At 38.3% G+C, this 234,593-nt stretch overlaps 4 protein-coding genes and 3 long non-coding RNA genes across 7 annotated transcripts; 3 read left to right on the top strand and 4 right to left on the bottom strand.

Annotated features, from left to right (window-relative positions):
- Positions 1-30,430: 30,430 nt before the first annotated feature.
- Positions 30,431-128,226, bottom strand: LOC139150767 (uncharacterized). The gene is made up of 10 exons (XM_070723163.1): positions 128,052-128,226; positions 110,695-110,873; positions 106,897-109,850; positions 106,003-106,100; positions 73,050-73,295; positions 72,085-72,284; positions 37,633-37,916; positions 36,877-37,142; positions 32,257-32,469; positions 30,431-30,563 (listed from the first exon to the last, which is right to left on the bottom strand). Exons 2-10 carry the CDS (start codon positions 110,846-110,848, stop codon positions 30,431-30,433), a joined length of 4,548 nt encoding a protein of 1,515 aa, XP_070579264.1. The 5' UTR covers positions 110,849-110,873; positions 128,052-128,226.
- Positions 128,227-131,773: 3,547 nt separating this feature from the next.
- LOC139151738 (uncharacterized) lies at positions 131,774-135,959 on the top strand. Its single transcript, XR_011556484.1, has 3 exons — positions 131,774-132,121; positions 132,763-132,839; positions 134,813-135,959. It is a non-coding gene; the product is annotated as an uncharacterized lncRNA (long non-coding RNA).
- An 11-nt stretch (positions 135,960-135,970) lies between these two features.
- On the bottom strand, positions 135,971-141,590 carry LOC139151737 (uncharacterized). Its single transcript, XR_011556483.1, has 4 exons — positions 141,357-141,590; positions 139,301-139,556; positions 138,674-138,805; positions 135,971-138,306 (listed from the first exon to the last, which is right to left on the bottom strand). It is a non-coding gene; the product is annotated as an uncharacterized lncRNA (long non-coding RNA).
- A 306-nt stretch (positions 141,591-141,896) lies between these two features.
- On the bottom strand, positions 141,897-150,985 carry LOC139151736 (5-demethoxyubiquinone hydroxylase, mitochondrial-like). The gene is made up of 6 exons (XM_070724710.1): positions 150,920-150,985; positions 150,207-150,654; positions 146,508-146,622; positions 145,502-145,586; positions 144,473-144,596; positions 141,897-142,881 (listed from the first exon to the last, which is right to left on the bottom strand). The coding sequence occupies exons 2-6, from the start codon at positions 150,441-150,443 to the stop codon at positions 142,804-142,806; spliced, it is 639 nt and encodes a 212-aa protein (XP_070580811.1). The 5' UTR covers positions 150,444-150,654; positions 150,920-150,985; the 3' UTR covers positions 141,897-142,803.
- Positions 150,986-164,166: 13,181 nt separating this feature from the next.
- Positions 164,167-165,986, bottom strand: LOC139151735 (uncharacterized). The gene is made up of 2 exons (XR_011556482.1): positions 165,709-165,986; positions 164,167-164,341 (listed from the first exon to the last, which is right to left on the bottom strand). It is a non-coding gene; the product is annotated as an uncharacterized lncRNA (long non-coding RNA).
- A 3,738-nt stretch (positions 165,987-169,724) lies between these two features.
- On the top strand, positions 169,725-187,007 carry LOC139150766 (uncharacterized). The gene is made up of 7 exons (XM_070723162.1): positions 169,725-169,999; positions 176,790-177,020; positions 177,785-179,130; positions 180,784-180,881; positions 181,211-181,438; positions 184,811-185,031; positions 186,928-187,007. Exons 2-7 carry the CDS (start codon positions 176,879-176,881, stop codon positions 187,005-187,007), a joined length of 2,115 nt encoding a protein of 704 aa, XP_070579263.1. The 5' UTR covers positions 169,725-169,999; positions 176,790-176,878.
- Positions 187,008-232,766, top strand: LOC139150765 (E3 ubiquitin-protein ligase rnf213-alpha-like). The gene is made up of 54 exons (XM_070723161.1): positions 187,008-187,200; positions 188,530-188,798; positions 189,311-189,535; positions 190,532-190,715; positions 193,064-193,134; positions 197,410-197,506; positions 197,906-198,004; positions 199,546-199,665; positions 200,095-200,314; positions 200,558-200,911; positions 201,400-201,968; positions 202,376-202,535; positions 202,740-202,957; positions 203,155-203,298; positions 203,823-204,026; positions 206,594-207,522; positions 207,940-208,064; positions 208,403-208,477; positions 208,860-208,966; positions 209,340-209,478; positions 210,026-210,221; positions 210,313-210,547; positions 211,346-211,507; positions 212,127-212,244; positions 213,517-213,688; positions 214,057-214,231; positions 214,560-214,654; positions 215,189-215,383; positions 215,642-215,764; positions 216,020-216,146; positions 217,681-217,919; positions 218,851-218,933; positions 219,226-219,359; positions 219,945-220,031; positions 220,336-220,539; positions 220,986-221,149; positions 221,284-221,506; positions 221,651-221,821; positions 221,933-222,105; positions 222,298-222,426; positions 223,675-223,837; positions 224,104-224,189; positions 224,372-224,501; positions 226,367-226,560; positions 227,055-227,231; positions 227,425-227,560; positions 228,578-228,784; positions 229,125-229,267; positions 229,520-229,743; positions 229,957-230,220; positions 230,416-230,781; positions 231,497-231,644; positions 231,891-232,207; positions 232,582-232,766. Exons 1-54 carry the CDS (start codon positions 187,117-187,119, stop codon positions 232,764-232,766), a joined length of 10,338 nt encoding a protein of 3,445 aa, XP_070579262.1. The 5' UTR covers positions 187,008-187,116.
- Positions 232,767-234,593: the final 1,827 nt, after the last annotated feature.

The following is a 234,593-nucleotide window of genomic DNA, read 5'->3' as shown; positions in this document are numbered from 1 at the left end:
AGATATTCAGGGCATTTTCCTGCTATTCAGTGCTTTGTTTTCAAACATGACATGATTACTTGTTGCACTCGAAAAACTGGGTAGTGAATTTGTATATTTGATTAGAACCAGAGCCTCGCTGTCGAATTGGCCGGTGTTGTCAACATGGCAAACCACAGACCTCGCTGCTGACGTGAACACTGTGTAAGAAACAGTTTATTCCCATTGAAAAGCTTAAAAGAAAAATGAAACTCACTTTTTATGTGTTATGATACTGTAATTAGCGCAATTACCACGATACACAGGCCCATCTTCCACGCAAAGGTTAGGGGTCAAGGCAGTTTTAAGCCAGAATGATATTTCAGTCACATGATACTTCATGCCCAATATGGAAGTTTTACTGCCTGGCAAACGCAAATGACGCAATGTTTTAGATCAGATGACAGACTTGGGTCAAATCGCTTCCAGGTTTCGATGTGGAGACTTGCACACTTCTGGGCACCTTGAACACTTAAAATTTCGACCCCGACATTTTATTTCGACAAAATGAACACGTAAAACTACTTTCATGACATTAAATTTCCGGATTGTGGTTAAAATCATCACCAGAACTTGCTTTTACAGAGAAAAGGGCCAGATATGCACAATTTCCAGATTGTGGTTAAAATCATCACCAGAACTTGTTTTACGGAGAAAAAGGGCCAGACATGCACACCTACTTCAGCTTATGCAACTCACCCATAGGCATGATGTGAACAATGTAAACATGTATGCAAGCGTTGGGCGGTACTCAGCGATAACCTCTGACCCGACTTGATCAATAGGCCTCTGCACTGTTTGCTTCCCTGAAACCTAGTCAGCTAAGATGGGTCATATGGTCAACAATTGTATGAAACGTGGACATATAGACAGACTGACATACACAGACTGGCACAGAGTGATGACATTGACCCCAAGTGTGCCTTGGCCCATGGAGAGTGATAAAGATATAACAAACAGCTGAATGTAATGATAAAATAGTTAAGTATAGGCTTATACAGGCACTGAGAGTGAATATGTTACAGCAATTTGATTAGTTTCTTTTCCTTTTCTACTTCTGTGATAATATTTAAGACAATCAATCTGCAAGGCAGTTTACGTATAGACAAATATGTTATCTTTTACAAGCACACAGTAAACTGTTCTTGATTTTCATTTACAATATTTGACATAGACTGAAATACATAACATGCAACCAATGTTTACACTTTGCCCATACACCAGATACATGGAGAAATTTCAACATACAATCATCAACTCAGAAACCATACAGGAAAAAGTAAACATTGTTTTCTTCCAGAACAGCTGGTACATCCACATCTGGAACAACTTACAAACTTAACCAATTACACAAGGATGATGACACAAGAGAAGTTAAACTGTGGTGAACTTGAATATTCCTTTCAAATCCTTACCTAACTTGACAGCTTAAACTAAAATACACTGCATGGTTAATTGTGCACAAAAATACATCGGGGTGGACCATTTGATAAGGGATGGTGTCTGGAAGATCGATGAGGTACATTATCTTTTTTATCCGATCCATTGTACATTCTTTTTTCTCCCACTCTCCCACCTTTTCTTTTTGTAAGACCTTCTCTGGCTGAATTTTTTATTGGCATTTGTTTGGAATTTTTTCAAAATCTGCCAGGATTTTTTACTGCATTTCAACACCAAATACAGTTTACCATATCAAATGCTTACTAAATCACCACATTATATACTCTTAGTTCCAGTAGGTATAAAATTACAAAAAAAAATTTTAAAAATACAAAATGAAAGATATCCCTGTAAAACTGAAAGTTTCGCAAAGTTGCCCCAAAAATTCAAAATTCCGGATTTCAACTTAATTTCAATATATCTTATTAACAAAAACCTAAGGACCGGTTTACTAAATATCAAAGCAATCAGGCTGGTAAATTGTGAGAAACAAATTTTTTGACCAAAAATGAGAAAAATTGCCCCCCAAAATACAAAATTGCAGATTTCATCCTAATTTTAAATATATCTAATTAACATAAACCCTAGGAACCTGTACACTAGATATCAAAGCTACCAGATCAGAAGTTTTAGGAGAAAAAATTTTTGACCAAAAAAGGCAAAAATTGCCCCAAAAATAAAAAAAAATTGCCAGTTTCAACATACTTTCAATACATTATATTGAGATTAATCTTAGATACCTGTATACCAAATACATGTATCAAAGCTATCAAATCAGCAGTTTTTGGATTAAAAAATTTTTTATCAAAAATTGGGAAAATTGCCCCAAAATTACAAATATGACAATATTAATACAATTTGTACAAGCATGACTGAGGTCATTCTGAGGAACATGAATATTAAGTTTCATAGCAATCAGACGAGCGATTTCAGAGAACATGATTTTTTGACTAAAAACGGGAAAAAATACCCTAAAAATACAAACGTGCAAATTTCATCCCAATTTTTGCACACATAATTTAGAATACCTAAAGAAATCTGCATACCAAGTTTCAACCAAATCTGACCAATGCTTACTGAGTATTAGCCATTTGCAGGATTTTTCCTTTTTTCCCCCTCATTTGCATATTTTGGCACTGACAAGTTCATTTGAACAAATTCACATCTCTACCCCTAGGTGCACCTGTACACCAAATACTAAGACAGTAGGTGCTACGGTTTAGGAGTTTTTGATGTGGACGGACTAACAGACATACATACATACACACAGACGCCATTTTGCCACCTTATACGAATACCTCCCATTTGCATATATACATATGCATATATGGGAGCGTAATAAAAGGAACCATGCATGGGAGAGGCAGTCGCCTGACTGGAATGTCATCCCATCCCACGTAACAAGAATCCCCCTCAAATGTCTATGCTGTTTCCGATTGATCATTAATGACAAAGTGTGCTCGTATGTCCATACGACTTGCTTCTCTGCCACCTTCTTCTCTGCATTTCCCTTAGTATAGTTTTTTTTCTTGAAAGAGAGAGAGAGAGCACGGAAGTTCAGTCTAACGCCTTGAGTGCACCAAGGTTACTTTACGTACGGTAGAGAAACCGTGAGTTATGACAGTATAACATTTGCTCAGCCTTCATTATCGTTGACAAATTACCATTGAGTTTGCACTAATTTAGTCCCGCCTCTAGTTATAGTTCATGATTCAAGCAAGAAGGGAAATTAAATGTTCAAAAGCCCAGAAGTTAGTCCAAATAAATCTACAGTTACACATAATTTCATATGCATTTCTTATCATTAGGGAAAGACTGCATTATTTTGCATGGTACCTGAAACCCGGGTCCTTGCCTAACCAACTCGGGTACCAAACAGAAGACTTTTAATCCCCCCAAGGTGTAAATGTTCCGTTGTTATGTTTATCTTATCCAGCTGGTGCCATTGCAGTGCCACTGTAGGAAAGGCAGGTCTGTGAAATTGATCCTCTGATAACTAAGTAGGGAAGTAGGGTATTCCTAAGTTAATGGAGCTTTCCCGTAATGTTCCTAAAACAGTCTACACAGACTGTTCTAAATCATCGCTCATGCAAAGCATGTTGTGACTGTACTGCATGGCCAGCCTTGTTTATCTCGTTACACATTCAAGCAATTTGTTTATCGTGATAGCACGTGATTAAGTTTTGACAGGCATCATATAGCAATGGCCAATTAAAAATGAGACAAAACGAGGCGAGGTCACGGCCCGCATCCATGTGCATTTATATCAGGCATAAATCTTTGTTTAAAATGATGGCACGTAATTATGTCTTGACATCCACCAAAAGAACGGGCAAATCAAAAACAAATACTGTAGAAGCAGCAAAATCTGTGATAACCAGATAACACTTCTTAGAGTAACATTTCCTTGACCAAGGTCATGTAGGCATATACAGTACCAGAATCACATAACTTGTAGCTTTTGTCGCGCAGTTGCGGTAACTGCTGGTGCAGTAACTTTGTGGTAACACCTCTTTTGTTAGCTGGTGATTTTCTTTGTCCTCGTTTGCGGGAACTGCAGTAAGTGAACAATAGTTGCCACAGTAGTTGCTATGAGTACAACAAAAGAACGTGCGGTATTGCGGCAAGTAAGGAGGTGTTAATGACCCCAAGTTGGTTGCCACACAGACTTTTGTGAAGGTTTACTTTTGCCTCGCCCTCTGAGTTTACGATCACGGTCAAAAGTTTTCACCATAGCGATCTAGGCAAAGGAGAGTATGTCCTGGAAGCATTACTTGCATTTTTTTCTTTGTACCCTTTTAAGTGTACGGAAATGTATGTAACGTACTGTTATCTGAGTATAAGTTGTTCTCTCTCTCTATCTCTGAATATAATCAAATTCTGTTTCAATCATAGACAGTAGAGGGGGACAAACGTTGGCTAGTTCGAAGGGAGACATAAAACCTTGTGGTTGACGGTAGTCACTATCTGTGACAGTGTACCCGCTAGCCGCTAGGTTCAGCGTTATCCGCCACCTTTGATTTATATCTCGAAGAGTCCTGTGCAGTGGTACGTGTACGAGCGACAAAGTCTATTTTAATGTCTCCTTCTTTTTTCATTGTGAAGAGCCATTTTATTGCGAATAAAGGCCTGGTGTATCAATAAATGTAGATGAGAGCTGTTTATCATGTATGATTTTAATCATTATGTCTGATGTATAAAAATGTGCTGTGAGCTATACTCTTGTGTGCGTATACGTCCTACAGGGTGTTCAAAATCGGCATTCGATCGTTGTACTAGAGTGGAAAATGTTTACCAAAGTTAAGCTGCTACTTCTCAACTTTTATTTGGAGAATGTATTCTGGTTAAAGTGTCATAAAAAGTTATCATCACTTGGCATTTTATGCACGCAAGAGACTTCGTAGAGCGTAATGGCATTCACTAGTTCAGAAATTTGCGAGAAATTTGCGAGAAATGGACACTTTCTCGCTTTTTGCGAGAAGTAAGCGAGAATACATAACTTTCTCGCAATAACTTAGCGAGAATTTAATTTTCTCGCAATCAGCTGGCGAGAACTGTGTTTTCTCGCTCAGCATCTGCGAGAAACTGAATTCTCGCAATCAGTCGGCGAGAAATTTGTTTTCTCGCTTTGCATCTGCGAGAAATTGTATTCTTCTGTGTAAGCATTTCACAAAAATGTCACAATTTCTCGCAGATGCAGAGCGAGAAAACATAGTTCTCGCTGATTGATTACGAGAATTCAATTTCTCGCAGATGCATGCGAGAAAGCACAGTTCTCGCAGCTTGATTGCAAGAAAGTATGTTTTCTCGCTTACTTCTCGCAATACAGCGAGAAAGTGTCCATTTCTCGCAAATTTCTCGCAAATTTCTGTACTAGTGATTGTAATATTTGTGTAAACAGATTTTTGACATCTGATCTTGCGATCAAACGTTGATATACTGATTTTAGCATAGACTCTAAGTTGGTGTGAAAATTGATGATTATTGTCTGAACAGAATACTTGACCTAAAACTTCAGTACTGGGCGATCGAACAACGTGTTTTCAGCTGCATTATGACCAGCAGCACTGCAGTGTCTGTAAAGGTGATACTCACGTTAGCAGTGTTTCCGGTCAATTTGCTTACAATATGAAAACATTTCACGTGTGCAAAGGCTTGGCATATATATCATCATCAACTGAATGCGTACTGCCACTTCCCCATGAAAATGATAAAACCAATATCCGATAACAGGGACATTTTTGACGTATTCATATTCATACTGAAATCGAATTGATTGAAAAAATCGAAACTAATTACAATCACGTGTTCACTTTCAGCAGACTTACAGGTACTGTAACTATTAACACTGAAACAGTCTGTATATATCTCCCTTGTTCGATCAAAACGAAAGTCTACCTTCCGTAGTGTAAGAGTCATCTGATTATCGGCCTGTGTCGGGAAATGAAAAGATGAAGGAACCACACATGTATATAAACCCTTAGATTGGTGAATAAAGTAGGATTTCGTAGTGTTCAAATGCAACACCCTGTATCAGCTTGTCTGTACGTCCTCCCATCACCGCCGTAATTTCCCTCCGCCACATTTTATGGTGCTGAGACCTGTATCCTGAGGGATCTCACTGAACCACGAACCAAGTACCATGTACCGAACCAACAATGGCAGGGAGCGACCAAGCAAACCAATCTGTGAAAGATATACAACAAGCCAGGAGAAGAGAGATCAAGCAACCGAGACAAGATGATCAAACAGATACAGAAAGCTTATGAAATCCTCCGTAAAGAAGATTTACAGCACAGCGATCAAGACCTGCTGACTGCAACCATAGAGAGAGAGAGAAGAATGAAGATTCTTGAAGACCTAGACGAAATCGTCCTCGAAGCTACCGAAAAGTAAGAAACCTACGAGCAACTCTTTGAAGACGCAGACGACTACAACATACAAATCAACAAACACGTAACACGATACAAGATGTTCCAGGAACAATCAAAGACGGCAACAGAAAGAAACTCATACACAACCACCTCATCAACACATCGACGACAGGTGAACCTACCAAAACTTCAACTACCGACATTCAGTGGTGACAGCATGAAGTCGACCTTTTTCATCGACACTTTCAAGGCAGCCATTGACGACGACCCAACACTCGAAGATATACAGAAATCCCAGTACCGAACAGTAGAAGAAGAAGAAAGCTGCTCCAAAGAAGAAACCAACAACCCCGGGGCAAATGAAAAGTTGAGAAAAGCGTAACACATGTGAAGCTTAGCACCTACGTCTGATCAAACAGTGCTGAAAACTGCAATAGGAACCGTGTCTTCAAAGATGCAATCACCATCCATCAACATTCTACTAGACGAAGGGGCTCAACGGACATTCCATGACAGAAGATACAGCCTGCAGTTTAAATACAATATTCAAGATGGAGAGTGTACAATGGAACACCTCAACATAGGCACGTTTGGAAAGGAAAAAAGTGAGCTACGCGCGATTAAGGCAGTTGACAACAAACTGAAGATGAGGTCAGGAGAAGTTACAATGCTATCTCTCATCGTACCAAACATCAGCTCTCCAGTCCAAAACTACATGAACACAACCGTAAGTAAACACCAATATCTACAACAATTGCCGCTAGCGCCACATGTACAATCCGACTCCCTCCAACTCGACCTGTTGAGTGGAGCAGATTATTACTGGTCCATAGTAGAAGACCAAGTTGTCAGAGGTAATGGCCCAGCTGCAGTCGCATCAAAACTTGGCTATTTGCTATCTGGACCCTCCAAACTAAACGATGTATCCGTCATGAACACAAGTATTATAAAGGCAATAGTCAATCTGATCTATGAACAAAATGTAAAGTCAAAATACTGCGACTCATCAGGGAAAACCAACCGTTCAATCTACAAGCTTCACCGTTGGAACTGCCAACAAGAGAGATTGATCAATGATAACATGATAACAACATCGTTGAAGAAACTGCAACCGAAACAGAACAACCGCAAAGACAGACACGCCCCGGAGAACAGCTGCTGCAATCATGAGATTGAAAATTCAGGACAGTGCAGAGAATTAACTGCCATCAACAATGCCTGAGCTAAACAAACAAAAACTAGTACTTTTCAAGTTCATGTACACTGAACTTTACAGAAAAAATCGATACGCAAAAGAGAATAAAGTGTGGTCTCTTCCTCAGTCGCATTTCTGATACTTGCTCTCCGTGGATTTTTGTTTCACTGTTTGTGGCTTAATTATTGTCAGTGTTTTGTTCGTCCAGTAAGGAGACTAGAATACTTATATTTGGGTCAGTTTGTTGTGTTTCATTTTGTTTGGTCTTTTCTGTAAGATTGTGTACTTGCAGTGTGCGAAACTCACACAAAATCTCTACTGGCCAAGAGGGCCAGCAACTTTCAAAAACACTGTCCCTGAAGAAAATCAAGTGGTCCTATCCTCAGGTCAAATCCAAATATGATGCATATTTTTTACCCGGCTCAGGAGGCCTAGAACATTTTATTGAAAAAATAAAAGTGACCACTTCAACATCCTAACATCAAACATTTTTTTTGCCTTTTAATTCTTTCAAAGCAAATGATGACTATCAAAACCAAGTTTGGGAAACTGATCTCAGTGCCAAAAACATATGAAATCAGTGAAAGGTTAAGCACAAACACATAAAACGTTTCTATTTCTTAAAACAGCCTTTCACAACAAACATTTCTAACATTGAGAAAACGAGCACAAGCATGGGCTTGAAGTTGAAATATGTCCCAACACGAAAAAGCTAAGCGTCCAGAACTCCGATCAGGGATGGGTAAGTTTTGGCACCACAAACACCGGATCACACGCAAATGGAGTCAATACAACAGTTGACTCTTTCAAAAACGATTCTGGCTTCTCCTCTTTGAGGGAAGATGACTATCATCAAATCCAAGGAAGGGAATACAAAAAATAAGGGCAACTGATGAAGAGAAAAAATACTGAAGTGTCGAAACCCACGTTAAAAGACGAATCACAAAATAGTAATCTTTACATGTGATCAAGGCAAATGGCCATCAAGGTCAAATCACAATTAAGGTGCGATTTGGCGCAATGTTTAAATATTGGAGTTTGACGTTCAAAATATTTCTGTCATACATAATCTATATATCGGGTCTAATATCGATACTAGACGACACAGGAAAGACTTGCTTTCTGTCGCGGCATGCCACATTTGCCAATATTTTACCTCAGGCTGATACATAAGATAATCAGCGATTTTTGGGACTCTAAAAATCTATACTAGACAATTCCATAATGACTTTGCCTTGCGTCTAGACACACCCGATCTGTGAAATCACAGATATTTACTTCATATTTATCGGCAATTGGGATTCTAATGTCGATACAAGAATGACTTGCCTTGCCAGCACGTCTGGTCTATGTAAAATCGTCGATGTTTATAGGCAATTTTGGAACTCTAATATCGATACTAGTTGATTCTAGTCTTTCATATTGCAGGTAAATATCCAATAATATATACGAGATTTTACCATCTCACAGATCTTGCCAAGCCCGACTTCCTCAATCCAACTCTATCATCAATACTAGACGATACTATACTTGTCAAATCGCGGGTAAATATTCGATGTATATCTGGGATTTCACTACATTACAGATCTAGCCCAGCGGTCTGGCCGAGCCCGATTTCCGTATGTCCGACTATACGATACTAGATTTGTCTAGAACTGTGGGTAAATATCCTAAACATCCTAGTGTGTCGGTAGAGTTGCGTAATTTGTTTCCACATTGATGTTTGAGATTTCTTGTTGTGGATATCCTTGTTGTAGTAACTATTCATTAAATGTTTTGACTTTGTTGTTAAAGTCCTCTTCATTGTTACACGTCGCCTTTGATCAGGCCCTTGAAGTTGATTTGGATGACATGATTTTCTGTGTAAGAACTGTAATGTATCTGTTGGTTTTGTGTGTGTTCTCGTGTCCAGTATGTTTTTGTTGTTGTAAATGACTAGATCAAGATGTGTTATTTTGTGTGAAGAACTTTCATATGAAAATTTGAAAGTAGGATGCATTTTGTTAATTAGTGTTATGAATTCGTGGAGTTCGTGTTCTGTTCCAATGAAGATTAGGAAAATATCGTCTCTGAATCTACACCATAGTGATATTTTTGTTGTGTGTTGACGTATGATTTTCAGTTCTAATTCGTGAAACACGATGTCGGCAATCTCGGGTGACGATGGCAGATAGAATTCGTTGTTAAATTCGAATGTGTTGTCTTTCAGAATAAAGTTTATGAATCGGTGAAATGACGTAAAAGACGAATCTCTTCTTTAAAAATAGTCATATGCGCTACGGGAATCGTGTCCACCCATGACTTCCATATGCACTGTACGCATGGCTTCCCGGAAGTAAAGTTGCCCCCCAAAGCAAAACTCACGCGCTTTCTCGGGCTAAACGAGATCTCGTCCGCCATTTAAGAATAAGGTCTATTATCTACACCACATCTACCCAGATGATTTAGAAATAAAAGAAACAACAGAAAGTGTGGATTTGGCATCATACCTAGACGCATTTTTTGAAATTAGACAAAATACACTATATACTAAGCTGTATGATGAAAGAGACGATTTCAATTTTGAAATCATAAACTTTCCTTTTTGTCAAGCAATATACCATCATCTCCAGCTTATGGTGTGTATATTTCACAACTCCTTAGATACAGTAGAGCATGCAATTCATATGAAGAGTTTCGAGTTAGACACAGCCTATTAGCTCAAAAGTTAGTGAGGCAAGGATTCTCAGAAAGTAGATCAGTGAAATCATTTAAGAAGTTCTATGGTAGATACGGAGATGTTGTATCAAAATATGACCTGTCTGTTTCTCGAATGATGAGTGACAGCATACCAAATTTTGACTCACAAAAGTAATTTGGTGAATTCACCAAATAATAATGGATTTGTCGATTTCGGTCAATCTTCACTGGTGCAGCAAGCTGGCAGGGTACGCTTACCCATTCTGGACACCTAGTACCCCACTATTTCGTGGTTCAAGATGACCCCATTGCCTTTGTCATTTTCGATATATTCCTTGGACCTGGTAAATTTCATAGTTACCTTGAATGATAATGATTATTGGACCTGATTTGATGTCTATTGAATTACTGATATAATGCAGGCTAAAATGTTGGAAACATACGCATGTCTGCTAAGACAACTAGTACTACACAATCATCAAGCTTCATGGTACATGGCAACGCAACGCACGACTTTTATATTATCAGTGACTTTTTCAAGTTCATTCACACACTTATCTACAATGCAGATTCGAAAGAGCAAGTTTGCTGATTTGTTACGTGTAATTTTCAAAACCAATGGAAATAAATGTAGTTCATGGCTTGCCTTTTCTTTCCTTCTTAAAATATACTCCAGTACGTCAAAGCACACTTGGATATTGGATTACGAGTGTTCAGAAATGGTTAGTGTGGAAAGTTGTTTGTCAATAACCGTACGCTTTGCAGAAACAAACTACTGGAACTTCTTGAAGTGCGGTAAACTAGCAATTCTTCCCAATATGAGGTTGACTTCATCCATGCAAGGCCAACATATACTCACAGAGGTTGCCTTGACGCGTAAATCACTCATATTTGACGCCAAAAATATTCATTTGACGCGAAAATATGAGTTGACGCTTCAAGCTTGACATGCACATCAGCCGCATGAGACGTTCAATTCACGGCTTGCCACACTCATGCAGTTGACCATAGACCACCAATGTGGAGTTATATATCATTGAAATCGGCCCTGTTTGATTGACAAATGCACGTGCACGCACACATTCAATGTGAGAAAATTGTATCATATTGTATTCGTGTTGTTACAGTACACATAAAATTAAAACCCCCTTGCTAAATGTCTTGTAACAAAGGAGACTGTATAGTGATTGAAACATTTTAGCCCAGTGGGTCACATGTGCATCGATACGTCGCTACTTGAAATACCCCTGGGCAGAAGTGTGGGACGAAGCAAGGGCAACTTGGTGAGCAGCCCAGTGGACTTTTGTCAAGTACAAAAATTTACGATGATATGCATAATTACTACTCTGTATTGGCAACCTGTCATGACCCCATAAAAAAGATTGATTGTTTATCTGATTCTATTTCATCGCTCAAACTCTGAAATAGTTGTTGCAGTTTACAACAAAAACAAGTCATCGTTGATGACACAGTCGCCACTTGTTAATGGGTACTTTGATTACAAGTCCTCAGAGAGGATAGAGTCCTCTTCATTTATTAGGTCTGTGATAAAAATACTTTGATACAGATGGCGCTCAATGGCCAAGAATGAGTTCCATGGTGATGAAAACATAAAACCAATGTAGGCTACCATCCTAAAAGTCATTAAATGAGTCAACTAGGAATTAATCAAGAGGATGTTGCAAAACATTTTTGCATCCTATCATAATACTGATAGATTATCACTGGTACCATATTTTAGAAAGTTTGATGCAGTGCTTCTGGACATTCACCCTAAAAGCAAAAGTTCATCATGTAAATGCAAATTGGCAATTCATTTAATTTATTGGATCGTATCACAAAACAAATTGACGTGCATATGTAAGACATAGGTCAATGTCCTTGTACCAACTTTGAATAAAATCGGTTGACATATGCCTGAGTTATTGCTTCGTATATAAAAAAATCGTAACAAAATGGCCGCACGGCAGCCATATTGGATCATATCACAAAACCAATTGACGTGCATATCTATGACATTGGTCAATGTCCTTGTACCAACTTTGAATAAAATCGATTGAAACATGTCTGAGTTAGGTCTCTGTACATGAAAAAATCGTAATAAAATGGCCGCCTGGCAGCCATATTGGATCGTATCAGAAAACAAATCGACATGCATATGTATGACATAGGTTGATGTCCTTGTACCAACTTTGTATAAAATCAGTTGAGATATGCCCGAGTTATGGCTTTGTACATAAAAAAATCGTAACAAAATGGCCGCACGGCAGCCATATTGGATAATATCACAAAACAAATTGACGTGCATATCTATGACATTGGTCAATGACCTTGTACCAACTTTGAATAAAACGGGTTGAAACATGTCTGAGTTTAATGGCTTTGTACATAAAAAAATCGTAACAAAATGGCCGCCTGGCGGCCATATTGGATCGTATCACAAAACAAATCGACATGCATATGTATGATATAGGTCAATGTCCTTGTACCGACTTTGAATAAAATCGGTTGAAACGTGTCTGAGTTAGGTCTCTGTACATGAAAAAATCGTCATAAAATGGCCGCACGGCAGCCATATTGGATAGTATCACTAAACCAATTGACATGCATATCTATGACATTGGTCAATGTCCTTGTACCAACTTTGAATAAAATCGGTTGAAACATGTCTGAGTTATGGCTCTGTACATGAAAAAATCGTAATAAAATGGCCGCCTGGCGGCCATATTGGATCGTATCACAAATCAAATCGACATGCTATGTATGACATATGAAGTAATCCTTGTACCAAGTTTGAATGAAATCGCTCCAGGCATCTCTAAGATATCTGCGTGAACGGACGGACGCACGGACCCACGCACGCACGCACGGACGCACGCACACACGCACGGACATGACCAAACCTATAAGTCCCCCGGACGGTGTCCGTGGGGACTAATTAGTGAAACCGGATGTTTTAAATACTATTGGATTGAAATAATAGATTACGTCGACTGAGACTGAACCAGCTTTGTAACTGAGGTTCGATGAGCGACTTTTACGGCATCGGATTGTGTAAGCACGTGGTAGTGATTTCAAATTAAAAAAACACAAACATTGCAACATTGTAAAAAAGGACATTAGGGGAAGACTGCATTAACTTGCATGGTACCTGAAACCCGAGTCCTTGGCTGACCAACTCGGGTGACAAACAGAAGACTTTTAATCCCTCAAGGTGTGAATGTTCCATTGTTATGTTTATCTAATCCAGCTGGTGCCATTGTAGTGCCATTGTAGGAAAGGCAGGTCTGTGAAATTGATCCTCATAGGGAAGTAGGGTATTCCTAAGTTAATGGAGCCTTCCCGACATCTTATGACCAATATGACATTTAACGGATCTCGCAGGCACAGATTCATATGAAATTGTTAGTCAGTAGTGAACAGAGAATTATTGAAGCGATGTCAAAGAAATTCAATCCAGTTTATTTTCCTTCAATTTCGGCCCAGCCCGTGAACGGGCGGCACCGGCTCCAGACAATGACACGTGCCACAGTCACCCAAACCTGGCTCAGCCTCTGACGTGTCCAGCCAGGAAGTCACAAGCAGCTCTCGTGAGAAAAAAGCAAAATCCGTGACGGCGAGAAAATACCGACCCGAGTGGGAGATGGAGTTCGTGTGGTTGAAGAAAACAGACTGTGAAAATTGACGGCCATGAAGTCGATCAAATGTTTTGTTCTATATGCCGTTGCAGTGGAATGAATAATGCTTTCACAAGTGTTGAAGGATGTGGTGACCGCCAGCGATCGGCGCTCACACGACATCGAGACAGAGAAGATCATAAAATTGCGGTAAAATCAGTCCGCTAATATCAGTCATAGTTGACGAGACTGTAAAAGTGACCATTGATAAAAAACTTATCGTGTTTCTGAGATTAATTGCGGACACAAAACCAAAGAACGTTTTTTCGGGTAATATTACTATCACAGCTGGCAATGCGGAGACGGTAACTGCAGCAATTTTCGCAGAGCTTGAGCGACGAAACATCAATTCAAGGAAGGTAACTGGTCTTGGCTCTGATGGAGCCTCGGTCATGACAGGTCGCCATAACCATGGAGGTACCTACCTCCATGCCATAACGGAGTGGAAGTACGTCCACCTGACATCACTTCTTGGTCTTCTGGCCAGAGGTCCATATATTTTTCTTTCATGAATATGACTTTGTTTGTGTACTGTCTATTTACTGTCTGTCTGTGCCGTTTTGTGTCTATGTTTACAACATATGTCTTACGAATTCTGACCTAATGTCATGGACTATAGATTGGTATCAGTGTTCTCCCAGGATTTCGTTCAAAGAGGGCGAAGATGGTGGTGCGAAGGACCACAAGCGACCGCGTAAGCAGTCGCGGGGGGAGGTCAGGAGGGGGGTGTCCCCCCTCCTGCCATTGGAGCTTTTGAAAAACAGAGATTAAAATAGTGTAATTTGGTGGCACTTGGGGAGTATTTTTTCAGATTTTTTTCATATAAAAAAGCTCAAAGGAAAAGAAATCTGAGACAGTGTTCCATAACTTTTATTCAAGTTCACTGATTTCAATGAAGATTATATTTTTTGAAAACGAAAACATAGCGACAGACATACATTTATTCATCGATGTCAAAATTATCACCATAACACTTACGCTTATGTGTTCTCAGCCTGATACACGTACACGTCCGACTGAGTCTAACAATAGGTCGTTTTGCTTTGGGAAGGAATACACAAGCGAAATTCTAACCTCCTATAAAAACTTCAGAGTACTCTGCTGTCCTTGGTTACCCTCAAGTTCCTAGGCATGTTTATACAGCTAAGTCGGTTACCTAATGCACGGCCCCTATGGAGGGACTGACCGTGGCTAACTGTTACGGCCTGTGCCTGGCATGCAAATATGGCTGCCATCAATCACCGTCCCTCCACCCACGAGGGAGGAGGGACGGTGCATCAATGAATGAGTTGCACATGGGCTTATGATCTCGGATGACATCACAAACTCGCGAGATTTGCAAGATGGATGAGAATTACGTTTGCAGCCTGCAGGATCGACGCTCACGCTTGCATTTTGCTTGTAAATCACTGTCAACTTTTTTTCCCCGTAGGCCTACATTTTATTGTTTTATTTTTCAAAAAAATAAATCTTTTTCATTTCTGGCAAGGGGGCGCTCGGAATTTACAAGAGGGCGCCACGCCCCTGTTACCTTGTTCAGGGAGAACACTGCGGTATGATTGCCATTATTATACATAGGGTAAACCCGTTACTTGACACAAGTCCACTGTGCCACTCACTGAATCACTCTTGCTTCGTCGGGCGCTTCAAAGGGTGTTGAACAAGTCATGAAGTATCGACGTACTGTGAATTCTGTGTACAATTACTTCGAGTACTCTGCCTCGAGATATGAAAGTTTGAGGGAACTTAAACGCGCACTGGACGATCTTGATTTCTTGAGCCTAAAACAACTGTGCTCTGTGCGTTGGCTATCACCACTTCAGAGGGCACCTCCTGACATACCGTATGCCAGTGACAGTAATGTTGAAGCCTACGGCCGAGTACGCGTAGATTTTATCGCGCATCTCACCACAAGTCTGAGGATCGCTTTCCCGAAGAAGATCTCAATTTATTGAGCTGCCTTTACAAGGTTTTGAATGTACGAAACTATACAAATGAAAACTTGAACGAGTACGTGATCGCCGAAATCGCAGTGTTGGCAGACTACTTCGGAACACCAAAGGTCAATGATGCTGGTGTAGCAATCACACCACTGCTTGACTTGGAAACTATGATGATGCCTGTCGCGTTCTCATCGAAGATTATAGGGATGTTTTCCCATCATTCAAATTACTGGCAAATGTGGCACTTGTTTTGCCGATGTCTAGCGTGCAATGTGAGCAGGGATTTAGCACTCAAAATAGGATCAAGACAGCCAGGCAATCTCGACTGACTGACGATTATGTCAATACACTCATGCTTATTTCAATACACGGACCGCCATTAGCAGACTTCGACATCGACCGCGCGGTGACAACATTTAATGTGAAACAAAGGAAGAAATAATGAGGTTGACGAAAGACAGTTGTTTAAACTACAATTTCATTTGACATTGAGACACTAACATGTTGTGTTGACTCCATACTGGGGGTACTGAAATTTCAAGAGGCATTTTGTCTCTCCGTGACTGCAAAGTTGTCTTCTGGTATCTCCGTCATGTTGGTTTCACAGTACACAGTTAAATTTTTCTCCTGTCAAAGAAGTGAAGAATACTTACCATGTTTGTTTATTTTTCCCAGTCTCAGTCAAATATTGAGACTTGATTTATTGTTGACATGATAGTGTTGAACGTTGAATTACACTGTTTTAATTTTGTACAGGAAACCCCATTATGTAAACATGGAAAGCTTGTCTCGCTACGTCAATGTGACAACTTGTTACCAGTGTTGCAGCCAGGAATTTTAAATCAAGGGACACCGAGTCCCACTATCGTTTAGTGTTGGAGACATTTTGCACATTTTGGGGACAACATGCGGCCATGGTCAATCAAATTTTATACAGTTCCACACATAAAAAAGTAAAGTTATAGAGACCGCATCGCTGCGCTGAATTTCAAGCAAGTATACCATATCTGCCGCCAATCAGGTCTCTCGGACTACAAGCATGTAATGATATTAAATCAATTTCTTTGTATCATCGCTCAAAAAGTACGTAAATATATTATAAGCCTAAAAATATTCATGCCAAACAAGGGTATTGCCAGTAACAGATATAACTATATACTACGCCCAACACAGTTGACTCATGAGTGCGCCAGAGGTGACTCGCAGTGTGCGAGAGTGTGGGACAAGGGGTTATGTTTTGGGGACATTGTAGCAAGGGCGCATCCTGGCTGCAACACTGGTTACATACAGTGTTCAAATAAATGCGCCATATTACTCAAGTTGACGTGTGATTTTGATGTTTTGACGCTACATTTTTATGGACGCGTCAAAAATACGCGAAGCAAAAAATCCTAGTGCAACCTCTGTACTCAGAAAATACTAGAATACTAGTTTTATATTAATGCATGGTGGAACTTCCATAATGATGTCGAAGGGTTCAGAGCATATACGACGACAGCCATCAGTGATTGACTAGACAACGATCGGTACATTTATAAGTCAGAGACCATATAATAGCCAAATAAAATAAAAGTAGTAAACTTTAGCAAGACTCGCATTAGAGGTAGGCTGTTGCGCAGATCGTGGGGTGAACATCGTGACGTTGGCCAGCCATGAAACTACTGCCGAGAAAAGCTAAGTGACTTGGGGCCACTACGTTAACTTATACCTCTAGGCCTTGGTTTTCTTTTCTTTTAGCTGGTACTATTTATGCGGTGGTGGGATTAGCAGTGCAGTGACTTTCAACTCACAATGAATGAAGAGTTGGCTATAAAATTGCTGATAAAATATTCAAACTTCGATGAAATGCCGCGCAAAAAATGTTGGAAATAGTAATGTGCACGCTGGTACAGTGGTAGAAAGCATTGGTTGAAAGCCGAGCGCAACCTTCCGATTGGCAACTCCACTGTAGTCGAAAGTCAATGTATATTTTCTCGGAGTGCTGCCGTCGATGACAGCCTGCTCCGTATTGTGTTAGTATCATCCGTTTCTAGCTCCATGGTATCATTTTGATAAAATCAATATTCTATGTAGGGCAAGGACACATACAATGAAATTTGAAAAGGTCAATTAATGTTGTAAGGAACGACGACTAGTCTGCTGTGCAGTGCACACTGACAAAGCTAAGAAATGTGTTCTTACGACCTAACCACATTCTTCGAAAATGTTTTACAGTGTCGAGTTATTCATCTCATCTTGAAGTAGGAATACTAGCAAATGACGCCCTATTCACATGATCGTGCGGAAGTCTGCACTAACATGAACTTGAATGTAAACATTTCTCAAAAGAGAACATACAAAAATTACCGATCGCGAGACAGGAAGTTGAGCACTTGAGTGAGAAACAAAGGATTGCCCGACGTGAAGAGCACACAGGTCTCTTTCAGGTCATAGGCTGTTTTACACAAGTTTCGATATTTTTATCTTGACAGTGAACGCTGGTAACCACAATCCATACAATCTAACTGTTCAGACAACAGTATACAGTTAGTACCGGTATGCTAGTTTAGCGTTCAACAAAATGATTAAACGGTGTATTACTTTTCTGTGGTTGTTTTGTGAATACCACCCACTGCTTGCACCGAGCACAGAGACTTTGCACCATTTGTGTATGATTTCTTTCCATTTCACATGATCAGCAATTCCAAACATGTTAGAAATTCACGAACCGACGCTAAATATTGCAACTTAGTAATGGTTAAAAATTCACAGAACATACAGTCCAGCTTTATAGAATTCACTTTGTGACCTCGCTAACGCAGAGCTAACGCAGCACTAATAAGGCACAATGGTCAGTGGTCTGCCAAGAATAGTTATTGATAAACAATAGGCAATGACGCTACACAATAGCTGGCACTAGTAGCGAACGAGATTTTCCGGCGAAAAATAAAAAAAAGTTGCAGTTGGTGAAGAATAAATTAATCGCTTTGTGACGGATTGCCGGGAAACATTGCCTGCTGTGATGGGAAGAATGTCAGAAGTAGTGAATTTGTTCAATAGAATATTTTACATGATGGAAAATGGAACACCGCAATAGTTGTCATTGTGTGTGTACACGTCACGCCAGTATTGTCAACGTTATTTAGCTTCCTCAGTTACATAACTTCGTCGCTACAAATTAATGTACACCAAATATCAATTTGTTGGCCAGCAAACTAGAAAGAGATTTTTTCCAATCATGGTAAAATTTGCCTACAAAGTTGTATTTCATCCCACTTTGGACTAATCCTATCAAAGTCACCCCAAAGGACCTACATGTATACTAAACATATACCAAAGTAGTTAGATGCTTTGAATGCAAAAAGTTGATGGACAACATTCGAAGATGGACAACAGATGACAAAGGACAACCACCTATATGATAACTTCCTTGTTGCTGACAGCGGAGCTAATGAGTTTTTCTTTGTGTATTGTTACTTACTGTCCATTGTACGATCTGATTGAATGCTTGATGTTTGATGTGATTTCTTCTGTTATTTCTCTCACTCCCTTGGACTCCTGTCAGATGCGAAGTATTTATGCAAAATTTGAAGAAAAAGGTCACGTTATCAGAGGTCACAATGATGCACAGCAGAAAGCCTGATGACAGTGTTCATAATTTGATGTTCCTGTCAATGGAAGGGCCCAGTATCATCAATATCCCATATGAAAGAGCTAGAGAGATGTTTGTTTGTACAGAATGCAGAGATCAAGTAAAATTTTAGATCATGTTCGACTCTGAGCTTTGTGATTGAACCGTTTTTCATTACGTCAACGTGCAGTACAATAAACATAGCGTCAATGACACTTGACTCACATTTGGTTCAATGTGGAAGGCCAGAGTGAGTATACTTAGCTAAGTTTAGCCTGGAACATACCAAGATTCAAAGTAATTGGATGAGCGATTTCAGATAAAATAATTTTTAGACCAAAAATGGGAAAAATTGCCCCAAAACACAAATACAAACATTTCACCACAATATGAACAAATTTGACAGAAGTCAAACCTAGGATTATGCATATCAAGTTTCAAAGCAATCCAACATGAACTTTGGGAGAAAATGATTTGATAAAGACAAAAGATGTGCTGGACTAGTTTGAAAGTTAACTAAGCATGTTGAACTTCATTGTTGTTTGATTATGTAAAATCACTAGAAAAAGTTGTTATTTCTGTTGAGAACGCATCATGTTTTCACTGTTATTTTTGTTTTTCAACAATGTGAATGTAGTGGGTGTAATAATAGAACTTAACATAAACGAATACGTGAAGTCTGTACGCACTGTCAGTGACCTCATGCATACGGCATATGCGTCAGTGAAAGCACTACCAGAAACATAGGGCCAATGTCCCTGAAGCTACTATAGACATGGATACAAAATTAAGTATTTCCTGACTGTATATGATTAGCTCACTAAGGTCATCCTAGGGACCTGTAAACCAAATATTAAAGCTGTCTGACCAGCGGTTTTGAAAAAACAAGCGACCCAACAGTCGAAAGAGCTCTGCTGTGTTATGTAGAGAATAACTTTTTGTGACACATGTATTGATGAAGGTAGATATCTTTGATAGCTCATTTTCAGGATATGGCCTGACCAAAATGGCAAAATTAGCTGAAAAATACAAAATTGAATTTCAATATATTACATTAAGATAAACCCTAGGAACCTGTATACCAAATATCAAAGCTATCAGATGAGTAACTTTTGAGAAACAAAGATTTTGACCAAAAATGGCAAAAATTGACCCAAAAATACAAAAATTGAAGATTTCATCAAACTTCAATATATCACACTAAGACAACCCCTACGAACCTGTTTACCAAATATCAAAGACATCAGACAAGTAGTTTTTAAGAAACACATTTTTTGACCAAAAATGGCAAAAATTGCACCAAAAATACAAAATTGCAGATTTCATCGTATATTCAATATATCATATTTAGTTCATCTGAAGGAAACTGTATACCAATTTTCAAGCTGTCAGACGAGCGGAATTGATGAAATAAAGTTTTGACTAAAAATGACAAAAATATTCCTTAAAAATACAGATTTGCATATTTCATCACAATTTGAACAAATCTAAGTTGGGTTATCCCCCTAGGGACCTGTATACCAAATAACAAAGCTGTCTGACCGGCAGTTAATGAAGATTTTTTTACAAAAAATGCCTTTTTTGGCACTAATTTGCATATTTTCAACAATATCAAAAAATTAAAAAAAAAGTTTCTCATAATCATATTTTAATCTACACAACAAATATCAAATCAGTAAGTACTGCGGTTAAGATATTTGAGTGGACGGACGCCTCACAAACGGACATACATACATACATACATACATACATACATACATACAGACTGACGGATACCCATCCCAATAGCTTCTATAGACTATAGTCTATAGTAGCTAAAAACTGAAATTTCATAAATCAATCTGGTTTTGTCTGGTTTTTCAATTATTTATAATTTCACAGTTGCACATGCTTGTAAGTGATGCCAATGGAATTCTTCCTTAGCTTCTTTCATGACTAGTGCGCCTTTCTGTAATCAACTTGGCCACATGGGCCACATATGCCATGGCACTAGTCCAGTAGTGCTTTTGTCCAAAGGACAAAAAAGTTGACAATAATTCAGTATACATACTACAGATGATAATGATGAAAAATAATTGACTCTCCGAAGTGTATCAACAAGCAGGTAGCAGACTTCAAGGATAGGTAAGAGGTCTTTCTTGACTGCTTTGGACACATCTGGAATGGGTAATGCCATTGTGCAACTTCTGGCAAGCAACTTGTCAACTTTAAACAGAGGTCTTAAACGCTCCAGCTGGGGCATAACATTATGATCATTCCTAAAACAACAAAGAAAGAATCCGATAATCAAAGTGAGACTTAAGTGGACAAAGTGTGCCAAAATGAATAAATTAGAAACACGGTGCAAAATGAAAAATACTGTTGCTCCAAAAGTTTCTCTATACCATAACACAAGCTTGATCTTTAATATTACGCTCATTATGAACCTGTTCAAGTTCAGTCCATTCAGCTTTGATAATTGGCTACTTATACAGAAAGACGTTTTAATATACAAATTATGTCTCACTAATTAAACTTCTAGCAGGACCAAATCAAAGTATAACCAAAGTTCTCAATAAAATTCAATCAAAATGCAGTGCATTAATGTTTGACATATGGCCTAATTACTCAAGGGTTCTACTCCAGAATAAAAAGGACAAGCTATGTTCGATAGACTCAGTATGCCCTAGAGATCACACAATGGCAGTACAAACAAGCCCATGTTCAAAGGCGTACAGAAATATATTTGTTTGTACCATGGTCCATTTGAATTCTTCGGTGACCAATTAGATCAATAGGCAAATTAGCTAATAACAAGTCATCACTGATGACATAGTCCCCGCTCACACCATTAATTGACATGCACATGCACACTACAATAGAATGTCTGTGTGCCAAGTTTGAACAAAATCTCTTCAGGGATAGTTATGATCAAAAACATGAAAAAATTGCAACAAAAAGGCCGCTCGGTGGCCATATGGATTGTATCAAGAAATAAATTGACGTGCATACCGGTATATATGCCATAGTACTTTATCTGTGTCCAACATACTTAAACATACTCAGGAGTGACATTGTAAAATGATAATAACATTGAAATGGTAAAAAAATTTTCTGTTTCGATATATTTCCTATCCAAACAAAGTCATTAAATATGTGATGGAGTTAGTTATGATGATTCACACATCAATCTTCCGGCATCACTACAGCTGAATATAACCAATGTCAGTAAAAGTCTGGTCATGTTCAGGTCATTCAATTTCGGAAAAATTACTGAAAGTCGTTAAATATGCCAAAGGTGATAATGATCATATCAATCATCATACGAGCGAAGCTTTCAGTATATGAACATTAAATGTGTCAGAGTGCCCCGGAAGTCTACTCAATATCAACGCATTTGGCTTCAACATGTGGACTAATTACACAAATTCATAATATAGGCAAATGAGCTTTGCATGTAACACTCACCACATTTAAGAATATATAACTTAAAGCCCCAGAAATGCAAACTTTTAACAATATTTTCACATTTCTGTTTTAAAATAGCATCTTTGATATATAAAAGTACATGGTAAATGATGCTGAATCACACAGTAATGCATGCTCAGCCTGGCTCACAATGGTATACAATTTATAAACATAGCGTCAATGACACTTGGCTCACATTTGATTCGATGTGGCAGATCAGAGTGAGTATACTTAACCCTGTCTACCCCTGGGAACATGCGTACCAAGTTTCAAAGCAATCGGACGAGCGATTTTGGAGAAATTATTTTTTGACCAAAAGGGAAAAATATCCTCAAAACTACAAATATGAAATTTCATCACAATTTGAAAATACTCAACTAAGGTTGCCTTTAGGTACATGCATACAAGGTCTCAAGGCAATCAGAATATTTAATTCAGAGAAAAATATTTTTTGACCAGAAATGAGAAAAATTGCCCTAAAAATACAAATATGAAAATTTCACCACAATTTAAATAAATCTGACAGAAGACAACCCTAGGATCATAAGTATCAAGTTTCAAAGCAATCCAACAAGAAGATCGGGAGAAAATAATTTTTTGACCTAAAATGCCCCATAAATATACATATGAACACTTAACCACAAATCTGACAGAGACTAACCAAGTTTCAAGGCAATGGGACAAGTGCTTTCACAGAAGATTTGACCAAAATGAGAAAACTTCAAACATCAAATTTCACCACAATTTTACCAAATCTAACTAAAGTCACCATAAAGAACCTGCATACCAAGTTTTAGCAATTTGCTGGATTTTCTCTTTTTTTTACTCATTTGCATATTTTTGACACTGACATGTTCATTTGAACAAATACTAAGTAGGTGCTGCGGCTTTGGAGTTTTTGATGTGGACGGACATACATCCACACATACTAACAAACATACATACATACCGGTACATACCGCATACATACATATCATATTCCTCCAATTCTAAGACCCTGGATCAGTAACATGAAATGGTTGAAATTATCAGAGGGGTCTTATAATCGAGCCATCCTGTGTTCCCAGCAACACTGCTAATTAATGCTAATTTATTCACGTCAATTCAGCATTACTCTAGACTTTCCCACTTTTTAGGCAGGAATGCACAAAAGCTTACTTACATGAGCAACATCTGACTAATAATTCTCGCGAATTCACATAAGTCGAAAATATACACACGTAAATGGCAACCCTTCTTTAAATGATAAAACACAGCGATCAATAGCGATGACTTCCCAAACTAAGGCCAAAAAAAAAATAGGTTTGTTTCTGGTCATTGACATGTGGCAAAAATGATGCGGCAACGCAATTTTTTCAAATTTTTTTTTTTATTTTTGGTGGAATTTGATACATTTTCCCTTTTTTCATAGGGGCAAATGAAAAACAGGAAAAAAAGAGTTGACGTGCACACTTTGAAGTGATGAGCGCGGTGACCAGAAACAAATCAATTTTTTTTTTGGCCTAACTGATATGTTGTTTTTTTTTAATCGCTGTTATGAATTCAAGTACTCAAACAATCCCTTTCTGATCAAATGACTGGTTAGGTGAAATAAAACTTTGAAAGACGGAGACAATTCAAAACAGAAAGTCAATCATGTATTCACCACATTGGCATCATGCAGTTAACATACACTATAGGGATGAAGTGCGTGACTAGAGCAAGAAACTGACGCTTTCTCGCAATCGGTGAGAATCTGCTCTTATTCTCACCGCTGTCGGTGAGAAAATTTAAATCTCCACTGGAGATTGGTGAGAAATGCACTCCTTGGCGAGAATCAAGTGTGAGAACAAATTCTCACCAGTGAGAATGGAAATTCTCACTAAGTACAGCGAGAATCATCAAGACTCGTCGTTCATTGGCGAGAATCATAAAGACTCCGAACGGCGTGTCTTCATGATTCTCGCTCGTGAATTTCAATTCTCGCTGTACTTAGTGAGAATTTCCATTATAACCGGTGACAATTTGTTCTCACACTTGATTCTCGCCAAGGAGTGCATTTCTCACCAATCTCCAGTGAGATTAAAATTTTCTCACCGACAGCGGTGAGAATAAGAACAGATTCTCACCGATTGCGAGAAAGCGTCAGTTTCTCGCTCTAGTCACGCACTTTTTCCCTATAGTGATAGTGTATACAATACATGCATTTGCTGCACATAAAAACAACCAACCTTTCTTTGAATCTAAGGTCTGTGTCAAGTAAAATAATGATATGGCAATGAATTCATGGCAGTCAGCAGTAAGATTACTAAGAATCCATGATCCAAGGTGAAAAACTGTTAACCACAAACAATAATCCCGTGCATGAAATGGTAACACACACATTGCAGTGTTTCATCTAGGCTGCCCCTCTTCGGAGTGCTGCGCGCCGCCAATCGTACGTAGAAGGGGCGCAACATTGCGCACTGCACTGAGCTGGCTGGCATGCAAATATCATGAATATCGTACTTCGATATGTCTGACCTTGTTATTGGCACCTGTTGGTGTGGTAACAGGCATCGTATAATGTAGTGAATACATTTAAATGAGAAGGACTAATTTAGTTCGATTTTGATACTGTTTGGTGCTGTTCTTCTTACAGGCGTTCATCCCTGTAACGATGAAATTTGTTTACATGATCTTAGGTGTCCTCGCGCTAGTTTGTAGGGGGTGAAAGTAATGACAAAATGTGCACAGTCAAAGCCACCTGCTCGCTGGTAGCTAACTCTAAAATTGATGATCTTGATGAAACGAATGCTCATCACTTCGTTCTTTAAACCAAACCAAACTGATGAGAGAAACGGTGCCGGTAGTGTCGATACAGAGGATGGAAACACTGAAAATAGTCAGTGTTCTTCTGCAGGTGATGGCCGCGACTGTGAAAATGGTGGTGAGACAGAGTCATCTATTGCCTCCGAGTCCAACCGAGACGACAAACACGAGCAGCAACATGGGCCGCCATCCACCAAAAAGGGAAAACTAAGTTTTTTCCAACGATCATGGCTGCAAAAATCAGGCTGGAACGCCTGGCTTGAACTGCCTGAGAATGGTTTCGGAATGAAATGTAAATACTGCCGAGAAGCCGGAAAGCGGAACCCGTTTACCTGTGCAGACGGTTGTACCAATTACAGAACATCGACGATCGCAAGACACTGTGAATCTGCACAACATTTAGAAGCGGTCAGAGATCTACATATGCGAGCGAACATGTAAACTGCTGTTTCTAATGTCATTACACGTAAACAAGACGCAGTAATAACAGCACTAAAAGCCGTATACTGGCTCGCAAAAGAAGCCATCTCAACTCATAAGTACGCATCTTTACTGCAATTACTGCAATTGTCCGGTTGTGAACAGATCGGTAATCTGAGAGTCGGTGCCACAGCTACTTATCAATCATCTGCTACCGCGGAAGACCTGCAACAAGCGATCAGTGATGTGATCATGTCTAAGGTTTTGAAAAAACTAGCGCGAGTGAGATTTTAAGTATTCTCACAGACGAGAGCACAGACATTTCTGCCACCGGTGGACTTGTCTTGTATGTGAGGATGGTTACAAACCAGTTTAAAGTAGAATCGCATTTTCTTGCCAATTCCCAACTCGTCGAAAAATACGACACTTACTTCCGCAGTTTGCAACATATACCCGAATGTTAGCAAAATGGTGCGTCTCGGAAGCGATGGTGCGTCCGTGATTGTGGGGAAACGAGATGGTGTCAGTGCTATTATCAAAAATTCGAACCCCTTCCTACTGAACATTCATTGCGTGGTCCATCGTTTAGCCTTGTGTACAAGCCAAGTAGCGGAGGGAGTGGAGTACCTGAAATAATAAAGGGGAATTCTGACAAACCTGTTCTACTATTTCAAACACTGACACTCAGGTCATCGTAGTTGAAAGATGTTGAGAAGATGTTGGATTGTCCTGAACTCAAAATGAAAGAAATACACGTGGTTTGCTCGTTCGCGTTTTACGACTTAATGCAAACGGTCTACCACTCTTGGACCAGTGCAGCCGCAGCAAGGACCCCAAAGGGGTTGGGTTGTTCAAGCAAATTACTCAGTGTAAATTCTTGGCAATAACATGGTTTCTCATGGACGTAATTCCAATTGTTACTAAACTTAACATAGTATTTCAACGCGATGTACTCGACGTGGCTTCAATCAAGCCTGTTGTGGATGCGACACTGCAACAGTTGAAAGATGTCAAAGACGGGTCCTAGTTGGTCATTATGAGATGCAGTTACGTGAACATTTGAACAACGGCAATGAACTTTTGGGACACAGGTTACACGGCTGTCAGTATAAGCCTTACGTGGAAAAGACAAAGGCAGAATTTATCAGCGCTCTTATAGACAACATTCAGAGTCGATTCCCAACAACTGCACCAGTGTTGTGTCGGCTTTTGACGTACTCGGCATGCGAGAGCTTTCATTCATTCCACTGCATGAGCTGCCAACATACGGAGACGGTAAAATCGAAATACTAATTGGACACTACGGGAATAGTAAACACGATGATCAGGGGAAAGTAATCGAACCGGTTGTCGACGCCGAAGAAACGCGACGTGAATGGGCGATAGTCAAGAAACTAGTGTTGGAACAGGCGTACCCTCGCGACAACCTAATTCTCCTCTGGAAAATAATAAACGATAAACATACAGAAATAGTGCCGAATCTCGTCAAGCTAGCACGCATAGCCGTCACACTTCCGATAAACACAGCGATTTGCGAGCGAGGTTTCTCCGCACAGAACAATATCAAAACGTGCCTCCGAAACAGAATCGAAGAAAATGCATTGAATCGGCTGATGACAATAATGATAGAAGGCCCACAACTCACGAATTTTGACTTTGAGGAGGCACTTCATCACTGGAGGAATAGCAAGTCGCGCAAAATATTCAAAAATTGATGCCATTTGATGTCAACGGACAATATTGCTATTGCCTACAGTCTGTATGATTGTGTTGTAACTACCGGTATTTCATTGTTTGTAGTTGCGGTCTAGTAAGGATGACATTTGGTGACCCCATTGATAAATGATCGTGTCAGCTGTGCTCGGTGCTGTGGCGCGTCATGGGCCAAAATTAGCCCCTATCTCACATTTTTTACAGTGTTTTGAAAATAAGATTTGTGTATATTGATAATGTTCTAGTGTTGGGCATAGCTACCTCAATTGGACACAAAATTGAAACAAAAAAACCCAAAATACAACAAAACAAAATACATATGTACAAAAACAAACCAAACCAAGTGTGTTTTTAAAAAATCGGCATTCATTTTTTAGAAACAACAAATCCTGGCTGGATTGCGATCATTTCGTGATATCATATTTCATGATGTGATATCGTATACTGATGTATGCATAGACTGCAAGATAATGTTGAAATGGTTTGATGTTTATTCACAATTCTTCAAGACTTACTATATATACTTACCATGATTGAGATTGTGTAAGCAAGTGATTTATAGCTTGTAACATGTATATTACAACTTACATCATTGCAACATTAAAACTTACCTGTAAATTACATTGTAGACATGATTATATGTTTCAGTTTAATCCCCCCCAAAATTTTAAAATCCCCTCAAAAATTCCTGTAAAAGGGGGACTAGTCCCCCCTGGTGAAGCATCCTAGATGAAACACTTACATTGTGGATCAGATTGCAGCACGCAGTATAGCAATATGGCGGTCGTTGTGGACTATTCTATTATATGAAGCAGGGGCCACAGAAGGTTAACAATGGAATGTTACAGAAATAAAGTTACAAGGACAAAATGTTAGTTTTGCATGTCATTCCATTAAATGAATGTCAATGTTACATCATTTTAGCATCTTTAATGACTTTTCTAGGTCTTCAAGGAAATTTTAATCACTAAATAATTTACAACACTTATAATGCTCAATGCTTTACACTCCTTGCCTAACAAATAGTATCTCCATTACAGCTCTTCATAGGTCCAAACATAGACCAAAGACCTTGAAAGTGTCAATGGGCAATCAGATACATCAGCTGTCATTCGTAAATGTACAGGTTAATTAGGTTCTTCTAAATGTTTAGTTGGTCAGCCAGTTAACAACTTTGTATTTGTGATCGTTGAAGTCATACTATCGTCAATTTTTGAGTTGTGATTTGTTGGCTTTTTGAACTAAACTAGGGAGGGGACTGATACATGGAAGCATTTTTTAAAATCCTCTAAAAGTGGGGGAGGGTCTTATACTTGAGCGGGGTCTTATAATTGGAGGAATACGGTACATACATACATATGCCGCCAACCTACCATATCAGCTCTTTTTGGTATACATACCTATACCAAATTTGAGCTAAAAATAGTGTCAATGACACTGTATCTCCTCAGTTGACATGTGGTGAAGTGAAGAGGTATAAATGAAGGTGATATTAACTTACATTGTGGGAGGGGTCACTGTACATATCAATTTGTGCTTTGTAGGCAGTTGAAGTTGGTGTTTAGTGTATGTAGTTGAAGTAAATCCAGTTCCAAATAAAGTTACATACTAAAGTTATTTTGATTTAATGAGATGGTGAAAGTAAACCTGACAATATGAATACAGACATAAGCTATCAATTTGAGCAATTCTATATAGTATTTCTTGACATATTACCATTCTGAAATTCGTTAAATATACAAATGATTACAAATGAAACAAAATCATTCAATACAGAAATTTTTTCAGAAGAGTTGCTTCACTTTCAGTAATGTTGATGACACGGGCTATCATTCACATCACAATGTAATGATGTGTACGGTATATGACCTGTTCATGTGCATCTATATCAAGTACAATTGGTCTCATGCTAGTGAGAATTTTTGACAGAATCTGGATTTGACTGAGCTGAGTTTCCACTGTCACTCTCAACTTTCATAAAAATACGAATTTTTGAGTTGATTACGAATTTTTTAATGCCATTTCATAAAATTCCAGCTTCCCATTTCATTGGTAAAATCAGGCAAGAAACCTCAGTCTGTGAGCTTTTCTCATCTTAAGGAGCCATATAAGACCCCTAGCCTCAGCCACGATAAAAATTGACATTGTTTCATAACATCAAATTTGACTGGTCAGGAGTGCATTTCCAGACGTTTTTTGGTCAATAGAAAGTGCCCAAACAAACTGCTATACCACTGTAATTTTATTTATCATGACAGTCAAGCGTACATGTACATCACAATTGGCTGGCTATTTTCTGTTCGGATTTTCCAAATGTAGACGGACTCTTTGGCGATGTCCATGAATTTACATGAAAATTCTGCAGTAATCCATATTTTTTAATAGTAAATACAGTATTTTTTTGGCTTGGCATATAATATATATAATTATTATAATGGGTTCTTATATAGCACACATATCCACAAGTTCATGTACTGGCACTTTACAATTATTATTACCCTGGTCACTGGACCTAATATGATACCACTCGACTCCCTGGGGAGCAAACAACAGCTCACATGTGCAGCCATGAGCGCAACAGAGCTAAACACATACATTACAACCACTGTCCTACCAGGTACCCATCACTTCTGGGTGGGCAGAAGCAATGAGGAATAAAGTTCCTTGCTCAAGGACACAACACCATGGCCATGCTGGGGCTCAAACTCATCATCCTGTGATCGTTCGTCCACTGCCCTAGCCATGGGCCCATGATGCCTCCCAAATGATTAATGATATAATTACTTATCACTGTTTATGATCACTGCTTTGTTGCACTGTGCTACATAAATGTTCAGTAATTCTCAATCTTGGTGAGAGTGTGGGACAAGATTAAGACTGGCACTTTCTACAACTGATAATTTTAATGAGTTTGCTAATTCATCTGTACAAGCTTTGCATTCGTATTTTTCTGTCTCGTATTTTCAAGACTGTTGACTTGAATTGATAAAGTTTATTTTGACATGATGATGTCATGTCTACTTTTCATGTAATATTGTTTGCTAAAATAAGATTTTATTTCTCTTCGGATAATTCTATATGGCATTAGCATTACGTAGAACAGCATGTCATGATATATGAATGGTGCAAAAGGGGAGAAGTTATATAGGTTACAACTCCATCACAAAAATCAACAGTAACTGTTGAAAACATGCCCAAATAAAGGAGAATGAATGGCAAATGCTGCTTTGCTTCAGCTAGAGACAGTGCACATTTGTAGATTTGTCTGAAACTTGTGAAAGCTCCAGGCAACATTCTTTAACTTCCAAAAAAAGGAATTGTTATCTCTATGACTTTGAACCACACTTCTGTTGGACGGAGAACGGCATGTCATGATATATGAATGGTGCAAAAGGGGAGAAGTTGTATAGGTTGCAACTCCATCACAAAAGACTACAGATACTGTTGAAAACATGCCCAAATAAAGGAGAATGAATGGCAACTGCTGCTTTGCTTCAGCTAGAGACTGCAAATTTGAAGATTTGTCTGAAACTTGTGAAAGCTACAGGAACATTCTTTAACTACGGAAAAAATGAATTGTTATCTCTTGGACTTTGAATCGCACTTCTTTTGGAACCCAAGATTTGATCAGAGGATGACAATAAAGGTGTTAATTAAATGAAGTATTAATTTGTGTTTGTATCATCATTCAGTGTAGTCCATACAAAATAGATGTTGCTTTTTGCTTGTACAGTGTCGCATTTTGCAAATTCCAAGTTTACCAATGAATTTTGAAATTTACTTTTGAGACTCAATTCGTAAATTTACTGAGAATTTTCAGAAGCCAGAGGAAAGACAGCTGAGGGGTAATTTGAATATCTTTTCTGGGCATCAGGAAATTTGATACTGTATCATTATTATAAATCCCAAAATTTACCTATTAGTAAGTTAACAGAACCTGTAAGGGCATGGGATTCTATGTACTCATCTGAACACAAAAGGAATATTACATACCCTCCCTATCCTACCCTGACAAATCATAGTATTGACGTGTTCTTTCCGCCTTTAAAGTTTGGAGCTAGACATGCACAGAACTTTTGCACTTTTACTTCTTTGTGTATGATGGTATAATTGAATCAACTTGATATACTGTAATGTGACCATCATGGAATAGTTTCTACAGCATAGACAGTGTGTTTAATAACTGTTTATTTTAGTAGGTATTCAACATTCTCAAAGTTGTCTTTATTCTCAAACCTTCAATGTCATGTTTCCCATCATAGTTATATCTTGTTCTCCTTGAGGGTCAGAAAGTACTGCTGCAATATTCAGCAAACTCATTATAAAATTATAAAATAGTAAGCTGAAATGTATGTATACATATGGGATATATACAGGATATTATAGAAAATATTTTGTATTGTTTCTTGCCCATTACTCTAAAAACACACTTCACACAATTTTTTCTTACCTCATATTCTCCTTGAAATTTTTGATTACAAGTGATTCTAACCCCCACCACTTTAACTGTGCTCTGCTCACTTTCATGTCAACTGGCTTAAAGGGAGTAGATTCCTCTCGCAGGAAATGCAAAATTGGTAAGCATAGGAGAAACCTTATATCCACTCGTTTACGCATTTCAAATGTTATGTTACAAAGTGACACAAGGCTATCCGCCACAGACCTGTAGGAAAAGAAGATAATGAATTTGAATTACTGGAATAAGAATGTGAACTATGTCAAAGAATACATAGTGTTCTGGTGAATATTGGCCTCAAGGTTAGGCATCGAGAAAGTGGTATTATTCTAGGGGAGAGCGCTGAACCCTTTGAGTGCTGTAATTTTTCCCACCAAAATTTTCACTACGGCCCAAAGACGCCCCATTTTGTACGGTAATAGCGTCCCGAATTTTCGCCACACATACTTGGAATACGCGTTCAGAGAGTCAATTTCACCTCCCGCGTCGTGTTGAAAATTTCGCCGTATTTCCTTGCTGCACAGCTAAATATTGATAAAAGAGTAACAGGTCCTATTTCCCGTATATGCTGCCCTTACAATAATAATATTTTGGGAAGAATTTCACATGGGATTTCCAAAAATACGTAAGCGATAACAGCCATATGCAAAATTAAGTAAAAACACAGTCAACAGCAAAACAATCTTCGACTCGTCATTTCATTAAAATAAGAGGGAAACTCAAATAAACAAAACCATAAAAGTTTAGTTACCCTTCATGATATGTGTCATACAAATATTACAAAAAATAACAGCGAAACGAAAAGTTAAGTGTGAAGCTGTCTGACCAGCGATTTTGAAAAACCAAGTGACCTAACAGTTGACAGAGCTCCACTGTATTATGTACAGAATAACTTTTTGTGACACGTATTGATGACGAGGGTGGATATCTGTGATAGCTCAAAATAAATCAAAATTAACTGCAAAAATACACAATTGAAGACTTCATCATAATTTCAATATATTACATTAAAGGCACATGACCTGCAACTTTTTGGCATTATTTTCATGATTTTATATTTAGATTAAAACTAGTTCATAGAAACGTTCTTACTCAGAGATGTTTACTCAGGTATAATTATCCACTGTGTGGGACTGCATGGGGAGATTTCAGTAAGACAAATAATAAACAGGTGCCCCACCCAAATATGGCCGCCTCCATACAACTACATGATAGACAGCGTAAATGGTGCATGTACACATTTGAACCAGAACAAACACAACACGGTGCAACCCACAGAAAGGACAGGGAAGGGATTCACTACACTTTGACAAAAAATTCTCTGTCTTTCACGTAACCTAACAAGATTTTGAAAATGGCGGGAAATTTAAAATGAACGAAAATCTCCTCAATGTCTTGCCTATTCTGTCACAATCCAACTTTGTTGAGGCATAGTTAATGACTATATCGTTTGCTTTTCAGATTGCAATGAATATCTGAGCAAATTTGAGGTAACTTGAGGTTGGAGAAATTTTACAGAGTTGCAGCTCACGGCCTTTAAGATAAACCCTAGGAACCTGTATACCAAATATCAAAGCTATCAGATGAGTAACTTTTGAGAAACAAAGATTTTGACCAAAAATGGCTAAAATTGACCTAGAAATACAAAATTTGAAGACTTCATCACAATTTCAATATCTCACACTAAGATTACCCCTAGGAACCTGTATACGAAATATCAGAGCTATCCGACATGTAGGTTTGAGAAACAAAGATTTTGACCAAAAATGGCAAAAATTGCACCAAAAATATAAAATTGCAATTTCGTCACAATTTAACATGTCACATTTTGATCATCTGTAGGAACCTGTATACCAAATATCAAAGCTATCAGACAAGTAGTTTTTGAGAAACAAATTTTTTGACCAAAAATGGCAAAAATTGCGCCAAAAATACAAAATTGCAGATTTCATCATAATTTCAATATATCATATTTTGATCATTCCTATGAACCTGTATACCAAATATCAAAGCTGTCAGACAAGCGGTTTTGATGAAATAAATTTTTGACCAAAATTGACAAAAAAATTCCTCAATAATACAAAATTTGCATACTTCATCATAATTTGAAAAAATCTAAAGTAAAGTCATCCCTAGGGACCTGTATACCAAATATCAAAGCTGTCTGCCAAGCGGTTATGAAGAAGAAGATTTTTTACCAAAACGCCTTTTTTGCGTTAATTTGCATATTTTCAACAATATCAAAATATAAAAAAATACCGCAATTATACGGTGTCGCTCAAATTTGATCAGAATTGGTACATACCAGTATGGGTACCAAAGATCAACAATAAATGTTGTTTCTATCTGTTCAGTGCAGGAAAATTCTATGTTGATGTTATGACAATGATTTCTGCACAGTACAACCAGAAAAACAACAAGAAATATTTAAACCAGAAAAACAAGAATGACAAAAGTAATTAAGGTCTGAAACTTTAGGTACTGGAGGTCAACTTTAGCAACATGCATAGCAGAAAGGCAGCTAGCCCCCTTAGTTTGACCATAGACGGTCTTCCTCCCCTCTACTGCATATGGTTTGAGCAGGTCTGTTAATATGTAACAGTTCAATGACAATAACAGGAAATGATTCAAGTCAGTGGAGTACCGGTAAGCTGTTTCAAGCCTGTTTCAGAATTTCGCTTTTTCTTACCTCATTTGCACATTTTTTGACACTGATGTGTTCATTTGAACAAATTCACATCTCAACCCCTACATCTACCTGTACCGGTACACCAAATACTGAGACGGTAGCTTTGGCGGTATGGGAGCCTTTGTGTGTGACGGACATACATCCGCACATACCCACAAATATACAGACATAGACACCACTTAGACTCATCATATAAGCTCTTTTTGGTATTTATATATAAAACCAAATATGAGCTAAAAAAGATAGTTTCTCATAATCATATTTTGCATCTACACAACAAATATCAAATCTGTAAGTACTGCAGTTCTCAAGATATTTGAGTGGACGGACATCCTCACAAACGGACATACATACATACATACATACATAGATACATACATACATACATACATACATACAAACATGCAGACTGACAACGGATGCCGGACGATACCATACCTATCCAATAGCTTATATACACTTTTGTCAATGGTAACTAAAAATGGATGAATCGGACAGTGTGCAGCTGGGCATCGAATTGCTGATAATTTTTGTGTTTTGACAGTGAGTTTTTTGATGAGAGACAGATAAAAAGACAACTTGCAAGATGACAACTTCACATTTATATATATAGTGCTCAAGTTCGAACTTTGATACATTTATGCAAATTAGGCATGTTACAATTTACAAAACATTGTAACATTGTTGTTAAACAAAGGAAAATTTAATAGTCGCGCCAGCGGCTTACTGACTACGCATGCGCTTATTCATAATATACTATGCGAGTAACCGGAAGTGTACCCTTCTTCACGTGACCCTTCTTTCATGGGCGCCGCCATGTTTTTTTTTGAGTACTCGTAAATAAACAAAAACGAAACAAATTACCATTATATAACATTCATTTTATAAAATATACCTCTTTTATTAGACAGTAAATGTTATTATGCACCTTGTCGCTGTACAAAATATCGTTAATATAGATAAGGGAGAAAACTGTCGTGCATATGAACGGGGGCATACGCAAAGAATGCTGGGATTGAATTATAGAAGAGCGCCCCCTGTGTAAATAATTAGATTCAGAAATTGCCAGTTTTTAGACGGAACGCTATAGTTTTCAGCTTGCAAGTGGAAGTTGGGCAAAGCGGTCACCATTGCAATGATAATGATTGCATAATACGTCCCTTGTTTAACGCAATAGGCTGTTATCATTGTAAAAATTGCCAATTTTTGTCCAAAATTTTTACACGCTACAGAAAATCTATACCTGCCAGTGCCCTGCTGCAGGGTTTGACGTCGTGTACGTACGTGAACTGCTTTCATCAGAGGGAAACTGGGCATAGTTGTCATATAAACGTTTATGAAGTAACAATTACAGTTCATCATGAATCAATACAAATAACATTGCCAATCTTAACCCCTGGCGCGACACCAAGGGCTGAGCCCTATATAATATTATGGGTTATGATGATATGTAACTAAATTAACATATACAATATAACAGGGATATGCACTGTGTTGTGAATAGGTCTGATATACTAATTTTAATTCAGGCCATAAGGCTATACAAAGTTTCTCTATAATATAGGAAGGAAAGGGTTAAAGCAGTATTTTTTATCACTGGTCAAAATCAATTTACTACCACAGAATGAGGATGTACAAATTTGCAGATAGACATATATACATACATACATACGCACATACATGCACATCCTACTTTGCCATATATATATAGGGCAGGATGTTAAAAATGTGAAATTCAATGGAATTACCATAGGATGACACTACAAGTTCACCATACTATTTAGCTATATATTAAGTTACCTAAAATATCCCAGTTCCAGAAATAAACTTTATAAAACGTGGTATGCTTTCGAAAATGAAAGAAGTATGTATTAAATGTGATTAAAAAGAAAAACTAATTCAGTTACTTTCTCAATCAAGCTCACCTTCTTTCTTGTTTATAGGGGAAATGATGGTCTAACCCTTCAACATCTACACAGACCCCATTCTCTACGTCCGGTCGAATAAGTAAAGCTTGAAACAAATACCCAACTTCAAAATACTTCAACCATGTCAACATATCATAGTAACACAGAAGATGCAATATTGAAAGACCGGATGCAAGTACAGAATGAGCTTCTTCTGCAGGAGGTGGTCCATTGTTCAATGCCTTGAATGAATGGATTTTTGGTTCCAGATACTCATACAACAACTGAAATATATGATCACATGTAAGAAATTCATATCAGAAATTTCACAAAATTTGATTTGAAATGGTTGCAAGCAAATATCTAACATATATTTGAAGAAATGTCAATTTATTTGAGATTTGAAACTCCTGTAAGCCATTCATGTTGTCATTAAAGCACAACATCTGAAAATAATTGTACAATCTGTTGGTGAAAAAGTAATGATCAGTGGCATCACTGACAACATTTTCAAAACAAGCACAGTATTAAAGCACACCTCACTCAGTATCCTGAATTATTCATCATTGTTACTGCATTAGTAACAGCTGAAAAATGATCACAGAATAATGAATGAAACAATCCTGCAATCTAGATCATTGTCAAATATGCTTTAAGGTCATCTACTGGGTAGCTTTTGGGGTTGCGTAAAGATTCAGATGAGATTCAAATTTCATCTCTTTAACCAAGTTTGTCATCTCAACAATGTTTGTAAAAACTGAATTTAGTTTTTACCTCTTTCATATCAAAGCCATATGGTCGCCAATGACCTCTTGTAGCATCAAACACCTGCTTAACTTGTAATATGGCATCACAAGCCAAACCTTTTGATGTGTTTGGCCCAACGCAAAAACCTTCCCATGTCGGCAGCATGTGTCTTGTCACATCAATTTTATTTTCAAGGGCATCAGAGGTAAAATCTGATGATTTGCTCCATATTTTACTTTTGATTTTCCCCCACAACGTTGGGTTGTGCTTTATTTCTGCATAAAGCACATCATCATAGCGATTCCAGACACCTGTGAAAAATAAAGGATGACTGCGTTACACACTTTCCTGGTATCATAAATTCATACGATTGTAATTTTTCAAGTCAGGTAAAAACTAGTCATCTGAAGATGGATATTAATTTCCTCTTTTAGGTAGCATGTACCCATAAAAAGTGAAAGACTAAAACTTTTGATCAAAATTTTTTCAACAAAACCTGTTTCAACCATTCTCTTATCAAATCAAAATAAAAAGTCATCGTTGATGACACAGTCCCCACTTGTTAATGGGTACTTTGATTACAAGTCATCGGAGAGGATAGAGTCCTCTTTATTGATTGAGTCTGTGATCAAAAATAAAGATACTCCTTAAAGCCGGGAATGAGTTCCATGGTGGTGAAAATATAAAACCAACCTAGGCTGCCATCCTAATTACAAAAGGCCATTAATTGAGTCATTAGTAATTAATCGACATGATGTTGCCAAACATTTTTGCATCCTGTTATAACAGATTATCACCTGTACCATATTGCATTAAGTTTGATGCAGTGCTTCTGGACATTTACCCTAAAAACAAAAAAAAATTATGTATACACAAATCAGCAATTTATGACAATGATACAACTAAGTGTCATTGAATTGTATTTACAACATTGTAAGGTCAACATCTGTACCAAGTTTCATCAAATTTGATGTAGTATTTGTGGACATATTATTCTAATTAAGAAGGTTTATTAAATATGCAAAATAAAATTAACGTGACACTGATAAATGGCTTTATTCACTGTTAAAGCAATATGAGCTCATCACCTGTACCAAGTTTCATGAAATTTGATGCACTATTTCTTGACATATAAGCCTAATTACGAAAATTCAATAATGGACATGATACTGCTATATCTCATGTAACAAATTGATGTGCACATGTATGATATACTGCAACGACCTTGTACCAACTTTGAATGATATTGGTTGAAATATGTCTGAGTTATGGCTCTGGACACGAACAAATCGAAACAAAATGGTTGCCACAAGGCCATATTGAATTGTATCGTAAAATAATCCACGTGCATATGAGTGACATTGGTCAATGTCCTTGTACCAACTTTGAATGAAATCAATTGAGATATGCCTGAGTTATGGCTCCAGACATGAAAAAATCGTAACAAAATGGCTGCCTCGTGGCCATATTGGATTGACATGCATACGTACGACATAAGTAATGTCCTTGTACAACTATGAATAAAATCAGTCACATGTGTTTAGCCTATTGGAACTTAGTTTTAAAACAAAATAGCCGCCATACACATATTTACACCCTCTACAGTGAAATAGTTTTTTCTTTCGTTGTCGTTTTCTATCGAGAATAGACCATGATTACACACATTGCTTCTCATTAAATGAAAATTTTCTTTCTTTTTCTGCTATATTGTTTTATTAGGTTACGTTCTAGACATATCTTAGTTAAATATTGGGTAAATATTAAGTACACTTGTAAAAAATCATATTTAGCTAAGACAAGCTCAATTCATTCCAATACAAAGGTACGCGTTCGTATTGCATTCAAATAAGTTTCCCGAAATTTTTTGTCAGCAAATGTAAAATTGAATATCAGAATGCTTGTCATGGACACCTGGGGATATTTTACTGCCATCTCATACAGTGAGATGACAGACAACAGCTTTAGCCCTAAATTTGTTAGCAAAGAATGTCAACCTAGCGTAAACAATCCACTAACCTTGCCATGGAGGCAGTCAGCTGAAGAGTAAACAATGCACTGTGCCGAACCAAGAAAGCAAACAGAAAAAAAACCTACCAATTTTAAAATTGGTTTCAGTACATTTTATTTTTCTGTTGATGTTATTCCTGATAAATTAAATACACAAATCATTGACCCTTTTGGTCTTGCGTTATTTACAAGCCACAGCCTGTGCTTGGATACATTGCAATTGTTGACGGTAAAAAATGTATCTGATTTCCAACGGAAATTTTTTTGACATAATTACATCAATTTACATACAAATTTGGTAGAGTCTATGACACAGAAATGCATTATTTCATGATCAAACATTTCAATACGGGTAATACCACGATATCTTGCGATATTGCTGAAAAGTTCAATGCGACTCGTAACAGTAAACAGTTACAGCTGACGATGCGGCACAGAAAAATCTAACCCGATCTTAGCCACCATTCTCAAAACATTGTCAAGAAATGTAACTGTACACACTTTAATCTGTTTCCATATATTTCAAATAGATTTACGATGCTACATCGACACAATCGTCGACCTACCAGACCAGGTATGTAGGAGTATCTCAAACTATACACTCTGAGTTCCAAACCGAGTCGGACTTGCAAGTTCCAGTACTCGGACTTGTATACTCCGAGTAACACTGCTTACTCGGACTTGTATACTCCGAGTACATGACCTACACTCGGACTTTAAAGGGGAAGTTCACCAAGGATGATTTTTACATATGTGCTAGCTTTGTGGTCACTTACCCCGGAAAAGCTATTTTCGCCATTTATAACTTGCACGATTTTTACAAAAAGCGATAGAAATAGTGCAGGAAGTTGCCCATGTAATTTGAATCATGGGAAAAAGCGCCAAGCTTGGAGCTTGCATAATGTGATATGGAAGGCACCATTTTCCCATGGGTATGGCATTGTCCACTCACCCACAGGATGCTTAAACCAGGCTATGCGTATTTACATAACTTTTGTTTATACTGAGTATTCTTGCATAAACGATGAATCACTTATAATAAACTGTCCACTGTCAGATTTTGTGTTGCTGTTTACTACTGTGTTACTGTGAGCAGAGTTAATTCTTAGGACGCGCCATTGCGCAATTTGCGCAAAAAATCTCAAATGGCCCTCATTTCTACCTTTGATGCGCCACCAAGGCGCCAAGGGCGCAACATTTTATGAATGGGTCGGTCGATCACGCAGAGTTCACTTAGTTCATACATTTACGTAGCTCCCCGAAGGTCATTACCTCAGTCATAGTGTGCCATGTTAAACGATTCAGTTACCCTTCGACCTTTGCCCACTACGGCATATATGGTGGTGCATAGGAAGCTGGGTAAAAAGGACTGATGTAGGTGCAATGGTGCATTGGAGCCGTGCGCATGTGGTACGATCGATGAATGTAAACAACGGCTCCGGCCGCCGCGTTATCGTGAAAACAGTGAAAAGCTAGTCGCCGCTCAGATTTTTAACGCCAGTACTATATAATAGTTGATGACCCAGGATGATTGGGCAGTCCCTTAAATTGAAGCGTTTGCAACGTCTATCGTCCATACCAGCGAAACGTTGAACACTGCAAGGAAAGCATTCATGCTTGGCCGGCCATATGATCGTTTTGAAGAGCAACACAGTTTAGGTCGGACATATCTCGTTATCCAGAGTAGCCAGATCAGAACCAATGATCGTAAATTTGCTAATACATACAAGTTATAAATAAAAGTTGATGTATCGATCACTTTATGTAGGTCGTACGGGTTACACTCTCGTGTTGTATCAGTGTGATAATGTCGACCAGTGCAAATCGGGGGCCACTCGGAGAAATCCTACCGGTGCGCTAAGCTTTGATCATGATCGTTTCCAGTCAAAATCACAGTCCGTAGTAATTTGTGCAGTTGTTCAAGTCCGACATCAATAATTCATCACATAAGTTACGTAAACATTGAATCAAACCAAACGGTTAGTTTGCTGCTGCCATTGTTGGGCCTGTTGCGTATACGGAGCAAAACTTTGCTGTAGGCTTCGTTGGTTACAGGTGGCCCGATCTCTAGTATTCTCCTTTTCTTCACTTGATAGACTATGGTATTTTCAGCAGAAAATTCAAGGGTTTTACATGTGTGATCATGACGGCCCCCAATTTCATAAAATGGCCCCCTTGGGACAGGAGTAGGGGCCCAAAGTGGCTCCTTGTTTTTACGTCCTAGAATGAACACTGTGTGAGTGGACAATGTGGGGGCCATACCCATCCGAAGATGGTCCCTTCCGTATCACATGATGCAAGCTCCAAGTTTGGGGCTTTTTTCCCATGATTCAAATTACATGGGCAACTTCCTGTACTATTTTTATCATTTTTGTTAAAAATGGGCGAGTTATAAATGGTGAAAATAGCATTTCTGGGGTAAATGACCACAGAGATACCACATATGTAAACATAGGGCCAAAGTCCCTGAAGCTACTATAGACATGGATACAAAATTAAGTATTTCCTGACTGTATGAAATTATCTCACTTAGGTCATCCTAGGGACTTGTAAACCAAATATTAAAGCTATCTGACCAGCGGTTTTGAAAGAACAAGCAACTCAACAGTTGACAGAGCTCTGCTGTGTTATGTAGCAAATAACCTTTTGTGACACATGTATTGATGAAGAAGGTGGATATCTTTGATTAACATTGTAAGTGAGTTCTGTTGAATAAGTTGAGACTGTACATACTCAGAGAAAGCACACTGAAGAGACAAATGTTTAAAACCTAAGAAGTTCAAGGTCATGAAAAGCATTATAAGGAATCATGTAACTTTCATTGCACTGTTTACACAGATTGCATAATTGCTATAAATAGCACATGAGGAATCTTACAGCCCAGCTTTACCATAAAACCCTATCACTTTGACCACTCTTTTACTTGACCACTCTATTTTTTTCCTCAAAAAGTAATTTTATTTTATCCTTACCAAGTCAACCATAAATGGAAATTAGAACTTTCTCTATCTCTATCTCTATCTCTATTGACTATTTTGAGCAATTTCTTTTAGATAACATACAGGGCACAATAAATGACGGTTCAGAATATGTCAAAGTTGGGATTCAGGAAAGTTGCCTTTACATGTTTTTAATCCTCCAAGCTGGTAAGCATTTCACTATGAACTGTCAAAAAAAGTTGAACTTTCTGATAATTCTACACTAAAATTATTTTGGCTTTGATGATTTCCTAATTAATTCAATTATTTAAAATCATATAATTATTTTTTTCTGGGTGAATTGATAGGGTTTATACAGTACAAGAATAACATACAATGTAAGTCAAATTTTGACCAACAATGACAAAAAAATTCCTTAAAAATACACACTTGCATATTACATCACAATTTGAACAAATCTAAGTTGGGTTACCCCTAGGGACCTGTATACCAAATAACAAAGCTGTCTGACTAGCGGTTATGAAGAAGAAGATTTTTTACCAAAAACACCTTTTTTTGGCATTAATTTGCCTATTTTCAACAATATCAAAAAATTAAAAAAATAGTTTCTCAAAATCATATTTTTCATCTACACAACAAATAACAAATCAGTAAGTACTGCGGTTCTCAAGATATTTGAGTGGACGGACGCCTCACAAACGGACATACATACATACATACATACACATACAGACTGACGACGGACGCCGGACGGATACCCATCCCAATAGCTTCTATAGACTATAGTCTATAGTAGCTAAAAATCATCCTTGGTGAACTTCCCTTTAATACGCTGAGTATACGTGTTCCTATAAATGCATATTTTGCCATGCTGGACAAGAAACGATCTGTCGAAAAAAGTATTTTATTACTCACAGAGTTTACGGCTAGCGCGGATTGATATGTCGAAAATCTGCTCTTTTGAAAAAAAAAAATACAGACATACAGACATACAGACATACATACATACAGACATTTCCCTAGCCTATAAGAATAGCTTCCATTGCCATATATACATATGGCTATGGGAGCTAAAAATCATTTTCACAATGTCTTGTAATCTGTTGCGCAATGTATATTTAACCACAAGGAGGGACCGGACCCGGGACCGGGACCGTGATTTTACCCTCAGAAGAAAGCTACTGCCACAGCCAGCGGCAAAGTTTTTGAAAGATAACTTAGACGTAACATTTGCAGTAAAACCAATAAATTTCATGCAAGTCCAGTCAGTTACTCAGTTCGATATCGCACAATTGGTCCAGCGAAATCAATGCATGACATCACAGGTCAAGTCAGGTCATTATTTACGACCAAGTGGTCACTCGCACTCAGTTCATACCATACAAGAGTGCACTGTGCTCATTTTATTTTGAACAAGTCATTGTCAATGACATAGTCCCCACTTGTAAAAGGAGTATTAGTCTTGATGGGGCAGGGAAATGTGGTCATTAAAAAGTATCGCTGGAGTGTATAAGTTCACATCTATGGGCACATAGGTTTATGTCATTTTTCCAAATTTATAACAAGAGGCATGTCTAAGTTATGGTTCTAAATCGGGAAAAAAGATCAGACCTCTGGCTGTGTTGGCCAGCCAAGAAATACATATGTGCATAATAAATGAGGTACGAGATGTGAAATCTGAAGGTCTAATATCCTATCAAAATTGAAGCTTATAGAACTTGTGGTTACTGAGTTATGCATATATATGTATAATCAAGGTCTAAGGTCATCAAGGTCACGTGACATTTTGAAAAAAAAATTGTATTGCTAAGTTATCCCTATATACCAAAAATCAGACCTCTAGCTCTATTGGCTCGCTCAAAATTAGATATGTGCATAATTAATGAGGTACAATATGTGGCGTCATAAAGTGTCCCATCATACCATACATGAAGGTGTATCACTTGTGGCTACTGAGTTATGGACAAATATGTATATTTGAGGTCAAAGGTCACCAAGGTCACATGACATTTTGTCAAAAAAATTGTATTGCAAAGTTATCCCTATATACCAAAAATCAGACCTCCAGCTCGATTGGCTTGCTCAAAATTAGATATGCACATAATGAATGAGGTACAATATGTGGCGTCATAAGCTGTCCCATCATACCATACATGAAGGGTGTAGCACTTGTGGTTACTGAGCTATGGACAAATATGTATATTTGAGGTCAAAGGTCACCAAGGTCATATGACATTTTGTCAAAAAATTGTATTGCTAAGTTATCTCTATATACCAAAAATCAGACCTTTAGCTCTATTGGCTCGCTCAAAATTAGATATGCACATAATTAATGAGGTACAATATTTGGCGTCATAAAGTGTCCCATCACACCATACATGAAGGGTGTGGTTACTGAGTTATGGACAAATATGTATATTTGAGGTCAAAGGTCACCGAGGTCACGTGACATTTTGTCAGAAAAATTGTATTGCTAAGTTATCCCTATATACCAAAAATCAGACCTCTAGCTCGATTGGCTTGCTCAAAATTAGATATGTGCATAATTAATGAGGTACAATATGTGGCGTCATAAGCTGTCCCATCATACCATATATGAAGGGTGTAGCACTTGTGGTTACTGAGTTATGGACAAATATATATATTTGAGGTCAAAGGTCACCAAGGTCACGTGACATTTTGTCAAAATATCTGAGATATCTGCGTGAACGGATGGACTCACGGACGGACATGACCCAATCTATAAGCCCCCTGGACTTCATCCATGGGGACTAAAAACTATGTCACTGCATCCTTTTTGCAATATGAATACGATGAGAAACTAAATTTTTATTTTTCTTGGCCTTATACATGGGAGTCTATGGACTGCCTTATACATGGGAGTCTATGGACTGCCTTATACATGGGAGTCTATGGACTGCCTTATACATGGGAGTCTATGGAGACTGCCTTATACATGGGAGTCTATGGAGATGAAAACTAAAAAGTCCTCTAACACGGCCAAATTTGATCGCATTGTGAAACAAATCGACGTGCATCTGTATGGGGTAGGGTACTATCCTTGTGCAAAGTTTGAAAGAAATTGACCTGGGCATGTCTGAGATATCTGCGTGAACGGACGGACGGACGGACGCACGCACGCACGCACACACGCACGCACGGACAGACATGACCAAACCTATAAGTCCCCCCGGACGGTGTCCGTGGGGACTAAAAAAATATTAGTTTAATTATTTTATCAAGACATAAATATGCCTAAAATGCTTGGGCAAGTCTATCATGGTCTAGCCACTTTGGCAAACCACAGTCATGACGTCACAGGTCATCAGTTCATTCAATTATGGCGTCCATGTTCTGATAACTTGCCACGCTGCATCGCGGTGATCTTGAAACGTTTTTGTGCCCAATTCAAGTCATGTATCAAATCAGGATCTGATCCGGTAATGAAACGAAAAGACAAGACAAACTCATAATTTCGTGACGGTAGCTACACTCGACGATGACTTGAGCATGTTGTACAGATACACAGATCGGATCAGAGGTCAGACAGATCGCATTAAGGTAAGGGCGACGAATTCGGACGCGCAGCACACGCTTTAGAACGTTTCTGCGCAGTTTTAACTCCAGCCTGCCGCAAATGGGTTATTTCGTAGCACATGTATTTAACATCACCTGTCATTGTTGAAATTGCGCTTTTACCTAATTTTTTGGACCCAGTGTCTTAGAAATACGTGTGACCTATAACCTTGTCATATTTTGACCCCCTAGGAAGCTTGTTTTTATTCATATGAGCGAAAAATTAACATTTCTCTTCCATTTACATGGCGCAAATTACCCATTCACCTGGAGATATTGTAAAAAGTAGCGTGGTGGCACCCTTTTATTAAAGTGTAAACTAAAGGTATTATGTCAGGATTTTAATTGCCAAGTTTGGTCAAAATGACACCATTCAAAGCGACAGGAAGAAAGTTCCAAAATTATGTAGTGATATAATTTCAATATCGTTATTTTGTAATCGATACTTATGTTAAAATTTTCTTTACAAACATCATGAAAACTATACATTCGATAGATATGGATCTTAAGTCTTGGTATTTATCAAAATTAACTCATTTGCTAAGCGTTTTATAATTGCTTTCTTTAGTTTAAGTGAATTATATCATTGTTATTCATTCTAACGACGCCATTTAAACGTCCGTTTCCATGGAAACGAGCTGGGTGACCCCCACTTTTTATTTCATTTTGCACTTGCACACTTCCAGAATATTTGTGCAAAGTTTTAAGAAAATGACACCACAACCTAATTTTTACGTAATTCGTAGTCCTTCACCTTAACAACTCTTTTCTCTGAGCGACTGGAAATGCACTGCAGTGGTATACGCTGTTTTGCAAATTTTTATCACAGGATCGATATTTCCTGTTTTTTTTTCCAGCCTTGTTTTTTCTATTTATATAAGCAAGTGTAACTCGACGTATTCAAGTCCGAGTAGGTCATGTACTCGGAGTATACAAGTCCGAGTAGCAGTTTTACTCGGAGTATGCAAGTCCGAGTACTCGGACTTGTAAGTCCAACTCAGTTTTGGAACTCAGAGTATGCTGTTGAAGGCACTCTTACATACCTCACCAGACATACCAATGTCATTCAGAAATCGATGCGGTTAGACATCTGCACATATTAGTTCATGCATTTGATTTCTATCCGATTCGTTGTTTTTGATGCGCTTTGAATATCCATTTGCACTCAAGTGGAGTAAAGTTTGTCACAAAAATGCATAATTCACAAACAAGAGCTCGTCACCTTCTACGTTTTGAGTGATAGCTTCATCGAGTTTATAGCGATCTCATCAAAATCAAACCCATGCGACGTTCACATATCGTGGACATATCGTGACACCTGTTCCCGATTCTGACCAACATTTCGTACGTCGTATAACATTATACCAACGTACACGCTAATAAGAAACTGTTTGTTTAGCGAAATGCACCTTTAACGTACAAAATACTCGTTAATAAAATCAGACGCTGTAAAATATCATTCGATGTTAATATCGAGTTAACGCGATCATATGATTGCATTAGAAAACGTATACGAGTACACAGTTGTAGATTGCCTATCCAAATTTTGAAACATGCAATAATATATATGTGAATAGAATACAGTTTGATTCACAATTATAGCATAACTTACAAAAATAATTGTTTGTAGAATCAGAGACTTAAGTATTACGATCGAGTTCTGCGTGGGTCCACAGCGCGATCAGAGCAACACGATATGCGTAGGCAGCAAAATGTGTAACAATGGAACCTCAATTGAGCCAAAGACAAGCACATTTCATACACTGGCTGGTCACACAAATGAGGAATTCCCGAGAAAATTAAGAAATGCCCGAACAATCGCACGACGAGACACTTCAAATAAAGACGATCAAAGAAAAACTTGTATTCTGTTCAGGAAAATTGATTATTATTTACAAATCGCCGGCATAAAAATAAAATACATTTCAAAATCTCACCTCAGCGATTAGTGGCGCCTTTGATGCACGCTGGCACAGTCGCTGATAGAACCACTAATAATTCAACTGCATGGGAAAACCAACATAAATATCCGTCGAGTATATTTAAGAAGCCCAAGACAACGTTGATTGGCAAAAGTTTTCCGTTTACATTCAAAATTTTCTAGAAACTAACGGGCAGAATGACATGACAACGTGCCTTTCGAAATCCCGCCGAAATCACGCCCTACTTGAGATCTCGTTCTTAAATGCTCGTTGTTTCTTCACTCAAACTAAGTTCCCATAGGCCGGTACAGGCAAACGCATGAGCATTGAGACATGCCTGAGTATGGCTCCAGACATAAAAAAAAATTGTAACAAAATGGCCGCCACATAGCCATATTGGATTGTATCATAAAGCAAATCAACGTGCATATATATACTGGGTTTCCTCTGGGTCAGAAGGTTATGTTCTCAAACACAACGAATGGTGTGCTAAAACAATTCTCATGTTAGGAAAATATTTCTCTTGCAATGCAATGATGATCGGATACTTTTTTCCTCCTAATTGATTTGGCCATCCCAGTACACCCAAAAGTTCACTATATTTCTTGAATTGATCATAGTTGATACAGTTAATCGAAGCAAATAATACTAATACATTCATAAATTTGGACTCGTGAGGTCAGATATCTTTATTTCCAGTGAAAATACTGAAATGTAAGACAAAAAAAGTAACAATGTAGACCTGCATTTTTCAACATTTTGTTCTGTGCAGCAATGTTGTCCAGTCATATTCACCAAATGACAATTACCTACCAGGTATTAGGGCAAAAAAAATAAGTTTGTTTCTCATCCTCAGTTGCTTACAAAAATGATGCGGTGACGTGCTTTTTGATATCCTATTCAGGGGTTTTAGTGAGCTTTGATTTTATGTAAATTGAGTCGTTCAGGTTGACCTTTGTTGCACCATAGGACAAAGTGCTGTGCTGGTTGGACGGACCATGGATAGTAGAAGCGAGACTGTCAATGATTGTAAAAGTGACGCATTGAAAAGACGATAATTCATTTAAAATAAACAAGTCATTGTTAATGACATAGTCCCTGCTCGCATTTCATGTTGTATGTAATGGGAGAGTTTATGATGGATTGGTGCCATGGTGGTGGGGTTGTTGGATGTGGGTTATATGATTTTTTTGGGCAGCTTGTTTGTGCTTGGACATTTGTTTCACATTTGTTTGTAATGAATTGAAAATCAGATTCTCTATTGATGTCAGCATGTATAAATGATGTGGAAGTTTTGAATTCTCTACACAAATTATGATAGTCAGGCTATGAAGAGAAACAGATGTAATTTCAAAAGGTACGGTTTCAAGTGGTTCGTCTGTTATTATGCAAACCAAATGTTGTAAATGATTACCAAGCCCAGTCAAAAGGTCACAATAACTAGCATCGCATGTCCATTGTAGTGTAGATAGCCTTCATCATTTCTGCTATGAGAATCAAATACATAGAAAAAACCATTCTGCTTAGATAATGACATGCCATATTCTTTGATGATAAGGATTGCCTGTGTGGATGTCTGAAAAGCAGTGTGGAGAGCAGAGTACAATGTATAAATGATATACATTATATATCGATTGTACAGAAGTTATCCCCAAAAATAACCCAACATGGATGAGGTTGGATCACAAGCAAAATACCACTGTCCAAATGAAAAGCTTGTTTTCAAATCTGTTGCCTGTAAATATGCACATGAATCTCTACAATCCCTGTGTGGATACAATTTGTCATACAATGACTTTCCTACATAAAGAATTGAATCAATACCAGTTCTGTTCCAAAAACACATGTCAATTTTTTTAAATATGCTAAGGCTATTAGGCTATTCGGCATGCATGTACTGGTATCAGCAGCACAGAGTGGCAATGTAGGTGACCCCGATGCAAGTTGCCTTAAGTTTAATAACCTTTATCATCACTGCCTTAGTACATACTGGTGCAGTGTCAGGGCTTGGATTTGTTTCAATATCACCTCCCAAAACAAGTAGTGCTTTCATATATTGATCACAAAAAAAAATTTGGATTATCTATGTTATAGAAAAATACTGTTGTTGTGCCATTTTTAAGGTAACTTTACAGTGAACACAATGAAAACAGCCAATTGATATTCTGTACTGCTGCAACAGAGACTTACGATTGTGATATGTTTAATGTCGTATTAAGATATTTGTGAAGGAAAATATTATACATGTACTGGTATGTCTTTGTTTCTCTGATTTATTGGTGTTATCAGTCAGTAATTGTGTTTGGCAAGGGACAAGTTATATCAGTGACATGTGTTTCACAACTCCTTGTTTCAACTCCCTATATACCTAGCTATTGACTCCACCTCATATGCCTTAGTTTTATCTCCTGGTATGCCTTGTTTTTGACTTCTTGTTTTTGGCCTTATCTGTCAATCTCAGCAAAGATTTCCAGCTTAATTGACACAGTATTTTATATTGCTGTTTCAAATCAAACTGATGAAACAATTACCTTCATATGAATTGACATTTTGGTATTTGACGCAAAATTATTCTAAAATATCCAAAAAATTGACGTCTTTGTAATTTAATACTTATGACAATGACCACTCGGCTTATACTGCACTGCATGGCCGGCCTGAACATGGAAATAGAACATGTGCATGTGCTTGCAAGTGAAAAGGTTCATTCACGGTAACACCACAAAACAAAGGTGACTTTGATTCATCACTGTCCCTCTCTATGATCAGACCATAACTTTCCAAGCACCATTCTATCTACACATCACAAAGCGTTGTGCCAATCCTTAATTGCAAATTCTGCAAGGACAAGGTCTGGTTCTGGACAGGCAGGAAATTCTCAGGTAAACACAATACAGTTACGTGTATTTGTTATGGTTGATGTCACTGGTGTACCTGTTATACTGTTTATGGCCCGAGTGACATCTAGAGTCTGCTGAGTGGCATTCCTGAGGTCCCATTGGATTTTGACCACAGTCTGCTTATTAGTCTAGCCTTGGAATACTTAGTCTGTAGTAAAAGAGTTTTTACTGTGAACATGAAGTCTTTATACTGCTAAGGAACGTACATAACGGCATGGAACCTGCACATGGCCGATTACAAGTACGCTACGGCAGCAGTTGAACGCTAGGGGTGCAATTTGCATATGCAAATGCCATTTCCTTTCGAACGGCACTCAGCAACTCAGTCTACACTGTGACCGTTGGCAGGCTACACAGTTTTTCAGTCGCTCCCCAAATCCTCATTTTTTCGCCGATAATTATCATTGGAGACCAACTTCATCTCTTCAATTGGATTTTCTGAGAAGGTAAGTGACTTTTCGGGGCTCTGTTTGAAAAATTAAAATGAATTTTGCGATTTCAGCGATTTTTCATAGTACGATGTTATAATGTCGAGCGCGGACTTGTGTTGCTGTACCAACTACGGTAGCATGAAATTATGGCCCAAAATCAAGCATAGTTCGTGGAATTATACTATAAATTAGCTTTTTACCGCAGAATTTTGTCTGTTCATGCCAGGAATTTGATGTTGGGCGGCAAAGTTCGCCGCTGTGTTTTGCCGCTAAAATCCAATATGGCGCCAAATCAACATTTTTAGTGTACTGTACGTTTACACGTACACTGTGTACTCGCATACGCTCATAGTGAAATAAATCCCCAAAATGTGCGTATTTTTAGGTCAAATGTTACTTTTTGGGGGGAAACTATCATCAAGTGACACTTTTAGGTTGTAATACGTAAAATTCGTGTCACAGTTGTTTTTAATTATTTTCCTCTTTTTTTTTCAGGGTCATCACAGTCCGAGGATGGCTTCGAAGCTTCCAGCCGCCGGGCTTCCCATAGAAAAACTTGTGCATGTGACCTCATGGTTGTTTTTCTTTTTTGACGTAATTTTCGTGTCTGATTTGTCTCAGTTTGTTGCAGTCAAGTCTCTGAGGCTTAAGTATTGATCAAACTTCAGGTTTATTTAGAATAAAGCTGTTGTCTTTGCAGTATATTGAATTCAGAACTTATTAATTTTCTTTTTAATTTAACCAACACAAAACCAACCGACACGTTCCAATATTTATTGAGAAATTCGTGTCACCCAAGCGGCACTTTCAAAGGCTTCATTAAAGGTGAACTTCTCCGATATGCTTGCACATGCAACAACGACATGGACTTCATTGAAAAGGTCAACTTTCTCACACGCAAACTTCAACAACAAGATTATAGAAAAAAAAGATATATCTCGTATAAAGAAAGATGTTAATCTCACCAACCATCGACGATACCTCACCGATAAAGATAAGAGGAATATGACATAAGAACAAAACTGGTTTACACAACGACCTTCAGTCCATTCATCAAAACCAGGCAAATCAAACAATGTCTAACAAAAAATTGGAAAATAATAGAAGCCGATCAAACACTGGTCAAAGTTTTTCCAGAAAAACCTATCATAGCATACAAAAGGAATAAAAACTTAAGAGACATCCTCGTTCAGGCACAAATCAAGCACGAGGATAAAAATAAACATGAATGGTCCGACCAACAAACCACTCAAAGTTCAGACCACAACATAACCATACTAGCATCTCTATTTGATGAACAATCGCTACTATCAAATTAACATGTGGGATAAATAACTCCAACACATAACCGGTTCTTTCCTGGGGACCCAGATTATACGACCAGGGTCAAAGCACAATCGATTCACCGGAGTCTCGCCATGTTTTTCCATATCATTAAACCACATTGATGGATTCAATATACCACATCACTATCAAAGGTAGAAAACGATGTGTAAAGTTGCTCTCATTTTCGTATATATAGAAACAGACTTCAAGATACATAAAACAATTTATAAATTCTAAAATTCTGAGAAAAAAATATACTAAAGAACTGTAGTTGTAGTTAACATAAAATTATTCATGTTTGTAGAGGCCATCTAATCTGTGGTGAATGTATAATGCCCACTGTAACAAGTACTAGAAAACGGCATTCATAGGTGAAATTTTTAGACGAAGTTTCGCCAAGGGTCTATTGAAAAGTGTACCATTTCCAGTAAAATAGCTCTGTTGAGTTAAAAATTGGTATACACAATCAATTGTTACTGAAAAAGACACTGCTGAAATTTGATCGGTGTTCAAGACCCGGAAGACCATTTACTAGCCCCGTTTCTCCTTCATAGACAGACCCAAATCGTGTTATGCAACAGAAACTACTCAGTATACACATCGACAATCTTTTGAAGGTAGGTTTATTTTTACATGACAAACTGTTTATATCAGAAACAAATTCCTAAAAAACACATACTACCTATAACATTCACTCAGGTCCGCGGTATAGCGTGAATGTAGGCATGTTTAGGCGACCCATGCTTGTGTGACCCCTGCGTACTACTGCGACCTTTGTTTTGAAATGAAAACGAGGCTATTTTTCTGAGGGCGCTGTTCAAATTACACCCCCAGCATTCAGACTGCAGATCAATGTCTGAGAGACATTGATGCTGAAGACCCCCAGCTTATTGTTTTTAGGTAACAGAGCATGCGCATCTAAGGAAAATTTAACCCCCAACTTCTATGGAAAAAATATCAGCAAGTTCACATGAGTTCAACTCCTTCATTCCTACGGACTCCGCGGTGTCTTTATGCAAACATACGCATTTTTGACACATTTTACTCAAATAAAAACCCACTTGAGTATAAAGTTTATGGCAAAAGACTCCCAAAGAAGTTAAAAAATTTACTGCAATGCAACAGAACATCAGAGGACCATGGTCATAAAACATAGAAGCGAGACTGTCAATGTTACAAATTTCGAGTCGCCAGTCTGGCGAATGCTTTGACAGTCTGAGTCGCCAATGAGTCATTTGCCGTCTGGCGAGCGGTAGCGCGAACACTGCAAGGGTAATTTTAGATTCTGATTCAGGGGTTGTAGCTCGTAATAGCCCAAAAATGTGAATCCTTGGTAGCCAAATTGGGTATTTTGTAAAGACAACAGGCGTGCATAAATCGCTTTAGAAATGACTGAGAAATGGCTGGTTACAGATGACGGATGGACATGACTTCGGATATTGATTCAGAAAATACGAGTCTGAATACAAGATGTCAAGGGTATTTTGAATTCAGATTCAAAGGATGTAGCTCCTGAATACCAAAAAAGTGAATATTTGATGGTCAAATTTGATTTTTTTGTGAAAAAAGTGGCATGCATTGAGTGGTCATAGGGTACTATACTAAGGCCAAGTTGTTCTAAAATCGCTTTAAAAATGACTGAGATATCATTGGAGACGGACGGACAAACGGACGGACGGGACCTAATCTACTAGTCCACTGCGCTGCACGCACGGGGACTAAAAACACACAAATGTAACCAATCAATAATAATGGTTTGATTCGCTGAACAAAATAAATGGGGATGTCAAAATAGACAAGTTAGACCGAATATAAAAATAAGTAATGTACATTACCAACACTCGATCGCGATCCCAAAACAAATTAACTGATTTTCGAAGTTAAATTAGACCCCCCAATATATCTAAAACCGCGTGCCGTCAATCTTCGAATCATGTTACTGAATGAGATTTGAGTTACGGAACTGGTATGACCATCTTTAAAATTATTTTCCAACTTCGATTTCAAACGTAGGTAGCTCTCTATGATGTTCAAATCTGCTGCACAGGGACAACTTCATCTTGCCGAGCTCACGTAGTTCAAAATGGTATAGGAATCATGCATGCTCTTTTTGCGAAGTCTCCAGCAATTTCGCAGTTTGTGGCTCTTGGCAGCCAAAGCTACTCGATCTCTTTCTTTGTCTGATAAAGCTTACCATCAGTAATGCCTTATTAAAGTTTCGGAGATCGGACCTCTACTTTGTTTAGTCATCATCGATCGCCAGCAGTATCGACCGCGTCCGTAACTGCCATGCGCCATGTGACATCTACTGTGTGTCCGCGTTTCAAATGCATTGTCCAATTAAAAGACGGCTTTCATGCCGAAAGTGGTCCCAACATCAAAACCTGTGCATTACGAGCGCAGAGACTTAATTATGGTTGATAAAGAGTCATTGATTGGTTGAAGCTAGATTTTGGACGATGTCACTATCGTAGAGGGACTTAGTCCGTGTTCTATTGCATGTAAAACCATGAAGTTTCCGGGCCAGGTTCGCGTTATAAACTCAGTAAAATGAAAGGTTTGGCATAAAAACAATTTTTTTTCCCTTCAAACATGTTTTCATATGTGGTTAGTGGTCAAATATCTTTGCAAAATGTACAAATACTAACTAGAATATTTTCGCAAACATCAGATTTCTTCTGAAAATGCGGAAAAATAGTGACAATGTCACTGTTCGCTCCCATATAGTTATCAAAATAAGCCAACAATTGTATGAAACGTTGACAGACACACAAACAGACTGACATACACAGACTGGCACAGAGTGGTGACATTGGCCCTCATATGTGCCTTGGCCCATGGAGAGTGATAAAGATATAATAGACAGCTGAATGTAATGATAAAATAGTTAAATATACCGGTAGGCCTACAGGCACTGAGGGTGAACATGTTACAGCAATTTGATTAGTTTCTTTTCCGTTTCTATTTCTGTGATAATTTTTAAGACAATCAATCTGCAATGCAGTTTATGTATTGACAAATATGTTATCTTTTACAAGCACACAGCAAACTGTTCTTGATTTTTCATTTACAATATTTGACATAGACTGAAATACATAACATGCAACCAATGTTTACATTTTGCCCATACACCAGATACATGGAGAGATTTCAACATACAATCATTAACTCAGAAACCCTACAGGGAAAAGTAAACATTGTTTTCTTCCAGAACAACTGGTGCATCCACATCTGGAACAACTTACAAACTCAACCAATTACACAAGGATGATGACACAAGAGATAAAGTTAAGAAATTTAACTGTGGTGAACTTGACTATTCCTTTCAATTCCTTATCTAACTTGACATCTTAAACTAATGTACACTGCTTGGTTAATTGCATGCTAAAATACATCAGGGGTGGACCATTTCATAGAGGGGGGTGTCTGGAAGATTGATGAGGTACATTATCTTTTTTATCCGATCCATTGTACATTCTTTTTTCCCACTCTCCCACCTTTTCTTTTTGTCAAACCTTCTCTGGCTGATTTTTTTATTGACATTTGTTTGGAATTTTTTTCAAAATCTGCCAGGAACCCTCCCTCCAGGATATCAAATGGTCCACCCCTTTGTATTGACCATCTTTGCATGAGATATACAATGACCAGATGGCAGGAAGTGTGTCAACTATTTACAACCTTGATACTCTTAAACATTTGAAAAAATTTTGAATATGTTTGTTGGAAACCAAATCTGCTAAAATCAGCTCAGCTATGTTTCTAATGATTTTTTTACCGCACTTCAACACCAAATACAGTTTACCATATCGAATGCTTACTGAATCACCACATTATATACTCTTAGTTCCAGTAGTATAAAATTACCAAAAAAAATCTTAAAAATACAAAATTGATGTTTAAACTTAAACTAATTTCTGTCATATAATTACCTACCTGTTTGTACTTATAGGACTTCTTCTCTAACTGCTCTCTAACCGCAGATAAGATCTTTTAAATCTCGCCTAACACCCCCTTGGTCTATGAATAATTACCCACGATACACCAGTTTTAATCTGCAGCATATTGTGAACTCACTAGTACACTGCATGTATCAACCTTTCCTGACGGTGAAAGCCACCCAGAAAATAGGGGTAATAACTCAAAGATTACCATGAGAAATAATAACCAATGGAAATTACACTCATGGCAAATAAAAAACACACAAACCGTGGGGAGAAGGGCGGGAGCAAACAGGTAGGTAATTATATGACAGAAATTAGTTTAAGTTTAAACATCAATTCTGTCACCAATTACCTACCTGTTTGTACTTATAGGACAAACAACAGAATACCACAGACCTTAGGAGGCTGGGACAAATTATTTGCCTGAAACTACCTGTTGACTGACCGATAGCGGGCCAAGAGAATATAAACCCTCTAATTCCGAGGCCATGTCACGTAAATAAAAACTAATGAAGGAATTAGCTGACCGCCAAGTTCCTGCACGAATGACTTCGTCTGCAGGCACTCCAGCTGATAAAGCCCATGATGTTGACAGGGCTCTAACCTCATGAGCAGTCACATTTGAAAGTCGTAAATTAGTAGAAGAACTTTCTGAATATGCCCAGCGTACAGCCGCAACTATCCACTTCGATATGTCGGCAGCTGAGCAATCTGTTTTAGGAGACGGAGGAATAGGTAGAAACAGTCTAGTTCTACCTGCTCGAAAATGCTCAGTCCGTTTTAAGTACCAGCGGAGGGCACGGACTGGGCACAAAACTCTCTCCTGTGGTTCAGGGCCTGTGAGTGTGTCAAGTGCTTTGATGATAACAGGCTGTGCTACTGAATCCAGTGCTTGGTTCTTGGCCAAGAAACCTGTCTAGTGCGCAAACAGCTTCCGTTTTGCTAATAGCCAGCAAGCCCTCGCCTACACCAAAAGCGTGAATTTCACTTCTGCATCTACCAGACGCCAGGGCTATAAGAAACACAGTCTTATACGTTAGAGCCTTAAGGCTAGTAGTATGTAGTGGTTCAAACGGGGGCTCCTGCAGAGCCCGCAACACCAGTGACAAACTCCACTGAGGGACCAATTTTCTTCTCGCTGGTCTCTCAATCATGAAGTTTCTGATCATAGCGGAGAGAGAACTATTATGACCAAAGTCCTCACCTCCTAAGCCTTTAATGGTAGCTGAAATGGCAGTACGATAAACAGCAATCGTACGGGGAGAAAATTCTTTGTCTCTAAAGAGGAAAAGAAAAAACTCCGCTAACTGTTCTACAGAGGCTTTGATTGGAGTAATCTTCCGTTCACCACACCAATCACAGAACTTCCGCCATTTGTCTTCATAGGTTGCCAGAGTACTGGCTCGCTGTGGTCTGGCGATAATGGCGGCAGTTGCCTTAGAAAAGCCTCTCTCAATGAGGGCTTGCTCTACAACTTGAACGCGTGAAGGTGGAACACGCTTGTTCCGGGTGAGTTAGAAGTGTCCCCTGGGATAACAGATCCTCTCTTGAGGCAGTTTCAAAGGGAAATCTATTATCAGATCTAATAGCATCGGAAACCAAGGCCTCTTCGGCCACAATGGGGCTATTAGAGTTATAATTGTCCTCTCCTCTGCTAACTTCTTGAGTACTAGTGGAAGCAGTGGTAGAGGGGGAAACGCTATGCTGTTATGTTTCTCCCAAGACATTGATAGGGCGTCTACTCCTACTGCTCTGTGATCCGGTATCGGCGACACAAAGAGCAGGAGCTTGCGATTTCTGAATGTCGCAAATAGGTCTAACATTGGAGTTCCCCAAATTGCAAATATCTGGTTCACAATGGTCTGAGGTAGTGCCTACTCTGTCGGTTGCACGAAGCGGTTCCGCGATAGGGCATCCGCTATGTGGTTTTCGTTTGCCCGGCAGATGCGGGCTTGGAGACGAACATTGTGATCTTTGCACCACATCAATAGATTCCACACCAGGAAACAAAGAGTGGGAGATCTCGTCCCCCCCATTTTGTTTATATAGGCAACTACCGTGGAATTGTCTGTATTGACGAGGACACTCTGGTTGGCCACTGAAACTTCGAAGCGCTGAAGAGCTAAGAAAACGGCTTGTAGCTCCAACCAGTTTATGTGCCTCCTGCCCTCGGCCACTGTCCACTGACCTGCTGCATACAGGTCGTCCAGATGCGCACCCCATCCTGTGGTAGACGCATCTGTAAAAAGGAACTTGTCGGGCCTGACAGTTTTCAGCGAAACACCCCGCTGTAAATTCTCCGTGTCCTCCCACCATAATAGGTGGTAACGCAGGGCAGGTCTGACAGGGATCGGATATGTTATGGCATGCCGATTTGGCCGCCACATTGACAGGAGGTACAGCTGAATTGGGCGTAAACGAAGTCGAGCCCATGGGACGATGTCTATCATGGACACCATCGTCCCGATTATGCCTAATAATACTCTGGCAGGGACTGACGGCTGTGGGAGAATACCGCGTATTAGAGACAGGAGTCTGTCTATGCGATCTCGAGTCGGTGATACTATGCCTCTGTCTGAGTGCAGTCTCATTCCCACGAAAACCATGTCCTGCGACGGTGTGGTATGAAACCGAGGCGGAGAAGAGTGTTCCAAGTCAACAAGAGATGCTCCAAGAGAATTTCCTTGGCCTTGTTGCGAAGCAGCCAGTCGTCTAAGTAAGGGTGTATTTTGACTGACTGCCTGTGTAGGAAAGCAACCACCGCAAGTACTACTCTGGTGAAAACGCGTGGTGCCGTTGCCAACCCAAAGGGTAGGGCCGTGTACTCGTAAACTAGTCCGTTTACTATAAAACGGAAGTACCGGCGAAAATCTTCGTGGATTGCTATATGAAAATATGCATCCTTCAGATCGATCGAAATTAGCCAATCGTCTGGTTCTATAGCAGCTAGGATCGACCGATTTGTCTCCATCCGAAAGGAATCTACCTTTAAGAAACGATTGAGGTATGTGAGGTTTAGGATTGGCCTCCACCCTCCTGTCTTTTTTGGTACCAGAAACAGGTGGTTGTAAAACCCTGGCCCCTCCAGGGATGGGTTTACACGTCTTACCACATTTTTGGACACCAACCCCTGAACTGCTTCGGTGAGTTGAGGGGTCTGTGTTGTGTTGAGGGGGCGAAACTTTACTGGGGTACAAGCCAGGGGGGCGGATGAGTGAACTCTGGCTTGTAACCCTCCTTTACTATATTCAATACCCAATGGTCGTCTGTTATGGCATCCCACTTGGGGCCAAATTGACAGAGCCGCCCCCCCACTGGAATGTCCGGTGATGGTAAGGACGGGAGGGGAGGGAGCCCGTCAGGACTGCTGGCTGGGGTGACCCATTCCCCCAGGGGTAGAAGAGGGGAAAGGTTTCTTAGCCTTACCCCGATTTGATTTGTTAAAAGGCGACCACGCAATTTCTGTGACTGAGGGCGTGCTTTGGCCCCTGTGGCTCCACCCTTAAATTTGTTAGTGGGTTTCGACACGTTAGTAGCTTTTGCACCACTCACTCTCTGTTTATTCCTTTCGAATAACCAAGCATTATTTTGGCACTCCTGGGTAGCCTGCTTGGCTAGGTCTGGTAAAGTGCCAGCAAACAAATTCTTTGGGGAAAAAGGTGCTAATCGAGCCTTCCCTTTTAACTCATCAGACAATTGAACGGAGTGGCGACTCAAAAATGCATCGCGTTCAATAAGATGTAGGGGCCACAATTCAGAGAGATGATTCACTGAATTAGCGAGCGCCCTAAGAGACTGCTTAGCTTTATCAGGGAGTTGCAAAGCTTGTAATTCACGCACAGTTAACCCCAAAAGCCAGTCAATATATGATGCTGCACGGATGGTCATATTAACTGTGTCACCCAGCTGGCGAAACATTGGCATATCAATCGAAATGGTCTTAAAAGACGATGACTGATTATCCACAGTAGAGGCGTCTTTATCCAAATGTGGGAGTCCCCCGGAAAAAAGAGAGGCATGAGTCTTATAATATTTATTTTTTAAACTAGACCTTGCCCATGGATACTTGCCGATTGGCAAAGGGTTAGAATCTTGCACTTCTCCTGTTACTTCTCTCCTAACTTTTTCGAGGTTTGAAGTGATAACTCGAGAAATGGGTAATGACCTGTGAGCAACCTGCTTCTCTGGGCCATTAGACAGTTCCGAAGCAGTGACTGACTCAATCTGGGCAGGTGCCTGAGGCTTAGGACAGTCACTACCAAAAGCTTCATATACCCAGGAAATGCACTGTGCAAAATTTGATTCCCTAGGTTTAGCTTGTGATTCTGCTACGCTAACCTGGTCCTCTGGCAAATCGGAATCATGTTCCGGTGCCTTAGCTATAGTCTCGCTAATGACTGATTGCGTGGTAATATTATCCGACTGATACCCTCCAACTTGACATCCACTGAAGGGGCATGTAGCTGGATTATCTCTGGATTGTGATCTCCCTCCCCCTTTGAAAGTGAATGGACTGGCCCTGAAGACTCACCCTCACTTTCTACCGGGGAAACATATCTCTTATGAGGGTCCCTTGAGAGCGAATTCTCAGAATTAGCATGGGGACGAGACAAGGAAGGGCGCGGCTGTAATTCGATCGACGCGTTCTTACTGCCGGATGCCGCGAAGTGCTGGAGTCATCGTCCAGGCGCCATTTTGTTTTTTCCCCTTCCTAACGTCGCGCGAGAAGGAAAAATCACTAGCGCTACAAGACTCTTGCCCCTGACGCAGAGTGGTACGTGCATCACACGGCGCTCCCACTCGGCCAGAATCCTGGGGGCTATGCCGAGAAGGCATTCTCTCAGCAAAATGAGGCCGCGTAGCGGTACCGCCCAATCCAGCATTAATCAGCATTTGCTGCTGAACTGATAGTGACTCCGCTATGGCGTGCAACGCCCCGCTCAAGTCGTGGTCCCGTTCAAAACGCCTAGACGTTGAATATCGACGTCTGGACCTCGGGAAATCATCATCGGAATCAGAATAGTCAGAATGATATAACCCTGATCGATGATAGTAACCGGCCTCTCTCTCTGGTGAACGGAAATCGTGTCTAAAACGCTTAGGTTCGCGTCTAGATCTCCGGTGCTCGACCTTTGGGTCGAAGGTCGGACGGTCTGGAGAGCTCAATCGAGCCCCATAATCGTCATACCGATAGGGCGATTGATCACGCTCCCTGTAAGTTCTGCAAGGGGAGCGATGACGTCTACCCTCAAAACGCTGAGGCGGAAAATCATTACGACGTAGGCCTCGGCTGGAGCGAGAGATATAATTCGGACTAGAACGTCGCTTCGGAGATCTTTCGCGGCGTAAGTCCTGCCTAACTTCATCGTTAGGTTTGCCTACACTAGGTACCGTGACCTCTCGGGTTTCCTTGGTACTACTGTCGGACATATCGATCGTTCTCCCTAAACCTGAACCACTTACCTTATCCGCCTGACCAATCGTCGAGTCTTCCCAATTCCGGGAAGCCGACTGCCGGTCGGAGGGATCAATATTTTCGTTGGTCAGAGTCATAGGAACTTCACCGTCATCTGAACCAACGATTCTGCGTTCCGAACTTGCTAGCGTAGATGGAGAATTCACCGATCGTTGGCTAGCGAACGCAGTGGGAGAAGAAATATTGTTCCAATCAAAATCAGACCAATTATGACAAATGTCACAAGTATTGGACCGATTACAAGCGCAGCAAAGATGGCACTTGTCGTGCCGATCAAGGTTCGACATTTCATGTCCGCAAACACCCTCACGTCGGACTTGCAAGCTCATGACGTAAATAATACAAGAAAGCTGGCCGACGAAACGAAAAGAAAAACGAGAATGGCGATTGGGAAAAACGATACGCCTGATAACCCAAAAGGCGAGAAAGGCACCAATCGCCGAAAGACAAAGAGAACAAAGTCTTCAAAGAAGAACAAAGGCGATGTAAAGAACACAAAAACGGCACAACAATAGTGAAGATACACTTAGCTGTCTAGTGAGGTCCCGAAAAAAAACCGAAAAGCGATCTAGAGTGGATAAAATCAAAGCAGTAATGAGAGCTTCTTCAATACACGTCCAAGTGTAATGAGCGCAGAGAAAAACTGGTGTATCGTGGGTAATTATTCATAGACCAAGGGGTGTTAGGCGAGATTTAAAAGATCTTATCTGCGGTTAGAGAGCAGTTAGAGAAGAAGTCCTATAAGTACAGGTAATTGGTGACAGAATGAAAGATATCCCTGTAAAATTGACAGTTTCGCAAAGTCACCCTAAAAATTCAAAATTCCAGATTTCAACCTAATTTCAATATATCATATTAACATAAATCCTAAGAACCTGTTTGCTAAATATCAAAGCAATCAGACTGGTATATTTTGAGAAAAAAATTTTTTGACCAAAAATGAGAAAAATTGCCCCCCAAATACAAAATTGCAGATTTCATTTTAATTTAAATACATCTTATTAACATAAACCCTAGGAACCTGTACACTAAATATCAAAGAGAAAAGATCAGTAATTTTAGGAGAAAAAATTTTTGACCAAAAAAGGCAAAAATTGTCCCGAAAATAAAAAATTGCCAGTTCCATCCTAACTTCAATACATATTATATCAAGATACATCTTAGATACCTGTGTACCAAATATCAAAGCTATCAGATCAGTAGTTTTTGGATAAGAATTTTTTTTACCAAAAATGGGAAAATTGCACAAAAATTACAAATTTGATAATATCAATAAAATAAGTACAAACTTGACTGAGGTCAACCTGAGGAACATGAATATTAATTTTCAGAGCGATCAGACGAGCGATTTCAGAGAATAAGAATTTTTGACCAAAAAACAGAAAAAATACCCTAAAAATACAAACATGCAAATATACCATTTCTGCACACATAATTTCAAATACCTAAAGGAATCTACATACTAAGTTTCAACCCAATCTGACTGATGCTTACTGAAGTTTAGCCATTTGCAGAATTTTTCCTTTTTTCCCCTCGTTTGCATAGTTTTGGCACTGACATGTTCATTTGAACAAATTCACATCTCCACACCTAGGTGCACCTTTACACCAAATACTAAGATGGCAGCCGTTGTGATTTAGGAGTTTTTGATCTGGACTGACTAACAGACATACATACATACATACATATTTGTACATATATACACATAGACGCCATTTTGCCACCTTATAAGAATACCTCCCATTTGCATATATATACATATGCATATATGGAGCTAAAAAACGAGTGGCAGCGGAACACAGATATAACATAGGTCAATGTCCTTGTACCCAACTATTAACCAGATATGAACTGTAAATGCTCACGTGTTTCATTATATATTGCAGTTATTTGTAAATTGAACCTTTGCCACATGTTTGCAACTTCATTGCAAGTGTTATGATCAACATAATGAATAATATTCACAACAGATTGATTCTAAAGCCAAGTATATATCCCTAATCAGGAAAGTTCATTAAAATATGCAAATTAGGAATTGACTGAAATGTTCTCATTAAAATGCACAATAGGAATTGGCTGAAGTAAAAATGTTAAATGACTTTCAATTATCTCGTATCATAATATCTTTAATGTAAAAAGCAATTCGTCAACTTTGGTCTAGTCAAGACATATAAATACCCTTAAAGGGAAACCTAAGTCCAGCGACTTTGACCGTTTATCCCTTCCAAAATCACCCTTGAGTAAAATGCAGCTCAAATTTGCAACATAATTGCACGCGCTGACGACTACGGCGCGACTAAAAGAGAAGTTGAAGAAGACGACATTTATGGAAATGACCTCGGAATTCCATTGGCGCTAATGGGAGGAGCGTGCGTGACGTCATCGGCGATACAGACGATTGTAGCTTGCAGCTGGAGGAGTACTGTGTACAGTTCAGCGCGTTCGTAAGACGACTATGGAGAGTTTGGACAGCGATATTTCTGACATCGAGTATTACTTTTCCCTGACTGAAATCAAACCATACTAATTTGAACCAAGATATGTAATAATTGGAAAGCATCTCAAAACATCGTTCATATCGGTTGTTTGCGTTTTGTGTATGATTCAGCGGAGGGAGTCACTGTGCTTGCACAGACCCCGAACTGGATTGGAGAGACTGAGTGACCCTGCGATCCTTCAACGTTACGTTTCTAAAACAGAGTTTTATGTATCAGTCGCTTAAAATTAATTTTTGGTTCGTGAATGATACGGAATGATTGACTGATTGTATGTGTTACCGTGTAAGTCGAGCTTGGCCAGATCTTTAAGGTTGCGAAATCTCCGATATGTATCGGAAAATATTTATTCGCGATTTGACAAATCTATTATAGTGTCGTCTATTTTTCGAAGCTGGTGTCGAACTTAGAAGTCGGGCTTACTCAGATCTACAAAGTGATGAAATCGCCGATATAATGGATATTTGCCCGCTATTTAAAAAATAGTATCGTCTTAAAGCTTTTTGTAAGGAATGTTATTTCATACAAGACCAGTTAAAACTCCCGATGATTTCCGATATGTCCTCTGTTCAAGTCCCGATCGCCAAGTAAAAATGTTTACATGTAAAGAATGTAATTTGTGCAAGGGCCTCCCGAGTCCCGATGATATCCGATCGGCCCTCTCGACGAAGTCCCGTGTGGACATTTAATGAAAAAAATGCTTTACATGTAAAAAATGTATTTCGTGCAGTAATAAATCTAATAATGTAAAACATACAGTATTCTTTACTACCGGCCATGGATGCTATTTTTGAACTAAGAGTCGGACAGAGGTAGTCGGGTGGTCAGATCTGTTAGGTGGTGAAATCTCCGATATACATCGGACATTTACCCACAATTTGACAAAGTATCGTCCAGTATCAGAGTTAAAGTCCTAAGTCGCCGATATTTATCGGATAAATATCCGTGATTTCGTAGACCCGTCCCGGCGTGCCGACACCACACAGTGCAAGTAAATGTAGGATCGTCTGGTATCGATATTAGCCAAGGAGTCCCGGCGCAATTGATATTTATCGAGTAAATATAATATCGGCGATTTCTCAGACCCGGCGTTCCGAGACACAGTAGGCAAGAAGTCATTCCAGTATCTTGTAATATCAATATTACCAGGTATAGTCCCGAAATTGCCTATATTTATTGGTTATATATCGGAGATTTGGCAGACCCGGGATGTCAAGATAAGAGACGCTTTGTGTAGTTTCGTCTTCGGATTTTAGAGTCCCGAAATCGCCAATATTAATATTTATCTGGTTAAAACCGGCGATAGTAGGCTGACTCAGCATGTCAAGATACGAACCGCATTGTGTAATATCGTCTTGTATCGGTATCAGAGTCCCAAAATCCCTTATAAAACATGGGGCGCCGGGGCACCGACGTCCTTTGTACCTCCTTACTGTTTATTATTTGCCATAAATGTGAAATTTGGCAAAAAGTCAAATTGTTTGGACATGAATGAAAGTTATTTGAACTGGTTGGTTACTGCTCCAGCATAAGTTCAAGTGTGGATTCTAAGTATCAACAACCCTGATATGAAAGTGAATTAAGAATTAGAGATGGGACTCAATAGGATCAACAATATCTAAAACAGGAAACGGTGAACTTATATAATACAGAAGGGGAGAAAATTTAGCCAATGGCTAATCTAAACCAAATTACTTAAACTGGACTGTTGGCATTGATTACACATGTATTTATTGTCCATCATATAGAAAATAAATTTGGGCCATTGACTAAAAAACATTTGCTTGTTACACTCACCACACTTGTACTTAGTATTTGGAGTGTACACCTATCTACAATACAATGATAAAAAGTTTGGACTCTATAGGTCAACAGTGCATCTTTAATGTGTGAGACTAAATAAGCTTACCCCTCAAGTATGTATAGGCCAAAGACAATATTTAATTTTGAATTATGTAGTGCAGGGAAGGACATACAATATGGTGAAAAGCAAATTATAATATAAAAACTGAATACAATTATATGGAAATGTTGTTTTACAGTCATGAGTATCTGGTGTGTGCCGAGAGACAAATATTAAAATTGGACAGTATCATCCTGACCACAGTTTGTCTGACTGGTTGTTTCCTTCTGATTTTCTGACACGGTGATAGGTACAAAATATTATGCTATTCACGATAGTTATACAACATAGCTTGCATTTTGTTCACAGTAGAACTGAGTTTTACATGTAAGATAACTTTCTCGTAAACTGTAAATTCTGGCTTCTGGCAGCTCAAACGTCGCAATACTACATTTTTTGATATGATATGGAGTGACTTCCACACATATGCAATATGCAGTGACAATCGATATGTTCATAGTATATAGTCTACTACATTCAAGCATAGTGATGTTGACAACTACATGCATGCCAGTGCACGATTTCAAAGTAGCAAGGATGAAATTCTAATGGTCTTTTAGTGGAAATATAGGTATTAAACGACAGTGAAACAAACAACATTAGTTATCGTGACCTTGCTTAAGTGCAATCTCGGATCATGTATGATCTGATGATCATGCCAAATTTATACCATGTCGGATTATGCCGTGATTCTGAAGTGCGCGTACTTCCTTAGTAAATCGGTCAACATCCCTGCGTACGATGCTGTGTGTTCCGCTACAGCTAATCGCCCGCTCACCCTACGTACGGGTCTTTGCAGGGAAAGAATCTAGGCTATGTAAATGTAATAGCGATCGGAGTCAACAATGATGTCAAAATCAATGCACAACTGTCGAAATTACCCAAAATAAGCAACAGAAAACTAAAAGTTATCGCTACGTCGAAAGGACAGTACATCAACATAAAACGACGCTAGTTTGTTATGACATGGAGGTAGAAGGACAGAGCGTTCCCTCACTCTCACCCAGCTTTAATAGTACGGGCCGCCGGTGGGATTGCCTCGCTGAAGCAATGGTACTGGGGAGTACCGAGAGTACGGAGGCCATCATTCTTCAGTCTATCGAAGGAGCGTTTCGTGCCAAAAAATACATGACAGCAACAAAAGTACCATCACTGTGAACTCCATATTTACAAAACATCATCAAATACACGCTAAAAACCCCAAAAAACGTCAAGATTTGCACCAGACGCGAGAAACAAGATGGCGTAACTTGTTATATGCGCATGCGCATATTAAGGGGTGACCCATTTGATTTCGGGGGGGTATGCAGGAAGTGGGTATGGGAACTTTTTTTGGTCAGAGAGACAGCATTTTTTTTTATTTCTACTGTCAGACCTGCATCAATTTTTTTTTCAAATGGAGTAGCAGTGAATTTTCAAATTTAAGCCACTGTTTCACATATCACAGGATGGTTTTATGTATTCATTTTACATTCCAACAAATGAAAACAAAATGGAAAGTCTAGTATATATACAACTTTCAATTGTAGAACACTTTTTTGGCAAATCAACTGTGATCATTACTATACCTGCTTTTCTTTAAAATAGTCAATTCCTTTTAAGTTCTCAGGGGGGGATGTTATCTTTGTGGTCAGAGAAACAAGGCTCACACATTGTATTTCTTTATATTTGTTGTTCCTCAATTTTTCATTGTCAACTTGTAATCTTTCTAACATATTTATATTGAGAGAATAATGTATTGGTTTTAACACTAGTTTATTGACTCCTGTCTTGTGTTTTAAATTTTCACAATTTACAGAAGTCAAATAGTCCCATCTAGATATTGCCTATACCATTGAGATATTGCAACAGAAATCCTGAAATATGATTTCTTGGTCAGAAAAGGGAAGGGAAACATCGAGTGCACTGAGGTGTAAAGTAGTGAATGCTTATATCGTAAGCGCTGGGAAAAAAAAACACATAAGAATTGCTTGTGGTAAAAACATTTGCGCTGCCTATGGCAGCATGCCAGCAAAGAATACATGAGGATGAAGTTTCCAAATTTTGCTCATTTCAACTGCATTGTGACAATTCCTTTTTTATTTCTGTCTGTTATGAGAATTTTTTTTCTCAAGCCATTACAGGCTTATTTTTTTCTTTTATTTCACCTGGTGACTTTTTTTTTCTCAAAATCCTCCATACCCCCCCCCCCCCCCCCGAAATCATGTGGTTCTTCCCTAAGTGAGCCCCTGACCTATACGGGCCAGTGGATTGCTTCCTCAGTAGAACTGATATGCCTGCCGGTACCGGTGTTTATCGCCTACGGAGGCCATCATTCTTCAGTCGATCAAAGGCGCCTTTCGTACCAAAAAATACACGACAGCCGCAAAAGTGCATCACTGTCAACTTCATAACTATAGAACATGTTGAAACACACAGTGAAACGTTCACGACGTAAAAGATGTACCCACACCGAGAAACAAGATGGCGTCCGATTCGATTCTTCAACTCAGAATTGTCCTAGAGTTGTGCGCATGCGCAGACGGTAGCTTTAACGAAAGCGAGGCAAAATCAAGTAAATATAAAATAAAACTGGATAAAAATATTGTTTAAAAATAATACAAGGCATGTATCACCAAATTTTGAACATTTCTGACGGCATTGCAACTATACGAACACCCATGCCAAATATCACAATAATCAAATCAGTGGTTTTGAGGAAAAATTGAAAATAGTGGTTTTCAGAAAAAAGCTAAAAAAGTGACTTTAAAATGATTCAATCAAAAAAAGAAAAAAGACCGTTTGAGATACATGCCCAAGTGACCACCAGACCAAATTTCAGAAAAAGTTACTGAAGCGTTTCTGAGATACCTGCGTCCACAGCATACGGCCCACTGTATGCAACATCAGAGGCCGCGTCATCACATTAGTACCTTTGTGCCCACAGGGCACAAGTACTAACAATCATCCTGAAAGAATTAGAACATAACATTGTATCTTTTACACTGGCAGATTTTAAAACTCGCCCGACTTTCTTTAGCCACTGACTGTCTTTGAAAAAGCTGTTCTGTGGGAAGACGGTAAAAGCTGACTCCGTTTGTTCTTCCTTGAGTAATTTTTGTACTCAACTGAACAACAGTTAATTATTTTTTATGCTACTGAGCATTAAAGAGTCGTAACGTGCAGAACTGCACTCCTGCAGTCATAGACTCCAATGCTTTGGTAGGTTGTCACACACGTTCGTGTATCGTCGATGACGTCACGCACGCTCCTCCCATGAGCCCTTTCGCGCCCATGGGATTCCGAGCTCATTTCCATAAATGTCGTCTACTTCAACGTCTCTTTTCGTCGCTCCGTAGTCGTCGGCGCGTGCAATTATGTTGCAAATTTGAGCTGCATTTTATTCACGGGTGATTTTGGAAGGGATAAACGGTCAAAGTCGCTGGACTTAGGTTTCCCTTTAATTAGGAAAGCTCATTAAACTTGCAAATAAGGAATTGGGTAAAGTAAAAAGTCTTAATGACTTTCAATGTTATATCATAGTATCTGTAATTTAAATTGCACGTTTCGTCAAATTTGGTCTAGTTAATACAGATAAACATCCCTAATTAGGAAAGTTCATTAAATATGCAAATTAGAAATGGGCTGAAGTAAAAAAATTTAATGACTTTCAATAATGTTGATTTATAGTATCTTCAATATATGTAGCAAGATTCATCAACCTCAGTCGGGGTCAATTCAGATATATATCCCTAATAGGCCAAACCCGGAATTCGAATCGACCACGGTACAAACAAAGCCATGTGTGCAAACGTGCATAGACGTACGTGTATTTCCATACACGTTAGTACACATGTGGGCTTGTTTGTACCGGCATCACGTGATTATTTGGGTGTAATGAGTCTGTAGAACGCATCGCGTCCTTTTTATTCCGGAGTAGAACCATTAGTGAAGTTCATTAAATATGTAAATAGGGAATTGATGATTTTCAATAATGTTGTATCATAGTATCTTCAATGTATATAGCAAGTTTCATTAACTTTGGTCAATCAAGTCAGATATATATATGTCTAATTAGGAAAGTTTATTAAATATGCAAAGAAGTATTTGGCTGAAGTAAAAATGCTTAATGACTTTCAAAAATGTTAGATCATAGTATCTTCAATGTACATGGCAAGTTTCATCAATTTTGGTCAAGTCAATTCAAATAAATATCCCTAATTTCAAAAGTTCAAAATATGAAAATTAAGAGTTTGATGAAGTAAAAATGCTGAATGACTTTCAATAATGTTAAATCATAGTATCTTCAATATACATACCAAGTTTTGTCTATTTTGAATAAGTCAAATCAGATATATATCCCTAATGAGGAAAGTTCATTAAATATGCAAATTATCCATTATCTTTTATGTCACCCCTTCATACCTTTCACATCTGATATACCTTGATGTGATCAACATTTGTAGCGAATCTCATCAAATTGTGTGCAGTTGTTGTCAATATATATCCGTTTTTTCTAAAATCATTAATTATGCAAATGAGCAAAAAGTAAGCAAGCCACACCCACCAAAAACTAATCAGTTCTTGCCATTTGCAAACTGAATCTATGTACCAGATTTGATTCTGATCTGATGAGCCGTTTTTGAGATATTGAGTACACAGACAGACACACAGACAGACAGACACACAGACAGACAGACATCGCTGGGACATATGCTCACGTGTGTCAACACGTAAGCGAATAAAATCGGTTAAGACATACCTGAGTTATGGCCCTTACATGAAAAAATCGTAATAATAAGGCCACCATGTAGCCATCTTGGATCGTGTCACAAAACAAAGAATGTACACATGTATGACAGACATAAGGCGTAATCCTTGTACCAAGTTTGAATGAAATCGTTCCAGGCATCTTTGATGATATCTGCCTGAACGGACGCATGCACACACGGACGAACGGACAGGCAGACGGACATGACAAAACCTATAAATTCCCCAGAAGGTGTCTGTGGGGACTAAAAATCAAGGGTCTAGCTTGAAACTACCATAGAGAAACAAATTACCGAAAATTTACTCATATTTGAAATTAAAAAATGGCTGCCAACCCTGTGTTTACTCAACAGGGAAATTTTTTTTTTTAAAAACTAAGTGCGTGAAAATTTTTCATACTCAATGAGCTTTAATTAGGCCCCCACAAGTGGTAGATCAGAAAAGAATTGCAGATCTTTGACAGTCCAAATATCTGTCCTTGAGGAGTATTTTTGGACACTTTTCATCCATGTTTGGATTGAAACTTTTCTTTTCTGTGATTGAAGAGATACAATCATGACTAGTCCTTGTGTGGCGTTTATATATGGGTTGACTATGTAAGAAATTTCACATGGTTGCAGCGTCTCCTTCAGAATGATGTAGATTGGTTTAATGTTTTATGTCTATGTGTTTTCATCTGGATTACTCAATTTGTGATGTACTTGTCAGTGCCCCTACTCCAGGGAGAACAGTGCTCAATGCAATATCTCAGAGCAGTATAAATGGAATTAAAAAACATCAAAATCAATCACTAATGATTTAAAGGTGTATTTACCACCAGCAGCAAGATGATCCTTTGGTATTGTCATCTTCCTGTTTGCAATAATACTGCTACTAGATGGAATATATTCCCATGTTACATTTTCACCCTGCATACATGAGTACTTGTACTGCATTTGTCCATCTTCTACATGTATATCCACACGTCGTACATGAACTGTACCTTCTATTTGAGTCATATCCTTGAATATATTCCTGAACAAAAATAAGGAAGAATGATTTACAAGAAATGATTTCCCTTAAGGTAGAACGCGCACCTCGGGAAAGACATTTAGACTCTCAAACTTTTACAATTCTCTTCTGATATACCACATGTGGGGGTTCATTTTAAAGCTCTTGGTGAAAGAAAACTTTTCCATGGCTTAGTTTTTCGAAATTCGAAAATTTTATTTTTCCATATTTCTCCATAGAGTTAACACAGGGATGGCAGCCATTTTGAATTTCAAATATCGGTAAATCTTGGGTTATTTATTTCTCTAGTACCAAAATTTGCAAGGTGACCCCCAATTTTTATTCTTGATTTTGAAAGAGAATGATTGAAAGATTCCTTGAGGAAAGTTAGAGCAAAAGTTAAAGTCTTTCACTTTCGAGGTGCATACTACCTAAAAACTATCAAAGCCACTATAAGATAGTCATAACATTTCCAAAGGAAAGACAACATAAGATACAAATGTGTGATGGTATACCTTTTCGTTTCCTGATGGCCAGTGGAATGGTTGTCAAAAAATTTAGTCACAAATACATATGGAGAATTATATTTGCCATTTCACAAATTCCTTGACATGTAAATATTCAAAACATTTCTCTTAAATATCATTACAGACAGAAGTTATTGAAAAGCACATGATGGAAAAGCATTTGCAATAGATCACGAGGTAAAATGATAGGTTTTATGGTTCAAAGTTCATTTAAAATCTCATCAAGTGCTATCAATGGTAAAATCTAACGTCATCAACTCACTTTGTAGGCTTCATTATAGCACATGGTCGATTCCATCCTCCAAGAGCTAGGATATTGCACTTTATCATTATTGTGTCTTTTTTTGGATCAAAACCAAAGGCAGCTGAAACCCAGGCATAGAAGTTAATTTGTATTGTCTTTCCTCCAGGTTGTGGTAGATGTGGATATAGTTGAAGAGATTTATCAGTTTTCTTCTTACTCTTCTCTTTAGCTGCCGTTTCATCTTTTGCTTTATCTGCATCATCCCTGGATAGCATCAAACAAACACATACGGTACTCAAACAAACTAATTCTCAAGCACATGTGGTGCTCTTTGTAATCACAATTTGTCAAGGACAGCCTGTTAATCCAACCACAGTTGTAAGAGTTATAACTTATTAAACAATTGAAAAAAACAAATTTCACTAAATATTCAAGACCACTGTTGCCTATGATGCTGGTACTTTACGAATTAAAAGTTTCTTCTTCAGTGACGGTTTATGTGAAAGGTACAATACAGAGACAATAAGCATGGAGTCTGCATCAACAAGCAAAATGATCTAAAACACTGCAATTCCAGCCAGGAGATCTGAAGCAACTTTAGTTTTCCAGTGCTACAGCATAGTTTCACATATCTAATCATTAACATCCTTCTGAATGCACCACAACATTTTGTTTGGGACAACATACTCATTGCAAAGATCCTAGCATATAGCAAAGTGTCTGGATTCTAATGACCTTTGGAGACTTCGAAGTTGTAAAAATAGCTGTATTGATGAAAGTCAGAGGTAATAACATTTATATTGACTTCCTTAAAAAGTGTTGGATACATATTTTTCAGTGTACTCAATTCTTAAGCATTTCCTATAGTCACCACAGATACTGTACATAGCTGATAGTGTAATTGAAAAAGACCTATGTGAATGTGTTGTCTGTACTATAGAGGCCCACTGTAGTTAGAAAAACAAACTATTTCTGAAACTCTATGATACATTTACCACAGATAAATGGAGTACTGAACAGGTGATTGAAGTAGACTGTACATACATGTAAATTTACTGTCTCTTGCAGAGAAGCTTCATGTTGTTAGCAGAAGAAAAACTCATTTGGAAACACTAAGACTGCATTCACAAACACAGGTAAAGAGGCTGGAGGAATTACGAGTGAAATGTTCATTTTTTAGATGTCCCCTCTATACCCTAAACAAGATATGAACTGAACATGCTCATGTGTATAATAGTGAGTCAGGGCTGTTATTTAGTTCAAGTAGTCTTTATCATAGAGTGGTATGTGACATAAACATAAGTAGCAAGTTTCATTAATTTTTGTGATTAATTACAGGATATGGTAATTAGTGGCTGATGAGTTCATTCTTAAATGTCATCACATAGTGCAGAAAGATGTCTGTCAGATTAATATGCTAATATGTTTTTAGATAAAAATAGTCTAATCTGAAAAACACATCATTGATGACAAAAGTTAATTACAGAGTGTTTTGAGAAATTGCTCCTTTGGTTTGATACAGGGTATAAGCTATAGGTTTGAAAAAGAGAACTTGATGCAAAACTATAAAAACAAACAAAACAGTGGTCTACTCTGAAAATATATGTTTTTCAGTGAAAATGACAACTAACAAACATTTTGTCAAGTGATTAAGAGAAGTTATTCATGACAAAAGAAGAGAAAACATAGCCAAGCCAGCTGGTGTAGATGATTTTAGGTGCATGACCATTCTAGAACTTGTTCTGTTCACAGCAACTGGCACCAACAACATTCAATTTGTACACCGGCCACTAAATATTGGACTAGATTGACTGAAACTCGATGTTAATTATGAAAATCAAACAGGCATATGCTCGTTCTCACAACTTTAAACCCAACAAAATGTTTTGTGCAGCTAAACCAGCATAGACATACATGACCAAATTTCTACTGTGTCTTGTTCACGTACAGGTACTGTCACTCCACAGTGCTTGAAAGTTGTTACCTCGTAGCAACCAACCCGACAAGCAAACTCAGAGAAACAGACTCACTGTCCCGTCCATGGGTATCAAACTCAGAACCTGTCGCTCATTCTTTATTTACTTTTACACCGTAAGTATTCACTTGTACAAACCGAATGTTACGCAGAGCAAAATTCGCCGATACATCATACACATACGTTACATGACCTGATTTCAAGTCTGCTAGATTGTAATGCCGATAGTGACAACGACTTCAAATTGCAACCGCGAAAATCGAGAACGTGCATGATCGACTGACACTGTGCAGTTTGCCAATAGAAATGATGAATTAAAATCGACAGGACACTACTCTTATTCACTCAAATCTCTAGCAATATGCTTCACTGGTATGACCATCGTGCACAATCAGATGATACGATTGACGTTTCATGACCTTTGCAGTTCAACTTTGCTTGGTTCCGTACAATCGGCATGACAACATACATGTAGAAAGATCACCATAGATTGAAATTTTGATGATGTGGTTCTATCAACAACAGAGAAAACGATCTGCATGCCAATTCGATAGCCTAGAATTTAATTTTACAAATCGTATTTCAGTAAGAGACTGTCATAACAGTTGGCGCTATGACATTGCCGGTATGGGCCGCAAGACTCGCCTGTTTCAGAATACGTGCAGTGACGTTTTAACGTACGTACGTGCGTACAGACAACCAGATATGTAAATGCATGCAGCATTGATTTTGTAATTTCTTGATAAAGACAAGTAAATAAATCACATAAAGTACCAAGCTGACAATTAGGCAAAAAAAAAACATAGGGCCAAAGTCCCTGAAGCTACTATAGACATGGATACAAAATTAAGTATTTCCTGACTGTATGAAATTATCTCACTTAGGTCATCCTAGGGACTTGTAAACCAAATATTAAAGCTGTCTGCCAGCGGTTTTGAAAAAACAAGCAACTCAACAGTTGACAGAGCTCTGCTGTGTTATGTAGAGAATAACCTTTTGTGACACATGTATTGATGGAGAAGGTGGATATCTTTGATAGCTCATTTCAGGATGGCCTGACCAAAAATGGAAAAAAAATTCGTAAAAATTCAGATTTGCATATTTTAACAAATCTAAGTTGGGTTATCCCTAGGGACCTGTATACCAAATAACAAAGCTGTCTGACCAGTGGTTATGAAGAAGATTTTTTACCAAAAACGCCTTTTTTGGCGCTAATTTGCATACACACACACATACATACATACATACATACATACATACATACATACATACAGACTGACGGTGCATCCCAATAGCTTCTATAGACTATATTAGTCTATAGTCTATAGTAGCTAATAAACGAGAGTTAATTACATTCTAATTAAAGTAAACAACACTTGCTTAAATCAAGAATTACGTCATAAAAAAATAAAAAAATACCGTCAAGGACACTATGTGCTCACATTCGGTTTGAATTGGTCCATTCGAGAAATATTTAAACCAGGAAAAACAAGAATGACAATAGCAAATAAGGTCTCCAACTTAGGTACTGGAGGTCATCTTTAGGAACATGCATATCAACTTCTATAGCAATGGGAGAAGCAGATCCTAAATACATAAGCAAATGTCAACAACAAAAAACAGAGAAGGCTTGATAAAAAGAAAAGGTGGGAGTGGGCAAAAAATGCACAAGGGATCTGGTATAAAAGTAATGCTACATCATTGATCTTCTAAACCCTACCCCCTCCTGCATATCAAATGTTCCACCCCTTGGTATTACATGAGACCAAATGACAGGAAGTACATTTACAACCTTGGAGATATTTAATTAATGCCATGAGTGTTATCATTCTAATGTAATCAGCACTTAAGTTAGTTACAGATAGTGAAATGCCTTCCACTGTGGGCGGTGATTACAACATCTGGAATTATGCTGGATCCAAATTTCTCATCAGTTTTTGTATGTCTTACATAGAAAAGTTGCAAAAATTGGTCCAAAATGAAAAAATCACCTCAGCTTTGTTTTCTGGATCAAATTTTCCTACAAATTGGTATCAAATATGACTAAATTATGTTCACAGCCTTCAAAATTGTCTCACAACATATCCTGGGTTAGTATAGGTCATTTAAGGTCACAAACTGAGAAAAGTACCTAAAATATACAAATTATGGGGTTTCCCAACACTTTGAGCAGAAAATTTATCTAATAACATCTTTCGAGACTTTATACCAAATTACAAAGCTATCAAACAAGGGACTTTATACCAAATTACAAAGCTATCAAACAAGAAATGTTGAGATAAAGTTTTCTTGACCAAAAATGACAATATTGTCTTAAAAATACAATTTTTTATATTTCAGGACAATTTCCACATATCTAACTATTGTTATCTCCGTACGTCTGTGTACGAAATATGAAAGCTGTCTGTCCAGGGGTTTTAAAAAGGAAACACTGTCTAAGATTTTTTGACCAAAAATGACAAAATTGCACAAAAATAGTAATTTTCCCAATTTTGTCATAATTTCAACAAATTAGAGAGTAACCCTTGCAAAGCGACAACCCAAACTTGAGAGCGATTGGGCCGGCGGTTTCAGAGAAGAAGAATTTTTACTGAAAATGAGAAAAATCACAAAAAAATTCAGCAAAAATACAAAATTAGGATATCTTCACAATATTCATAAAAATGTATAAGGTTAAAGCCCCAGTATTTGTAACTTTTGACCTTTTTTTATGTTCGAAATTACAAGTTATTCTCTTACATCCATCGTGAAATGTTGTTCAGTAAAGAAATAAGCCAAATCTGTGCTCCTGTAGTGACATACAAACACTAAATATTGCCCAATCGAGTTGGATTGCTGCGCGGGTTTGTTGACAACTTGTAGGCTGTGCACGTGACCAGAACGCCGACACTGATGACATCATCGAGCAACAACATTCCTGGGGCCTTGCCATGCACGCCACACTGCCTGGGTAATCGCCCATGGTCGCCGGCTGAAAGGCCTGCGAATGGTTTTATTTTGTTCTTCTCTGTTCAAATACGTACTGCTACTGTGTTTCAGAGGATACAGAACTTTGGCAGAGGAGGCTGACATTCTATTCTGGTACCTTGTGCGTTATATACGGATTATTCAAACTGCAGTCGGCAGTGCACCGATGCGCACCCTGCAGTTGGGTCACTCAGAACTCCGGGTACCGATGTAAAATCAAGACGACACTATATACACTTTGCTCACTTCTGCAGGCAAATAGCCATCAAAATTGAGTAACTTGAGGTAATAAATTTCATCTGATTCATGCTTTAGCGGCGAGGTGATTGCGAAATCGAAGCAACATAGTTTGGCAATGTATGGTAGGCTGTCGAATGCAGTGAACGCGATGGCCTTTGGCAGCAAGTAAGGGAACCGTCAGTATTTACGACCTGGGGGTCATTCAAAACTTGAAAGCTGTAAGAGGGTGCTCAAATGTTTTTTCTTTGTCTTACTCTGTCCTCAATGGCATAATGATGAGTTGACAATAAATATTTTACTCTAATACATATTAATAAAAGAAAATAAATACTTTACCAGAACAAATAAATATCAACTAGATGAAGCAAGGCAAAAAACTACAAGTACCTGCTACTACAAGCAATACTTATTATGAAAGAGAAGATAGTGACGATGAGAATGATATCGTTGTTCATGTACGCAATGGCACCAGCGACAGTAAAGATGAGGATCGACAGTGGTGATGATGATGTCACACAGTAGTTTTCTGCAGTCGTTACCAGAGGTGGAAGGAGAGGCCGGTCATGGAGAAATGTTCTCGACAGATATCACTATAAGTGCACAGGATCTAGGGCAAAACTGAACTGTTGTGAATCCATCCTTTATATTATCATAGGAATGTATATTTTAATTGACTTGAGTTCAACAACCATTTGGACATTTAACCATACCATAATGACATGCTACCCATCCAAATTTAACAATACTATATGGTCGGAGACTGCTTATTAGGTGAGCTTTTATATCTACATATTGTTACATGGGCTCAGGTAAGCAAAATTTCTGTTAGAGAGGGGGTTACTCAAAGTCATCATGGTTGGCTGGGGTGTGACTCAAAATTTCGGAGTTTCTAATGTAATTCCTCCGACCCCCAGGTCGTAAATAATGACGGCTCCCTAAACAGCTGTGAACGCCTGAGTCAGAATGATCGGGACCAGTATACGCACTGCTGTATCTCAGCGACAATTTAGAAAAAAACAATGGAGCAACTGCTAAGAAATTTACAGACTCTTGGCTCTTGATGCATCAGTTTTTGAGCTTTTATACTGGTAAAAAGGCATTCTGAATACAGCAGTAAATTTCCTCCCAAACGCGAAAGGATAACACGCGGGCATTCTGCAATGGACGCTGTCAATTTTACCTTGCTGCAGGCCCCACACCAATCTCGGCCCGGCCCCGCTGCACTTGTACAGTGTACTACCTCAATGTAGCCTTACAGGACTAGTAGCCGGCCAAACACAAAAAAAAACAACAACGCCGCAGTGTAAAGTCCGTAGGTCAGAACCATTGATCATAAATTTTCAGAACCAGTGATGTTTAAAAAGTTTTGTATTGATCACTTCATGTAGGTTATGTGAATGACTTTCTCATCGAGCTGCGTCTATAATTGTCCCGGGCATTGTCCATGCAAATTTGGGGCCTGCCTTAGCTCCTTCCGATCGTCTGTAGACTACAGCCAAAATCACAGTCCTAAGCAATTGTACAGTTGTGAAAGTCAGATATATGTATCATGAATTTTATACAAAAATATGTAAACAACAGAATCACACCAAGCGCTTAGTTTGCTGTCGGGCCGGGTGCGCAGGGACGACTTTGCAGTGAGGCCGGGATCTCTCTTGTGTTCGAAATTCTACCATGCCTGGAGCTCCATCGCATCGCGGCTAGCCGATATTTGTACACTGTAGTCCTTGTGAGGATTAGATACCCGTTACGATCGATATTATTTGGAAATACTTTTAAATTTAATAAGTAAGACTTTTGTACTGCATTCAAGATATAATTTTTCCTTTCTGAGCGTTTTCAATTACGGCAACGATATGCGAAGTTGACAGGCTGTGTTGCCTGCAGCTTAGCCTGGCCGTACACAAAACTTCGTTCGAGTAGACGGAGTAGAATCAGTCCCGTCATTTATTTTCAACGAAATTTTTATTATCTCCATACTGAAGAAACGACTAGTTCAATGATTACGATGGTGAAGTGTTGAATTTTTATTCATATATGTTTTTCTCTCTCAATTCATTCAGCAAACTTGATCTCCGTACCGTCGGTCACAACGTGCAATGCCTTGCATGAAGCTTACAATCGACTGCCTCCGTCGTTAGTTTAGCTGTTCAAGACGTTTGTTTGCATGGCTCATTATAGTCGGAACAGTCTGTAAACACTTACATATTATATCTTTCCGGTATTTCACCAACTTTCGCGCGTTTTCAGCTGAGTCTCCAGTTTCGATGGACCAGACCTTTTCGAAGAGCGTATAGTTTCTACGGACGCCACAGTAAATCTTGCGTAGATGTGGTTGAGCATGCGCGGTGGTGTGATTACGTTTCGTTTCGTGTGTCAACAAAGCTGACTTCTGGTCCGGACAAGAAGTCATTTTTCACTCCTTTTACTGTTAATCGTGAGGCGGGCTGGGCATGCAAACCATGCGAGTCAGTATTAATATGGTCTACTTTCATATACTGAGGATGTCATTTTAATCAAAAATATGAAAAAAATTGTTAAAAGTTACAAATACTGGGGCTTTCACCTAAGGTACTTGCACACAAATTTTCAAAGCAATCAAAACAGCGGTTCTTGAGTTATTAATTCTTAACCATTTTCACATTTTGTAAGCTCATTTGCATAATTTTGGCAATGCAGACTTCATTTGAACAAAATCCAATCTATAGCCCAGGATGCATCCACACACCAAATACCAAGCTGAAACGTGCAGCGGTTTGCGTGTTTTTGATGTTGACGGACATACTGTACATACATACATACATACATACATACACACATACATACAGACGCCATCGACTTCAGCCTATACGATAAACTCACATTGGTAAAACCAAATGTGAGCTAAAAACAGCATATCTGTCAGGTTATAAAGAATCTTAAGCTGGTTACCTTTATCAGTATTTTCATCCTATTAACCAAGCACATTTTAACTTTCAAATTAACATTGTAAGTAAGTTGAAGAGACAAATGTTTGAAACTTAAGAAGATCAAGGTCATCAAAAGCATTATAAGGAATCATGTAACTTTCATTGCACTGTTTACACAGATTGCATAATTGCTATAAATAGCACATGAGGAATCTTAGTGCCAAACTTTACCATAAAAACCCTATCACTTTGACCACTCTTTTAATTGACCACTCTATTTTTTTCCTCAAAAAGTAATTTTATTTTATCCTTACCAAGTCAACCATAAATGGAAATTAGAACTTTCTTTATCTTTATCTCTACTGACTATTTTGAGCAATTTCTTTTAGATAACATACAGGGCACAATAAATGACAGTTCAGAATATGTCAAAGTTGGGATTCAGGAAAGTTGCCTTTACATGTTTTAATCCTCCAAGATGGTAAGCATTTCACTATGAACTGTCAAAAAAAGTTGAACTTTCTGATAATTCTACACTAAAATTATTTTGGCTTTGATGATTTCCTAATTAATTCAATTATTTAAAATCATATTAATTATTTTTTTCTGGGTGAATTGATAGGGTTTAAACAGTACAAGAATTACATACAATGTAAGTCAAATTTTGACCAAAAATAACAAAAAAATTCCTTAAAAATACACATTTGCATATTTCATCACAATTTGAACAAATCTAAGTTGGGTTACCCCTAGGGACCTGTATACCAAATAACAAAGCTGTCTGACCAGCGGTTATGAAGAAGAAGATTTTTTACCAAAAACACCTTTTTTGGCATTAATTTGCCTATTTTCAACAATATCAAAAAATTATAAAAAATACTTTCTCAAAATCATATTTTTCATCTACACAACAAATCAAAATCAGTAAGTACTGCGGTTCTCAAGATATTTGAGTGGACGGACGCCTCACAAACGGACATACATACATACATACATACATACATACATACATACAGACTGACGACGGACGCCGGACGGATACCCATCCCAATAGCTTCTATAGACTATAGTCTATAGTAGCTAAAAATGAAATGTTTCTGGTCAGCGCGCGCGTCACTTGAACAACAGCGCTCACCTTTTTTTTCCTGGTTTGTGGCCGGCGGCTGTGGCAAACTACATACTGATTACTATAACACCAAACCAAAACGGCTGAAGAGAAAGAGAAAATTCTTTGGGGCACATGATCATTGACTGCATGAACAATTTAAATGTTACTATATTGATAAAACTGTAAAACTCAGTGTTCTCCCCAGACCATAGCGGTCCCGCTACGCTTTCGCCTCTCCCCGTACGCTTTGATTCTCCCCGTTACGCTTTCAAATATAGTCCCGCCATCCTTTAGTTCACACGCTCTGCGTAGCTACTAGACTTTCCACAGTCGCTGTGCCTTGTTTTGTGCGCGCCGCGATGGGCCTGCATTCGAAGGCTGTGCAGCTGTGAGCACGCGCTGCCAGACACAGCGACTGTCCGTTCTTGCAAGTATATGAATATTCATAAGGGTAGTGACGTCAAAAGAAAAACCTATCTAACTGGGCGGAGAGAATATATACTAGTAACTGGTACACTTATATACGCAGTATGTTTTTATTTTTCACTTTTCATTTTATTTGGCTATGGTACTTGTCACTTGTTTTTGATTGACGGATGCGTAGAGTTCTGTAAAGTACCCGGATCAGGCAGAAATCCGACCGGTCGCTTGCAAGAACGTCCAGACCCTGGATTCGCGTTGCGTCTCTGAAGGGCGCGCGCGTGTTCCAACAGGGAAAAACGCGAATCGCAGGGTCTCTGCCAGACTACGTAGCTACCAGCTGATGCATGTATTGTCTACACATTAGCGCTCACTGCAACTTTCAACCTGGTGGAAGGTGTGAAGTATGGTATGCATCAGATAAGTTGTCCGTAAGTGTTGAGAGGAACGTTAAAACAATAGAAGAATCGGCTGGGTTGTTCACAAATTTTCATTCCAGAACGACTATACGACCAACAAAGACCTTTAATACTCAGTATACATCGCGGACAAGTGTTCACAGAGGTAGGCGGTGTAGCACTAGCAGGGCCTTTGATCACATTCCCATGCTTTGATCAACGAAATGGATCGCAAAAGAAACAAGAGTTAACTGGTGAGGTTGATTATGATTGTACAACGATGAGCTTTGTCCTGGTACGATCGCGATCGCGATCGAGTTCACATTGCATAAATTTCAATATGGCGGCGGCCATGTTGGTTGACGGGTTTATAACGTGTTGACATTGATACTGGCGTCGCGTGTGGTGCCACTCTGACACGTCCTCTGAAAGATTTTACACCTGATTTTCGAGGAATTCTAGTCGTACTTAGTTCATGTCTTGTGATCATCTTGGTGGTATTTTTAAAATCAAGAATCGAACGACGATGTCCAGTGGCAGTAGAAGTTATGGGGGGGGGCGCTGGTTGAAATCTATCCCCGTGATGAAAAATTATTCGCGGTGTTTGTCGTTCAAAAATGATATAAAACTCAATTACATTTGAATTGTGTAAAGCTTAAACTTGTGAATTTTCCTCTTTGTTGGCAAGTTTTGACAATTTATCAGCAATATATGTATATAATGAAACTCCAATCAGACGAACCATTTCTTACTCTCAAAGTTTCAATCTGAATCTTCTGTTTTAATTGCAATTGTAATTACAATACTGTGATGATTTATTTAAGTGTAATAAAGAATTTCCATGATGTTCAAACTGCACACTTGTGTGTTACCATTGCATTTTGTTATTAGTGTACATGTATGTGTGGATGCATGTGCAAGCATGCATGTGCAACTTACATTATGGAGGTAGTAGCTCTACCTCCATGCTTACATCCATATGCAAATATAAATTAATGATATGCAAATGATTATGCAAATTAGCCGCTACGCTTTGGCGCTTTAACTGACCCTCCTCCCTCCCTTGAGGAGGAGAGGAGAAAAAATAAAAAAATAAAATCCGCGTCGCCGCACCATTTTTAAAGAAAGGCCTGACCAGAAACATTCTTTCTTTTTTTTGGCCTTAGTATGTGACATGTCCGTCATGATGTCATTCCCTTTTCACTCAACGTGATAAATCCTTGACCCCAGGATTGTGGGCGGGCCAGGTCACCATTGTTCAAATTTTACACCGACTGGTTGCGACTTTATTCCTTATTTGGAAGGCAGCTATCTAACGTGGTTAGATGATTTAGATATCATTTAAAAACTGAAATATTCGACTTTTTTGCCAGTAAATTCCGATCGAGGGTTATAATAGACTTTTTGCATAAAACTAGATTTACATATTTTTTCAACCATATCTCTGGTAAAAATTGGTTGATCAAAAATAGAAAAACACCTTGAAAAGTACGAATCTTGGTCTGTATAATGCTGTATAAAATAGAACGTATTTTGATCAGGAAGTTCCTGAAATGGAATAACGCAACTGATGTACTGGTGCTCTTTGCTGCCATATGTTGCAAGAGCGGCAACCAGTGGCCAGTACTTTAACCAATACTCAACCAGATATGAACTTAAAATGCTCACGTGTTTCATTATATATTGGAGTTATGTGTAAATTTGAACCTTTGCCACATGTTTGCAACTTCATTGAAAGTATTATGATCAACATAATGAACAATATTCACCGCATATTAATTCTAAAAGGTCATGAAGTATACAAATATGTAATTAGCTGAAATAAAAATATTAAAGTTCTTTGACTGCTGTCATTGTATCACCACTTTATATAGCAAGTGTAATTACCTTTGGCCAAGTCCTTCAAACCATATATGCCGAACTGTGAAAGCTCATTAAATATGCAAATTATAAATTAGATGACATGTGAAATGACTCTCGATATTGTTTTAAGCTGGTGTAATCATCAATGTTCATAGCATGTTTTGCCAACTTTGATCAAGTAAATCCCAGTATATATCCGTATTAGAAAAGATCATTGAAAATGCAAATTAGGAATTGGCTGAAGAAAAAATGCTAAGTGACTTTCAATAATGTTGTATCATAGTATCTTTAATGTATAGTAAGTTTCATCAACTTGGTCTAGTCAATTCAGATATATATCCCTAATTGGCAAATTTCATTATATATGTAAATTTGGAATTGGCTGAAGTAAAAATGCTTTATGACTTTCAAGAATGTTGTATCATATAGTATCTTCAATACATGTAGCAAGTTTCATCAACTTTGGTCCAGTCATTCAAATATATATCCCTAATTAGCAAAGTTCATTAAATATGCAAATTAGAATTTGGTGAAGTTAAAATGCTTAATGACTTTCAATAATGTTAAACCATAGTATCTTCAATATACATACCAAGTTTGGTCAATTTTGATCAACAATTTGATGAGATTTGCTACAAATGTTGATCACACCAAGATATATCAGCAGTGGGAACCATTAAGGGGTGACATGAATGATAGTTGCTAAACTTTCCTAATTAGGGATATATATCTGATTTGACTTGATCGTGCATTCGTTTTAATGTATATCCATTTTTTTCAAAAAAAATCATTAATTATGCAAATGAGCAAAAAGTATGCAAGCCACACCCACCAAAACTGATCAGTTCTTGCCATTTGCTAACTGAATCTATGTACAATATTTGATTCTGATCTGATCAGCCGTTTTTGAGATATCGAACCAACAGTTAGACAGCCACACAGACAGACATCGCTGCGACATATGCTCACGTGTGTGAACACGTGAGCAGAAAATGACAAGAAACTCACAGTTTGAAAAAATATTTATCTGTTGAACCTGTGAGAAAAAAAAAGCATTTACCGCTATATTGAGTTTAAATGGTGATTTTTTGCATTTCAAGTACACCCTGAATCATAGACCATCGAGAAAAACGGGACAGGCAACTGCTGAGGTTTCTTTGTGCGATCTATCTTGGAATATATTAAAGTTTATTTGCCAAGCGGTCCCCGACAACAATACTTCGTACTTAACACTGAATCTCATTAACGATCAAACTGACGTTCTGAATATGTACACTTTGCTCTTGCATGGCACGTTCTGAGTAATGACACAGAGAATTTTGAGGGTTTTTTTGATACTAGTCATGGTGTATGTTCATGTAACGATGAAGATTACATTTTGGATTCTAGCCGAAGCCAATGGGAACAAAACCAGACAATAAAACAGTGTACATTTAGCCATAGACGCTACAGAAAACTCTTGCTAGGTATCGACAATATAAGTTTACATTCCCTACCATAAAAATCTCCGATAAGAACAAACATTTACAAGTTAGACAGGTCTACACTTCCCCAGTCCTGCGAAACGAAAATCTGACCTTTATTTCATCTGTCACGCAACATATGACGAAAATCAGGGTACACAAAAATGACTACTCCATCGGAGCTCAAATACACGACCTCTAACATTTTGGTACTGTTTTAGCCTAAAGAAACACCAAAGTTCGGATAAGCTACACATGTCTACATCCGCAAAGTACTAGAAAATACATTTGTAACACTGACTTTCGCTGTCAGGAGAAACTTTGCGATAAATCGGGACTCTCCAACAGTTGGTGGAGTCAGAAGCGGTAAGGTAGACATGCATTTACACAAAGCTGAACGCTGTCCTCGTAAATTTGGCCGTTCACAGTTTTCAAACAACAACATTTCAGTAGTTAACATACATACTTTACCGAATCATGGAGCACTCCTCGCACAGAAATTATTCCGACGGTTAAAAAACTGCAAAAACGAGGGAAAATTTGGAGATACACGGACGATTGCGGAATGTAAACAACTCTGTGATGTCAACTGCTGTCAAGTCTGGAACTGCAGCGATATGCGTTTCGGATTTCTATTTGAAACTTTGTCACTTTACAGCAACATACTGACTCCCTGCAGACTTCTAGTTGCATCAAATATCGCTACCAATATATAAAAAGTACTTTAAAACCATTTTGACGAATTCTTCTCAATATAGTTGTAACACTTTTCTTTATAAAAATGGACTTGCGGGTAATCTGAAATAACTTGTAATCCGAAAATATTATTACCGTATACCCGGCATGCACGTGTCTATGAACCGGACGTTGTGCAGTCGATCGGGTCCACCTTCATTCCATCCCCAACCCATTGACACTCTTAATTATTCCAAGTAGGATCGCACGCTGCTAATCCCATAGACCCTTTGTTATCTATCACAGTTGCCTGTCCTGTTTTTCTAGAGGGTCTATGCCTGAATGTACCGTGAGTTCAGTAACCTATGCGCGACCACCCTAATATAACACTATGGTCATCATGCATCCCATAGACAACCATGTAACAGAAAAATTAAAACTTTGATAACTTCATTAATATGCATACCAAACCCACCAAAATCTAATAAGTTCTTGCCATTTGATATCTGAAGCCATGTACAAAATTTGGTTGAAATCTGTCCAGCTGTTCTTGAGATATCACGTAAAAGTCATTGACAATGACATAGTCCCCACTTGTAATAGGGATATTAGTCTTGATGGGGCAGGGAAATGCGGTCATTAAGAAGTATCACTGGAATGTATATGTTCAGATCTATGGGCACATAGGTCTATGTCATTGTTCCCAATTTGAAACACATGAGGCATGTCTAAGTTATGGTTCTAAATCGGGAAAAAAGATCAGACCTCTAGCTGTATTGGCCAGCCAAGAAATACATATGCGCACAATAAATGAGGTACAAGATGTGACATCTTAAAGGGAAGTTCACCAAGGATGATTTTTACATATGTGCTAGCTTTGTTGTCACTACCCCGAAAAGCTATTTTTGCCCTGTATAACTCGCACAATTTTTTACAAAACCGATAGAAATAGTACAAGAAGTTGCCTATGTAATTTGAATCATGGGAAAAAGCGCAAAGCTTGGAGCTTGAATAATGTGATATGGAAGGGACCACCTTCCATGGGTATGGCATTGTCCACTAACCCATGCTTAAACCAGGCTGTGGTATTTTACATAACTTTTGTTTATACTGAGTATCCTTGCATAAACGATGAATCATTTATAATAAACTGTCCACTGTCAGATTTTGTGTTGCTGTTTACTACTGTGTTACTGTGAGTGGACAATGTGGGGGCCATACCCGTCCGAAGATGGTCCCTTCCATATCACATGATGCAAGCTCCAAGCTTGGAGCTTTTTTTCCCATGATTCAAATTACATGGGCAACTTCCTGTACTATTTTTATCGGTTTTTGTAAAAAATCGCGAGAGTTATAAATGGTGAAAATAGTTTTTCCTGGGTAAATGACCACAGACTACTACATATGTAAAAATCATCCTTGGTGAACTTCCCCTTTAAGGTCTATTATCCTATCGAAACTGAAGGGTATAGAACTTGTGGTTACTGAGTTATGCATATAATGTATAATCAAGGTCAAAGGTCATCGAGGTCACGTGACAGTTTGAACAAAAAAAATTGTATTGCTTGTTAATCCCTATATGCCAAAAATCAGACCTCTAGCTCTATTCGCTTGCCCAGAATTAGATATGTGTATAATTAATGAGGTAAAGCGTGTGTTGTCATAAGGTCTCCCATCCTACTAAATATAAAGGACATAGCACTTGTGGTTACTTATTTATTGACATAAACGTATATTTAAGGTAAAAGGTCATCGAGGTCACATGACATTTTGTCAAAGAAGTGCTATCCTATAGTTGTCCCTTTATACCAAAAATCGGACATCCAGCTCTAATGGCTTGCTCAGAATTAGATATGCTTATAATTAATAAGGTACAGTATTTGGCGTCATAAGGTCTCCCATCATATCAAATATGAAGGGTGTACCACTTGTGGTTACTGAGTTATGGACAAATATGTATATTTCAGGTCAAAGGTCACGTGACATTTTGTCAAAAAATTGTATTGCTAAGTTATCCCTATAACCCAAAAATCAGACCTCTAGCTCTATTGGCTCGCTCACAATTAGATATGCGCATAATTAATGAGGTGCAATATGCGGCGTCATAAGGTGTCCCATCATACCATATATGAAGGGTGTAACACTCTGGTTACTGAGTTACAGACAAATATGTATATTTGAGGTCACGTGATATTTTGTCAAAATATCTGAGATATCTGCGTGAACGGATGGACTCACGATGGACAAACGGACAGACATAACCCAATCTATAAGCCCCCTGAACTTCATCCGTGGGGACTAAAAACTGTGTCACTGCATTCTTTTTGCAATATGAATACGATGAGAAACTAAATTTTTATATTACTTGGCCTTATACATGGGAGTCTATGGATAATACTTATACATGGGAGTCTATGGAGAACTACCTTATACATGGGAGTCTATGGAGAACTGCCTTTTCTTATGGAGGTGTAAACTAAAAAGTCCTCTAACACGAAAATTTGATCACATGTTAAACAGATCGACGTGCATCTGTATGGGGTAGGGTACTATCCTTGTGCAAAGTTTGAAAGAAATTGACCAGGGCATGTCTGAGATATCTGTGTGAACGGACGGACGACGGACAGACAGACATGACCCAATCTAGTATAAGTGCCCCCTGACATTGTCCATGGGAACTAATAAAGACACACACACACACACACACCACACATTGCTAAACCATAACCCACGTGTGACACACGTGAGCTAAAAACATTTCAAATTCCCTATATGATCGAACATTTTCAAATCCCCACTATCAAATGGCCAAACATTTCAAAAAAACAATATTAACTAAAAGTTAATTATTTTTTCAGTACTTTTGCTCTTTGTATCAACTCCAATCTTGTTTTACTCCCAATCGTGTTGAAATATTAAGTATTCAACTTTTCAACATCACCTCTATTTTTCTTATGTATACTTATATTGCTCTCAAGTGCATTTCAGTCAAGCCATAAACTGAAGCATACTGTACTTGCATCTCTGACAGTGTTAGCAAGCTTAAGGCATGTCAACATGATTTCAAAAAATTTATTCCATTCTTCTGACAGAATTTTCATGTTTGCATGATATTGGGCGATTACCAAACAAATTAAGGGAGCATGTACGGTAGAATTTTCAAAGTATCCAACAGGATTCTATTTTATTTATCACAGCCCATTAAAATCTACTATAAGATTTTTTCCTAATCATTCATAATCTGCCATCACTATCTAACATTGTTTATCAAACATCCATATTTCAGAAAATACGATTCTCATTTCTCTTTGCAAGATATTCTGTTGTCTCCCTCATGGTTTAGTTTACTTCAATGTTTTGGTTACAACGATTATGACAGATTGCAGCTTGTTCTGTCTAACAAGTACATGTTCTTTAACCTTTTCACACCAAGTCCCTGTATATATTAGGCCTAGAACACCAAGTCCCTGAGGAATTTTGAGTGAATTGACAGTATCATTTTGTCATAGGCTATAATAACATAGACCAAACATAAAGATATGAACATTATACATCATCTGAAAGCTTATAAAATTTTCTTGATATGTATGGGGTCAGTGTCAAGTTTTCTGACAAAATCGTTGTATTATTTTGGTTGAAAAATGCAAAATTTGGTAAAAAATGCCAAAATGATGACAGAAAATTTAAAACTCTCTACAAATACATGGATCTCAAGTCTGGTAGTAAGGAACCATTGGAAAACTCAAGATCACTGTTATAACACTGTAAATATAGAAAAAATACCACAATTATACGGTGTCGCTCAAATTTGATCAGAATTGGTATATACCAGTATGGGTTACCAATGATCAACAATAAATGTTGTTTTCTATCTGTTCAGTGGAGGAAAATTCTACGTTGATGTTATGACAATGATTTCTACATAGTACAACCAGAAAAACGACAAGAAATATTTAAACCAGAAAACAAGAATGACAAAAGTAATTAAGATCTAACTTTAGGTACTGGAGGTCAACTTTAGCAACATGCATATCAGAAACAAGCCCCTCTCAGTTTAGTATAAACGGTCTTCCCCATCTACAGTCTATGGTTGCAGCTGGTCAGTTAATATGTGACAGTTCATAAACAATGACAGGAAATGAGTCAAGATCAGTGGAGTTTGCCTGTTTCTCAATGGCATGCCTCCTGTACATTTGCAGGATTTCACTTTTTCTTACCTCATTTGCACATTTATGACACTGATGTGTTCATTTGAACAAATTCACATCTCAACCCCTGCATCTACCTGTACACCAAATACTGAGATGGTAGCTTTGGCGGTATGGGAGCCTTTGTGTGTGACGGACATACATCCGCACATACCCACAAATATACAGACATGCAAATCAGATGCAAATGAACTGATTCAGCTCATAACCTCACATTGGTAAACCAATGTGAGCTGAAAATTATAAAATATGCAAATAAAATCCATATTTTAGTAAAATGACTCAAAATGAAGACTGACATAATTCTATTTATTCCCTCGGATACAGGTAAGTAACAACACATTTCCTACAGGCCTTTGTATTCAGCCATTCACAATTTATGATTTTCCTGTGTATATTGAATACCAAATTGCAAATTTTAACAAAAAGAGGTCATTTCATGTTTTTGAATTGAATTTTGGGTCAAAAAAACCCAAATTTGGTCAAATTTTGTAAATTTCGTAAATTCAAAGTCAATTATTGCAAAAGTCCTATGACTAGCAAGACCATTGTGAATTATCATATTTCATTGTTATTTGAAGTAGTCAATTTGAATTAGTTGACCAAAAATTTACAAATTTGGGTACAAAAACCAAAATTAATATTTTTCACACATGACCATTCTAAGATCAATCTTGTATACAGTAGGGTTCATTGCTATCATGTTGCATAGAGAAGGATGCAGTTCATATTTGTTGCACAACAACAACACCATCATTACACATTTGGTTCAGCATAATCTTTTGAAGAATTATTGTAAAATATCAATCACAAAATAATGCGTTCGATTTTGGGTAAAAAACCAAAAATTGGTCAAATTTTGTAAATTTTATGATGAAAATTTTGAAAAATCACTTTCATGTCGTAAATACAAAATATACAACAGTGAACACATTAATTGAATAAAATTCATCAAGAGTTGAGTTCACTGATCAAATATTCGCCATTTAGGTAAAAAAAAACACACTATGGTAATTAAGTTGATATGTTATAGATTTTTCCCAGCATCCTTTGCAAACATGTCAGTGTGAACATATCAGTGCAAGACTCAAGACCATCAGTTCATTGTTGCTTGCACACAATTTTCAGAACATTACATATTTGATATAGCATCTGGGTTTGCTAAATTATTGTGGATGCAAAAAAACAAGCTCAAATTGATTCAGAAAATTGGAAGTAAATTTCTAGTCAAAAAATTGTTTTGAAAGATCTCAAAAGTCAGACTTACATAGTACCATCAATTTATCAATATTGATCTGAAAGTCTGAATGAGTTTGAGTACCATCAAATTGTTGGTAAATGCCTCCAAGATACTGTAATGCAATTGTTTAATATAAATGTCAGCACATCAATAACATAGCTCAGTCCTTTTTTTACAAATAACAACAACATACCATTATAAATTTTGTTCAGTGAACATCTGAGCTTTGATCAGCAACCAAAAAACACAAAATTTAATTTGAATTTGTAAATTAATACTGCAGTAATTTAAATTTATGAATAAAGCATAATTTGAATTTGTAAATAAACTCAAATTGTAAATAAACTTGTAAATACCATGTAAATATGAAATACTTCATTGTAAGTGAATATGAAGTTGTAAATAAAATTAAGAAAATATAAATGTAAATAAAATTTGAAGTAATATAAATGCTTGCTTGTATTTACAAATAAAACTATATATAATGTAAATGAAGTTTGAGTTAACTAAATCTGAATGGTATTTTATCCTTATACAGGTAAGTTAAAATGATTTTGTTTTCAAATGATTATCACAATGATTGACATTTGTGCGTCAAATGCTGGATTACAATATGGACAGATTTGTGTCATTCAAAATGCATTATCGATGCATCGAAGACACTTCAAAACACATTTTACTTTCCTTTCTATTTAGTAGTGCAATCACAGTAGATATTTCACATTTGAAAATGGCAGGATAAATTCACTGCAAGTAGCAACAGAAATTCATTGGCTAAAATCGCATTCATTATTTCATTATAGTCACATTCTCACTTTTGTGTACAATTAGAATGACTTTTTCATGCCTAATCGTAATCGTGACACGATCACCTTCCTCGGATATTCCGTACAAAAAATATTAAAATGGACAACACATGGTAGTCGATGTAGAGAAAGTCATGATCATCGCACTGCCAACGCAATCACACAAACTACAGTGACGCTGAGTAATTTTTCATTGGTACAAGCGCTTCACGATAAAGTTCAACATTCAAAACTGTTTCCCGTACCAAGTCATTACGACCATGAAAAAAAAGACTTTTGTAGGTCAATTTTACAACCGAAAACAAAAATAAATTACGGCTTCTGTTTATATTTTACATATGAGCTAATACCCGATAAATTCCATGCACTCCAAATGAATTGGGGCCAAAAATCTTGAAAAAATATCACGTCTTTTTTTGATAATGTCAGACAATACCATGCCACAAAAGTCTGATATTCAAAAACTGTCCTAACCCAACATTTTAGTGACAAAAACCTAAATATTGTGCCAGTTTCTGATAGTATTTTCCGTTCGAGTCGACACCTGACAAACTGACTGTCAAATGGTTCCGCCCGTGCCCCCAACTATTTGCTGCAGAAAAATGTCTTTTTCAGTCGTATTTACATTGATCAAATCAAACTCAGTATAATATGCCGCGATGCAGTGTGTTCTAAATCGTACTCCACTCTGAACGTTATTAGATATCACAGTGAAGTCTATTACGTCACCACAGGTCTTCAGTGTCGTTTTATTTGTGAGACAGTCGTTCGGGCGACGACATTCCCTCCACATCGAATAATACATTGAGGTACCAGAAGACAACTTTCCTGGTTACATTGTGAACAAAAGCTTGGGCCGAAACGGGAAACGTTGCCTGGGAAACACATGAAATTTTGCTACACAGTCGTTCGGATGACCTTGAAGACTTGACGTGGGTTGCAATCGCCACCCAGAAGCAGACATTGTCCTCGGCCTATTCAATAGCGTCTACGCACTAATCAGCATGATCAGGCGATGGGTCACAAAGGTCATCGAAGTATGCAACAATTTACAGTAAAGATTCGCGTCGGCATGATTGTTTAAATAATTGCGATCACATTGCTGGTGTATACTATCAAGTTTGGAAATACTTTTACAGGAATAAAATATTTTTTTACAAAAATAATTCCGTAAAATTTTTGAAGGAATCATAAATCCATGAACTTGCCAGTTTCGAATCTGCAACTGGGTTATCGTTCAAATGAACTCAACCACGCTGAAACATGGATGTCTCTACTACCAACTTCAGCACTCCACTACGTCATAACTTCAGTGCAATGGGTAGTCGTAATGAAAGAACGATGTCACTTCTCGCATCAACGTGTCAAAGAAGGCGACATTTAGTGTCGAAGCAAAGCAAACTTATAATCATTACTTGTAGAAACACAAACGTACCGGTGATGGATGTTTTTTGAGAATAACTCATACTGGTATCAGCCTTGATCCAACGGATACATCAGCACCAAAAAGTTCTCTAACTTTCCGAGGTTGTGTTACAGTCGGTATGATTTTAAAATACTTGCGATTAAATCGTTGTTTGATGCAGTTTTTAATGTCGACAATGCATTTGACTATTCAAAAACTAAAAGAAAATAAAGTTAGTGTGCCACATAACAGTCGGCCTTTTAAGGGCCACCAAATTTGAAGAAGGAATTACGAGTAAAAGTTTGGAATGAATGAGACTCACACAAGGATCTCAAAGATTATGTTGTTATTTCACCCCCTAAAAATTAAACGATTGTCTGAATATTACACCTAATTAAAACTGCAATAAAAAGTTTGGATGGGCGCTAACATGGAGATGTATGACACCATTTTTCACCATGCAGAGAACTTCTAGAAATGTATTGTTTATAACACATTCTCCACACGTGTTATGCGATTTACTGAAATACATGTTCGTCGTCTTTGAGCTTGCAGAATTGAAAAACGTTGACAGTGTAAAGGCTGACATGTATGGGAAAATGTATGGTGCATTTTTGTACACCGACAATGACAACTTTTGAGGTAATTTTTGCTATATCCATCATTTTATATGACTCGAATCTTTGGTTCAAAGTGAAAGTTCGGCATGTAAAATGTTTTACTGAACAAGTCGCCGCTTCTGATTAAAAACAGCACCGCATCGGTCAATGGTCTACACGTTGCACGGTCGCTATGGAAACCAACAGTTTCCACGAATAGCAGCGAATTCCTCAAAGCATTCTGCTCCCATGGGACTTTGTCGGACCACGGTCCCACAGAGGCTTTCAATTCGGAATTATTCACTTTTTTTATCTGTCAACGTCAAATACATGTTGACTACGAAATTAGTTTAGTCAAGTCACGTCAATTTGTGTAAATTTTGGTACATTTACATTTCAATGTATGTTTGACTCATCATTAAACAAAGGTCACAGTTCTGGTCCAAGGACGTTCACGCAGGAGACACTATCGACTCGAGTCTACCCTGAAAATTTTTAACGTTTTTGAAAGCCGATAGACGCAAGTTGCTGTGAAGACCAGCAGCCTAAAACTGACAGAAAGAGTCTCAGATTTAGTATCGCATCAATATATCTTTCAAAAAAATGTTATGCTTTTAACTTTCTACAAACTGTTGAGGGACGGTACATCGTAATACAATTAGACAGGACCTGTATAAATTAGAACTTCTGTCGTCATATTTCCCTGTCGGATAAAGCTGACTTCGGAAGTATAGTCATATACCTGCTTTAATTCACCGAAACCTAGAATTGTATTTTACACGATAACAACAGTGGCAGACTCGGGCTTAGCGGTAGCCATATATGCTTAGAAATGACCAATCAGACAGGGCATGCAGTTGGCAGTCTCGATACTTTCGCGACTTATAGGTCATTTTGGAACTGGATTTTCTCGTTTCACATTCTAGCATCTCAGTGCCTGGTTTAGTCGTAGAGTGTACTACTGACCCTCTTTAAACACACTGCATGCGTGATGGCTCAGATATTTTTGAAAACGGACACGCACCGGACAGACCGCGGATGTATTTTTGTACATCCATGGACCACGGTCCCTCCTCAAAACTCGGACTTGGCATCTCAGCAAAATGGTGCGCCGATTCGGCTACCTTCGAAACTTAAGTCCGACTTTTTTTTAGCGACAAACACGGCAGAATTAGCACGAAAAATCAGTAAGCCAATGAAAACACTTGCATTTCCAACTAACTGCAGTGTCTACCATTACATTAAACCCCTTTTCTCCTTGTCTGGATTAAACTATAGACGGTCGGATCCACAGCAAAGTCATTCATGTAATTGTAAAAAGTTCAGGACAAAAGTACAAGCTGTACGGTAGATTTCAAAAACAAATTTTATTTTGATGCTAGTTGTTATTTCCTGGTTGCTCTCCTTTCCTTACCTGTGTAAACAGGACGCATTGTTTCAAATACAACAAATTGACAGGGCAACAATTCAAACTTGTTACTCTTCACCCTCCCTAATATGAAAGGGGAAACAATCTGGTGCTTCTATGTATCAGATTTTGCCATCATGCTGTAGCTCATGTACGATGTCTACTCTACAGCAAATGACGGACAAATTCATTCAGGGATTTCCCCTGGAATATTTCATAACAATATGGTCTGTGCCTGTGATATTACTATTACTGTGTCATGAACTTTATTTATTGTAAATGGCCACAATAATGTTCACTTGTTGCAATTTTTCACATCTATAAAGCACATCCAACCACGATCACGTCCGTGTTCCAACCTTAGACCACGATCCGTGAGAGGTCTAGTGTCGAGGTCAAGCAGAGTTTGAGGTAGATTTTTTCGGAGCTCTACGCATACTGTACGCATGTGATAATGTCTTACTGTGACCTGTCTACGACTAAGATTTTAGATTTTAGAGTTGCCTTAGGCAGACAAAGAGAGTTTGGAGCTGGTTTAGGACTCAAGATTATTCAGTTACTCCCAGCCGCCGCTATTTCAGTTAGGCAAGTGTAGCAATGTTGTCACCGACAACTACCTCTGAGCGCACATTTTTGAGTTCAATCACCCACACTGTGCGGGCACATTTTGTTTAGTGCGGGCACAGTGCTCGTAAAGTGCTCGCACAGTGCTCCTAAAATGCTGGCACTTCACACCCAATTGTGCTGGCATAATGCGCTAAGAGTGCTGGCATTGTGCTCGCAAAATGCCAGCACAATGACAGGTTCTGCGTGGACTGTACTGTATAGTATTATGTACGGTCAGCACTAGCCTGGATTGTGATTGTGTTAAAGTATAAATGCTTTAGGAAGTAGTGAGAAGACACTGAACCAACACAACAAAATACTTTCACAATGGTACAGCTGTGGTTTCTTTAAATGATTTTAAATGTTTAACTGTGCTTCCTGCTTTACTTCTGCCACTTCTTTGAAGATCAGTATTTTATCACATGGCATATCCATGACTCAATGTTTCAGTACCAGGCAGTGCTTATACAGCAAAAAACTAAGTAATTCAACTCTGTCATAGACCCTTTGAAGATCCTGACACAACCCTGTGATACGGGTTTATCAACAAAAAGGGTACAGTAATACCAGGGTTAGCGGTAGGATTTTCAATTCAGTAGCCACACTTTGTCAGCGTGGCTAATTGGGTCTCAACTTTATTAGCCACACACAATTTTCATTAGCCACACATACTAAGTACAGTAGGACATATGCTGGACATATGCTTCAAGTTTTTGATGTGAACACATTTTTACATATACATACATACTGTTTTCCTAGCTCTCGAGAATAGCTTCCATTTCCATACATACATTTTGCATCATAGGAACCAAAATAAGGCACTAGTGACACGGTTTTCAATTTCTTGTAAAGTCCCAACATGACACTCAATGTCTTTAATACAACATCTTGGTACGCAGTGATGGAGCAAAGTCAAGCAGAGTTTAAAGCCATGGGTGAATCATCAAGAGTATCACAATTTCTTCTATTTTCAGAAGTAACATAAGGACAGTGCCAATACTACCAAAGCAAAGTTGTGATGTTTATGAAGATACTATACTATAAACTATACTTTGCTATATGATGGCTGTAACTTAGTCCACCAGTCAATAAACATCAAGAGTTTCTGCAAAGTTTTACTTCTTTTCACGTCTACAGCAGATCATCATCACCATCTTCATCATTCATCTCTGCATTTACAACTTTAATAGCTTCTCCCAACCTATCTAAACCCATTTTCAAGACTTTCATCTCATCCTGTGCTGTTTGTTCCATTTTGTTACTCTCACTTGCCAACATTTTGTATACATTTCTCCTGTCTTTATATATAGTCCATCTTTTGAATGCTTCCTTAAAGTTAAACTCCTGAATTGGTGGACCTTCAATATTAAGTTTCAGTAATCTACTGACAGAGCTGGTTTTCAACAAATTTCTCAAGTCAGTCTTAACCAAATTATACTGGCTGAAACCCCTTTCACAGTCCACTGATGTGGAAGGGGTTGTCAAGCCAATTATAACCAACTTTAAGATATTAGGATATATTTCACTGTCACCCAAGAGAAACCTTTGACAAAACTCCTCCATAGTCATATTTCTGTTTGAAGACATCAGTTGTTTAACAATCAACCACTCCGATTTGGCTTTCTCTGAATTCACTATGGCTTCATGTCTAACACCAGTGCTATCAGTTTTGGCAGTACCAAAATGATTTGTAAGCTTGTCCAACTCTGACTCACCATAGGTTTCAAATTCCTGGCTTAAGTGATCAGGTAAGTAGTGTGGCTCAAACATGCCAAAGTTTATCATAATATCTGAATCTGGGAACCTAACTGATATGTTTTCAACCACCTTGTCAATGAAGGCATTTCGTGTGGCAACAAATTCCTCCCTCTCTGCAGGTGTATCTTTAATTATATGTGACATAAAGGTTGACTGACAAGATTCTGGAGCACTGGTGCTAGGCATTAGCTTGAGAAATGCAGAAAATGAAGTGCCTTGGCCTGATTTTAGACTCTTCAACACTGCAAGGTATGCTGAAAGCTTATGATGGATAGCTGCATAAATTAAATTGCTTCTCTGAAGGCTTTCACACAGCTTGCTCAAGATTTCAAGTGCATCCTTCAAAAAATAAGTTGTGGCAATAAATTTGTAACAGGACATTTGCTTAACCCTTTCACCACCATGGTTTGTCCCAAATCCATTGTTTTCTATAGTAAAGTTGACCTGTATACAGGGAACAGGGGGTGAAAGGACATTTGCTTAAGAAAACCTGATGCTCTGACATCAGTGGGGCAACTGGCAAAGCATGTGAGCAAGCTATCCAAAGAATCTACAATAGCTGAAACACTTCGGAAAAATGACAACCAACGTGTATGAAATGCTTGTTTGATAGTTTTGGATGACTCTTCAGTCAGCAGACTTTGAACAGACTTTAAGTTTCTCAGATTTTTGGGTGAGTAATGGAAGTACTTAAATATGGCATTCAACATATCTTGATATTTCACCAAATATTTGATAGAATCTGCTGCACTTCCACTTGCTAGGGCAAGCCGATGAGCTAAACAATGGTTGCTTAGAATAAATGGATTCACATTATTTTTGAAGCGAGTAGTTACTCCACTTTTGGTTCCTGTCATGACTGTTGCCCCATCTGTTGCCAGAGCAACCAGGTTTTCCACATCAAGCCCCTTTGACTCATAAACAGATACAACAGATGTATATATGGACTCTGCATTACATCCTTGCAGCTCAGTTACAGACAAGAAATGAGATTTGATAGCACCAAGAGAATTTACATATCTAATGTACTCGTCCGAGTATAAGCCCTGCTCGTGTATAAGCCCCCCTACTGATTTCAGAGGATTTTAGAAAATGCATTAAATCCGTGTATAAGCCCCTACCCTAGTGTAACTCAAATACAGAAAGGTTAGGAGAGTATATTTGGTCATTTAACTTGGCAATTACTTTAAGATAATAAAGAAACCATTAAATGATGTTAAAACAATGGGAAACTGGAGTTCCCTTGACAGCATCGTAAGAAAAATGACACGTTTTCCCAGTACTATCTTGATTCTTTGACCCTACTCACCCCGTCGCCTAAATAGAATAGTCTCACTCACGTCGGCCATTGTTCATTTTCATAGCACAGCCACGATGTTTTCATGCTTGAAACATGCAGTTTCTTTTGTTTGAAGCAATTATCCTCTCATTTGTGAAGACTTTTCCTGGTGACTATTACAATTTTCACTGCTATTTTGTTGTTTTCACAAGATGTAGACAGTTTGATACTGGAATATTGAGTTGCCTTTCCGTGTAAGCAATGCATGCCTGTTCACATTACTGTTGATCAGCAGAATACATGATGTCTTTGTTTCAAGTTTGGGGTTTTTGACGCTGAATTTCACCAAAATGTCACTTCTGTGTTCAGAGATTGTACAATCAGTTTCTTTGGATGTGTAAGTCGATTTTGAAAGCGATAGAAAGATCGAGTGGTGTTGAAAAAAATTGTGCATAAAATTAGCATAAATATGCGTCCATGCCAGATAACATGGGGTTGCTCGAGTATAAGCCCCTCCCCTAGTTTAACAGCTGTTTAGTGTTGCCGAACCGGGGGCTTATACTCGGACGAGTACGGTGTCTAATGTAAGTCATCAATGTTGAAGTGACAGACACATCTGTACTTTCATCGATCATGATAGAAAAAAACTTAAATGGTGAAGTTTTGATGGCAGTGATAATGTCATCGTCAATAACAGTCTCTATGGCCTGCTGATACTGGTCCACAAATTCATGATGGGTGTAATATAGATGGTCATCATCCTTTTTCAGCCTTCCCAGTGATTCACAACCCTGAAAAATATTAAGAAAAAAACAAATAATCATAAAGTATCAGGGAACAGAAAAAAGTGTAGCTCACATTTAATCAGTATACTTTATTTCTAAACAGATTCCATTGCATGCACTTTTTAATTAATTTTTGAAATGATAGTATGACTCCACAGGAGAAAAAAAAAGGAAAAATCATTAAACCAAAAAAAAATACAAATTACCGACAAAATGCAGAATTAAAAAGGAACTTTCTCCTTGGTTTTAAAAGATGACAGGTTGGGAGAAGACCAAATAGGTAATGGATGACTGTTCAAAAGTACGGTAACCGCTTAAACTAACGAATCGTATTTCTTTGTGCGCGATCTCAAAGTCTAACAAGCGACCTAGCGGCCGATATAGCTCCGCTGTGTTTATGTAGAGAATAACTATTTTTGACACATGTTGATGAAGAAGGTGGAAATCTTTGATAGCTCGATGCAGTGGCCAGAAAAAAGTGGCTAAAATAAGCTGCAAAAATACGCAATTGAAGATTTCATCATACTTTGAATGTATCACATAGGATCATCCCTAAGAACATGTCAACCAAAGCTATCTGATGAGTAGTTTTTTAAATAAATTTTTTGACCAAAAATGGCAACAATTGCCCCCAAAAGTAAAAATTGCAGATTTCATCATAATTTCAAAAGATCAAATTTAGTTCATCTATAGAAAACCTGTATACCAAATTTCAAAGCTGTTAGACAAGTACTTTTTGAGAAACGCATTTTTTGACCAAAAATAGGAAAAGTTGCCCCAAAAATTCAAAATATAGATTTCATCATTATTTCAATAAATATCATTTAGTTCATCTATGGAAACCTGTATACCAAATTTCAAAGCTATCAGATGAGTAGTTTTGAATATACACATTTTTTGACCAAAAATGGCAAAAATTGCCCCAAAAATACAAAATGACAGATTTCATCAGAAATTCAATATATATTACCTAGCTCATCTGTAGAAACCTGTATACCAAATTTCAAAGCTATCAGACCAGTACTTTTTGAGAAACACATGTTTTGACCAAAAATGGCAAAAATTGCCCCAAAATTACAAAATTGCAGATTTCATCATAATTTCAATAATTATCATTTAGTTCATCTGTAGGAACCTGTACACCAAATTTCAAAGCTATCGGATGAGTAGTTTTGGAAATACACATTTTTTGACCAAAACTGGTAAAAATTGCCCCAAAATTACAAAATTGCAGATTTCATCATAATTTCAATAACTATCATTTAGTTAATCTGTAGGAACCTGTATACCAAATTTCAAAGCTATCGGATGAGTAGTTTTGGAAATACACATTTTTTGACCAAAAATGGCAAAAATTGCCCCAAAAATACAAAATTAGATTTCATCAGAAATTCAATACATATTACTTAGTTCATCGATAGAAACCTGTATACCAAATTTCAAAACTATCAGACCAGTACTTTTTGAGAAATAAATTTTTTGACCAAAAATGGCAAAAATTGCCTTAAAAATGCAAATTTGCATATTTCTGCACAATTTGAACAAATCTGAAATAGATCATCCCTAGGGACCTATGTACCAAATATCAAAGCTATCTGACTGGCAGTTTTGAAGAAGAAGATTTTTAAAGATTTTTTTACCAGAAATGACAAAATTGCCTTAAAAATACAAATATGCAAATTTCGCCACGATTTGAACAATCTGACTGAAGTCACCCTAAGCAAACTGCATATCAAATTTCAAAGCAATCAGACAAGCGGTTTCAGAGAAGACGATTTTTTTACCAAAAACACTAAAAATGCCCCAAAAATACAAATATGCAAATTTCACCACGATTTGAACAAACTGAAGTGAGGTCACCTTAAGTGAACTGCATATAAAATTTCAAAGCAATTGGACTTGCGGTTTCAGAGGAGAAGGCAATTGTTGACGGACGACGACGGACGACGACGACGACGACGGACGACGACGACGGACGACGGACGACGACGGAAAATCAACCTATTTGATAAGCTCCGCGTCGCTGACAGCGGAGCTAAAAACTGATCAGCTGACCTCAACTTACGACTAGGAACACACAGTGAGACTATCATTTAAAAGACAGGAAGCAAGCCTTTACTCTTACATTTAGTACTTGGAGCTCAATCAGACTCTCTAATTTTCTGTTTGCTATGCACTCTTTGGCCATGTAGTAAACACTTCTCATCTGAGCTACCACAGCTTCCTCAACTCGTTCAAATACAGTAAAAACTGCGGCCTGCAATTCGTCTTTCCCTGAGCGGGCTTCCACTGCTAAGCTAAGTTAAAAGAGAGTACAAGCTTTAGTTCCCTATTTGGCTATCTAGCTATGATCATCTAAAAGAGTGAGTCCTCAAAAATGAAAACACGGACCGGGAAACTGAAATTAATGAATAAAATTTCGATTATTGTCCTGCCGAAAAATAGACTTGACGCGATGACCCTACTCTGAAATACGGTTTAAATTTGCACAAACAAACCTCACTTGCGGAAAAACAAACGAACAAAACGAAAACTCCGCATCACAAAAATCGTAGGAAAAAAATCGCAATGCCTGTCGAATCTGTGCTCCTCCGAATAAAAAATCTGCACGTATATAGTCCCCCTTCAGAAGAGTTATTAACCATTTGGCTGCTGAAATTCCATTTTTTATTTCTTTGATCCAAAGAAACTAAAGGCAAGGCATGCATGCGCTGGATTTGTAACTTCGCCAGCCCAGAACATCAGAATTATTTGCTACTCACCGGTGATCTTTAGTTTTTTCGTGTTTCACGAAACCATCCTTTTTCGGCTTCTCACACGACTTTCCTGTAGTAAATATGTTCCTACGACCGCTTGCCTTGCACCATGAACAGTATAAATTTGGCCCATCCTGCAGCAACCATGGAAAAGCGCGTCTGTGCTCCGAAGTCAATACTCGGTGTGAATCACGATCATACATCTTCTTGCGTTTAGGAGCTGGCCCACGAGCCTGTAAACTTTGCTCCAATGACAGCGAAGTTGGTGACTTGGCACTGCTGCTGGCAGCCGACTTTAAATAGGACACAATAGCTGTCTGTCGAGCAGCCATTGTTACATATTAATGAGGGTTCAGAGAAGCAGCTCTTGATCGAGTGAGCACATGGTACGCGATGGGCGCTCTATGAATTGGCAATAGACGAACCCCTCTAGTAACAAATGACGTTGTGAGTGACTGCGCATGTGCATTACTTCTACCAGTCACCTGACTCTCTGTTGTAACCTATTTTTAAGGTCAAAGAGTCAGCCGACGTCCGAACATCGAAAACTCGCAATTTTGACGATCCCAAAAAGTTTTCGCCACGCATTTCAGACGTGGCGATTGCAAATGAGTTTTTGTTCGCCACAAACAACTTTTTGTCGCATTTTGCGACTGTGGCGACCTCTACCGCGAACCCTGGTACATGATTAAACAAGTCATCGTTGATGACACAGTCCCCACTTGTTGATGGGTACTTTGATTACAAGTCCTCAGAGAGGATAAAGTCCTCTTCATTATTAGGTCTGTGATAAAAATACTTTGATACAGATGGTGCTCAATGCTAAGAATAAGTTCCATGGTGATGTAAACATAAACCAATGTAGCCACGATCCTAAAGTTCATTAAATGAGTCAACTAGGAATTAATCAACAGGATGTTGCAAAACATTTTGCATACTATCCTAACACTAACAGATAATCACCGGTACAATATTTCATAAAGTTTGGTGCAGTATTTACAACACTATGACATCAACATCTGTAACAAGTTTCATCAATTTGACGTTGTCTTTGTGGATATATCACTCTAATTAGGAAAGTTCATTACATATGGCAATCACAAATTAATTAAAATGACACTGATAAATGTCTTTTTCAATGTTAAAGCAATGTGAGCCTAACATCTGTACAAAGTTTCATGAAATGTGATGCAGTATTTCTTGACATATCAGCCTAATTACGAAACTTCAATAATTGACATGATACTGCTACATGACGTGAAACAAATTGACGAGCATATGTCTGAAATAGGTCAATGTCCTTGTACCAACTTTGAATGATACTGGTGGAAATATGTCTGAGTTATGGCTCTGTACATGAAAAGTTGTAACAAAATCGCCGCCACGCAGCGATATTTGATCTATCTCTAAAAAAATCGACAGGTATATGTATGACATTAAGTCAATGTCAATGTACCAACTTTGAATAAAATCGGTTGAGATATGCCTGAGTTATGGCTCTGTACATGAAAAAATCGTAAAAAAATGGCCGCCTGGCGGCCATATTGGATCGTATCACAAACAAATCGATGTGCATATGTATGACATATGAAGTAATCCTTATACCAAGTTTGAATGAAATCGCTCCAGGCATCTCTGAGATATCTGCGTGAACGGACGCACGGACATGACCAAATCTATAAGTCCCCCCGGACGGTGTCCGTGGGGACTAAAAAGAGCTGCATACACTGCTGTGAGAGGGTATTTACATATATAACACACGTGTGTGGCAAGGTATGGGATAGTACTGCTCTCTGTGTGGGTTATCGTACCTGTGGTACATGACTTCCGGTATATACAGAACTTTCAATACATGACATTTGTCTGAAAATTTTACTTGTCTTGTTGTACCTTTCCGCATGCATTGCTGTATGAGTTAAAGGGGCATAGTTGTAGAAAGGTAACAAGAAACTGTACAGCAGTTGACAAATTAGTCTTAGACTACCAACTTGCAAGTGCTGAAAAAGAAACCAGAAGGTCATAATCAACCGAATGATAGGTTCTTGTTACTTAAAGGCATTAAGTTTTACAAATCTTAAATAAGATGCCTATATGATATCTTACTTTGCTTTTCCTTTCTTCTTTATTTTACTTTTCTTCTTGGTAGTACCAGCTTCTTCCTTGGCTTCAGCCTTCTTATACCAACCACCATCTTGCTTTGCCTACAATATCGATGGACAAAAGACAATGCTAACATTTGCAATACATTCTCATGTGGAAATCATAGGCTTTGCATAACCTAGTGTCATCACATTGGTAATAATAATGATGATACGTTTTCTGGAGGTTGAGTGAACAAAAGTCAGCATACCGTAGCTTGGCATTGGATTCATTGAATATCCATCGTGGAATGCATTGAGTAAGAAAATTCCCGTTTACAATATCATTTATTTACAGACTAATAGATTTTTTTAAGGTTACATCATCTGCTTGAACTGATTGAAATTTGATAAATTCCAATTTCTGCCATGAGGTAACATAAAAATTATTTTTTCGAAAGAAATGGGTGGTCAAATTGATACAGTGGATGAATTGAAAGGGTTTTCACTGTAAACAACAATCTCTGTTAGTCTTCATCCATCTGCTAATGTAAAACATTGACTCAAAATACAATTTCAAGAATGACTGAATCGCTGGCAACACAACCACAGAGACATTTAAAAAGGCTATGGTTATGTAGTTCATGATAAGTCGAGTGTAGCATTTTTCTTCTCGTCTGAAAAAACGTGCTGCTTGCAAAAACTATTTGATAACTTAACTTGAAAACAAGGAATGGTATGTGACCTAGATATACTTGTTCCAAGTTTAATATATTACATAGTATGTATTTCAATGTAAAATTTAAGACAAATACTTTGTTATGCCACAAATTTACAGTTTGTGTAATTCCTTCATTCTGACTAACTTTTAAGATAGTCAAAATGTCCTAAAATATTAAAACAATATTATATTACATACTTGGTCCTTATTTGATATTCCCGCTGTACTTTCTTCTGTCTGTCTGTTCATATTATCATCTTTATGTTGGTATTCTTTATTATCCTTTGACTCAATGTCTCCATGTTCCCCTTGATCTTTGTAACTTTCACGGCCCTCATCAGTGCTGCTTACATTACCAGTGCTCTGTCTTTCACTCAGTGTATCATGGTTGTCCTCCTCACATTTGTTCATCTCTAGACTTGCTCCTTTTCTAAGTGATGCAGAAGGCACAGGTGGAGTACAGATGTTTGTTTCTATAGATTTTTTCCAGATTGAAGCAGCTGCTGCATCAATTACTGTTGGTGCTAATTCATGCCTCTTTAAAAGTCCTTGTTCTTCTGCTACCCAAACATGATGTTCTTCAAGACAATATGCATATGGGCATGTCCCAGGATTTTTGCAGAGTTGGCCTGTTTCAATTTCTTCACACAGATATGGTTGGATCTTCTTCGGTTTTTGTCTTATCACTTTCCATGGGTCATTCTTACCATTATTGAAGCGACAACAGAGAATTGTTCTCCTACAACCTTTCTTTGAATGGCTTGATGTTTCAGATAGTTTATATTGATTTACCATCGGTCCTACTTTGGTAACACATGCTTCACAAATAAGCTTATGGTTAAATAAATGACGAAAAGCTATGCCTTGCACAAAGCTGACAGGAGCTATTTGTGTTCTCTGCTCTTTCCTTTGTGGTGGAGTTGTGAGATGCACTTCAATTTCAACCCTTTTTTTATCGACTTCTGCAACCAACACAGACTTTTGCTGCTCTTTTTGTTTTGTCACTTGAACTGATTGTTTACCATGTGTCTCTTCTATTCCTGAAGGTTCTTGTAATTTGTCCTGCTGTTGTTCCAAACGTTGTGACTCAGGAATCTCTTTCGACATGTCAGTGTTCTTTTCCTCTTCATTATCATCTGTCACTTCTTCATCACTTGAATCATCACTATCATCATCATCACTATCACTTTCTTCATCAAAATCAGAATCAGAACCCGAGTCTTTCTTTTTCTCGAGTTCATCTTTGGACGTCGTCTCTTGCTGCCCTGACTGTTTGTCATCTTCCAGCGTGTTGGTTACCGGAGATGTTTCTTGTGTTGAATGTGAGTCACTTTCATTTCTATGTGTAGCTTCACACCTAAGGGGAACACCTGACTCGCAAAATGTTTGGTCATGTTTAAGTGATGATGAACTTCTGTTGTCTTGACAAGGAACTTTTTGGTGTAATTCAGTTGGTGAATTTACTGTCTGCTCAGGGCCTGACTTATTCTTATTACAAGACCCAGGGTCTCTCTGCTGTTGCTGTTGCTCCAAAGACACCTGTTGTTGCACTTGATGCTGTGAAGATTGTGATGATTGTGTTGGCCTTGGTACTGGTGGCAGCTGCCCGAAGACTTTTTGATATTTAATGGTCTGATTCTCTGAACACTCAGGCTCCTGTGACTCTAGTTTCTCTGCTGCAATGAAGGTCTGTTCTGACTGCTGAGAATGAGAGGAATCTTCACCCTTTACTGAGGCAAGAGCAGACTGATTAGCTATCTTCCCTTGAGAAAGGACTGGTGGAAGCTCTTTACCATTCTCTTTGTTATGTTTCCTAGGACCTGCATTTTTGGATTGCTGACCTGACTGCTCTCCCACTCTTGCTGGAAGCTGTTGTTCTTTATCTTCTTGATTCAGGTGCAGCTGAGGCTGCACTAATTGTGATACCGGTATGTTTTCCTGGTGATGCTGGTCCTCTTTTGTTTTTACTGTCTCTGTAGAAACTCTGTGTCTTGCATCCATGACTTTCACTGGCTCCTGTGGTTGATCATTTTGCATCTGCGGAAGTCGTTGCTGCTGTGCACCTTGTCGGTTATTGGGAGTTGAATTTTCACCAATCTGAATCCCTTGGATTGTCTGTCCTTGCTGCAGATTATCCTGAGATGATAAATTAATATCTTGAAGCAGTCCTTCTTCTTTTGGTGATGGTGCTTGAGTAAATGCTGATGGTGTTGTCTGCTCAGCTTTGAGTTGAGTAGCATGTGGCTGCTGTGGCACCAGATGCCCACCTGTCTGATTACTGGGAGGCTGCTGTGTCCTACTGATGAGGGGTTGACTGCCACATGGCTCTTGCTGCTGTGTCACGTTTGTCGGATCGGTAGAAACTTTCTGTGTCTCAACTGCGTTTGGTTGACTTTTATGTGGCTGTTGATGCTGTACCTGCTTAACAGTCTGAGTGCCATGTTGCGGATGTCTTTCCATCATTTCAGGCTGAATGTTTTGTGGATGTTGCTGTTGTGTCTGATTGGTAGGTTGCTGTGTTACCACCATTTTGAGTTGAGTTTCATGTGGTTGTTCAACCTGTACTTGGTTAAATTGTGTCTGACCACTGGGGAGTGGATGTGTTTCAACCATTTCAGGCTGAACTCTATTTGGCTGTTGATGTTGTGCTGGGTTTGCCTGATTGGTTGGCGGTTGCTGTGTTTCACCGATTTGAATCGGTGTTACTTGTTGCTGCTGCACCTGGTTTACACCTGTCTCATTAAGAGATGGTGGCTGGGTTTCCATGGTAGATTGAAAACTCTGGGGCTGTTGATACTGTTGTTGTTGTTGTTGTTGTTGTTGTTGCTGTTGTTGAGAACCAGATGGGGGAAACTGCTGGGGTGGCTGAAACCCAGAGTATGGCTGTTGCATCATCATTCCCGGCATCTGGCCTCCAGCAGCAGTCATGGACATTGACTGCATGAACTGCATGAACATCATCTGAAGCTGTTCTGGGGGAATTTGCTGGAACATGCTCATCATTGACTGACTCTGTTGGCTTGGATCTTGAAACATTTGTCCAGGTTGGGATTGTTGGGGAACATGATATTGGTGAGACATGCTGTCTCCTTGCCCATGCTGAGGAAATGATGATACATTCTGACTAACATTGGCGGCACCTGGTATTGAATCTGATGAACAGAAGATAATATATGTCATCAGGTCATTCATACACATAAATGCTAGTAACAGAGTAAAAGAGTAAACAAAGAACAATATTTTCCTGCAAGGTAAATAAAATATGATTGAAGGTAAAAGTGAATCTGACTGAAGGGATCATCATGAACAAAAGTGAACAAAGATCTTTAGAAATACATAGACACGTTGACTGAAAACTGATTATCATTTCATATATTTTGTAATCTTTGTACAAAATTACTTACACCTTCATGAGTTTCTTAATATATAATTTCAATATTTACAGTACATGGAGTACATGTACATGGGTTTCTATCTTAATGTTCCATGTACATGTACCCATAGACTTTGTATAATAACTTGGCTCAAATAAAATTGACGATATAGCTGTCTCATCCTGTGTTTCTGTTCACATCTGTTTTTGTCAGAAACTAGTCTTAATTTTTAGTATGAAAATTTTTGCCACTGTTCTGGAATTACAAAGGAATCTTCCTAAACACATGTAGATGTACCTATATGATGCAGGTAAAATTGTGCTTCCACTTTTTATGACCTGTTTGTGCAAAGTTTTTTGTTCACATGTAAAGATAATAGGCTTATTGCAAAGACATTTCCACATGCAATTCCAAAACTGACACAATGTTGGAACCGGAAATCATATTTGTCAGAGAGCATGCTGTCAGCTGTTGTCAGTTGAAATTATTAATGCTTGCGTGCTCCTGACCTGTCAAATTCTGGAATCCCTTGAAGTAAATACAAGCTCTAAATGAATTAACTACTCACATCATTAGCAGCTTTTCCTCAAATTTTGCAAGGCAAAAGTACCAACATACTCACATGACCCACTGATCAGAGGACTGGGGCCCTTGGCTTCCTCTTGTCCCTGTGACTGTGGCTTCAGCAGTCGGTGTCCACATTGCGGGCAAAATACTGGATTTGATAAGGGAATTGGGCTTTTGCAACTATCACAAAATGGAAATTCTTGTTCCATTTTCTTCTACTGGTACCTACAATCACTGTTAATCAAGAATAATAGTAAAACAAATTAACACCACACAAACATTTTGAAATTCAGATGATTTTAATTTAAGCAAATGAATATCACATACCGGTATATTTGTTCCACCAAATTTCTTTTCATCGAATGCGGAAACAATAGCAAAGTCCCCAACATCTGAGTACTAAGTATTACGTGCAATTTGTAAGTGATACAAACACTTCTGTGTTAACATATACGGTGGTAAAAAAGATAACTAGTTTGGACATTCATGTGGCTTTGCACTTCACTTTTATTTCCATAAAAATTTTTGTATATATTGGTGAGTGGAAAACCTTTGCACAATGTATAAAATTTTATATAGAAATCTGGACATAAAAGTGGAAATAATTAAAATGTTAATGATAAATGACCCATTTCATTCAATACCAAAACTGCAGCATGCTCTGCTACATGTAGGCAATTTTGTACAGAAAGCCTAAGTTTAGTTCAGGTATTTAGTGGTGATGGCATTGTTCAGCTCACCTTTGAATCTGAATGATGCCCTCCACATGCATGTATGATCAATAATAGAACTTACTGCTTAAAATTGTCTTAAACAGGGCATAAATGAAATATGTAATAATAATTTGTGAACCTATGAAAGGAAAAGTTCATAAAAGCATTTCCACTTGGGCTATCTGCTCGCCAATTTTATCAAGCAAACCAAAAATGCACCTTTTAAAGGTAGTAAAGCATATACATGTATGCACAGGTCTCGAGATTGAAAGACAAACATGTTTTTAACACTTTCACCATACAAACTTTAAACCTTACCTTTCGAAATTGACAGTATCAGGGGCTAATGAATAAAATTAGCCACTGAAGAAATAAATACCAAATTTATATTTGCAAATGTTTGAAATACAAAATGCTCACTACCCCTATGTCAACTCCATAAGGAAATACATGTATTAACTCTTTGAGTTTCACCCAAAATAAGCCAGTGAAAAATATTGACTCCATGAGCTTCAAAGAGTAAGCCCTAAAAGTGGTAAACCTAAGAGGGATTCCAACAATCTATCCCTAGAGAGCATTCTACCTTTACCTTTATGTTATTCACACTCAATATTCAGGCTTTACCAAGATCATATACATTGTACAGATATTCAGGCTTTACCAAGATCATATATCATACAATGTACTGGTGAACAGTGTTCTTTGAATGTCTGATATAATCTCATTTAAACATAAGAATGCATGTACATGTACAAATTTATATCTTGCACACTTCCTCTTTGAATTAACCTTTGAAAATTTATGATTTGAAAGGTTAATGTGTTACTAAGACAATAACACTTAGTACAGTATGGCCCTACTAACATTCCAGGTTAATGTTTTACATACTGCAGAGCAGTATTTCAGTGCAACATTTTTTGAATACCAACTATGACAATAACACTAACACATTATCAAACTAAAGATTTCTGGTGATACTTGAATCTATCCCTGATCAGACTAACTTACAAAAAGGTATGCTTTCTGTACAAGGTTTCACTGAACTATTATCGAAAAGAATTATGTAAATAGTACAGCACATAGCCACTGTATTTGAATGCTCTTTGAGGTTATACCATTCTAATCTTTACAACTCTGATACCGGTTTTGCAGACCAACAAACATTGTACGGAAAGGCCCAAGCATGCAAGGGCCTAATGCTGTAGGACCAAAGTCAGCAAAACTAGTTAAACAAATATTCTACAGTTTTGGAGATAAAAATAAGTATATCAAGAATTGATTGCCGTTTGTGTCAAATTTTAAGAAAAATAATAGCCACAGCCAATCGCTGGATTAACATAGTGAAGTCACTTGTTTACCTGTCTAACTTAGCACAGCAAACATACATGTACAAACAAAGAATGACATGGAAATCAGGGTGTAGTGTAAGAAGATCAGCAGCATGATGTAAATTGTTGTAAATTATATTGAACAGGCCACAAGATCTGATCATCAAAAATAGTCCAACTGAAAGAAATATTACCCCCTTGGGTGAAGTTCGTAACTATTTTGTGATGAGATCAGTCACAGTGTAAATTACAGTACTTGAAGATGAGTGACAAGTGACACCTACAGGTGATACCTACACCTGTAGGCTCATGTAGCACAGCGTAGTTTCACTTACTTTAATCATATTCTTTTGGATCACTTTCTTGTCTTTCAAAAAAAGCAGAGATCATCAGTAAGTACTGCACTAAATTTAGTGCTGGATTTCAATAGTAGAAATATCAATTTTGCTGGCTTCACTGTTAGCACTGTGATAAAACGAGGATATTTTTTCTAATTTATGGTAAACCGTTGGAAAGTTGGCGATAGCAACACACATAGTAACCAGAATGAAGGCAGTTATGAAATGCGTACCTGAATGTGATACGGCAGATTACTGCACAAATGCAAATGTGACTGCATTTTTTTCCCATAGAGTTACACAGTAACTTGGTTCAAAGCATATAATAATCTACATACTGATGTGTGTAACGCAAATCCCATGCTAGCACCAAAAGCACAAGTACAGCAATCATGCATTTCAAGCTCAAAGATAGAGAGTTTACATGTACTTTGTGCAATGTGCACATATGTGAAATATATTAATTTTCAAGGCAGAGAATTACAACTTTTAGAAGTTAACACACTTTAACATGTGCCATGTACATGTATCTATCATATGAACATATTTGAAAAATGCAATTTGCAAGCTTTTGTGTCCTCAAAAACTTGGATGATACATGTGCATGACGATGCTACATGCATCTTGGTTAATACATGTGCTTCTGCTCTCCTTTACCTAGGGCAAGGAGTGCACACCTAGCAGCATGAAGGTACAACCAGAGAGCCACTGCAGGTTGCTTGGTCTGGTAGAATTTTGAAAAGGATACGTTAGAGGAATGCAATGACATTAAAATGCCAACCTTTAGTTTCACACACCATGGGAAATGTCATTTCACATACTATTCTCTTACAGACTGAGACATTAAACTTTTAAATTTAGTCATTTTATTTTTAAACTACCTCTGCTGAAACAATGACTGAACATGACTGGTGATTTTCAGCCTCAGCTCTACTTTGAATGGAAATATTCAACAAGTTGAATAGGACATTCCTGGTGGGGAACAAATATAAATGCTTTAAAAGGTGTGCTATATACCTGGGAACAAGATTTCTCCTAAAGGGAGAACACTGGCATCACAAAGATAATTGGTTTTGCAGTCCTTCATGGCGGCATTTATAATCTCCTGGTACTGTTGGTCATCTACATGTCACTCAAGAAAGCAACATTCAGATGATTAGATGATTTTTGCATTTGGCTGGTGAAAAATTTCATGATAATGCCATCTTGTGAAGTGGCTTTCAACTGTGCAGCCTTAACTGTAGATTGAAAGATCAGTCACTCAAGGGCGCTCTCTACATTCCCCCTCTTACGAGGCGGGGAGTGCAGAGATGCTCCCCCCAGCCCTCTTATGAGGATGGGAGCGTAGAAAGCGTGCTCAAGCGACTCATCTTCTGCAAAAAGCACATGCACATATAGCACAGCAAAACTTAGTAGCAATTTTCAATCCCTGATTCTAGCCTCAGTTAGTTATTGTTGACATTGGCTGATTACATGGCGCAATACTTTGTTCTCCTCTGAAAGAAGTGTTACATTAAAGTGCAGTGGTCGTCGCTCTGCGCATGCTCCTGAGGGGGTCCCCCCTGTTGAAAACATATCCAAGAATGCCGCACTGGGTTACGGGTTGATTATTATGTTTGCAATATTCCCGCTTGTTAAAATGGCGGCTGATCTGTCACAAGCATACCAACTTACCAAATCAGACACGTAATAAAAGGTCAATTAATCTAAGTTAAATATCTGCTGAATATTGAACAGTAATTACATGCTGGATTGAGCTCACATTTGATCATGATTTTCTTGAATCAGTTGAATGGGGCTCGGCTACTGTTATCGCTCGAGCCAAGGAGCTAAACACTTACTGTACCCGTACGCGTGTATATGCAAACAGACTATCAGTGACCAGGCTCTAGTCTACGACATCGCTAGCAAGGACGAGAGCTTTCATTTCAAGAGGCCCAACAGGAGTACAATTGATAATAACGCAAGGTACAGAAATCTACAGCTCACAGAGCAATGCCCGCTAGAGCAAAAAGCATCTGTTCCGTGGTCTGCATGAACGTCCGTGTCAAGAGAACTGGGTATATGGCATGCTACACTGGGCTGTGGAGAATCCAACTCCACGTCTACAAAGCGAAGTTTACCCCGTTGGGGGGATGCAAACGAGAATTCCGAGTACAGATATCAAGTCAAGCAAAGGACCTTTCATAGGTCTTCTTGTTATGTGGGAGTTATCTCATTTGAAAGAGGATTCAGACCTACCCCGCAATCAGTAGGTACAACCACAGTCCCTTGGTGGGCTATTCAGCTCTGGGACTATTCGCCCCATAGACGAGTGTACAGAAGAGAAAAACAACCCATGGTGGGCTATTCAGCTCTGGGACTATTCGCCCCATAGACGAGTGTACAGAAGAGAGAAACAACCCAAGTCTGGAAATGAAATGGCTATTTCGTATAGGGATTGTGCCAACATGTCATCTTCGAGGTTCGATTTTACCGTGAAAAGTAGCAAGTTCATCTGTCATGTAACCGTCGACCGTTCCCTATCATTTTCAAAATTCATACCTGGTACTTGATTTGCTTCACAAACGCTCGTTTCGTGTGACTTTCGGCGGAATTTGACGGACACGTCGCTAAAACATAAGCGTGAGCAACATTCCGGTCACCTCACAGTGGACGTTGGGCACCTCCACTTTACTGACGTTAGCGCCGCGTACCCATGAGGGGTGACTGGAAGGTTGTTCATGCCTTATGTTTTGGCGACGTGTCTTCTGAACTCGGTCGAAAGACACACGAAAATTCATACCTGATACTTCATCTGCTTACAAAATGCTCATTTCCTGTGATTTTTGGCCGAGTTCGAGAGACACCTGGCCAAAACATAAGCGTGAGCAACATTCCAGTCATCCCTCATGGGTAGGCAGCGCCAATGTCAGTAAAGTGGAGGTACCCAAGAGGTGACCAGAATGTTGCTCACCCCCAGGTTTTGGCGAGGTGTCCGTCGAATTCGGCCGAAAATCACATGAAACGAGGGTTTTTGAATCAGATAAAGTATCAGGTATGAAATTTTAGAATGATAGGGAACGATCGACGGTTGCATGATAGATGAACTTGCTAATTTTCACAGTGAAATCGGACACGGAATGTGACATGGCGTGGTTTTTATAGCCATTCTGTTTCCAGACTTGGGGTGTTTCTTGCTTCTGTACACTCGTCTATGGGGCGAATAGTCCCAAAGCTGAATAGCCCACCAAAGGACTGTGGTACAACAACGGAGTTTGCGTACCACCAGTAGGCCTACACTAGCTAGCCGTTGGATCACTGCCATGACCGTGCACAGGATCTCTTGATACATTCCTATGTGTAGCCGTGCAATTTTCCTGCTAAATGCCGCGAAAACCTGCTCGATTTGTCTATTGTTTCCTGTCATTTGACTATTTCTTGCCACGTATTACTAGAAGAAGTTAGAAATGGTGATCAACAGTGGGTTGTGGGCCAAGTCGTCGCGGGCCGGTACATTGTGGGACCGGATTCTCTTATATCCGTGTACGTCAATGTGGTGACCGTCTCCCTTATCGAAGCAACAGCATCTCCCATGTCCTGCTCTGGCTTGCCGATCATGGTCTTGAGTGTAATTTTTGTGTTAGGCATTGTGCTTGTTGCTGGTCTACATATACATACAATGTTGATCATTTTAGTGATGTATTTTTACTGTACTGTACATAGCATTGGGTACAACCAGCGTGACCGCGCGCGATCAAACCCATTTGATCACTGTGACTGCGTGCAGTAAACATAATGTGCCAAGTGTGTCTCAATGTTAGTAGCCTTACATGAGTTTATTAATAGAAATACACCACTGAAGTTCGTTTCCGATCTTAAAGGGGAAGTTCACCAAGGATGATTTTTACATATGTGCTAGCTTTGTGGTCACTTTCCCCGGAAAAGCTATTTTCGCCATTTATAACTCACAAGATTTTTTACAAAAACCGATAGAAATAGTACAGGAAGTTGCCCATGTAATTTGAATCATGGGAAAAAGCACCAAGCTTGGAGCTTGCATAATGTGATATGGAAGGGACCATTTTCCCGTGGGTATGGCATTGTCCACTCATCCATGCTTAAAACCCTTTTCCTGCCGAGCGCCCCTGTCCGTTATCCTGCCAAGTCGGTCAAAACCGCCCCCTTTTCCGTGTCTACAGAAGATAGGCTCTCCTGCACGCTTTCCTGCCAGGCATTTGGCGGGAAAATACCGCATTTTCGGATTTTCGGGGTACGATTACCGACCATATACGTGTTAGACTTCAAAAATTTTTGCATGCCCGTATAGAGGGGCAACCGCTGATGAGGTTGTGTCCAGAAAATGACGAGGTCACGGGCGTTGTTTGCCCCGGGGGACGTGCACTTTTATGCCCTTTTCTAGCTTACTTTCGCGGAAGTAAAGCTCGTTCGCCGGCACGCACGGCCACACCGGGGAAACGTCACCTCTCTCGTGGGTTAGTAGAAGACCCAGGGGTTAGTGCTATGGGTGCGGCAGCACCCTCAAACCTGTCCTGTTTCCCCTGGGTTGTGTCACTTGGCCACGTACTTTGAACGACTTGGAAGAGTCGCACATTGCAGTCTGCTTTGACGTAGTGTCAACGACATAGTTCCGCCATTGAAGGAAGGCGTGTACGTAGTTTGGCCAGTTCAGTGAACACTTAGCTCGTTAGTGTTACCGTTTCCTAACACGTTAGTTGTGCAGTTGTTACTAAGGTGCAGTTTTGTACCACCTTAGCTCTGGACAGTGCAACTGCTCTATGCACTAACCCCAACGACAGATGGTTGGTACAACGTCTACGTCGCACGAGCACAGCCTCCGTTGGGCTGTGCCCCTCCCACGTGATACAACGCACGTTCATCCATTACTATAGCGTCCTTACGGATCTGCCAAAAACGAAAGTGGGGGTAAAAACAAACAAACGAAAATATGCGATCCTAGATAGTATTTTATTCGGGAATAATTTACATTATGCCGAACAATAAATCTCGGAGTCTGTCTCGACGTCCGAGTGCATGGTCCGTGTTTCAAAAATTACAATCGGGTGGCAGATCCGTGTTTCAAAAATTATAATAGGGGGAATTGTACAAAATAATCCGTCTAAACAAAACAAAACGAAAATATGCGATCCATAGATAGTATTTTATTCGGAATAATTTACATTATGCCGAATAATAAATCTCAGAGTCTGTCTCGACGTCCGAGTGCATGGTCCGTGTTACAAAGATTACAATCGGGGATTGTACAAAATAATCCGTGTTTCAATTTACAATCAGCAGGATCGTAAAGCACAAACAAACGGCACAACCGTGCTCAAAATGTGATCATGGTCCGTGTTAAGAATACAGTCAAGCCACTGTTAGGCGAAGCTGTCCCCTGTCCGTTATTTACGTCGGGTTCTCTTGCTGATGGGTGTCGTCGGGCTGTGTGAGTAGAGGTCTGCACGCCAATGCTCCTCTTCACCTCGTAGCATCATGCGATGATGAAAAGCCGCAAAAACTCGCCCTCGTGAAGATGACCCCCGCACAGACTACATCCTTTGGACGTCTCAGACAGTCGCCCGCTCGCAGTGGTCTTACCCTCTCTGCTACATACTTTACAGCTTTTCTGCCGCCCCTCCAAACGGCTGACAACGTGCATCGGCTGATTTTGTGGATTGATGTACGAGGCAAGAGAAACAGTGGCCTCGACCTCTCTCACACTGGGCTGCGATCGCCCACAATAACCGCCAATGAGTTGTTTCCCGACACGCAGATGAAACATCTTATGGGTCAGCTTACTATCAGGGTGTACATGCTTGAAGCATATATATGCATTTACCAGGGCAACATCAATCAGGTAACATGCCAGATATGTCCACCATCTGTGGTTCTTGCGCCCAGTGTGAAAGTACTTGCGCTTCTGGTTGGCTCGGTCGACGCCTCCCATGTACCGGCGATAATTATACAGCGACAGAGGCACTTGTCGCCGCTCGTCTCCCTCCCCCACTGGCACGCACTCCAAGGGTGGATAGACCGTATTCAAGATCAGCACCTGAGCGTTACTATCCTGATAAGCAGTGATGTTAAGACGAGAGTCCGTTCTGGTCGTGGCTTTCATATCCCCAACAGACAGAGGAAGGCGCTTCCTCTTACCCGGCGGAATTAATTGAGGGGGCATGGTGCGACGATTACGGCGGTTAAAACTCCCGACCATGTAGATCCCGGTCTCCATCAGCTCTCTAGCAGTAACGACCGTGCTAACAGCTAGTGCTAAACAGGCTATCACAGAATAGGCTGTGATTATATCCACAGAATGGCTGGACCAGCTCCATCGTAATTCTTTTCACCACACCTCGCTCCTGCCGTCTCCCATCAGTCCGATCCCGATATTTCACACCTAGGTACGGTGCAAAGTTAGCTATGTATGCAGTGGTGGAGTCGCACAGCTGCCATATCTTGAAACCGTCTCGATCAGGCTTATGCGGTAATCTCTGCTTAAATTTAGAACGGCCCTTAAATCGCACCATGCCCTCGTCGATGGAGATCTCTCTACCCATCTTATAATTATTTACGCACCGGTCAACTATGGGCTCCATCCATGGATTGATTTTATACAGGGGATCCTCCTGACACCGACGTCGGCGGCGTGCCTCATCAGGATCACGACGTGGATCGTTCTCTGGGTCTGCCAGATGAAAGTATCGCATAAGCTGCTGAAAGCGACTGCGGGTAATCACAGTAGAAATACCCTGGTTTCTCAGAAAGGGATCGCTAGACCAATAATCCTCCACTGATGATTTACGGTCGATACCCATACAGACTAAGACGCCAATGAACGCCTGCACCTCTCGGTAGTCAGCGTTACGCCAGTATTTATCTATTTTCCTAGCGATATGTCGCTGGTGGAATTTGGCGTATTTATTAGTCTCGTCCTTGGCCAATCTGATCAGTGTAGCTGGAATAAACTTAAAAAAGTAATCGAGCTCACGGGCGTGGCTGGGCAAGGTGAAAGTCGGTCCTCTCTCATGGTCAAAATCGGTCTCCTCAAATATATTAGCATCGGTAGTCTCCGACATACGCCAGACAGGAGGTGTGTCGTCCTCCGCCAACACAGCAGCAACGTCATCATCGTCGTCAGAGCTTGCCTCACCTACATACTGCCTGTCATAAAAGTCATCGTCCTCTGCCGCATCCTCGTCAACCTCCGAGTCGGACTCAGCGGTGATATCACCGTCGTCTGGGCGTCTGGGCCTGAACTCGCCCGTAGCGGCATCAAGGATCATATCTGGCTCAAAATCAGGTGGGCTATCCTGATAACGAACCCTCCGCACTATCTTTTTCGGCGGGGACATCGCAGCACACGAAACTATGGCAGGAGCGGGCTCGGCAGCCTCTGCTGATGACGAGGACTCAAGCTCTTTCGCACTGGGCACAGGAACCTCTCCTGACGCAGGATGAGGGCTCATAGTAGCAACAGGTGGTGTCTCTCCCGGAGCAGCCGGGGGAGAACCAATGGCATCAGCCGTCTCATTACTCACTGTCTCACTAGCAGCAGCAGACGTAGTCTGTGCAGGTGAAGTATCTCCCACAAGAGCAGATGTAGTCTCTGCAGGTGAAGTAGTCTCTCCCGGAGCAGCCGGGTGAGAACCACTGGCAACCGGTGACCCTCATCATCCTCATCGGCAGAACGATCGGTCTTACGTTTACGCTTACCACTGGGTTTTTCAGCCGGAGATGGCTTCGCCTTACGGGAGCGTTTCTTGCCCGACTTCTTAGAACGTTTACTAGGGACATCACAACGATCGCTACCACTACCGCCCGGAGACTCTGCATCTTTGAGCTTCAGTCGTCTGCTCGCCTTCAGAAAACTTTTGCGGTCCGTCAAGCTCATGTCTGGAACAGTGTCGACAGACTAGCAGGTCCCTCCCTTTTAAAGCCACAGGGAAACAAAGCCCTGGACATGATTGGACGCAGGGGTGTTAATATATGCATCCACCTGTTATTATATGGACCTACGGCAATCAGTCCACCAACCGGCGCTGACATTCCTACCCGTCATGTAAATTGCCTGTCCGCACCATTTGATATGCTAATAATACTCATTTGCGATGCAAATCCCTCGAGCACTTAGCATAACATAGTCAATGTCATTAGCATCTCAACTTGACATTCCGTCCAGCTGGGTACGTGGCATGCGCACCTGCCACCCAAGGACGTTGCCCAAGCCCATGTTTAGTACGGGTGGGAAACCCGTATCTTTAACCTCATGTCCCTTCTAAGTACGCCTGCGCAGGGCGTATTGTCATCCAAGTCGGTGACAAGCCAACCCGACAGATTGCCCATTAAGCAGTAATGGACTGGCCGTCTCGTTCTTGTACGGCAACGAACAGTGCTTCAGCGGCTTGTTTAGGTCATAACCGTCGCCTGCCGAGCGGCTTACCCAACTAAGGCGGTCAAAGATGAAGGATGCCAAAATTGTCAACGGCTGTCTCGGCCTCGTCCGTTGGGCAAACATGGCTCCTTCAAATAACGTGGCCAGCACGTCTACGTCATCAGCGGTGATGACGACCCGTCATTGACGCCCGAGTGCGTAAAACTCGGAATATACCGACAGGTACCTCTACCTGAGTCGGTCATACTACGGTATAAACCAAACACAGGTCTGCCAACTCCCGTTAGACTCGGCCGTTAGCCGAACTTCACAGGGACAACATAGGCGTAACAAGTCGGTGAACAACGGTTCACGCACCTAACCGCAGCCGCCAAGTCGGTGAACAATGGTATCAAATTTTGAGGCCATGTTCCTGAATGGCAAGGCTGAGGCGGTGTGTTTCGTTGCACGGCTTGAACGTCTAGAGCCAAGTGCAGCCGACAACGTCCGACATCTGAGTGGGTAGTCTTTTCGAGAAGGTAACAAGTCAGTTAAAAGCGGTGGTTACCCTTCACAAATGTCGCTCAAGTCCGTTCGGATCAGTTCCATGTCAGGGACTAATCAAGCCGAGTCCGTCAAATCCGTCCGCACTTCCCGTCAATCAGGACCAAGTCCGTGATTTTCGTCTCGCACCATTGGCAAAAAATTGCACCGCCAGCTGAGGCGGTCTTAGGCGGTTGCCTTCGAGAAAGCCGAGTCCGTCAAATCCGTCCGCACTTCCCATCAATCAGGACCAAGTCCGTGATTTTCGTCTCGCACCATTGGCAAAAAATTGCACCGCCAGCTGAGGCGGTCTTAGGCGGTTGCCTTACAGATTAGCGTTGCCGAGACGGTCAATTTCGGCCGCAATCTATGTAGTGCCTCAGAGCCAAGTTACCCAAACTCCGCTAGAATACGTCAACGTGCTAACCTGCCAAGTACGCTACTCGTCCCCCAAAAAAAAAACCAGTCCCCCACCGGGGTGGGGGACTGGCTGGGTAGCTTCCGCACCTTTCCCTGTCGTTGGACTCTCTGTGAACCCATTTCGAGAGCAAACGCCGTTCCTCGCCCAAAACCTGTCCTCGAACGACCCCTAGCGCGAGCAAGGGTTTGCTACACGTAGTTCCGTCGACTAGGCAGGAAAGGGGGTACCAAAAAGTAGCCCGATTTCCACCGCCTTGGCAGGATAATGGCCGTGGCTGCTCAGATTCTAGCTACACCGAATTTCAAGCGGATTTTCACCGACTTGGCAGGAAAAGGGTTAAACCAGTCTGTGCGTATTTACATAACTTTTGTTTATACTGAGTATCCTTGCATACACGATGATTCACTCATAATAAACTGTCCACTGTCATATTTTGTGTTGCTGTTTACCACTGTGTTACTGTGAGTGGACAATGTGGAGGCCATACCCGTCCAGAGATGGTCCCTTCCATATGACATTATGCAAGCTCCAAGCTTGGAGCTTTTTTCCCATGATTCAAATTACATGGGCAACTTCCTGTACTATTTTAACGGTTTTGTACAAAATCTTGCGAGTTATAAATGGTGAAAATAGTTTTTCCTGGGTAAATGACCACAGAGCTACCACATATGTAAAAATCATCCTTGGTGAACTTCCCCTTTAATATTTTACTATTGCATGATGTTGAGTCTTACAAAGGTGTTAACAAAGTGAGGGACCGCTCCCATCTCACTCCGATTGAAGTTGAGAAGACTTATGTTTACAAAAATTTATGTTTATCAACAAAAAAATCATGTACACGCAGCGTCATTACCACTGTACTTTAATGATTTTGTTAAGAAACAAAGTTGATAATCAACTTATGTTTTTAAAGGAATTGTCTCTCAGCTTGAAGTACATGTATTGTATCAAAAAGTCATCTCAGACTCAAAACAGCATTGTACATGTGGGTATTTGTGTTCTTAGAATGAACACACTTTGTAAGCATTTGAAAAGGTAAACATTTAACGAGCACAATCTTGACTTTGACATGAAATTATGTTTGATTGGAAAACAGCAATCACACGTTTTACAAGTCTGAAGAATTTTGCTGATACCTCTTTTAACGGGTTGTTTCTTGTCTTTACAGAAAAAAGTAATTGTTACAAGTCACTCAATTACTGTAATAACATACACGTATATAGTATATCACTCAAGAGACATACATGTATAGTGAAGTGTCATCTTGTTCAACACATTTACACTGAACGCCACATTAACCCGTCAAGCCATTTAGCAGAATGCCTTGTAAAACAGAGAGTCATTTGGCCAGATAACAAGTAAATTGGCGGTCAATTTCAGTGGTCTGGTACAGCGATTGTAATACAAAAGTCAGTAGGAAGCCCAACTCTGGCCATAAAATTGATACTGATACTACAGGCTGCGTAAACATCTCACAGTGGTACAAACCATTTCTCTCATGGTGTATCTTAGAAAATAAATGAAGAATAATTCACAATTGACACCGATTGAGATTACCCGCTGATTTTAGTGTTTGCAATTGCTGTACCCAACCAGTGAAGTTGATTGCCAATTCATTTGTTATCTGGCCAAATGACACCCTGTCTCACTAGGCATTTTGCTAAATGGCTTGATGGGTTAATGTGGTGTTCTCTGTAAATGTTATTCATAGGCCTTGTTTCGGCAGATCGTCAATGTAGCCGACACGACACGAAGTGTCTGTTGCCGGCTAGCGAAAACTATGAAAAATAGTAAAGAATGAGCTACAAAATCACTATCAGTTTTAAGTTGCAGGTAGAATAAGTCTGTGCCTTTGTATAAAATACTATAAAAATAGTAGAAAGTGAACAACCAGCTGAAAGTCAGTTGAGGAGACCTTGACTGCATATCATTTGCATCTCATGTCGGCTACATGGACTGTGTGCCACTTACCTTACAGCAGATCGTCCATGTAGCCGACACGAACACGAAGTGTCTGTTGCCGGCTAGCGAAACTATGAAAAATAGTAAAGAATGAGCTACAAAATCACTATCAGTTTTAAGTTGCAGGTAGAATAAGTCTGTGCCTTTGTATAAAATACTATAAAAATAGTAGAAAGTGAACAAACAGCTGAAAGTCAGTTGAGGAGACTTGACTGCATATCATTTGCATCTCATTGTCGGCTACATGGACTGTGTGCCCTTGTTTCATCTTTAAAGCCCCCCCCCCCTCAATTATGAGATTTATCTTATATAAATATTATTTACTTGATGAAATATTCAATGGAAAACAAAAGAATGACAAACTGTTAATTGGCTGTTGACACATTCACTAATGCGAGAACCTGGGATTGAGAAGGCACCTTTAAACAGTGTTCATTGCGATTAACAGTTGTAAAGATTATGTAAATGAGTAATTACCAAAAGGAAATCCGAATGTTTTAAGGTTGGCAAAGAAAACAATGACTTCCTTCCCAGATTCTGTGTAATCACCAAAAGAATTTAAAAAAGACAACTCTCATTCCCAGAGATTCAGCACAGCATCAGCAAACTTGTTCCTTACTGTCTACACAGTAACAAAAATGCCAAATATTTTCCCTTTATGTTTTTGTTTGCATACCTTGATAGTGATTATCTTTTCAATCAGAAAGGAAGCCTTCCTCTACTATTCACAGTCTGAGCAAAGGTCACTGCAAGCCACAATGGCCACTTCCTATTATGTCCTGTGTCAGTTTTACCAAGAATGGCATGTCATTATCGTCATGTTAAAATGAAACTAAATATATTTGAAGGATATTCATAACAAGGTGCATGTCAAAATATGCAAAATATGCATGGTGACTTGTGTTGATTGTAATATTGGAAAATTGAAGTTTTATGACCAGGTGATCTCAGTTGAAATCAATCAATGGTGGTATATGTAGCTTATCATTATAACTTCCTTAGATACCAGTGCTATCCATTCAATAGCATGTTCTTCCACTCTGTGTTGCATAAACTTTTTTATTTTCATAGAGCGAAATGTCCAGGATCATGGGCTCAACCATAGAAAGTACAGGGCGAATTGCATATGGCTCAATAACAGTCCCTCCAAACACATATGTTGACATCACGTGGAGTGACTGTAGCTCAACAATAGATCTGTAGGTACTTCATACTACTACATTAAGTCAACAGCAGACAATTGTAATGTAAACAGCTGACTGGGAAGAGGTGACATTTAATTTGCAATAGAAGTTGCAAGCTTCATATTGAGAAAATAATGACTATTTCAAACTGAAACTGCATTTTCTCTTTGTACCCGTCCACCTTAAAAGAAGTTTGGTTCTACAATGAAATTTAGAGGATCTTGGAGCCAGTCTAGCACCCACAAGCATGTAATGTTTAGTCACAGTCTCCATGGATCACCTAAACAATTGCAAGAATCATTGTATCATAATTTGTTATGTTCGATTATGTTATTTTAGATTTAAAAATGGTCAAAAAGCCATAAATGTATAAGCAATTCCATAGATTGGTACAACTTTCCTGAACTAAAAGCATTATGAAACATTGACAATTGCCAGTGATGATGGTGATATGATGAGTACAAGTATCAAGACAATTTTGGAAATTGCATGAACATTACTGAAAGTCTGGTTTACAGGGGTTTGTGTTCAGCTGAAGAGGTACCATAAAAGTCTGAAATCAAGTGAAGACCAATGCCACTGACACAGTTTGAACTAAGCCTGGGACATGTCTGCAGTCATTCCTCGATGTGGGGGAACTTTCAGTGCTCAATACACGTAACATTGGATCATACTTTCTCCTAAATGAATACTTGTCTGAATCATTCTTTGTAAACCTTTCACGTCCATTGAATTTTCCATGCACTGAAAATATTTCCTTTCCTTTCCTTTTACATGTAGTGGAATGATACATAATCTTGAGTTTAGTTCATTGGAATTTAATGTTAACCTCTGAGAACAACTCTGAAGCAAACATGAAAATTGCCAACAGCCCAAGACAAGCCACGAACATGGAGCCACTTTATGCTGATAATTGGAAAACCGCATGTCACAGTCCGTCACTCATTTGCCAGAAAGGAAAGGCAGTTAATCCTACATCAATACAACATAATATAATCCTGTTTTCGTTTTGTCAATATCAAATATACTCAATGCATTGATAACAGCAAATCATGAGTGAAATTTAGCTGAAGAAGTTTAGGATTTTGTTTTCAGTTTTGCACTCATCCTTTGCATGTTTGGGTTCATCACCATTTGATATTAATGTGCATATGTGTTGTACGCGTTACATAGGTGTCTCTCAGTCATTTCACCTGGTAATGTGTATATGAGCTGCACAAAGTCTGCCCATACTACAAAGAAAGGTTAAAAATGAAATGTACATCAAACTTATTTTACAGTTAACAGTGGTGGTTGTTTTGAATAAACACTAGTTAGTGTTCCATTGTAAAGAAAATTCACCACACAAAACTGTGTCCTGGAGTTTGTGCTCTTGCTCACATGAAAAAACAAGGAGTCCTGTGTAAATTTGTTCACATTTGCACTGTCATGAACATAATCAGTCTTGATTGCAATGCCATGTATGTACTGTTCAGTGTGTCAAAATTTGATTTACACATGTTGACGTAAGGGATTTGGTTGTCCCTGATTGGCTCGGGTTTTCATCCTCTTTCCCTGTCTTATATATGAAAATTGGTTTCATAATTTTTTTATAATTATCATCATTATTTTTAACAAAATGAATCCACCGAAGATGTAGTAGTGTAATGAAGTTATTATTTCCTCAACATTATACAGACGTCCAGAAAGTGATGAAATGTAGAAAAATTAAATTTTTCTGTCAATGACTGGTCTTCACAACTATATATCAAAGAAAAAACAGCAGCTGAAGAGCTCCATGCAAAAAAGTCTCCTGCCAGTTCCTGAAATAACAGAATTTTCAAAGAAACAGAACTGGGGGCGTCGCAATCATGGACAAAGTGAAACTAAATGCAATGGACTTCAAACTATTAAGCAGCAAATTGTACTACTTAAAAATATACTGAATGAAAATCCGGATATGTCAAACCAGCGTCCTCAGTTCTTTTCTTGCTCTAGAAGAGATTACCAGTGATAAAAATATATTTGATACCTTCTGTATTAAACCTCTTTAGCTATAAACCACTGATTTGTTTTGCACTTTGTAATAAATACGTGCGATCACTACCAACAAAGCACTGTTTACAATTTCTGGTCAGCGGTTGGTCAGTCGATCACTGGGCCATCTAGCCGAAATTACAAATGTACGAATAGTGGATATATATATAGTGCACTGCCAATGTGTGGTTCACTCACAAACAACGTGGTTCACTTCAATACTCAGTGAACCGAAAGCGACATTCTCAAAAATGAAAGGTCCTGTATCATAACAACACAAGGACCTCGAACCAGTTATGAGAATGAACCTACAGACCTCTATAGTCCACGAAGCTATGGAATGCACACTTGTTGGGCCCTTTCTCCATAGCGCTTTGCCGTAGATACCTTTTACGCGCCATTATTGTGATCTTATCTGTCATATGATCTGGAGACCCTTCTTAAGTTCTGGCCAGCTCAACGTTACGTGGGCCAGCTCAACGTTTGGAGGTTGAGCAGACGATTGAGAGAACACGGAAGCTGTAAGGTGTACTTACCTGCTCGCTGTCAACGGTGGTTCTGTCACTCGTGTCCGGCTGAAGTTTTGCAGAACAACATCGGAATGACTGGAGAACTGTTCATGCTTCGGGAAATGGTGAGATTTTCTGAAGGATATGCCGCATGTGCACTGTCTGTGGTTGCGCAGACGACCTGTTAAAAGTCTAGTCTGGACGATGCTGAAGTTATTTTCGTATTCGTTTTCGTATTCGTTTTCGTATTCGTATTCGTATTCGTTATTGGAGTCACTGACAGAAATTGTTATTTTTAGTCCAGGTTTCAGGTATGAAACGTGCTATATACGATATTTACTGAGGTTTAAATATTGTGATAATTTGATTCGTAATTTCATCTGCCAAATTTGGTTAAATTTACATAAATTTGCATTTGTAGATTTTAAAGAATTTTGTTCACTTCATTTTATTTGGAAAAAATACTTAAAATCGGTTGGGATCTGGTAAGGCAGCATCTTTGCTTGCCAATGTCTCTTGACCGGGCAGCTGGATGCACCCCTAAATCAGGTGGTCAGTGCCAAGTAATGGGACTCGTGAGAGCGGATGCAAAGGAACTGCCCTGGACTGTACCATTGTTTTGCGGGGAGGGCAGATTTTTGTGAGGCGCTGCAAAACGGGTGACTGTTGAAAGCTATGATGAACGGGGGACTGGTCTAGGACAACCATCTGAATAAAAAAATATGAAAATTGTTATATCCGGTCATCCTTTTGGACTCACTTTAGAATGATCATATCCTTTACAATTTTGTATTTCAAGTATTTTACTTGATTTTGATATGCTCTACGTAGACCTGAAATAAATTATAATAACGATACAATACAATACTTTACAAAACTCAGGGAGTGCGGTAAGGCAAAAATTACAAAATTGCAAGTTACGACTAAGTTGTACGTGCTGCTACAAGGAGAAAGTAACATAAATCAATGACAATAGGTAGTTTATCTTTCAGAGTAAAGATGTGAGCAATATTATACATAAAACCGGACCGACCGATAATTCATGTATTTACATTCAATCAGGGCTCAAAGTAGCGACCATTTTCAGTAGCATAGGCGACCAAATTTTATGAGATTGCGACTGAATGTTTTCAAGACATTTCTCCATACCATATACGTGATCAAATACAACATATATTCGCTCAGTGTTCACGGAGCATTGTCCTGAAAGGCCATGACCCCAAAATACGCATTGAATAAGCATAGCCGTTGAGCGGAGTTACTCAAAGGTTTGAGCGCGTTCTCTCCTCTGCACAGCGCTGCCAATGTGTCTGCTGATGTTATCTTGAATGATCTGTCAAAATATCCCATGAATTTAATGATAAATTTTACTACAATCCAATCAAGTATCAGAAGCAGTTTTAGTGCTGTCACATCATTTCAAATGAACCAATCATAATCCCAGCATAAAATGTCATCAAAATGTAGCTGACAAGGGAAAACAAGCAACCAGTAACTGCAACATGTTTCATGCGTTCACGTGCGTAATGAATATTTGCGTTAGTGGCACGTGACCGGCTAGACCATTTCCGGAAATCGTCCTTTGGAGAGCAGATCAAAGCATCGATTTCATCAAGCTTGGACTGGATTATCCTGTTTCATAAAGGTTTTTTTTTCAGCTAGATCTAAATAGCAAGCAACTTTGTTGAAATATCATGGCAAATCTGCCGGGTAGCGACTGCAATTATGTAGAACCATGGAGGTAGTAGAGAACAGACCATGGATGGGACTGTGGCGATGACCTCAATGACCCGAGCGAGTTCAATACACGCCACAAGTACCGCTGCGATATCACAGCTAGGATTCAAATCGCATATACGTTTGAGTTTTGTTCTCTTGCCTACAAAATATCTATCGAAAGTTGATAGTTGCTGCGTTTCTATTCAGAGTTTTTGTTGAAAAAAATAGCTATATACGGCTAGCGGCTTAATTGGTCCCCAAAATAGTACTGCTGAAAGTTTTTGGAGTGACCTGCAGAACGGAGTAGTAGAGCGGGGCAAACTGCGTAACACTAAAACTGGATCGCACAGTAACAAATGACGTTGCTGCGAAAACGAGCCCTGCCACTCCTTGACGTGTTCTGCTGCACTCGAGCTCCAATGACCAACCTACCCGAGTGGTAGAGGCTACGGATTCGCAGCAACAAATGACGGAAACCGATCGAGCCAGTAGCGACAGCTACTAGACTAGCTGAAGTCTATTTATCATAGAGTACAGGTATTTCTCGATATTCGCGATACAATTAATTTCCATGCATTCTGGTGTATCTTATCATAAAGCAAGTTGATCAACATGTTCTGGCAATGACAGTTGACGCAGAGATGGGCCATACTGAAATAAGGACTCTGACAACAGCGCACACATTAATTTAATCTTTATTAGGGAAACAAATGTACCGATCGGGACATAGGCCTATGATACCATTTTATTCATCTCGTTTTCTTTTATGACGCTTTTCCACATCATATGAGATGATATTTTCTTTGCGACAGCAGTCTAAATATAGCATGTCATCGACTTAGGGGCATGCGATAACGTTGAGCCCTGCATTCACTGTCGTTATGACGATCACTTTCTCAGAGATATCAGTTTAAAACAAGAAAATTACCTTTTAAGTTTACAACTCGTCAAATTGGGCGGGTCAGCTAAATTTCCATTATCGATACTAATGATGTCAACAGAATGTTTAAGTTGGTTGTTGTGATAAAGTTAATACGAAAACGAATACGAATACGAATACGAAAATGATGTTTGTTTAAAAAATCTTTCCTCCAAAGACTACTACTGGCCCACAGGCGCTAATAGCTTGGTAGTCTGCTAAATAGATCGATTTTCGGCTCGATCGATCGATCCCGTGGTCAGTTTGCCCGCCACTGTAACCTAGTGAGTATTTTGGTTACAATGGCGCGCATATCGACTACGGGATCGATAGATCGAACGGAAAATCGATCTATTCAACAGACTACCCAGCTAAGGAGTGCCTGTGTACTGGCCGTTTGTTTTTAAAATCTCTCCTCTAATTATACCAACGATATCTTTCAACTAGGGCCTAAACAGATTGGATCTTTTTCAACTTACATTCTCAAATATTGAAGTATTGATAAATTGTCATATAAAAAGTACTGTAAGTTCTGTAAAGACAGAACTTTTATATAATACGTACGAAATTTGGACTAAAAATAAAAAATTTTGTCAGTGACTCCAATACGAATACGAATACGAATACGAAAACGAATACGAAAACGAATACGAAAATAACTTCAGCATCGTCTAGTCTGGTGCAGTGTACTTAGGAGCTTACTGTGACGTCATAGTTCCGGGAATTTCGCGCGACACATCGGGTCAAAGACAAAACGAAACAAATACCGTCGTAAATTCACCAGTAATTTTAGCTAAAAACATTGATTTCTGATATGTTCAAACAAAAATGCCGTTAGTAGGCTTTCCATCCCAATCGAAAAGTTGGGAAATTATGAGTTTCCAGTTTGTTTTCTTTTTGTCTCACAGGGCGCCCTCTATGGGAACAACTGGCCCAGGGTGCGTGCAAGGTGGCACCGTACCTAGTCTCGGTTACCCAGACTCCTCTGCGCTACCGGCGAGAAGAGAGTCTGGGGAAATGCTATGGCACGGTTTGTAACACAAAATGGCCGCTGACAGAATACGGACAGACGCTGATTGGCTTATCCGTCAGTATGACCCTGGGTCACTGCAACTCGACTGAAAACATGGAGACGACATATGCTGTAAGTGACTCTCGGCAATGTCTTGTGTGTGTTTGTTGTCTTTTCATAAGAGGCCGGTGCTTGCTAGTTGATGATATTGTGAAAGGCAACAGGCGTCCTGCCCTACGGAGCTGAGTTTCTTTGGCAGACGACAGTCGCAACAATTGTTCCTGTGTTGCCACAAATGCAAACAAACGGAGGATAGAGATAATAATGAAAACATGCTATTATAGTAATACAGCCAACAAGCAAGATTGTGCAATTGTCGAAAGATCGCACAAAAATGAGAGATTGGCGACTCGAAAAAAAAGTATGTTTTCATGCACACCAAATGCGGTATGTATACAATATACAGTGGTTTCAATGGGGTTCGAACTCACAACGATTGAACGTACGGTACCCAGTCACCTTGTAGCGGAGATATATCTTAGCTATCGATACTTATCACTTCCGACCACATACATGTCATCTGTCTAAAGAGTGTTGCCATAAACAGTGAACCACAGTCTATGGACTGTGAGTGAACCTAAACTGTTAAAAAGTTTATTACGTTGCCTTCCCACTTCCGAAACGTGACCGGAAAAAGTTCCAAACACCTCGCGCAGGAAAATATCACCTCAAAAAGATTTTTAAAAGTCTTGCTCGCAGGTATTTTACATAACGAGATATTTGTGTTCAAGAATGGTAAGGTTTTGTTACTCAGGTTGATAGCGTTTCCTAAGCATGTTTTTTTTTAAACAGTGTCATGATTGTTCGCCCTATTCTGTGCATCTATATCACAATACTCAGAAACTACCATGTGGCCCTCAACTGTCTTAGTGCTGCCGTAAGCTTATGGCATGTGACCGAATGTTAAATGATATTCTACAGAGGAAACAAGATGAGGGAAAATCAAGCCAATTCACGTATCCAATTTTCATCAGAGTATGTGTGTTCATTTAGAGATAACTTGCCATATGTTTATGGATCCATTGCAGATCTCTCAAGTAACCAATTCCCTGTATCAACCAAGACAAGACATGAAGCAAACAAAACAGACACCACAACACAAAAGGTATGTATATTTTCTGTTAAGTTTGATTTTAAGGCCATTATGCCTGCGGTATTGAAGACCATACAATTTTGTACATTTTATTTTTGCTATATCATATACACTTGTGATTCTGATGTGTCTGTACTCTAACCACTAAATTTTCAAAAAAAAGAATTGCCTAATGTGACATCACTCAAATTCTACATCTGATGTTGTTATTTTGGACACTGTTTTACTACTTTCACTTTAAGGTTCAGCTTGTGAATTTTAACCAAAATTGTGAAAAGTGTGATCATAACAGTTTTATTAGCTCACATTTGGTTATACCAATGTGAGTTTATCGTATAAGCTGAAGTCGATGGCGTCTGTATGTATGTATGTATGTATGTATGTATGTATGTATGTATGTATGTATGTATGTATGTACGTACAGTATGTCCGTCAACATCAAAAACACGCAAACGGCTGCACGTTTCAGCTTGGTATTTGGTGTGTGGATGCATCCTGTGCTATAGATGGGATTTTGTTCAAATGAAGTCTGCATCGCCAAAATTATGCAAATGAGCTTACAAAATGTGAAAATGGTCAAGAATTAATAACTCAAGAACTGCTGTTTTGATTGCTCTAAAAATTTGTGTGCAAGTACCTTAGGTGAACCGTAAACAGTTTTACAAATATTGTGAAGATATCCTTAATTTTGTATTTTTGCTGAATTTTTTGGTGATTTTCTCATTTTCAGTAAAAATTCTTCTTCTCTGAAACCGCCAGCCCAATGGCTCTCAAATTTGGGTTGGATCTTTGCAAGGGTGTTACTCTTCTAATTTGTTGAAATTATGACAAAATTGGGAAAATTACTATTTTGGAGCAATTTTGTCATTTTTGGTCAAAAAATCTTAAACAGTATTTTCTTTTTAAAACCCCTGGACAGACAGCTTTTATGTTTGGTACACAGACGTACAGAGATGACAATAGTTAGATATGTAGAAATTGTCCTGAAATATAAAAATTTGTATTTTTAAGACAATATTATCATTTTTGGTCAAGAAAACCTGTTCTCAAAATTACTTGTTTGTTAGCTTTGTAATTTGGTATAAAGTCCTGAGGTATGCTTTAGACATATTTTCTGCTCAAAGTGTTGGGAAACCCCCAAATTTGTATATTTTAGGTAATTTTCTCAGTTTGTGACCTTAGATGACCTACAACCCAGGATATGTTGTGAGACAGTTTTGAAGGCTGTGAACATAATTTTGTCATATTTGGTATCAATTTGTAGGACATTTTGATCCAGAAAACAAAGCTGAGGTGAATTTTTTCGTTGCGGACCAATTTTTGCAACTTTTCTATGTAAGACATTCAAGAACTGATGACAAATTTGGATCCAGGATAATTCCAGATGTTGTAATCACCGCCCACAGTGGAAGGCATTTCACTATCTGTAACTAACTTAAGCACTGTTTACATTAGAATGATAACACTCATCGCATTAATTAAATACTCCCCAAGGTTGTAAATACATTTCCTGTCATCTGGCGTTATGTAATACCAAGGAATGGAACATTTGATAATCAGGAGGGGTTAGGGTCTAGAAGATTGATGAGGTAGCATTACTTTTTTTACCAGATCCCTGGTACATTTTTTTACCCACTCCCTTCTTTTCTTTTTATCAAACCTTCTCTGTCTATTTTTTGTTGTTGACATTTGCTTATGTATTTAGGATCTGCTTGTCTCATTGCTATAGAAGTTGATATGCATGTTCCTAAAGATGACCTCCAGTACCTTAAAGTTGGAGACCTTATTTGCTTTTGACATTCTTGTTTTTCCTGGTTTAAATATTTCTCGAATGGACCAATGCAAACCGAATGTGAGCACACTGTCCTTGACGGTATTTTTGATATTAACTTTTAATGTGATAGAATCTTATACTATTTGTGCTTTTAATTACATTCTATGTATTCATAGATAGAAACCAATGTCTTTTTTTTTATTTGATACAGGTAATAACAACTCTGACCCATATTCCCAAGCCTGATATATCCTATGGTATGGAGAGAGATGCTTGAGGCATTGGAGATATGCTATGCTTGTCTATTATTCTAGTCACAAGATCAAGTATAGACTTGAGGCTTTTCTTCTCCAAGCAAGTACCGAAGCACTGTTGTCACCAGGGCTCAGTCATCTAATAACCTGGAATAGGTTCATAACTTATCAGAGGAGAAGGAAATAATTTGGACGGTTACTATGTCATGGAATTCCCAAGTAGACTTGCTGAGAAAAGAATGAAATCACGGGGACTAAATCAAACCAGTGCTGCTGTTGCCAGGATTGGAAAGACTCTGTTGTACTGTGATGACATTGAGAAGCGTTAGCTTCAAGAACTCAGTGTTGCATTTCAGTCAGGAACACATACAAAAGCTAGTGTTGATAGTGATATCAGAACCATATATGAGGAGTTGAAATACAGGTCATCAGTATTTAAGTGGAATGCAGGGAGGCACATGATCATTTCCCAAACTTTAATGCTGACATTTTCTGTAATATGGATCCTAAAGAATACACAGGTGGATAAATGGAAGAAAAAAGAATACTCAACTAGTAAATGGGCATTCTGAAAAAGTGCACTCACAGGCTGTTGTAATTGTGTGCATTTGTGAGATTTGATATTTTTTTTGCTATCACAGAACATCTGTTTGAACATCGCATTACAAATTATCACCAATTTCATTCCACTGCAGAGTTTTAATTGCTGAACATGGAATTTTTTGTGTGCCATCTTGACTGATTACTCTGATTACTTTTATTGGCATCTCACAGACACCAACAAGGAACACACGTGAGGAAACAAGATTCTTTCATTTGATTCATGTGTTCCTTAAATCCCATGCTAAAGTACTGTACAATGTAGATCTGTGATGTAAACACACAGACATCAAGACAGGAACATTAGAAGTCTTGACTTGTAATTAGGGAGTGTTAATTTTTTACATCCGGGGAAGGGAGATTTTGATTTTGCCACGATATTTTTTGGTGACCCACCATTCAAATTCTGGAGGAAATACATGCCCCCACCCCTGTCAATGTGTATGTGGTATTTATTGACATGGGTATGTCAAAAGTGAATAAAGGTTTCCAATATTCTCCATACTTCTTTTGAGTTGTGTGTAAATCAATCATTAACTTTTATTACAATATTGGAGGCCACCAGCCCAAAAGTATACATGTCACATAATGAAGTTCAGGTATGGAGGGAGCAAAATCATCAAATCGCATAATACTGCCTGTAACAAAACACACAGTAGTTCTCATGATACTCATTCAAATTCAAAGTTTGACCTTTCGAAAGCATGACATATAGACTTGAATGACTGTCTCATTCTGGTTTAGTAACAGTAAAGAAACCTTTGCTCTGTAGGTAGTTTGTAATAGTATTTGGATAAATATTGGACTCTGAGATCACTATACAGTGGGCAAATCACAATACACTGGGAAGACCAAGCAAAATTGAAATTGCTTTGAATATTTTCGTTTGAATATAACTCAAACTACACAGTAAGGCCAAGAAAAAATAAATTGTTCATCCCAATCGCCACTTCTACTTTTGCAGGTTTGGAATTTTATGTTTTTGAAATTTTTTGTTTACTAGGTGGCTTTTGAAGCCTGCCCCTTAGTGGATCTGCACAACTATTGCTTGTATCCACCATTTGTGTTTCATACACGTTTATTCTGCTGCACTCCTGCACGCAATTCACTCTGTTATTGAAGAGTGTTGCAAAATCTTGACCAGGTTATCATTACTGGTGAAATTACTGGTAGATTTTGCTGGTTTGGAAAAAAAAATTGCTAGCCGCTTCTGAAGCTTGGCGCAAAAAATCTGATGAACAAGAATTTTTTTTCCCCTGGGCTAAAGATAGCTGCAGTCATAGCTCTCGTGGGTTGTACCGGAAAAAAAGTGCTACAGATCCTACCTATGCGAAAGTACATATTCTAAGCGAACGGAATTCCGTTCGGACCTCTGCATGTTTTTCACCCGCTCTGGTCTTATTTTCTTTGCTTTTTCACATTCAGACCAAATTTAGTACCTACCCTGACAAAACAGTCTTGCTGTTGTAGATCCAACTGGAGCACTGCAAAGTAAATCGAAAGTTCTGCTGCTGTCTGTCGATGTCCATTCATCATCACAGGGCAAGCCAAGATGGCAATGTGTGAATGGATTAATGGACATCGACCAGTTAATTTTTGATTTACTCTTCTTTGCGCCTGTTGGATCTACATGTACTTACAGTAAGACACTTTTTAGGGTAGGTACTAAATATGGTCTGAACACTAAGTAAGCCGAGAAAATGAGACAGGAGCCGGAGAAAAAACATGTAGAGGCACAAATGGAATTCTGTTTGCTTAGAGTACAGCTTGTAGGTACTTTCACATGGGACATGGGTAGAATCTGTAGCTCTCGTTTTCTCATGCAGCTAGCCTAACACCAATCCTTTTGCTCTACAGCCCTCTAAGTCCAGCATTCCTGATCTTGTTCAGCCTAGACATATTGAAAACCATGACACTTTTCTGAATGCAAGTATGTTAAGTTGTATGTAAATCCTAATAGTTTCACTCTAATTTTTCACTAATGATTTTCCACACCACTGAGGCAATGCATGAATCAGAGACAAACTCTATGAGTCTATCTTCCTTACAATGAATGTAAGGAATATTGTCTACAATATCAGAAATGACAGCATCAGTCAACCCAGTCATTACTATTGATGAAATCAAACCCTGAGACATTGAATCTCTATATGTAGTAAATTCTTGTTTGATGATCCGTTGTTGTTCCTCAGTAATACTATTAATCAGGTGCTCCTGTTGTTCGGCATCCTTAGCAGCTGCACACAGTTCCTCATTGTTAAGTCTCTCTGCGATCAAACCAGAACGTATAGGGCATTCCCCACAGTCATATTGTCCATAGCAATGTCTGATTCCTGTACAAAGCCTTCAAAGGATCTAGAGGCTTCCACAACGAATGGACATGTTGACATCAGGGGCATCCACTCCCATACTGAATGCATAGTAGCTATGATACTCTCAACTTAGATTCAGTCTTGCTGAATAATTTTCAACCAATCATGTTTTCACTGGTGTGGAGTGGTGGTACATGGTAAACAGTGCATTCTGAAATGTTGATGCCCAATCCATGATTTATCATTTAATTCAATGATAAAATACTTGTACAAATAAGCACAAGATTTGATATTTCTGCAGAAATTATGCATCTCAGAGATTCAAAAGCCAAGAGAATGTGTCAGCAATTGATGTTGGAGCCTGTATTGTTTGGTAGAATATATTGTGGCGGTCAAGATCACATCTCACCAGCTCACATTTTTCCATGCATAACATTTTCTTTATTTCAGATCTGGAGTTGCTGTTACAGTGAGTGCTACCATGTTAGCTCTTGGAAGAAGACTCTGTAGTTCGCCAATGCGAGCATAGTATTTTACCCCTGTACAAGTAAAAATAAAAATAGACATGTCAACATTTTTAAGAGTGGGAGATCATAAAAGCTGTGTGTGGTCATCTCTATCTCAGCAGGATTAGCAATATTTCAAAATAATTTTCAAATTTAAGTGTTTTCTTTATTGTGCTGAATATGATAATTATCATTGCCAGTTCACTCAATTGTCATGCAAAATTGGTGATTTTAGCATTATACAATATTTCTTTAAAATACTGAAAAATCTGATGGCAGCTACATTCCTCACTCAGACATTCAATGTGATAAAAGTTTTGAAGTAAAACTGAATAATTTATACTATGTATACACACACAAATGTGACATATATTTTTATATACACGTTATTTACACATACCACTGAACAACACAGTGTGCTTCATCGACAACTATGGAAAGGTGTCTCTGTACTTTGATTGGCATAGATGATTTCTGCAATTACCACTAAATAGAATTTCTGGACTGAGTAGCATGATGGCACTATCTCTATCTGTGAATGAAAAATATGTGATACTGTATTTATGAAGACTGTAGTCAAATATGTCATATAGGGAAAATACACGTTATTTATAGAATGAAATGTCAAATCGTATTTAGTTTTGCATTTTGCCCTTCAATAGTTGATACTGCATTTGATAATAACTGTTTTGCACACCCTTACATGTACACCACACCATGGTCAGTGCTTGACAATATAACTGTACATGTCTGAGAAAGTTTAGAGTCATATTATTATATGCCAGCTATATGGTATGCATGAAAACACTTATGACGATATAATATTTCATAAAAGTAATGCAGTTCAGTTTCTATTAAATACATCAAGGTAGTAGGTTTTAAATAACATATGGTCCCACAAGTCTTGATGATAGATTAGTTGATAGATAGTTGCAGCATTCTTAAAGATAGGTGATATGGTTTATTTGACATTACCATACATTTTACAAATCAAAAAATGGAATCATACATGAGCATATAAACAAACCTGTCATAGAGCCTTGTTCGTGTTCACTCAGCTGTACTGCCCTAACTCCCATTATGTTGAGACGCTGCACCTGGTCAGCCATAAGGGACACCAGCGGTGAGATCACAACAACCTTGTGGTTCATCAGAGGATTGTTGTAATATTCATTTGGTATGTTCAGTAACAAAGCATAGATGATCGTTTTCAATAGCCGTCAGCAATACTGCCATGACTCACTGCCATTCACTAGATGCTTTAAGCACTCCACTTGTTTATCCTGATGGAAATGTATTATAAAAAAATACAACAAGGTTTTAATAGGCTCTGTGTTTAGTTCTGAAAGCACAAGATTGATAAAAAAGTCATCAATGTACCGTAGACAGGATTCTTGAGGCTTCAAGTATTGTCACTTTGTTTTTCTGGCTCTCTTACTTACACTATAGACCCTGGATCCTTTGCTCCAGGGTCTATGCTTACACACACACACACAAAACAACAACAACAACAATATAGCAGCAATAATTGAAGTGATTTTTTGGACATGGGGTTGTGCACATATCTACTTATGAAAAATGATTTTTGCAGCTAAAGCTTTATTTTTAAAATAACTCTGAACAGTGTCAAATACAATGTGATTGGCACGGTTTTCTCCGCTCGATAATATGTATGGGTATGGGTAACCTCAATGATTGTAGCGGAGGTTGCTCGTCTGGATTGACTTTGTACGCGACCTGGTAGCTGCAATGATTGTAAGGGGGGGTCGTCTGGATTGACTTTGTACGCGACCTTGGGGTCGCGTACAAAGTCCAGACGAGCGACCCCTGCAATCATTGCAGCTACGCTATAGGTATCAAGATATGGTAATCTTAAGCAACTGATTCAGTTTCAAATGCCTGTCTGAGTCTGTACAACCAGAGACCCTCGAGAAAACGTACACTACTAGTAGGGTGACCGGACGAGAGGCCCTCCATCCTACAATGGGGCTGACACAAGTTTTCTGAGAGTGAATGCTCGAAATCGAAGGCATAAAGGGGGACCCAGGTAGTGATAAATTGTACAAATTCACCGTAAGTATGCAACAGTTGTGCACATTTATGTCTGTGAACAAGGTAATGACGTGAACACATTTTGTCAACAAACGTCAGACGGGACGCCATCTTGGAAGTCGTCTCCTCGCACGCGAATGGTCACTATGAGAGATCGCGTGAACGGAAACAGTTGCATTTCACAGTGAATGTTGTGAAGACTAGGAAGTCAAGATAAGTGCAAAAAATTCGTAAAAAGGTTTTTTTTTTCCTTCCGAGAAACTGCTGACGAAATCTTTACTTTGAAACGGCTATGACTTTTGGCATCATTTTCCAGGAGGGAAGGAATGGCCATGCGGGCAAATTGTACCTTAGATATTTTTCTACTTGTTTTGTGCCCTAAAATAGCTCAGCTATGCAGCGCAAATTAGCGCCCACGGTTTTTCCAAAGCAGGAAGTAAAGTTCGCAATAGTGCCGTACTTGAACAACGTGCTTTTTCACCGGTGCGCACCTGTCTCTGACCAGAAACAATGGCTTGTATCCATGATACTGTAAACACAAAGGTCAGCGTGAGGACAATCTTCCATTTTCTTTCACTGAGACTCATCAACCCATACAATATTCTCACAGAAATAATTTGGAAACTATCAATGCATCTTTCACCAGACTCATTATTGTACAGTTAGTCATCTTTGAGCCATTTTAACAATATTTGATCCGATTTTTGGTCATATTATCTCATTATTCCTCATTACAATATTCTCAGGGAAAGAGTTTGGAAACTTTGATTTTCCAGAGGCTGCCAAATTGTGATCATGCTAATTAGCCAAATTATTTTTTCAGATTTGGACTTTGTACCAACACTTTCAACAGGTGCCATCAAGATTTTGGCAAAAAATTTCAGTTTTAAAAATCGTCCGGTCACCCTACTAAGAGTACAACTATTCATTTGTGTGGCAACGAGAGGATGAAGTATGGCAAAAGAGCTAGCATTTTGAGAAATTAAACTATGTGGTGATTAACTAGACCAAATAGAACGAGAAATTCCCACCTTTGACGTGTATGATATATCGTACGAGGTCAAAGACGCTTCAATTGCAGCGTTCGATCGGTCTCCATCGATGTTCGTCTCCATGTTTTCAGTCGAGTTGCAGTGACCCAGGGTCATACTGACGGATAAGCCAATCAGCGTCTGTCCGTAATTCTGTCAGCGGCCATTTTGTGTTACAAACCGTACCATAGCATTTCCCCAGACTCTCTTCTCGCCGGTAGCGCAGAGGAGTCTGGGTAACCGAGACTACACCGTACCATGCAGTGCAGTACAATATGACTGCGCTGCGCACGGAAGGTTCCTTCACTGTTGTATTTCCATGAATGGTCTGAGCTTAGACAGTAGTCTCGCTTCTACCGTCTATGCACAGGCGAAGTAGGAGTAATTAGTTTAAAAACATGATATTCTTTCCGTAATAAATAAAAGTAATAAATCATTATTAAGAAGTATTGATATCACTGACAGCAAATTAGTATTTCATCCGGGTCAAGCTTCCCTTCTGCATAGCAACACTCAATAAAATCACTGTACGTGTATGAGTTATGTGTGACATAAGCCAGCATCCTGGGTTTTAATATGTATATGTGTAGAGGGGTCATCGCCTTTACAGCAAGGAGGACGATGACACTGAATTACAGGCAGTCAAACCTTTAATCCAGCTTTTTTTCAAGCAGGTAAATTTACACAAGGCTACATTGGGATTAAAGTTCAATTTAAGTTCTATTCAAAATGTCATTTAGTGCTAACTGAATGACAACACATACATCAAAATGCACGACTCTGGTTTCACTACAAGTAAGATAATTGGTATACTTTTATTACATTTGATATAACTGTATGCTTGAATTTACAACAGCATATTTAGAAAATACAACATGATGATTGGAGGAGTAGTCTGCCAATTTGTTAAAGAATGTACTCATAAAGAGCAATACATTTATGAGTACAATAAAATTAAAATGAATTATTGCATGACCATTGAATTTAAATCAAGCACTTCACAGAATCCTTAGGAAGGTCACAGAACATTGTCCTAAGTTAACAACAAGGTACGGTATGCCTCTGCACTTAGTTATGCTACCCTTCATGCTTGTAACAAGCATACACTATGCAACAGTCAAATTTATCATATGCTTGGACAATCCAAATGTTAAACGCAGGCAACTCATCAACAAAGTCAGGGGCTAAATGCATAACTGTTCTTAGCAAAACAAGGAAATCATTTACTTTGCATGATTTCTATCCAAGAGAGAACCTGCACAAAGCAAGCTAAAGTTCAATCAAACTGGCTACTGCACAAGGTATCACATGATAACCCTTTGCACTTCACGATGCCTACAAAATCTCTGATAGGCTCTGAGTCAAACGTATGTTATCTGACACCGTAGAAGACATCACATCCATACAAAGCCAATCCACCATTCTTCTCAGCTACAGCAGAAACACACTACACTCTTTCTGTAATCCAGATAGCTCCCTTGCAGCCTAGTTTGATAAAGTTGCTGAGTGCCGAGTATAAGGGAGCCTGAAAAAGAGAAGACACTTTGTTAACAACCACAGTTATCTTGATTGACAAGTTTATCAATTATTTCCTTCACAACTGTCAGCTTTCATGGAGAATGTTCCATCCAAGAGGAATTCAACAAATAAATCCCAAGGTACATGTACATAGTAATTATCATTAAAAGTAATAAAAAAATATACGCAATTATACGGTGTCGCTCAAATTTGATCAGAATTGGTATATACCAGTATGGGTTACCAATGATCAACAATAAATATTGTTTCTATCTGTTCAGTGGAGAGAAATTCTACGTTGATGTTATGACAATTATTTCTGCACAGTACAACCGAAAAACAACAAGAAATATTTAAACCAGAAAAACAAGAATGACAAGTAATTAAGGTCTAACTTTAGGTACTGGAGGTCAACTTTAGCAACATGCATAGCAGAAACAAGCCCCTCTTAGTTTAGTATAGACGGTCTCCCCATCTACTGTCTATGGTTGCAGCTGGTCTGTTAATATGTAACAGTTCATAAACAATGACAGGAAATGAGTCAAGATCAGTGAGTTGGCCTGCTGTCTCTCGATCACTGGCGTGCCTCCTGCACATTTGCAGGATTTCACTTTTTCTTACCTCATTTGCACATTTTTGACACTGATGTGTTCATTTGAACAAATTCACATCTCAACCCCTGCATCTACCTGTACACCAAATACTGAGATGGTAGCTCTGGTGGTATGGGAGCCTTTGTGTGTGACGGACATACATCCGCACATACCAACAAATATACAGACATACAGACATGCAAATCAGATGCAAATGAACTGATTCAGCTTATACGATAACCTCACATTGGTACACCAAATGTGAGCTAACTAGTCCAAAGTCATAAATTTTTCTGCCAGGCATTGGATACATCTGCTGTGAATTCTGTCACGTATTAATGCCCTATGATTCTTAGAAAGTAAACATCATTGTCCTCACTCTCTGTCTATTCACGTCACTGTGCATGTCAACATTTAACTCCAGACTATGAAGTGTTCAGTCCTTGGGATGTAAATATGCAATTCCTGTCACTAGCATCAATTTGCATATCTTGAGGCAATACGAAAGGATTCCAATTGCTTAGCAACAATTCATCTGATGAACGTGTAATATCATTTTAAACATTTTGGTGATTTTGTTTGAAAACAAAAGTAAACATCAGCTTTAAGAAAGTTTTGTGATTTTGTACAAATTTCCATATATTTTCAAGCAAATCTGAAAGACACAGATAATAGTAGATAATACCATGCTTGCCCACGATTTTTGCTTCCTATGTAAGTTCTAGTAATCAAAATGTTGAATGTTTTAAAACATGTGAATGATGCTGGAGGTCAAAGGTAGCAGAAAACCATGGAATGACACAAATTTTCACAGGCAGAGAGTGCTAGTTTCACATTACTACATGTAGCCATGTGAATTTGTTTGCATAACTTGGAACAACAGTGCTCGTTGATACATAAATGTTAATGCATTAGATGCTTCAGAAAAAACTTCAAAAAATCGAAATTTCTAACATTCAAATAGGGCCTCAGGTCATCTCTTGTCTCCCAATGAGCAATACTTACCTGTTCCGCATCATGCTGCATTCCAGTATCTAGATGTCCGAGTTCATCATCCCTAAACTTCTTGATAACATCCAGTAATTCTTTGTGCTTTTCTGGATCATCTTTGTAAAGTTCTCTCAGTTGACTGTGCAAGGGAAAGTAAAAAAAAACACGATGTATACAATGTGATCCAGGTAAAATGACGTAAACAGACGATGGCTGTCATAACTGTGTGTGCGATGTACATGCATCACAGATTGGCCTAATTTACTACTCAAAGAAAATTGGAGGATCAGATTTCATCCTCAAAATGTCAACAAAACATGCAAACCCTGTATCTTGTTATTGGTACAAAGGGCAGGTGAAGATTATGCTTTACAAAATACAACACCTATTAACAAATCAGTGACCATTAACATCATTACATGATAACAATTAACATGATTATTTCTTTTCATAATCATGTTTGTCTTCTAAAAATAGCAATAAAAATTTAGATACTTTAGTTTTGTTTGAGTAGCTTCATGTACACTAGTATAACATAACACTGGATTGAACTTTCCCGAAGGCACAAACAGCTGTAGTGTGACAGCCATTAGTTCTATCACCCAAAGTCTTATTGATGACATTTCATATCACGTAGGTGACAGCAGCATGAAGTAATAAATATAGCACATTTTCTGTCCCTGTGTAATTGTTTTTTGATTTACATGAGAAGTTTTTTCTGATGAAATTTTCGTATGTAACTTCTCAATAATGCTTGAGGCAACATACAGTACACAGTCATGGCGCTCAGGTGATTAGGGTACAAATAATTACAAAATGTCAAAAAAGTATCCCTAATTTCAAAAACTAAAGGAACACACATAATCTCCAACAAGAAGAATAATGTAACGCAATTTCACCGAAACAACAATTACAGCTCAGCACTAACAGATCTTTAAACACTTTACTGGTACTCACTGGGGCCTTCAGTGATAAAAAGTACTGTACAGTAAGGTCAATTTTGCAAAACTTCAAATCTATAGAAATGTTCACATCATATTTTACCTGTCATAATGATCACCAATGACTTCTTCCACGGCCACAGTGCACGCCATGGCAGCTTCTTTGCCTAACATGGCTGTACCAGCACCTGTGATAAGGATGTGAAACATAACGTTAGCGCAAGATATCTCAGTCTGTCCCCACTAACACTGAAACTCTTATGAGTCAAATGCACACTATCATTTCAGTAAGTCAAGGAAAATATAGCAGATAAAAGAAATTTGTGTCTTATTTAATACAAAGTGGGCACATGGAAGAAAACATGAAAAACATTTCCCTTTAGCACTCAGCCAGCTCTGCAGCATAATGAAGTCATGTTTTGTTTATAAATGAAGAACTTTGAAACATATTTCATTTATTTGCTGCACTTCTCTTGCTTGAGTAGACTGAAGCAAACATTGCCACACAAGAAAACAATTCATGGAATGAGGCAAGACATGTAACCTGTACAGATCAGATGAAAATTATGTGAATTAACCACTATCCTGCCACATTAATATTTCATCAACTTGAAAGTAAATTGTTAAAGAAACACAAAAATACAATGTACTGGTACTTTGTACTCTTCAATTATTTATTCAACTATTTTTTGATATATGAGTCTGTCTTTAAGTTAATATCATGGTCTTCACAACAGCATTCAGTGATATATTCTTTATTATTATATCATACCAGTATATTGATGGTGCAAGTACAGCGATCTGATTGATCGAGACGTGAAAAGAACCGTGGTGTATTCGCGAGATAACACAGCTGGCACACGTGCGAGCTCTAGGCAAGAGCAAAAATCAGTTTTTGACGTTCAATGCCAGAATTTCAATATACTGTTATGATATAATAGCAATAAATCACATCCAGCGACGGTACAGTATACCACTCAGCTTTCACCAGTTCACTTCATATATGCACTCGCTATCGCTCATGCATATATGTTGTGAACTGGTCAAAATCTCATGATATACCGTCACTGGGTGTGCTTTATTGCTTAATTATCACTCTCAACACTAACCTAAAGCAAATCCAGCAACATTCCAGAGAGGCAGTAGAAATGTTGGGCGCACTCTGTGCTTTGGAATCAATTCCTCAAATTTTTGCAGGTGTTCCTTTTCTTCATCCCACATTTCCTGTAATCAACGAGAAAAATAGTTGTTAAAGAAGACCCTCGCAATAGTGTTCTTCAGTTAGAGGAGAAATCCTCATTTCAGTGACATCCACACTATAGGATGGATATCTGAGCGAGCAACTTTTGTTTTATCGAATTTCAAATTTCAAGACACTCCTGTTAGATCAGCAGTGAGAGTGAGTAGGTCAGTGTCGAAGTAGGACAAAGGAAACTGCCATAGGGTTTGTGCTGTCATTTGTGCTCGCTATTTCTTTTCTGAACTTCATGAGACTACCAAGCAAATATCATTTGTTGTGATTGCCGAGCATGTGACCCTCGTGAATATGCCCAACAGGTATTCAAATCTCTCCATTGCTCAATGAGTCTTGTAATGGTCAAGTACAAGAGAATCGAGTTGAAGGAGGTCATAGGGCAGTAACAAGGCATTACATCATTTACACAGGTAGAAATCAATTAAAGTATAACTAGTATTTACAAGCATCCATTTTTTGGTTCCTTTGTTTTCATTAAGGATATTCACCTACTGCATAAATGCGTGCTTGGGGAACTAAACCCTGCTTAGCCCACCAACACCTTTTTTTTTCAAAAATTTACATCATGTTTGAATGATGTTTGTATGGAGGGGAAACCAATCTTTCATAAATGTGAGTATGCTGGGAAAACTACAGTTTACATCACATAATCACACACATCTAATTGTCACTGCAGATTTCTGATATTCCTCTGAGATGACTGAGATGGTATCTGATCATGCACATCCTGGGTTGCTCTGTCAAAATCCCCCTCACTCAGTAAAATTTAATGTTATGTATCATAAGTTACATGTACATGGTCATTCAAAGTGGGCAATACAGGCTATTGTAGCCATAACTTGTTGAGTAGAGATGGCGGTCAAGTTTGAATTGACTTTGTGCGTGAGTCATTAAACTGTCATTTTCAGCTGCAAGAAGTACAGTTGACCTTCGGTGTGGGATTACAACGATTCTAACATTATCCTGGAGCAGATTTATGGTGAAATTTGCACACAGAAAGGCGAGATTCGCTGATAATGCAGCCCCGGCCCGTGTGTGCCTTGTGCATGCACTGCAGATCTGCAGTGCTGTTTTACGTGGGCAAGGTATGGGATGGAATTGTAGCATTGGTAGGGCATTGCGCAAGCCATACGACAGAGGCCACAGCAAAACGACTCAGCCTATCAAGGCTACAGTTATTGCAGCTAGTGTAGTCATATGCCCTGACATTGTCAAGGTGTTTGTCTCTCTGCACTGCAGTGTGCCTGTAGTGCAACCAAGCTTTAGATGAAGGAACAGGGCTGAGGTATGACATAATTTGTTCTGTGTAGAATCTGTTCCCTTCGGGGCCTGACTCTTCACAACATAACCAGGTTGCCGGTACCCCACACAACTTCATCCAAAACCATTTCATGCTAAAACCACCTTGTCCTGAGTACTACCTCATCCCGCACTAATTCACCTCTAGTATCAGCTCATTCCATTACCATTGCCACCAAGTGGGTTACAGTGTAATGTTTTGAAATGTAACTTGAACACATTATGTGACAAGACATTTTGGCCACCACAATTCTTTTATTCTTCTATAAACAGCAGAATAAAAGAACAAAACAAATATGCAGTTAAAACTGCATTCACATCACAGTCCTTCCTATGGACTGTGTCTGTCTTCACATATGCCATCATAGCGCCACAATTAATAGTGTGGCGAGAGTGTTCAGCCATTACAAAACTGTTTCCCTACACTGTTTCATGTTCGTACAGCTAGTAGAAGCTATAACTGTCATCTCGCTTTAACTGGCACAATGTCAGTTTCTTGAAATGCGGGCCAAGCGTAGATGTTTTTGGGCAAAGTGCCTCTCAGGGCCCAGTGGCTTTGTTATGAGACTGTTTTGGTGCAAGGTGGTCTTGGTGCAAATGCTATGGGACCATGTGGTATGATGCAACTTAGTTTCTGAGGGAGATATCTGATATAACAACTGTGCATCTTATTCAGATGTACGATGGACAAATGCACAGGTAATTCTGAATCAAAGAGGTGTGGAATGAAGTCACATAAGGTGAAAACGTTTTTGGATGGCAGTTCTCAGTCAGACAACACAGTTTGGTATACACGTACAACAACCGAAAGCCAATCTTCATGAACTACAGAAAATATCAAAGGATTGGGTTATATTCACATGAATTTATTTCTGAATGGATATCAGCATGTCACTGATCCTTTTATATAACATCCTGTTGTATACATGTATACCATGGACATAAAAAAGTCAATGCATATACCTTCATCACGGAGGTAAAATAATTTACCTCTATGCCTTTATGAAGTCAACTTGCGAGTTGCCATATAATGTTGACACAGTGGTCACCTTGAACCACAGTCACCTGTCTTCTCAAATTCCGCTCTGCACCTACACGCCCCACAGACGTGTATACATATGCCTGAGAAGAAAGTCAGGAAACCAATGGCTATAAGGATCATGCCATGTCATCTTTTGTGTTTGATTTTACTGTGAAAATTAGCAAGTTCATTTTTCATGTAACCGTTGATTGCTCTCTATCATTTCTCAAAATTCATACCTGAAATCTGCTTCAAAAGCGCTCATATCGTGTGATCTTCTGCCGAATTCAATGGACACCTCACCAAAACATAAGTATGAGCAACACTCCAGTCACCTCTTGGGCACCTCTACTTTATTGACGTTGGCGCCGCCTGCCCATTGCTCACACTTATGTTTTGGCAATGTGTCTCCCAAAATCAGCCAAAAATCACATGAAATGAGCATTTTTTAAGCAGGTGAAGTATCTGGTATGAATTTTCATGTAATTTTTGGTCGAGTTTGAAAGGCACCTTGCCAAAACATAAGCATGAGCAACATTCTAGTCACCCCGCATGAGTAGGCAGCAGCAAAGTCAGTAAAGTAGACTCTAGAGGTGCCCAACACCACGAGGTGACCGAAATGTCGCTAACACATATGTTTTAGCGAGGTGTCTGTGAAATTCAGCCTAAAATCACATGAAACGAGCGTTTTTGAAGCTGATAAAGTGTCAGGTATGAATTTTTTAGAATGATAGGGAATGATGGACGGTTACATGTGAACTTGCTAAATAAAATCGAACGCCAAAGATGACATGGCTTAGTCCTTATAGCAATTTGATTTCCTGACTTCTTCTTCTCAGACATATGTACACACGTCTATGGGGTGCGCCTACGCGGCAGATCGTCCATGTAGCCGACACGAACACGAAGTGTCTGTTACGGGGTACCAAAAACTATGAAAATAGTAAAGAATGGGCTACAAAATCAATATCAGTTTTAAGTTGAAGGAGAATAAGTCTGTGCCTTTGTATAAAATACTATAAAAATAGTAGAAAGTGAGCAACCAGCTGAAAGTTAGTCGAGGAGACCTTAACCGCATATCATTTGCATCTCATTGTCGGCTACATGGACTGTGTGCGTAGGCGCAGAGCGGAATCTTAGAAGACACTAGTAGTAGTACTGTTGACTGTGCTTGAACTTGAAGATTGGATTGACCATTGAAACTCAATCAACTTACATCTACTTATAGCATACCTGAATCACAGGTCCAACTGATGTAGAACCTAAAACTGCCATTTGACCTGCATAGATGCGGTCAGCACCAAGTTCACCGGCGTGATCCACCCGTATAATCCTGTCAAGCATTTCTTTGGTTCCTTGTTCACTGTGTTCAGTGCTCATGCATCTCACTGTCGTAATAGGACTTGCTAGAAGCCTGTTTCTCAAAGTCGGGCACAGTATCGATGCAGTTCTTTTCAGGATGTGTGCCATTTTAGAAGGTCCTCTTCTACTACTTCCAGGCGAAGTAGATCCTTATAATATTTCCACGGCGATCCTATATATAGTTGACTTGACCTTGGCAATCAAAGTACGATATACCACACATGAAAGTTTTTCTTCCAGAATCCAGTTTACAGCCTCGGATGATACTTCGAACTCATTTACTTGAACAAATTTTCAGCTTTCCCGAGTCGATTTAAACCTGTAAACAGAAATGTTTAATGAGTCACAACGTCTGTTACCTAACCTGATCGTTTTATGTAAGTTTCGTAATATCTATCAAGCGTTACATCAGTACATACGATCACAATGAACACGATGGAAGCTGCACCATGCCAAGCATGAACGGGTGAACTCAGAATGTAAAAAAAATATTCCATGAATCCTCTGGACTAAAGTGTGGGCAGAACAGCGCGCAACCGCCGTTAAAACCGAAAAAATTATTGACATATACTTTACCGCTTTACCGCAATGTACGATTCGGCACGCTGTTTTCGGGACGTCAGGGCGCAGCCATATTGGAAACCGCAGTGGTTCATGGGAAAATATCCAACTTGTTCTCATTGCTTGTTGTTGTACCACAGGCGGCCCAGTCACTATTAATAAGCTTATTTTTGAGTTTTTCTCACTGTTTTCTCTATCATTTCCTCTGCTTTTCTTCGTACAGTCCCTCTATGGATAGAGGAACTGTGTCTTCATGCTCTGACTGATCGGAGTAAATAAAATAAATTGTTATATAACCTAACCTAGCCTCTTGACTCTTTAAAGGCCCCCCCCCCTTCAATTATCAGATTTATCTTATATACATATTATTTACTTGATGAAATAATCAATGGAAAACAAAATATTACAAACTGTAATGGGCTATTGACACATTTGCTAATGCGAGAACCTGGATTGAGAAGGGCGCCTTTAAGCTTATTCATTTTACACACCCATTACAAGGAAGCTTATCTCTCATATACACATCTTGTTCTTAATTAGTCAACACAACTAATTATGCTAATCGATGGACTTCATTGGAAAGATAGAGATGTAAATGAAAAAGGAGTTTTATAGTAACCTTTTCTATCTTTCGCGATGTTGACCAACCCATAAAATCCCTGATAAATCCACGGATTAGCATGGATTAGTTGTGTTGACTAATTAATTACAAGATGTGTGTATATGAGAGATAAACGTCCTTGTAATGGGGTGTAAAATAAATAAAGAGTCAAGAGGTTAGGTTAGTCATTTATTTTTACTACGATCAGTCAGAGCATGAAGAAAAGGAGAGGAACTGATAGAGAAAACTGAGAAAGATTCAATAATAAGCTTATTAATAGTGTGTGGGCTGCCTGCGGTTGTACGTAAACTCGGCACGTAAGGGAGCGTTCAGTTATTATGGCCGGGGTTGGACCGGCAAATTCTTCCTGCGCATCAGTCAAAATAAGTGAACCCCCCTACCCATTGCACCAAAAAATTGATGAACCCCCTTTTAAGATGACAAAAATTTCATGACACCCCCCCCCCCCCATTGCTTGAGTAAAGCTTCACACACAAACACCGGGGGGGGGGGGGTAATAAGAATCCAAAAAGAGATTTTACACAAAGCGTTAATGTCTCAAATTTCCCCTTCTGACTTTCTATAATTTTGAAATCACCCCTGAAAGGGATTGGACAGAAATTACAGGTGGATCGCAATATTTTTGCGCAAGCATACGTGTACAAAATGTTGATATTTGGATTAAATTGATAATCAGCTGCTGATAATGTTGATTCACTATACATGGTAGTCTATGAGAAAACTATGTTATACTTTTTCAATACAAAACTAGCAAAATCTATGCATTTATAGGCATTTGATAACTGACATAAATGTACTTAATGGGAATGGGGTTGTTACAACTGGTATGTGTAAAGAAAATTTGACTTTGTAATTTCTTCAAAAATGTTCATCCACTATAATTGAGAGTCAATGATAAAATTGTGAATATTTTTTTTTTCAAATGAAAAACTTGCTATACTTGTGCATATACAGGCGTTGGATAATAATTTACATAATTGTACTTCATTAGAATATGATGGTTAAAGGTGCATATTATGTGTACAAGAAATCTGATTTTGGTATTTCACTGAAAATGTTTCAATCCACTATACATGGGAGTCTATGAGGAAACTATAAATAATTTTTTTCCAATACATAACTAGCTAAATCTGTGTATTTATAGATGTTTGATAATTCATATTTAAGTACTTAGTTAGGCTAGGATGGTTAAAAGTTGATATGTGTGCAAGAAATTGGATTTTTGAATTTCACCGAAATGTTGATTCACTATACATTGGAGTTTATGAGAAAAACTATGAATAATATTTTTACAATGCGAAACTAACTTAATTTATGCTTTTATAGGTGTTTGATAATTGATACAAATGTACTTGATTCAAATAGGGTATTTGAAAGTTCAGATGTGGACAGCAATTATGATTTTGGAATTTCACCAGAAAGTATAATACTTTTCATGGTACTAGTAGTCTACAGTTAACTGTGAAACTTGCTATATCTCTAGTAGGAATTGTTCATTGCCCTCGCAGTGAGCTCAATTTACAATAAGACAACCCTCAGAGTTGCCAAGGCAAGATGTTCATATGACAGATAATTAATTATACTTTTGTTCAGATTTACAGATAAATGACTTCAGAGAATGAAATCACGCAGCGAATCACTTTTATCTCCAAGAATATTTCTGAACACTGAAACTGCTTTTTGACGGGACGGATACTTAGGAAATTAAGTACCCCCCCCCCCCCCCGAGCTGTTTAAAAATATACATGACCCCCCTTTGCAGTTTCAAATTTGGGTTGACCCCTGGATTTTGCCAGCCCACCCCCGACCGTAATAACTGAACGCTCCCGAAATAGGAAGCCGACATACTTCCAATCGGGAATTGGAATAACAGGAGAAGGTAACTCAGAAACCGATTGACATGGGTATCCCGAGTTACACAAATATGTTCCGAGTGACGATTACTCTAAGCATAACTATGACGTTAAGCTTATTTAACATCAAATTTTCAAAAGTATTTTGTCAGGAGGGACCCCCCCCCCGGGCCTAGCCCAATGAATTCATTGCTTCACAGCTGCTTGGTCATCAAATACCATAAATCTGCATCACGATCGATCCTACGAATTCCTTGGCGACATGTGCTGTCAATGCCAAACGCGTCAAATCCACACAGGTACCGCCGTAGTTTCCCCCTTTCTACTCAGCAAATAAAAGCGCTGTCAACTACGGCGGTGCCTGTGGTCTAATCTACCTCAGTCGTACACTATTGGGGACTCGGGCTGGGACTCAGGGCTCTATTTTGTTTGTGTGTGTGTATTTGTCTATTTTTTTGCATATTTTTTTGTTTAATATATACAATGAAGAAGCAATAAATAGCTGTATTTCTGTTCATGTTTAAGAGTGTTTTGTTAGTTTGTTTACAAGTATATTCAACAAATGTTTACACGTAACCCACACATGTAAAAAAGCTCCAGTAAAGCATAAGCGAAAGTATTATAAAGTTTTTAAGTACCCTTCGTTGAATATACCTGTAAACAAAAAAACCCGAAAAACAGCTCTTTATTGATAAAGAAATGAGCAAAAATACAACTATTGATTAATCAATTGATTTTTACTGCATATGTTAAGGAACTCACATGAAAGAAATAAACAAACACACTTGCAAAGAAACAAACACACCAAACACTCGAAAACAATCAAACAAAGAGCCCGATCCTTGGAAGCTTAAAGTTCCATAAGCTGTAACTTTTGACATTTTTTTTCCTATTTTTGTTTTCAATGATGACTTACTTATGTTAATTGTCCTACCAAATAACGCAGAGTCACACATCAGTTGGGATCGCAACGCATACTATAGGGCAACAACGAGCGTTTTTTATATCGCCAATTTCCATTCTTGTCCGGACTGGAATACAACACTGTTGACACGCGAAATGCTACGTAATTCTTCATGTGCGCATGCGCATACCGTTCTACTCACATTCAACATGGCGTCGCTCGACGAAGCAGAAAGCGAAAGCGTCCAGCGGGTCGCCGAATACCTAGTGATTCTGCTAAGAAACGGGCTAAAACTCGACGGAATGCTGGTAAAATAAATATCTGGGAAGAGATAGATCGCTGGAAGACAGTTAAAGAAGACAACAGTTTGCAAATGCCGAAGTTGCACGATTTCTGATCGACCAGTAAGTACCCCCACCGTCGAATACAAGAGAAGTCGGCCAGTTGGAGAACTCGGCCAGTTACGAACTCGGCCAGTTGGAGAAGTCGGCCAGTGGGCGAACTCGGCCAGTACAGTATGCATCCAATGCATTAGAATATATGCTCCATTATAGTGTTTCTTTTTTTGAAGTTTTACTAAAGTTATATGCGAAAGCGATCTAAATGTCATTCATAAGATGAGCGTAATGTTTGCAAACTTCACAGATCACATTTCAACGCACGTATGATAAACACACATTGGGTAAAATTAATTGAAGATGGCGGTGAATCGCGATCGTGGTAGCGAGTTTTGCAGCCTTCGTCATTTACACTTGAAGTTCGTTAAAAAGTCATAGGAGATGGTGAAGCAAATTAGTTTAGAGTCATCAAGCCATGAATTTTACTGAAGAAATGGCATAATGTTTGCCTTAACTTTAACACGGTACGCGCGCGATCTCCAGAAACACTGAGGCAGACTGTACATGTTTTGCAGGGTGGACGTGGGAGCTCTTCGACTTCGAGTTGTTTACTGAATGTTCGTAGTGGTATTAAACCGACAAAATAACAAAAACTATGGTAGTAAAAGTTAAAATTGTTTGGCATATTCAACTGTGAAGAGAATGCGTATGCAATCATATTGCTTTGTTGCGAGTGGCCGACTTCTCCTGGCCGACTTCTCCCACTGGCCGAGTTGGTCGCACCGGCGCTGGCCGAGTTCGCAACTGGCCGACTTCTCCGGTTACCCCACCGTCCAAAGCGATGATGGTCGCTTTGTTTGGTGGCATGATGTTGATGCGTTCTTTTTGGTCGTTTCGCAAGTCGATGCTCGGACAGTATTGAGAAATTGTGATTAAATATACGAAAATGCCCTCGATTTTATGACTGCCTTTGTCTTGATTCCGTTGTTATGAATTGACGTGCGATGTGGTGTAGTATATACCGCGTTCATTGTAACTTGCGTTGAAACACAGTCCCTCTGTGGGTCATGGATAGAGCATGGATAGAGGGACTGTGGTTGAAACTTGAATCGTGACCGTCAACCCACGAAATTTATACAAATAATTAGAACGCCACTCGGTACAGATTCTTTTTGGACAGTGATAAAAATCATAGTAGTTGTAACTTGTCCTGTAAACGCACATGCGTGTGATGGGTAAGTCTCCAAATTGTGTTTGCATTTTTCAGATATAAATTGTCCATTTCTGCCTGCCTGTGCCTGTGAATGCATCGTAAACAGATCACATCTTGTTAGTGCCAAGTTTAATTTTTTAACCCTGTTCATCGAGCCGTTACCCCAGCCATGGAGCTGGGCTCCATGCAGTTTTGCAAGCATTTTCATTCAATCAGTGCTTCCCTGTTTCTGAGTGTTTTATAAGTGGGGGACTGGTGATGATGTACATCTTGTGACAATGTGCAAACGTGTGTGCTGGGGAAGGGGCAGGTACATTCAGATGTAAATGTTATATTTGCGTATAAATGTGAAGTTTCGTGTATTTCTCTTTTCATTGCAATGAAATGAGTCACAAAGTACTGCCATAGTATTTTAAACTTATGCATCGACTGCTGTGAAAAATAGGACATGACAAGGAGGTAGGAAGAGATAGGGTAACAGCATTATTGAGACTTATCCTTTACATTTTTCACACAAGGTACTATGCAGTTCAACCTGGCAGCGTTTCCCCCTCCACTGTTAATGCTGTAAGTGCACCTATGATGTCAACCCCAGGTCCAAACAAAGAAACTCTACAGAAAATATCAGCCCCTGAAGTGTCTGAAATATCAATGGATTCGGATTGCAGGTAAATTTTTAAAAAGTTGCACTTTCTATCAGTAGTAGGTCTATGCAAAATATTATAATGAGTGCAGCTGCTGTAGTGGAAGACATACCAGCTAGTAATTCTTATAGTTGCAGTCAGCATTGCATTTGACTCAATTATGTTTTCTTTCAGTATTAAGGTTGGCAGCACGACACTGACAGGCATGTCTGCGATTGAAGACAGTGGCAGTGATTCAACAGATGGATATAGTGGTGTACCCAAAATGTATGCAACATTATTTATAATTTCTTATAACTGTTGAGAACATAACCAGTGAGCCATTTAAAGTGATACATCCAGTGTGTGCAAACTCAGTATTCATGATATTCTGTCTTAGCTTAGGCATTAAGATCAAATCAGATCTGTAAGTTTTAATGTTTAATAATGTTCAATGTTGTTTTTCATGGAGGTATAAACTGACTGTGTTAATGTTGCACGGTCGTGAGCAATGGGTGTATATCAGACAAATATTCACAATGTGTGACTGTTGTGTAACTGTCCACTGGTATATGAAATTACAATTTACATGAGAACCTCTGAGCCCTCTCAAATAGTAAACTCTATCAAAATGCTCTTTTATGTTTGTTATCATATATGAAGCTCTAATTTTCCACTTACACAGGAAAGAAGAAAAGAGAAAGAGTGTGAAGAAGATGTCAGAGTCATTCATTTACCCATTTGAGTAAGTTTATATTCTTATCTTGAAAATACATGTACTCTGCTGTATTGCGTAAAAGTGGAAGTTGTACTCAGGCAATGTTTGCAGTCATACAGCAGCATATGAATTTGAGAGTTGACAAAGTTACACTTGTACCACTGAATTATAACACTATTGGTGATCTAACATGGTTTATCACGTGTGACCATAGCATTCAACAGTAGAAATGTATTTACTTTGTTCAGATAACTGTTACTTCTTAGATGTGACTCAAGAATGTGATCCTGAAGATGATGGTGGAGTTGATGCTGAGGATGATGTTTATTTTGTAGATTCTTTCAATTTATTTACTAAGGTGAAGTGACAAATTTGCATAGACAAGTGTTGTTAATCATTGTTACATGAACAACTAAGTTTTGAAAAATATTAAAATGATAAACATTCATTTTCCCATGCAGAGAGAACAAACTCAGATCTGAAACACTCACATGATATTTGGCACACAGCAAAGAACCTTGGAAAAAAAATAGTAAAGGTAAAGTGAAGCCTTTGTTCCCATTTGCTGTATGTGTACATGGCACATGGAGCAATAGTTTGATATGTAGCCCTTTATGTTTTTTGTATGCTATGACAATCAATTCTAATGCTAACTTTTATGGGATCAGTCAGCATCCATTGCATGCATGTATGTACTCTGACTTGGATATTATCATAAATTGTAGGGATGATTTCATGCTAATTGATGTGCCAGCTCCAAAAACATAGAAAAGAGCTAAAACAATGGGAAAGAGGTCAGAAATCAAACTTGCCAACTGTCTTGTTGTATGATGATTGGCTTGTAGGTACTTGAGTAAGATTTGTGGTTTTATGTGCAATTTTCTATTTTACTATTTTCTTAATGTGTGTGTTACTTTAAAGCTTTTGTTTGGTTACAGCAATACTGAGACCAAATAAACATGGTACAATATATTCCACAAATACATGTATTCTGTGCAAACTTGAATGTAGTGCCATTGACACAAAATTTTCCCAGTCCTAACTAGTATATCATGTTTATTTCTCATGGCATGGAAGGCAAGTTTGTAAGCCATTTGTCATGTGCAAAATGTCTGCTGACCTTTATTAGAAATTTGAAAGTATTTTCATGACTTGATTGCGTTGTTGACAAAACTGAAAACTTTGTATTTCAGGCTGGTCAAGTCAAGGAGTGCAGATTACTCCTGAAGTGGAGCAAGGATATTGTAAACCATTTTGGCACTGTTGTAAAAATTGCATCAAACTATGAAGAGTTTCTGGTAAGTATCTTATTTGTTTGTGTAAACATTATTAACGTGTAACACATGATTTGAAGGCAGATCATAAAGAGACAGTATTCAGAGAATGTAAGTAATGCAAACTTTGAATCTATGCACTGACTGCAAGTATATGTATAGAAAACGTATTTGTGTCATTGAAATACTGATGGTGGACAGATGCTTAATTGTCACAACAGCTCCCAACAGCTCAACAGCTGGTGTTATATGTAGCTTCTACTACATATAACACCAGAAAAACTGGCTAAGTCAAGTAAACTTGAATATTCAGTAACATGATTTACAAAGTAATTCAACGCACCTAATGTCAGCATATTGTATCTCATTTTTTCAGGGACTATTGTGTGGAGTGTTGCACCATGTTTGTGGTGAACATTCATGGATACTTCCGTATTGTGAGGGTGTGAATCAGCGTAACCATGGTCCCCTTACAGATGATAAAGAGAGAGAGAGTGGTTGAAAAGCGATAGCCCAGCTCATGTTGCCTTGAGAAAAATTGTTGTGGACAAAACCCTCCTGAAGAAGATTCCATACTATCTGAATTTCAGGTAATAATGTAAAACATGACATTGTAACGCCCCCACCCCACCCTACCTCAAATGTTTGAAATCACCCTAATTCAATGTTGGCATACCTAATGTATGTGTTAATCAGGCTGCTGCACAATAGTGTGCATGTATATTTATGGTAATTTTGAAATAATGACAGATACTTTGACATCAGCAGTGTCATCTGAATATACTACATTTATGTACATTGCCAGATTTTGTTGCATGGCCTGTTTCATAACAAAAGGAATGCTAGTATGTCGGTAAAATGCTATTCTAAAGGTAACTCTTTACCAATTTCTGTGATCAAAAAATTTGACCAATTTTGAACTTCTTTAACTCATTTGCATATTTCTGAAATCATCAAGTTCATTTGAACAAGTTCACTTCAAACCATCGTTCATCTGCACATGTACACAAGATGGAAGGTGCTGTGGTTCTCAAGTTTTTGTAATCGACCACAGATATACAAGAACACATGTCCATCCATGAATACTAGTACATGCATACATACATAGATTGGGTACAAACATACATATGACACTCATGTATTTCAGTCTAGTGAGCAAAAAAAAATAAATTTCTTTCTGATCAGCACCTTCCAGAATTATGTACAATACATTAATGTGAACTATTGAATACATGTTTGGAAAGCCGACTGACTGAACTGAGCAAATACAAAATAAATGCACATCACCTCCCCAATTTTGGAAATAAGCCATGGCCAGAACCAATTCTTTTTTTCCGTGGCCTGACAGCTCCAATAAACCATTTTCGGAATCCCATGAGACCTTGCATGACTGTACAGTTTCATGGACATGTTTACAGGACAAACAGCGCCTGGCCCATCGCACTAAATACAGCAGAAAAGCTACAATTTTTGTAACTCTGCACCCACTCCAATTTCAAAGACTTGTACTGCTTGGCTGGCAACCCATTGCTAGTGTAATTACAATGGATGTATGTCTTGCAAGATATCATAATTGAGTGGTAAATCATCTGTTGCCATCTATAAAAATGGTGATGTGAGCTGAAATACAAATACCACTACTAGGGATTTATATCTGAATATGTATGTCTTAGGAGGGGTGACATGTCAAGTGTTATCGTTTACAATTTTTGTTTCACATTCTTCATTTTCCAGGCACACAGCTGAACGTGAGAATTTCAACAAAATGTTCTAATGTATGCTGCAAAGAGGTTTGCTTACAAACCACCAGTATATAGAGTTGGAAATAGGTTGGCTGCTCTTGACCACAATGTACACCACAACAGAGAAGTGAGAAAGACAAGAAATGGTGAAATGATGTGAGTTTTATTGTAAAATTAGACAGGATCATAGTCTTCCGTTGTTTGAACAATTCAGATACACCTTACAGCCTTTCTATCCTGACATCAAGTGCAAAACAACATGTATGTAAATGCAGCCAAGAGAGGGTCAATGAATCAACAGTACCTGTGCTAAAATTGTTTCTATTGAAAAGTGCCAGTAATTATGCTTTTTGCAAAATTATAAACTACAGTATGAAATTAATGGGTTACAGATGTAAACTTGTTAAAATGAATTGGATTGCTTCAATAATGAGCAACTTTGTAAATGTTTCCACAAATGTGATTGTTTTCATGGGCAACCAAAATACCAGTCACATGTGAAATAGTCAGCCTTGCCAACCCTACCCCGTTTATCAAGTAAACTCTTCACGGTGGAAAAATAATTTCCACACTGATATTATTTTAATAATACAAGAGATAAAGTTTTGCTGAACCTGTTTGATAGAGCCAAAATCATAAATATTCTTTATAGTTTCATCAATAAATTATAAATCAATGTTTAAGGTATCACAGACACTTCAACAAGAAGAGTGGGAGATGGTCTGCAACACCAGTAAAGGTTGACAAACCGTACTCTTACATCAGAGACGTAAAGAAGATAATCCTGCAAGAGGCTGCAAGATCATCAGGGTATGCAAAGAAAGATGGAGCAACAGGATCCAAGGAGAATATCCTCACATCTGGCAGCAATACCACCACCACCTACTGCTTCCATTGTTCAGGAACAGAAATCAAAAAGAACATAGACGAGCTATTGCCAAGTATAGTGTGCAGAACAAAAAATGTCAAAACTCCAAGTTAGATCAGAAATAAAGGGACTGAGAAAACTGGTTTGCCAGGGGTTATCTAAGTCTATGCAGATGAAGTGTTGGGGCAAGGGGACACATATTTTCATCTGCCTTCATTTGTGTTCATCAACAGCCATTACTCACGTATGCTTAGACAGAGTTCTGTCCACAGTTGGGTCAAAGACAGTGAACTGTAACTTTTATGTACACATTCAGGTACCAGTACTCTCATTGTCATCACTAGGTCATTGGCAGTGTCTTGCTATTGTGTCAATCAACTACAGTTTCTTGTTCTACTTCTTCAAGCATGTTTAAATACTCAGTAGTCAGTGTGTCAACAATCTGTGTATATTATGTAGCAAGCAGTGTTCTTGTTGAATATTGAATTTCAATCTGGATGTCAGTCTTCAATAATGAGAATGTGTATTGCAACATTACAACCATAACTGTATGCATTTCACTATGCATGAGGGAGTAGAACAAGAAATGTAGTTGACACACAGACAAAAGTAAAGGAAACACATGTATTATGAGAGTTACAGCTGTAGTGCTAATTTCAAAGATGGCAACTTTTCCCATGTATGTGACATACTCATGTGCAGTGAATTTCCACAATGTTTTGACATGGTATGAGGTAGCTTTATGAATGACACATTTTCAACTTCTTGCATGAGCAGTACTAACGAGGCAAATATGTGCAACACTACCACATTGACATAATATGGATTCTACTAATCCAGTTTTCTTATGGCACAATCAGGGAACACTTAAGAATATTTACATTTCATGTTTTTTGGATAGAGTAGGACTTTCAGGCTTTCCTGAGGTTTTCCTGAAGTGTTAGCTTCCATACTAGCCACATGTATAGCAAAGGAAGCTATTCTTATAGGCTGAAAAAATGTCCATCACTGTATGTATATATGTCCATCCATCCGTCCATATCAAATGAGGGAAAACAGGCAGAAGTGGTAAAAATCATGAACTTGGGAACTGTTGGCCAGATTGAGTTGATCTTTACTTTGTGGTTACTTTAGGTAGCCTCTATGTAAATTGGTCATTTTGTGCTGATATCTGCAATTGTCTATTTTCAGTGATTTTTCCATTATTTTTTATGACCTTTGACCCACAGCCAGTACCTTAGTGCAGGCATGGAGCTCCTACTACCTCCATGGTGCAGGAGAGACACCATATTCTCATTTTGCATTTACCCGCAGAGTAAGCAATCAACTTTCTTTTGGATATGGACCACTACGGGGCCAAAATTAATTTCCAAATTTTGGGGTGATCCCTTACCTATGCAGCTCATTGAAGCTGTAACTTGTGGCAAGTTTTTCAGTATTCTGCTTCTGTATATCAACTTCTGTGTCTGACTGTAATCTGTCGTGCTGAAATTTTGAGTATTCTTTTAGTCAGCACAGATTGTATGTGTGTAGTAATCATTGTTTATTGTTTACAAATGAATTATAGTCCGGACTTGAGTACAATTTTGAACAATAACAATGTAGATTATACTTATATATAGGTTGTGTTGGTATGCTAAATATTTGGCATTAAATTAAAGTTTTTGAGATTCAATGCAGAAAAGTGTAAGGAAACCACAAAAAAAAAGTTCTAAAAAAATAGCCAAAAGATAAAGCTTATTGAGCTTTAAAATATGCACATGCCTAATTCTAGGCAAATGAAGTGCTGGAGGTCATGTTTTCCCTTGGACATGGCACAGTAAAGGACTAAAATTTATCCCGTAATTTCAGAATGACCCTTGACATTATTCACATCCAGGTACTTTATTTCAGGCTACATAATCGTGTCAGGGATCTGGTTTTATTCGACAAGGATAATATAGGACCAAAAGTTATTTCCGAAATTTTGGGTAACCCTTGACCTGTGCATCTCAGTAAATATGGGCATGCCTAATTCCAGGCTACCCAATAGCACTACAGAGCTACTTTCTGTGTGAAAATAATGACCAGTATGGGACCAAAACTTTCAAACCAGATTTTGGGTAACCTTCATATGACCTTTCACGTCCTTCAATCAATGTCTGAACATTTACAATAGGTACACCCCGTACAGATGACTTGGTATTTATCTCACTTATTATGTGCATATCTAATTCTAGTTTAACAATTACAGCTGTAGGTCTGTTTTTTCTTGGACAGTCATCAGTCAAGTTTTTTCTCCAAATTTTCTGGTGTCCTTTAGTGATTTTTGACTTCATGTTTATCAACTTCAAGATATTTCAGCAGCTACAAGGGCCTTTTTCGCATTTTTCAGCTTGCGTGTAAATATGTTGTCACTGTATGGAAGTGGACGGAGTCATTGACTATATTTTGAACTTACCTTGATATGTGGATGTATGACAGAGGAGCATATGCAAAAGGTATCCATCTGTCCAGTGTATATATGTGTTGATGCTTGAAAAATGCATGAGGTACCTATTACTGTGATATTTGGTGAAGACCGGTGGGGGGTACTTTGGATGAACACGTTTGTGTTTTGTGTTAGGTAGCTAATCACGGTGAGAGCACAGTGTCCTTGACATTCTTTTAGGCCACTTACCTTCAGTGCACCAAGGTAACATGTTCAACAAATGCTTTGTTTAGTCTTTAGTTGCACTGTAAGTATATTTGCCATTTTTCCAGTAAAATATGAAAATCACAGCCTGGAGTCTGTAGCATTCACGTTTTTCCACAAAGTCACACACTCTGATTTATATCAGTCAATTTTGCTTCATTTGGAATGCTAGGTGTGTTGCAAAACACATATTGACTGGCTTTTGGGTAACAGCAAAATTCTTTAACCCATCAGGACTCTGAGTCACCCCCCCCCCCCCCCAAACAAAACCCAAAAAACAAAAACAAAATGTTTCCCTGGGCCTTTGGCCTCGGGAAACAGTCTGTTTTTGGGGGATAACTCACAGTCCCTCATGATACACACTATGCTGTTACCCTCATGGCCAGTCAACGTGTACACTGTCATAACATCAATGTAAAAAAATCTAGCAAATTAACAGGATAAGGAGGAAAAATAGAATGTCTCTATATCTTTATTTACATTCATAAAAATACACTTTGTTCACATCATTTAGCTCTTTTGTAAATAAAGAAAAACATTATGTATAAAAGTGATGAACAACAGCAGTGTCTTGCTTCCACGTAAGAAAAAGTCTGTGGGCTCAAAATGCTTCCACCTGGAAAAAGCAACAGAACAATGGCATGAGGTAGAATTTTGGTCAATAAATAAACATAATCTATTAAAACTACAGAAACAGCTGTCTACTTGTTTGGTCCAAATGTTAGCTGACTCAAAAACACACCCGCTACCCCCCTCCCCCCGAAAAACATTACGGTTGTACTCTTGGCAAAAATATATTTTTTTTAAATACAGAAACAGCATTTATTCAGTTTAACAGTCGCTGGTTTCAAAAATCCACCGTGCCAGAGAAAAAAATCTTCAACAAAACACTGAGTCGACTGCGGGATTGTGCATTTCCAGCCATTTTCTGCCCTTCAAATGTATTATTTGAACTTACTGTCCTAGCACAAAAGACAATAGATCACCATGTCATAACAAGGAAATCCAATATCAACATTGTTTTCCAACCACCATCTGGATTACAAGTCATGAACTGGGGCATATTGTTCCGTGTACAGTATTGAAAAAATATCTGAGACAAGTGAAATAACATGATAAAAGGTGACAGTTTTCGACAGTATTTTTCTCTCACAATGTAATGCAAATCGAACTCTTTTATTTTCAAAGTGAACAATGCCAGTCCTAAAAACAATACCAGTGCTTTGATTCGCATGTAATACATCAGCCCTTATTCATTTTCATTCTAACCCCTACCATACACATAGACCTTCCTCCATGCCCGGCCCCTACCCTGTGTCAAAGACGAATCCATCTGTATGCGCCTTCGCGATCTCGATGTATGTACAGGCGTGCTCAGGCTGCTGTGCCGACATCACGGTCACTCTATGAACTTTCAACTGTCGTCGATCATCGAGAGCAGCAATTATGCGGATCAAATGTGTATTTTATGAGATTAATAGTCTGGGCAAACACCATCGCTAGAAAGCTATCGAATAGCATGTGTTTCCACATAGACTGCGCTCCCGGGTCCACGCATAGCAGTCTTACAGACAGACACTACAGTTAGTACACGTACAGTACCGTTACTCACCGGGTTCGGAGCTCTAATGTTCTACATGTTCAGTAACAACAGCCAAAGAAAAACGACAAAAGGAACTCGCTCAAAGAGAGCATGGTATTCCAAACAATTTTACGATTTTGACAATTTAGATGAATCCCCCCCCCCCCCAAATAAAAGTGGAAACGTAATTCACGATAGCTGGTGATGATACACGGACAATGTTTGGTGCCGCACCGCGACACAGGAAAATAAAACCGGCTGGAAAGTGTTTATTGCCATAGACTTCTAAAATCCCGGCTTGCCAAAGAAATCAGTTACAAAATCAATACAAAGGATGCACACTTCCGCCCGGTCCGTAACATCAAAGACAACAGAAGTATTTATATAGGTAATTTACTTACGCCTTTCTCCATTGTTGATGTTGACAAGTGGTCCGTGACCTCACAGGCACGTCTTTCTCCTTCACGCAAAATATCGAAGGTCTCGCGTGATCATTACGTCATCACTCTCTGCGATCTTTACCACGTGACAGCCCTGGCGCGTGTAAACATAGGCTATGGAATTTGAAATCTGGCGCTTGGCGCGGCTGACTTTTTAGCGGTTGTGCGTCTGCGGGGGAGGTAATTTACGATTTATTTTTACCAAAACACATAATTTTGCAAGAACTAGACATATTTTATTGACGTTTCAAGATGTTTTAATTAACAAAAAATAGGTAAAAATAGGTAAAAGTTACAGCTTATGGGCCTTGGAAGCTTAAGTAGCAATAGCGTTGCTATCTTCTGTGCAATACTCTATGATCAATCATGCATTTGAATTGAAATCACACCCCAAAATACAATAAATAGACATGGAGTGGAAATAAATTCTGCCTTTTTGTTAGGAACAACAGTTTCCGAACTTGTCGATACGCGTGTATCGCGGCGATTTGGTTTTTTGTTTTATTTATTTATTTATTTACTTATATTTACTTATTTATTTATTTATTTATTGGTTTTTTTGGGGGTTTTGTTTGTTTGTTTGTTTTTTGGGGGGTGGGGTGGGAGGGTCTGGGCACAGGCACAGGCGTGTGGAGTGTCCAGTTTACAACTTGATAACGTAACTGAGAGATGTAAATACATAATATTCTCTCTGCGTATACTGCACTGGCAATTCCGAGCACGTCACCTGCAGGCACAGGGGCCTTTCGCCGTGTAGCTAGTGTAGCCCGGCGTCACAGTGGTTTGGTTGTGCCACAGTCACTCGTGATCTATTCAGCTTTGGGACTATTCGCCCCATAGACGTGTGTATATAAGCGAGAAAAAACCCGCATATGTACACACGTCTATGGGGCGAATAGTCCCAGAGCTGAATAGATCACGAGTGACTGTGGTTGTGCTCAGGGATTAGTGCAAAATCTCAGCAAAGCGGAAAAAGATGTTGGGATGAGGGGAAGCGGGCGAATTTTCTGGTGAGGACAGCTTGACAGGAATGGGAATTATTCAAATCATAATGCGAGGGGGGGGCGGGGCGGGGGAGGCGAACAGCTATTATTTCCCCATCAAACGTTTGATGTTGTTCCAGTATACGTGCTGACAATTGCTTATGTTCACAAGTATATTTCCAGGCAATAGAGGGACGGTGGTCCAGGATAGATGTGGTAACATTCTCTCGAAGTCGACAGGATGACTGCAGTTGTCCTTGCTGTGTTGTCCACAAAGCTGTGAAGGACTCATATCAATAAGAATTTTAAAAACGCGCGACGGTGCAACCTGAATCACTCAGCAACAGCGGCAATTGTCAGCGGAAATTGTCAGTCCTCCCTGCAATCTATGTCCAGTCCCTAACCACTGCCGACGGTGCCTCCGGATAGATCAAGCAATGCCTTGAGGTAGCCGACGCGGGTGTACCCTCACGCAACCTGTTCAATCATGGACGCAAAGTCGAAATATATTAAGCCCCTGAATTTTATCAACCAATTCCATCGCCAAAGAATTGAAATAGTGACATTTTCAAAGGACAATAAGTATTAACAAAGGGGATTAAAAAACATCTCTCTGCAGATTGGATTATATTTTTTGGTAAGCAAAAGCGAAAAGATATGCTAATGGGGCTATAGTTTCCTTTTTCTTCTAATTTAAAAGTTATGTGTTCGTGATTTTCCATGATTCTGTTTTCATGAGGTTTGACTTACATTTCCGATAGTTTTCTTTCGTTTCAGCACATTTCTTTTTAGTTTTCATGCGTTTTCTTTTATTTTGACACTATTATATTTTTAGTAGCTTTCGTTTCCGTGCTTTCTTCTATTTTGTTTCTTCTTACAGCCACATTCGTTTTTTGCGTTTTCGTTTACTTCGTTCTCTTTTTGGTATGAAGGGTGAATGGATCAAAAAACCACACAAAAGAATATCCACGACTGTACGACAACTAAATAAAATACGAAAACGAAAGTTACTAGAATTAGTTAAAAGAAAACTGTTTTTTGACCGTGCATAAAAGCTTTGTAAAGCAGATACTTATGTTGCAATATCGTGAATGATCTGAAATTGACCACATCGTTCGTAGGCTTTTAGCTTCGACATTTGTAAATATTGCGATTGCTAAAAGAGCTTCCGGGCAGCAGATAGGTGTCCATGCCAGCTACCCTGGCTGTAAATGTTCGTTTTGAAAGCAGTCACCTGTCAACCATTGTAACGCCCTGACATCATCACCTTAATTGATTGAATTGAAAAAGGGGTGGCTGAAGATACATCATAAATTGAGACCGATCTCCTCTCGTCGGAATTCAATTCTGACACAAAATATGCACATAGCGTCTAGCAAAACGGCTTGAAATATTTCTACTCAACATAATCATTCACGAACTGTCCTTGCTGAAAACAAATTACCGTTGTACTGTTTATGTTTATTTGTTTGCTTTACGATACCTAAAAATGAATATTACTGAGTTCTTTTCACCTCGGACTTCGAAAAAGCGTTCATCTTTGTGCTCTTTAACTTTGTCCCGGCCAACTTACACCGCAGATACAAGTCGTGTGTACACGTGTACAGCAAGCATCTCCAGTTGGATAATGAATATGCCATACCACATGTGTAATTTCGCCTCAACCGGGAAGACCAAATCTTCCTGATGTTATTTACTTTTGCACTAAATCTTTGCTACCTGCGCTCAGATAATAACATTATGTGGCATTGTCGTACCTGGCGACCATATGACTGTCTCCATCGATCGCCCATGGAAACGAATACTTCCTCTGGGCTGTTTTCGGCAACGTTCGTAGGAGTCTGGGGACTAAAAATTCCATGAGTCCCCTCGCCCAATGCCATTGCCAGAGAAAATTTTAATGTTTCACTTTTTGTTCTTCGTGTTAAAGCTACAGTTACTGTAGCCTAACTTTGACAATTTCTTTAGTAAATTTCTTCCGTGCATGAACTAGTTTCTCGTGACCTTTTCCAACAATAGTTAAAACGGGTAAATATCCAGTATTTGATTCATCAATGCTGGCCGTGTCATTGTGTGACATGCCTTTTTATTGTCGTCGATTGAATTCAAGTCCGGACCTAATTGGTTTATGAAGGAAACATAATGTAAATGTTGACAAGGTTTGAGAAATAGACCTGGAAACTGTAGCTGACATATGCAACAAAACATTGTAGGTCATGATGTTGCGGCGGGGGTTCGAAGGGAGGGTAGGGGACTCAGTCCCGATACCTGGACAGTTAAATCTAGTATATACACTAGACTGAAAGATCCGTCGCTCGAGAACGCTCCGCCCTCTGAGGGAGCGTGAGGGACGGATCTTTCAGTCTAGAATGTACACCTGCCCCAAGTCTGTCTGCATCTAAATATCAAAACAAAGTAAATTGAAAAAAACTTGAGCAGACAATTCCATTAGTGGTAAGGTGATGGAGAAAATGAAACAAGATGATAGTACAGTCTGGCAGACTGTTGCGTAATACGTGAAGTGAAAGCGATGGCCAAGCAAGTAACTGCTGCCGAGAAAATCCAAGCGACATGGTTCCGTCTAACTACAACCAAAATCTCTACAATTTTCCAATCAATATGGGAGTTCAAAAGTCTGCATTTTGCAACTCACGGTGCCCAAAATCTACATTTTCCACCAAATGATGACGGTCTGCATTTTATCAACGTATCGTTGGTCAACTTTTGAAAGTATAGGGGTAAAAACTGCGGGTGTAACTCTTGTTCTGACTTGTCATTGTTTTGTTTGAAAGTATCTTTGTTGGGGTTTCTTTTATTTTCATATTGATAAATATCAATCACTTTCATATACCTTTCTTAGCTACTGTTACCTCAGGCTCTAGTGATGTGAAAGTTGCAGTACACGCTTTGACTGTGATACAACATTGCCGAGATATAGAGGGCGCACATCAGATGTATGAATAGGTGACGTAGGACCCTGGCCTGTGCTTCCCAGAAGTTGAGTACTATTCATAGGAAATCCCCGACGATAGCGCGACCTCGTACGAAAATATATTAGAAATACCAGATATTTCACTCAAACAATCAAGTTGCAGATGAGTCAGAGAAAGAACAAAATTGTGCTACACAGCAGTGAAAACACAGTATAAGAAATAAGAGCCCGGACCTGAGGCCAGCACAGAGGTAAGCGTCAGACGCCAAGACCAGAGAGTCAAGCGAGATGAACCGAAATTGGCATTAATAAATAGACGTTGGCTACTTCCCTGCAGGTAAGTGTTGTTAAAAGTAACTGCAGTCCAACGTTTTCACTTTATGCTAAACAATCAAACCTGAATCAAATTGCAGCCCGTGGGAAAGCATAACTGTAATCAGTGTGTTGTAAAATCGATTTTAGTGTTGTTGACAAAAATAACCCGGCGAACCTCGTAAATAAGTTACCGTAATTTATGATACAAGTGATATAGTTGCATTGAAACATTAGCACACCATAGCGCTGTACTTAAAACCCACATAAGATATAGGAAGGAAAATTGAGTGCAAGTCGCCGACATAAATATTGTTCCTGTAACATTAGCAGCACCCCCCTTCGAAAAGAAAGCGAAAGTTGGCGCGATTAAGTATTATTAGGTGTCTGTCTGTCTGTCTTCACGAGCATATCACCTACTACGTGGAACTAGTCGTAGGCCTACTCGGAAACGATCAAAGTATACTAGGACTGAAGCCTCGACGCTTGAAACTACCCATTCTTCGAAACACAATAATTAAGAGAACTCATGACACAGAAAAAAAGACGCCTGCCGAAAATTAAAAAAAGTGGTTAGAATCAAAATGAAACCACAGATGTACAGCTGTTTAGGGACTGGTCAGTTTCATCGGCCTTCGGGGGTGGATTATTTTTTGCGAACGTCAAAAAGTAGCTGAGCCCCTTATTCCAACTTTCAAAAACAGGGTGATCCCCCTTCGACAAAGGTCAAACAAAAGGTGAAATACAAATTATATATATATATATATATATATATATATATATATATATATATATATATATATATATATATATATATATATTATATATCATTGTTGTTGTTGTCGTTGTTAAAGCAATAAGCTTAATCTTTCTAAAATTAAAAAGAAAACGCAACAAAGATTAGGAAAGGTGCCAATCGACGACATACTCTATTCTCGCTAAGTTACTTCCGGTTTTATCGCTTAAAGGGCGGTGGTCGTCGGAACGGCGCTCAAAGGTCGCTAGGGACCCCTACAACCGATATAAACACTGTATCCAAGCTACCTTGGCGATTGATGAAAGTTAAAACATGTTTGTCATAATGTACATAGTAAAATTTAAACGTTGCAGCTATGTTGACACGATGCATCTATATATAGTGCATGAAATACATTGTTTGTAAACAAGAAAGTTGCACATGGGCAGTTGCGACGACCACTTTCCTTTAACTCCTGACTCAACTCAAGGTCTCACGCTTGTCCTCCAAATATCCAATCATGAGATGCACAATCTATATATCGTATTCTGTGATTGTTCGTTTACATCCCCGACATGTATCGGCTGCTCTGATTCGGTAAAATTTTTGACGCAGTTAATTAGTATAGCCTTCCACAAATGCGTCGTGAAGATAGTCGCCGACCCAGTGTTTGCAAATGTATCGAATGGATTGTGAAATATTAGTGCATGGTGCTTTCTCTTATACTGAATTCTCATAGAGAAAACAAAAGAGGATCAGGACTTTGTCATGCTTTTCATATGAACAGCTGATTTTATATTGATTAGTACACTTTGCACAACAGACTTTCAATTTGCAAACATCCAGATATCTCTAATATCGCATCCCAAAATAAATGTCTTATATATGAAAGTTATGCGACCGAAGGACGTGCCGAAAAATGCAACTGAATGATGAAATTCGTGGCTGGTACAATGTGTTTTAGGCAAGTACGTGAGCCCGTATTGTAATTCAAATACACACTGGCCCCAATCTATTGAACATTTCAAAAACATGGTGACGACCCCCCCCCCCCCCATCACCAAAATCAAAAACAGGGTGACCCACCCCTCATGAATTCACCGCCCTACAGGCCGAACAAACTGTCCCCAATGCTAGCTAGAAAATGCAAGGATTGCGAGAGAAACCCAGACGTATTTTTGAGGACTGTACAATTGGGTATACGTAAATCTTCTCTTGAAAATACTTTTATTTAGACAGGAAATTTTACTTTTCATTGAAAAGAGAATATCTCTTACGTGATAAAACAGTGAATTCGAATGTTTGATAAATAATTTGCTTTTGGCGATCGAATTATGTTTGTCGAATTCAGAGAGAATAGCAGTACAGTGATAGATTTGAGCTGCATTTGACATAATGCGCTGCGCAGTACGAGAATTACCATGTGCGCTCTGATTCGGAAATCGGACAGGTCGAGGGTATGTTTCATGAGCAGAACCACATAGCTTCGATAGTCGCGAACCGACCTATACATGGTATGCTGTAGTGTATTCAAAGCGTGGAAAGGCCGAACAATAGGCACACCATTCTGTACTTAGCGGAAGCAGAGCGGCTATAAGACAATGGCATGAAACTTTACTTATGTGTAGCGAAAAGCATGAGAATGTTAACAAAGTCTCATCGTAGATTTTAATCACTTGAAACTAATCACAGCAGTAATTAAATGTGTATTCAAGTGTACTTTCGTTTTACGTAAACCTGCAAAGCACAACAATGATCAAGGTTATTCACCTGAAACTTCCCAGAAGTCAGTGTGCGATTCATAGGAAATTCCTATGACAAACAATATGCTTGTTGTTTGCGGTGGTGATACGATTCAAGTAACCAGATAAGATCTGATTTGCCAACTTTACTCATCGAAAATATCTACCCGCACTGATTAACAGTGGGCCTTGCGATTGTGATCGGGTAAGTACCCAGTACTCGACAACTACGGTGAGCATCGGGGAAAACCTCCGTGTGCATGTGCACACAAGGCATGTAAAACAGGGACCGAACACAGAATCTTCGAGCTTTATAGCAACTTTTAAAGTTGAATGACAATACGAATATGGGTTTGTTATTTGCAGCCATCGGTTCACCTACCTCCAAGAATTTTTTTAAGTCTCTGGTGTTGCAAAATTCGAAAACGTAAATTTACATTTCTAGAGACGTCTCATCCAACAGCCTTTTCTAACTTTCTATGGCAACTTGAAGGCTGAAATGTTGAAACCAGTATCGCCATAGCTTGGAGGCACTCATTCCCGATTTGGGCACTGTAGAGTTCTAACTACAAGCACAAAGTCAACAATTTTCCTTAAATCGCAGGTAAAAGCCCAAAATACTGACGTCAAACTCCAGCCTTACTGTCTCAAAATGGCGGGTCAAAATCGTATGAAAGCAAAAACAGGGGTCAAAAGTCTACGTAATGTTATAATTTCATCGGTCAAAAGATTTCATTAGGCGAAAAAGGAGCCGGAGGGTTAAGATCATGGTGGATATATGTATACATTTCCTGTGCCGGTGCCCTCCCCCCCACCCTTGCACATGGAGTAAGCAATGTCGTATACCCAAGAAAAAACACGAAAGAAACAAGGAAAGTGCTGAATAATGAGAACCATCAGTGCTTCAACGAAAATTGTTGTCAGGTCTAAATCATTTATCATCTGAAAAGTAACTAGTCCAGAAAAATCCTAGATGAAAATGACAAGGTATTTAGATCTTGATGTGGAAAATATAGAAACCCCGCGTACAATGCAGTATTCGTGGTGTATTAGTTCGTTCTTTCTTGGAAAAACCGACTTCATAGGAATTATTTACACTGTGAAAGAAGAGGGAGCAATAACAGTACCTTGTTTCTTAATGTCTGTAGTGTGGATGGCTGAAATTTCATTGTCATTTTGGTCATCCCATTGAGGAAAAGCATTTATAATCTTCCCATCTCATAGCAATATACGCCCTGCTACCCTCTTGGGAGCTAGCTACGAAACACATATTGAAATCGAATGGCATTATGTTCCTTCTCTCAAGTCAAAGTCTGTGTTTGTTCTACAATTTCAGAACAAATTTTGGTCCCATAAACTTTCGCTCGAACCACATTTTGATAAAAACTATGAAGAAGAAAAAGTTGTTTTTTTTATCTTTTATTGTTAAATATCATCACGACTGACGGGGAAAACCCCATTTACAACAAGTCTACTCTTTACATTAGTTTTTAATTCTCTCAAAAGCATGCAGTATGTCAATATCTCCGGAAGAAGATTGTATCTTACATTGAATTCGTTTTTGAAAACAGTCTCATTTACATTTGCAATCCAAAATCTATGGATACTCCATTTTCCAACTAAAAATGAAGACCACATTTTGATAAAAACTATGAAAAAGATAAAGTTTGATAAATAAATTTTACTCTCCTCAACAATTAAAACATTGCAAAATACCTTGTTTTGCAATTGAAAGTGGTAATGATTTTGCAAATATATGTATGTCGAATGCCTTCATATTGATATGCTGCAAACATTTGTTGTGACCTTGCCTGACCTCTGAGCTCTGGCGTCATGTCGCTAGACCTACACCGCCTATGCTAATTATCTTGTGTGATAGCAGGGGAGCAAGTCTGTTCAGTCTACGTTATGTTGCCAGCTTGGTTTTGAAGAGCGCCCTCATATGGCGAAACTAGAAATATGATGTCACTGACATCATGTCGCTATGCGTAGACCTACGCTGCAGCGAAATTCATTTTGAAACTCAGAGTGCGATATAAACATGTCATAAGTTGTTTACAATGGTTTATTATAATGGGGTAAATCCATCTGGCCAGAAAACTGAAAGTTTTACATGTGTTTTAGTTGAGAACACAGAACCTTTTAGTCGTTGTTGCTTGTATGTTGTAAAATTATGTTCAAGAGTCCATGCTTGATTAAAAGTATATTTTTTTTTCTTTCATTCGTGTTGTATAAATACGAACTCCGTTATGTGATTTTGCATGTATTTTAACTAAATTATGTGCCACAATTAGCTTATCATTGTTTATACCCCATACTAGTTTATTGTAAATAACTAATAGATTTGTAATGTGATGCCCAAGGTTTTGACTTTGAATTTTCACCAAAAAGTTCATTTCACTATGTACAGCTGTCTTTGGTACAAACTATGAACAATTTTTTGTTCAATATAAAACAAGACATCTGTTCATTTATCTTTCAAAACTGATATGAATATACTTCGCTAGAATATGGTGATTAAGAGGGCAATTGTGTACAAGAAATTTGATTTTGGAATTTCACTAAAAGTGTCATTTCACTATACATGGATGTCTATGGTGAATACTGTGAAATTTTTCCTATACAAAACTGGTTTATATCTGCTTGAAAACTGATATGAATTTACTTCACTAAAATATAGTGATTAGAAGGGCATTTTTATTACCGTACATGACTTTGACCTTGACTTTGACCTGAAAGTGTTGTTCAACTTTACACTGTCGTCCATGGCACAAACTAGGAACAAATGGTTTCCCTTCGTGCATTTGCATATGTTTGACAGTTGCCTTTAATATAATCCTCTGAAAAAAGGTGAATAGAAGTTGTACAACAAAACATGAAATTGAAATTTCAGGAATATATATATATATATATATATATATATATATATATATATATATTATATATATATATATATATATCTCGAAGTATACAGATGTCCTCGTGGGAAATTACAGTGCTCGATGCTAAAGAAGAGCGTTATAAATAATAACACAAATTACTTCAAGTAATAATATATGTTACTTAAGTTTCATGTATCCTGCAATCTTCAGAAAGAAGTGAAAAGACTGTTAGCTCCACACTCTTATTTATATGGATGGGACGTACCATTCTAATCGTAGGCGGTGTTAAAATTTGATAAATATCATTTGTTTTGGTGGCGACATTGCGTAGCTTTGTCAGCATTGGTAATGTGTAGCTTTTCCGATATATAAAGATTACATTGCTTGCTTATGTTGGAGTAGCTCGATGCTTTGTTAATAAGTGACCACGAGATGTCAAGTCTCACCTTTCTGGGCCGAGTTATTAATCTAACAATGGATCTGTTTCGGTTTGTTTTTTTGTATGAGAGAGGTTCTATTTTTGGTGCTGTTGTTGTGGCCCCGTTTGGCTGGCTTTAGCAGAGTTTGGTACAGTTTGATCCCGCCAAATTTTCGAAGATACCTGACATTGATATATAAAAATAATTCGGGAAGGAGAAACCAGCATTTTATTGGCAAGGCAAATTTAGCACAATATGTCAAGCGTCTTGCCAATGTGTGATGTAGAACTCCGAGGGCATGCGTTCAATCACTTGCAGTAAAATTGTAGAATGTGCAACGTGGCTTAAAAGCACAGACGTGATTTTTGTAAGACTCTAGTAGACTGTCGACAGTCGCCTGTGCCGTTGTGGCTTTTGCTGGTTAGTATAGTTCGAACGTTTCGCTAGCCACGGTACAAGGCCTTTCTCGTACCGCCGACACTCGCCCTCGAGCCTTCGGTTCTCAGTTGTTATAGCGAAAGCATTTCAGATCACTTGCCACTGCAGTAACGACGGTGTTTTAGGCCAAGAAGACACAAGGAACTGTTGACAGTGTAAAATTCTGGCAGTGTCCTCATGTCTTGCTTTCTCGACTGGATACGCTATTTCATAGAAAGAGTGATAATCAAAGTTGATGAATTTATGGCCGTTTTCAAGGTAAATGCTGATTGGTGATCAAAGAAATATCATAATAGGAAATATTCATCAACTGCTTTAAAATGCTAAAATGTTGAAATTAATGAAGAAAAGAATTCCAAATTCATGTCGACGAAATGTGAAAGTGTTAAGTTTATCTGGAAGAAAAAATTACTTTTCATACAGTCATTTTTCCAAATTTTACACATGGATCTTAAGCTTCTGTCGCCGCAAGGCATCTGTACTAAGTCAAGTATTAAAAGCGATATTTCATCTGCCGGACATTTAATTATCGTATAAAATGAATTAAATTTTATTTAACTACGCTGAATGAAACCCTCCGAATTTTCTTTATTTTCAGGCACTCAATTCTCGTGTCTGACTGCTCTGCAGGAGTGTAAATCGTATCCATCTTGCATTCTGAGTGCATGCGTTCCTTGAAAACGAAAGATGGATAGACCACCTGGTTGTGAACGGTGTGGTTGTCCCAGGGATGCTGAGCAGAATTTACACTGCCAGGCATGTGATCCCAAGAGGCAGAGAAGTGACGCTGATCAGTGGTCAGGGGACAAGAAAAGGTCCGAAGACACAGGTACGTCAGCAAAGATGAACGTCGGCCGTGGTATATCGACTTATGTGGCCTACTTGGATTTTGAAAAATTCACCTTCAAATTAATTGTTGCTCACACTCATCAAGTGTTTATCACTATGAGCTTACACAGAAGGCGCTTCTTTCAAAAATGTCTTAGACGTTGCGATGACAAAGGAGAGTACGTGCTCAAATAATGTGATTGGATGTGCCTGGCCATGGCAAAATGGTCTTTTTCACGTGAAGTATATTTGGTGGACTTTGACGGACGTAACTACAGCATGCACAGTGCTGTTTTTTAGGGGCGGAAAAGATTAATTCCATTATCTCAAACTGCCAACCAAATAGTCGGACAATTTCCCTTGCATTTTAGCAAGTTCAAAGCATTCAATATTGTCATTACTAGCATAAAAAGTCTATGACTCTCTGTTTTAATATAAAAATTTACTACTGTTTTGCAAGTTTAAGCAAAACAAAAGGGCAAAATATATACCAGAGTTTAGCTCCGCATACAAGCTTTTGTCAGTTGATACACTATACTATCATGACTTTTCTGTTATATGTATTATAATCGGCCAATTCGTAAAATTGCAGTTTTATAAGATGTATCTTTCTATGCAGTTAATTCACGTGTTCTCCGATGATTTTCCGCATAGAAGCGTCAAATAATATTTATATTTACGAAGGGCACGAAGTTGTGATTGACGCTAATGTACTGTTGTCTTTGTATTCTGAAGATAAATTGTCTGTTTTATTTTTGATGAAAGAAATGGATGGAAAGAAAAATGAGAATGATGTCATCGAGTCAGCAGTGGCACCTACCGTGCATGAAGGAGAGGAAGCAGAACATACTCCACAGACAGGTCAGCAGAAACAACCTCAACAATCACAGCGGAAGAAACCACAACAACAACAAGTGGGTGAGCATGAAAATCTGCAGTCTCGCCCGTCTACGTCGGCGCAAAAAACCGATTCTGTTCAGGAAAAAGAAATTTCAAATACACATCAGCTGTCAAACAGGTCCGCAACATCTATTCAAATTGGTGTGGAACAGGAAGTTTCAACGTGCTTAAATGCGAGTCAGGTAACATCAACCGCGACTGCCCAACGTCAAAGCGATAGTCGGCAAGGCGTAGAGTTTGACCAACTGGCAGGTATGACAGAGCAAATGCTATTGAAGAATCCTGATGAGGCCATACTGTTCCTTCAGCAGCAGCTACAAAAACTTACCTGCCAAGCTCCTCCTAAAGATGTAACAGAAGCTAAATTTCCAGGCTATGAAAAGCAACCATTGAGTAGTGATCTTAGAGAAGATGCTGTACTACAAAAGAACGAAGGAGCACATACCCCAGAACAAGTACCGGAACCACAAATGTCCACGACCGCAAACACGGAGGGTAAGTGTACTGATTCAGATTCCTCCAAAACCAGCAATCAGAATGAAAGGTACTACAACCCTGAGCAACAAACCGAAGAAAGCAAAAACTCAAGAGATACTGAAGTTTCATCACCAGAAAACATTCCTGCACATGAAAAACCATCGACTGACACAGCTAGATCGACAACATGCAAGGATGAAGCAGCGGCGAATGAAAAATCGGCCCAATATAGAGATAAGAGTCAATTGAAACATGAATCGGACAGGCCGAGGGTACAGCAAGAAGTAAACGGAAACTCTGCCGATAATTCCGTCGGAAAGGATGCAAGTCGCCAAGCATCACAGACTGGAGACACAGAAAGTGTGATAAACCAGTCACGCGGGAGAAATGTTGATACGGGTTCAAATAAAACCGAAGCAGCAGGTGATCATCATCAACTTACCAATGTTCACCAGAGAAGCAAGGAGGCAACCAGCTGCCCACAAACAGGACCACCTCAACATGAGAGTCAAAAGAAACTTCTACAGGTTTCAGACAACAAAAACACAGACGTTGTTCGTGATCATAACACTGGAGAACCCAGCAGTGTAAATGTGACGAACAGTGAAAACAGTGGTTCAATAACAGAGCATTCCTTGACTGGAAAGAAAGGCGGCGGTAACAGAAACACAAACGGCCTGACAGAGTCTGGAAAACAAGACACCAAAGCTCATGATACCAACTCTAAAAATGCTGTAAGTAAATTAATATTGATTTAAAAGCAATTAAATTCAACTTTAGATGTCACAAACTTTCATATCACGCAATTTTATAGCGATAATCATACAGGTTATCCAAATTTCATCTTTGTTCGTACCTACTACTAAAGGTATCGGTGCACCATATCGTTTAAGATGGTGAGGATAATTGACTTTTTTCTTGAGAGCATTTGAGTACAATTCAGAATGTTTTTCACAAATTTGGCTTTGCAAGTATTGATAAAGTGGAATTTTCTGTCAGAAAATTCACCTAAGAGTTAGACTGATACACCCGTGACTTCATTAATATTCATAAAAGTACGACTGGTATAATCTTGACTTCTTATGTCGAGTGGTAAATGATAGTGCATATCGGTGTTATTGCGAGCACGTTTTAAGTACATGTATGTAGTGAGACCCATGCAATTTTTCAATTATACCATCTTAAAAGTAGCCATCCTTTCGTTTATTATATGCCTCGATGTGGGTGCAAGTCAGTTCATTGATTTGAATGGGAACATCCGGGGAGTTAGCGGGCCGTGCGAACGATGTACTGACCGGTTTCCATAGTTACCCGGTCCGGTGAAGCCCTTCGACATCAAAGTAGAGGCAATGTAAAATATCCATGCGCACACTGCTATTTTGATTTTCATTAAAATATGTTTGCTGGTCGATAATGGTAAAATTATTTGAGAATGTCCTGCATAGATGCCATAGCGTTAACTGTCAAGAGGCATGTAATAAAAATGTCATTGCCTGAATACATTAGTTTATGTGCCCGAGAGCAGGTGACAATTTGCCCGACCCCAGGAGGGCAAATTGACTCCTGTTGCGAGGGTTACATGTAGAACATTCTCAAACAATTTTACCATTTCGACCAGCCGTTCACACGGCCCTCTAACTCCCCACCGGGATGTTCCTATTTAAACCAATGAACTGATTTGCACTCACGAGGCATGTAATAAAGCCTATTTCTCGATTGAACTGTCATCGTCATCGCATCCAAGAGTAAGTTTTACAATTCAAGACGTCTTTTTACCGAGACTTATTTGTCTAGGTGTTGTTACATTATGGTCTCTCTGTGGGCAGTCTTAACTGTATTTACAGTCTACGAGATTCCGTCTGCAGCCACCCATCACTTCCGCAGGTTCAATGTTGCAGCAATACCCTTTCCCGATAAGGGTAAATTTCTTTCCGTCTCTGTCTGTCTGTCCGTCTGTCTGTCTGTCACATTCGTAGGTAGCATTTTATCCCGAAATTCAACACTTTTTAAAAAAAAAAATACATATAAATTCAACTGTGTGTAAAGGTAATATATTCAAATACAGTTTGTTCCCAATTTTGCAAATTGTCGGTACAGATAACGATTATATTTCACATTTCATACATACGTATGTCTACTTATTTCCATATATTTCCACAGTTTGAACATTTCAAATCAGTTGATCACATAATTTACCGTTTAATGCGCCCTTGAATATCCGACCAATATACAACGATATTAATAGCCTTTTGCATATGTGTAATGGAGCCTATCACTGGGATCAAAGTGATCCAATCACGGGTCACGTCTAAAATAATCGTACCAATGAATTTAAATTAATGAACAATTTAAACAAGCCTAACCTAATCACCTATTTTGTTTAAAAGACAAGAGGAGCAAGCATTGAAGGTGACAAAGGGGGAACTTTCTACCGCAAGCCAGAGCAACAAAGTGACACAATGAAACCCAAGAAAGAGACAAAGAAGTAAGTGACTCTTGTACGGAATATATCATAAAAGACTGACGATGTTATCTGCCAGAAGTCAGCAAAACGCAAAACGTGTTCACTGGTTTCATTTCAGTGTTTAAGCGTCTACATGTCTTCATCATCAATTAGACAAACGCTGCACTTAAGTATTCAAAGCTTTGCAAACAACTAGATGTCGAAGTCTTGGTTGAGCATCATCCTCTCATGGCATTGTGACCCAGTTCTCAAACTGGCTGCGATGAACTTGAAGCGCAACATGTTGCATGCGTCATTTGATACAGTTTAATCATTTTGTCTGACTTAACCTTTTTTTACGATACATGTAGAAACAAGCAAAACAAACGAGGGACTGGTCTGCATGGACGTGGAGGGAGCAGACAAGGCACCTTGCGTCGAAATGAGGTCATGATGAAGGTTATATTCACAGTCCTTGTTTCCCCTGATTTCAACTACGACCCTGCAAAACACACGGTGATAATAAAAGGCGACGAACCTGTGTTTGGGAAAAAGGGTTGGGACGAGCCCGATGGCGCTGTTGTTTTAGAGCCTGTGAGGTAGGAGTATACTTATTAAATTCAAAAATATATACAGCGTTTGCATGGCATAACCGATACATCATAATGAACTGTTGAATGTTGTCTCCAAAGTTACAATTATGTCATTCCAGCAGTATGTCACTGCATTTCAGTGTGAAATATCAGTAGCGTTGAATATACTGATGTGGTGATTTTTTAGCTCACGTGTGTAAACACGTGGGCTATTGTCATAGCGATGTCTGTCTGTCTGTCCGTGTGTGTGTGTGTGTTAGTGTGTGTGTGTGTGTGTGTGTGTGTGTGTGTGTGTGTGTGTGTGTGTGTCTGTCTGTCTGTCTGTCTGTCTGTTTACACGATAACTCAAAAACGCCTGAACGGATTCAAGTCAGATTTGGTACACAGGTACCATGTGCTACTTGCAAGAACTGATTAGATTTTGGTAAGTGTGGCTTGCATATTAATGAAGTTATGCAATATCGTTTTTTTCCATACAATGGTTTCCCTATGGAGACGGTAATGACAGTGTAGACATATCTCAAGAAATACTGCACAAAATTTCATGAAACTTTTCAGAGATGACAATCTAAGAACATTATGATGATACTGTGAGTGTCATGTCAATTATCTTCTCATTTGCATATTTAATGAACTTTTGTTATTAGTGAGATAACTCTGAAATTCCTGCACCAAACTTGATGATACTTGCAACAAATATTGATCTAATATATATCTAATTATAGTTAGAAGCATTAGGCAGTGTCAAGTTAATAAATAGCTCATTTGCATATTTTATGAAGGTTTGTTATTAGTCATATAACTCCGATATAACTTCACCAAATGTGATGAAATCTGCTGCAGATACTGATCTGACTGATATCTAACTGTAGTGTAAAGCATTTAGTAGTGTGAAATTAATTAAGGGTTCATTTGCATATTTAATGAACTTTGTAATTAGGTATATAACTCTGAAATTACGGCACCCAAGTCAGTGAAATTGGGTACAGATATTGTTTTGATAAATATCTAATTGTACTGAGAAGCATTTGGCAGTGTCAACTTAACAAATAGGTCATTTGCATATTTTATGAAGTTTAGTAATTAGTGATATAACTCCAAAATAACTGCACCAAATGTGTTGAAATCTGCTGCAGATACTGATCCGACAGATATCTAATTGTGGTGTAGAGCATTTAGTTGTGTGAAGTAAATTAAGGGTTCATTTGCATATTTAATGAACTTTGTAATTAGTGATTTTACTCCAAAATTAAAGCATTGAATTTGATGAAACTTGCTACAGATGTTGATCTGATAAATATCCAATTGTACTGAGAAGCATTGAGCAGTGTCAGGTTAATAATTAGCTCATTTGCATATTCCATGAAGTCTTATAATTAGTCATATAACTCCGAAATAACTGCATCAAATGTGATGAACACTGCTGCACATACTGATACGACAGATATCTAACTGTGTTGTAAAGCATTTAGTAGTATGAAGTTAATTAAGGGTTCATTTGCATATTTAATAAACTTTTTAATTAGGTATATAACTCTGAAATTTCGGCACTAAAATTTGGTAAAACGTGCTACAGATATTGACTTGATAAATATTTAATTGTGCTATGAATCATTGAACAGTGTCAAGTTAATGTAGGGTTTATTTGCATATTTAATGAACTTTGCAATAAGTGACATTACTCTAAAATTACAGCATTGAATTAAATAAAACGTGCTACAAATGTTGATCTGATGGATATCTAATTGTCCCATAAAGCATTGAGCAGTGTCAAGTTAATTGACAGCTCATTCGCATATTAAATAAAGTTTTGTAATTAGTGATTAAACTCTGAGAGTACTGTGCGAAGTTTAAAAAACACCTGCTTCATATAGTGATAACATATATCTCATTGTTCTGTGAAGCGTACTACTATTAATGAACCTTTTGTAAAACACGTGAGCATATTCAGTTCATATCTGGTTTGAGTTTACTTTAATCCAGTCATCTATCATGGTATGCAAAGTATACCGGAGGCCAACTCGTCAAAGTCGGGCTGCAACTCGATTGTACATATAGCTCTGAAAACATACAACTAATTAGTCTGTTGGGAGCGACTTTCTGCACTTCATTCTATATGAACGTTCAAATAGTTTGCATCCATTGTTGAGTTTTTGGAGCCCACATGACATACATCTGTGTGTCGCATCTTCAACCAGGTGCATCGGCACATGCCCTTTGCCTTGCTGGAAGCACCTCACGGAGTTACCGGGTCGACAAAAAAAACAGGAGAGCGAAGGTGAACAAAACACCTCGTACCAATTAAAAAACGAAACTGACTTCTTGTATGAGGGCGAATAGGGGCAACGCCAGAGGTGGGGTTGCCTTATAGATTGTTGAATAGAGAGGTGTCTATAGAGTGTTGTCGATGATGTCGCTAACATTTGTCTTTAAGTTCAAAATCTCCCTAATGAGTGGTCGATCAGACACCTCGGGCGCACTTTCTCATAACTACAAACAAGCAAATTATTGTAACATGCTGAGTGGGCCTAAGTGCTTCCAATGTACGGGAATAAACAATACATTTGAGGTTTAATAAAGTGACAATAACGAACAAAAATGACTGAGAAACGACAGTCATTAACAGACAAAAATACCATATTGATAGACACCGTGATCAAGGTTATCAAATAAGTGGTGACAAAACAATATGAGAAATCGCGACTTAAGTCAAAATTTAGAGAAAGTTTAAATTATCAGTTTTGAGGAGCGTACTACCTCCAGCAGAAAACGAATACTGGAATAAAATTTGCAATAATACAAAGAAATGAAAAGTAATGACATCTTGTCTGCCTTGTAATCGACCATGTGTAAATGGCCAAATCCAGTTTATTCCTGATCGTGCAACTGGGTTGTATGTTTAATGTCCTTCACGTAGCTATGTGCGGGAGAGAAGTAAGACTAGGACAAAAATTAAAGGGGCTGTTTCTCCATTGTACGTCACTAAAATCACCCGGCAATGCGGTTTTCTAATTTTATTTTCGATACATTTTTGAGCTTGCAATATCCAATTACTGATATAAAAGCAGTGAAACCGGAAACTGTTAGCAAGGCATTGAATACATGTGATGTTTCAGATTTCAATAATTTCTACAGCGGGTAGCGGACTGCCATTGTTTTTATATTTACATTTTTTTCAAGCGAGTTAAGGAAAGACTGACGCGGCCAGTCTAGATCGATCTACGCGAGGATGAGAAAGGAAACCTTATTTTGATCTTAGCTTGTATTCTATGTAGGGTGTTATCAGGTCCAACATTATAAGAAAAGCCTTTCCCACGAAGATTTGCATTTCCAGAAAGCAATATAAGAAAATAATCTTAATTAAATATTCCTTTACAGCGAACCGGGAAAGGATTTACCGAAGAAGTTTGTCAAAGTTCAAGGGGTTCTAGAAGTTCCCAGTAGGCTGCTTGTCAACAAACACATACAGTACAAGTACGGGATACTGGTCCAGGAAAATAAGAAGTGGATGTGGGAACATTTACCAAAGAGACGCTTTGATCATCGTGAACATGAGAACAGAATGCTCACTGTACCTGAAGCATATCGCGTTCCTGATGGTGAGTGGATAACGAAAGTAGTTGTTTCTCATGCTTGCGTCTTCATTGATTTCGCCAGAGTGGCCTTACGTAAGGTCCTTCGAGGGTTTTCATATTTTACACTTGCTCTCAGGGTGGAAATACATGTATTCTGCGGTTGCTTCAAAATATATCGCAGCTATACTCTCGGTCGGAAAATTCTGTTTCTAACGTGATTCAGACACTCGCAGTCATGGTATTCATGAATTTCTCATCTTGAAATGTGTTATCAGTGAAAATGTGTTGCGCATGCTCGGTGGTCTTCTTTCCCGCGTTAGCTCTTCCATGTCGCGCAGAGCACCACCCAGCCCACGCTAGGCTATTTATCAAAAATCTATGCAGCGACATACTCAAACCAACTGTGCATACAAATGGCAAATTACATACCTGTGAAATATTGCAAATTGAAATAATATAGAGTCAATTTCTGATTTTTGATTTCAATTTTAGGTATATATCGCACGCCTAGGGTTGACCAGTCGTCATTGAGGACATCGTGCGTACTACAGAGAACCAATATCTTCCTTATAGTATGCGGCACTTTCCTCAATGCGTATAATTCCCATTTTTATTTGCCAATTAAATATAATAAGTTTAGCCGGTAAAGAAGTCACGCAGAAAGTGACACTGTTACCCCTAATTCCGAAATACAGCGCTAGAAATAGAACATTCAATATCGAAATTGGGTTCTGATTAAATGTAAATGACGATGTGAACTGATTGAATAACTCCAGTTGCCATTTCAACGGCCATTATTTGATTTCCAGGTAAGGACATGGTAATCCGAACATTGTCAAGGATGTAGACGACGTCTACAGTGGCAGCCTCCATACAATCCGCGGTCGTATCACCAAGGCGCGCGTAAACACATTGAATTTCAACAAAAAAGATATTGAAAATGTTCATTCTGAAGCATATACAGTTCACTTTCATGTTTATCGTCACTTTAGTCTACCGGTGTGGTCGAACGTGTGGTCGAAGTCCTACACATTCATGAAATCGCTGTTGAGTCATAAATCGCTCATGCGTCTTCACGTCATGATTCGGATGACAGGAATTTCTCGTTTCATCGCCCCCTTGATCTGATTTTGTTGCTTGTACTTCTGAAGGCGGTTTCTCACCGAGTGTACAACATAATATTTCTTACGCCATTGGCTCAAGTTTGTATTAATGTTGCAATGAAGTAAGTCGGTATGGCAGTCACATTGCTCGACTATGCTTTGCGTATTCGTAGCAATTGCGAACGGGATTTATTGAGATATGTAGTTAGACTAGTCTAGAGAATATCTATGGATTTATAGGAGAAGCTCGCGTGTGTGTACGGTTTCGTCGAGCTATTCGATCTTCTTTCATAAAACCTCATGTACATCTGTCCGTCGGATTTCTTACCGATCGTTAGACCGCTTCCTTGTGGACCATTTGTTTACCGAAGACGTATAGATGATTGACAAGTTCTCGTGACAAAGTCAGATCATCTGCTCAGTAAAAATGGCACAAAGAGCATGATAAACAATTTTAACTTTGATGGGATCTATAAATACAATACCCTGTCCTCATTTTGTATAACGCTTGGCTAATGAACGGTTTTTATGCATAGAAAAGAATAATTCCTGGAAACAAAACATAGATCGCATGAATAGTTTATTAATATCTATAAAATCATATTGTATCCTTCAACATCAAGAGTGAATCAAGAGAGACCGTTCATGTCGTAAAATATTCCGTCCAAATGTTTCTTAGTTTGATATCTGATACTCGTTTCTTGTTTCACGAAAAGCCCTCGACCTATCCGACGAAATCAAACAAACATCTATTTAAAATACTATTAGGCCTAATGTTTTTGGAGGTGTTGTCTAAAGTATCACTTAATTTCACCAGGGATATGGAACAGATACGATGATGTCATCTATCCTGGTCATGGATCCAGCTTCTTTGACCGATTGAAGCATACATTTTAATCATTGGAAGGATCAAGAAACTACACGTTTGAAAGAAAAACAAAAGGCTGTTGTTTGTAATCTATCCAAATGGGAAGGTTTCTACACGGGGGAGTCTGCAACCAAAGGAATGGCAATCGATGCAATTGAAAATGTTGAACACGTCGAGATGGCAGTTAGAGAAAATTGGACTAGTGGATTCAATGTCCAAGAGGTAATATCAATCTAAATGACGAGCAAAAGGTACTGTAGGGAGCACGTTGCTTACCTTCAATAGTTGATCAAGTATTCATTTTTACATGAGAACATTTTTCGAGAGGTTTGAAGTTATCAAGAATGAACGATGAAATATTGATGATATTTGTGATATTTGATGATATTTGTTCGTTCATTATCACTTAAAATACACTAACGCATATAGACATGTCCAAATATTGTTGTTAAAGTCGTATCATATGATCTCCACTGTCGTAAACCAATTTTGTTCAAAACGTGAAGGCTGGAAATGCATTTTGACGATTATTTGTAAAGATTTGTCTTATTGCCCTCCTAAAACAGTGATAACGAAACTAGAGGACCGGGAAAGTTGGCGAGGAAGCAAAATTGATGCGTGGTGATACTTTAAATTATGCAAAGAGATGAGGAGTCGTTTGAAAAACTATTTTTAATTAGTGAACGAGCTTTATATTGATTTGGTCAATGCGTTGGGTATTTAAAAAGGATGTTGCGAAAGGTGACTTGGTGGTGTGTTCTGTCAGTTACTAAGAGATGAATGTGGAATAGCCTATGGCGACATGTGTGATGCCATTACGACGAATCTTCTTTATTCTTTGTCAAACGGGTAACAACTCAATTATTAAGTCACATTGTGAACAGATATATGTTTTTGTGTTCACCCTACAGATCGTTCAATCCCTCAAGAACACAAGTGAATATTTGGAACTCTATTAAATTCGGCATTTCTACATTAACTGTACTTGAATCGGGCTCTAAATATTACGCAATGAGGAAAGAGGTTATGTTGGAGCCAGGAATAATAGCTTAGAGCTAATCGAGCCTGGCCCCATTTTCATGAAATTTACATTGCAATATTTGTCTTACAGGGCTAATTAGTTACTATATAGGATTATTGTAGTACCCATAGACTTGGTTCAAGTCTGTGATTTGTGAATGTTTGAGTGGAGTGAACGCAATGATTTGTATTTGCTTTCATGTGAAACGCGCGCGTGAGTGGACGCGATGAGCAGGGTGAAGGCGATGAGTGGAGTGAACCATAGACAGTGGAGTTCACCCGGAATCCGGCAGAAACTAACTCACTACTGCGCAGACTAAAACGTGACGCATTCAATCGCTGGGAAAACCTGGCGTGAGCTGCCAAAGTCCGGATAGGTTTGTACGAAATAGGAGAGACACAAGAGAAACTATTATAAATGATTTTATTTTTTAAAATTCACCGACTTGAACCAAGTCTATAGTACCCAATGACGATGCTGTATAACTGACAGACTGCAGTCGGTTAATTATCAAATACGTTATGTCGCAGGTATTTCAAGAATATTTATCTGCCAAACTTTCAAGCTTTGCAAAGTATACAGCCAAACAAGACGACGACGAAGATGAAGCAATCCTCCGGCTTGCGTCTTCTCTTGCCATTACCTACCTTATTCATCGCTATGATCTCTATAATCACTTGAAAAGAGAACAACTGGATAATCTGTTTCATGCACTGCTTGTAAAACCAAACTTTAAAAAACGACAGTGTCTGGACTATGAAGGCCTTGAACACCATTTTCCAAATAGCAGAATCAGACGGTAAGTACCACACGAGAAAGTAAATACATTAGTTTCTCTCTCATACCCTGTCGAATATAGTGATTCTTGTCACTCATTCAGCTGTTGGTACGTGCAAGTGCAAGTGCAAGTGTTTGAATTGTGTTTTCAGAAAACAATTACGATTACGTATACGAGACTAGATCAGTAAATGTCGTCAGTGCTATCGCACATTATTCGAAATAATTCGATGTTTCTTATATAGTTAAACAACTGTCACTTGATTGCACTTATTCTTTTATATGCCTTTCCGACCATATTTTTAGTCAGTGTGAGATAAACGAGTCGTTGCAGTTTGCACGGTAATATCAAAAACTCTGTGATTATCTGCGTACGGAGAACCGAAATGTCAGAAACATACATATGAAGCACGCCACCAAATAATTCTTTATTTCATCGCAAGAAACACATATTGAAACTGCAATACTAATTCTCAGTTATTCCGTATACGAAATTTGTCAAGAACTGATTTTATGTGCTTTACAAATTTCCAGCGATGTGGCAGCTGCTGTAGCTGATATGTGTAATAAAAGCATGGAATATAGAGACCTAAACCCAAGATGGATATTCAGTATGCCTATCTTACACTTCTTGATGGGTGTCTCCAGACCATTTGAACCAGTCAATTATGATGTGGTCGACAACACGACTTTATCTGCCTGGTGGGGAGTGGAAGGTCTAAACTACACCGAATTTATTAAGAATGCAAAATACAAAAGGTGAATGCAATTAATTGATATACATTTAGAAATATTCACGTACATGTTTCAATCGCTAGTTGTTATCTATTCATTAATCGAAATTGATAAAATAGCCCCCTCCAAAAAAATGTACTCATCTGTGGGAAACTATCAAAGAAAGAAAAAGATACAGTAACATGACACAATTCAGTAATTGCTAAAACAAGGAAAATAAATCACGTCAAGCAGAAGAAGTACAGTAAAAAGTCAGGAAAACGTCAGACTGCGAATGTTGCCTTGAATTTGTCTAATCATCAAGATTGTAGCTACATGAACAGTAAAACGTAAAATTAAGGGAAAAGTACCCGCAAAGCTATGAAATGGAGCAAACGTGCCTAAGTAGGATCTATGAAAGGAGGGTAAGAGTATGTATGTATGTATGTATGTATGTATGTATGTATGTATGTATGTATGTATGTATGTATGTATGTATGTATGTATGTATGTATGTATGTATGCATGCATGCATGCATGTATGTATGTATGTATGTATGTATGTATGTATGTATGTATGTATGTATGTACGTACCTCCACTTCAAAAACCCACAGTCACTGCATGTATCAACTCGATATTTGGTACTAGACGTGGAGGTTTTTGGCATTCTTCGATTGTGATGACATTTGTCCAAAAAAGTATACAAATTAGCCAAGAAAATGAAATGGTCCACACCCAGATGTATTGATATTTAGCATTTAATTACTTTCGGCAAACATCAGATAAGCTGACCATGTCATAGTGATATTTTTAATATCCTTAATGAAATAAAATAATTCAATATTTTCGTAATTCTTCTGCTTGCCATGAAATTTTAGTTTTTGTTTACATATACCACTGTGAAGTACTTGGCGCTTTTTAATGAAATATTTAATGGACATTACTTACATATAATGTACGTTGAGTTTTGCACTTTTGTATGCCTTTATAAGGGTGAAATAAAGGGAATGAAAATAATAATTTGCATATTTCTTTCTAGAGTTTCAATGGAGCCACTGATAGAAGAATTGGCTCCCATATTCAATGTCGATCACTTACTTCCAAGAACGTGTGCCAGAGTCGTTGGGCTAGACGCCTTTTGTAAACTCACTGAAAAATATCATTTTTCAATCCCCCTGATCTGCATTGTGATCAGAACAAGTACGTATAGTTCCAATGTGAAGGTGAGTCAATTTTAGTATTGATACTCTAAATTTCTTTCGCAGACTTTATTTCTTGTATGTATGTATGTATGTATGTATGTATGTATGTATGTATGTATGTATGTATGTATGTATGTATGTATGTGTGTGTGTGTGTGTGTGTGTGTGGTGTGTGTGTGTGTGTGTGTGTATGTATGTATGTATGTATGTATGTATGTATGTGTATGTATATGTATGCATGTATGTATGTATGTATGTATGTATGTATGTATGTATGTGTCATGTGTATATTTGCGTGTGTGCGTGTGTGTGTGTGTGTCAGAAAATCATCAGTCTGAGATGCAATGTATTAAATCCAATATGTGTCACGTTTATATGTATACTAAGGACCATTCCATATGACGAGTGACTGTAAGAACTGAAATACATAGCGAAAATACAATGTGTCCAGATTGTACGAACAAAAGCGGAATCACAATGCTAGCAACAACGATTAAGTTGAAATCTGATTTGCAGACGCAAAAAATTGATGTTCATATGAGCATGCTCATACGAGGTCGCAGTGACCGTACAGCTAAATGAAGGATACTGCAGACTATTCTGGCTAACTCACGATGAAGCCATAGAGGAATTGGCTAAATTTTGAGGGAAAAACATGACAGACAAAACTGTTCATGGCCAATAAAAATTACAATGTACATTTAGGGAGCCTTCATTTTTTTTACCGGGGGTGGAATTTAAGCTACAAATGAAATGCAAAATCGACCCCTTCATATTTAAATATCTTAAATTTGACCCCCCCCCCAATTAATCAATTGTAAAATGTGACCCCGCAAAGAAAAAAATTCATCTGATTTGATTCATTACCCCTTTGCACCCTAAGGCTCTGTTTGAAAAATAATGACCCTTCAAAAGTGTTTGAAAGAAAATGAGTGACTCTCCCAAATTTTCATGCACTATGAACCCCCAGATGTCACAGCCCTATCAATAATATCTTACCTGACAAGTAATTTCTCATTTGATATTTGAACTTTCAAAGAATCCTTTTTGAACTGTACAAATAATCACTATGGTGAAATTCCAGTATCATATTTTTTGTTTACATCTGCCCTTTCAAACACAATATTCTCATCACGTACATTTATATCATTTGTCAAACATAAAAGCACAGATTAAGCTATATCAATTGTAAAGTGTCTATAAATACAGCGATTTAACTATTTGGTATTGTAAAAAATATTCATAGTTTTCTCATAGACTACAATGTATAGTGAATTGACATTTCGGTGAAATTCCAAAGTCCAATTTATTGTTGAATATGTAATTACAAAGTCCAAAAATCTTTGCAATACTTCATATAACGCCATCACTTGCATGATTATAAAAATTGAGCTATTTTCCCGATATATGTTATTTCTCTTGGTCAACTTGAAAATTTTATTTTTGTGAACGAAAGTGCTCAATACTAACCTTCGTAAAATTTAAACCCCGATCATTTATTGTAAAATTTGACCCCCTGAAAAACAGTTTGTAAAAGTCAACCCCCCGATTTCCACCGACCTCCCCTCCCCCCAAAAAAACCCAATTATGACACTATACGAAGTTTGACGAGTACGAAATTTCTTTAGCATTCCAATGTCTCATTGAAGGTATAAATATATGTCTCCAGTCAACCATGTTTAACATCTTTTTACATGAATCGAGTTATGAAGACACACGATCTGTTCCTCAAAAATCTAATAAGTCTCTATGCAAAAATGATAATCTAATACATAAAAACCCCCAAACCACAAAGCCACATTAACGGAGAACCATTTTATATGTAGTGGTTGTATCCGTAACCAAAGGAGTGAAACTGTGCTTGCCAGTGCAACGCCCTCAAACGACTGCACTATTTACCTTCTTATACTGACTGCAGTCACACCGATCATTATATTGTATTTAACGTTCCATTTAATTTGACATTTCGGCACCACAAGTTAGCATATATGCTCCTTAGAATAGTTTTATCTTTTGGTTGGAAATTATTAAGATTACATTCCTTGGAATATGTTACGAATTCCGATTTCAAAATGTGCAGCAATCACCTTTGCTTTTCGAATTTATTTGTACGATGTTTTCAGGTCGTATATTCTAACGTTTGACAAAACTATTAATGCATGCAATATGACCATGCCCTGAAACAGATAATTAAAGCGTACAACCTTTAGCAGGTTGGGTCAAAATCTTAGCAAGAACAATAAAATATAACATGCAAGTAAACGTTAGCTTTGGTGACATGATGATGAAAAAAGCTGTTACGCGTCAATTGTGTTACATATTTCATGTCCAAGGTTTTCTCCCTTTATCTTTCTCTGTCCCTCTCTCAGACCATGGTCTGTTTAATGAGGCACATCGAACAGCAGACCAAAAGACTGGAAACAGCAGCTTCTCCAGATACGTAAGTTTTGTCACTTCCATATTTTTGCATATTATATTGACTTCCGTATGCCTTCAGTTAATTTTCATTAGTGCACAAACAAAGACTTGTATTCATATTTGTATAGGATTTTCATCTTGTCATTAACTAATAATCTTTGTATTGGGCAATCTTCTGCGATATACTTACGTGTGTGATGTCTGACGTTGTTGACGACATAATTTTAGTATGGACAAGACTTACTTTGTCAACAATGATATAGCACAATATACAGAATGTACTTGTTTGCAAGGCTAACACACCTCTAGTTCATCATGCTTGCATAGACTAACGAGAGAAATTACTTTCTTTTTCATAATTAAATACAGCTCTTTTTTAATTAATTGACAAAGAGATTTTCGAACTAATCCAAATGAAAAACAGTTTATCTTCTTTTGATTTATGCAATTCGTCCTTACCTTACCTCATGTTGTATACTTTCGGGTGGTTAAAACTTTGCATATAATCATGTTGTGTCTCAGGGTGGCTTTGGGTCCTCCCAAATAATGAACTTTATCGTCACAAAACTGAGCTGTAACCCCATTAAAGAGTATATTTTCTAAAAGTGCAGATATCGGTGAGTGCTGTAATTTGTATTTCGTAATTATTGTTAACACATGATTACGTAACAGTAAATTTAAATAACCTCAAATTGTTTTATTCCTTACTTAGTACAAACGATGCATCGTTTTTGCCTCAAATGCGTTTGATCAAAAGTTGTTGTATCGATCGTGCAAGTAGCTCTACCACTTTTGTTTGAAGCTCTAGACCTTTTTCTGTGACGCAAAGGCTGGTGATCGAGCCCTTGTCTAACACCTTTAAGTGTCCCTAACAAAATAAAACTGGGGCAGATAAAAGAGATCTGAGACACACTTCCCTAGTTCATTATGAACATCGAACAGAAACACTGCCGTGTTTGTACAAAGGAATGTTAAAACCTATTTATGATGTTGTTCTAATTGAATATCACATGACCTTTATGTAAACAACAATTGTATAATACTTAGCATAACATTTGAAAATATCTAGGCTTTCAAAAATGAATATTTTAATGGGGTTACGAACTCAATGTTTTAAAGAGAATTCGATGTTTGAAGGGTCCAGGACTTGTCGTGTGCCCTTAACTGAAAAAATAAAAAAAAATCCTTATTTCAGTGATGATGATATGCCAAAATCAGCCGACCTGTTGTCAGAAATCGAAGGTGTCGTCCAGTTTTCATGGATCTTAGTCGATGAAATCTCCAAACGATGTCAAACTTCCTATCGAGACGTATTTTATCTTGCCGTTGCTGTCTTCGTCTCATGCTGCAACCTTTACACAAAAATGCTCCGAGAGGCAATAAGTGGGCAAGAACGAAACCTGACAGTGCAGAAAATTCGAGTCTTTGGACAAAAGACAAAGTTGCTCGAAAATGCTGTTTTATCTTGGCTCAACAAAACCCTTCCAACATATCTATTGAAATTTTCCCACTCTGGGTATGTGTCACTTTGTTATCATAAGGAACTCCAGGTAAGTAATCTTTATATATTGTAGATGTGATGCTCTTTTATGCTTTTCTAATAACTAAACTAATGATAGCAACGTGTCAACATCAGGATTTCTTTCTGATGAAACTTTTTGAACGCGTACATATATCCAAAGTATCACTTATGGTTTGAGTTGTCTCAGACTGTACAATATTTGCTAAATCGAAACACATTATAAGGATATTTTTCGACTAATGATGGCGTCTTTACTCTTAATGATTTTATTATGTTAGTGGAACTGTAAAGAGATATTTTCTTCTCTGACAAAAAGTGGTGCTTTTCACAATGTTCAACCATAATTTTTGAACCAAAATAAATGGAAAGTTATTAAGATTGAACAAATTCCTGATTCTAAATTCCTAATCTGATCACAGGGAACAGATGAAAGGACCCTGGGGTGGGGAGGAGATTTTTTTGTGCAACGGTTTACCTTATTTGATTTTATTAATTTTGAGTGTGATATTTCAAATAAAGAGTTCAACTCCACACCGTCTGACTGCTTTATATATTACCGACAAGTCCTTATCTCCTCTCCAACTTGTGTATACACAAGTGTAATTGCTCCGAAAACATTGCCAACTTGCTAATCCGCTGTCCGTATCAGCGGATTAAGTGATTGAGTCAACACCACAGCCGTCACACACGCATTAAAATAAGTCCTTATTTTAATGCGTGTGGGACGGCTGCGGTGTTGACTCAATCACTTAATCCGCTGATACGGACAGCGGATTAGCAAGTTGGCAATGTTTTCGGAGCAATTACAGTGGTGTATACACAAGTTGGAGAGGAGATAAGGACTTGTCGGTAATATATAAAGCTGTCAGACGGTGTGGAGTTGAACTCTTTATTTGAAATATCACAGTCAAAATTAATAAAATCAAATAAGGTAAACCGTTGCACACAAAAAACTCCCTCCCAACCCCAGGGGACTGATTTCTTTCCCCTATGATCTGATGAAAATATGTGTGTAAAATGAAAGAACTCCGTGTGGTCCTTAAGACTATTACAATGCCAAGAACTCTAAGATAAATAAAGCATAAAGGAAAGTTCAGTAACTGCACGTGTCATATGATACCCATGCACTCACTGTGATAATGTCCGTTCTTTGATTGGACGCATTTGTTTTCAATGTTTACAATTGTTCTAAAAATTTTTGTAATTTTTGGTTAATATATAGACAACATAATACTGTGGAACTGGCCTTCACCTCAGCAAAACTCTTAGTATCGCTTACTACCGTTAAGTTAATATTTGACGATTGCCATTATACCATACATAGGGCTAGTACATTCATGATTAACGAGTAGGGACCGGAGGAATTTAGGGGAAGTGAAAACCATAAAGGCATTAAACTTCGATATTAAGATGTTGTTTTTACAAAAGGATGCAACATATTTTAAGGTAATCTTCTTTTAATCCAATTTTAAGTGAATGGCAGTTTGCCAAAATATGTATTTAATATTATGGCTTTCTTGTCAAAACAACTACAACGGTACGAAATACCCCTGCATTGTACGAAGCAAAAAGTCTGTATCCGCTCGTCAGCAACATTTTAAATGCGTAGCCTGAATTTCTCGTATCCCTTGTCTACAATAGCAATGACACGGGATATAGGCTATGTTTGAGAGAGTAATGTCTCCTTTGACTAGAAGACACCGAATCCGGTCAAGACCAGTTGTACATTGTAATTGCACAAGTTATGCGCAATTTTTGTTCGGTATATGCAACCATAGTTTTACTGGACATTTGATGACTAACTTTTCATAAATTCAGTCCGGATACAATTCATTTTTTACATGAACAATGTGCCTTTGTCACTTCAGCCGTTTCTGATGTTATCCGTATGCATTCATGATTGTCATCGACAATTGCACGTGTTGAAATGCGTTGTAATTAATTAGCTTGTCATCAAAGCTTGATGATACCGAAGCTCTCTACGAAGTGACATTCTTCTACATTATCCTAAAAGCTTACATTTCTGGAATGACAGTGACTGCAATGAAGATAGAACGCACATTGGGGACAGATATCAGGACTCTGAAAATTTTGCAATTCTTTTCTGATCTACCACTTGTGGGAGTTCATTTTAAAGCTCTTGGTGTAAGAAAACTTTTAACCGGCTTAGTTTTTCGACATCCGAAAATTTCATTTTCCCTCTAGAGTTAACACAGGGGTGGCGGCCATTTTGAAGTTTAAATATCGGTAAATCTTGAGTTATTTGTTTCTCTAGTACCAAAATATGCACGGTGACTCCCGAATTTTTATTCTTGATTTTGAAAGAGAATGGTTGAAAGATTCCCTAAGGAAAGTTTCAGAAAAAGTTTACTAAGTCTTTCACTTTCGAAGCGCATACTACCTTAAGGAATTTTTTCTCACATTTACGGATCATTCTATATGTGTAATGAAAGTAATGTAATGTACAATACCGACATATTTGTTACTAAGCATGAAAAGCAAAGATACAGCAATTCCTCAATGTTTATGACCAACGTCCATTTTCTGCAAAAGTTATGATCGTCGGAACAACACCGGGTACAATGAAATTATTACTTTACCTGTTTACTACGTGTACAATCGGATGCAGAGAACGTTCAGGACAACGCTGATAGAACGTTGAGAGCCACTTTCCTTACATAAGTACTTCCTGTCACCGTTGAATAAAGCTAGACCGAGGCAAATTTGCGTAACAGGGGATGATTTAAGATTATTGAAATGTTTCACATTCATCAGAGGTTATTATCGTGAAAACAGTGCGTTTGAGAAAGGTTTCATTATTAATGCGCCTGTCATGCTTACTAAGGCCAAAAAAGAAAAAGAAATGTTTCTGGTCAGCGCGCGCGTCACTTGAACAACAGCGCGTCACCCTTTTTTTCTGTTTGTGGCCGGCGGCCGTGGCTGACACCAAACCAAAATGGCTGAAGAGAAAGAGAAAATTCTTTGGGGGGCATGATCAGTGACTGCATGAACAGTATATATGTGACTATATTGATAAAACTTTAAAACTGACCCTCCTCCCTCCCTTGAGGGGAAAAAAAAATTCGCGTCGCTGCACCATTTTTTAAAGAAAGACCTGACCAGAAACATTTCTTTTTTTTGGCCTAAGCATTCTTTTTTTTTTCGTTTTACACCTAATGATTTCGTTATGGAATAATTAACAACGAAAATTTTATGAGGATAAACAATTTGAATTGTCAAGAAAACCAATTTTCCAGAATTTCATTTATAGGTATGGACAGATTTTCTGCGCATAGAGTTTGATGCTGCGGAAGATAATGAATCTTGGCAGGATGCTCTACTGCATATGTTTACAAAGAGATTGAATGAGGTATGCTTTGTAAAATGCGTTCATGCATTTCAATACGGTTGATGTGGAAGCACTGAATCTGTCATGGCAATCGAGAAATGTTGACAACAACTGGCGTTAAATTAAGCTGAAAATTTGGAGAAAAGCTTGAGAGGTTGTGTTGAGTGACTGCCCACGCGTCACAAATCATCTGGCTGTACGTCGATTTTCTTTTACCTCACAAATGCAATTTCATTCTCATTGTATATAAATACCAGGTGTTAATATTTTATGAAACATTTCTTCTGCCTTAAGCTTGGCACAATATTTGCAGAACGTTTCCACTGAAGTTTTTCAAAGATCATTTTATTTGCAAATGTCAGAATTTTACTTTAGGCCAAAGTAAGTAAATTCTTTGTTTTGCGTCCACTCAAAATCCTAAAAGGTACGCGGGTAAGCGGTTAAAAAACACACACAGAAAATTTAACACAAAATCTGTTTGCCTTTATTCTGTTTATTGGACAATTTTTCTCAAACAACATGAATACTCCAGGACCTGTCACAGTGTGACACACTGTATGATCACTGTATGCATTTTCATGACAAATGGATCAAAATTAACAGTCATTCTTTGACTTTTGCTTTTCTTTTATTAGTTTTAGATTTCTTTCTTGTGCATTCAAAGTGTCCACATGTCAATACCATTGCACAGCAACTTGACCGCCTCATCAAATTACAGGACTGATCACTGGTTTGTTTTAGTTTCAAGTTAAAATGGACGAATGAACCAAATTTTTGGCAAACCTGAAAGACCGATAAACTAGGATAGGCTTCAACACTTTCCGATTTTTCCGTCTGCCATATTCTCTGAGTCGTGGTACCCAAGTCCAATCGGCCGACTGAATCTCTCTCTGCTCAAGTCCCGAATGCTCGCAATGACCATGCCTTCAAGTTACCGTGCAAAGGTTTCCTGTTTTTAAACTTCGATTATTTCCATGCTTTCATCCATTTTTTATCGTGACGGCAAAGCCACAAAAGGCAAAGCCACAACAGACAGCGAGAACGTTGAGGCCTCGGAGTGAGGCAGAGAGGATCGAAAGGGGTAAATGTGTATAGAGTACTCAACGCACGGTCTATCAGTGAAATCTGACTGCCGTAAAGGAGTATTTCATCGCAAAGTTAAAAGCCACGACTTGTTTTTGCGACAAAATGGCGCCACCAACGGCAAAATTTTGAAAGGAAAGTTTGTGGTTTTTTTCCGAAAATCTCCAAAAACCTAGGCGCGCGCGGACGCAAAACAAAGAATTACTTACTTTGGCCTTAATGAAATTGACACTGTGCAACATATCACATTCATTTTCCATTTGAAACATTCAACATGCTCCTCTTCATTGATATTACGAAACAGATGTCACCTACAAAATTGCCCATTATCAGACAAATATGGGCTCTTTCAATGTCATTTATTTTATACGAAAGGTCATTCAATTGTTTCCTTAATGCGTATCTGCTCAATGATGTGTGTGATATGAAAGCTATTTTAATGCTATATTATAAAAGTCGCGAGTCTTTTTACCTCACAGATAAATGTTGAACAAAAGGTAGAATTATTTTGTCACCAAAGCGTAACTTCTGAGTGTCACCAGAAGATATTTGATGTTATTGGCGAAGCTGCACTGAAAGCTGTTGAGCAACTTTGTGAGGTAAGATGGCGAATAATGTCATGATTTCACTTCGGTGGTAGACTTGTAATTCGACTGGATTATTGTAAGACTTTCTTTGTCGCTCATATCCTCTATGTAGAAAGGCACTGTTCATAACCTATACCGAATATTGAAACTGATATATTCCGTTTAAAGTAAGGACAATGATGACATCTGTCGATCAATTGATCCCGAGACAAACACGCAATAAAATGTTTCAATCAGTGGAACATCTTCGGCAAGTGTGGCACGTGATGTGAACGACAACTCATCACTTAGCGACAAGAATATCACATTTTATATTCCATTATATACACTATAAAACACACGTAAAAAGAAAAGTTTGACCAGTCTATTTTGTACAAAACAAGCATAGACCCTTGTATGAGTCAGTAATATCTGTCTGTTTGCCTCTGTCTTTCTCCATAGCGAGGTCAAGGAGTCAAAGTGTTCGCCCCCCTGAAAGACGCTCACAATAGCAACAAATGCAAGCATCCTGATAGAGCATACAGATATGGCATTCTTCTGTCAAACTTGCTGAATAAATCTTGGCCAAAATCAAGAACTGGTGAATCACAACTGGAATGTGCTGAACTATTACGGCACATTCTGACATGGCCACCTTTCGCCAGTTTCGTTAAAATGACTGGTAGGTTTTTTAGATGTATTGACGGTATTTGATAGCGTATAATTTTTGTGTGTCAAAACCCTTCCCATAGATGCATCAAACATTTTGTTTGTGCGAAAGAGACACAAAACTCCTACGCATATCGTACAAAACTACTCCTGAGAGTAATCTACGTTTCGAACTCCATCGAGATTTTGGTAATAATCGTAAAATACGTATTTGCTTGTAGTAATATATATTCGTATTCCTACTCTTTTTACACAGAGTTTGAACATGGTTATGGTGACATTCTTGATGACGTTGCCCAGCAAAACCTTTCCATTGCTCTTTCGTTGACCCACAGTCTACTGACTGAAATCATGGAAGGAAGTGTTTCATTCAGAAACATGGAACTAGTTCTCACTAACAAGCGCCAGTTTCTTGAACTGTGCGATATTACCGAGAGGGCAGCTCCGGTTGAGTATCCCGCCACTGATGAAAAACATCCCACCCTCTCAACATCAAAAAATCAGATGATCTCGACATTGCTGCGTTACAGACAAGGGGAGTTGCTGGAATTCCAAAAGGAGAAGCAGCTCGTTGCGTGCTTAGTAGGACAGTGTAGGCTCATTGATCCAGGTATGGTAATGCAGGTTAGCTACATGAATACGGGGAATATTTTGAATCATGGTAACTTCAATCGTGAGTAGAGGGATTGTTTCAATGTAGGACTTTGAATACCTGGAGGCTTTTACACACCGGACGGAGATCAAACAAGATCATAATTATGTCATTGACTGATCTTTGTGGGGAAAATTTAGACTGTATTAATGGACTTAGTCTTGTAAAAGACGTTTGTTTCTGACTCATCAAGTAAGTCGACAATGATCTGCCTCATATTGGTCTGGAGCAGTTTTCCGTATCATATCTTTCTGTAATTAACGCATTCCATTCGTCAGAAAGAAAACAAAGGGCACAAATTGCCCAATACGGTAGTAGCGCAAGTAATGTGATTATTGAATGTAAAGGAAGGTAAGTCCTGTAAATTTTGGTAAAGCAATTAACATTTTCTTTGGTGAAAGACGTTGCGATACATACTAAGTTCCACGTTGTTTGATTTGATACAGGGAGTGCTGTTTCCCTTGAGAACAAGCTGGAAGCGTCCATTGAATCAGTTAGTTGGAAGACCATTTGCGAACCGTTTACACCGTTTAATCAACAGAGTATACCTCGAATTACATATTTCGGTCTCCCCCAGTGTGTAAAGATGATGATGTTGCTGCTACCAAAAATAGAGAGTAGCTATGTCTTCAGAAAGCAGTGGACAGAGATTGGAAAAAGTTTTCTCAAGAAAAAAGGTGATCACATTACTATCACGGAAATCGCCAGTGAGGTGTGGCCAAACGTTCAACGGTACATAACCGAGGTGACGACAAAGATGGAAAATGGTAACATTACATTGGGCCAGGTCGACGAAATTTTCAAAGAATTCCGTGGTCACTATAAGGAATTGAAGCAGGAGCTCATCAAACTGAATGGACAAGGATCAAAAGAATGGATTGCCGCCAGAGTTGGCCAAGTTGAGCAATACTATGAACTTGATTGTCGACTTGCCGCAGTAGATATCATACTGAAAGTGAAAGACATGCTTGGTTTGACGGGAAACTTTCATACTATCGATACGTTACGTTCTTTGGTGAGTTATTGATAAAGGTTCTCTGATGGACCTTTCGGTCATAGTGATATATTTTTTATCTGCCGGACACAATTAGAAGTAATTTGAAGATCGCCGAAATTTCTAGAGAGAGACCCAAGAGTTACAGGGACGAAATATTCCCTTTCAGGAATCAGAAAGTGTACAATGTGTTGAAAAGACTTGCAATTTTGTAAGGAAGAATATTTTTCAGTTATTTAAGTGACATTTAGAAGATCTGTTCGCTAGTATTCTTGTATTGTAAAGGCGTCTTTATATGAGAAATTGTTGTTTTCTTTCTCAGAAAGTGAGAATAGATCACCGTTAAGCGATAATCTAGTGATATTGTCTTTACACGATACCTTCATTATTAACTCGCCAGAATACGACTTTGTTGTTTTTGTTTGCAGAAAGACGGTAACATCAAACAAAAACCACTGAATTCAATGAGTGACCAAGTGATGAATGCGAGTACGAGACTATCAGACATTGCGCCAAGAGAGGTCAGCTGTCTTGAGGGAATGTTGAAATGTAGGGATTTGATTGAATGGTTAAGAAGTGAAATAGAGAGTAAGTAATCTATATTCATAAGTGTTTCCGCAATCCTAATATTTGGTGAGAAATCGTTCGTCTTTCTTTTATTCAATCATTTAGAAATGCGTCTTGCTCATTTACAAAGCATTTAACATTAAACGAAAAGTGTAAATCACAAAGAAAGTATTTATTGCACGCAAAGAAATCAATCATCGACTAACTTATGGCTTGTACCAACAGATGTACAGCAGCTAAAAGTCTTCGTAGACTTAGCTATGATCTCAGCTGGAGAGACACCGATGGAAGTCGACCGCGTCAAGTGGCTTCATCAAGCAACCACTGGTTATGCTCCACTTATTTTTGACCTAGATGTAAATGCTGACTTTGATCAATTACTCGATTCATGTGACTCGTTGTGGAATGCACTAAGAAATGATGAAACATTGCCAGATAAATTGGTAAGTTGACATATCATGATACTGTAAAATGTACAGAAATTGTAATTGTGTTTGTCATGAAAAAGGTAAAGAGTTAGGTAGTGTCATCATTTTATGGTTTATTCTCTTCGATATATGCATTGGAAGTTCCTAATTTTGTGCGATGATGTTCAGGCGTAATGTAACGAGTATGTTTGCGTGGTTTGTCTGGTTTGCAGATAAGTATCAGCCGTCATATAGAGTGGATCAAAGGGGTGAAGCAGTCCCACGGCTCCGTGGAAATGTCATCACTTAGCCAAGCAGAAGCTATCAACTCCAGGGGAATCTACACAGTGGGATGTCTAGGAAAGAAAGTAGCAAAGGTAACATTATAGACTTGCCGTTCCTGTAATCAGTACCTGTTTAACTGTCTTCACATACCATAGACTTGTCTTTTGACATTCACTGTTTTCAGATGTGTGAAATACGACATGATAGAAAAATGGAAGTAAATTAAAAACCTGATTTAAATATTTGGAGACCATTTAAGATATATTATGATGCTAAATGTATCATAGAAAATGTGTCACACTGGTATATTCATTAATATTTTACTGGTTAATATTGAAGGAAAAATGTCTCTAGATGTTTATAGCTTGTGAGCGAATCTTTAAATGACTTATAGTAGTAAGCAAAAGTTGTGTCGATTGATTTTATATCATCCTGACAAAAATGTTTAAAACTGACACCATAAAGTATTCTCAAGGGACTGTCAGGTCTTTGCTTTATATTGATATTGATATGATATTTATACGCATGCTCAAACATGAATGTTTTGGGCATATTTATTCAAACAGGAGAAAAAGTAATTATGTTTATCTTTCTTCTTTTGTCATCGTCTTTACAGGATTCTATAGATGCTGTTGTCAGTTTGTTAGTTCCAGCTGTTGAGCAAATACCCCTTGATAGCACCAGTGATTCTTCAATGAAGAACGAGAAAGAAAGTGATAAAGAGTACACATTGGAAATGCTGAGAGATTTACAAAGCAAACTGATGTTAGTGGCTGGCAAAGCGGAGCAGGGAAAAGGAGAAGTTGACAAGTTTACTGAAGTAAGGATTGAGTCAGGCATTAAAACTCTACGTTAGCGTCCGTAACAGTAATATTAAAAATTTTGAAATGGAAAATCTTGATTTGCCAGCAAGATGTCACTAAACGAACGACAGCAGAAGTTTTGTCGAATTCCCAGACATGCCATCAGCCTCTTACGAGATATTGGCATGTCTCATGCAATACTAATCGTAATACGTGTACCTCGTCCAAACTCTCTGTTGTGAATCGTTAATTTACGGTCACTTGGTTTGCCACATTTTGATGCTGATACATGCAAAAGGTAAATCACCCGTCAACAGATTCCAAAACTGTTCAAGGACTCATTAACAGTTCAAAGCAAATGTTAACGGAAAAATTTGAAAGTTCCGTCTTTGCATGCGCACACTCTAAAATTATAACAGTAGATAGCGGTGTAATCTGCAACCAAGACTGGAGTTTTAGCCGAAAAAATCTCTACATTTGGCAAGAAAATTGAATGAGACGTGTTACAAAACATACATTGACTGAGTTTGTTTTCATCTGGCCATAGAGTCGCCCTAAACAGTCTTGTTTCCTCGGCCTAGTGTCTCGATAGACAGACTTTTTGGGCAACACTCAGGCCGGTCTCGAGCAGCAAACGCATGCTGAGACATACAGCCAGTTAATAGGTGCATACTGTACGCTGTCGTATTAATGGCCCTAATGACCACACAAGCTGTCGTACTGGTTCGTTAAGTGAAATATTGCTATCAAACTACTAAAATAATCACAATCATACCCATCCATAATCCAACAACAATAATTCAAAATTCGTTATTACATGATCAATTGCTACAAAGACAGACTCAAACAGCACAGAACAGACAGCAAAGTACCGATACACACAACAAAGTCACATCCGTGAACGAAAGATATAAGGACCTCTGGCAAAAAGACCAAGAAGTGATATAAGATGTTAATAAAATTATAGTAAGCGCATCCTGCCCCACTCGTGGCACCCGTTCTATATCAATCCGTAAGTCAAATAGGTAGTGGTCACTAACAAAAGATCAATGTCACTGATGCCATCAGCGATGATTTGTCGAAGAGAGACACCATATTTATCTACCAGCTTGTGATACCAGTCAACAAGCTTTGAATGTAGAGACAAGCCTTTCTCTAGTGTAAGCTTCATTAAAAGGTTTGTAAGAAAACTCAAACCACATCCCTTATATACAGTTTGAGTGATCTGACAACCGAGCCTATAGATCAGTGTATGTTTGCAAACAACCCAACTTTTGCAATAACAAGTTTCTCTTATGCTGTCGCAGCGAGGTAAGGAAATAAGAAAAGGTGAAAAAATACGTTCCTGCATGTATACACGCCAGCATGTACCTACAACGCTTACAGGCAAGCCTTGCCACTTCGATGCCTGGTATGCATGTTTTTTTCACACACACTAAACGTTTTCATACCATTAACAGGAAGGAACCTAATGACTGGATTGTTTGTACAGGATAAACAGCAGAAAACCGACACCGAAATATATCTGACATGTAAGCCTTGAGACAGATTACTATCACCAGTCTGGGGTGCAAATTAAGCTCTTTACGACCAGATGGCTATTGACTCACACACATCCAAATTAAAGTCATGACACTATGAAAACGTTTAGTGTGTGTAAAAACATGCATACCAGGCATCGAAGTGGCAAGGCTTGCCTGTAAGCGTTGTATCCCAACGTTGTAAAGCATAAAAGGTGGACAATTATTGTTATAAAACACATTTCCTCAAGGAGTCTCCTTTTGAGAAACCAGCGTAAATACGAGATATCTTTCCGTGAGAGGATGAGTAATTCTAGGACGATGGACGTCTATACCTAAGGATAGATTAGTTACCTTCAAGTTAGCTTGATTTGGGACGCAAACGAAATATTCCCAGTTGATGTAACTGTAATTGATGTTTTTGCCTCTGTTACCTTTACCCTGATTTATCTTGTCATTCGTAAAGGAACATATTTTTGTCGGGCAAATAGGCTCATACCCCCTTCCCTCACAAAGATGCCTTGTAAATTTTTCATCGGTCACTGGTGCAAGACAGTCGATATGTCTTCATCCTTTGGGACAATATTCATTGTAATAGCACCTTCAGTGGCACGCCTTTTAGGGACGTTTTCTCACTTATGATTGTCTATAAATTGGTTCAAGAAACTGCCCTCTGTGCCGCAAGGTAAGGGCTATGTAGAACATGTAGTGATGCACCTACACTGCTCGGTTTCATCACCGTCTTAAGTATTAACTAGAGCATTACTCTAACCCGACGACTCTATAAAATTGCTTCATGCCGCTATTGTCAGGTGTCAGTTTCACGGTGGAATCTTTCTTTTGTGGTCAAGCAAATCATCTGCAATTGTTGAATTGCGTAAAGCAACTGATGATTTCTTAAGAACGCATTAAGCTATTTCATGATCAATGTTATATGCATATCGCACTGTACTTTAAATTCCACACAGTATTATTTATTCAAACATCTCGATAGGTCGCTTATATGTAAATCGTGGTTTCATTTAAGTATTTGTTTTGTCATAGTTCTTTTCTTTGTATTACAGATATTATCTGGTGTAATGAGACTTGCATCCACGTACATTGACTTGTATTCCACTGGTAACGTTCTATTTTCTGAATGGAAGGTCTTTATTTTTTGCGAACCAGACAAGAAAGTGTCAGTCATTGTTGATGTTGGCATTGATGGGTATGACTTCAAAGGAACTGAACCAATTGAGAAGCAATTGAGTAGCCTCTGTGACTTCTTGGAGAAATGTCTGCAGGAATGGATGATATACGTTGAAGAGAAGCAGGAACAACATTACTACCTGAATTTTTTCACAACAAAGCAGTTGGTAATGTTGAGAAAGGAGCTAGCACGTGCAGTAATGTCAATCGATGAAATGTCTCCTGGTATGTACACTTTGCTTGGCACCTTAAAACAAGATTGCTGTGCAGATGATGTAAAAGAAGCAGTGAAAAAGACTTTCATTGAGCGTAGCGATGATGACATGTTGGTACATTCCAAAGAAGACCCCTGCAATACTACTTTTGAAGACGCAACAGAAGTTGGTAAGGGTGATCCTGATGTTGGCAATTCCGAAGACATGAGGCGGGTAAAGAAGCTCCAAATATTGTTGAAATTCTTGGAAGAAGAAGGCATATCAGAGATGGTAGCAAAAGCTGCTGTTGTAAGCTGTGGCATTGAAGCTGATATGGATGATGCCCTAGCATGGTGTTTCCAGAACATGAATAACCAAGAATTGGTCTCTCAGCTAAATGAAACTTGGAATGAACAGATACAAAATTGGAATATCTCTGGCACTAGAGGTGTTATTGACCCTGCACTACCTCCTGCGCCAACTGTTGAAGATTCTTCCAGTAACACTATGATTCCAGAGGTTCCCAAAGCTGACGTCCAACCAAGACATGAACAAATGACCTCACTAGACACAATCATACCGTTGATCCTTGAACTTGAGAGTAAGGACGAGTAAGTAAAAGCCTCATTTGTAAGACAAATTCGCGAACCAGCAAAATCTCCCACTAGTTACACTTTTACTGATGACTTGGAGTCTATAGACTAAAGGATACCATCACCGTTAGCACTCAAATAATTGCAACGCGGAAGAGTGTATTTGCCGTAACTTCAAAAATATTCCAAATTTGCTAAAATAGATCTTGAAGCGACAATTTCGAGGAAGAATTGAATTATATTTTTAGGCCTAGGGAAATGTATATTTGAAGGAAGGACCATTTAATAATTACCTTTGTAAACAATAGTTACGTCAGAAGCACCATACTTCTACAACAACAACAACAACAACAACAATAACAACAACATCATGATGATGATAATAATAATAATAATAATAATAATAATAATAATAAAAATAATATGTCCTTTCAGCGATTTGATCATTAATTTGGATCACTTGTGCAGAAAGTTCCAAGAATCTGTTACAACAAAGAGTGTTCAAGAGTACTTGAGTTTGGAGCATCTTGGAAAAATTCTACAGATCATCGCTGAAAAAGGTATTTTGTTTTATCTTCAAGATGTGTCTGATATGAGTAATTCTGTGAATACTCTATTTTCTTGTATGGCATTGCAACTTATGTGAAGAAGTCAAATACGTGAGATCATTATTTAGGCCTCCATAGACAAAGATGACGAACGATGTTGATAAATGGGTATGAGGACTGACTTCTTTGCTAACATTACTGAAGAGCTTGTAACATTAAATTCTATGTGATGAACATCCCATACCAATCAATTTTTACACAACTAAAAGGACAGGGTGATTCTACATGGTATGTGTTTATCATCATATCTGCGATTAATGTTCATCACTAGTTAATGTTCACGTTAACAGGTGATTCAAAAGCAAGCAGACAACGTCCCATCTGCCTCAATGAAGGCAAGCCTTCATTGATCGTGAGACCAGCAGGTACGGTAAATAAAATATCACTTGTACTGTGATTTTTCATCGATGTCCCTTGTTTTGTTAGATACTTTGAATTTCTATAACTTGAATGATGAGCTATCATACTTAACTTCATTGATTCATAGAATACATAACTTCATGATTCATTAGATACTGTATTACTTACAAATATTACCATTTTGGACTTATTCTGATGAGCGCGGAATGCTAGCACGATGGCTTTCCACTAAAGTTTGGCATCACTTTACCATCACTTAACCTTAGTAATCAGAACGGTTCTGCGTAATATTGTAAGTATTTAAGGATCTACTGATATGTTAGCTTTATTAGAGATTGATATTTGGCAAATTTTGATGTTATGTTAGCATCAACGATTCTTTTTCAGGTGAAATACTGAACACAGTCTTGTCATTTTACATGACTGACACGAATACTCCCTTGCCATCATACGATGAAGTTTTGCTGTGTACCCAACAAACAACTCTAGAGGAGGTCTGACAAACTTAGTTTATCTTTTTTAAGCTACCAATTAACTTTACGAATTTTTGATTTGACTGGTTCATTTGTGTGAATAGAAAGGTTATACTTTTTATTTTAATTTTACATAATCACAAATGTAAACATTTCGTATGTGACAACTTATGCTTTTATTTGATCTTTTCAACACAACATCAGCATACATTGTTTATTATATATTTTACGAACAAAATCAGCCCAGTACTTTAAATATGGCATCAACAAATCGGCGTGGTTGTTGTCCTTAGGACATAAACATGCTTTGTAAGAAGTGGCTCACTTGACGAAATTCTTTTATCTCCACATCTGTATATGTCTCTTCAGAAGTAATATATTATTTTTATAACAGGTGGTGTTATTATGGCGACGTGCTATGTATGATACTAGTGGCGGTATCTACTGTTTAGTAAATGCTGATCGGCTCGACTATGAAGTCAGTACCAAGGCCGAAGATAAGAGAATCAAGATGGAGAAACATGCTGTAGAAAGTATGATTTTCTGAGTAATTACATCATTACGCAAAAAGTCGTCGTAATTAGTGTGATTCATACTAAGTTTCTGTGCATCATCAGTGATGTAGACATGGATGATGGAGATGAAGAGCAACAATTCTTTTCATATTTTCAACGATAAATCCCTAATGCATCAGGGTCTCACTTTACACTAGTACAGAAATTTGCGAGAATTAAATGAACACTTTCTCGCAGATAGATATCTCGAGATAGTATGTATTCTCGCACACTTCTCGCAAACAAGCGGGAAAGTATCCATTTCTCGCAAATTCTGTACCAGTGTTAGAACTCTGTAGATCTTACAATTGTTTCCTGTGCTACTAATTTTTTATGAAAACTCTAAATGTGGACTTCCTCGAATTTAAAACATTGTATAGTGTGATTTTGAATTTCAAATATCTGTACGTTGGGTAATGTGCATTTTCATTCCAAACCTCTGATTTTCGTCTCAGAACTTGATGCAGAATTGCAAAAAAATATATTGTGGTGTTGTTTGCAATTGACATCGCATCTTATCTTGCAGATTACAGTTTGGTAGTTCTATGCAGTCGAGAGCGGGAGGATTACTGTCATTTGGTGACAGCACTTGACCCCTACAGAATTGACCCACCTACCCTACCAATGATGACATCAGTCAAGGCTTATATAAGAGAACAATTTATCAGACAGACACTTCAAGTTCAGTCTTCTGAGGTAGCTGGAAGGTTGATCCATGACAGGTAAGGTTATGTAAAAACATGGATGTGTTTATGCATTTTGTTGCATCTTTGCATTTGATAAAAAATATTATTTATTAAACGTTCTCACCAGGTGCTGTGTGCAGGTAGTGATGTCTTCTAGAGCTGGTGTAGGAAAGTCACTGGCTGTAGCAAGGCTTACAGAAGAATTGCAACAGATCACTGGCAATATCGAGGATGCTTGTGTAACAGTACCATTAACGGAGAAAAGCGTTGACCAAAATGTGATTGTATCGAGACTAACGGAATACATCACTGCACCTACCAACCCTGTACCCAGAATTTTCCACTTTGATATAACCCCCGCGGTAAGATCACAGTAATTATCAAATGTATGGTCGTACAAATCTTTTTCTCTGTAACTCAAACATTTAGATTTTAACACGATTAGAACTAATTTGAAAGAATATGATATTGAGTTTTCTTGGTTTCAGCAAAGTTCATCTCATCTACTGTTGCTTTTTTTTGCAATTCACTTGTTTTTATTTGTTATTTGTATTACTGCCACTTTCAGCTATAGGGCACCTAACACTTCTGGTAAATTTGAACATTTGAAAGATCCTTTTCTCCAAAATTACTTTTAATCGTGTTTTGCACTCACATTGCGAATACCACAGTTCACAACTCAAACGTTTTGTAGTGGAATTCATTATTGAAATAGATCAAAAGGAAGTATCACTGTGATCCTAATAGCATACAATTCGTTTGAGTGCACATAGAGTTTTCCCATATTATTCAATATACAGTTGGTTGTAGTGGGACATTTGTCTCCCTAATAAATTGTTCCGCCAGTGCGAGTGTTCATTGAGTTCGTTGTTTTACCTTGCTCTCGTGCAAGAAGTGTAGTGATGCAAGAATTGGCATTGTTGATACGATTTGTATGTATTTTGCAATGAAAATCGATAAACAGATTTAATTGTTTACATGGAGCATCAGGTAAGTTTATAAAAATCCAAAACTGTTTATAGTAGTGTTGACAAACTTCGGTATTAAAAATGTGTGAATAATACATGAATAAGTGAAGACCACTGGAAGCATATACTCTTTATGTTGGTAAATAAAATGACTGTTCAATACTGATGCTTGTAACTCTTACTTTAATCCAGGTACTCCAAGGCGTTGATGATTTTCTCTTCAATTTGTTAATACTTGGGAGCATCAACAACAGCCATGGACATGTGTGGAGACGTAATCCATGGGATCTGTACATCATTGAAATGACTTCCAGCTTGCAATTGGCTAGTCATTCTGTTGACACATCTAGGCAGGTAAAGATGAAATGCCTGCAACAATTTAAAAAAAAATACTATAAGTCTTGAAGCAGGTGCTTACATTATAATAACAACGTTTTTCAGTAAATGTTTACGTTGCATCCGTAGCAAACTAATAAGTTATCGGAACGTCCTTCTACATTTCGCAATTGCCATGACTTGCCCTTCTAAACACCCTTAATATATGCCAACTTGGTATTTGTTTGGATAAGGCTTCATGAGCGTTTTTATCACATTCCTTCTCACCTCTTTGATTATGTGCGCTTCTTGTTCGCTGTAGTTCCACTTCAAAGGCAATTTAGGACGCATCTAAGGGGTCATGGTGCGGTAAAGCAATTAAATGCAACATCAAAACTAATTCAATATTCGTCGCCATTAAAGGTAATAATACTAGCAGGTCATCAGAAGAATTAAAAATAATAATATATAGTCGGGGGACTCCAACTGGCAAATATGTAGCTGAGATTTGGATACCAGGGCACTCGCTCAGTGATGCGTGATGACTTCTCATCTGACACCAATATAATTGTAGAGCTATTGCTACATCTTGGTTGTGATTGTCTATTTTCATAATGGGTTCAGGAAACATTTATAAGTAAGTTTTCTCTTTCAACAGGATGAAATAGTACGTCCATCGAACACTGAGCTCCACCATTTACTTCCAGGGATAACTTGCAAATCACCCAGACAAATCCTAGATTTAGAAATGCAAAAGCTCCAAGATTCTATTCAAGGTAAATATCACATGGCCTAATATATCCTATAATCAATAAGTGTTTGTAGTAGAGAATGTAGTTTTATGAAGGGGATGACTGAATGATATGCTATGGTATAACGTGTCGTACTCATTGTTTAAAAGGACGTATTAGTCTATTTAAGAGTTCACAGTATTTGATGTACCAGACAAGAATGTACCATGGGCCACTTCAGTAAGGCATGTGGACAGAGAGTATTCTCTGTCTGCTCACCTATATGAAACTCATCGCCGCCAGAAATTCCTAATGTTAGTTCAGTAGATTGTTCTAAGCGCGATATGTAAACTCCCTTTTCATTCAGTAATATTATTAGTTTATTTGAAGGATGACTGTTTATATGTAGCCCTAGATCCGTGATTTTTTTAACTTCGTCTGTTTTTTTACTCTGAAGAGTTTTACTAATTCTTAACTTTTTGCTCCTATAACTGCATAATTGCAGCTTTCGTCATTTCTAACTATTTTAGATATGTAAATTGTCCCCCCCAAAAAAATTGGCTGTTTTTACACTGTAACTTTCTTCTCTTTTGCTTTTGTTTGCCTTTGATCAATTTTAAAGTGTAAAATGCACTGAGATGTACGTGAAGTGCGTATTAAAGAAAAATATTACTATATAAACGTTTATGCGTACGTCAATTGATTCACAATAAAGTCAAATATGGTTACAGGGCGGCGATTGTATGATGCAAACAGTTTTATGCAGATTCACATCTGTAGTATTCCTCCATCAATTTTTTTCGAACAATGCTGAAGAACTATGCAATATTTGGTAGACTCTGCTAATCAGTCTGCTGGTTGTGGTGCATTTAACGTTTTCACCGGATGGTCACTTTGTCTGTCATTACAAGTTTAATGTCATGGTATCGAGTCGATATTTCACATCTGTGGATAAGGAAATTGTACCTTTATATACATGGGCTGTCAATTTGTCTCAGGATATGTTCACATTTATATTTCAAAGTACTGTAATTATTCACAACATACTTCATACACATATTACTGTATTTTCATCACAACTGATGTCGAGAAATTCCTTGTACATTTTTGAAAACAGAAAAGACGTGCCATGTAACATAAAATATAGATTACAGATTACTTGATTGTACTAAAACTTATCCGTGTTATTTCATTTCTGGATAGTTGTGTTGATTTCAAGTGTTATTACAAGCAATAATCATATTTCTGTAGGTGAAAGGTTTTTAAATATCATGAAATACTGAATGCAGTCTCTGAAAATGTTGCTTGCTTCTTCAGATGAATTTAAACAAGACCCCTTAATGGACCAACGCGAGTTTAGAAGCGACAGTTATCAAAGAGCGTACCAGTATCTTGTCAGACACAGCCGTGGAGAAAACTTGGACAATTTCACTTACAAAGAGGCCCAAGTTGAAGGTGATCCTGTCCAGTGTTTAGGAGTTCTTCTGAGGTAAACACCGAGACACGAATCTGTACCTATGTCAAACGTTGTATCTAATATGTTAAAGCGTTGTTTTACAAAGGTCTGAAGTCCGTTAATCTTTCCATTAAAACGACAAGTACTGCAAACCTATTACGAAGCATTTTGCACTTATGAGCTTGATATTGGTTCAACATTATAATGTATTTTCCAGCTCAATCTTATCTAAGTAATCATTTTACATTTGTGTTCAAGTATGTTGAATGCTTTAATATTAAAACCATTACACCAATTTGAAAATGGAAGTTTTTATACTACCTAAATACAGAAATTTTGGATGGGACTAAACTATTGTAAAATATGCTGACATATTAATCCTTTGATATTCTTCAATGCAGACATTGTGGAGTTGCTGATCCTTCATGGGCTGAACTCAGAAATTTTGTATGTTTCCTCAATGAACAACTCAAAGACTGTGAAAACTCCTCCTTCTGCGACGCCAGTCATCTGAGTGATACTGGATTGAATGGATTCCTGAACTTTGTGGTTAGATTCATGATGCAGATGTCAAAGGTTTGTGTTGTCATTATGAAGTGACAGCTAGTACGTGACATGTACAACGAAATTATCCGTGAGTCGCAATCTATAAGATATCAGGCGTCAGTTGAAGAAACTGTAGCCTATATTGTTCATATTAAAATATATCTATATGGTTTATCGTTTATCAATACACAGTTGTAGCCATATGAGAATATTTTGAGCTGAATTTGAGCTAAATCTCGCCGGACGTTACCAAATTTATCAAGCATTTTTACTTAATATTCGTATCATGTGCAGATCACGGTGTCACGATATGCATCCGACCAAGTTTGTTCTTGCTATTGTCTATTTCCTATACCAGGACTTTGCAACTCCATCATTGAATATTTCCGAGCAAGGTCCTGCCAAGTTTGATGACGTAGCTCAATTTCAACTTCGTAGGAGATGGGAAAACAGGTAGTTTGTCTGTTTAATAATCACATTCATTTAACTCAACAGGTAGTTCTAAGTTGCCCAGATGTTGGACTTCATGTTAGATGATGGCTATCATTCATTCATTGCTACAATTCTCAAACTTTGGCATTTCCGAGTTGCTTCGTATGTGTGTCAGTAATTAAACATAATTCGGTTCCAACATCGTAGCAACAATTTGACTGATTGTTTGGGTATCCAACGAATGGGCTCGACATCGGTAACAGAAATCGCATATCAATGTACTTGTGCATAATGATTTTGTGATAAAATTCAATGGGTTATATAAATCACTGTTAGCTGACTTTGAACTTTATTTATCTTCAATACATTACTTCTATTCAAATATAATAGGAAACGTGTTATTAAGGACAAAAGTTGTCATCAGGTATCATAAAGCTAAAAACTGCACCACAAAAGCAGTAATAGGATCTTTATTCTGTTCACAAAGTGGTGTATTTACCATAAAAAGTCATAAGCACTGTACTTATGCGTCTTGCCTTGCTTTCTTTATTGTAGCCCGCATCCCTACATATTCTTTAACCATGACCATCACACGATGACGTTTCTTGGTTTTTACATCGATGACAACGGCTCCTTGGTGGATCCTACCTCAAATGAGATATTAGAGCAAAATCTCATGAGTAGGGATTTGAGAGGTGGCCTTACACTTCAGAGAGTCAATCTTAGAGAAGATTTTGATGCACAGCCAAGGTAAATAAACATGTTATCACGCCCGTAGTGCTCCATCACAGGGACATTAATTGTAAATATTATCAGTCATAATTTGCCTGTCAATTAACGTCAACAGAATAGACCATGGGGAGCATGGATATACGTGTTACTTTTCTGTAAAGTTGAGATTCACTTATATTGATCGTTAAAGGTTTTTATCAAGCGTTGTCACAGTACCATTGTCACCAACTGTAATTAAACAATTCTTTTCTCGCCAACGATGTTATATTTCTACAGAGATAGAAAAATCGAACAGCTTTGCCAAGTAATGGGAATCGACTGGCCGCACGATCCAGATGAAACATATGAACTTACCACAGACAATGTCAAGAAAATATTGGCCATACACATGAGATTTCGGTGAGCGTGCTCAATGTTTGAAAGCTTGATGGCAATATTACCAGCAGTTAATTTCTTCGTTCATTTATATCACGCATGTACAATAAGTAATATACTTATGATGATCGTGATCATAGTTCAAAACCATGACAAGAGATGTTCATACAAGTATTCTTTGAGCATTTAAATGTGAATTACCCGTGTCAAAAACTTTATGTAAAGGCAGTATTTGTTGTGGCAAAAATGTGTAACCATAAAATGGTACCTGGTTTTTAGGTGTGGTATTCCAGTTATTGTAATGGGAGAAACAGGATGTGGTAAAACGAGACTGGTCAGATTCATGTGCCAATTACAAGCAGGTATTTCGGGCTCAGATGGACCTAAAAACATGATATTGATGAAGGTAAGTCAGTAAGCATCCTGTTATAAGTAAACATTTACGAACTTAATAATAAGTTTTAGATATATCCATGGTTCTTCTTCGAAATTTATCACAGAAATGGAATGTCGTTATCCCCCAAGGCGTAATCTCTGTTCGGCCAAGCATTGCAAACTCTCTTTGACCAGAGTAAGAACTAAGAAATATTGTAAAGGAGCATTTAGAGTTGCAACTGCCAATCGTGGAACACTCTTCCGCTGAACATCTGTTTGTTATTAGATTTTAATACGTCTAAGCGTTTACTCAAAACCAACCTTTCAGACCTGCCTTTTAAAAATTAGATCAGTCTTCTTTACTTCTAGTTTCAATGTTGTAGACTTTCAAAAATGTTTCTGCACTGTCACTTTTTAAAACTCTCTATCTAAGCGTCTGTGATCACTGGTTTAGTGTGGATTTAGACACTCTATAAAGATATGATGATGATGATGATGATAATGACGACGATGATGATGATATAACGTGATTATTGAAGAAATAACATTTTCTGAGGCATTTACTAGTAATGCACAGAAATTCGTCATTTACAAAAACCCTACATCACAAGATGGCATTATAAGATTGATAATCCTGCAAGCCAAATGGTACCCTTACGCCAAAGTTTAGCATATGCTTCATAATCTTCTTCAAAGATAGGCAGCATTCGCTATTCACTCGATTGTAACCTGTAACCTTTTGACATCTTTATCATGATTGTTGCTACAAGAACAGTAATTCACTTCCTGGTACGACGATAGTTCGGGTAAAAAGGTGCTGTCCTTTGATTGTTACCTACATTGATTCTCGTTTGGCTTGAGCTTGGATTTGAAACGTTTTTGCTAAGATCATTATATGCTTGAATCAAATGTGGACCATTGTAAAAGATGGTTGCAGCATTTGTGGTAATATATTGAGTTATATGGACGCTGGAAATCGAAGTAATGAGCCTGAACCTACACTGGACGCTATTTTTATCACTGCAAGACTCAAATTTCAGTTGACCTGCCCACACTATGATTAATTCAATACTGCAGCAGATATTGACGGACCAGTTAATGGGATGTGTGCCGCTGAATGTTTTATAACAAGAAAATTTAGCCCCATGCTACTGTTCTGGCCTCTTGGAAATTAATTACTGTTCTTTAGCCTAATTGACAGCCTTAAGGAAAGCCCATATTGGCACATATTTCAATATATGATGTCCAATAGTGAAAAATACAAACTTTTCTCAGCTACTAACACTTCGTGAACTATTTGAACATAAGACAGAATGTGAAAAGATTGAGTATGTAGTGTTTTTCGCTCATGCTATTTTGAAACATTTCTTCTTTGATACCTTGTTCCAGTCAATCAGGGACTTTTTGAATACCCATTCTTCCTCCAACTGTTTTGTAAATGGTGTGGATGAGGATACATATCAGCTATATCGGATTAATTAGCCTTCCAATCATGTAATCGTTGCCGTCCCGGACGTTTTTTAAACATGAAGCCACATTAAAATTTGCCCGACTTTAATTTGAAGGTCCATGGTGGTACAACTGCCCGTGACATCACAAAGAAAGTGGGAAAAGCAGAGGAACTTGCGAGAAAGAACAAGGATAAACATAATGTAGACACTGTCCTGTTCTTTGATGAAGCAAACACAACTGAGGCCATTGGTCTCATCAAAGAAGTCATGTGTGACAGGAGAATGAACGGCAAACAATTGACTCAGGGAACAAATCCGTTGAAAATTGTCGCAGCTTGTAACCCATACAGAAGGTAAGACCTTATCGTAAGGTAAGTAGTCAGGCGCAAAGCTGAAGCAAATACAAAAAATGATCAAGTTTCGAATTCCATCACTACCATAAAATTCAATGAAAAGGTTTGATAGATAAATGCAAATTATGTAAGAAACCAAAGTTGCATGTTATAGCTCTTCAAAAAATTACCCGACGGCAAAAAAACATGTTCGCAGACTCCTTCAAGGGCTCTTAAGGTGGTATGCACCTCGAAAGTGAAAGACTTAAACTTTTGCTCAAACTTTCGTCAGGAATCTTTCAACCATTCTCTTTCAAAAATCAAGAATAAAAATAGGGGGTTACCGTGAAAATTTTGGTACTAGAGAAACAAATTAACCAGATTTACCGATATTAGAAATTCAAAATGACCGCCATCCCTGTGTTAACTCTATGGAGAAAAATATTTTTTTTCGAATTTCGAAAAACTAAGCCGGTGAAAAGTTTTCTTTCACCAAGAGCTTTAAAATGAATCCCCACATGCCGTATATCAGAAGAGAATTGTAAAAGTTTGAGTGTCCGAATGTCTGTCCCTGAGGTGCGTTCTACCTTAATACGTGATTGCTCACATCTAACGACAACAAAAATAGCGAGCTCGAAGGACACTCTGCCAACTTAACCTAAGGCATTATGAAAACAATCGAGCTTCCTTTTTGGGCAACCTCTTGATATTAAAAATAGAATCCCCAAGATAACCTTTATTACTAAAATTGATTGATAAGGGCCAGTGTCATTCAATCTTGTCATTAATCACTCATTGAATTTGTAGTAGCCAATTTTTTTATCGCTGAATGCTGAAATTTTCGTCTTTAGTGACATGGCACCATGAAGTAAATTATGCAATATACCCCGTTAAGTTTCTTTAATGGACACACTTACATAGTTGTACCTTAATCCAATTCCATTTTCCTCAGGCATACAACGGAAATGATAAATCGCCTAGAGGAAGCAGGTTTAGGATACCATATTAAGGCAGAGGAAACAGATGACAAACTTGGTAAGGATATATGTGTTTATTGCAAGGATTAATGTTTATTGCAAGGATTTATATATTTATTATTTTAATTAAGTATAACTATTGTTCCATGTCGTTGCCATGTTATTGCATTGTTATTACCCGACGAATGAATGACCAAATGGTGTGTTTTCATAATCATTGTAGCACATTCGTCTTATTATTAAAGCATTTGCCAAATGCATTACACTCATGATCAGAAGAGGAGAATTCATTTCACTTCTTCGGTGGAAATTCCGAAGGATTGTAAAATTTGGATGTTATTTCTCTGCAGGTCGTATTCCCCTACGACAGTTAGTTTACAGAGTACAAGCCTTGCCACCTAGCATGTTACCATTAGTGTGGGATTTTGGTCAACTGAGTAATGACGTGGAAGAACTCTACATCAAACAGATAGCCGAGAGATACGTGAGTTGACTTTTTGCATGCATTATCTCCGACAGCTTTTTGTGTAATATAGTAGCTCCACAGTATTACAATGATTGAACAGTGTAAGCTTAGTCTTGTATAAAGTTTACATATATCGGATACAAAACGGCTCAACCATACTTTCAAGGTATTGTTACTCTAGTGTTGCCGGTAGGAAGGTCGTCGATGATCACCAGGTAGGTACGCTGCTGTCCATGGCTGTCGGTATCCCGCCATATACAGTCAACTATATAGTAGAGGTGAGAGGTACTTCTACATTCGACAACGGTTTATTCAGGAAAATTTGAACTGGTTACAATGTCTGGGACTAGTACGTTTTGTGGGTGGATGCGCTCCGTCAAAGTCTTTAGAAACCGACTATGCTTGTCATCAACGACATTGGCTTGTCCAGCAAATTTGTCCATTACATACAGTTGTTCAATATAATACAAAGAGAATACATGGCATGTGTATTTTCGAATAAGTTAACATTCTCCAAATCAATGCTTGTACTCCAAGCGCAAGTGGAGATCAGCGATTTTTGACATATATGTTTTGACGTGGCTTTTCATTTTTCCGAGGTAGATTCAATCGAAGAAGATACCTGCAGATGGACGGCAAATGATCACTTCTGTGTTAGCCGAGTCTCAGAGATTTATGAGAGAGAGAAAGGTTAGTGCCACTTGCATAGTCGTAACTATAATTGCATATCCGAACATATCTGTTGTAAAAAGACGAGACATGTTAATGCAGGGTAACGAGATGTGGCGTACTTTTTCTATTATCGTGACAAGACCCTTTTATGATCAAATCGCCAACGAGGTCATCATGCAGGAGTAATGATGCTTTGAGAGTTCTCTTAACTTTCCAAATGCATATCTGTGATAAGCATATACCCAGGGCAAAGTAGTGATTCATAATGTTATATTGATTTTAAGAATAGTCGTACATGTCGATTTGTTAATTTTGCTTGTAGAATGAATGCAGCTTTGTGAGTCTAAGGGACGTAGAAAGAGCGATGAATGTTTTGGTGTGGTTCTATAATCACGGTGAGATATTGGAAATGGTCACTGAAAGGGGAAAGCAAGATTATCAGAAAAACAAGGCACGAAATGATGATGACGATGACGATGACGACGAGAGCTTCACTGATGAAAGTGACGAAGGTGATAAGTACAAGGTAAAGCATACATCATCAAAAAAAATGATGAGATACCTCATCATTAAAAGTAAGCCAGAAAATTTATTTATCAGAAACTCTTGCAAATGAAGACATTTATCTTCGCGAATCTGGAGGGTTTCTGAGGTTCTAGGTCTGTAAATTAGAATGACCATCCCCGCACTATTAAAACAACTAGCAACTAGTGAGAGGAATATCCACTGCCGAATAAGAAAGCTATTGATAATTCTTTAAGAAAATATTGTTCATTAATTCCTGCGAAGATTTGTTTAAAAACTGGAAAGGGTATAAAGTTATCAGAAACCTAATTGAATTTTAGAAAATTCCGATTCTTTGTAAGATTTCACTAAAATTCCACAGTTAAACTTGAATCATCTAGTATCTTTCCACATGAACGCTTCTTATTATCAACAGCAGAACCAACACTAGTATCTTTGTACTTTCAGCCATTACACCCGTTGACATTAGCTATGGTGCTCTCACTCGGAGTGTGTTATCATGCCTGTTTACAAGAGGAAAGAGAATCATACAGAGACAGAGTGGCGCAAAAATTTTGCCCGCCATGCAACCTACCCGATGGAGCAGATAGGATGCTTGACGAAATCGCCAGGTTTGTCGGTCATTCATGAGACACTGATGAATTATACTGAAATAATATGCTGTATAATTGCAAGATTGCCAAAGTTACTTTTGAATCATGTATAAGTTATTTTCATATTAATGTATTCTATTACAATATTTTAGGTGTCAAGATGTGTTTCTGGATGAGCTTGATCTTGGAGCAAACATTGCCAGGAATGCTGCTTTAAAAGAGAATGTATTCATGATGGTGGTGTGCATTGAGCTCAGAATACCACTTTTCTTGGTTGGTAAACCAGGCAGTTCTAAATCCCTGGCAAAGACCATAGTTGCAGATGCAATGCAGGGTGAAGCAGCGGCATCACCATTGTACAAAACATTTAAACAGGTGGGATATCAAACTTCAACTCTACGTGCCGACAGACTATGACTAATTTGATAACGTTGGTAAATTTGATGACCATCGGTGCATATCGTGCTCTCAATAAACTCATTTGTCATGATTATACAATATCTAATTCTTAAATTTCAGATACACATGGTATCCTATCAATGCAGCCCTTTGTCAACCCCAGAAGGTATCGTCGGTACATTTCGACAATGCAGTCGTTTTCAGGAAGACAAAGATCTTGATCGGTTTGTGTCAGTTGTGGTGTTAGATGAAGTTGGTTTGGCAGAAGACTCGCCAAAAATGCCTCTTAAGGTAAGAAGAGTTCGTCATTGACAGTGTTCAATTCATCTAGTTTAGCATTTACTTGCTCTGGTCTGGTAATTGTAAACTTAAGTTTTACAGAGTCCTTGTATTTTTCGTCAGACATTACACCCCCTTCTGGAGTATGGCTGTGACGAAGATGACAATCCACCTCCACATAAGAAGGTAGCTTTCATAGGAATCTCTAACTGGGCATTGGATCCAGCAAAGATGAACAGAGGAATACTTGTTTCACGTGGAATACCAAATGAGAAAGAATTGATTGACAGTGCCAAGTAAGTTTGATATTTGACACCATCAAACGATTACTTTCCATGATTATAGCATACCGGTGATAAATAAATACAAGAAGATAAAAAGACATTGTGTAATTATTGATTTACGACCAATGAAGCCTATTCTGAAAATTTTGAATGACAGTTTATGTTTTGTTTTGTTACGATGTTAACCTTGTTTTGTAATTTCAGGGGAATATGTTCATCTGACAAATTGGTTTCACCAAACATTGATCATCTCCTTCCTGCATTGGCAAAAGGCTACAGAAAGCTATATGACGAACAAAGCAGAGAATTTTTTGGTTTGCGGGACTTTTACAGGTGGGCACAAAAACGTTTGAATAATATTTGAATACGGGTCTTTTGACATGTGTTAGAGACATATTTACCGTTTGTTTCAGTTTTTGTCAGAATTCAACACAGTCATCATCAATGGCACAGTCTATGTAACTACTCAATAAAGTGTAGTCAATATGTTTTAAAGGTATATGCCATTTAGTGTGATGCTGTGAAGTATTTTTTTCAATTTTCCGGACCAATTTGCTTTTAGGATATTATCGGAATTGTTGAATTATTAATTGACTTCAATACGCAGTATTCCGATTAGATGTCTGAATGTCGAATTTCAGAGTGACGTAGGCGATTACAAATTTAATGTAGCCAAATTTTGAACTGCCAATTATCACAGCCAGAGGAACCATTTTGAAACATGTTAGCATAAGACATGCAGTCATACACAATAGTCACAAGTAGGGTTACATCGTAATATCGTAACGTTTACAAACCCAAACATAATATATAACAGCTAATTGACAAGCAAAACAAGCATATATAAGGTAAATCACACGGTCAAATTCAATCAAGAAAGGATAAGAGTGTACAGACCCTGCCAAACATGCGGCCTCCACCCTATATAAATTAAATGAAATAATTGCAATCATACCCATTCATAATCCGATAACACAAGGTCAAAATTCGTGATACAATAGTTATAAACATAGACACAAAACAGCACAGAACAGACAGTAAAGAACTGGTACACAAAACAAAGTCAAATTCATGAAAGAAAGATATACGGACCTCTGGCAAAAAGACCAAGAAGTGATGTAAGATGTTTCGAAAATAGTAAGCGCATCCTGCCCCACATGTGGCACCCGCCATATATCAATCTGCAAGTCAAATAGGTTGTAGTCACCAAGCAATGTCCAATGCCACTGATGCCATCGGCGATCATTTGTCGAAGAGAAATATCGTATCTATCTACCAGCTTGTGATACCTGCCAAAAAGCGTTCATTATAAGCAAAGATCACACTTTATGTTTTCATCTTATCAATGGCAATGTCGATCATTTATGAAACCATATGATATCTACTGTACCCTGGTTAAGGTATGTCAATGTATCTGGATATAAAAAAAATAATTGTCATGAAATGATGGCCGTCAGGTCTCAATTTTTTATAGTGTTTCTCGTGAAATGGGCTGTATCATGAAAATTTTGGATTCAAATGGATACTAACGAAAATTGTTTGATATCAAAAACCAACATTGTTCAATTATATATTTGACAGTCTCATCAAGATGGTTTATGGTTTCTCCAAGGCGTCAAATGACCCTCCAACTTGGCGTCAACTGGAACATGCGATCAGGCGTAACTTTGATGGCCTTGAGGGCATGGATCCAATGAAAAATTTTGTTGAGCTTTCCAATCATTTTGCCATGGACGAACCAAAAGTGAGTGTAGGTTTTGGTATGAATTAAAGTTGGAGATTTCCTTTAATGTACTTACGATCATTATTGATTGAACTTCCAATCGATCAGTGCAGTATTTGTATGTGTTTAACATTGCATTTGCAGTGCTATATAAAGTATCTTTAGATCATAGAGGTATAGAAGAAATTAACAAACAATGATTTGCATACCATGTGAAATGGAATGTGTTAAGGATATAACGGTTATGAAAGAATTTTGAAAATCTTCTCATATCTTTTCCTCTCTAGAGCGCCAATGATCCTGATTGTAACCCTTCTGATCTTATCAGAGCCAGTCTGCATGGTCTGCCTGAAAATATACTGAAAGTGGACAGGTAAGCGCATAGAATACTGATTCAAAGTGAGTGATGCGTCAAACGTTCATTCCCTAATCTTTCCATCCTACACTGTCCGTAGGGATACAGACAGCTCTTATGTTTTGTGTATGAGTGCTTGTTGATCATCATACTCAAGGAACATATGTTCATATTCGGTCTAACTCTCTTGTCTTTCTCAGTGAAGGACGATATCTGCTTATTCTGACTGAAAACTATGCAGCACTTGGCATTCTTCAACAACAGCTTCTCAAAGAAGGCAATGTCATCATATTTGGGAGCAGTTTTCCCAAAGATCTCGAATATACTCAGGTGAGTATCACTGCAATACCCACTCTGTATGTTGTTCAAATGAGCAATCATCAAAGTTATTCGTCTTGTTTCAAATGACAATCCAGACGTGTTGACTTCAATATGTTAATTTAACATATACTTTAGGGTAGTATGCGCCTCGAAAGAGAAACACTTAAACTTTTGCTCAAACTTTCCTTAAGGAATCCTTCAATCGTTCTTTTTCAAAATGAAGAATAAATATCAGGGGTCATAGTAGAAAGTTAGTACTAGAGAAACACATTACCCAAGATTTACCGATATTTGAAATTCAAAATGGCCGCCATCCCGGTATTAATTCTTGGGAGAAAGATGAAAATTTCGATTTTCAAAAAACTAAGACGGTAAAAGTTTCTTTCTCCAAAGACTTCAAAATGAGACCCCACAAGTTGTAGATCAGAAAAGACTTGGAAAAGTTTCAGAGTCGCATTCTATCTTAAAGTTCCATTAGCTGTATCTTCTTGCGATTTTTCCGTTAGTTTTGATTGAAATGATCACTGGCTCATGTTGAATAGCCTGTCAAATAACAGAGAATCGCATATTATTCGGAAACATTACGTGCCCTACAACTAAATAACATGTGATTTTACAACGAAAATTTCAATTTTTGTCCGGACAGAAATACAAACTCTATTGACACGCGGATTCCAACGTAGGCATTCTTCTGCACCTGCGCGAGCCATTTACAGCAATTTCAAAATAAATATTCATTACTTATGCCCGGCACTTACGTCGTAGTCCATTGTCCGAGCACGTTGCGTAGCCAGATGTCTGGCAATCCACGACGCAATGTTGTTTTGATCCTGCAATAAACGTGAACTTGTACATCTGGCGTGATCGCGGCGTCAAAATATCTGCGTTCTCCCGAGCACGCTGAGCATGCCAGACGTCAACAAACGAGCTCGGAAGGGCAACACGTTTGAACAAAAAATAAGCAGTTTTATGTGGCTATAACATCACTAATCATATTTTTTTCTTCGTAAAACAACATTTTGCAACAAATATGAGCCTCCAACATGGAATTTTCCGAGGTAAAAAATGGTTAAAAGTTACAAATAATGGCCCTTTAAGGAAAACTTACAAAGTCAAATACCTATAACATTAAAAGATTGTTTTGCCTAAATATGCACTCTCTGACGAGATACTCGTCTATTGTAGTGACTTGATTTATACCCGACAACTGTAACACAAAAACAGTCCGAAAAATTGACTAGCATTCTGTGTTTCATGTGTTTGCAATTTTCTTCTATGTTTCGAATAAATGACTCGTGACAATGCATGTGCATCACACACGTTTTCTCTTATAAATACGCACTAAATATGAGTTCATAACCGAGATATGACAGCTGTCGTATCATCTAGTCATTGATAAAAAACTCTGTTGTCTTTTTGGTCAATCGCCTGTCAGTTTACCTGTAAGAGATAGTAACAGGCACAAAATGATCTGCCATTAGTGATATGCCTCTGCCAAAACCAAAGTCTCCCGATATTTTTGTCGAACAAATTTATGATGTCTTTTCGAAAGCCAGTTGCGCTGTTGTTTTTCTATGAAACGATTAAATTATGCGACAGTTTACATGTCTGAGATATCAAAATATTTCATGTGTATTTAAGAAGAAAACGTGCTTGTGTGGTGCACATGCAGCTCTAAACGGCGGTGAGTAAACTTGCTTATTTGGAACAAACACGCGTTCTAAACACAAATGCACAACAGCAGCAAAGTGTCATCTCTTCCGTCATTAGTTCATTCAACATTGTATTGCATGTGTATCTTACATGTATAATGGATAGCGTGCGTTTGAAAGAACAGAACAGTAGTGTCATCGTATATATGTACTATTTTACAGGTATGTCGAAACATCAACCGCATCAAAGTATGTATGGAAACTGGACGAACTGTTGTACTTCTGAATTTAGAAAACCTGTATGAGAGTTTGTATGATGCTTTGAACCAGTACTATGTGTACTTTGGAGGCCAGAGATATGTGGACCTTGGACTTGGAACTCACAGGGTTAAATGCAGAGTTCACAAGGATTTTCGGTAATTTAAAAGTATTATAGTCATTACAACATTTTAAAAGCAATTTCATTTCGACAGATATTGTACAGCAACATAATCGCAATCATAGCAATCCATAATCCAATGATAGTAGGCCAGAATTTGTAAGATAATAGCTGTAAACATAGACACAAAACAGCACAGAACAGACAGTAAATAGACGGTACACAAACAAAGTCATATTCATGAAAGAAAGATATATGGACCTCTGGGCATAAGACCAAGAAGTGATATCAGGTGTTTCGAAAATAGTAAGCGCATCCTGCCCCACATGTGGCACCCGCCATATATCAATCTATATGTCAGATAGGTAGTGGTCACTAATGTCCTTGCTTGTCTGTTCATCGTAGTTGAACACACATTTACCAAATATTATGCAGTCATATATTAATATAATCACATAAGCGAACAGGTAATGGTATATTATAAATACTCTAAAATAAACACCGTATTTGCGTGCTTATCTGTCATTGCAGACTGATCGTTGTGGCAGACAAGGATGACGTTCGGCAGAGATTCCCTATTCCTCTGATCAACCGCCTTGAGAAGCATTTCCTAGCTATGTCAACAATGCTGACTGATGATGAATTAGATGTGGTAAAAAGACTCGAAAAGTGGACTAAAACATTCGCTACTGTATCCTCAACTTCTAGGTTAGTATCTGCAAGATTCAAAACTCAAATTAATTCAGTAGCTTATTATGCACTTGTAAGTAAAGTTTTGTTTAAACTTGTACCTTCCTGCAATGATTATACCGTCTTTTGCGACATATCAGAGAACGTTTAGCTATATATGATAATACAATCTTCTCTTTGACATTGTCTAAATACCTGTTTTTAACCATAGATCATACACAGCATTCAAAGTGCAAGACGTCTTCATTGGATTCAACAACGACACCATAGCATCGATAGTTCTGCAAGTGTGCTTGAAGATGGGTCAACATAAAGCAGACGAAGGAATAGAAAACTGGCATGAGGAGGTATGTTAATAGTGTTTTCAGTAATTCTCCTTAATTTTACATTGTTTAGCCTATATCAATTCTCAGCCATTATAAATGAGTCATTGAAGGGGACATTTTGTACCCAAGACCATGCCATGTGATTGCGAAAGACAACTGCTAACTGCAATCGCACTATGTCATTAGTGGCTGTCTCTTACAGTTAAAATTAGACAATAAATTTAGCACTACTCGCAATGCCCTTGGTAGCCAGTTGTTACTGAACAATACAATACAAACCCATGTTTGTAGACTTCCGTTTAAGGTATGACATAACATAAGATAGATCGTGATTTTTTGGCCCTAATAATTACTCAATACATAACTTCACCTGTCCATATGTCGAAAGTCGTTAAGTACGTCACACAAAATGATACATAGAGGATTTGCAATAGATATATATCAATTTACATGAACTTGTAGTATGGCATTATTCAATATTCAAGCATTCATTTGATATAAAATAGCTATTCCTTTATAGACATGCGTGAACATGTTTAATCTTACCTTGGCACAAGGAAAGCGTTTTATATAGATAATATAGCCAAATATTTTTTGTGATTCAGTAACTGTTGTGACTGAAAAGTCACATGCAATTTTCACCTTCAAATTCACAATAGTGTCACACAATATTTAACTTCCTAGCTAAAACTATGCATTGAATAAATTAACTGAAACGTTTTCTACTATAGTGTGGGATGGGTCGTTACATTAGTCGCTACTTCAGTTATGACTCTTTTCAGGTAAATTATCAACGTCTGGCTTTCTGTGTTCCCTATGTGATCAAATTTTCTAGACTTTTGTTCATACCAACCTTACTAATGGCTACATGCATAACAACATATACAACATGCCTTCGAGAATTCACACAAAGTCAAAGAAAACGATGACGTAAGTATGCCGTGATTTGAATGTGTAATCATTAACCTGGGATACAACTCCAGGCGTAAAACAGTTGACATATCGGGGTTTACTGATCTTTTTAAACTCCTCTTGCAGGTGTTTGAACAGTCAAAAGATATATTATTGCAAAGTTCTACACCAGATGCAGTTGCACGTCTAACAGAGACAGGACTTTGTAGCAAGGCTGAATGTATATGGAACAAGTACTTCCAAGAACAAAAACATGAGAGCCTTGCTCAGTATCTGCAGTTTCAAGTCAATCTGGCAGAGCAGAGAGGAAAACATGAGGGAATTCTTGCACAGGTATTTATAGCATGTTTAGGAAACTCCATTGTTATAAAGATTGTGGAAAGAGTTACAGGTTCATGAAGGTAGAATGATATTTGAAGTGACGACAACCACTACTCTAATTCTTTGAGGTTGATTTGATTACAACATAAAGGTCTGGTATTTTTCTTCGTAAACAGTTCACAGTCCCCTATACAGAAATGGGTAACTTGGTAGCTTACATGCATAAACAGGGCGAATGACATCTTCATTAACCTCTGTTCACTACCTAGATATACCTAATTGTAAAACACGACTGTTAATTGCCTTGTAACTCTTAATACTGTGCCAAATTGTACATTTTAATTTGAAACAGGTAACGACCCATTCCACACTACTTTCAAGACGTGACATCAATGATGTTGCTTCAACTATTAGACTAGGTTTCAAGTCATTTATGATACAGACTTTGTATCTACAGGAATTTCAAACTGAACAACAATTCACCAGAAAAGTAAGGTAAGAATGCGTAGATGTGTAGTCTAGATGCTCATCCTTACATTTTAAGATGGCTCATTTTAATGAGCTTGTATTGGTCATAGAGTGTTCCACCTGTTGATCTTCGTCATCACAAAGAATGTTTAGTATATACCTAGCCATGATTTAATTCTCTGCACTTCCATGAATGTCGTAGTAATATTTCTCATGTCGCAATCATTTTAAATAGAAGGAAAATGATCAGACGATTTCGCCATGTTTTATTTTCCTCAGGGAGTTCTTCAAAGACTCCGGACGTTCGCAAGAAAGAATGTTAATTGTGCAGTGTGAATCGGGCAACGAAAACAACAATTTGATAGCCTGCTCTCGTTACATTGTGCACGACGAACGAGATGATGCAATGAAACAAGCTGAAGAAGAAGCATGGCCACCTGCGCACATTGTGTACATCATTCAACTACCGAGGACGTCTGGTGGTACCTTTGATGGACTTCAAGGTAAGAGCAGCAACAGAGTGTCTTATCTTGAGTCTTGTTTATTTGTCCGTCTTATGTTTGTACAGTGAAGTACCATAATGTAAAATTCAGATCAGTGTCACTCTTGTGATTGGATAAACACATTGTTTTGTCGTGCATGAATGAAATGCATACATGATTTATGCAAACACAATCTTATACATTACATCAAATGTATTATGTTTGCCATTTAAGGAGGGGAATGGATGTGTGTCCATATCGATGACCTTCGACCCCCGCAAACAAATCGACCTGAGATAACATCTCTTCAAAGTCAGCCCGTCAGTATGATTTTTGAAAGCGACATCCAATCAGTTCAGGCCAAGACTGGCCACGATACAAGCAATGGAGGAATCAATGTGATGGAAGTAGACTCAGGCGTTTTGGAGGATTTGTTACACAAAGAACAAGATGAAATGGATGTAAAATGCGGTTTTGTTCGACAGCCATGTGAAAATGGTACGTACATTAATTGCACCATCAATGATCAGGAAAACAATAATGTATCCTCAACCTTTTGTTTTTACCTAACAGCATATTTCAACCGAATATCATCCTTTTTGTTTGGAAGATTAATTTCGACTTACTTTAGTTTCTTACATGTATTTAAGTAAATTTTACATACATTTCATATCCTCACATTCACTCAAATAGGTGTCTTGAGGGAAACTGTCTTTGAAAACCTGAGTCCAGACGAATATCTGCATGTTACGGATGACGTTGACACAAGCACAGACATTCCTTTTGAGGTTGACCTCGCTCGAAATGGCTCTCATCTGACAGAGGAACTTTTAAGATCAGATAATTGGTCAAAACGTACGGTTCAACGTGACCAAACTGGCATTGAAGATCACAGCCACTCCAAAAAGGCTCTCTTGGATACTGATGCCCTGCTGAAGAGTTGTATTCAAGCATCCTCTGCAATGCTCGAAGATGATGAAAATAGAACACATAGATCAACACAGAGAATCGATATTCTCCTAAAGTTGTTCAGAGACAGTAAAGATTCCTCTTCCTGCGGTAATATATTAAATAAATTAGAATTTAATGGCCTTTCAATGTGCACTAGTGACAAAGTGCTTTGCATTGTAAATAACAGTGAAATAACAATCGATAAAGCTCTAAATGCATCAACGCAATAATAAAGCTCCTATGTAAATGTTGAGATAAGCACATCTTGTATTAAATGTCGGTCAACTTTGATACCATTGCAACGCTGGCAATCTGGAAACAATATGCTTCGATTGCAAATACGCCTCTTTAAACCCTGTCACATATTATTTTCCCCATCTTTCACTAAATACCATTTATTGAGTGGAACGTCGAGGTTATACCATCACGTAAATATATATTGGTTTTGTATTAATGTCACTCAGTCACTCGGTGTCACTCAGTTTTAAAAAATGTGAAATAATTTAACATACTTAGTCTATTATGATCAGCCATTTCTATGTACTTGGAATATTTATGTCCTACGCAAATTTATCTTTTAACCGGTATTTAGTCATCTTAACTCGACAAGGATTTTCTATCCTGGAAAATAGGCGACGGTTTACTTTCAAACTTTATTTAAATGACGAAATCTAGACAATAATTTAACAAATTACATTCTGGTTTCACGTAAATTGAGACATGCTTTATGGAAATGAACGTTCTGTGATGTACAGACATTGTGTCATTGTGACTGCTTTATGACATCGAAGTTGTAAAGGTGGCCGTATTTCGTATATTGCAGAATCCAAAGTATCCTTTGTAGATGTTCTCAAGGAACGTATATATCTACTTCTGAAAGAGAGAGATGAGAGAGTAGGTCATATGGCATCTGAATGGTTGACTAAGGAGGCACTTACTGGCGAAAAGGTACAAATACATGGTACATTCAGGTGAGCTTCTTTGGATCGTTTCTTCAAATAAGTGTATGTTACCAATTGCGTAATTATCTGACAACATGCATTGTTCCTCCAGCGACATGCAGCTCTCTTTAGCAAAAAGTCAAAAACCTTTGATAATTCATGATGACACGATTAGGGGTAATGTTTATAACACATTTTCTCTTTGTACACCCTCTTCTACAACCATCTAACAGCTTTGATATCCCAAGGGACTGACATATATGGTTCTTTTTACAGGAAAGCCGTTTGGCAGAGTTTGGTTGGAACAGTGACTCCACTGTTAGCAGCAGTGATTGCCTTCAGTGATCGAAATGACAACTTGGACTTGATTACGAGGTCATCTCCTAGCAACTGGGTACACAGACTTTGGCTTGACATTCTAAGACATCGGAGAATATCAAATATATCATATGAGGCTATTGTTTCACAGTTGAAGAAAGAACAAAGGCAAACCATACCTGTCTGTGGGTACTCCTTCACTACTCAATGCCCCTTCTCTCAACTAATCACAGAACATGTCCATGCCGTGTGGAGCAATGCCTTAGAAATGTCAGGTAAGGAAAAAAGTAGTTCCTTTCCTTTGCATGAGCTAATGAAGTCCCAAATTGGACATGTGCTTAAAAGATTGTGCACGATATTGTGAAAAATATTGTTTCACCACTTGTTGTTGGCATATTTATATAAAAGGTTACACTACCTGAAAGATTCCATCGCTAATGCTAAAATAGTAGATTCTCTGTGAAATTTACTATGTCAGTATTTGATAAAAAATGTTTTTTAATAGTCTTCTCAAAACACTCTGCAAGCTTCAAATGTTTGCAACATAGCTCTGTGACCGGTACGTTTCGTGGACATGCACATGACCCTCAATTCAATGACAGCGAAACGTGATTAAACTCTTCCATCGTTGCTACCATATTCCTTCCAGTATCAACACACCAGAGCGTAAATGACTGCTTCCGAAATCTGTGGGATGCTTCGGACATCGGATTAACGCTAAATCAAAGCTTAAGAACGCAAGAAGAACAAGCTGAGTTCATGGAAAAGTACTTGAACGATTTTATCAGCATTGTTTTCAAAGTACAGAAGGAAACAATTATCCGGGTAAGATAACAGTATGATTGTTGACGCATTTTGTGGTCAAACAGTTTACAAGGTCAGCATAATTCGTTGCAGCTCTTGCTACTACACAATGAATAAGTGTTTAAAATATGACGTACGGCAGATTACCTTTAATTACCAAAAATTCAATTTGATCTCATTGATAAAGGTGCTCGAATAATGTCACTACATCAGCTTTTATAGATCATTTACCGAAGCAAAATTGAGTTAACTTAAATCCTAATACAACTTGAGAGATATATTCTTATGTATGATACAAGGCATACAATGGACGGTTGGTCTCGTTTAGATTTTTTATAGAAAGTGAATCAATTATATCTACATCATATCAAATATTCAGATGAAATGATGTTAGGTAGCAATTCTGTGCTGCATGTTCATGCTTTTACATTGTAATATTGTGTTCTACTAAATTAGGATGTTATACATGGAATTCAAGTCGTTGCAAGGCAACAACAAGAGTCACATCAATTTGTTTCCAACATTCCGACCATGTTAGTTGCATACCACAAAGTGCGTGTGAGATTGGAGAACTTCTGCTCTATCGTCCGAATTCTCACCGAAAGTGATGTTATCTGTGGATCATTTCGTCGGGACGACTCCATGGTAAGTTGCTTTTCGTCAATGTCACTCAAGAAAGATTTAAAGAACTTGTTTTTTTTAGTCTTATGCATGTAGGGTAATGAAATAACTGATGTGTTCTATATAAACGACAGCAGTTTGAGTTTCGAAAAGCGTGTCAGGGTTGTGCATAGAGCTTCATGACAACACGGTCACTGAGATTGCAATTCACTTCATAATTGATTTGTCAACCTCCATTTTGCCAAGGGTATATTAGAATCTTGAAAAGCAAACAATAGGGGTGGTCATTCCAGGAAAATAAAACAATCACCCGTGCAATCAAAAGTCACTTGGTCCATTTTCCTTTCTCAGATTTTAGATTCTTTGGCATTAAGGGCTTTGCTGGAAAGTTTACATATTAAAAAAGATCAGCTGAACGATACAGCGGCAAGATTACTGTGGTTAAAAAGGGTGCATCATGCAAAGCAAGTTGTTGAAAGAGTTTTTGACAGTGAAAAAGAAGACGAAGATGCAGCAATGTATGATGGGATCAGTAGAACAATCATCCATAATTGCAGGTAAGCTGTTATTAATTACTATACTTCAATTTGTATTTCTACGCTTAAAGAACATGCCTTTTTCACATTTGTTAGTGCATTATGTTACATATTATGGCTCGTGAAAAGTATGCTTCTGCCAATATGGAAACAATGGAAAGTCTTACGTGATTCACAATTATTATTTTTAACAGACCTCTTTGGGTGCGCATCTGTGTAGTGAAGATGTTTGTAGACCATGTGTGCCTTATCAACACAAAGGATGGAAATGAAAATATAAAGAAATGCAATTTTCTTTTCAAGGTAAATTATTGATAGTTACTCATTAAAAACGTGCGGCACAAAAATGTGCAGTTAATAAAAAAGGAAGTGTCTCTTTATAATCTTTCTAACATGCCATGCACTGCAAATTAATAATATGATACGCGAGAAACATGCTTATGGATCGAAAACAAGAGTTTCATTTTCCAGCAAGGTGAGAGGTTTCAGACATCTCCCACGTTATAATATATCAGGCAAAACATGAGGTGATAACCATGGATAACATTTTCATTATTGAATATGACATATGACATAAACCCATTTTTGTTCACCATCTCATTCTTATGAAAACTACCGAAATGAAAGATCGTATTTAAAGGTATATACAAATTGTACCAGTCGCAAACCTAACAGTCACATTGTAAATGTGCCCCTTGCA

This window comes from Ptychodera flava, chromosome 15 (genome assembly GCF_041260155.1).
Source record: "Ptychodera flava strain L36383 chromosome 15, AS_Pfla_20210202, whole genome shotgun sequence".
In the NCBI taxonomy this organism is placed as follows: Eukaryota; Metazoa; Hemichordata; class Enteropneusta; family Ptychoderidae; genus Ptychodera; species Ptychodera flava.
Note: the sequence above shows the minus strand (reverse complement) of the source record. Positions and strands in the feature narration are given on the sequence as shown.

Bases quoted from the DNA above. Each gene is read 5' to 3' on its own strand.
- LOC139150767 (XM_070723163.1), bottom strand. From the start codon at position 110,848: ATGGAACAAGAATTTCCATTTTGTGATAGTTGCAAAAGCCCAATTCCC. The intron at 37,917-72,084 runs GTAAATACACCT...TATTTTTCACAG, and splicing joins GGATCATCTTGCTGCTGGTG to GTGTCTGGAATCGCTATGAT. The intron at 37,143-37,632 runs GTAAAAACTAAA...CATATATTTCAG, and splicing joins ATGGCTTTGATATGAAAGAG to TTGTTGTATGAGTATCTGGA.
- LOC139151736 (XM_070724710.1), bottom strand. From the start codon at position 150,443: ATGGCACACATCCTGAAAAGAACTGCATCGATACTGTGCCCGACTTTG. The intron at 144,597-145,501 runs GTAAAATATGAT...TCCCTTGCACAG, and splicing joins ATTGGTGATCATTATGACAG to TCAACTGAGAGAACTTTACA. The intron at 142,882-144,472 runs GTAAGTATTGCT...TCTCTTTTTCAG, and splicing joins TGCAGCATGATGCGGAACAG to GCTCCCTTATACTCGGCACT.
- LOC139150766 (XM_070723162.1), top strand. From the start codon at position 176,879: ATGGATAGACCACCTGGTTGTGAACGGTGTGGTTGTCCCAGGGATGCT. The intron at 181,439-184,810 runs GTAGGAGTATAC...ATTCCTTTACAG, and splicing joins GTTGTTTTAGAGCCTGTGAG to CGAACCGGGAAAGGATTTAC. The intron at 185,032-186,927 runs GTGAGTGGATAA...TAATTTCACCAG, and splicing joins AGCATATCGCGTTCCTGATG to GGATATGGAACAGATACGAT.
- LOC139150765 (XM_070723161.1), top strand. From the start codon at position 187,117: ATGGCAATCGATGCAATTGAAAATGTTGAACACGTCGAGATGGCAGTT. The intron at 200,912-201,399 runs GTATGGTAATGC...GATTTGATACAG, and splicing joins GTGTAGGCTCATTGATCCAG to GGAGTGCTGTTTCCCTTGAG. The intron at 227,561-228,577 runs GTATGTTAATAG...CTCCTCTTGCAG, and splicing joins TAGAAAACTGGCATGAGGAG to GTGTTTGAACAGTCAAAAGA.